The sequence below is a fragment of the Oreochromis aureus genome, linkage group 7 (assembly GCF_013358895.1).
Source record: "Oreochromis aureus strain Israel breed Guangdong linkage group 7, ZZ_aureus, whole genome shotgun sequence".
Taxonomy (NCBI): domain Eukaryota; kingdom Metazoa; phylum Chordata; class Actinopteri; order Cichliformes; family Cichlidae; genus Oreochromis; species Oreochromis aureus.
This window is the reverse complement of record NC_052948.1, coordinates 47,415,320-47,618,461: the sequence shown is the minus strand read 5'-3', so window position 1 is coordinate 47,618,461 and position 203,142 is coordinate 47,415,320. Positions and strand designations below refer to the sequence as shown.

Here is a 203,142-nt window from a genome sequence, read left to right as displayed (position 1 = left end):
ATGACAGGGGAAATTATTTTGGTTACAGTGCTCCAGTACAAACAGTAACAAAGACAGACAATACACTAAGTAAGAAATATCACAATATATACATACATACACACACACATATACATATATATATATATATATATATATATATATATATATATATATATATATATATATATATATATATATATATATATAAGTCACTTATTGATAAATAGCTGAATAAGAAAAAAGAGCATGTGCAAAAAGGGTGTAGCTATTGCAGTATACAGTGTGTTAGGTTAAGGGAGATGGCTACAGGCAGGAATGATTTCCTTGTCGTTTAGTGGTGCTTTTTGGTAATCTCAGTCTCTCACTGAGCGTGCTCCTGTGACTGACCAGCATGTCATGGAGTTGGTGGGAGGTATTATCCAACATTGTCTTTATCTTGGACAACATCCGCCTCTCCGACACCACCTTAAGGGAGTCCAGCTCCATCCCCACAACATTACTGGCCTTACGGATCAGTTTATTGAGTCTGTTGGCATCTGCGACCCTCAGCCTGCTCCCCCAGCATGCAACGGCGTAGAGGATTACACTGGACACAACAGACTCGTAGAAAATCCTTAGCATTGTCCGGCAGATGTCGAAGGACCTCAGTCACCTCAAAGAATAGAGACAACTCTGGCCCTTCCTGTAAAGTGCTGGAAGGGCCAGAGTCGTCTCTATTTTGTTGTACCTCTCTCCTGACCTCCTCCATACATATTAATAATAATTTGAAACAATATTTTAAAGGTGGATTTATAACTCTTGTTGCCATTCATCGGACTGGTTGCCTCTGATTTTAAGTCAATTTCCTGCATATTTTACCATACCTCAACCTTTTCTACCACTCCTTTCTCAAGAATTAGGTTTTTGATAGCCATCCTTCTTCTGAGGCTTCAGAGAACAGTAGATGGATCAACCTTAGAGGCAGATGCATCTCTCAGGTCCAGCGTCAGGTCTGTACTGGATTTTTGTCTTATTTTTTAAGGACATGATTTTCAGATATGACTGCCATAGATAACTTTTTATACCTACCTCTTCTTCTTTTTTTCTCTAATTGCCATCATGTAATTTAGTAAGGACATAGTGGACACCATGATGAGATATGCCAAGTTTTTAGCTGTTTGTACAATTTGAAATTAATTCTTTGTTATGTGTAGACATGATGTGGGTTCATCCCCAGAGTTAAGTGCCTTTTTAATACTTGTTACTTAACAAAAGATTTTAAAAAGAACGTTGGTATATGTATATATGTGTATACATATATATATATATATATATATATATATATATATATATATATATATATATATATATATATATATATATATATATATATATATATATATATATATATATATATATATATATATATATATATATATATATAGATATATATGTCTAGGGCTGGCTGAAGACTCAGGATTTTAAAGGAGAGTTAGCACTTTAGAGGGTTAGACATGCCAAACCCTGCAGCTGGCATTGTAACAGATGCCTGAACCATTAATAATAGATTACACCATGTAAACCCGTTATTAAAGAAGCCTTATCACAACTTGCACACTATGCACTGACTAATGTGTGCAATGAATACAGGAAATGAATCTGATGATCTGATGAGGCATGTTTGTCATTCATTGATCTTCCATTCATAGCCCGCCAACATTTGAAGACTGCGAATGATTTTTTGTATGTTTGTGTGTGTGTGTTTGTTTCGCTTTTCAGGAGCAACACCGGTCCTTTTCTACGGTCTAGACGCTTTCTTCCCTAATTAAAAGCTACCAGAGCATACAGACAGGCCTGCGACAAACACCCGGCTTTTATCAGCCAAAGCAGATCTGTTTTATTTGAGCCTTTGATTTGGTCCATTTAACAGACTTTAATATTTAGAAAAGAAACAGTTCCAGGAAGTAACACTAGATGCCACTGCAGAGCTGTAATTGCTGTGCTGTTTGACCCGTTCAGTCTTCGAACTGGTGCGCTTTTAGTTAGAGAGCGCTGAAATCTATGAAAATTAGACCCCCCCCTTCGCTGCTGTTATTTTCGGGGGGGACCTCAGTCCTTCATCTATGGCTGCTTGACGTGCCTCAGGCCTATTCGACTGCAACAACGGCAGCACAAACGGACGTGCACAGACAAGACGGTTCGCATACCAAACAACTTCCCCAAAAAGACGCAGTTTATTGGAAACGTGTATAAATGGGTATATAAATCCGCGCACCTGTGAGCATTTAAACGGAGGGCATCCCATCAAGGAGCATCCTTGTTCAGATGTTGACTGGCTTGACTCACACATGGCTGTGTGGCAGTGATACTTTGAATCCACGTGGAAGAGCAGATGGCCATATTATATAACATTATTGCATGTAAGCAGAGCTGAAAAGAGGGACGGAGAGAGATTTCCCAAGCTACCTCGGTTTGAAGGCCTCCAACACAAAGCGTGCTTTTACTCTGTGATTACTCACAAATAGTTTTTTTCTGATGTGAATGAGCGCGCTCAGAAGCTCATCGATGTCTCCAAAAGCATGATGATGCTGTTTTCATTTGTTGAGCAAGAAAAATACGAGAGGATTGTTGTAGTGATTGATTGCAGATATGGAACATATTTGTGTATATTAAGGGTCTCAAAAAGAAACCCCCAAAAAGAGAAAAAAATCACTGAAATGTTGCAAATGGAATAAAAATACTGCATGAACAACCCAGGTTTCACAACGCTTATATATGCAAATAGATGCAAAGCGTATAAAATATCTGCTGATCCTTGATTTTATTATCAATATTATTATCGTGACATATACACAATAGCGTCTATTTCATTACCGTTTTCCAGGACCTTCTATTCTTTTGGCCCCCATCTTTGGCATAAACTCACATGTGGGCTGGCATCTGAGCCTGTTAGATCTCTCTAGGTGTGGTTTCCAAGAAAGTAAACACAATGAGAAGAAACGAAATTTACGTCAACAGACAATGATCGGATACACGTACGATCCCTAAAGATCCCTAAAGGAATCTGTTCCTGTCTCCGTCTGTATCCTCGCTGCATCCAGAGTCGATTTGGAAACAAAGTCGCTCGAAGTGTATTCATTTCTGCAAACGCTGCAGCGGCAGGTTTGGGATCTTTTTTTGCAGAGATACACATAGAGATACTTGCCGTCTTTCAAGCGGGAACATAATGTTCAGGGTTATGCTACATCCTGTTGTAAAGTTTCAACAATGCGCCATTCTTTCGGGTTATTTGCACGCTTTTGTGCAATTTTCTGTTTTTACTCTTTTTTTTTATACAATTAACAAATGCACTCAGTTCTTTCCCATTCAATCTTTGCAGCTAGTGGTAGCTGACTCGTCCTGTGTATAACCTATGTGAGGATGACCCCGTGTAAAGGCCTGAGGGTGATGCTGCTAATAAAAATGGAAAAAGAGAGAGAGAGAGAGAGAGAGAGAGAGAGAACAGTAGGGATAAATCTTCCACTCACACATGGCTGGAGCATAAATTAAAAGAGTGAATCACGGGCGGATGGTGTCGCCTATGAAGAGGGGAAGAAGGACTTCAAATAAAGCCTACCGGGAGACTTTACAATGTTTACAGCTCCCCGTGAGAGGACAGGACGAGCGCTGTTTTAGCAGGACACATTGTTCTGATTGTCACAATGTGTTTTACAATGTTTGTTCATACACAGAGGGGGTAAAAGTTACTAAGGTAGCAGCAAAGAGGCCGTGGCTCTCCTCAGCTTGAAACTTGTGTGGTAGTAACCCTTACCAAACCTTCAGTGCCGAGTCTTTGACGCACTTTATGTGATTTTCATTAAAGTGCAAAAAAAAAGAAAAAGAAAAAAAAAATGTGACTAGAAAATATAGTCATAGACATATTACATTCTTGTAAAAAGGCAGAATGCTACAGGCAAAAGAATGCACATGGGCGCTGCAGGAGAATGGACTACCATACCCGCCACCACAATCACACAAAAACGGGGAGCTGGAAGCATGCAAATATAATAATAACACACAAAAGCATGACACTCAAAGAACATAGGTACAAACACCATGAGCAGCAGGTAAATAACAGTCGTCTCCGTCATGAACCATGTGTTTTTTGTAAACAGCATGTTGTTTTATTCAATGTCGTTTTACAGAATACATTTGTGTAGGGTGGATCCACCAAACGTATACCTTCACACACACACACACACACACACACACACACACACACACACACACACACACACACACACACACCTGGGCATTTTGCTTTGCGTGATCGTTAATTTCCTGGAAAGTTACCTTAACCATAACATGTAACCAAATTCCTCAGGATGACTCAAACACGTATACAAATACTGGGGGGGCAGACAGACAGAGAGAGAGGTAGAGGCAATACTGTCAGCACTTATTTCTCACTGATTAAACATTCATAAATTAACTTCTTCTTCAAGACTTTACACTAAACGCATTCTTTCTTTTCTTTTATTCTTCTCCCCTACATGTCGTTACGCCTCCATGTCAAACTTGTTCTGCCAGTCGGTAGTACTTCCTCGAAACCTCAGGTCCGTGGTGTCAACCTTAACCGTACATGGGCGGAGCTGCCATACCACACCCCACCCTACCCGGGATCAGCGCAGAGAGCACAGTGGATGTTGGCGATAACCTCGCTGACAGGACGGCTGAGCTGACCGGCGCGCGCTCCTCTCCTCAGCTGTCGGTGAAACGCGTTAAATCACTGACACAAGTCGGTGTCTAAAAGCCGGCTCTCCCGGGAGCCTGCAGCGAAGTCGCCACGGCGGCGGAGACTGAAAAACTTTCGATCCAGGTAAGTCATAAATGCTCTCTCTGCCTACTCCACATTTTATTATCGGGAACAAGTGTGCGTGACGTGGAAGTGACTTCGCGCTGCCTGCGGAGTTATAAAAAAGTGAGTGTAATAGGATTTAGTTCTGGATGAAGACATATTCCCTTGCTGACAGCTGACACGCAGGGGTTGAGATTGTCGTCCTCCCTCTCGGTGTGGGAGGATGATGATGATGATGATGATGATGATGATGCGCGGGGTCAGAGGAGTAATGAGGTTTCCTGTGTCTGTTCCATGCTTTATTGGCTTTAAGTCTAGTTAGGAAAAGGTGAGGAAGGCCACTGGCCCTTATAGCCTCAAGCTGATCAACTCAGTACTGGATTACAGTGTTAGTTGTCTGCAGCTCACCGAGTCTTTCCGCTATTAGCAACCCACACTGAGGCTTTATAAAACCACAGCTATTGCGTGCAGATTGCTGCTGTGATATAAAGTCCATGTAAGTTTCATCACTTATGGCTTTTTGGCTGTTTTTTGTCATGCATGCTGCAAACCAAGGATCACAGTTGAAGAGCAAGGGCAGTGTGAGTGTTCCAAGATCCAGCCTGTTCAGTTTAACAGATATCATTTGTGTGTGTGTGTGTGTGTGTGTGTGTGTGTGTGTGTGTGTGTGTGTGTGTGTGTGTGTGTGTGCGTGCGTGTGTGCATGTTAGGTGCATGGTTGACTGGCTTTATATTAACATCCATAGTAGTAGCTGGTGCTTTTGCGGCAACTGTTGCTATGGAAAAGGTTGTAATTGGCGTCGAAATAAGTGGTGACTCACTAAAATTAAGCGCCTTCAGAATCTCTTTACCAATGCTGTTTTGTAAGGGAATTACATGCTGATACACACTTCTTATAGTTTCCAATTAGGCATTCATTTTGGTCTCCCACCACTTTCCAAGTGCATTCAGCCCAGCCGCTTAGTTTATTTTTTTTTAATATTTCACAAGAAGAAACCAGGCAGAGGTGCACTGGGATGTCAATATACACCCACTATAAGAAAAGCACAAGGCAGCAGAAACAATTAAACGCTGTTAGAGCCACCTACATCAAGTCTAACACATGCCTTGGGTATATGAGGAGACATTTCACTATCAGAAAATTGTTACACCTTTAAAAACATGGAGCTTTAGACCAACTAGATTTGTCATAGAAGCTCACAGGAGACACTCGAAGGAATATTTCTCTTCAAAGACAGATGCTATGGCGGCCCTAGTGGTCAATAAATACATGTTATCCCCCTTATCGCACAAACCAATTTCTTATCATAGCGAGGCCGAAGATCAGTGGGATCATTATTGCTGCAGGTAGTGAGGAGTGCGTGGTCTGACGTCCTTAAATCTCTTTTCCTGCAATTGAGTGGCTCAAAAACACAAGAGGATACAGGTTGGCCAAGAAAATGAGGCAAGTACAATTACACAAGCAGCACCTTATAATGCAACAATGAAGTAAAGCTAAAGAAAAAAAGCTGTTCCTGAAAGAAAGAGGCAACCCATGATGGATTTTCTCTGAAGAGTAATGAGAGAGAGAGCAGGATCTGTTTTACTGTTTTGGTTCTGTTTTAGCTGCTTTGCCTTTATTGATATGATAACAGATAAACACTGGACACTGCCACTGGTCTAAGCAGTCATCCTAGCAGCACTCAACAAGCCCAGTTCCGAGCGATGGATTAATGCATCCACAGTGTGTATGTAAAAGAGGATGAAAATAGCCTTTAGCAAAGGCTGTTGTGACACCTCAAGCTGAGCATTTTTGCCATTGCCGTCGTGGTGTTTCAGATTTGAAATTTTAGGAACAACAGGTGTATCTGTCTGACAAACAGAGGGACGCTGCACTGCCCATAGTTACCAGCGTTGAGCACACATTACAGATTGTCCTGCTTTATCCATGGGCTGCGGGCTATTTAGACAACAAATTCATTAGGAAAGCGATGACCGAGGTTATGGAGCAGGGCTTGTTTTCCCACTTTCCCTTGTTTTCCAATGTCCGTACTTCTTTTTGAAACCAGAACATTGCCCCCTGTTAGCCATTAGAAAGAATGCAGGTTAAAGGCCCCCCGCATCAGGTTCCATACACTGTATTAAAAAAACACAACTAAGAGTTTTTATAAGATATTTTAAATGTTTTACACCAGTTTATGCACTATACACCCTGTCTTGAAGTAGGCAAAAGAGCCGGTACATACCAGAGCATTTAAGGTGCCCATACCTTAGAATTAGTGGAGCTTAGAAGAAGTTTCGACAGGGAGGCAGCTTGCTGAATCTGGTTTTGGTTAAGATGGCTGGTCACTCTTTGATTAGCTAAGCAGGCGTTATGGAAATGTGTCACACAGTCATGTAAATAAGTAATGGAGGGTGGGCTTTTCAGGCCCATCCACGTATCAAAAGTTTTATGCTTTGATGCTAGGGAGCATTCCAGATTCTCGCTGTAGCTAACATTTGCCCTCTGCTTGTCATTTAGTCACCTCTAAATTAAGATTGGCTTCAGAAAATGGTGCCTGCCCATTTCATATCACCAGTGGTTAGTCGGCCTGTGATGGCTTTAAGTTGCTGAAAATAGGGCACGTGTAGACCCCGTAAAGAGCAGTGTTTTCACTAGGAGAGAAGAAGAAGTTCTTCCGCACATGATTGGGCCTTTCTTACTTTGCCAAACCTTCCATTTGGCACATAACACATGGAAAAACACAAAAAGCATAATACGGACTTTGATACATGTGAAAGGTGTTGCAGTAACTTTATTCAAGTGATGAATAACCATATTGGTGTTCTGTGTTTTTCTTTAAAAAGAAAAAGAAGAAGCCAAGCTGTCATTTTAGTGGGATGCCACTATAGCCTAGTTACTGTGTAATTCAAGCCCTGCCAGTGTATTCAGTGTTATCTTGAACCTTTTCCACAAGTGCCACAATGACAATAAAAGCCTGAATCCCCAGCAGACCTTTCACTCTGCTGGTTATTTATGGCAAAATATGGACTGAAAACAGCTACCTACAGTACAGTTAACCTTTTTAAACACAAGCACGGGTCAGTGTAATTTGCCAACTGTGTGACTTAAAGTTTGTCCTAACAAGGTCAATTAAAGCGATCAAAGGTCATGTTTTTGTTAAGGTAAGAGTTTGTCTCTTTTAGATTTGTTTAATTGCTGTGAAAACTGCTCTGACATAACTTTGCATGTCGTTTTCTGCTGGTTTCTACCCTTGATTGTTCCTCGAATGCCACTGGAACTAGTGTTCAAACCGGTTTTACTTCAGTACCAGGAAGTGTGTTTGGTCTGTTCCAGTCTGAGCAGGAATGCAATCTGAGTGATTTACGGTATCTTTTTTATATATTCTTCACCCAGACTGTGCAGTAAGTCATGGTCAGAAATACAAATTGTACTGTACAGTTTATTATCCTTTTACAAAGATAATTAACTTTGCGAGCTAGATCATGGCAAACCTGCAGGCTTGTTAAATCGATATCATCTCAACGATACTGCCCCAAAACGCTCAAATGTATTAGTGCCTCCGCAGACATGCTTACGGCCCAAGGAAGGGAAATTGTTATTTTCTAAATAGGGACATAAGTGGATGCATAGTAAATGATTGAAGATATGTTGTGCACTTTGCATGCTCAATCTCTATAACCTTCCAGGAGAGAAAAACAGGTTCCCAGAAACACGTCTCCCATAGCTCAGCTGTGTCGGTCAGGTCTCTTGAGAATAGTGTGACCCTGCATAAGAAAGAAATGTTCTTTATTCATCAGCTGTGCAAAGGTGAGCTGTTGTGCTGTGGAGCTGTTGTACGACCACATCAGACGATGCTTCACTGCTCGCATTTTACCACCTCATCATCCAGCACGTGTACCATGACACTGGAAGACTGCTGACAAACAAAATCCTGAATGATTTATAATCTCTAGCATGAATCCAGTTTCACAGTGACCCGGCTGAGTGATTTGGGATATTTTTGTCATGCCTCATGTTTACATTGCATGTGCAGATCACGCTAAAACTAACAGAAGGTTTATCTGGCATTGATTTCCCAGCTTTTCATTTTATTTCAATTTTTTAAATGAAACTTTATGCACAACAGCAACTCTACCACTTCTCTGCACGTTTGCCTTTTTACCTTAGAGGTCGACAGTAAATGTAGTTACTTATTTACAGATCACGAACAGACATGTCTGGGTTTCTTTCTCAAGACGTGCAGCATTTTTTTTTAATGTTACATTACATGTTAGTGACTCGAATGCTGTTTTTTCCTTAATGCATGATGCAGGTCTCGTCATAATCAGAAATTATATTAATAACAGTACTACTGTAGTGTTAAAAAGTACTACAGCAAACTTTAAAATTCATAAATGTGGTGGTACAAGTTTTTGTTTGTTTGTTTGTTTATCTCGAAACACACAGTGAATCCATACAGTGAGGATTATTCAGTAATATTGAGGGAAGAGCTTCACTCTGTTGGCCAGCACTTTTCCAGCTTAGCAGCTTATTCAGTTTGGACTATTGGTTATGTAAGAAGGCTATATGCAGCAGGAGGCTAATCCAGTGCCTTGATCTTAATGCCAATTATCAGATCATGGTGACGTTAGTAAAATGAAGGCACCATAATAATAATAATTTTTTTTAAAGTTAGTAACAAGTTAGTAATACTGTAGGTTGTTGCTGCTAAAAAAACAGACACCCTTAGATTTTTTTTAATTGCGATGAGGCCGTGATAATTGAATAGAAGTCAGATTTAAGTTAGCATACCACTACACATAATATGACAGCACATGCCCAAGCACACCTGCGCCTTACACCTCAGCACATCATTAATGTAGAATTTACCTGTTGTGAAACACATGCCATTAAAAAACTTGACGACTTTCATGAGGAAAAAAGTCAGTCTGTGTCTGTGCTTGTCCAGTTTTGCGTTTTTCACGGCGTGTGTTACGTTGTCATTCTTAGAAATAGCATGTATGCAATTTTATTGCAGGGCTCTCATGTTTCCACCCACGCTCACTGTTGGCGCATTAAAGCATGCGCAGCGAAGTACTTCACATCATGTCATGACATGTCAAGGTGACGGCAAACATGCCACGCACATCTAGGAACTCTCTTGAGTCAAGGCGGCACCTTTTAAAGCAAACAGCTCCGTTTTGACACTTTCTAAGGAAATGGTTATTTTATATTCTTGATTTTAAAAAAAAATCTAATCAAAGAACAGTCTGGCTTAAAAATTGAATTTATAAAAGCACTTCATAGTTTCTGTTGTATGCTGCAAGAACAAGGATAATGGCTCAACGGGCTTTTGTCCTGTTTTTTTTTTTTTTTCACATGCAAATAAGAAGCAGGTTGCACGCCTCCCTCAAACAAATTTTCTCATTTTTGAATCTCCCTTTTTAGTAGTTTTTCAGAGCTTTGTGTTGAAGAAAAAGTGTCATTTTCATATATTTGCATATGCTCAGGCTAAACTGCATCAGGTGCTCCCTTAAAAAAACACACACAAAAAACACTTCAAGTCTAATCATGCCCCTCTTTATATTTGATCTTTTTCTTGGATGTACTGGGGATTGGGGGGGTGGTCAAAGGATCCTTGCATTTGACATGTCAAATCCTGGCTTAACAACTCTACAGGCCCAGCAATGAAAGAAAAGGGAGGTAGCATGTGAGATAACATGTGAGGGGAGTGTTGTTTTTTATTCTGTCAGCCTTATCGCTCATGCAACATTAGCTCTCCCATCTATTTAACCTCTAACTAATACCTCCTGCATCTACCCTACCCCCGCCGTCCAATGGCTTTAGAGATAAAGGGTCATGCAGAGTAATAACTGATACTACATCAGCACATGGCGAAGCAAATGCAGATTTTCCAGTCATGAGAAGATGAGTCGAGCCAGTCTCCAGCAAGGCAAATCAGCCTCCTGCTGTGTGTGTTGTCGGGGCAAAAGCCCGACCACAGGTTATGCAATCAGTTACGCTGCGTGTGCCAGCTGGTAGAGGTAGTCAGAGACAGAGTGGATGCTTTTTTTTAATCCTTAGTGAAACAGCACATTATCCTCTAGAAGGTGTTTCGTCTTTCATCAGTTTTTTACTCTTCAATTTACTCAGATACTTTGTTTACCATTTTGGCTTATGATTCATATTCATGGCAACTGATTGAAATGGTTTCTCAGCATAAACTGATCCAACGTATCCAATATTGGATATTTCTTTGCTACTGACTATAAAGTTATTTCACCTGTGGTTAAAATCTTTTCACACCGTCTGTTTCTAAATGCGAAGGGCTTTGAACTAATTTTAGCACTGCATGTAACACTTCACCGCCAAACAGGCTAGTGTCACAATAAGAAACCACACGGGCTGCGTGTTCCAGTTTTTGTTTGTCATTCAAGTGTGTTGTAACTCAATACAAGATGTGCAATCAACATTGTGGGTCAACTGATTTGTCCAGAGGGCAGATCAGACAATTCCTCCGTCTTCACCTTTCTTCCTTCCTTTCCTTCTCTCGTTTTTTTCAGCCCAACAAGGTTTTGTGGTGCAATGATGACGAAAGTCGGAGAAGTTCTCCTGCTGTTGTTGCTGCCAGCCTTTGTGCCGCACACAGACGGAACACGTAAGTGTTTTGGCTTGAAACTCAGTCTTAGCATCTTCTTAGGTTTCTGAAAATGAGCTAAGATATCCGAGAGGTGTGATGTAGCTGGTTAACACACAAGCCAGATCTGCATAATTAATAAGCACTAAGCAATACTGAGTTTCATCTGTGGATATTTTTTTGTTTCGTATTACTCTCAACTCACATTAAAGTTTTATTTCTTTCATCTTCTCATGTAATTTAAAGTTGCGCCTTTTTTCATTGCTTATGCTGACACACTGTTTAGGATGTAGTCTGGTAAATTCCTATGTTTCCTTGTTTCCATCTAATATCTGTCTTTAGATTATAGCTTACCTGGCAAGCCCACAGAGCTCAAATGCCGTTCTCCAGAGAAAGAGACCTTCACATGCTGGTGGAAGCCGGGATCTGATGGGGGACTGCCTACTACATACGCTCTCTACTATCGAAAAGAAGGGTGAGAAACTCACGCAGAAGCGCCTAAGCTTGTTTTAATTTTAGTTCATGTTATCTGGTAGCCACAAACAGTGAGTAATAGTTCTTTTTTTAGTTCACAGATCATAATATTAGTATATCAGGGCCCTTTGCATAATGTATTATAAAGGGAAGTGTAAGTACTTGGCAATTGTTAAAAATAACTATTTTTCATATTAATACAAAGAAGCGCTCCATCACTACAGCTGGCACAATGGGATGTTCTTGTTTGTGGTTTATTAAATGGCAGCAATCCAAACGGTGTAAGAGGATAAAGATTGCAAAGTGCTAAGAGGTGCCCGTGAACATGGATTTTAAAATACTTCAAGGTTGATACAGATGTACAGAGAAGGAGTGGAAGTACTAGCTTATTTAACTACAAAGTGAAAACACACTTTGTAAATGATCCAGGCAGGCCGTGGTCATGCATGGTTAATAAGGGTGTCATGAGGAATACTATTAAGACTGGAGAACACTGGGACACTAACTGTGAAAAGAAAAAAAATAATCTACTATGAGTAGAGAAGACTAATTGGAAACAGGTACTTTAGCTTAAAACAAGTGATACTAATGAGGGCAAGGCAAACATTTCAAAAGGCAGGAAAACCAACAAAGGAAGTCAAACTGACAGGAATATAAAAAGGCAAAAAAAAATACCAAAAAACCCAATAACCCCCCCCTCCCATAAAATAACAGAGGAAAAATGAACACAACCTATATTGTATGTTAGGCTGCATGTGCTGCATGTGAAAAGCCTGATACAAACTGAGCCACACAGTGACAAGAATGATACTGAACTCCTGATATGCAAAGCATATAGCCACATCGCGTCATGGTTTTACTGTGGCTGGACTCAGAGGGAATCAGACAAGTACCATTAAGTTTAAAAGGTTTATGTACAAAGTATACAAAATCAGTACCTGGCTGATGAGTTTGGGAGATGAACTCGATATTCTTGAACGATGTGGGGAGATTAACAAAGGGAATTAGCAAAGCTGGGCAGAGTGAATCTGACTGCAGTAGCTCAGAGGCAATTGTCTTTGAGTGTTTACTTGTCACCAGTGAAAGTCGGACTGAGAAACTGGTTATTGGCAGGCAGGCATGAAACTGAGGGAGGCTGAGGAGATTGTTGGAGAGTGGTCCGGCAGGTGATTTTCAGGTAATTCCTTTTTTTCGGAGGAAGTCACGTGATTAAAACTGTGACTATCCAGCAGTGGCTCTTTAACTTAAAAAAAAAAAAGAAGATTGTCAGGGTGAGGTTAGCCTAGTGCTGGCACCTAGGGCCTCACAAAATGTTTTCCAAGCTTTAGAGATGAACTGAAATTACTCTGTTTCCCTCTGAGGGAGGCAGGCTAATAATAAAGACTAACTACAATGACACAGGATGGAGGTAAGATGAGTTCTGGTTCAACAGGGTCTGAGTCTGTGGAGAATTGACGAGACAAAGCATCAGGTTTCACATTTCAGGAGCCAGGTAGATAAATTATGGTTAAGTTGAAATAAAGCCATACATATAAAGAACAGTTGCCACTTTGCTTGTCTTGAGCTGAGTCATTTAGCACTTTGGAGATAAACTAGGTTTTTATGATCAGTCAATACAATAAATAGTATTTCAGCTCTCTCGGCCAGTGTGGCCACTCCTCTGAAGCTATTTTGATAGCAAAGTAACTTTCGGTTGCCTACGTTATAGTTTTTTTCTGCTGGAGGCAAATGCCAAGAAAAGAAGGCATGCAGCTTACCATCAGGTTCAGTACATTAGCACAGGACAGCCGCCTCCGAGAGACCCCCTTCAATAATGAATTGTTTTGACAGATCGGGATGGGTCAGTCAAACCTTTGAAAATGTTTGATCTGCTTCCTACTTCCATTTCATTTAAATGGCCTGGAAGAGGAAGTGAGTCGGGTTTTTCAGCTTGGCTGTAATTCCTGATGAAGCAGCATTTAAAGTCTGCACATCTAAGGAACCGTTGTAGCTGTTTCCAGGATGTGGAGACAGGCCTGTCAGTTACAGCTTCACATGGCTTCACATGGCTAGCATAAATTCCACATTTTTTGGCCTTAACGAAGAGTTTGTTTTAAAGTAGTCTCTGTAGTACCTGCTTGCGGAGACATGATGTTCTTCTAGGGTCTCAAGGTATCATCCAAAAAACAAACAAAAAAATGTTTCAGACATCTCTTAAGACATCATTGGTCAGGGCTTGAAAGACAGTGGGGGCATTAGTTCAACTAAATGGCATGACCAGATATAGTGACCTAATGGAATGTTAAATACCGTCTTCCATTCATCCTCCTCCCGGACGTGGAACAAATGATTAGCATTACGTTGATCTAATTTTGTGAATGCTGTGGCTCACAGGCTGAGGTGATTAAGGGAAAAGGATACTTATTTTTTACAGTGATTTGATTTAACCCTCATAGTCGATGCAGGGTTGCCGAATCTCTTTTTTCTCTACAAAGAAGAAACCTGTACCCACTGGAGTGGAGAACGGTTGAACGATGCCATTGTCAAGGGAGTCCTTGATGTATTTATCCATGGCGAGGTGTTCAGAACCGCAGAGATTGTATAGACGGCTTGAGGGAAGACGCAAGTGAGTGCCGTGTCTTTTTTCTTGTACGCGTTCTCTGACGTGGTTATCGATAAGGTCAGCAAGGGCTATAATTCCTCAAAACAATTTGATTTATCGCGAGAGGCCAATTCATTCTTCATTTGCTCATTAAGGATGTCATAAAATGTCCATCTTAGGGCTTTTTCTTGCAACCCTGTCTCAGCCATTACCCTGAACTCAGCAGAAACTCTCCTACAGACTTTGATGTATGCTGAATACATGTCAAGCTGCTTCTTCCTCATGGAGAGAGTGTTCAAAGGCTAACTTGAAATCCTTAATGAACTGTGTGTAGGACACAGACTCTATAGGGTTTCAAAGTAAATATGCTTTAGTGTTTTTGAGTGCCCAGACCCTTAGAAGTACTGTTTTGTGAATAATCGTTTGAGAAGGCCCGTGGAGAGCACTGAAACAGTAGCGAGTACCAAAGCAAAAATCCACCCCAGTGACCTGGCTCTCCACCAGATAGTTCAGGTGAGATGGAGATGGCTGTGAAAAGGCAACTGCATCAGGAGAGGGCACACTGACCTGAACTGGTGCTTCCGGGATGGGAGAAGGTGACAGTTTGGAGTGAATTATTTACAGTGCATTACCCATCTGTTCTACCCACTGATGTGTTTCACGTAGCTGCTGAACTATAGATGTCAAAGCCTTCTCATGTTCACCTAACACAGTCTGCTGCGTCCATGGGTTGTCTACATCGTTCTGTCAAGGTTTTTCTGTGGCTGGACCCGGAGAGCAAACTCAGTTAGAAGTTAAAAGGTTTATTTACAAAGTCCACAAAATCAGTAACTGGTTGGTGAATAGCAGGCCGAGAGAGGGGTTGTTGCTAGGCAGACTGGAATCAAAGGACGACTGAGGAGACTTGGGAGAGTGGGCAAGTCCTTGTTTCCACAGGAAGCCTCAGAATTAGATTTGGTGTACTGTCACTGCCCAGTGGTGGCTCTTGAACTCTAAAACGGTTGACAGGTGAGTGTCTTGATTAGTCTGCCAAGAACTCCAGATGGACAAGAAGAAGGAATCTCTAATAAAAACAGCTGCAAACAAACATCAAACATAAGACTCGAATTTACCACCACATAAGAACACAGCATTGATGATACAGTGCAGGTGTCTGGTAAAATACAGCTCCACCCATGAGCAGCAATCCGCCCACAACTCAACCTGAGAGCAAAGAGGAAAAGAAAACAGGGAGAACAAGTCTAGCCTGACCTAAACATAACAAACATAACAAACAGAGGAGGGCAAAGTTAATGTTCCTCATATCTGTTACTAAGGCTCTGATTAGCTTAGCATAAAGGCCTGAAGGTGACACAAATCTAGTCTGTCGCTGCTCCCTGCCAAAAACAAGTCCACCCCTTAACCATCCATCCATTCGCAGGAGAAACATATATTGCCTCTTTCAGTCCGGGAGCTTTTTGCCTCGTGTCAGTGGCTTCCAATCTCTGCTGGTGTTTGGACTGAGAAAAAAAAAATCACAGACTGGCTCTTTAAACTACACGAAGAAGCTCTGAGTCCCCACCGCTCTTGAGATTCTCCCCCTTTAACGTCAACTTTCCTGTTTTGTTCCGCCATACATGTTGTAGTATTGCAGGTGCAGCAGAGGTGTGCCTGTTTGTTTGGTTTGGTATGTGCCGGGGCGGGTTTCACTGCGCACATATCATGTCTTAATTGTGCAGCTTGCAAACATGTATGTACCCAAAGTTTTCTTTAAGAAACTTACATTTAAACATCAATATTTTAATTTGATGAACTTGCACTTAATGTTCTGCCTAAAACGCTTTATGGCGCAGATTTATTAGGACAGGTTTTTCCACTTAGTCAGTTTTGCCATGGCTTCCTGACACATCACATGTGCTTCTTTCAGTAACTCTATAAATAGATCAAAGTAATACCATTATAACGTTACATTATTGGTGTGGTATTTCTTTATTGTTTTTAATTCTTTTGATGTCTTCTTGTATTGAGCTTTCAGTTAACTGTGGTATAGTGTGTAGCAGCAGAACAAACACACTTTGATTAATTGGTTTGTGTAAGTTCTGCTCACCATAGAGATGACATGAGTCACTTTCCCCACTTTTTCTGAAATCAAACCAATCAAAGTTTATTTATTTAATTTATTTTTTCCGTCTCCAGCTCGTATGAGTTTGTCCCAGGCAGCTTCACGGGCATTCAGAGGCTCAGGCTATATTTTTCCTCGTCGTGTCCGCACCTGAACAGGTCCCCCGACCAGTCGTCACTGGTTACTGCGACAGCAGCAACAATATGTTTCCCATGTTCTACATGCAAACACTCCCAGTTGTGTTCATTAAAACACCCAGGTCTACTGGGATATGAAGCTGCAGTTAAAACAGAAAACAACACCAAAGTTATTTTCTTTGTCTCTTTTAATTAAACACAACATCTTAGCAGCTTAACAGTAAAAAAAAAAAAATGGCCTCCATTTATTTTGCTGCCACTTTCTCACCATCTGTCTTCCTTTGTCCCTCTCACACACACATGCAGTGTCAGGAATAGGGAGGACGTACACTGTTATGTTAATGTGGCTGTGCAAGTACATTGCAAGCGCACACCTGTGATTACATGCCGCTCTTCTGCCTCTCTTTCAGTTCTGACGTAGTGCACGAGTGCCGTGACTACCACACAGCCGGGAAGAACTCCTGCTTCTTTAACAAGAACAACACCCTTATCTGGGTCAGCTACAACATCACCGTGGTGGCCACCAACGCACTGGGCAAGACCTACTCTGACCCTCTGGATATAGACGTGGTCTACATTGGTGAGGGGAATGAGGGCAGGGGTGGAGGGGTTTTCATAATTTCACCACAAGGATTAAAAAAAAGCAGCTCCACAGCTGCTCGGCGGCACACTGCGCTACACTGTGGCAAATGCTCTTGGAGTTTAGTCACCCCCTCCCTTTATGCTGTAACTGCTCACTAAAGGTCACCTTTTAATGTCCACAGTGAAATTTCCTTTGCAGCGATTAAAGGACTAGCTGATGCACGATCTACAAAATCAACTGAAATTAAGTTTAGCATTCATTCGCCATTAACTAATGCTAAATTAAACAAAATTAAAACACACTTGTGTTTTGAAATTGTAACAAACATTTCTTTCACCCCCTTGTCATTTATGAGCTTCCAATGTGTTTTTGGTGTAGGCCAGTCGCACTTGAGCGCGTGCATGGTTGTTTACTGCAATGGAAAATCTCCTCTCTTTTCTCCTGCTTCAAAACTGCACACTGTCCAGTTATTTTAGACAATCATTTACTTCACTAACAGCAATAAGGTACTTTAATACAAGTAATTCAATACTTCAGTAAGAAGTAGTTCCATCCTTCTAAATAAAAAGTATATTCATGAAATATTTAAAAAGGGAGAATAAATTAAAAGAGAAGTATACACCTTGGCCTTGAGCCTCCTTAACTGGAAGTGTGTCGATTTGTTCTTACCCGATCTGCATATCTTTTTCTTTGTGTTACCTCACAATTGTCAGATATGTGTCTCCACGAGGATAGCGTAAAGCCCAAACAGTGACATTTATCACTACTATATGTCATAATACACAGGTCCACAAATATGTTGAAGGTCATTCCTGCAATGCTCGTGCTTATCCGCTGGGAGTGTCCTTTTGTTTGCTGTGTAACAGCTGATAATTCACCCTGCAGTGGTTTCACCTGCTGCCGTTCACAGGCCCAGTTGATGCCTATTGTTTTTTTTGTTTGTGTGTTTGTTTGTTTTTTTGTTCAGTAATACAATCTTTATTCATTGTTGGATTTGCTATTGCCCTGTTTTTCATTCACATTTTCTCTCTTCTGCTCCAGTCCAGCCCCATCCTCCAGAAAAGCTAGAAGTGACAGTAATGAAGGATCAGGGCTGGCCCTTTCTTCGAGTGTCTTGGGAACCACCTCGTAAGGCTGACACTCGCTCTGGCTGGATCACTCTAATCTATGAGCTCCGCGTCAAGTTGGAGGATGAGGAAAGCGAATGGGAGGTACGTAGGTCACAGCGCATGACAGGGTGTGACATGCTCTTTGAAGTATTTGCCTTTCAAATTTGAAACCTTTGCTCTGGACTGGTGTAAGGGAACTACATGACGTGTCAGTGAGAGGACAGGTTTTTTAACATTTAAAATCTGTATATTGGCAGCTTGACAGAATGACTGATTCGTGTGTTTCTGTTGACTATGTGTGTTTCCAGAATCACGCTGCAGGCCAGCAGAAGATGTTTAACATTTTCAGCCTGCGGTCAGGTGGTACATACCTTATTCAGGTGCGCTGTAAGCCCGATCACGGCTTTTGGAGTGAATGGAGTTCCACTTCCTACGTCAAAGTTCCTGAGTGTAAGACATCCACCAACTGTCTTTTGCATTAACTAACTATTATATAGTGTATAGAATATATTTTATTTATTAAAGGAAAAGTTGAAATTTTTGAAAGTTATATTAAACCACTTTCTTGTTAAGAGCTACTCTTATAATCTAAATAGCAGTCAGTTAGTTTACCGTAGCATGAAGATTAGAAGTTAAAGAAGGAACCAGTTTAACCAATTTAATTATCACTAGAAATCTTATTCCTTCAATCACTGTGGCTTTACTGCCTTTTATGTGCTTTACTTTTTTCTTTGTTTCATGTGCTAACTGGTGTATTTTTATCCTTGTCCTCAAAGTCTTTATGTAATGTTAATATCATTATATCTCACACATATGGGAGTGTTATCATAACTCACTGCCAGAAAGTTTATCTATGCATAATTAGATAATCCCTTTAGCACAGGAGCAGGATATTTATTTTCCCAATGGGCCACATGATAAACCGGAACTGTTTTGAACGGTCGCACCAAAAAGTGGAATTCTGCTCAATATTATAATATTTATAAGTTTGTTGGTACGGCCCTCCACAATAATCCCAGTTTGTCATGCGGCCTCTTGGGAAAAGTATTTGCTTGCCTCACTTTAGCATGATGTAATGGTACTAAACACAGGGAGAAAAAATAATGCTGGATACTGCGTTGTTCTGCTGAAGCACCCACACTTTGTTATGTTGCATCTTTCAGATCTCCATCGGGAAAAGTCTGTCTGGATCCTCGTTTTAGTCTTTTCTGCCTTCATTTTACTGCTCCTCACATGGCTGATACACATGAATAGCCACAGGTAACAATGATCTTCTTAACCACTTTGCTTTGTTAAAATGCTGGTTATTATTAATTATTTTAATGTATTATTTCTGTACAATTTCAAAACGTAATGAGAAAGTACACCCTCAATCAGATATAAGCTTTTATGTATCAGGACAAAACAACTGTGATGATGTCTTGAAATTAGGTTAACGCAACCTCATATTAACAACGACAAATGACGACACCATGTCGTTATTTTTTTTAACAAATATTAAGCCAATTAGGACGGTAAGTAGCAGCCAGCTCCGGATAATCAAATGCAAGTGTGACGAGCAGAAGTTTTGTCAGATTTGCTCCACACTACCACATTTAGTGAAAAATAAACACAGAATTTTAGTACAAGCTCCTCATAGCACCTGTCAAACACAGGTGATGTGTTTGCGCTTGCTTTGCAGCCATAGGGCCTGGGTATCTTTCAGTCAAGGTTGATCATAAATTCCTCTGTATACCAGAGTATTCACATGTGAGGCCATCTGTCTGACAGCTTGGCTGAATCTGGGTCATGCAACAGGACAATGATCCCAAGCACAGAAGCAAATCTACAGCGGAATGGCTGAAAAAGAGAAATTAAGAATTAAGGTGCTGCAGTTGGCCAGTGTCAAAGTCCAGCCAGACCTCAACCTGACGGAAACACTGTGATGGACCATAAAGAGCTGTGCATAAACGAATACCTGTAAACCTCAGTGAAGTGAAGCAATACTATAGAGAAGAGGGTGCCAAAATTCCTCCACAGTGAAATGAGAGATTGATAGAGTCCCAAAGAAAACAGTTACTTCAAGTTATTGCATTAGTTTTATTAGTTTTTGTTATATAAATAATTATAGTGTGTAATAAGTCACGAGTTGTTGTCCATCTAAGGTTGCATTTACCTGAGTTTTAAGACCTGCTAAGGACTAGATTTATGTTATTTTTTAACATTGTGATATGTAAAACCTTAGAATTGACTAAGGATGTACTTTCTTTCTACCATGACTGTACTTTGTCATATGTTACATAAGCCCAAAGCCACTCTTCAGAAATCTGTGCCATCAGAAACTGAATTTGAATAAGTTAAATTTGAATCTGAATTGTAACTTGAATAAATGCTTTTGAAAACTGAATTTGAATTAGTCGTATTTGAAATTGAATTTATGGTTTGAAAATGATCATCACTAAATTGAAATTGAATTTTATATATTGAAAATGAATTCATTTGCTTTGAAACTGCATTTCATCCTTTAAAAATTCAGCTCTCCAATAATTTCAGTTTCACTCCCACCATTCAGTTTCAGTTCTACAATTCAATTTCAGTTCCAAAATTCAGTTTTTTGGGACTTACATCCGGTTCCGGTTCAAGCGCAGATTAATAGAACTACATTTTACTAGCGCACCGAACGTGTTACTGACGGGAATCTACAGCGTCTTGAGCTGAATTAAGACTTCAGAAGTCATTCGTCATGTCGAATGACCAGCGGATAAACTCTCAGGTTGGTAATAAATGTATTACATGTATAAAAACAAGCGTCATGTTAACAAATGATAGCTGTACAGTAACTTTTATGCTTATTGTAGCTGTTAGCTAAAAACGCTAATTTAGCCTAGTTTGCCCTGGATTTAGCTTTGACAAACAAATATGATCGACTGTTTCTAGTAGAATTCCAAAGTTGTCATCTTGTACCCTGTCAGAGCCCTGTATGCTTGTAGAGACCCCTACAGTAGGGAAACATGCAAAACGGTGTCCAAACCTTTGTATTTGAGCTTTATTTATGTCTTACACAGCATCCCAACTCTTTAGCTAACTTAATAACTTTAGCTAAAGTGAATAGTTAGTCTAATTTATTAGTACAGCATTACTGGATCACCTCTGTTTGAAGTGATATATGATATACAACTATCACTGTTTAACTATCATAATAATTCTTAGGGTACTGAGTGCATGCTTAATTAGTTGGGGTTTTTTTTAAACATACTGCTCCATTGCTATGTTTGACAGGCTGAAGTTGTCGGGTCACCTCCTAAATCGACCATCTTTTACAGGTGTTTTGTGCCAGAAATGGAGTGTCCACTGAAGACTGAAGATACTGAATCTCTACGCCTTGCCATTGATCCCTCTTGTGCCTTCATCTAGACAAGACATATCAACTTAACCACTCTCACATGCTCTGTACCTACATCACCTTCCCTGACAGTCGTAGCTTGGCTCGTCTGAGGGTGAAATTATAAGAATGTGTTATTTTGCAAAGTGCTCTCTAGGGTTCCTAAATAAAATATGGCATTGAGGTCATTTCTTTTGAATTAATCCCTTCTTCTGAAAAAAAAAAAATATATATATATATATATTTAAGAACCTCTCCTGGTTTTAATGGCACTTTGGATTTCCTTACTTTCTGTTCCACTCCCAACCCCAAATAGATGCTGACACAATAACATGGAAGAGGGAAAGAAGTTGGAAAGGACTACTATAAATAAACCTAATGCCTAACAATGAAAAATGTAAAATAAGAATAATAATAATAAAGATAAAAGATGAAGTAACAAGTTTTTAGTTTATTCCAAATGATCATCCAGATGTCTGTGACATATGATGACAAACACCATAATGGAAGGCCTTTGTCATCACATGCTTAAACTCATCATATATTTTTGCATATGCTGAACAGGCAGTGAGACATGCTGTAACTGTGGGGTAGAAAACTGCATGAACACCATACGGCAGGGGTCTCAAACTCCAGTCCTCGAGGGCCGCTGTCCTGCAACTTTTGCAACACACCTAGTAGATCATTAGCAAGAGTATAGAACTTGAATGCATGCTGAGTTGGCAATTCAGCCATTTGATTCACGTTACAGCAGCTCATGAGTGAATGAACATGGTGCAATAAAAGTATTTTAGAAGTACATGTTTCCAAATACATTTACTTGAGTAGGTAGGTAGGGTTAGGGGTTGCCACCTCAGCATGCAGTCAAGTTCTATACTCTTGCTAATAACCTACTAATTGTATTCAGGTGTGTTGCACCAGGGACACGTGGAAAAGTTGCATGACACCGGCCCTCGAGGACTGGAGTTTGAGACCCCTGTCATACGGAATATGACAGGTGTGGTTGAACTGCATGAAGACTCTGAAGTTTCTCTTCTCTTCTGGCAGGACAGGAATGTGGCCTTGTCCTGTGAGCTACCGTGAGGATGTACTTGGAGTAGAACTGGACTGTCACCGGCCTCAGGCTCTTCACCTTTTCAAAGACAAAGCAGTCATTTAGATAAAATATTGGATATTGTTTACCTGTAAATGCACAAAGAGAATTTAGAAATGTAATTATTGTCAAGAGTGAACAAGCACTGATAGTGTAATCTACAGCTGTGGCCAAACGTTCAGAGAATGAGAAGTGTTGTTCGTTTATTTACAAAGTTTGCTGTTTCAGTGATAGTTGTATATCATATTATATCACTTCAAACAGAGGTGATCCAGTAATGCTGTACTAATAAATTAGACTATTCACTTTAGCTAAAGTTATTAAGTTAGCTAAAGAGTTGGGATGCTGTGTAAGACATAAATAAAGCTCAAATACAAAGGTTTGGACACCGTTTTGCATGTTTCCCTACTGTAGGGGTCTCTACAAGCATACAGGGCTCTGACAGGGTACAAGATGACAACTTTGGAATTCTACTAGAAACAGTCGATCATATTTGTTTGTCAAAGCTAAATCCAGGGCAAACTAGGCTAAATTAGCGTTTTTAGCTAACAGCTACAATAAGCATAAAAGTTACTGTACAGCTATCATTTGTTAACATGACGCTTGTTTTTATACATGTAATACATTTATTACCAACCTGAGAGTTTATCCGCTGGTCATTCGACATGACGAATGACTTCTGAAGTCTTAATTCAGCTCAAGACGCTGTAGATTCCGTCAGTAACGCTATCAGTCTGTAGTTCTATTAATCTGCGCTTGAACCGGAACCGGATGTAAGTCCCAAAAAACTGAATTTTGGAACTGAAATTGAATTGTAGAACTGAAACTGAATGGTGGGAGTGAAACTGAAATTATTGGAGAGCTGAATTTTTAAAGGATGAAATGCAGTTTCAAAGCAAATGAATTCATTTTCAATATATAAAATTCAATTTCAATTTAGTGATGATCATTTTCAAACCATAAATTCAATTTCAAATACGACTAATTCAAATTCAGTTTTCAAAAGCATTTATTCAAGTTACAATTCAGATTCAAATTTAACTTATTCAAATTCAGTTTCTGATGGCACAGATTTCTGCCCATAAGAATATTGTTACTAAAATACTGCAATTACTAAGCTATCAAATTATTTGAAATTCTTTACATTTTATGGCTGAATCATCCCATTACCTCAAAAAAATTAATACTCCTGGTGCCCATTTTTCACAGTCTGTTCTGTAAAAAACCAGACACGACTAAAAGATATTTCTGTGCAGACTTCAGTCCTTCCTTTGTTGTAAAAAGCACGGAATGATCTTATTCACATGTATAAATTTCCATTAGTAGGAAAGAAAAATCTGATTACATGTCTCACAGGTAATCAACTATAAATAACTCTATTAGCTCATGCGATAATGTAACCATTCTGGGCTTAGGTAACATACTGCAAATAAAATACTGACTATAGTCATCACATCTGTGATATTTAACTGCTGCTAACAAAGCCTTTTGTGTGTCTGTGTGTAAAGTCTGAAGCACTGCATGCTGCCACCAGTCCCAGGTCCTAAAATCAAAGGCTTTGACAAGCAGCTTCTCAAGGTAAGGGGGTAACATCATGAACACTGTCTCGATGGCTTCTTATTCAGAAGAAAATTTCTAGTTGTATAGTGCTTTCTATTTGCATTGAGTAGTTTTACTGTTTGTGTGCAGAGTGGCAAGTCTGACGAGGTGTTCAGCGCACTGGTGGTGTCTGACTTCCCACCAACCACGTCTAACTATGAGGACTTGCTGGTAGAATACTTAGAAGTGTATATGCCAGAACAGCAGGAACTGATGGTCGACAAAGGCAAGGATCATGACGGCTGCCTGAAATCCATAGGCTTGGCATCCGACAGTGACTCTGGCCGGGGCAGCTGTGACAGTGACAATCTGCTGATGGATAAGAGTGGCGCGCCGAAAGAGGAACAGCAGCAACAAAATCAGGAGGGAGATCAAATTGGGAAGGAGACACAAGGGCCCAAAGAAGCCTGGGAGAAGGAAGCGATGCCATGTGCTAATGAGGATGTAGTTAGCCCCGATGCATCAAGTGAGAAGGTTAAGACCTGGCCTTCTGTGTTTTCCCCAGTGACTCCGTACAGCCCACTGGATCCCCACAACTCACTTGAGATGCACAAACAGCATTGCCTTTCTAACACCCAGTTTCCTCCGGGCTCCCCATCCTCAGACCACTACATCAAAGAGGCTCTCCAATCAAGCTACTGGGAGGTCTGCTTTAATAATAATCAACCTTATCCCCAGACAGAGGTCCACCCGCAACTCCAGGCTCACAGCGATCGCAACATCTCAGCCGTCAACGACAGGAATGCACCCACTGGTCTGCTGTTGCCCACCCGGATGACTGAGTACGTTGAAGTGCAAAGGGTCAATGAGGAGAATAAAGTGCTTCTCCATCCTATTCCTTCAGGCCATAGCCGTGAAAAAGCCTGTCCCTGGGTAGGACAGAGAGACGATTATAGCAAAGTGAAAGGGGTAGACAGTGACAATGGGCTGCTGCTCCAGAGAGAGGTGGTGGAAGAAGAGAGCATGGAGATGGCTGGAGCAGCCGAGAGCTGCTACACATCTTCCATCGCTTTTACCACTCCTAAGCCAACAGCCTGCAGTCCCGTTGCCCTGCCGGTCCAGGATGAAAGGGTTCTGGCAGTAAGTGGGTATGTCGACACTGCCACTGTATTCTCAGTGCACACCTAGTAGACGTGACAGCCCAAACTGGCAGTTGTAGAACGTTGCAAGAGGTGGGGACTGAGACACACGAAAAAGCACTAACACTCCTTAAAAAAAAAAAAAAAAAATTGCCAAGACAATGTATATTTATTTTTTTATCTTCTTCTCCTGTAAGAGACATATCTTTGCTGAGGGCGGAGCAGTGACACACTATTGATTATCAAATAATTGTTATTGAATATCCTGACTAATGAACTTAGTTGAGTTTTGTAATTAATTCTAAAATTCAACGTGGTACTTTATATGATCATCCTGATTGTACTGGATGTCTAACATGAACCATCATCTGTGGCACATAAATGTTGTTTTCTTCAATCCTATTGATATACCATATAGTAATTGTGATTATCTGTTAAAAACTGCAGAAAGCCCAACCTTTGTCTCAATCTTTTGTATGTGAGTGTATTTTCCCTTTTCCTTATAGAAACCAACACTACATTTTTAAGCTGCTTTCTTTAAAGCTACAATATGTATAGCATTAAATTTAAAAACAAACACAGCAAAAGTGAGAATGTACTGTTCTATTTTTTCATTCAGAGACAATGTTTTTCTGTAAATACACCTCCTGCAGTATTAATCTGCAAAGATATTTAGATTTTTGAAAGGAAAAGTAGTGTTCTATTACTTGGTATGGTAATGTACAACACTGCTCTTTATTTCTGTATGCATAGATGTCTGTATAGCCTACACGTACGTATTATAATATGTAAAGCTTTAAAAATGAAATGTGAAATCTTTGTGGAAAGTCATGTTTATAACAAAATAAAAAGACTAAATAATGGAATTTTGTTTATTTTTTGTGTCCTTATTTGATATTTACATATGTGTAATTGTTACTTGGCTTACAATATTATTAATGATAAGGCTAAAATCTACTACAACATAGAGAAAAATACATTTACCCAGCAGCAAGCAGGGGTGGCATGTTTAGAAGCAGCCCACCATAAGGTGGTGTGCAGGTCCCTGGATTGCTTTGTGGAGTACTCATTAATAATAGCTAATATTTACCAAAATGTTATTGCATTGTGGTGATCCAAGCATTACTACACTGAAGTGGCAACATATGAAAAGATCAAAGAATTTCATACATTTCAATCACAGGAAAATAAAATGTAATTTTTGTTTGTTACAAAATACTAAAGTGGTTCTGTGTTCTTGTACATCCACTGGTGATCAATAAGACTGGCTGGGGGATAATCAATGATTCTTTAAAAAATTGTTAGAACATGTAAAAAAAATTAATAACATGACAAAATAGGCAACACAAGTGAATTTAAAACGCAAAAAAGAAAAAGGATAATGAATTATTTACTTATGCAATCCTCTCACTTTCTGATCAATTTTTCATTTCAGTTCAATTCTAGGGTTAATTGACCATCTGGCACCAAATCACAAGAACATTCTCCTCAAGGGTAAAGAGCGCACAATATTAGAGAGAAAAATCAGACGACCACCTATGAGCAAGCACGTGGCGACTGTGGGAAAGAAAAACTCCTTTTTCCTTTCCGAAGTGGCAGCCCTCTGCCTTGCTGTAGGTGCAGGGAAAGAGAAAAGAGCACAGAGAGACAGGACAAAAGACACACCGTGGATAAGTGTTATTTATCTATTTATTTAAATCTTAACATTTTTAGAGCGATCAATTTTTTTGTACTTTAAAAGAAATCTGAAAATTATTAATTGGTTTTCTTCTGATTTTTTCGGGTTAATAATCATGTTTTTTTGGCTCACTTGTGAACAAAAATGGACTGTTGTGTACACAAATAAAGTACACAACACATTAAGTACATAAAAGGATGAAAAATCTTTATACTGTGTATCCTTTTCACACAATAAAAATGATCCTTCTCTTTTTGTGGACTCGTTTAAAAACCGGTTTAAACCGGTTTTAGACTTTAGACAGCCTTTTTTGTTGATACTAATTTATTATATATTCTGTATCTTCTTTGTGCGCATAACTTTGTGAGGTTACTATTTTTTTTCCAATAAATTGCTAATCTTAAGGGGGACAAGTTCAGGAATGTGCTCGCACATACTATGACGTTGTGAGCGCGCGAGGGACGTCACCGCCCACTTCAAACACTTTTTTTTTTGAGAAAGAAAACCGGGTACCCGCCTTACCTGCTGCTATTTTCTGTCAACACGGTGGAAGAAGAGCACTTGTCGTGTACCCCCTCAGTGCCTGCCCACCATGTATAAAGCTATATCGAGTCTAAGCGGACGCTGTGATGCTTTAACACGAGGGTCCTGCTCAAGGCCCAGTTTGGCCTATTTCCACGGGGCAAGTGGTGAGTTCTCCCTGCTTCAGCTCCAGCTTTTATCTTCACTATATAAGTGTGTTACGCTTTTTGGTTTGTTGCTATTACAGTGCAGGAGGAGCATAACTGTTCACAAAACATGACCTGTTTTTGTTTTTGGGTGGGGGGCCTGCTGTGCTGGCATAACTTTCTGTAATGTTAACATTTTCCCAGTCAGTATTTCAGTTAATTGATTCACGGATTATGATTTTTTTTTTCTTTTAATAATATCTCAATTTGAAGATCTGTCACAGCCATGCCATTTGTAGATGTCTGCTGGTTTCACAACAAGCAAACAGGCAGCATTGCATCAGTGTGCTGTGAGGTCAAAGGTTATCTTAATGTGGTCCCATCCTGGCTTCAATATTGTTGAAAAGTGTGAATGAAATGAAACCAGTAGCATCAAAAGCAAACACAGTTTAAACCTGATGTGTGTGGGTTTTTTTTGTTGATGATTAGTAATTACACTCATTGGGTGTTAAATATTTGGCATTTGTGTCAACAGAAAGATGTTTCACATAATGTCACTGAAATGTCACCCCAAAGCTTTGATCATCCTCTGCCAGATAAAATAGAGAGCTCGATGGTTGTCAGCCAGCTGTTCTTTCCTTCTTCTTCTTTTGTTTTTACGCTGCAATTAATTTACAGGAGCATTATGTCAGAAATCAGCCTTCAAGCCTACCTCTACAGACGTGCCAGAGATGCCCCCGTGCAATTTCAATCCAGAAAAATACACGGTAAGAGCAGACTCCTGCTGGTACATTTGGCCTTGCATTATGTAATCGCTTCAGTAATAATAGTACTTAGTTGGTTGAATAAATGAGCACTTCAGCCCAGTAAGTAACAAACCTCGGTCACAAAAAAAATAAACATCCTGTTCTGCAACCCTTATCTTGTGTACTTGTCTCTATCAAGGGTATGTCCAAAGACCGTATGATAGAGATCCGCAGACAGAACTGCAACCCCATGACCATGAAGGTTACTTATTATAAGAAGCCAGTGTTCATCCACCAGGGGTACATGCAGTGGCTGTGGGATGTGGACGGGAGACGATATCTGGATCTGTTTGCTGGTGTGGCAACTGTCGGTGTGGGCCACTGCCATCCGTAAGGTCCTTTACAGTTTGCTGTGCCACACATGGAGAAGTATTTAACAAACACAGGCATCCTATGGATGAAGTAGAGACACTGACATGAGTCGGTTATTGTAACATTTATGCACCACTTTCCACCCAGCATACAGTGCTATTGTAAGCATGTTTTATTTTAAAATGAAGCATTTTTAAACATGCCCATTTTCTTAAGAAAGCATACATTATTTAATAATAACAATTAATAAAATAATTATTTTAAAAAATGTGCTTTAACTTTGTAATGCTCAGAGTTAAAACAATCCAGTTACAGCCGTGGTTATCTTCAAATTTATGCACAATATAAACATTTGATCAAGGGTTTAAGCTGTAACTTGAATTGTAACTTCAAGAATTATTGACACTCACAAAGCAGAAGATAGAAATACAAGTTATCCCAGTGTGTTATCCCAAAGTGTCAAGAACTGGAGTGAGAAGTATCATAAAGGAATTCATAGAAAAAGCCCCACAAAAGAGAAAAAACCTGGCAGGATTGAAAGGTTTTAAAGACTCTGGAAATAAAACTAGTGAGAGATGTGCCTTAAGACCCCAGAACAACTGCTAAGACATGAGTGAATAACCTAAAGAATAAAATCTTAAAGAAGACAATCACTACAAGTAGAGATGCCTTTAAGGCAGACTGAAGTACGCCAGGAGAACCTGGAGAAAGATTATGCAAACTGAACACGCAGCCTGACATGTGTGTTCTTTACAACTCAAAAACACCATCCCCACAGTGAAGCACGGTGGCGGGAGTATTATGCTGTTTGTCTTTCAACACGACAACAACAACCCAAATCAGATGTGGCTCCTGGTGAAGAACTACCTTAAGAGGACCAAAGTAAACGTTATTGACTATTGACCATAAAATCTAGAGGAGGCTGAGCGATTCGTCAAAGAAGAATGGGCTGGGATTTCTCAGGAGATTTGTTGAAAACTACAACAAAGCTGCTGCAGGCTGTTATCCAAGAAGATATGATACATGTTTGACTATTAACATCGGGGGACTAATAGTTTGGAAACCGATAGTTTAGGTTTTTGTTAAATAATTTTGTTTCTATGTGTAAAGTAAAATAATATAAACATCGACAATAAAACAAAGATGTTCGTCTTAAAAATCCCTTGCTCTATTTAACAGATACTCTGGAAATACTGAAAAAAAAATATGGGGCTAATAATTCTGTAAGCCTCTCCTATAAGACCTCAGTCTTTCTAGCATCCCGAGTAGCTTGGTCGTTTTAGAGAATGCCCTACATGTGGTCCCCAACCTTTTTGCGCCACAAAACGGTTTATGTCCGACAATATTTTCACGGACCGCCCTTTAAGGTGTCGCGGATAAATACAACTAAATGAAACCGGTACTGGTACCAAAAAACAAGATTTATTCATAACACACGGGAAAAGACCCAGGGAAACTGAGTTAACGATAAAAACGATTAAAAAAAAATAGCCGAGCCTCAACTCCCATGGCCCAGTATCAATCGGCTCCCAGTCCTTGGCCTGGCGGTTGTCTCCTGGTTTCTCTTTGCCAAGCTAATTTATTGTCTGCTGGACACAATCTGAACATCACTTTTTTTTCCACATGTCAGCACAAAATGTACTCCATAAAAAATCACGAAGCGCTAAAAAAACTCCACATTCTTCATGCCTTTAAAGAACCTGTGTAAAGTCCCCTACGTCCTTTCCACCTGATTTTTTCCCTCACTGTTGTACATCTGTTAATGAGTAACGCCTTTAATTAGATTTTTTTTAAATGCTAACATGAGCCGAAGGTAGTTTGTTGGTTCCAGCTGTTTCTAGACATTTTTAATCTTATTTCACACCTGTTGCATTAGACAGCAGCAGCTGGTAATATCAATAATTACTGATTTTTCCCTGCAGAAATGGTCAGTCCGCATCTAACAACAAACGTGTACCGCACTTCAGACAAGTGAGCTATGAAAGTTATAGATTAGACGCTATAGTTTTATAAGCCCAGTTAGGTTGTGAATTCTCTAAAGTAACTATGAAAGCATTGTTCTACGTTGAGAAAGGTTACTGTACAAGAACTGGTGCGAACACTCTGAATGACTGAATCTAACATATTTAGCAAAGTACTTGTTGGAAGTTGCTGAAGTACTTTTCTAATTACTAAATCATCATATTATATATTATTACATATTGTTTACGGTTTGTAAATTGTACATTTTATATATATATACATCTTCTTCCCTATGTTAATACTGTCCATATGTATATAGTGCTGCAGAACTGTACCCCCCCCCCAAACATGTTTACACTGAGTAGGAGATGCTCTGTATCTCATTGTACAGCTGTATAATGACAATAAAGGCATTCTATTCTATTCTATTCTATTCTATTCTATTCTATATTATCACGGAGAAAATGAAATGGCTTCTTTGTTGACAGGAAAGTAACAGCAGCTGCAGAGCAGCAGCTGAAGAAACTGTGGCATACAACTAACATCTATGTTTATCCAACGCTTCATGAGTATTGTGAAAAACTAGCCTCCCACTTCCCAGATCCGCTAAAGGTAAGATATTGAGTTTTTCATTGAATTAGCTGTCATCATGGGCTGATGCTGTCATTAAACAGTGTGCTGGTCTGTTCTCTGTCCAGGTGATATATCTGACAAACAGTGGCTCGGAAGCCAATGACCTGGCAATTTTGATGGCTCGTCTCCACACAGGCAACTACGATATAATTAGTTTAAGGTCTAAATTTTTCCTTCTTTCTATGAATACCAAATCTATCCCACTCACCTCCTGATGAAAGAAAATTGTAAATTCTGTAGAAATGTTTGATTTTTGGCAACTTTGGTTACTAACCTGTTAACAGACAAAAATTCATAGCCATTGTTTACTACGAGGCAGGGTCAACATACCCAGTATAATCAGCCTAATCAATCTCATGAAGGTGGTTATTGACCCAGGGTTTCGCATGAAGGGGGTGGTGTTGAAGCAAATGACCAATCACAAACAGGGATGGGTCTACTGACAGTGTAGCAACTGATTTTTACAAAAGAAGATAAAACTGACATGATTGGAAATATTAAGGAGGTTAAACATGTAATACAAACTAAAATAAACACAGCAGCTGCAGAAAGAGCAGAAGTGTGAGTGGCTATACTAGAAAGTAGTGTAGTATTATAAATGCTGTATGAATGTGTTTTATGCCCTTCTGCATATCTTGATTGCAATAAGTGTTTATTTGAGTTACTGACCTCTGGCATCAACGATGCATTTTCACCAAGAGAACTGCCGCTCACTGGTTATTTTCTTTTTTTTTTCTGCAGAGTAGATCAACAGTTTCTGAAATATTTAAACCTGCCCATGTGGCACCAACAACCACCCCATGTTAGAAGTCACGTTTCCTTATGATTCTGATGCTCAGATTGAAGTCACGCTGTCTGCACGCTTATCAGTGGAGTTACGGGAATACCTAACAAAGTGGCTAGGGAGATGCAAGGTTTCAAGGGATCTTTAAGACTTAAAAATGATTTTAAATTGTTTGCAGCCAACAGAAAAATGCAGGAATAGGACCGCTTCGGAGCTGCCATATTTCTCACAGGTGCTCCCAAGGAAACAACAAAGGCTTAAGACATTTATAAAAACCTTTTTGTAGCCACACACAGCGGTCGAAGGCAACCTTCAGCAATGCTGCCGCTATTTTCCAGAGAACTGTCAGTAGGGGCTGATTTATATTTGTTGATCTAGTTAGACGTGCAATATAAGTTGTCATGATGCCACACCTTTGTAACACTGAAATTACTCAGGTTGAAGCAGCTTTGCTAATCCTATAATCTTGTTTCGTACTACCGGCCTCGGGTTTTTGTTTGTTTTATTGTCTTACTGTTTTTACTATTGTCCTTTTTCTGCTATTAATTCATGTTATTTTATCTGATTGGAGGCACTGAAAAGAGAAACACAGAGTTAAAGTAAATCATGAAAAACAACGTTGAGGATTGCGGTATTGTTGCCAGTAATGTGTATTTTTGTCTTCTAGAGGGTCATATCATGGTGGCAGTCCACAGACCATTGGCCTCACTTCCAATGCAGCATATAAATACCCTGTTGCCAGTGGTTTTGGCTGCACAAATGTAGGTACTGCAAGAAGACAGCAAAAAAAAACAAAACTTTGTTGTATCTGAAAACTGGAAGCTTTCCCATTCAGTGCATAGACACACATATAAACAAGAGTGGCAAATTAAAGAAAAAAACTGCAATAAAACACTGGCATTAATTCTTGAAAATCTTTTCAACTTTTAATCTAACATTACTCACAAAAAGATATTACCTCATATGCAAATCTTGTTGTTCAGTTGGGTTGAGTACTGATGACTCCAAAGGCAGTGAGTCAAAATTTTTTAATTTTTAACTCTAAGCAAACTTTTCAGTGATCCCTGGTGCCCTATGGATAGTGGGTGTTGTCTATCTGGATGAATCCAGTCTCAGCAGAAAACATTTGATCGAGATAAACATGATTTAGAAACATTAACAAAGTAAACTTGTAGGTGGCATCTGGTTAATAATTGGCTTAAAGTGACACATTTAAGGCTGAAATGTATTAAAGGTAATATTCTTTCACTGAATGTGTTTGCATTATTTAAACTAATTCATTTGCACATTTTATATCTACTTAATTAAATATAATTCTAAAATGGGCTGAAGGCGACCGATGCATTCACAGCAATAAAGTTTGGTGATGCTTTATTTGTGCTGTTAAACTGAAATAAGAAGACCTGATTTCTGTCCAATGAACAGACCATGTGTCCCGATGTGTTCAGAGGGCCTTGGGGAGGAAGCCACTGCAGAGACTCCCCTGTTCAGACCATCAGAGAGTGCACTTGTGCCCAAGGTACACAAACATGTGCACTTGTGGCTCAGTGCCAATGTACCCGTTCTGTTCTAATAAACAGAATAAAAGAGGGAGATGTTTTTAATTTTTTTTATAATAATCTGTCTGTATCCAGGTGAAAAAAGGAGATGTGTTTGGGGGGGGTGTCTTTGTTTTGCATAGGTCATTCTTGATTGAAACATGCATTTAAACAAAATTATATACTTTCATTTTTGTAATTTTCTGTTTTCCTTTTGAGTTGCGATTCACTTCTTTCATAATACAGAGTAGGGCAGATTACTTATAACCCCCAAAACAAGGCAGCTGTTGAGTATTTACTTCTTTTAATGTTTTACCACTTTCAGGAATGTTAATTATAACCTGTCTCTACTAGACCACTTGAAAATGGTCCCATTGTCAGCACAATTTCATGGATTTTTGCACAAACCAAACATCTGTCACAGCAAAATAATATCTGAATCAGCCAACCATCTAAACTGACAAGAAAGTTTTTTGTGTTGTTCCCCCTCCACAGGTCACTGCATGGCAAATCAACAGTACATTGCACAACTGAAAGAGACATTTGCTACAAGTGTCCCAAATAGAATAGCTGCTTTCTTTGGAGAGCCGATTCAGGTACTTTATTCAGTTGTAGAGTATATTATAAATTATATATTTCTATATAATTCTCCTATCCATGTCTGTTTCTTTAAATATTTCCTTTTTTCTTTTTAGGTTAAACATGTGGTTACACTGAATGGATTCTGATTTAATTTAGAACAGGCCTTTGTGATCATACTGTCCATGTTTGTTGTTTTACCTTGTTCAGAATGGTCGCTGTGTTTGTGTTAATTAAGATGTGACAGTGGGATGTGCACGTGTGTGTTTATACAGGGAGTGGGAGGAGCTGTGCAGTATCCTAAAAACTACCTTAAGGAGGCTTACAAACTTGTAAGAGAGCAAGGAGGAATCTGCGTTGCTGACGAGGTTAGGTGCAAATGTTAAATAGGTTTTCTAATTAAAAGTTTTAGCTACATTGTTTTGTTTGGGTTAGTTTTTTGTTTGTTTTTTAAATTCTTTAAAACAAAATCTTTAAGCCTGCCACAGCTTATTCGAAAGTGGAGATTAAGCACATCGGTACATGTGCTGCCACACGTGTTGAATCTGCTGTGTTACTTCCATTTAAATAAAGTGCTTCATGGTAAAGCATTGTTATAAAATATTCCTAAATGCATTAAAAAATAAGAAAGTAACTGCCAATCACTCATAAGCTACCAAGTCAGTGGGCATAAACAGTATGTTTGCACATCTGTGCCTCAACCACACATACTAGTTTTACACACAAATGCAGGAGTAGGTGGATTTAGTCTGATAAACTTTGTTTAGAAAAACCTGTTCTTATAGGAAAACTTTTGAGTAGTCTGTTTCAATACAACAACCAAACACAATATTGATCATGTCCTGCAATAGACTGAAGAACAAATGGGAACAAAATAGATCGACTGATACTGAAGACCTGATCATATTTCAGTTTTTCGTTCCTAATATTAAAAATCAATTGGATTTTATTGAAATAGTGGCAGATCAATTTTGTGCTAAGATCAGGCAGTCCGGCACCTGTTTCCTTTCTTTTATTCTGCTCTTTTTTTCTGCATCATTTTTTATGTCAAACTGTCCATGTCAAACTGTTTATGTCAAATGTACCATTTGACACAAAACTTACCACCTTAGCTACCCCAGCTCTGGATTTTTTTCTTCAGTCCTGAGGAAATTCAATGAGGAGGTGGGCGTTATTGTTTCAGTTTCTTCAGTTGTAAAATTCTCCTGTTTTTTCACTATTGCAGTGCATTTCTGTCTCCAAAAACAACAAATTATTTTGTGTGTGCACTTAGTTTGTACGTACTCTAAGACCATTTCAATGCACATATGTCAGTATGTACCTTATCTCCTCTCTGACAGGTAAGCCAGTCTGAATGAAACTGTGCAATAATTTAACAGTCACCAAAATGTATGTCTGTGACAGTATTTTGTTTGAGTCACCACTGAATATGGAAGGAAGACAAAGGTGCTGCAGGCTAGTATTAGTGAATGAGACTCAGCGTTTGAAGGGAGATGTTTTATTATCTTGATTAAATTACAGATTCCTACAACACCCCCAATAGGTATTAAATTCTTATGAACACTTATGTGTTTTTTTCCTTTGTGTTTCCATTACTGTAGCACTCCTAAAAGGGGGAAAAATAAATAAATAAATCACTTAATCATCTGTTTTTCACCTGGCAGGTCCAGACTGGATTTGGACGAACAGGAAGCCACTTTTGGGGTTTCCAAGGCCACGATGTCATTCCTGATATGGTTACAATGGCGAAGGGCATTGGCAATGGATTCCCGATGGGAGCTGTTGTTACAACACCAGGTGAGAATATGCTCTAGTGTTTGAAGATCTGCTTGTATACTCAAGGAACATAAACAAATACATTTAATTACACTATACATTATTTTCACTACTAAACTGGCAAAATGTAACTGGCCGTGGTGAGACAGCATCTGTCTCTTTCTGCCAGGTAGTGACGGAGCTTTTTGGATGTGAAGACTCAACAATTTAATATGTATTTATAGATTATCAAAAAAAAACAAGGACACCATAAAAGCTTATTTTTTTTATTTATTAATTACTTTATACTTCTCAAGCAACAAGCAGACCAGAATTTTTTTTTATTTTTTTTTTTTACTGAAATTGCGAGTGAATGAAATAATCGACTCTCCAGTTGTGACTCACCACTTCAGCCAAGCTCTCAGCAAGAAATTGAGGAAAGTAGACAAGGAGGAAAAAATAGTTCCGCATTGAATACCTAAGACATAGATTGATTAGAAGAAAAGCTTCTAGTACTTGTTCCATTTGCACAACGCTGCTGGAGCCCTGGGAGACTTGTACTGTTGGATTATTAATGCTTTGAGCCTCAATGTGAGCCTCTCTTTGTTTATCATATAGTAGCTGTCTGACTGAGGTGTTACCTTGAAAAGTACCATCAGACTTCCATTTTCATCCGTTTTAGATTGTTAGTGTTAAACAATACTGAAAGACCTAGTATCATGTTGATAAAGAGTTCAACATGAATTCATTTTTCACAAAAGTATTTTATATGTATCTTGTATTTTGAGATGTAATGTAAACGGAGCAGTCGCTGGAAGTTTGAATTTGTTTTTTCATTTTTTGTTGTTTTGTTTTGTTTGTCTTAGAAATTGCAGCCTCCTTTTCCAAGGGGCTTCACTTCAACACCTTTGGGGGAAATCCTTTGGCTTGTGCTGTTGCTTCATCGGTGCTTGATGTAGGAATTCTTTAACCTTTTCTAAATGAAGCCTGTTCAAAATAACAGTGACAGCAGCGACACTAAAATACAGAAAAACAACTGCATTTTTCCTTAACAGACCATCAGAGAGGACGACACCCAGCAGAACAGCCTTCGTGTGGGCACCTATCTGATAACAGAGCTCGCGAAACTCAGAGACAAGTATGAGATCATCGGTGATGTCCGTGGAAAAGGCCTGCAGATCGGTGTGGAAATGGTCCGAGACAAGGTGCAGTGACCCATTCTATTCATATGTTTATACAATACATATTTGCATTGTGCCTCCCTGGGGCCATTGCCCAGCAGTGCCCAAGTTAACCGTTAGCTGCAGCACTTGTGCCTGTCTGACAGTATTGTGGCTGCAGTGCATGCACTTTTTTTTATTTTCCTTTAATATTTGAAAGAATTGAACAAAGAAAAGAAATAATACAGACTCTACAGCCAGAAAAAAAATTGCTTGTAAAAAGATGTATTGTGATGCACAGACAGACCAGAGCAGAGCTGTGTTTGCAGCTCTGTACATGCAGTGGGTGAGAAAAGAGAGGAAGCAGGGAGCTTATTTCCCATTTTACAGCCTATACAAGCAAGAGAAGTTAATGTTGTTCACACACAGCAAAGAACACAGGTGGGTGGGTATCAGCTGTTCAGGAAAAATCGTTTACAGTTGTAACGCCTGGTTCTCAGTGCCTTCTTTTCAATCATCCTATAGGTTTTTTCACACTGTTTTTTTAACATGTAAAACTGCTAGCAGCAAGAGTACATGTATTAGCTAAAAAAATAATATTGTTAATCCTCTTGCTTTGTCTCACTGGGGAATCAACAGGCCATTCAGGCTACTGGAGCTTGCAATACAGTGGCAGAAACTCTGCTCACTGTTGCCCTGGAGCTGACTCTTCTATTTCAGTGACTTCATTTTTGAGAGAATTTGTGATTTCTGCTTGGAAAATATCTTGCTGTTGATATGTTGTTAATGGTGTCATTTTGACCAGCGTTTCTCTTCGCCAGCACAGTTCGTTTGTGCTTTGCAGGTGGCGTCAAAGGGCTGTAATGTGGAAATTGAATTTTAGTGTATGAAAGTGATAGATTTTGATAGATAGAAGCCCTTTATTTGTCACGTGCATATGCAGTGGAATTGGACTGCAATGAAATTTTGGCTCCCTATCGTGAGCAGCTTGTTAGTTCCGATTCTGTTTTCGGCCTTTCGGGATTGGAGGGCGGACACCACGGTTTCTAGCTGAAAAAACAAACAGCGAGAAATCAGCAGGTATTTCCATGACTTAATTTAAATGATTGGTAGTTCAGAACAACACCACTGTCTCTAATCAGCACAAGTGTGATGTCGAAGGACCATCAAACCGTAGCACTGCTGTACAGTCAGTGGACCAATTGATTTTTTTCCCCATCAAACACATGCAACAAAATTAAACTATGCACACAGTTCAGAACACGTGAAGCACATGAATGGATTGACAGCATGGCTCAAAACTGCTAAATTCTAAGGACGTTAGTAGTGATACGTATGTGCTTTTATGCCCCCCCACCACCACCACCACTGCAGTTACAGCGGCGCCCCTCTATCGTCCGAACTAGCTAGCAGCGTCGTGGTGCCCTTCTTTATTTTGCCCCATGTAGATAGCAACGTTTGTTTCAACCGAAGGTTTATTGATTGAAATTCCTCAGCAAAGGCAAAAGCCCTCAGGTGCATCATTTATATGTTGGGACCCCCAGACACAGCGGCGCCCTCTATTGTTTTTGGAAACACCCGCCCACATAAAATGATCCTCAGTGCTTTAGAGTCGCGGCATTTCGGTGTCAGGACACGCTACGGAGCAGAGCATTTCTTCCGGTCAGCAAGACTAACAGAGTTCTTTTTAACATGGCCTTCACAAATGGTAAGTAAAACCAGACTATTACTGTATTTTATAAATGTGTATCATAGGATATTATAGGATATTCAATCTATTTTCTTGTCTAAAACAAAAGCCTGATTTTTAGAAGCGCGTGAGAACGGCGCAGGATACGTTTCTTCAGAAACACCCGATTTTATAGGTCAAAGGAGTCCTCTAACAAGCACAAGGTGTGTACAGAATTATGGCTGTTTAAATACATGTTTCTTTTTTTCTTGTTTTTAAATTATGTATTAGCTGGGTTTTCTCCGATTTGCATCCAGGATTAATAAACTGACCAAAAAAACATTCAGACTCTGCGATCACAAGACCAAACCTTACGCCAGGTTTGTATACAAATGTCTGTATACATGTTTCGGAATTTAAAAAAGGTTTAAATAATTACAAATGTTTTTTGCCCACTGTTTTTAAACCTACAGGCCTGAGACAGAAACACGATGCGTGTGGAGAACTGGGCCCATCCAGAATAACACAGGCCATACGGTGAGTATACTCATAAAGAAAAAAAGACACGTGTATATTCTGCTTTGAAACGACACAGTGCGTATATATAATGTTTTAACACATGTCTATCTGTACAGCCAGCACAGCACCCCTTCGCATGATGAGGATGATGATGAGCCCGTGTCATTTCTGGAATATTTACGTCATATAGAACTGCCAGAAGAACAAGACCAAGAACAAGCAACCTCAATACAGCCTCTGTGTGACAGTGGAGAGCCAAACCCATTTTTTTCTAACATCTACAGAAGTAGGGCTATGTGGCACACAGCAAGTAGCATTCTCTGATGTTAGCAGATTTGAGAAACACTTAAACGTCAAGATTGTAATCTATTATAACGCTGCAGGGCATAAACGGCTGCATTGTTTTTTCACACATGATGAGCCAAACCGAAACACGCTTATTTTGTATCTGCACATTGGGCATTACCATGAGCATACTGATTGAAAAACCAACAGCTTTTCTCGGGTCAGCCTATGTGTGTAATTTCTGTTACACATATGAACACATATGAAGCACCACTATACCAGAACCCATGCAGTGCTTCATATTATCACAAGGGACCATGTTGTGTTTTATTTCTGGTAATTTGTGTTGTTGGTAACATTGTTGTTATTTGCAGATGTGGTTACAGTCGCTGCATTTCATGTTGGGTCCCCTGTGCTGATGACAGAGTGTGAAACATACGTTACATCTGTATTTACAGCTGTGGTATAGTGGTGCTTCATATGTGTTGTAACAGAAATTACACACATAGGCTGACCCGAGAAAAGCTGTGGGTTTTCCAATCAGTATGCTCATGGTAATGCCCAATGTGCAGATACAAAATAAGCATGTTTCGGTTTGGCTCATCATGTGTGAAAAAACAATGCAGGCGTTTATGCCCTGCAGCGTTATAATAGATTACAATCTTGATGTTTAAGTGTTTCCCAAATCTGCTAACATCAGAGAATGCTACTTGCTGTGTGCCACATAGCCCTACTTCTGTAGATGTTAGAAAAAAATGGGTTTGGCTCTCCACTGTCACACAGAGGCTGTATTGCGGTTGCTTGTTCTTGGTCTTGTTCTTCTGGCAGTTCTATATGACGTAAATATTCCAGAAATGACACGGGCTCGTCATCGTCCTCATCATGCGAAGGGGTGCTGTGCCGGCTGTACAGATAGACATGTGTTAAAACATTATATATACGCACTGTGTCGTTTCAAAGCAGAATATACACGTGTCTTTTTTTCTTTATGAGTATACTCACCGTATGGCCTGTGTTATTCCGGATGGGCCCAGTTCTCCACACGCATCGTGCTCTGTCTCAGGCCTGTAGGTTTAAAAAACAGTGGGCAAAAAAACATTTGTAATTATTTAAACCTTTTTTAAATTCCGAAACATGTATACAGACATTTGTATACAAACCTGGCGTAAGGTTTGGTCTTGTGATCGCAGAGTCTGAATGTTTTTCTGGTCAGTTTATTAATGCTGGATGCAAATCAGAGAAAAACCCAGCTAATACATAATTTAAAAACAAAACAAAAAGAAACATGTATTTAAACAGCCATAATCCTGTACACACCTTGTGCTTGTTAGAGGACTCCTTTGACCTATAAAATCGGGTGTTTCTGAAGAAACGTATCCTGCGCCGTTCTCACGCGCTTCTAAAAATCAGGCTTTTGTTTTAGACAAGAAAATAGATTGAATATCCTATAATATCCTATGATACACATTTATAAAATACAGTAATAGTCTGGTTTTACTTACCATTTGTGAAGGCCATGTTAAAAAGCACATATGTATTACTACTGACATTTCCACCTGTTTTGCTCAGATGTCATTCTAAATCAGACTCTTGCAAATCTCTGAACACAAAGTGCATCATTCAGCACACTTTCTTTCACCTGTAGGAACACTGGCCTTCAAAATGCAACACACTGATTTAGAAATTGGTCCAACTCTTTTTGCACCTTTGCAAACTCAACTGTAAGAACAATTTAATCATGTGTCAGAGTATAAAAGAGGCTTTGAGTCATTTCTTCAAGAGTTAGGCAAGAAGCTGAAACAGGAAGAACAAAGAGGAAGAGTGAGAGGGGGTCTGTGAGGTAGCAGCAGTTTTTTTGTCAGTTCAGCTGAACACGTTGTATTGCAGTAATACACATATATTTCTTACCCTTTGGGATCTGTGTAGGGTTTCTCATTGTACTTACATTACATGGTGAAATCAGTAAATTTGCTTAATATATACATTAAATAGGCAATTTTTTTATTCTTCTTTTTTTTTTTTTTTTTTTTGCATATAGGTGCACAAAATCATTTGAATACGTAGCATGACTTCATCAAACCAAAACATGCATGAGCACTTTTCATGGTACTGTTTTATATTTATCACATCAGTGTTTATATGATGGTCTGCGAGAACACATCAGGTAATATCTGTGTGTATTGTTTTTGTGGAAGGAACCCGTTTTGAGAAGAGACGACGTGTTTTTGTTTTTTTGAGCGCTGTTTTTTATTTCGCAAGAGATGTGTGGGGTTTTGACAAAAGCAGCAAACTCTTTGTTTGTGTTTGAAGTTTTGAGAAACTGAGTCACAGTTTCTGGAATGAACCACATGGATAAACATTAGGAGAAAAAGTGTAATGAGAAATGAAGTGGGTGAACTTTTCATTCTGAATCAGAATATTCCAAATATAAAAACATAGTGAAATTTTTATTTATTTAATTATTTTTTGCTGCCGTCTTTATTCATTTATTTATTTTTTTATCTGTGTACCAACCATCTAGTTAAATATTTTTTTCTTTTGCAAGATGGCTGCAGGTTGTGAACCATATTTAGTCACTCAGTGTCTGTCTTCTCAACATACATAATTCAAGGTTAAACAAATGAATTCAGATCCATTCATTAATTTGAAAGCTGAAAAGAATTCCTGTCTGTATGCTCTATCAGAGGGTTTGTCATAGACATTTGTGTCCTTACTTTGGTACGTTGTCATGAGCTGTTGTGTGAAGCAAGCAGAGTTAGGACCCAAATGTAGGACTTAGAAACTGGACTAAACTTAAAGGCAGCTTTATTGCTGGACTTACGAGAAACAGAATACAGGAAATTTAATTCTTCAGAGACTAGGACCCTGAAAAGAAAATACTGGACATGCAGAACACAGCTAGAGGGGAGATTGCCATCAGAAACTAAAGAAAACTGAAGACTTAATTAGACACATGAGGTAAGGGCAGAGTGAAAACGAGTGTGGAACACAGCTGAACAGAATCCACTAACAAACCAAGGGAAGCAATGCGGAACGTCACACACACAGGATGAGGGACTATTAAAGCAAAACAGGAAACATGGAATAGGTAAAGAAATGCAGAGACATGACTGAATAGGGGATACAAGACTCACTTGACACAACAGGTAGACCATACAACCACAGAGACAGACAGACACATGTTAAATTTATTTTAAAATTCTAGTCTTATACCATATACTGTGATTATTAGACCACGTTAGAAACAAGGAAATAAATGTTTTTACAAATCTGTAAAAAACTTGCTTAAAACTAAAAATTATATTAGTTATTCAACAAACAACTACTACATAGTCCTTACTTACATATAATAACCAAAAGACGTAATACGCCCTTAGGCATTGAGCAGCTTGCATTCTTGCTGGCGTTGTCAAAGTGCACTTTGACAGGCTCTTTTGATATTGACTTTCAGATAGTTTCTAACTAGTCCCAGAGACCTGCTTTGAATTAACCTTTTGTGGAGTCTGTCTTTGAGTACATTGTAGGCTTTGATTTGGCCACTCCATCAGTTCAAGTACTTCCTTTTTCCTGTTTCTTGGTCAAAGAGTCTTTGCACAGCTTTGAAGGGTGTTTGGGATCATTTTTTGTTGGTATATAAACCCATAACCAATCGGTTTCAGTCCAGAAGGGATTCCGGGATGTTGAGGTACACTGAAAAAAAGGGATTGGCCAGCTCTTGGATTTATGTAAGCATCTTGCGTGTATTTAACACAATTGCCTCATGCTTTAAAGTTAAGTGTAACTATATAGTGTAGAAACTACGTCATATGCAGAGAGGGTAGATTAAATTGTTCATATCATGTTCGAGTGAAGTAAGTCAATAATATAGCAATGTTAAATCCCGCAACACCGCACGGGATTTCAGTCTCGCGCGCTTTGGATCGTGGTTTCAGGAAGGCATCCATCTCAGTCAAGTCAAGCAGCTGCCTTTACTTTTTTTGGTGTACCGAAAAGAAGTAAATTGGGTGGTTGTTACATTAACAAAGTCTACCTTTTAATTTGAACACAAAAGTTTCATGTTTCTATGTTGAATGTAATTAAATCATGTAGGATCTGTATGAAATTCAACTTAATTTGTTCTTGTTGAGATGACATGATACAGTCTAGTAAGAGTGGTTAGTTGCTGGACTCATGAAATTAACAAGATCACATGAGATTTCAAAATCACTGAAGTTATAAGAGGCACACAACTACACACACACCACGTGTATGCTATTGCTTTTTATTGTGGTGTAACCTATGAAGGACAAAAACGTAAAGAAAATTCTGCATCAAGCCTGTTTGTTAAGCCTGGGTTGGTGGCATGGTGGTTAGTGCTGTTGCCTCACAGTAAGAAGGTCCTTGGTTCAAATCCACAATCTGGTGCAAGTGGTTGTTTGTTTCTATGTGATAGACTGGTGAGCTCTCCAGGGTGTACCCTGCCTTGTAACCTATCACTTCAGGGTTATGCCCCCCCTGCAACCAGGATAAAGATAGGAGGATGGTAGTTGTTGTATATCCATTAAATTTTTATGGTAACTTTGTTGGACATTATGTAATATGAAGCTAACATGTAGTATTTAAGTGACAAAGTAGTACTGGGGTAAAAGTTATTGAATACTGTTGAAATAAAATGACAAAATTGTGTAGGATTAAAATATTCCAAGAGCTCAACTTACTTCATCTAAACATGTTCCAATTGCGTTTTCTGAACACAAAATGCACAAGTTTATTGAATATGAATAACTTGTGTTGATTTAACTCATTTGTTTAAGTTTCTGCCAAAGCAAAACATTTGCAACCAATGTCCACTATTGAATCAAGTAAATCCAACATGGCCTTTTTTTCAGTGTAGACCTTGTTTGTGATTCACTAATGTCAGGGTTCCTGGGTGGTTCACCCAGTGTTTTCAGTTTGTTCATGTTCAGTTTATTTTGTCACTCGTTCTCATTTCCTGTTTTGCTGTTCCAGTTACTTCCATGTGTCATTAGTCAGATTAAGCTCAGCTGTTCACTCACCGGTCTCTAATCACTAATCATTCAGCCTGTGTATTTAAGTTCTTCAGTTTCATCAGTTCAGTTTCTTGTCATTGTTGTTGTCATTGCTGTGTGTGCTTTCAGCTCAGTCAGCCATTCAGTCAGTCAGCCAGTCTTTCAGTCGTCTAGTCAGTCTGCCATCTCATGTTCTGTTCGTTCCTCCGTTGTCTACAATGAATCACCAGTCCTCACCCACCTGCGAGTCCTGAGTTTGGGTTCTCTCTTCCTCTCATCCACACACACTACTTGACAACTAATTTGCCTGAGGCATTCTCAGAACCTCGTGCCATAATGGAATCTGCACTGTGGGTGCAATGGATCTGGCATCAAAACATTTGCTAGTTTTTCTGCAAATGTAAAAATGACAATGTTGACCAAAAAGTTCAAACTTGGATTTCTGTGTCTAGACTTCCTTCTTCCAGTCATTTGCAGTTCAGTGTTTGTGCTTCCTGGCAATTCTGAGGTGTTCTGAGATGTTTGGAAGTCTGAATAAGGTCTTATTAACAGCTATTCTTCCCTTTAAGCCTTATTCATTGAATCCTTTGCTTGTGGTCATACTGGAGCACCTCTCAGACTCTGATTTAGAAGCTTATCTCTGTCTGAAGATCAGCAGTGGTCTTCTTTCTGTCTCTAGTAATTAAAACCTTGAGGTGTCTGACATCTGCTTCAGTCAGCTTTTGTTTTCTGATTTTGTTTTCCGCCTCCAAAGCACACTTGATTGCTCTGTGAGAACACTTTATGTCCTGCCCTATTTGTCTCAAAGACCATGCAGCATCACAGAGTGTTTTCATACAAATGCTTTCCTTTTCAGCGGGTTCTCAGCGGTTTACCATTTTAAACAATAATGATTTCAGGTTTTCAATACCTAAATTTGACCTGGCACACTGGCAGTCAGAAATTAATTAAGCATAACATCCAAGCACTAAAAACTACTATTTTGCTCAGGAATCCAAGTAAATAACTGTAATTTGGCATCTTAATCAAAAAATAATAATTTTCTTGATTATTTTTCTCTTTTTTAAATAAAGCTATAAAATTGAAAATTGGTGGATAAAAACAATTATTATATGTTAACATTAAAAATATAATTCTGGTTAAAGCGCTTGCACATACTGGTGGATTAACTTTTACAGAAACATTTAAAAAAAAGATTTTTGGTAAGTGCTAATACTGTTAATTTAGGACAGATGTGACATATACTATTTTTTTACATGTAATGTTTAGTGTTTAAGTAAAGAGAAGAAAGAATGCTTTTTCCTTTTGACTCGATAATGTTTCTATATGTGGCTCAGCCTTTAAAAGTGGAAGTGAATATGTTTAAAAAATGTTAGTAACCAAAGAATTTACTGTTGACTGTTGGATTATGGATACAAAGAATAAAGAACAATGTTTTCTGTCCTTATTTTAAAGAATAAAGAATTTTACATATGGAATATTTACAGTGAAGGTTTGAAAAACATCCGTTTTGTCAGTCCTCTCTGTATGGGTACTGTCACACACCACATCTCATACAATTTATCAGTGATGCACCATTTTTTCCAGGCAAATATTTATTTCTCCTTCTATGTTTAAAGTGATTTAGGACTAGCCATTTGGTCAAATTATCCTGGTAATTGAGCTGGGTAAATTACTGTGCTTACCAAAACATCCACCCACATCCGTTTTTTCTGTTATGTGTAGGCCAGCCGAGATCCGCTACCCCCTGAGGCAATGGCTGAGATTTTTGAGGATGTCAAGGACATGGGAGTCCTGATTGGGAAAGGAGCAATATATGGACAGGTAATTTCACTCACCCTCTATCCTTCTGTATACTCATTTTTGTGCTAGACTGCAGTGTGGCAGCGATACATGCTGTGTCTTCAACACAAACCTAGTTGTTTTCTACAATTCAAGCACACTTGTCATTTTGCTTACTTTCTTTTTTACCTTGGATCTAAAATAGACGTCTGAGCGGTAGCTCACTTTGATAATACATTTAATTACAGAAAATGTTGGTTTTGGAATTCTTCATTTCTCTATCTGTAATTGTGCCTCCAGCTCTGCTCATCATGCATTATTGAGACATTGTGATGCCAACTCTGCTATTTAGTTCTTCTATTTATGGCTTTAGAAAACAACATGCTGCAGGTATTTTTTGTGGTAGCAGAACTGATTATTTTCATAAAGGAGAAAGAATAATGATGTTTTAATAGTCCAGAACCCTGCAGGACCCTGTTTGCACTTCTTAACTTGATGTTAACTGAAAAAGAGAAATTGCTGTGTGTAAGCCATTTGGTTCACCTAAAATGTATTTTTATATCTAAAGTATTGGGACAATTTCTAATGGTTTTCTTTCAGAGAAAAGCACATTGGCTTCCTTCTAATTGCAAACACCTTTACAATGATCGGAGAACGAATGATGATTTTAGAGGAACATTTGCACAGGCATATAGAAGCCCATTGTGTTACCTAACATAAGTTTATTACTCTGTGAGATCAGTGATAGCCTCAAAATGGCCAAAGTATTTTTTTCTTTTCTGTATGCCTACATAATCTCTGTTGTTCTGCTTGTATCACTCTTTTAGACCTTCCGCATCAAACCGCCCATGTGCATCACAAAGGAAGATGCTGATTTCTTCGTGGCAGTCTTTGACAAGTCTGTCCGCAACTACATGGAAAAAAGATAAAAACCTGGAAAAGGTCAGACTTGACCTGGCACACTGGCAGTGTTCGGCAGTGTTTGCTTCGTGTTAAAGAGACCCTGGTCAGCCAGAGATGACCTTTTTCAATATAAAGAGTAAAAGTCTCAGTATTAATCTTAATAACCTCATTACCTCTGTTTTTACCTTTGTATAGTGATTAAGAAGATGACATTTTCTAATTATGTGTAACGATTTTGTTATAACAAAGACTTCAAACACCGCACTGATAAAATTGATAACTAACTTTTAGTTCATTTTGCTCTTTTAGATCTGCTAAACGTTTATGATCATTTATAAAGGGATGCTTTGCTTATTACTTATGATACTACAGTAATAATGAAAGCTAGAAACCAAATCTGACCATTTTTAATCTGGTTATTAAGCAAGTTATACTTAATCATCTTACTAGGGATGTAGATGTTTTCTTCTGACAGTGGATTTATTATCTTGTTATCAGTGTAAATAAATGGATAAAATCCAATTTCCACAGACCAATAAAACGTGATATTCTGGAAACAGTAACATAGTGTCCAGCTGTTTTCATTGCAAGCATACAAGTGAAATAACTGTTAATGTTCACTGAATCACTGTGAGGAGCATTATGATTCCATGTAGCACTGCTGCACTCTGCAAACTGGAATACTGCTGTAATTTCAAAATCTTATTCTACTGTGACGCACTCATGTTTATATAACACTGTTTCAGTCTTACTGACCACTCAAAGTGTTTTAGCCCATACATGCATACAGTGCTTTCAAGCACTTTATACTTTTCTTACTTAAAACACTTTATCTACCTCACATCCTGAGCCAATTTAGAGTCACCAATTAACCCAACATGCATGTCCTTGGACTGTGAGAGGAAGCTAGAGTATGCAAAGGAACCTCACACAGGAAGCCAGGGTGTGGACCGCCAAGGTAACATATATATATAGCGTCCTCTCTGCAGTCAGTTGTGACTTAAAACTTGTGTTACAGAGGAGAGAATATGCTGCAACTTAATCCCATAACAGAAAGTGATCACAGTCCCTAAAGCCATGCTTCTGTATGCACCAAAGCTGATATGAAAACAAGTGATTCCTCAGCGGATGCCTGTAAAGGCTATGTGGCATCTAATGCTTGGAAATATACAAAAAAGAGAAAAGGACCGTTAAAAAGCAGGCAAATGTTACGAGCAATGACATCCAGGGAAACAAAAAGAAACATGAGGCTGTGAGGTTCATGGACTGAGTGCCTGCAGTTTATCGGTTTATGTGTGTTTATGTTATGTTTTTATTACATGAGTGGCAAGTTATTGTTAAGTGTAATTCTCTTTATTCTATTGTTTTAATATTGGCCTGGGGAACAAATTTTGTCCTTCTTTTTAACATGTTAAGTGACTATCTATCTATCTATCTATCTATCTACCTATCTATCTATCTGTCTATCTATCTATCTGTCTATCTATCTATCTGTCTCATCCTTTAAAAAATGGATTGTACACTGTAATATGGACTGCAGGAGAAAAAAAAAAAACAAGTACTGAATTTTGGAATTAAAAAAAAGATCTGTCCATCCTAGCCAAAATGCTTTGAATAGACAACATACAGGGTACTAATGCTGCAGTAAGTCCAACTGAGTCTTCTGAACTCTCACCTCCACATACTGTGCTCAACCTGTAATTTATCCTTGAATGCAATGTGTGGTGAGAAGCTCTTAGCTGAGAATTAGGGTTCACATATTGAAGAGCTGTGACTTTCAAAATGTAAAATAAAAAGTTATTAATTAGGAAAATATTAAAGTAGAGGAAAAGTGACCTTGAACAGCAGGATTTTTTTTTTAAAAACCCCAAAACAAACCCTTACAGTCCCAGTTGCCTAAGACCATCTTCTGTACTCGTAAACAGGCAAGAACCAGTACCAACCTACTATCTCAAATGGTTAACAGTGGTTATCCATTTGAGACGCTGTGTGACGTTACAAAGAAACGATGGTACTTTGGTACCATCACCATTGGCTGCTGCCTGCCCACCCATTCATTGATCTTAGAAAAAGCTCAAAGCTGCAGGTTGGCGTCAAACGGTGAAGGGAGAAGAGCTGCTGTGTGTGTGTGTTTGCTCAACATGTATAAAGTGGTCTCATGCATAAGTGGCCGGTGTGCAGCTTTAACAGGACGGTCCAGCTGTTTAACCAGTTTGGCCAGATTTCACCTGCGAAGTGGTGAGTTACCATGGAGATGAGCCAAGGACAAAAGAAATGTTTGTCATGATGATCCATTAGATAGCCTTTATGTAACCAGGAACCCACTTGACTTTTTCCTACTTAAACTTCTCAGCTTGTTGGTTCATGATTTATTAAAAGTACTTTCAGGGCTACGTGATCTGTGTAAAATTGCTGTTAATGCAAGCTGCAGGACAAACACAATATATATGTATTACTGCTAAAACAGATATGAAATCAAGACTACTACCTCAAATTAAATGACAGGTGGGAAAAAGTTCCAAATACATAGCACTGATCATCTGAGGTGTTAGTGTTTTTACCTGTACATAAACTCTGCTGGTCTTTGCTCAAATAAGATTTTTACTGTGAAATCTGCCAAATGTGTGAGGCACATTTCACATTTCATTTCATTTGGATTCAAGAGTGAGCTGATAAGTATTTGGTGGTCAAGGGCAGAGGTCACTGTGATCTCATAAATCATGAGTTCATTAGAATCTCATTAATCTCATTAGAAGCTACTTTCAGCTGCTCCGTCATTCATACTTTGCTCCACATATTTGCTTTGCTCAGATTTTTTTTTAGACTAGAACTACAACTCCCAGAGGTATTTGTGTCTTCAAATCAATTGAACTTGTGATCTTTTGCTTGTTAGTGGAAATCTGTGAAACGCTACACTATGGAGCAGCCACAAAAACAGCTTACAAGATAAGAAGGGATAAACTGATGACATTTTTATATCCAAAATGATCGAATGTAGGAAAAGAATGGGAGGTTGTGACCATATTTTATATTTGCTCTGTTACTGAATTGATGGCACTAATCTTTGGTCCCCATCTTCAAACTGTCCATAGATATTCTGCTAGCATCAGCTTCAATATGTTTAACTGTCTCCAGCCTTTAACCCATAAATGAGTCTGACTAGTTTGGATGTAAGTAGTAGTAAAAGCAGGAATTCTAGTTAGGTTGTATAACGTGTGCATTTGCCGGTCCAGTTATTAAATGTTCCTGTCTTTGAAAAACAGGAGGGATTTGCTTCCTCTGTTACACAATGTGAAGTTAATGTGGTTAAAGCACTAACCAGGTTTTAACCTGATTAACTATTAACCAAAACATTCGGAAAATCAGGAAAACAACATAGGTCATGGAGCACAATTTAAACCTGTATTATTCTGAAGATCTTGAGGGCACTGTTTTCAGATTTCTGAATTGCTTTTTCAGAAATTGCAAGTCAATTCAGTATAAAATGAAGATCTGAAATGATTGCCAGACTGCAATGAAGGGGCCAAGATTACAATTGTTATAAGACACTCAAAACAGCTTTCCTCAAATGTCACAGAAATGCCACGGTAAAAGTTTGATTGGTTCACAGAGTGCTTCAGAAACCCGAAAGCTTATGTTCTTCACTTGTCTTCATGCATTTTGATGTTTCTTTTTTTCTTTTTCTTTTTTAACAGGAGCAGCACATCAGAAATCAGCCATCAAATATTGTACGGTAGACATCCCAGAGATGCCCCCGTGCAGTTTCAAACCAGAGGAATACAAGGTAGGCAGTGATGGCACATTCATTTTCTTCTGCAAGCCCTCTCACAAATAAAAGAAAGTCATCAGATATAAAAAGAAACATACGAATCCCCAAAGACCGGGGCCGGAGCCAATCTCGGGTTTTCCTGTAGTTCAGATACGTTTTTTATGAGGTAAGCTGATCTTTCCCAGATGATCCCTGAGATGGGTCACTGTGGAGCAGCAGATTAGAAATGTATTTTGGGCCTAACAAATATAGTGTTTTGTTAGCCAAACAAAGAAAGTTGGTGTAATAATGTAAGAACTGCACTTGTTTGGTCTTTCCTTGTCTCAGTGAAGATTCTACTTATGGCTTTCTCATTCAGCAGCTGTCTAAACAAGTGTTCAGAGAAGTCTGTACATACCGTACTACATCATGCCAAGGCAAGTCCTAAAATTCCTTATCTGTTCTTAAGGTGAAAGTAGGAGGATTTGTCTTACTGAAGCTATTTAAGGTTTGGCCCAAGTTCATGACCTAGTAAGACCTAAATATATGGTCTTCATCTTTCCCTCCTGCCTGGCAGCTTCATCTTCATGACCAGTATTTCACCTATTCCTTTTCAGCACATGTCCAAACGATCTCAGCCTCGCCTCTCTAACTTTAAACTTTAAACTGCTGAACCTGAGCCGTCCCTCTCATGTACTCATTTCCCATCCTTCGTGGTCGCTCTCAGTAAAAATCTTAGCATCTTCAACTCTGTCACCTCCACCTCTTATTGCTGTGTTTCTGCTGGTGCCACAGACTTTAACCCACACATCAGAACAGGTCTTATTACCATCTGGTGAATCTTACTGATATTAAATTATTATTACTAGAGCACCTAGGAGCTGACGATACAGTCCCTTGAGAAATCAGCACTGCTTCCTGCCTGGTGTCTTGAACAGGAAAAAATATATATTACATCAGTTCAATTTAATTCAATTCAATTTTATTTATACAGCGCCAAATCACAACAACAGTCACCTCAAGGTGCTTTATATTGTAAGGTAGACCCTACAATAATACATACAGAGAATAACCCAACAATTATATGACTCCCTATGGGCAAGCACTTTGGCGACAGTGGGAAGGAAAAACTCCCTTTTAACAGGAAGAAACCTCCGGCAGAACCAGGCTCAGGGAGGGGCGGGGCCATCTGCTGCGACCGGTTGGGGTGAGAGAAGAAAGACAGGATAGAAGACATGCTGTGGAAAAGAGACACAGATTAATAACAAGTATGATTCAATGCAGAGAGGTCTCTTAACACATAGTGAGTGAGAAAGGTGACTGAAGAAGAAACACTCAATGCATCATGTCAATCCCCCAGTAGCATACACCTTTTGCAACATAAGAAAGAGAGGATTCAGGGTCACCTGGTCCAGCCCTAACTATATGCTTTAGCAAAAAGGAAAGTTTTAAGCCTAATCTTAAAAGTAGAGATAATGTCTGTCTCCTGAATCCAAACTGGAAGCTGGTTCCACAGAAGAGGGGCCTGAAAACTGAAGGCTCTCCCTCCCATTCTACATTGTAAATACTCTAGGAACAACAAGGAAGCCTACAATGTGAGAGCGAAGTGCTCTAATAGGGTGATATGGTACTATAAGGTCATTAAGATAAGATGGGGCCTGATTATTTAAGACCTTGAATGTGAGGAGCAGGATTTTGAATTTAATTCTGGGTTTTACAGGGAGCCAATGAAGGGAAGAGTTACATTAAGTCACTCTGCATTTTATATGTATAGTATTCTTGTGATACAAGACAGAGAGGATGCTTTTCTATTTGGTTCAACTGAATCTCACTGCTGACAGTGTCTGACTGGCCTTGTTCTTTTATACGTATCTGAAATAAGTTTGAAGTGATTTTATTGTAAATACCAAAGCTGTGCTGGACATTATTTAGATAAGCAAGAGATCTGTATTTCTGACTGTATCAACTCTTTTGATTAGCTGTGAGATTTACCTGAGAAACACATCAACACAACGGCAAATGTCTTTAGTAGTGAAGTAGCTATAGGAACAATAGCACTCCTCTGGGGCTGGTGGTGTTGAATCCATACCACAAAGAATAAAGACTTTTCTGAAGACAAAAGATAATTTTATGCCAGCAACAATACTTTAAAAAAGTTGCATTGCTTCTGTTTTCAACAAATCTGTGAACATTTTGGAATCGACGACACTAATTGTGATTTTCTAATTCTTGCCTGATATAGGGTTTTGGATCCTCAGAGTTCAGCAATAATGGTTCCTTCACAAATGTGCAAGTCGCCAGTGGCACTCACTTCCAATCACTGATACTGGTTCTTGTATGGTGTGATGAATGATGGTCCGACACTGTTTTGGACTTTGTGTCCTTGAGTTGCAAAGAGAATTAAAAATTCCAGCCGCAGCATAGTTTTCCACTTTGTCTGACTCTGTCTATAATGTACCTTTCTGGATGTTATAGAGGATTTTGTCAGTAACCCAAAACTAATTGTAATGTTACATGCAGGTAAACCCAGCTGATTATTAGTGCACCAAAGCCAATGTTTACATCTTTGAATGATTCTTTGGCTTCACTTGTTTTGGGATCAAGTTCACCCCCAAGGTGCTGCCATTGTCTAGAATATTACATGTTACATACAAGGAGAGTAAAGTGTCAAGGCACCCTGAACCTTATTGCACCTTTACTCAGAATCATAAGGCAGACCACACCCATCTTTGATTTTTCCATTTTTACTACACACATGTAAAGTTTTGCGACTGTTATCTCACATGGTCGTGACGCTTTTGCGTTAATAAACTCTGTCCAATGTCTTCCAATAACAACCGCCAAAGTATGTAAAACCAGCTTTATAGGCAAAGAAATCAGGAAGTCCTTCTTTTATCCTTTAAACATACTACTGTGCTAACACTAGTAAAAAAAAGTTACGATCTTCCCACTCTGTAACATCTCTTCTGCGTAATTTTAGGGTATGTCCAAAGAGCAGATGATGGAGATCCGCAAGCAGAACTGCAACCCCATGACCATGAAGATAACTTACTATAAGAAGCCCGTGTTCATCCACCAGGGGTACATGCAGTGGCTGTGGGATGTGGATGGGAAGCGATATTTGGATTTATTTGCTGGTGTGGCTACCGTCAGTGTGGGCCACTGCCATCCATAAGGCCGTTCTTATTCACCGTGTATGGTTTTTGTTCTGATTTCAGGTGTTCATACAAAAATGGGTCATTCAGTACTTTCCACTTTGACCTTTGTTTGCACAGAAAAGTCACAGCAGCGATACAGAGGCAGCTGAAGAAACTGTAGCATACTACTAACATCTACATCCATCCCGAACTGCATGAGTATTGTGACAAACTCGCCTCCTACTTACCAGATCCTCTTAAGGTGCTCTGCTATAGTCCATGAATCTACTTAGTATGACGGCTGTTTTTAAAATGTGTCCTCTCTGTTTTCTCATCCAGGTGATTTATCTGACCAACAGCGGCTCGGAAGCCAATGAGCTTGCATTGCTGATGGCTCGCCTCCACACTGGCAACTTTGATGTAATCACCTTCAGGTAAACGTCTTATTGTAACACAGCTTAATTTGTGTATAATCATGATGGATCTTTTGTTTCTTACCTTCCAGGGGATCATATCATGGTGGAAGCCAACAGACCATGGGTCTTACTGCAAACTCATCTTGCAAGTTCCCCATTGCCACAAGTTCAGGATGTATACATGTAAGTACAATGACGTAATGCAGGTGTCTTGCTAAAGAAAAAGCCCTGCGACAGCCTAAAGCACATATTGTATAATATAGGATAATATATTAGATTATTGTAAATGGATTATTAGAAAAAAAATTTTTTAAAAATATATATTTAATGTGTCTGACTTTCAAGTTACAGCGTGCTCTAGTGCCACCAAGAATAAAATCTGTGCCGCCTTTCTAGTTTTCCATTTAGCTGCAGAGCATAAACATACTAGAGGCTGTGCCATTAACCTTTCATCCATATCCTCCTGAGAACCAGCCTATTCATTTATGTCATCTGTAATGGTCTATATCTTTTGACTTTTTGAGCTACCCTACCCCTAAGTCCATGTCTGGGTAGCCTCTTTTAGCTCCAGAGAGAAAGGAAATCACAAAAAAAAAGTTCAATGGGAAGATCCTTTTTTTCTTGGTTCTCAGGAGGATATAAGCAGAAGAAGCACTATTATGCTAATGTTTAATGTTGAGTGGATGGGTCTCAGTTGGTGAACACTGGTTGACTGTTGGAATTTGCATTATATTATGTTCATGAGACAAGACAATACTCTTCTTTGTCGTTCATCACGGTGTTGGCTTTGCTTTTTATCATGGTACCCTTTTTCAAGGTTGGCATTGATATACCCTAATATGAAGCTACACAAAGATGTAGATCTGCATTCAAATTCATTCCCTTTGCCACAGGAAATATAACTGAATAATTTCCATTATGTTCATTCATTAAGTCGCCTTTTAATTTTATTTTAATACATTACTGGACAAAATTTAGGCTTCTGGACCTGTTGCACCATGATACCTCTGCAGAATTCACATTTTTAATCTTGTCGTGATTTTATTAGAAAAGCAGATTATTCAAGTTTGGCTTTTTAAATTTAATAAACTGTGGAACTGTGGATAGTATTATCCTGCTGGCAGCCCCCTGTGTAACTGGAGGAGAAAAATAGTTAGTAAGAAGCAGCATTAAAGGAAAGGGTGCAAAAGGGCAGCATTAACCACAGTCTTGGTAATTATAGACAAAAAGTAGAACTAGATGATGAACTTGTTGTACGTCAAGACTCAGTATATAACCACTCACACCTTATAGGGACGAAGACAAGTGTAGTGAAAGAGACAGAATCAAAGTGTAGCACCGTAAAAGGAGAGATAAGAGTTAAAGGTGTTCCTTGTTAAAGGAAGGAAGAGATGTTTTGATCAAAACTGTGTATGAACGGTACCGGAACACAGAGTACTATATAACAGGAAAAGTAGGTGCTGAATGAGGAACGTTGAAAAAGTATAAATATAACAGATCGAGGGACTGCCCTTCGAATCTGCACGAGGCTTTTGCGCTGTGCTTATTCCCCCTCGTACATGGGATAATAAAGAAGCTGTTGAAATGAAGAAGTCTGTCTCAAGTTGCGTATTTTCGCCAGGTCAGAATCAAAGGATCAGGAGCGGCAACTGATCGCCGACAAACCCATTTACAGTCTTGCCCAGAAGGACGAAAAGAAAGGAGGATGGAAGGAAGGATGGATCGATGGATCCAGTTTAAATGGGAGGGGGTGGGGGGCTGCTCGCTACTCATAGACATCTCAAACGCAGCTCCCAAAGCCCCACCCAACACTGAGCTAGCTTTTTTTTAACCCTCTTATACAGCTTCTTACAGTTTTTATAAGTGATGTTGTTACCCCAACAAAAACCGGCAAAGCTGACAACACTGCCAACAACTGCATGATAAAACGAGTGCAGCATTTTATTACACTCAATAAAGAATTAGCGTTTGCAGAGAAAGAGTCCGTGCTGCCCTTTTTTATTGAGGGCATCAGAGTTGATAGATCAATCCAGTTTGTCATCAAGTTGCACACCAAGATATCTGTATGACCGCGCCACTTTGATGTCCGTCCGTCTGTCCATCCATGTCCTACCGCTTATTCGATTTTGTGTGGCAATGGCAGCCGTCTAAGCATAAACACCCAGACTTCTCTAACAGCTCATCCAAGAGATGTAATCTCTCCAGCGAGTCCTAGGTCTCCCCCCAGGGCCTTGTCCTGGTAGGACATATCCAAAACACCTCAACTGGCTTCTTATGATGTGGAGCTCTACTCCAATGACCGAACAATGACCAAGAGGGCGAGGAAGCCAGTTCCGCCCGTTTAAGGAAATTAATTTCCACGGCCATTGTGTACCTATGATCTCACTGTTTCACTACCCAGAGCTTGTGACCATAGGTGACGGTAGGAATATAAACTGACCAGTAAATTGACAGCTCCGCTTTTACGCTCAATTCTCTCGTCAAGTTATGATTGTACTCATGATGCAGCAGTTCTCCTTAATCCAGTTACAGAAGGCACTGACCAGGTTCCTGTATTCTTCCACCTGTACATTCCTAATACATCCCACAATTGCTGTGTCCTCGGAATATTTTTGCATGTGGCACATGTTAGACTTATTATTCATGTCCACAGTGTGAAGAAGAACAAATAAATAAATGCTGGTGCGTGGCACGCTCTGTTCAGAAAAGTTGTGTTTACATGTATGCTACCTTAGTGGTTCATTAGAACCTTTCTCAGTATGTTTCCTGAATTCTCAAAAACCGATGCGGATGTGCCGTCTAGCGGTAAGGGTTTGTTGTTGGTGCGGGCACTACTTGAGCAGGTATTGCAAATAATCTTATGGGCAGCATTCCAGGTTTTATGATGTTGTCTTTGTTCTGTGTTAACCATTAACTGTCAGTCTGAGCCAGCTGACTTGGTTTCTGCCCAATAAACAGACCATGTGCCCTGATGTGTTTAGAGGTCCTTGGGGAGGAAGCTACTGCAGGGACTCCCCTGTGCAGACCATCAGACAGTGTAGCTGTGCTCAAGGCACACACACACATGCACCCCTGGCTTATCACACATCAATTATCTTTATTGTCGCTCTCATAAACAGGAACATTCATCTCCATGGTCTGGGAGATTAAGCATTGCTATATCACCTGCACTAATAATAGCTTGCATGTGTGTGAATTGTGTGCTTACAAGGAATCGTGATGTTTATAACACTAAAAGGATGTAAAGGATGTATGGTTGTGGTCAAAAGTTAACATCTGCTCTTCCTGTGTATGAATGTTATGGTAATTTGACCCTTTTAGTGATTTCTTTGAACAGTTCTTTTCCAGGTTGACATTATTCTACATAATGACTTAAAAAAACACAAGAATTGGGTGCACAAGTCTAAATGTATTTACTTATTTAAATTCTGATGCAAACCCAGTTATTTTTGTTCTATAAGCAGGCCTGAAATATGACAGAAACCACTCAGTTGAGAAAAGAGCTTCAAGCATTACTCCTAGTAGAATTTCAAATGGGGAAGAGTTTAAGATCCCTTGAAGTTGCACCTCAGTTAGACAGTTTTGGAAGCCATCACCGAGCATTTAATCTAAATTTGTTGGCATTGTTGATGTTTAGGCTTTGGAAAGGCCATTCCAGAAAACTGTGTTGAAGCTTCGACATGAAGTTGAAGAATTTGGGGGCAGTCCTCCTTCATCAATATTCCAACCACTTTATGTAATTTACCTGTACCCCTGAGAGCAAAACAACCCCAGAGCATGATGCTACCACCACCATGCTTGTCAGTTGGTATACAGTTCTTAAGTTTGAAAGCCTCCCCTTTACTCTTCAAATATTACCTTTTTGTTGCCAAATAGTTCAAACTTTGTATCGTCTGATCATTAAAAAAAATTTCTAGGAGCCGTTTGGCTTATCCAAGTTCAATTGCAAATTTCAGTCGAACGTGAAGGCGTTGATTTTGGAGCAGGGGATTCTTTTCTCCTCACAACTCACATCACTGTGGACAGTGATGCTGGTGTTCCAGCTGTTTCCAGTTCATGGCAGGCTTTCTGGTTCCTGTGTTGTTCTTGAACATCCTAAAGAATGTCTTCAAATCATGGGATGACTGTTTGGGTCTTTTTCCAGACCTCGTTAAAGGGGACACACTTTCAAATTGCATCTATTTGCTTAAAATCTGCAGCTGTTTAGAAATAGCTCCACAAGATCTCCCCAACTTGTGTAAAGCTACAATTTTCTTTCTTAGATCTTGACTGAGTTCCTTGGACTTTCCCATTGTTCTGAGTACTGGTCAATCCAGTAAGTGCTGTCAAACAAATCCTTTTTACCACCAGCTGTAGTCAATCATGATCCCTAACGGGACCTTAACAGACCTTGGCTTTGTCAAGTTGAAAGACGTTGTTTTTTAAGCCCATTATTTGTTATGTATTCTGTGCAATCATTTCACCCTGGAAAAGAAAAATTACCCAAAATCACCATGTCATTTATGGCCTTGATAAGTGTGAATTTTGGTTAAATTGTTTGTTTTGCCAGGTAAATTTAGACCTTTAATAAGTGTGGTCAGAGAAAAGAAGGTCAGCGAAAGAAGTGTTTATACTCCTGCAGTTCAAACTGCTAATCATTCACTTGTTGTAATAGTTAATCATTCTGAGGAAATTTGTAAGCCTGAGTTTCACCTAGAGTGTACCTGGAAATTCAGCATGCTAACACACCTGCACGAGAAATTATTCTGTCTGAAACATGAAGAAAAGGCAAGTTCTTGTGGTGCAATAAACACTTTTTGAAAACATATAGACATTTTTATACTGTTACTTTTAGAAAACTGTTGTCTCTGATCCCCCAGGTGTTTGCATAGCAAATAAACATTACATTGAACAGTTAGAAGAGACATTTGCTACCAGCGCTCCAAGTCAAATTGCAGCTTTCTTTGGAGAGCCTATTCAGGTACTATATTCTTTTTATCCGACTGTCTGGATTTATTTTTGACTCAATGTGATAGTAGCAGACAAACAACATTCATTTTACTAAATGTATTTGTTATGCTACCACTCAGGGGTTTTTCTGCATGACTGCTTCTGTTTTTGTTATATTTTTTGAATATGTTAGCAAAGGAATATAAGCGTGTTTGGTTTGTACAGGGCATGGGAGGAGCTGTACAGTACCCGAAAAACTATCTCAAGGAAGCTTACAAACTTGTAAGACAGAGAGGAGGAATCTGCATTGCTGATGAGGTCAGACACCACGAAGGTGTTATGTTTTTCTCAAACAAGAAATAAAGCAAAAACCAAACAGTTTTGCAAGGCTAAGCCAATGCAGTAATGACTCTGCTTATAAAAGCGAGCTAAACTCAATTCAGTGGAATTTCTTTTAGAAACTCTTGGTTTCTTTGAGTGAACTGTGGATAACTAATGTATTATGTAATTATATATCCAATTGTGTATTATAATAATCTAATTATTAGTGAGCTATATATGAATTTTAATATAAAAGGCATTTGCATTTGACAGGTCCAGACTGGATTTGGCCGAACAGGAAGCCACTTTTGGGGTTTCCAAGGTCATGATGTCATTCCTGACATGGTTACAATGGCATAGGGTATTGGCAATGGATTCCCAGTGGGAGCTGTTGTTACCACACCAGGTGAGATTACATAAAGATGTGCAAATCCTAAATTCAATTAGCATGTATACTGGCTCTTAACCTCTTTTTTATGTATTTTTTTCGCTGCCCTAATTAAATTTGTTTATGTGATCCCAGCAATTTTCAATTTCAAATGCAAACACAGGCTTTTTTTTCCTCAGAACGTCATGCAAAATCCATTGACATGAAGCATAAAAGATATAAGGGCAAACACTGACTCACATGGTAATTACCAATACAACGCTAGCCTTGAAAATGTATGTTTATTTCTGTGAGTGGGTGTGTAATAATAGGCTGCTGTGCGTTCATGGTAGAAACAGCTTTCACATACTGGTCAACTTTTAGATGCACATTTTATGCTCTTAAGGACCCCACTGTCCAAGAATTAACATGAAACCCCTTGATACTTACACAAATCATTTGCAATGCATGTATTCTGAGGCATTTGTATTCGTGGCAGAAGTTTTAATTACAAGTAGTGAGCGGAGGTGTGAGCTTGTCTATTCATGTGTGTGTGTGTTTTTCCAGAAATCGCTGCTTCCTTTGTGAAAGCCTCCCACTTCAACACATTCGGAGGAAATCCCTTGGCGTGTGCCGTTGCTTCATCGGTTCTCGATGTAAGACCCGATCTTCTTATTTCCATAGACGAGTTTGAGAAGTTCATAATTACACAGTCAGGCAAGTTTATAACTTGTCTTTTCGCCCAGTGAATGAAGATAGATTACATGTTTAGTTTTTTTTCCCTGCCACTACGCACACCTCTGTAAATCACACATGAGTGGGGAAGTATAGTGATTTATACATCTTTGTTTTATTTGTCTCTACCTTTGCTAACAAAGCAGATAAAGCTTATCACACAACGCAGTGAAGCATAAAAAGCTGCAGCACATTATACATCATAAAATATACTGCTGAGTACCATTTTATATGCGCTGCCATTTTTACTTTTCAAAAACACAATGTTTGCTTCGGCAGTGGAGAGTTGACGAGGCGACTAACAACTATAGAAATGATTAAACTGGTAGTATAAATATATTTTGGAGCAACTTGGAAGTAGCTAAAAAACATGTTTGCACACTGATTTGAGTGGTTAACATTTTTCTCTGTACAAATCTAACAAGCTTGAAAGTCAGTATTTGGCATGACCACCTTTATTCTTCATCACAGCAAACCTTCTTGTAATTTCTTGAAGCAGTCTTCAGGAATAGTTCTTAAAGGACATTCAAAGCTCTTCTTTGGATGTTGGCTGCTTTTTATCCTGTTCTCTGTCAATATGATCCTACACTGGTTCAATAATGAGGTCCCGGCTGCGGGGAGGCCAATCCATGACTGACAGTGTTCCATAATGTGTTTTACTACCCAGGTATGCTTTTACTGCAGTTGCCAATCATACATTTTCCAGATGGTACTGCATAGTTTTCCATCAGTTTTGACAAGATCCCCAACACCACTGATTCAAATGCAGCCCCAAACCATTACGGAGCCTCCACTGTGTTTTACAGATGACTGAAGGCTCTCTGTTACACACTGTTGTATCTCCTCCATACATAGTGACAATATTTAGAACGGAAAATTTCCCATTTGGATTCATCACAGACAGCTGCCCTTCCACCGAGACCATTTCTGATGACGCTGAGGCGAACAGCAGATGATAAACAGAAGGGCCACATCCATCTCTCAGGTTTTGTCAGATACTGTTCATCGTATTTTTTAATCCTGCCACTTTTCTTTTGTCCTTCACTTCTCCAGGTTCCTAATTTTTTGGTGAATACACTGCACACCTTTCTGAGATATGCCAAGGTTCAACCTATTAGCTCTTTAGAACTGACAGATTTGTCAGCTACACATTCATGATCCGAATCTTCTACTTCAGCACATCCCAAAGGTGCTTGAGTGAACCGAGGACTGTGGAGGCCATTTGAGTACAGTGAACTCATAGCTTTAGAGGATCTGAGCTTTGCGACACAGTGTGTTGTCCTATCCAGCTGAAGATGGGCATGCTGTGGTCCAATTGTCGATAAAAATTGTGGGGTTGATTCTTTTTTTTTCTGAAGTGGTTAATAGCTGGTCATTTCCCCTCCTTATTAAGTATTTGAATATATGCTTAAAGATGCCAAAGACACCAGATCACATTTCTCCAGATGTAAGCTGATTAAAAAGCAAAAGAAAAGGGCAGTTTTTCCAAATCTTAACCGATTAGTTTTTTTTTCCAGCGTTTTTAAAATAAACCACAAGCACTGACTGAAAAATGTTTTTTCCCAACATACAAAATTGAACTGAATGTTGTTATCTTGTTAAATTCAAATGATTGTACTGCATCATTTTCCTTTTTAGCAATGGGAATGGGGAAAAAATGAAGTGAAACAAAATGCTGCACATTTTATGTTGAACTAATTTTTGTCAGACTATCAGAGAGGATAGCACGCAGCAGAACAGTCTTCATGTGGGCACCTATCTGATGACGCAAATGGCAAAACTCAGAGACAAATATGAGGTTATCGGTGATGTCCGTGGAAAAGGCCTCCAGATCGGCATGGAAATGGTTAAAGACAAGGTAGCGCATTCTAAACAAGTGACTCATCTCTGGTACACCATTAGGAGTAGCAGCAGTCGCCATCTGTGCTTAAATTGTGAGCAGAGCAAATTCAGTTTGTTTTCAAAAATACCACAGTGGACCAGCAGCAGCCGTTAGCAGAGAAGATTAGTCAAATTATTCCTTCCCAAAACCCTGAATAAAAAATCAGTCCAATTCTTCAGTTTACATATTTGGTTATGTCCAGGGGCTGATTTAACACTTCTGTCATGTTGCTTGTAAGTAAAACCTCCAAAGTCCAAAAACGTTGGATTACTGTGTAAAACATTTAAATAAAAACAGAAAGGCTGTGATATGCAAATCTCATAAACCCACATTTTATTTAAAACGAAACATCAAATGCTTAAACATTTTACTACTACCTCAAATAAAAATTACCTTATTTTGACTTTGATGGCAGCAGTGCTTCTCAGACATTTGGGATGTGGTGGTGGTGGGAACCAAAGGCTGGAAAAGTAACCGTTTGTATACTACTGGGAATAAAATATGGATCTACTAATAATTATTCTGTTTTTAATTTACATCTTAAATTTTCCGAATGAGGTTTGTGTGTGTTGATCCAATTCTTATTCACCACCTTTCATGATGTATTGTTAAACAGGAGGAAATGTGCAAGTCAAAAATCCCATTTAGTACTTTAACTTAGCTTTCTGACTGAGGAAACATTAAAATATTAGACCATAGCAGACACGACGCTTGCTTTAAGCTTCTATAGAAGTAGCTGACTACTATTAGTAATACTGGATAACACATCAAACACCGTGTGTCCTTTCATCTCTTCTTTTTGAACCACAGGGCAGCAGAGAGCCGCCGCCTCCTGAAGCAATGAGTGAGATCCTTGAGGACGTCAAGGACATGGGAGTCCTGATAGGCAAAGGAGGAGTGCACGGACAGGTAACCGGAGTCACCATGAACTGACCTACCCTTGTGTCAGTTCACAGTCATGTGCTGGAAAAACAAAAAGTTTACATGACTCCATGCAAAAAACAAAATCTCCCTACTGCTACTAATCAGATTCACTTTATTAACTGATCAGTGCTAAGTGTAAACTTGTCTATAAAAGCAGTGGATTTTTGAGATAGCTGGAGTGGAGCATTCAGCTGTGTGGTAACACAATTCCATAATCTTCCCAAGAGTGGATGTCCTAGCAAATTCACCCCAAGGTCAAAGCTCAAAGACGCTACAAAGAAACCAAAAGTTACAGACGGTGCAGGCTTCAGTCAGCATGTTAAAGTTCACAATACAAAAAGACTGTAGGGCTGCCAGCAGAAACAACATGGCAGCACGGATTAGGTTTGCAGCGATGCATCTAAAAATCACAAGGCATCTCCTTGGGAGATTTCGCCAAAGTGGAGATGTTTGGCCACAAAACACAGCATACAAGTACAAACCAATCAAACCAACTGTCCAGCACGGTGGTGGAGGGGTGATGATTTGAGCTCGTTTTCCAGCCACAGGACCTGGACCCCTTACAAGTCGCCCTTTAACTTACCTGTATACCAGAGCATTTCATATCTATCTGAAAGCTTAAACCTGGCCCAAGTCGGGTTATGATACTCAAGGTGCTGAAAACACACAGTCAGAGTCCAGGTCACAACTTCACTAAAACACTGATGAGAACTTGAGCTGTACAAACCACAATGAACTGAAAAAGGTAAAGACAAGTGGGTCAAAATCCCTCCACAACTATGTGAGAGTCATACATAAAATAAGTTATTTCTGAAAAGGTTGTTCTACAAGCAACAGAATCATGGGGTGTTCTTAGTTTAAGAACCCAATACAGAGTTAGGAAATATGAGTTTAAAAATCAGCTATAAAACTATAAATATGGGACAAAAAATAAATAAATCGTGAAAGAGAATCTCTGTTTTGCCCTTGAGGAAGTTCACTCATCTAAACTCGTCAAACCAGCACTAGTCTTTGTTCTTCAAGAAGTGACTTAACTTACTAGACTTCACAAAAGAATGGTGGTGCACCAGCTTCTGCTTTTTTGTGCCCCGCCTTTCAGAATGTGCTGTAAAGCAGTTATTAGCAAGGATTTTTTGGTCAAACTTAGGTTTTTCTTTAAAAAATTCAATAAGTGAAAGATTCAAGGCTAAAACTCGGAACAGTCTATGCGACGGTGCACTCATTCTTGAACAGGACTATTGAAAAAAACACGGTGTTACAATCTCCTTGCCTGCAAAGTCTGAGACATACATTACAACACAAAGTCTCTGCAGTGCAAACCACAGACTGAGCTTCCAAAAACTTTGCTGTGCATCAAAGGAAATTATTTAACGTTTTGTAATTTACCATTTACAATGACCCTGCACCTTTTAAAATAAATAGGAGGGAAAAGATAGCATCAAGGTGTCCAAGGCTAAAAAACAAACCAAAACCTCCAATTGTACTACACTAATCTCCAGGTTCAAGCCAAAAATATAACGTCTAAGCTAACGGCTGGCCTCAAAACAGCAATAGCAGAGAACCCCAATAAGCTTCCACTAATGAACAAAACACTTTACAAAACAAGTCCCACAAGTTTGCCACTTTTAACCTCCAAGAGCACTTTAAAAAACAACCCAGCACTAACCTAGCATCCACACCCTTCTCAGAATCCAGTGGCTGAACAGCATTTAGCTCTTGCTGCTGGAGCTAAATCTGAAGTTCCACAAATGATCTGAATGCCTTCATCTGTGGCAATCAGGTGTGAGAAACCTGAGAGAGAAAGGGGGGGGAGCACAGCTGTCTTCCAGAAAGAGGCCAAAAGATCAGTGAATGTAGATTGTAAGTCATTGTATTCTGTTATTTATTTATTCATTTATTTTACAGCATCCCAACCTTTTTAGAAGTTTTTTGGTGGTCTAACCTAATTACTGTGCTTGACAGCAAGTCTCTTATTCACTTTCTTATCAATTAAAGCTTTTTAAAAAATAAAATAAAAATGATAATAGTAATAATAATAGCAGAGGAAGAGTACCCAGTTCATCAAAAACTTTATTTCACCTCCATCTCTGATCAAATGTCATTGTTGAAGAGAAAGTTTTATTTCACACAGCGCGTCCCCGGCACAGTGCTTTGACTGGCTGCGGAAAATACTGTAGGTGTTTTATGTTACTTATTATTACATATTACACTGGATGAAAAACATTATATGGTGCACATTTTTGAAAACTCCATTCAGTCGGGAATCAAAATGTCACTGCCACAATTACTAACCTTGTATTGTTCTAGGGGAAAAAGCGAGAGCGTAACTTTTTAGATTTATTCGCAGATAAACAATGAATCAATGTGAAAGCCTCTTTACAATTTGTTTCGATGCTTAAAGCTTTTCAACTGCCTTGTCCTTGAATCTAAAAGGCATCCTTTTCTGTAAAAGTAATTTTTTCTTTTCAATTAATGCACAGCTATTCATGCGTGATACAGTGAACATAACAGGGACCTCATTTTAAACTTTTTCACCTATTACAAGTGATTGTTCACCAGAAAGGGGGGGTCTCGATTTAAAAGCGAATGCCTTTCCTGGATTAGATATTAATTTATGCGCCTGCTCTGCCTTCAGGATAAGAAAAGAAAAATAGATTATTTTGCTCCATGAGCTCCACTCTCACCTTTTTTTTTTCTTTCTCTCACCACTTCAGACCTTCCGCATACAACCCCCCATGTGCATCACGAGGGAGGATGTAGATTTCTTCCTGGCAGTGTTTAATAAAGCAATCTCGGGCTACACGGACAGAAAATGAGCAGGTCAATGCCGAGGGGTGAACTGGAATGGAAAACCATTCAGCAAGGGACTTCTCCTTTAAGAAAAAAAAACAATTAAAAAAAGTATTGTCTGAATGTTTCAAATTTTAATAAAAATGGCTCCACTGAAATCAGTCTTTTATAGTCACTGATTTTTACTGTTTCTCTAACTTCGATGTCATTTTACTCACTTCGGATCGAATGAATAAACATTTTCGTGATCAGCCTGTACAAATATTTGAGATGAACCTACCACAGCATTACAGTTTCATTTTGTTTTTGTCTTCCCAATAAAACTGCAAACATACGATGAAATGAATGCATGATTTTTATTTTTTTAGACACATCCAACAAGCTGTTCGCTTTTACACACGATTCCCAGAGGCATTAATGGAAGCGAGAAGCACTCCGAGAGTGCAAACCTCCACCATGAGCAGTATTTACTTATAAGAGAAGAGTGTTGTATTTCATGTATATACTCATTTCATTATCTAAAACATACTGTAAGAAGTTTATATTGCAGTAAAAATCAGATACGGGCAACATGACAGATGTTTACATTGATTACAGAGACATTATGTAGGAGTAGGTCATGGATAATAGGTATCTTATTCCTTTTTCTCTTTCTGATGCTTTCTTTAAAGATCTAACACCTTTTGGGGTCAGCTTGAACGAAAGGCAGATGTGGGATTGTGAAATGTTAAAGTGAGGTCAGAGGTCAAATGTGACATGATGTTTGGTTGGAGCCTATAATGTGATATTTATGATCCCCATGTGCCAGAATCATTTCTGAAATGGTGCCAATAGAAACAGAGGCAGTTTCATTTGTAGCATAGTTTTAACGGTTAAAACAAAACATTTTTAAACGTTTGACCCTGAAGAAGAGGTCAGAGGTCCAATGACATATTTAGAGGCCCCATATATCATTCCCTAAACACTGATCAGGCCTAACATTCTGACCGCTGACACGTGAAGTCGATAACACTGTTTATCTCCTCATTGTGGTACCTGTTTGCAGATGAGCTATATTAGGGAGTAAGTGAACATTTTCTCCTCAAAGTTGATGTGTTAGAAGCAGGAACAATGGGCAAGTATCAGGATTTGAGTGAGTTTGACAGGGGCCAAATTGTGATGGCGACTGGGTCAGACCATTTTTGCACTGATCAGTATCTATCAAAAGTGGTCCAAGGTAGAAACAGTGATGAACCAACGACAGGGTCACAGGTGGCCCAGCCCACTGATGCATGCAGGGAACAAAGGCTGGCCTGTATGAGCCGATTCCACAGATGGGTTAACATAGCTCAAACTGCCAAAAAAGTTCATGTAGGTTCTGACAGATACAAGTGCATCATAGTTTGCTGTGTATGGGACTGCATATGTGCAGACTGGTCATGTGCCCTTCTGACCACTGTCCATCATCAAAAGCACCAACAATGGACACAGGAACATAAGAACTGGACCATGGAGCGATGGAGGTAGTGGCCTGAACTGATGATCTTCTGCATCACATGTATGACCAGGTATGTGCATTAGCATCATCATCATTTTGCCCTTGAAGGAAGATTTAGAGGTCAAATGCACCATGATATTTTAAATGGTATATATGGTATGTTCTGTGTTTAACATCTATAAGAGTCATTATTTCTGAGTTAGAAGGCTTTTTGTCAAAAGTTGGCCTTGAAGACCTTGGTGGATATAAGCCAAATTTTAACAGACACACTAGCAAAAACATAACCACCTTGGCCGAGGTAATGATTTCAGGGTGGTATACCAATCTGAAGCATCATCTTTATTAGTAATACCACTATAGACAAACAAGGACAGAGGTTTCCTGGAGATGTACAGATTTAATATTGGAGATAGAAGTATCACATACACATCAAAAACTCTTTTTCTCCACTGGTTTCAGTATGAAGACTGTCATAAGTTATGAAAGGCTGCTCGGAAAGGTTTGATCATTCCATTCTGGACGATTCACTTTTTGACACAACTGTATTACTGAACATTATAGTGTAATTAAAAAAAACAAAACAAAGCTACGAGTCAGCCAGTGCTGTCCACTTTAGACCCCTTTAGAGGTTTGTTTGTTTTGTTTTTTAAGCCTTTAAGTGTCCCTGCTGAGTGAAGCTCTTTCAAGTTCAAAAGTCCCGGTCAGGATGTGTTATCTGTTCTTCTTCTTGTCTTTCTTGCTCTTGCTCATGGAGCTCTGAGGAGTATTTCCAGAGAGGGCTGTAGTGTGGCCGCTGGACTTCAGATGGTCAAACAGCTTGTTTCTTGTGGAAAACTCATTATTGCAAGTGACACAGCGGAGGTTCACTTCCTTCTGGAGGTGGAAATGAGATAAGTGATGAAAGTGACGATTGTTTTCTAACAACAAGTGCTGCATTTGAACTAATGAGACAGGGTGAAGCATGTCTCGGCACAGTTCTCCTCACATAATAATTAGAATTTAATTACCAATACTATACAAAAGTCTTGAGCCACATGTATTTCTTTAAATTGGGAAATAATGCAAACATACAAGGAAATAAAGCATATAAGGAAAAAAGTCTTCAGTGAAGAGTAGATGAATCAACTCAAGGTTCAGATGCATCTCTCAGATCATCTCTCTTTGCTGAATTTTTAGGATAGGAGATACGGTGCTACTTCTTTGATCCTCCACTAGTCCTGTTTCCTAAAACGCTTTTAAGAACACAGTCCAATCCATGCTGAGATATGAGATATTTTCAGCTCTTTGTGGAATCACTTTGTTTCCAAAAATCCAGGGTTTTGTTTTTGCCTGTCAAACTGTTATCTGTTTTTTGTAGATTGCAACATCTTTAGACACTGTTGCAAAAGTGCCTAAGGACACCATTTAAAATGAATTCTTTGCCAAGTTATCTCTGCAGTGTCAATACAACACTGCTTTATTGCTTGAGTTAGGTGCATGCTTTCTGTTTTTATGTTGGAATGATTCACCTATTTGTCTAGAACATTAACAAACAAAAAAATGTCTGAAGGTTTAGGTTCAAGGACTGGACTGCAAATGAGTGAAAAAATGTCTAAAGAAAAACCCTGAAAGACCTTCAGAAAGTCTGTCTCCTTGAAAGCAAAGTATAAAGAAATGTGGGGCGGCTCAAGACTTTTGCACAGTACAAGAAATATTTTTTTTTAAATCATCTGAATTCTGGATTTTACAAACCTCAGGAAACTGTTCTCCTGTGTGCTGCTTGACATTCTTTGGTTTGTCTTTTCCTCCTCCCTTCTTTCCCTTCGTCTTCCCAGTGCTGCAGAGGTAACATTCACATGAAGGATTAAAAAAAACAACTAAAAAAAAAAGACGTTATCACGCTGCACAGTTTCACCTTTGGAATTTGTTGGTTCCCTCCTTTATCACACCAAGTTGAGCCCCACACATCCTCAACACAAATGATCTAGCAATTTCTTTTTTTGTCATATGCATTTTTCCAATTTCTGGTTTAAATATTATGTCACAGAATACAACTTTATTTAAAAAAAAAAAAAAAAAAAAAAAAAAAAGTGTAGCTCAGACTGTTCCCCCAGTGAACACGTTTCATTTTGTCTCGTTTGCTCCTGAGATTTTCTCTCCACTTCTTTTCGCCTTTTTCTTTAACCCAGAATGAAAGAAACAACATTAACTGTCACATTGCTACAACGTGCACATTATTGTAAAGAAAAGTACTCTTGGAGGAACACAACTCAATTCATTGTTCTGTTCATTTTGTCCATCATTTGGAAAGATTTTGGGGCCACGGTGACACGCTGTCCCCTCACTTTTAATAGACTCAACAGGTATTCATGGCAGCTTTCAAACTAGCTCAGAGTTCCTTGCTTTGTTAACTATTACACCACATTACTCTGTCTCACTCACTCACTCAAACACACACATATCAAATAAAGTGCTTGGGCGCAGCATAAAGTTTAAGGACACTTGTAAGGATAAAAGCACTACAGCAACCTAATCTGACTCAAGGACCTCGGGAACAGGAACAACACCGCAGAGTTAACGAGCCATTTAGAAACAATCTGCAGCTAATCAAAAATTTGACATAAACATAAACAAGAGATTGTGCATGTAAGACGGACAGCTCATATATTCAAGCCATGTAGATAATACATGTGTTAAACGGGTATTAATTTTACACCCTGCCTGCTCAAAAAAGTGAGAGCCTTACTCTGGGTGATTACTGCAGTGATTAATGTTTCGGCTGGCAGCAGGTCATTTAACAGCTTTAGCAGCTTCTTAATTCTTGATGGACCAAGTTGTTCAAGATCCCCATGTTTTATGATCTGGCCGGTTGCTGTGGCGATGGCTTGGGGAAATAAGGGAGCGGCCAAGAAGTAAAAACAACTCAGAAGATTGTTGAAACAAGTCAAATTGAATTAAGAGCTGCCTGTGCAATATTAAAACCTGGAAGGGTAGTGCTGAAAGTGAGAGCATTTCCACACCTACAATATGAAGTTTACTCAAGGGACAGGAACTGAACAGCTGTGTAACCTTAAGAAAACCATTTATCAGTGAGGCTAAAGGACACAAAAGGCTTCAGTTTGCTGGGGAGGATTAACACTGGACTCTCTCGCAATGGAAAAAAGTCATGTGGTCTGAGTCTAGATTTACCCTTTGTCAGATTGACTGGTGCATCAGAGTAAGGGGGCTACATAAGTAACTGACATATGAGGGCTGACGCCGTTGCCGACATTCACGCTTTTATTTGTTCTTATGCATTATGTGTTAATTAGCGTGTGGTTTTGCCAGCAGATCGAACAAATAGAATTCTGGGACTTTTTTCCACTCTTTGTTGTTGTCAGTTGTTTTTCTGGGATAAAAACAAAACAAGTAGCCGGAAATGCACAGGAGGAATGAGTAGTTGTTGGCTGTGTTGACTCAACGTGTAGTTCCAAGGTCACATCATCTAACTACGTCAGGTTAGGGGTGCAGATTTCCCACTGGAGCATAAACCCCCAGAGGCGGATGAAGTGATGCACCCATCATGCATAGCGTCTACAGTACAAGTCTATGGGTGGTGTTATGATCCGGCGTTGCTTCAGTTGGTCGGGTTTAGCTTCGGCAGTGAGCTCAGCTGACTACCTTAATAAACTGAATGACCACATTTTTCCCACCATTACATTTTTTCCTTCCCTGATGGCACAGCTATACTACAAGATGAGAACGCCAGGATTCATCTGGCACATGAAACATGAGAGTCCAGATCTCACTGAGAATTTTTGTGATGTGCTAGAACCGACTTTACGCAGCAGTCCGAATCTCCCATTAATACAAGCTTTTGGTGAAAAAAAATACACAAACAACAAAAACAATACAACTCTGAACAGCCATGCAGTGTATACCATCTTAGCTTACGTTCTCAGCATGCTTCAACTCAGTGTTGCCACCCAGCAACTTAATGACCTTGCTTTGGTTTCTGCAAGACAGAAAAAACTAGTACCTAGCAAACCAGCTAAATCTACAGCATTATCTAAGCCGCTGAATGCTTTCAAACAAAACAATGCAGAGAGACTAGTCGGTATGTGTGTCTGCTTTCACAAAAGAAGGAGAGAGAGTGAGAGAGTGAGAGAGAGAGAGAGAGAGAGAGAGAAAACAACAAAACAAAAGCAACACTTGACCAGAAGACAGACCTAGAGACAGTTAAGAAACCAAACTGACCTCTTGACCTCTGTGGGAGGTAGATCATCCTGCTTCTCAGGCTCCGTGGAGTCTGCTGCTGACTTCTTGGAGGCATCTTCCTCACAGGTGGTCAGTGTTGGTTCTTCCTCATCTTCCTCCCCTGGAGCACTTTGCTATGGAGGAGGAGAGCATTGGAAAGAGAAGGCGGAGAAGTCTTCAGAAAGATTCAATTCACAGAACCAGGCACGAACAATGCAAGCGATGACGGTGATGGTGATACGCACTGGGGCCGCTTTCTGCTGTTTTCTTTTCCGCTTCTGTTTTTTGGACAGCCTACAGGAGAGGAAAGAGAGCTCAGTAAAAACAACTCAACTTTTTTAATACGATGCATCACCAATAAGTTAAAAAATTAGTATGCTATTAAATGGACTAAAAATTGATTGTTTTCACTTGTTTGTGCATTCGTATCTGTGTTACCTCTCCTGTGCATTTTCTCCACACTGCCTGATTTTTAAATTTCCTAATGGATTTCTGATTTATTATTATATTATGCTTGCCAATCAGGGTAGCAGAACAGTAAAAATCAAGTTTTGAGAAGGAAAAAAGAAATTAAAAAAAACAAAATTAAATATATACTTTTGCCTTGGCTTTTCCTCTTCCTCCTCTTCCTCCTCATTTTCATTCTCACTTCCCTCCAGATTCAAACCAAGTGCATCATCTTCCTCCTCCAGCTGCTGCCTTAGCAAAGCCACCATTTCCCGATGCTTTTTAGACTTCTCGTGGTTTTTCATGCTGTGAAGAGAAGGTGAAGAAAGGGGTAGAAAAATATAAAAAGCGTGATGCACACAGATAATAACAGTGATTACGCTGTTCCAAACTCATCTGAGATATATATAAAACAAAAAAAGTTTGGTGCAACCTTTTTGAGTGCAGTGCTGAAAAGGTAACGTTTCACACTCACGCTTTATCTGACTTGAAGGATTTGTCGCACGCTGGGCAGTACAGATCATCGTAATCGTCAATCGTCAGCTCGTCTCCATCCGGCTGCTCGGCCTCTGTGATTGAACATTTATGCATTTAGTGTAGAGAGACAGCCAGCAAACAGGAGGCTCTGGTTTTTACTGTACACTAGCTTTAAATCCTTAAAGTTGGATTAATGCTGCATTCCTTTTACCCTGAAAGTCGAGGAACCAGAGCTGAACATGTTCCAGTTAAAGCATTAGTCATAGCCAGAAAAACAAGCGGAGGTTTTTTCTGTTTGATTTTTTTTTTTTTTTCCATTCTCCTATCAAAGTAGACCCTCTCAGTCATCACTGACAGCAGCTTTCTTGTTTTCCTGCATTTAAAAAAAAAAAAAAAAAAAAAATGGTGCAGCAAACGCTGCAGCTTGTTCATGAACAGAGCATAGTTGGTTCTCTTTATGACTTGTTTAGGGAGTCAAAAATCACAACAGCACAGTAAAGATTAAAATTCTACACTTGCTGCTGCCGTCTTGGATCATCGGGGATTATTTGAGTGGGAACTTGGGATTTCGGACTTCCCGTTTAATCTCGACTACAGCATGAATGATGATATAATAACAGCACCAATTGTATTTATGTAGCACATTTATTTAAACCCAATATGCTTAAGACAAAAATCGAAAAACATACAAACCTGCAAGAGTTTACGATGAAAACACAAAAAGTAAAATACAAAGTTATTAACAGCAAGCCTGTGATAACAAAAGTGGTTCAGTCTGTTTCTGAGTGTATGCACAGATTTGATTGACCCTCAGGTTTGCAGGCAGCTTGTTCCAAAGTACAGGACAGGACTCAGACAGTGTTCAGTACCTGCTGTTCATGCCTGAGAGCTGGGGAAAGTTGTGACTGGATATGCTTATTATCAGAGATTTTATAAGAGGAGGAGATCTAACACACAAAGGCTCCTGAACTTTATCCTACATGGGATGGTGGTTGTCCCACTTTGCTCACAGAGGGCCAATCGGCCACTGAATCAGCTGCCTGTGGTGGCAAAAAGTATTCAATGCATCAACAGTTTTCTAAGTAAATACATTTCTAAAGGTGCTATTGACATGAAATTTTCACCATATGTTAGTAACAACCCACCCAATTCACACATGCAAATAATTTATGGCCATCGGTGGTTTGATTCAAGTTTTGTGTAATAATGAGAAAAGACACAGGGAAGAAAGGGAGGTGCAAAAAGGTGTGGAAAGTCATAACAGCAGCTGAAATCTATCAGCAATTACAAAGCAATCTTGCCACTTAGTGCAAATTAATATCAGCTGTTCAGTCCCAACTGATGACTTATAAAAAGATGTCTCATTACCAAGGTAATGAAACAAGAAACATCTCATGATGGGTAAAACCAGTGAGCTCTCACAAAACCTTATTGTTGCAAAACGTACTGATAGCAGTGGTTACAGACGAATTTCTAAACTACTGAAGGTTCCAGTGGGCACTGTTGGGGTTATAATCCAGAGGTGGAAAGAACACAATGTCATCATGAACCGACCATGGACAGATGTTCCCCGCAAGATAGACCAGACTTAGGAGAGTTGTCCAAGAGCCAAGCGCCACAAATACTGGGAGAGTAGAGTCTGGTCAGATGAGACCAACATTGAACCCTTTAGATGCCATAACACACCATGTTTAGAAGTCAAAAGGCACTGCATATCACCCCAAAAACACCATACCAACAGTGTAGTTTGGAGGTGGGAACATCACAGTGTGGGGCTGTTTTTCAGCATATGGCACTGGAACGCTTCATCTAATTGAAGGACGGATGAATGAAAAAATGTACCGGGACGTTCTTGATAATAATCTGCTGCCATCTAGTAGGATGATGAAGATGAAACGAGGGTGGACGTTTCAGCAAGAGAATAATCCCAAACACACAGACAAGAAGACTCTCAACTGGTTTCAGAGAAAGAAAATAAAGCGGCTAGAATGGCCTAGCCAACCACCGACCTGAATCCAATTTAAAACTCTATGGAAAGAAGCTCAGCATTTATAGACGGGGCTCACGGAGCCTTCAGGATTTTAAAGATGTTTGTGTGGAAGAATGGGCCAAAGTCAATGCATGCGACTAGTTTCTCCATGCAGGAGGCATCTTGAAGCTGTGATCACCAAGAAAGGCTTTTGAGCAAAGTATTAAATAAAGTTCAATACTTTTCCTTTGTGTCATTCCTCATTAATACACATAAGTTAATTATGGACTTCTGTTGCTTGATTTGTGGATTGGATGTGTTGTAACCGACATCTGGAGAGAATTTCGTGTCGGTAGCACCTTTAGAAATATATTTACTTGTGTGTGGTTTGCCTCCCCATGATCATTATATAAATTTTAGATCCTTAGCCCCTCTCGCATTTAGATGGGGGCTTCAAAACAGGCTCCCAAAATTCATTCCAATATGGCAGCTCGGTAGAAGGCTGCTAATACGCAGTCTCAGATGTTTGTCATATGCTCAACTATTAGAATATGTGTTCAGGACTCGACAGTAAAGGAGTCCTGAACACATATGAGCACAACCGACCAACTCACAATTGGCAATTTAAATATCTGATATTCTGATATAACAGTCGATATTTTTTTTTTTCCTGTCAGCCACACCAAACATCTGTTATGAGTAATTATTTATTTACTCTTTTATGCTCTACTGGGCTCAGGTCAACTGATTCCTGTGTTTGTGGCATTCCAATTGTGTGCGCTAAAAACAGGGAAGTTGCAGAGTGGCCTCTAGTGGACAAACTGTGCAATATCAACACAATCATAACATGGCTAATATCTAATATCAGCTGATAATATCGGCCCGCCGATAAATTGGATGGGCTCTACTGAACATGCAACAGCTGCATGCAGACAGTGTCACATCAATAAAAATGAACTCGTCACAGCCATTAATCATAAATCGGAAACAAACAAGACACAGGTTAAGACTACGGCCGCTGCGATTGTGTCACCCCGAGTCGGCACTCATGATCACAGACGATCAGCCTCGCCGGCATTCGGTGAACCCGCTACTTCAGTTTTATGCAGCCGCTGCGGAAGGTGCACGACTCTCGCTGAATTCACCACCAGCTGTGCCGCTGTTTCAATGCACGATTAGCCTTTCTTCAGGGTCGGCCGTAATACAAATATTATTCCAAGCGATACAATATTGTCAGATAATGCAAAGGTCCTCATAAAAAATTCGCTCTATGACCTTTCGAGGCCATGCACTGATTTACAGCCCAGCCTTGGATTTCTGTAACTCATAAAAAAAAAGATGTATTACATGTCACTGAATTGCACTAACTTTAATGACATTGGCTACAGTAACTGTTTACATTCCTACAATTATTTACTTTTTGATACAAGCAGCTTTGAGAAGACCATTCATTATTGTACTACTTGCCATATATCATTTAAAATATAAAAAACATAAAGCAAACAAGGAAATGCTTCCATTATGTTGCGAAATCCGTGACTGTTTTCTCAGACATGGACTTGATATATGCTCGTGTTTCAGATGTTAAAAAAACAACAACAAAAAAATTCTTTTTTTTTCCCCCCAGTATCTGCACACAGCGTCAGTTCATCCAACACTGCATTTACTGAAAACTTTACGCCCACACAACCAACACAGCTTTTTCCCTGCAGACTGCGCCTCAGCCTTCATAGTTAAGGTAGCTGTGTTACATCACTTAGAACTCCTAGTCAAGTGCAGTTATGGGAGTAGCATGTCCAGTTCATCTGTATATGGATGTGTCCATCTCTGATGTGCTGTTGAAGGTAGGAAAGTTAGAAAGCCTATAAACAGATGGGATAAATCCAGGTTTTAATTGGTCTACTGTTTACCAGTAAATGTGTCATCACTGTTTACATATTTGAGGGACCGCATGTTGTGTAGCTATGGAGCTGACCTTCTGAGGGCCACTTTATAGCTGCCGTTCGGCATGGCGCGACAAAGTTGACGTCAAATTGACGTCATGTCTGCTGTCGCAAGCCGCAGTTTCTGCTGGTCGTGAACCTCTCGATTTTTGTAACCTAGCGTGTTGCGCCCTTGCCGCTGAGTTGCAGACATGAGTGCATGATTGTGTCAGTTTGTAATGATTTATCAGTGCATAAGGTCAGAGACTGACACATTATACAGAAGTTGCAATAGTTCTAAAAGATCAGACTTAACTGCTCCTACACTAGAGCTGACACGAAGGTGTTGCCTGAGTGATGCCACCTATCGTTCAGCAAAATACTGCAGCGATGAGCGTTAATACTTGTTGCTGTGTGGTGACGTTACCAACGGCGTATGACACATAATGGCGACACAAGTGCGACATGAGAGAAGGTAACCCTTACCTCCGCCCTCTTCGCTGTTCTTCTCCAGCTCCTCTTCCTCACTTTCAGATGCATCTCCAAACTCTTTTCCGTACTGAGCTTCTATCTGCTGCAGCTCCTTCTCGAGTTCAGACATGGCCGCCCAGCTCTGCTCCTTATACTCCTCTGCCAGTCTTGGATGGACATACAGAGCAGTGTCAGGAAGAAATTTTAAAAACAAAAACTCAAATCTGTCCCCAGCTACTCATCTTTTACTCACTTGGCCTGTTTGAGCTTCTGCTGCCGTCTCAGCTCCTCCACTTTCTTAATCTTCTCGGCGTTCTGCTCCTCCACCAGCTTCCTGTGTGCCTGCACGCGGCGGTCGCGCTTACGCACAAAGGCCACCAGCTGTCGCACCAGATCGTTGCGCTCCTTTCGAGCTTTTTCTCGAGTCTTTTTGTTCTCCTTCTCCATGGCCCTCTTCTCCCAGCGGTTGGAGGCCTGCCTCGTATCGTACTCCTCCTTCCAAGCAAAGTTTTTGCGAGTGCAGAAGCTCTGCCAGTAGCCATAAAACACATGCACTACCTGTGATGCAAAAACATAGAAAGCAAGTCTTGAAGAGCAGAACAGAAGGATCTGTGTTTGTTTTACGCACGGGAAGTAGCAGCTAAAGGAAAACAAAAAAAACTGCTTTCTGTTTGAAACAGCTGCTGACGTGTGTTTTAAAGCCTTACGGTATCGTAATCACTCTGCGAGTCCCCAAAGGGAGGAAACTCCTCTTCCTCTTCCTCATCTTCCACCTTGCTGTGTTCCATCTCCTCCTTAACAATGGACTCAAAAAGATTCCTGTAAACGGTGTAAAAGCCCTAGGGAGAGAGGAAACAGTAAAAGAAAAAATCTGAGAGACACAAAGAATTTTCTTTCCCACAGTCCCTCAGGGCAGCGCTGCCAGAACGATCAGTGAATGCTGATGAAGTAGCCGGGTTCAGGGTCAAGGCATGGGCATGCTGTGTAGGCTGAGATGGTAGAGCAATATACTTCAGAGTCTACCCTGACCCTCTAGTTCATTGTCATAGCAACAATATTCCACTAGGGATCAGTCTCGCTCATCAAGCACCTTCAACAGCCATTAATGAGCGGTCCACTGAAGCACATTGAAGATGGGAAGATAAAGGATCTAAGATAAATCCCCATCATTAAAATTTACAGCTGTGATCTTTGATTCTAACGAACTACAATGGGTGAAACCAGCTGATACCATGATGCCGGCTTACAACCAAAGAACGAATTTGTAGTCTTCAAGTAGGATCTACTTTGATGGTGAATCCCAACTTGATTTGGACCAAGCACACATCAGTTTCATTTTAGACAACAGCGTAACCTCCAAGCCTACACATACAGCTGCATTCAGCTCCAGTGATTCTTTGTCAAATATATATTTTGGAAATTGAGACAAAAAATAAATAAATACATTTTAAAAAGCTTTGGTAGAAAATTTTAATGCTTGCTTTACCTTAGTTTCTTTTATTAATTCACTTTACTACTCTCTCCACACTTTGGCTACGTAAACACTAGCCTGGATGAATTTGAAAACGCTGCTCGTCCACACTATCGTTTTCAGTCGTTTTCACAGAGTTGTGCGTCCACACTGAAACGACCGAAAACGCTTACGTTCCAGTACTGCGCATACGTGAAACGCAAGACGATTCAACCTACCTCATTTCTGCTGTTTATTTACTTTCCGGCTCTTTGAAACGTCGCGGCAAAATGTTGAGGAAAAGCGCCGAGTTTTTTTAAATGGACTAACAATGAGGTGGAGTTGTTGCTGCGAGTAACACAAAAGTACAACGTTGCAAAAGCGAGTGAGAATTAAAGAATTTGAAGAAAAGCTGTTATCTCAGGTGTGAGTGGTGCCACAGCTCCCGAGTTGAGTTTCTCTTCCAAATGGCCCCAAACAAGTTGTGTGGGATTTGTTTTGAGTTCCAGGGCATTTTTATTACAGCCATGGTTATCGCACATCCTATCGGTTTTATCTCACATGGTTTATGCTCCTGATAAGCCTCACAAACTTAAGCCTTGATTATACTTTCAATATCCATAAGTCTGCAACGGTCTGCTTGGGTCGGAGTGACGTGATGTTTGTCAAGCGGTAAACACTAGGGTCCACATGGACTCCAGTAGACTCCATGTCCGCAGTAGAGTATAATGAAAGCTTTAAAACTATTTCTTTTCACGCCCACCAACAGATGCAGCACAGAGAAAAAAAATTACATCATGTTGGTAGGTAATGTTTCTTCCCTTATTGAAATTCCTACTTTTTACAATACGCATTTTTATCTTTCTTGTCAAGAAAACAAAATTGTGTTAAATAATCTGACATCTTGAGGCAACACTACCCTTTGCGCACACGATCAAACCCACACAAACCTTCTCGTCATCTCCGTAGCCAGAGTAACATGTGACCGTGAAGTACTGCAGCAGGTCAATGCTGTCGTCTTCATAATCCCCACTGAGCCCTCCTTTCAGCAAAGCCTCCCTATGATTGTCATACCTGTAACACATGAACACCCAGAAGCATCAGTATGATTTATCAAGTCTGTACAAACCAGTACAGCTCAGACTATGAGCAAGGCTCTGGAATCTGCGGGTCGCATTATTCGGACTGCCGTGTTTGTACGAACCAAGCTCTCTCCTGTGGGTCACTCAGGACGTCATAAGCTGCCTGAATCAACTTGAACTGCTCTGCTGCTTCCTCTGCATTGTCCAAGTTTTTATCTGAAAGTTTCAGAAGGAAAAACAAAAACAACACTTTGTATTAGCGGGACTCCCTTGCCTAAAAGACTTATTGATAACCCCATGAAGCAGCAAATCCTGATAGTGACATGTTGGTGCAAGAAAGAAATAAAGAGATGAGAAATCAGACAAACACAACACAGTCTATAGCACTGAATTCCTGCAATGATGTCAGAAAAACACTCACAGTGATGTCACAGTTCTGAACTGACATCTTTTGCTGTTGTAAATAGTGTGATAACTATTTAAATGCTGTCCCTGACCAAACAGCCTAACCAAACAGGACTACAAATAAACTGAAAAGAGCAAACCCTCCCCGAAAATCAACTAAGACTAAACGGCTTAAATTGTGACTACATTTTTTTAAGTAATCAAAAATTAGATTCTACGACAACTCAACATTAAATCTCCTCCCACAATGCTAAATGTTATACACGTATATCTGAGAAGATGCTAACGTCTCAGTACCATTATTATACTGACAGGTTGCTACCACTCACCAGGATGCCACTTCAAGGCCAATTTACGATAAGCTTTCTTCAAATCATCGTCTCCCGCGTCACGTTTCACACCCAACACTTCATAGTGACACTTCATTTTTAACAGCAATCTAATAAACAGAATCAATGATCACGTTGTCCCAGGCGAGGTTAACGGTAGCATTCGGCTAGCGACCGGCTAGCATACCCGCTGTATCTCTGAAAAAGTCAGACTTATTTAGCGGTAGCGACAGTAGTGTGATGTTAGCCCTTACATGTTTACTGTTTCTGTCACTTACAAACAGCTTCTATATCTGAAGTTACTTTTAAACGCGTTTTGACAGCGTAATACACACCACTGTGTGCAAGACTGTCTGAGCTGAAGCCGCTAAATCTCGCGAGATTTCTTCTTTGCTTCTTTCAAATACCAGTAAATTCCAAGGTTTGGCTGATCTTTGTTGCCCTCTATAGTTCAAACTTGATCGGTTATTTTTTTTCCACACTCAGAAATTGTTAATTAATATTGAAAATAAATACAATAAATTAAAATAAAAATCCGACTTCTGGTGAAAAATACGTGAAGCATTCTCAAATCAAGTCCTTTCAGTTCATCACATTAGCAAATGCTGCAGGTCAGATTAGCCTTTCAGCATATGTTTTAATCCCCCCTCATATTCTCTTGGGGTTGCCAGTTTTGCTGTTCTGTCTTCACAAACTGGCAGCACATCACTTTAACTTTCCGTGGTTACAGTTCAGAAGGTATCACTACACTTCCTCTCATGCATTTATCCATCAGTTAACTAATTTCCTTTTAATGAGTCTGCATCAAAAACTTCATATGAAACAAAGTGTCTGTTTTGTTTGTGCATCCTTACATTTGGTTTCAATTTCCTTAATATCCTGTGCATGCGCCCTGATTTTCTGTCTTTTAACAAAACCCCAAACTTAAAATCTATGGTAATTTCAAGTTCCATTTTCAAAGTGTGACTCTTCACATTTACATTCTAGTTCAATTTTATTAGTGTCAAATCATAACAAAGGTTATCTCAGAGTGCTTTGCATAGCAGGTTCAAGACATTTAAACTTCCCTTCAGCAGAAAGAAACCTAGGGCGCCATCTGGAAGACAAAAAGCAGTGTTAATGGCGTATACCAGTGACACACAAATGCCTGGAGAGTAAAAGAAAAGAAAGGCGATGTCTACTCACCTTTGTACTTTTAACACTTGTACTTCTTAAATTATCTCCTGGATTTTACAAAGAGGCAATAAAGGGAAGCTAATAAGGGAGAAATACACGTGTTTACTGTCACAGTCAATCTTTCACTACTCGTTCCTCCACATCCCTGTCTTCACGAGCTCATGGCGCCCTCTAGTGCTAACAAGAAAGCTTGCTGCTTGTTGAAATAATAACTACTAAAGACCTAGATTTAGTATGTCCCTCGCTGAAAACAAAGAAGGTAGTTTACAAGAGACCCAAACTGCCACACCTCTGTGTTTTATACTTTTATAATCAATCATTTACTCACCCACCGTGCTCCACCTTAGTCATTGTGAGCACATGAAAACCTCTGTACTTAAAACTAAACTTGGGTCCTGTTACAATAAAAAATTAAAGAGGACCTTACGTATTTTAAATCTGCCTTCATGTCGTGTTTATGGAGGTCAAAGATGAAAAATAAAACCTATATATAATGTTCAAAAACAAGTAAAACAGCGGCTTGTGTCAGCAGGTTTCAGATCCACAGTTACATAAATCTCTGTTTGGGACAATGCAGTAATAACTGCAGAGGTCTTTTGAGTTTTAGTTTTTTTCCTAATCTGCTTTGTTCTGATTACACCTTTTGTGTATGTTTCTCCACACGCAACCCTTTGCGTGTCTGCAGTATTGTTTCCACCAACAGGAAGGAGCAGGTAATTATAAGCAGATTAGGAAGTGGTAACAATGACTTGAATGCTATTCTTCTTCATATAGGAAAACATCCCACTGGGTATTGTCATCATCAGTGCCCAGAAAAGAAAAGACATCAATCAGGACATTAATCGGGGAATAATAAAAGGAAAAAGACCTATGGGTGCATGGCTGCAAAGGTTAGGATATATGTTGTTTGACAGCAGAGATGAAGATGAGGACTTGGTGTGGTAAAAGCAGCCTGCAAACCGTGGCAGCAACATAAGTGTCGTGTCATACTGTATTTCAAAAATAACCAGCCGTTATCAGCATCCTGTACCCTAACATTGGCAATCAGGATAAGCAGTCACACATAGCTGGTTACCAACTCACTTGGTCAACTGAGCAAGTTGTGGGGGAAATGATTGTTCGATCCCTTGCAGAATTAGTTTGCTCGTTTACAAAGAAATGTCTCTAATCTTTACAGTAGTTTTAATGGAGAGACACAAAAGATAAACCAGAAAAACACACACACACACACACACACACACACACACACACACACACACACACACACACACACACACACACACACACACACATTACATAAAAGGTATGTCCCTGTACTTTTATAGTATTTGGTGAGGAAAAAACACTTTTTGGCTAGTAAAGCGGTAAGACGTTTATTATAGTTGGTCACCAGGTTGGCAACCAGATCAGGAGGGATTTTGGCCCGTCTCTCTAAATCCTTGTGGTTTCTTAGCTGCCACTTGGCAACTGGAAGCTTCAGCTCCTTCCACAGATGTTCAATAGGAAAATTGGACCTTTGGTGTGGTGAAGCTGTCTTGTACTTTTAGCAGAAAAGGAGCCCGAAAGCATGACGTTTCCACCTCCGTGCTTGACTGTGGGAATAGTGTTCTTTGGACGATACTCAGTATTTCTCTTGCTCCAAACATGCAGGGTTGGGTTGATGCCAGACAGCATGATTTTAGTTTCTTTTGACCACAGGACTTTCTCCCAAGGCTTCTCTGCTTCATTTAGATGTTCACTGGCAACTAGATGAGCTTGAACATTTGCCTTATTGAGCATGGGGACCTTGGTGGTGCTGCAAGACATCAGTGCACTTCAGCACAGTGTGTTATCAAAGGTCTTCTTAGTGATGGTGGTCCCAACTGCCTTCAGAGCCTCCTGTATAGTTTTAGACTGATCTACTACTTTCCTCATGATTATCTTCATCCTATGAGGGAAGATCTTTCATGGAGGGTGACCAATGATTGTTTTATATTTCTTCCATTTCCAAATATTTGCAACAGTTTTCACCTTCTCTCTGAGCTTCTTGCTGATGGTTTAGAGCTCAGTCAAGCCTTGTGCAGGCCTCCAATCTGTCCCTTACATCCTTTGGCAGCTCTTTGGTTTTGCCCATGCTGGTGGAGAGATGCTTTTTTCCAGATTATAGGTTGATATTCTCCCTCTTTCTATTAAAATGAAACTAGCAAAACAAAAAACAAAAAAAAAAAGAGAGAATGTTCATTTCTTTGGCAACGAGCAAACTTACAATTTCAGCAGGGGATCACATTTCCCCCACTGTAGGTGTGAGCACATTCACATGAAAGGGGTGTTATTGGCAATCACACTGATTGTTATGTCACCAGCTGAGCAGCTGATTTTACAAAGGAAGAATAAACTATGATGTTAAAAAAAATATGAAGTGGTTAAAAACATAACAGAGAATCAAAATAACACAGCTACTTCAGATAAATCAGCGACATGAGAGAGAAAAAACTGTACTGTTTCGTGTTAAAAGTGCTGTATGAATTTGTGAGTGCTTTCAATGTTTTGGACAATAAGACTGAAAAAGAGCTACATATTGATAAAGTGTAGCTGACTTCAAGGCAGGAAGAAAAGCTGGGGAAAATGCCAGTTGTGCGATTTAACAAATAAATCACTTATCACAACTTTATCATTCAGGAATTGTGACATTGATCAAGACTTCAGTCGGTGGAGAGTTCATACCTGTTCATCTCTAATCTGGCGTTGTGACAGAAAGTGTTTTTTACATGTAAGATGTTTGCTTGTATTGGTAAACAGACTGTAGTCAACAGGATTTACAAAGGGATTATATTTTAAATAAAGAAATTACCTGTTTTAGCATTTCTGCAGTGCTTTCAACACCATCCAGCCACGACTTCTGAGGGACAAGCTGGAGCTATCGGGAGTGGACCACCACATGTCCCAGTGGATACTGGACTATCTCACAGAACGCCCACAGTATGTGAGGACACAGGGCTGTGTCTCTGACACGCTGGTCTGCAGTATTGGGGCCCCACAGGGAACTGTGCTGGCACTGTTCCTCTTCACCCTCTACACTGCAGACTTCTCCATCAACTCCCCACGCTGCCACCTACAGAAGTTCTCTGACGACTCTACCATAGTTGGCCTCATCACAGGTGAGGATGACTCAGAGTACAGACAGTGGACTCTGGACTTTGTAGACTGGTGTCAGCAGAACCACCTGCTGATCAATGCCGGGAAAACCAAAGAGTTGGTGGTGGACTTCCGGAGACGCAGACCCACCACACTAACACCGGTGAACATCCAGGGAGTGGACATTGAGATAGTGGACTCGTATAGGTACCTGAGTGTTCACCTGAATAATAAACTGGACTGGAGCCACAACACTGATGCTCTTTACAGGAAGGGTCAGAGCAGACTCTACCTGCTGAGGCGGCTGAGGTCATTTGGAGTCCAGGGAGCGCTTTTAAAGACCTTCTATGACTCTGTCGTGGCATCTGTCATTTTTTACAGTGTTGTATGATGGAGCAGCAGTTTATCGGCAGCTGAGAGGAAGAGGTTGTGTAAACTTATCAGGAAGGCCAGCTCTGCTCTGGGATGCACCCTGGACCCAGTGCAGGTGGTGGGAGACAGAAGGACTCTGGCCAAAATAACATCTCTGATGGACAGAGTCTCCCACCCCATGCATGTAAATGTTGCTGAACTGCAGAGCTCCTTCAGTGACAGACTGCTGCATCCTAGATGCATGAAGGAGCGTTTCCACAGGTCCTTCCTCCCTGCAGCTGTCAGACTGCAACTTGCACTATTTTATCAACTGATTCACACTACAACCTGGGTTTGCCTCTTATCTGTATTTCATTTTATTTAATTTAATAACTGTACAGTACTCTGTTTTTGGTAACCATTGCCCTTGATGTAAATATGTAAAAATTGTGTATGTTTCTGTTCTGTGTCTTGTGTACTGTTTGTTTGTATGTGTGTCTTTCTTGCTGCTGTTGCATCTAAATTTCCCCTTGTGGGACAATTAAAGGATTATTCTATTCTATTCTATTCTATTTAAAAGAATGACTCTGCATTATTGTACCTACATTATAACCAATCAAGTCCTTTTTGGTCACTTAAAATATCATTATAGAACTATAATGCTAATTTGTTGCCATTTCTGATACATTCTTGGCCAGATCCCCTCAAAGAAGACATTTTGAATGTCAACAAGACTCTTTAATGGGACAAATAAAGGTCATATAAAAGAAACTTTACCAAAAACTAATTTCAGTTTCTACCTTGTAGCAGGAATGTTGTTTGTGGCTCAAGATGACTTAATAGCGATCACAAGGGAAACATTTGGCACATATTTCACATGTTATAGGCCAACAAGTCAATGACAGCAATTATACGAATAATACGAGTAATCACTTTTTTGGCGAATACCAGAAAGCACTTTTAGGCAGACGATCACTTAAGGTTCGCAGAATGAGTTACCGTGGCGATGTAACCCTGTAACTGATCGACCTTTTTAGTACAGGGAACGCAGGGTTCATCCTGGAGCTACTTAATAAATAGAATGCCATATAGGCAGGTGGAGGCAGGTGGAGGCAGGAACTGGCATCATGCCACACCTGTCTCTGGCAGGCAGGAGTAACAGGAGTGATCCTGAACGAATAAATGAATAAATAATTTTTTTTTTCAATGCCAGGGTTGAAAAGGGGGATCTTTCTTTCTTTCTTCTAGAGCCGCCATCCAAAAAAGACGTTGGGGGTACCATCTCCAGGACACTAGAGGTCACTCTCACTATTGCTTTATGTTATTTTTTTTCTTCGGAAGTTCGGAGTTTCGTGTGCGTGCAAACATGTCGCCGTTCAAGAGAAAACGTGCCGGCCAAGATTCCGTTGATTTCAAGCCGAAAAAAGGAAAACTGGTACCAGATGAAGGCAAAGGCCTAGAGGAAGTGGGAAGAGAGAAGGAACATGAGATCACGGTGCCAGCACCGATCTCTCAGGTCAGAGTTATAGCGTGTTATTGTCCACTGAACTATTTTAGCTGGTGAGCCAACTTCAGTTTACCAACTACGCGCTACTTTACTTACTTATCTATAACCTGTTCAGTGTGTTGCATCGGATAGAGGAATTCGTTATATCGGAACATTCCCAATCTGATATCGCCACAGATATAAACCAAACTGCCTTCTTAAACGTACAGTCGGCATTTAAGGCTAATTAATAGTAAAAAGAAAGAATGTTGTGCTCATAAATATGATAGTGTGTTATTACGTTCCTTCCAACAAATTGATGCGTTTTAATAAACGCATCGTTAATCCATTAAAAATACATAAATGGCTCGTGATGTTTTGTGGAGGCGGCCAGCTTATTTAAATACAGTGGCCGGGAAGGACATTTCCCTTCCACCCAGTCGCATTTTACATGTGGCTAAAGCTCGGCTACATGTGTAAAACACCAAAGGAAGAGAACTCGTAGAAGTCGACCTCGGAGGCTATTTTAAATTCGTGACTTCGTCTTCAGACTCAAGACTTGAAGGATTATGCTTGTGTTTTATAGTCGTGGAGAAGGGGTCCCCTTCATCAAAGAAACAAAAATGCAAAGGAAAAGAGAGAGGCCCACCAGCATTTAAGAAAATGTCATCCTCGTTATCCTCACCTCAAGCCAGTGCTTTTGTACATGGAAACAACATGCTAATTTATTCCTGATGTTGTTGCTGTTACTCATAGTCACTGGCTAAACAACAATAGCATCTAATTAGAAAGTGTCCCAAAAAGGTTTTGCTGTAATAAACAGTTTGCTTACATCGGAGGGTTTATTCACAAAGCATCAAAACAGCAGCTTTTACCAAAAGAAAGGTTCAGCATATCCTCAATAACTCACCTCAGTATGGAGGTCAAAGGTCACTGACCTGTATTAGACTACTTCCACAAAGTTTGAGGGTCTCTTCCAGATTGAATAAATGTGGATCCCTCTTACCCAGAATTGACAGCTGAGGTAAACAATGGACCAACAGCCTTCCGCAGACAGGGAAAAACTTCCGGGCAGATCCATATCTGCTCTGAACCGTAGTAGAAGAACGCTGTTTCTTTGCTTTTGTTGCATTTTAAGACTGAAATTGCAAACTGGTATTTGTTTTAGTTCGATGTTCTGAGGTAAACTCTCTTTAACAGGGCAAATGGACCAACAAGGAAAGAGTTCTGATTTTCTCCTCCAGAGGGATCAACTTCAGAACCAGACACCTGATGCAGGACCTGAGGACCATGATGCCTCATGCAAAGGCAGGTTAGTGTCATATAGCATTCACCTACGGCATTGCTTCACACAAACACCTGTGTTATCTGTCTTACCTTACTAACCCACAAATCTTGTGCCTAGACACAAAAATGGACAGAAAGGATAAGCTGTTTGTCATAAACGAGGTAAGTTTGCTGTTTAATATCTCAGTTTACTCTTATATAACATATATAAAGCATCCAGGAGAATAAAGTCATTTGTTTGGCAGGTTTGTGAGATCAAAAACTGCAACAAGTGCCTCTATTTTGAGGCCAAGAAGAAGCAGGACCTCTACATGTGGTGAGAATTTCATTGGTATTACATCTCGTGTACATCAGACTCATAATAAAGCCAATCTGAACTAAGTTCAATCATGTTCTTGTCTTGTAGGATTTCAAACAGCCCCCATGGCCCTTCTGCAAAGTTCCTAGTCCAGAACAGTAAGTTATTTCTCCACTAAAGCCCTCAAATGCAGCAATCACTTGTTATATGTTGGGAAAAATAATTGCATTGCCCCTCCTCTTCGACAGTTCACACACTGGCCGAACTCAAACTGACAGGAAACTGCCTCAAAGGATCCAGGCCGCTGCTCTCGTTTGATCCTGTGAGTAGAACTGGGTCATAAATCCAGGAGTAATAAATGAGACTTGCTGTTAGTTTATAATCAGTATGTGTTTATTCCGAATTTCTTGCACTACGAGTCTCATCAACACCACATCAGATATTTATGGTTTAGTGTAGTCAAGGAAATAGCGATGGGAATTGGTAAGAATTTAGCGATTCCGAGATCGATATCATTTATCGATTCGATTACTTATTGCAGCAATATAGAAATTACCTTCATGCAAATTAACTGCATGCTGTGGGTTAAATGTTTGTGCATATTACACAGAACATATTAGACATATTACACAGAACACTTTTCTTCAAAGTAATGCAGTACGTTACTTAATTACTCCCTGGAAAAAATAATTCCTTACACTACTCGTTACATTACTTTCATGTTACACTATAACTGAGCTGAAATACACTATTTAACAATATAAACCTGAGGCTACAACCCCACACACCAACACAAATCCCTAATGAGAACACACATCTCTAAGATCTTTCTCTTGGAGAATACAAAGCAGACCACACAAGTACCGAAGTTGTGTTAGCAGTATAATGCAGTTTTTTCTGTCCAGTTTTCCACTTTACCATTTATCTCATTCTTTTGTGCAATAAAAATAAGTGTCCATATCCACGCTCGACTGCGTCGCCATTTTCCTCCTCTGACAAGCGAACCGTGCAGGAACCAGTAAGCGGGATCGATAGAAAGGCAGAATAACAATTCCAAGGAATTGGACTTCTGGGAATCGGTTTTCTACATAAACCGGTTCTCGATTCCCATCCCTACAAATAGCGTCACAAAAATCTGCACAGTGTCTTCATGCTGATACAAAATTCTCGGTCTGTGATTTGAATAGTGAAGGTTTTTTTGTGTTTAAGTTGAATTTAAGAAAAAACGCCTGAGCAAGAGCTAAAGTTTTTATTTTTACTCTTTATTTTCTTTCACAGAAATTCGACAAGGAGCCTCACTATGCTTTACTGAAAGAGCTCTTCATCCAGGTGCGTTTCCAGGACAGCGTGGATGTAAACTGTGACTGCAGTTTTTGACACTTTCTGTCTAATGTCAGATTACATATCATGTTTTTACTGTAAAGAACGGAGTAGATGTGATTTTTTTTTTTTAAACCTTTTTTTCTTGAACAAATTGTATTTTCAGACTGAACTCATTCGGTTTTTCTGTTGTAGACCTTTTCCACCCCACGCTACCATCCTAAGAGTCAGCCTTTTGTGGACCATGTCTTCACCTTCACCATTGCAGACAACAGGATTTGGTTTCGAAACTACCAGGTACTCTTCCGCCACACGTTTCTAAATTTCATTTGATATTTTAGCCCTTGCTTGAACAGATTCCGCATGAAATATTTGCTTATTTTCCTCGCTCTGCCTGTGTTCAGATCATTGAGGAAGATGGCTCTCTAGTGGAGATTGGGCCTCGCTTTGTTCTTAACCTCATGAAGATCTTTCAGGGGAGCTTTGGAGGGCCTACGCTCTATGAAAACCCAGATTTCCGTTCTCCTAACATGGTAAAAATCCATTGCACGATAGCTGAAGTTACAATTAATGTGCCTGATATATTAACATTCTTAAACTGAACATCTCTCTGTATGCTCCTGCAGCACCGGAGAGAGATGCGACTGGCAGCGGCAGCCAAAGTGCGAGAGAAGCAGATGGTGAAGGAGATGCAGAAAGGAAAGAAGACGTCTGCGAAGGAGGACCTGGAAAGTGACGTTACAGCGGATGTCTTCCTGACACCGGCTGAGGAAAAGCCCGCTGACATTCAGACGGAAGCGCCTGAGCCGAAAGTGGTGAAGAAAAAACAAAAAGCTTTCAAAAGACAAAGGATGCAGATGGCACGCAGGTAACTGGATGGACTGCAATAAGCTGAGTGAATACTGCTGCCATTATTCAGTAAAAATATGGGAATGTCACCACACAGTCAGGACTCAAGTTCAGTATTATAAACAGTCCTTGGGAAAATATGCATCGTGTTTTGTTGCCCCAGTTTATGAACTCCTTCTTCTTCTTTTTCTGATAAACAAGGGTTTTTTTTGGATGTAATGTTTATTGAGTTGGAGTAAAAGCTCTTTTCTATGTCACAGAAATAAAATACCAACTTGATCTCTGTATCCTGTGATGTATACTCCATAAAAGGCTTTTGGAATAGTTTCAGCATAGACTTGTAGGAAGTGTGTCCACAGCTTAAGAGAAATCACACCTATTCAAAGTAGGTAGAATAGGTGTTGTTTTAGATCACTGTCTAGTTGTTTTAGATCGGTGAGCTGGGTCTAATGTGTCCTGTTTTACAGGCTGCAACCATCTGGAGGCATATGGCAAAAGACGAGCTCTGATATGCAAATATAAAGAGAACTGCATTTAACAAGTAGACTCAAATTCAGGAGTAACATTCACAAATTGTGAGACTTGTGACTGAAAACAGCTGAGTCTCCATAGGAATCAATACAGTACTTGAACACACATCGAACATGTATACTCCTGCAGCACACAGACCTACGATTATGACGTGTGGCGTAATCATAGAGAGCATAAGAACACCAGCAAATCACAAGCACAACATCTGTTTCTCTCAAATCTGGCAAATGATGAATCAGTTCATTTTCTGTTTTCACCACTGTGCCCATTACAAGTCCAGCATTTTCTCCATACCTGCCTCCTCTGGCAAACTGGACTCCGGTGTGTAGTTAAGGTACTTATTACAAGTCAGATTTGAATCCGGTGTTCTCAGTTCTCTTCTACCTCCTCATCGGGACAGCAGTAATATTCTACGAAGCAGATCTGTCCATCGTCGTTCCTGACCAGGTACTGCAGAGAGAGGAAGCCCCGGTTGTCTGTCCTGACGGAGACTTTACAGGACAAAGCCAAGGCTTTGGTGGACGGCTTCAGGAGGGACATCTTGTATCTGTTTGCAGTCAGAATACAAGCAAAACATTACACGGGGATACACTGAAACTATGCCTAAACTATTTCTCTTGCAGAGATTTTTAACATGATACGATAGAAAGGCCAAGAAAACACTTAACACTGGATCCAGGAGTGCTGACTCATTAGTGTCGGCATATCCAGTTGCAGTTGTAAATGTCATTATTTTTCTGTGCTTTTTATTCAGTTACAAGTCAAATGTATCCAGTCAACAAGTTCTATTACATAAGTCATAACAAGTCTGCTTTTAAAGAGATGTAAAGGGGACAAAGAGTCACTGGGGAAATGATTAAAATCCTAAACACCTGCATGCAGGTGCTGCAACGTCCTGTGGCCAGTTAGACCTCTGGTTAGAAGCCATGCTGGCAATTACAGTTTGCACACAAGTATACAACACAAGGTCAAACCATGGGAGTCTACTTGAGTGAAGTATTTCCAATTCCAGGAATTTCTAGAGCACCTACAAGGTGAGTGTATACTTATCAGAGTTCACACTGGCACTCATTATTAGTGTGTGTACACAAGTGAGTGTCAATATTTTCAAAGCTTAGTTTGTTAATAATAAAAAATATTATCACTGCCCTTTGGTTATTATTAGTTTTCCAAAACATAAGCCATAAAATGCTCAGAATTACAATCAAATAAAACAAACTAGATTTGAAGAAAATAAAATACTAAACAGTTTAATATAAATATATTCCAGCATTTCTTATGTTTCATTAAAAATGACTTCCACCATTGCTGGAGGTCATCATTTACAGTCTAGTTTGTTGGCATTACCCAGCTGATGCTGGAGAATCGGATATACGTCAACTTTGTTGTCCAAGGGTATATTTGACACAGTGACTGAACAGATATACTAATTTTATAATCCTTAAAGGAAAGATGTGTATATCTTGTTATAACTTTTTAATTTTTGGACTTGGATAAAAACATTCATGTCAACATCTTCAAATTTTTCATTATGATCAGAGTTATCTGCCCGGCAGCCATCCGTGAACAGGCATGTAAAAGGGTCAAAACTGAAAATGAGAGTAATGTCAGTCACAGACAGTTGCGAGATAAAGATCACTGGTAGACGCCAGGAGATAAAGAGCACTTTAGTCATTCACTACTTTGTATGACATTTGGTTTTAGGCGCTGTGTTGGTGCTTCCTGTCCTACCAGTCCACCTATGGGTAGTTTGTGTTCTCTACAGTCTAAATAATCTGTGCATGTGTTCGTGTGCTGACCTGTTCGTTTGTGTCTCGGTGCACTTAAACAGCTCCATCATGTCCGAGTCTTTGGAGTAATCATAATGAGCATTTCCAGCATTCCCAAATGTTGACAACCTTAGAAAATCAACAAATCAAATAATAATAATATAAATGAAAGGTAAAAAGAGCAGCACTTTCAAAAATAATGCAGAGGGGACAAAGTTACACTGCAAACTACCTCAGCACACTGATAATGAATGACAGGAAAAAGATCTATTTTGTTACAACAAATCCTTGAAGAAAGTCACTGTTCCTACCTTTAGCTTAGCTATACATTATATTTAGTGTTAGCTTCAATCCGATAAATACAATCCAGCATAAAACATGCCTCACCTTTACCGCTAAGAAGACTTAGTTTCCAAGAAGTGGATTATGTCTAATCCCAAATACTTTTCCCAGTGGATAACTTCAATGAATTTTCTTTTAAGACCTTTACACACCAGACTCATAAAAGAATTCATTTAAATATTTTGTGCATTGAAAATATTTTTTGGACTTTTTTTCAATTTTCAGAACGCGAATAAAGAGATCTGCCAATCAGACCACTGCATTTGGCAACAAAAGTGTGCTTGTAGCTTAAAACACACACCGGTGCTGAAAACCAGTGATGCAGCAAAAGTAAATAATACAATTTTAATACAGACACACAATCAGTTCTACAAAATTACTTCTCTGTCCCCTCAGATGTGATCCTAACTCTGCCCACAAGAATTCAAACTACCCCAATGACATCTGGAAAGATGTACGTAAGTAAGCGGTCGTGATACAGCTTCAACTTCTGAATGAAACCGCGAAATTCTCCCTGTTGCTCTGAAACCAGAGTCTCTGTTTTTATCATTTCAGTGTTTACATATGTTATGTATTAAATTCTGAATTTCGTCAGGTTTTTTTCCCAATGCTCTTGGTGTGTAAAGGCCTTTACAGTCATTTTAAACACAGTTATTTTTTTTAACTTTAGCAACATAATCATAAACCAGCACAATACTGTAGAAAAAGTACAGTAAGGACAGCACACCTGAAGTATGGTTGGCTGGGGGACATGGTAATCTGTAGCACTTCGCTTGTCATGTCCAGTTCAGAGAAGGCTTCCTTCAAACTCTCTGACTGCAAGATCACCTACAAAAGAGCCAGGGATACATCAGTTGTTACCGAGTTGTGTTTCCTGTTTTCTAACACCTGCAGATACTGTTATCCCAATTGGATTTGTAAAGTAAGGAAACCAGAGAAACTGTGATTTCTGAACTGATACATTTGTATTAGTTTATTGTTTCCCATCTGATTTTTTTGTATATTTAATATTCGAGTTTTAATAACAGAAAAAGTGAAATTAACCTTGTTCGTGACATTAGTGCTGCAGAACTCAAAGTCAATCGGTTCTTCTGGTTCTTGTGTGTTAATCTTGCACACGGTCACTACACCACCTTCCTCCAGGAACAACGTCAGAGGGTACCCATACCCCCTGTAGCACATCCGCAAGGCTGTTGATACACCTGCAACATCACAAAAAACAGATATAAAGCATGCCGAGTCACATCTCAGGTGGGGTTTTTTTTTATTAGTTTATTTTTATAAATTTTACCTGGTGTTGTGGTTCCACCAAATATATTGAGGCAATCGAGGAGAACAGTGAGGTTGATCTGAAAAGCCACCAGATCTTCTCTTATGGTGAACTCTTGGAAGATCTCAGCCTGGGGGACATGAGTACAATTTCACTAAGGTATCAGTATTATAGGATTAAACACAACGTAAACATACCTGCTCATTTAAGTATGTTCACTAACAAAATACAAGAGAAGCACACCTGGATGAAGGCATTGGCCTGCAGACATTTCGAGTCCTCCACTGTGACCTTAAGGCCATTGGTTGTAGCTGTGAAGATGGCGTGATCTTTGAAGGTGATTGCTTTCAGGATGTTGGAGAGATTGCGAGCATTGTCCAAACTCGCCACTAAAACGTACTGTTCGTCATCACCCTGCGACTGAGTGGAGAGAGGCATTGTAGCGCTGAAAAAAAGGCGCACAGATACCCGCTGTGAGCTCCCTGTAAAGGTAAACACATCAAATTAGCCGCTCCAATCATACATCACATGCGCATGAAGTTGAAACTTTGTTGAATGGCGTATCATTTATATTCTAAATCGGACAGAATGTTAATACGCCAAAGTGATTTGTGTCGACTCTACAACACACACACACACACACACACACACACACACACACACACACACACACACACACACACACACACACACACACAACTGTCACTTTGCTTTTACTGAAGTACTAAGCTTGTTTTTTTTTTTCTGTAGCTCGCTTGTAGTTTAAAGTGACGTAAAACAGAAATTAACGGTAATATAATTTACATCTGTACTATCTAGATCCTCCTATACATTAATGTATTTAAAATATTCCCCCAAAAAACTGTAACTACCTTCGTGTCTCTTATAAAGCTGTTATGCAGCAGTTCTTGTGATTGTTTTTGAAGAAAGGCGCCCGGTGGTGAACAACTTCCGCCTGTCGCTCTTCTTCTACGGAAGTTGGAGTTAAAGTACGTCTTACGTCAGCAACATTCCAGATATTTCGCCATAAAACATACTCTGCCCATCGGTAGTGCGTGACAACATCATTTTGTGATTGGCAGAGGTGAGAGTCTTTATTCTGTCTTCCTCGTGTAACAGTTCAAATCTTTTTATTTTTATGTTTGAACTTTGGTGACAGTTTTTCATAATCGTTATAGCTACCGGGGTGTGATAGGACGCTAGCTTTAGCTCACTGTTTGATTTGAGCTTAGAGAGCATGAAACCAATAGTGTGTCAACTGTCAAGTTAAAAATGATCGAAAAACAATTTACAGCACACAACAACGGAAATCATGAACAGAGTAATTTGTGTAGTCGTGTGAAAGAAAGCTTCCTTCTATCGTTACCTAAGGTAGCTCAGGTTAGCCTTGTAAACGTCAGTATGGCTGACAGGTCGCTCTGTGTGGAGGACCCAAGCTGCCAGAATAAATAAAACAAACAAAATAATAAACGTCTCAGTACAGTCATTTCTAACTTATATACACCAGAAGAGTTTAAAATAAACGTAGGCAGTAATTGTTGTAAATATGCCATAAATTTCTTTTTTAAATTTGTGTAACCTATTTATAAAGAAAGATTCCTTTACTTTTCAAATTGTGTACACATTTCTGTCATTTCAACCAATATATTTTTTTGCTTTATTTTCGTGTTTTAAAGTGTATGTTGGATTGTTGTTTGATTTGGGGGTTTTTTAGTCGTTTTTGTTTGTTTGTTTAATTGTTTGTTTGTTTTTGTTTTATAACTATTGTATACATGTTAAGAAATTAATGAAATGTTATTAAATCACTCTACAGGAACCTTGTAGCAATATCTCAACAACCAACCATAAACTTACTATGTATTTTTTTTACAACTCACAATGTTTTTTTCTCTACTGCAGGTTTTTCCATTTTTACTGCCCTGTCTAAACCACAGCTATGGTGTGCATTCCCTGTATTGTGATTCCTGTCCTCTTGTGGGTCTACAAGAGGTTCCTGGAGCCTTATCTCTATCCTTTTATTTCACCCATTATTAATATATTCTGGAGCAAAAAGGCAGTGCAGGAGACCAGTACTAATGACCAAAAAGTTAGTGAAAAGAGTAATGGGACTTGCAAGGTAAGTAAATGGATAATTTTTGTGATGTTTTCATTAAGAAACTTAAAAATAATTATGGAAATATTTCCCAGCTCTGGTATATAGAGCGAATATATCTAAAAATGATAGTAAAACTAATAGGAGCCACTCAAAGGGTCTCTGTGTTGTGTCATTTTTAACGTAAAAATTTCATAGTTATTTGATTGCAAGTTTTAAAAAAATTTTCACTCATGTTTTTCAGCCTGAAAGCAACGGCGAGGCCACTGCTAATGGATCTACTATAGCAACGGATAAGAAGACAGACTGACACCTCAAAATATATTCAATGCTTCATAAACCATGTAAATATTTCATTCTTCTAGAGAAACTATAAATTAACTTATAAAGCATCTTGGAATTAATTGGATTTTATAACCTTCCAATTGTTATTTGGAGCTTGTTTTTATTTTTGTCATCCATCTTGTTGATATATTTTCTGTTAATCATGAATTGATACATCTGTTTATTGTATTGAATGATATAGATTTTGTAAGTTAAACTTTAAGCATAAATAATGAATAAAATAAACAAGACCTCTTAAGTGCTTCCGTTGCTTTTTCTTCATTTTGAATAATGTGTTCTCTTCATATTTGAGTTGTTAAGAAAGCTGTTTTGTTCATATAACTTTGAAATAATTAAAATAAATATGAAAGAATGTTAGCAACTTGACACGAAAGTAGGCATAAACTAATAATTTAGACCTGACATTTGTGTTTACTGCTGGTAGTAACAGTGTTCAGCAACAGTGTTGCATGTTATTATACAGTGCAAGAATTTCTCCAGACATAGAAGCAACTGGAAAACATTTGTCTTCACACATTGCTCAAAAAGGAAAAATATAGTTAATAATATTTAATATCTTTAAAGTATTGGAATATACTCTACACTGATCAGCCACATCATTTAAGCCATTGACAAGTGAAGTGAATGCTATTATTGACTTGTTACTGTGTCTGCATATGTTCTGTTGTGTAACTTGGCTTCCCCTTATTCAAACACGTTCACCATGATGCTGACCAGGCTGTCAATTTTCCGAGATGCCTCAGGACACCCCATAATTTGAAATGTATATGCTTAAAATCCCCTAGCAATAGCCTAAAATAAAAGTTTTTTTAAACATATAAACAGCATGTATTGCACCAATTTTTTTTCATCTTATCTTATTAATATATATTTTGCTGAAAGTGATTTCGTTTGCGAACAGCCGAAACAATGCTATAGTATGGGCATGCACTAGTTATTAAAAAATGTAAAATAGAGAAGTTAAAAAAAATAGAGGGCAGCAGTTCTGATATTTAGCTTCCAACTGGACGAACACACGAAGAAGACGTAGTAACCGCCCATATGTCGTCATTACGCACAGGGTGGCTACGTGGAAAACATGGAGGAAAGGAGTATGTAGAGTAAACTTAACTGTCTGAATTACAAAACAATTTCAGACCTTTTCCTTTGTCATTCGCACTTAATAAATCAACTGGACTAAACTTCAGGTCACTTTAAAAAACAGTAGTCGCCCCTGAACGGTCCTGGGAGTCAGCAGAGCCGCGGACAGCTGAGAGAAGCGTTTATGACAGGTAAGCTGAACGGTCAGCTGGCTGCTCTCTGTATATGCGTTATTAACCACTGACTAAACCAAAGCACTCCTCAGTGAGAAATTTATTAGCGCCTATTTCATTCTTATGTGGGACTTTGAGTTTATATTGTTTACTATGAAAACTGCTAAGCGGCAGGCTATTTCCTGCACTTGAAATCAGTATGGTCAAGCTAACGTCGTGCAAGTAGATTTTAAAAAAATTTTTTTAAACAGTGTCATTTAAAGTAAATATAATATAATGAATATAATGAATATGAAAACGGAATTTTAGCTCTTGCTGGAGAAAGATAAATTGTCCTTTATAGTTTAGCACTGCTATGCAAATATTGTAAATACTATACTCCACTTCACTTATGCTGACTACACCTGTGTGTCTAAGGTGTGTCATTACAAAAAAACAAAAGTCATGTCCTGGTTCAGTGTGTGTCGTCCTGCTGTGATGCTGTGAACTTTGGCTTTCAAGGATGAGTTTGTGTTTGAGTTGGTGAGATCTGTTTTACAGTTTTTGTAATGCACGAACATGAAGAACCAGGAGTGTATGTAAACTGGCTCTTACTCTTGTGCTTAAGCTCTGAGAGCACTTTATACAGCATGTGTCATCACAACTTTACACACGGACACATATTCATACAAGCACATTTTATATGTCTAAGTGCTTTTAATCAAACATTTACACTCCAGTGAATGCAACTCTGGGTTCAGTGTCTTCCCCATGCAGCCTGCAGTAGCCAGGGATCGAACCTGTCCAGTTGAACCACAGTCATCCCTGGCACCCCTGGTGCCCTTGTTTCTTAAAGCCCAAAGCGACAAGGATGGCCTCTGTCTATTCCTATTTAGATCTGAGTGTAGGAGATGTATAAATGTAAACAGAAGCTCATTCATTCTCACATTAACCTTAATGAATTTGCTAATTCTGTAGTTAATTTGAAGCTCAGTTGTTTATTGTCTGTGCCTCCAAAGATTAAAGCATTTTCTTTGTCCCAGGTTTGGCATATGCCTGGTGAAAAAGCAGTGAAGAGCAGCGAGTCTGGCTGAGCACAGTCAGCAAAGATGGGAGCCAACACCAGTCAGGTCAGTGACCTGTCCGATAATCCCAGCCTCAAGGCCCTGGTGGGCACAGAGTCCATATCGGAGAATGACCCTTTCTGGAACCAGCTCATCTCCTTCACCTTCATCAGTCCCACCAGCAGGTAAAAAGGAACACTGTTTTTATTGTGTGTGCCTTAGACACAGGCACACACACCTGAAATTCAATACGCCTGTCAGCCATCACATTAAAACTGCAAACAGTCATTGCAGTGTCCTACTTTGTCTCCAAGCATTTATGTTAGTTTAAAAAGACACTCACATTAACATTGTTGCAAACCAATCACACCCATCCATGGCAACCACAATCCCCGATGACATCCTACCCTACTAGCACATTAGTCCCATCAGACATATCTAGGATGTTCCATAGCAAGCCCAATAAACAATTGCCCCACCTCGCAACACAAAGGGGTGGGGGGAGGTGTCCACATAACTTTTACTTGGCATCACTCTACTAATTTCAACTACTTAATTAGTAATTTATTAAGTCAAATAATTGAGGCTATGACTTCTAAACACCACTTTACTGTACTTTTACGATAAATAACTTTTATACACAATGTGACACTTTAAATCACTCAGATGAAACCTTCACATATCAAAACTGACAAAACAAGCAGTAAGTCAGGAAGGCAAACAGAGTGGAGGAAACATTCATATTGACATAAGTGAATTTTCCTGGGTTGCAGACCTTAGATGCACTGATGTTTTTAATAATGGTTTGTTCCCTCCACCACAAGGGAACAAAGCCTTCTAGTTAGAAAGTCCTTTTAAGATTTACACCCAGGATTTAAGATTAAACTGTAAACCGGAGGTTTGCAGAGATCACCTGAGCAACGATCTAACAGGGCTGCTGATCTGCTTGGCTGTGATCAGACCAGTTAACCGTTAACGCTTAGTTCCTTTGTAAACAGCACTGAGAACGAAAGGCACCTTGTTCACGCTTTCAGGTGGACCATGACTGATTGACTGATGTTACATGTTAATCTACTGATGTTGTGATGTTTTTCATTCATAAAATAAATATAGCTACAGTATCTACCAAGTAACAGAAACAGAAGACACATGTAACATTTTACATTCATACTTAGTGTTTGTCTAAAATAAGACTGAGAAATAGTGTCCTCTGTATTAAGGCAAAAAGTTGAGGCCTGTCCAAGTATACAGCAATTTGCTGCTGTCAGTGAGTCGGTCATGAGTAATTATCACTTCAAGTCGTCCATTTGAACATTGAGATTTCTGGTTGACAAACTGGTGTTAGTTTCTTCCTGTGTGTATTTGCCCTTACACTCTAATTGCTGCTCAAAAAGATAAACACAAATAGCTAAAATATCAGGTTGCTGCTATATTGAACCAAACTACTGAATGGTAATCTATAATAACTAGTGCTCTTGGAGTGCTGTGTCGGCTACAGAAGGACACACAGAGATTTCTCAACAAATTCTGTTGTTTGACATTTTAAGAAACCTCGTGTTCACCCTTTAATGATGAAAGTCATGTGACTTGAACCCATTGAGCACTTGCAGGTTCAGAAAGTGGAACATTGTTGCTTTTTCTAATGGTTTGGTTACATATGTAGCACTTTCATGCAGCGTTTTATGCGTGTCATTCTTCTCCAGTATTGCAACAGTGGGCTGGCTGTCCCTAATGGCTTTACTTCTGTTATTTGTTCAAAGGCTTATAGCCCTGTAGTTGTGTAAGGCACTTGGCCTTTAAACAAAAGGAATAAATCTTTAATTATTTGAGACGCAAACAGTCACATGGTGAGACGTGATCAAACAAGAGACTTTCAAACTGATAGTTTGTGGATACACATCTTTTTGCACAATTTCCTCTTGTTCTGAAAGTTGAATGATGGCCAGTGTCACTGTCTTTGTGCCATGATAAATAAGTAGTTGAAGCCAGCAGCTAGCTAAATTAGCACCGAAACAGGAAATGGTGTAAAGTAAAATTAGGTGTAGGTCAGGATAAGTGTTTGCTGTTGTCATGGTTACATTTAAGGGTAATAGTATGGGGTATTTATTAATGTCAAAGATGGTCAAGTCTGGCACCACACTTAATCAGGTTCCCACCAACTCTAAAGCCGTTCATACGAATGGTTGTCAATACAGCAGAAGAACAGACAGAGATTTCTTAAAGTATTAGGAAGATGAACCACTAATGGTTTATCTTACTAATAATCTGAGAAAACTCTGCCTCTTCTTCTGTTCTTCACCTGTGTTGACAACCGTTTATCTGAGTGAAAGGGAAGCGCCTGCACATTAAACTCAGCAGCTGCGCACACAAAAAAAGCCATCGTGCACACAAGAGTGTCTGCTTTGGACGTGCTGCTACAGTTTTACACTCTCGTGGGTAGCTCTCTGCTACTTACTGCACTTTCACTGTCTGAAGGCGGAGCCTAAAGGAGGACGGGGGTCCTAATGTGACTGCTCACTTTGATGGACACTTCAGTTTACTGGGTTAAACTAAGTTGCACTGTGGCAGCGACGGAACGATGTTTTAAACTTTATTTGTTTACAATTTGAAAAATAAAGTTGCCAAATTAATCATCAGCAGTCACTGTTTGCTGTGCAGCAGTGAAATTACAGACAACTGTCCCGGTAATGTTAAAGAAATATTTTAAACTAGAGAATTGTAAGGCAAGTTCTGAAGCCTCTGCACTGCTGTCCCATTAATCTGTTTTACAGTATTACAAGGCTTCTATGATTTAAAAAATAATATTCTGATGCAAAATAATTTTGCATCAGAATCTGGCAATTATAAGTTTGGCCAAAATACAAACATTTAAACCTGTCAACAAAAGGTTGTTCCGTCTGCAGCAAACAGATGTAACTGCGCATACGTGACTAGATGGGAGTGCTTCAAACATGCCCTAGAATTCTACAGTGTTTAAGTACGGAGGAGAAACGGCTCTTTAATATTGTTTTTGCTAGTCTCTTTATGGACTTTAAGATTTTAAACAAACAAATATATAAACTTATCAAACAAAACTTAGAATGATTTCTAGAACACTGTGACAACAGAAAAGCAGATGCGTCGTGTTTTGGCTGGAGACCAGAGTGATGAATCTACAACAGACATGTCTTGATGCATGCTCAATCATCCAGGTAAGGAAATCCCAAAAAGTTGATTCTGTTTATCTGGATGTAGCGTCTTTAGTGGGAGAAACGTTTGATCAGTGCTTTGATCAGTAGTTGTTGATCAATGGTCATGAGAATTTGCATACTAATGATCAAGGAACTCACCTCCCAGCCCACTGTGCATTCAGTGGTGCTGGTTTCAGGCATTATGCAAATGTACTGTTCATAAGGTTGGGGAAACCTGCAGTCAGCTGAGACTGAAGAAGTCACTTGGATGAGTGACGAAACGTTTCTCCCACAGAAAACGCTACATCCAGATGAAAAGAATCAACCTTTTGGGATACAACAGACATGACTAAAGTTAATCCTGTGGTTAGCAGCACAGAGATAACCACAAAGCATAAAAAGTTAGACACCTTGCACTTAGCGGCTACAAGCATGCTGTGTAATATAGTTATAAGAGCCTTTAGATTTACACAGCATGATAGCAACAAACTGAACTGTTTGTTAGATGCTAGTTCAGACAAATGAACTACCTACCAACTAAACCCTGTCACATCTTACTCTCCTATCCACCCCACAGACTTTCTGTTCAAAGAACCTGAAATATTATCTGGATGAACTATTACAGTGGAGTCTGAACCCACACTGAGTGGAGCTCTGTAGCCAGATGTGTACAGCTGGTAGCAACATAAACCCATTTTATATTTGTTCACATTTTATAAAATTAAGTTTACTTAATTAATTAAGAAACAATTTGATCTTTTTCTTAGAAGTTATGTGTGCCTCTCGTTATGATGTTTTGTTTTGTTTTTTAATGAGAGAAGCTATGTAATACTGTACAACAGACCGGGAGAGCAGTGCAGAAGCTTGCAACTTGGCTTAGAATCCTCTAGTTTAAAATATTTCCTCAACATTAAAGTAATCCGAGACAGTTGTCAGTATTTCCACTGCTGCACAACAAACAGATGAATTCGGCATTCTTATTTTTCATATTGTAAACAAATACAGTTTAAAACTGTTTCTGTTGCTGCTGTAGCAGCGCGTGCAAAGCTGACACTCTCGTGTGCACGACGGCTTCTTTGTGCATGAATTTACATGCGAGGAATTCGATTGCGCTCATTAAATGAATTTTTTTTTTTTTTTGCATATTTGTTATGACATAAATATTATTCCAAAGGAAAGGTTTACAGGACAGTAGCGAGATCTGTTGTGGCATATGGTTTGGCGACTGTGGCATTAACAATGCGTAAGAGAGGAACCTGAGCTGGAGGTGAAGATGTGGAGGTTTTCATTGGGAGTGACCTGGATGGACAGGATTGGAGATGAGTATAACAGAGGGACAGCACAGGTTGAGCATTTTGGAAACAAAATCAGAGAGGGAAGTTAAGTTTTGTAGGTTTGGACATGTGCAGAGGACAGAGAGTGGACATCTTTGGCAAAGGATGCTGAATATAGAGCTGCCAGGCAGGAGGAAAAGGGGAAGATCACAGAGGAGGTTCATGGATGTAGAGAAGGACATGCAGAGGACGGCGTTTGGGTTAGGTCAGATGGAAGCAGGCTGATCCACTGTGGTGACCCCCAATGGGAGCATCCAAAAGAACAAGAAGATGAGCGTCCAATGCCTTCAACTAAACCATGATTTATAACAGAGTCATGCTCTGTATCTTTGCATGTTGTATGTATTATTCAGACTTTTATGAGCATTTGTTTAACTTTGTTCTTTTTGTCCCTGTTGACTTGAATGTTACTGTTGTGTAGTACCATGAGTTTCCAGCAGAGGGAAGATTACTCAAGCAGTCAGCTCCTTCTGTCCATTTTAACCTGACTTGTTCTCTTTTCTGTTTTTTTTTTGTTTGTTTGTTTCACAGTGGAGAATCTAAGTTACTGGAAGAAGCTGTCATACCCCTGGCCAAGATCCTCAGTATGTTAGCTACTACATAAATATTCCTATAATTTCACATAATATGTGTTTATGGAAGAGTATGTCTAATGAGTAGTCCCAAAGAAAACTGACTTCTCGAGAGTTTGAATTTTAATCATAACGTTTAAGTTACTGAATGCTAAATGATCATATTTTGAGGTTTCTGTAGTTTATGTAAAGCTTTTAATAATAACGTTCTGTTCTGTCCATCCCCCCCCCCCTCCAAGTTGAAAACAATCCGAGAACGGGGAACTTTGGCGCTCTGGTGAGAATTTTCCTGGGAAGAACCAAAGAGCTGAAAATCTCTACAGAATGCCAAGAGTGAGTATGAGAACCTCAGAGGGGAAGTACTGACTGTCAGTGATGGATTCAGTGCAGGCCACTTATTGTTTGAGAGAGAGGAACGCTGAAGTAGTTGCACTTTCCCATGAGAAAAACTGCAGAGGTATAACTATCAACATACGTATGTGGCAATAATCAGCACTCACAGCCAAAGCTCCATTTCCACAGAGACTGACTCTGCCCAAGTCACCAAATGTTTTGGGTGGGAACTCTTCTTCTGTGCTGAGCAGCATTAGAGGTTGGAGTTATTGCGCCTCTTCTCTTTTTCTCACATTTCATAGCAGGTCTGTCCCACAAATCCACATTTTCTTGGTGTGACATAATTGGTGTGTGCAAATAGTTAATTGCAGAGACTGACATACACCTCAGTGTTGGTCTGCAGTGGTTGTGAAACTTGGCTTGCAGTGGGTGGTTTCTTTTGTGTTTGTTTCTCAAACTTATGCAGTGTTGGGGAGTTACTAGGTACATGTAACAGAATAATTAAATGCAAAATATGTTTAGTTTACTCCTTTTAAGAGTTTTAAAAAGGGGATTAAGTATGTTGCTTCCTGGTAAGTTACACTTCTTCCTTGAAACCCAGAGCCTTAGGTCAGGCATAGAATCCCTCTTAAATGTGCCACATCACAGATAAAGGGAGACAAGGCAGCTAAAGTTCCTCTAGTTATTTTTCCTTTGTCAAAAAAGAGGTTTTCCCCTACTAGCAGAGCTTTCCAGATGTTGGGCAGACTGTTTTTTTTCCCACTTAAGGATGTGCTCATGCTGTAAGGATTGCATTTACATATTTCTAGGGTTTGATAACGGTGTGATCTGGCTGCCTCCAGATGCCTGTGCACATTGTGTGTAGATAACTATCCAGGTAAACATCTCATTTTAATGTCAGCTGTAAATGGCATATCAGAGAAGTTATGGACTAGTTTTGAGCATAATGCAAAAAATCTTCACCCCTAGCTTCTTTGTGCTTGTGTCAGACTGATAATACTTCAGTCAGAGCTGCTTTGCATTTAAGTTTGGATACAACCAATACAATACTTTGGATTTTACCAGATGTTTTAGAATCAGCCCAGAAGTGGCACTGCACTCCACAGATGTTAAAGCAGTGCCAGGTCTGTTCTTACAGAAGCCAATACAAGCTCCACACGGCACCTGAGGAAAGCAGGAAGCCGAAAGATTAGTTTTCAAAAATAAAAGCCCTCATACACATGAAACACTTCTGAAATGTTCAGTGTGTTTAAAGCTGTATAAAAGACAAAACTGTGTCAAAGGCTGAGCTTCATCGACAATCCTAGAGTTAATCAAGAAACTCTTAGATCACAAGTTGTCAAAGTTTTTATGCCAATTTAGAGCTAATATATCACTTTTACTTGAAGCAGATGAGAGTAATATTCAGCCATACATACTTTTATTGTTACACCCATAGGCTGTGCAAAGAATTGCTATTGGCTCACTCTCAGTCATCTGAGAGCCCTGATGTTTAGCTGAAAAGCAGTCACTGGTAATTTTTTTATTAAATGAAATGCAAGTATCCATCTTTTAACCACCCAGAAGCATGCCCATGAGATGACTTGGTTTTGTTTTTCTCTTCCACAGCCAGCTTTTTATCTGGCAGGCCCACAATGCACTGTTCATGATTCGCTGCCTGCTCAAGGTCTTCATCAGGGAGATGAGTGAAGCTGAGCTGCACCAGCAGTTCTCCTACCAGGAGAGGGCACCAGGATCCTGCGGAGGTGAGCTCCAGTGTCTTTTTCACAGGCAGGGCCACAGAGCACACAAAAGAGTCAGCTTGAAAAGATTTTGCTAAAAAAAAAAAGGCGCTCTCTTAGAATCAGTAGCAATGTACAGAACAGCTCTGTTGAGAACTTCTTGAGTTTTTTTGCACTTGAGTGCACCTTACGCAAAACTTCCTGTTATCTGTTAGGAAATCTTCAGCATTCTTTACGTTTTTGGTTTCCAAGTGAGTTCTTGGAAGTGAGTAACAGAGGTTATGGTCTAGTTTTAGATGTCTCATATAATAACTGTCAATTGTACAAGACTTCCTTTCATACTTAAGAGACATTCAGAATTGGCTTAAATTGAATGAAGTTGAATTAATTAGTCTTTGCAAAATGGTTTATCCGTCCATCAATTTCTTGCTGCTTATCTGAGTTCAGGTCACACTAATATAATTAATTATGTCATTAGGAATTATCGTGCTAAACTGCTGGAAAATATGATTTAACATTAAACAGTTTTAGGCTTTGTTGTTCTACCGGTTTGTCATCATTTGTTCATCCTTTTGCAATTATAATCATGAGGAAAGTATGAAATGCATTCTGTGTGATATCCTTATTAAATAATTCCTGTGTTATTTCCTCTGTTTAATGAGCATGAAAACACGGAGCAACCTGTGGGAACTAAGGATTGGATTAGTGGCAGATTAGAAGAGCAGAGATGCGGCAACTAACTTGATACTGTCTTATATTCAGTATTTCTCATATATTTACTTTATCAATCCCTTGTGGAGAAACAGGAAGTGAAGACCTTCTTGAGGAGCTGCTGTCCAACCTTGTTCACCTGATCGTTGAAGTGCCGCTGCTGTAAGTCTCTCCCGTCTTTTGCGTGAGGAAAAAGTTGAATTAAACACTCTAAAAAGGTCGGGCATGTCAGAGCTATTCTGAAACGGTGAGAAAGATCCTTACAGCCTAAATGTTTGAAAACATTGCCTGAGTGATTGGACTTGTAATAGTCCGTGATCACTTGTTTGACGTGCGTCATAATAATTGTTATAAAAAAATGTCAACTTTGCTCTGCTTTTCTATCTGTCTTTTAGTTTGTTCTTGCTGATGTGTTTTTTTCCCCTGTTAATATGAGTAGCATGTTAGTGACTGAGGAGCTAATGAAAAGCAGTTAGTATGTGTAGCTCTGTTTGCGTGCTGCGCTTGCTTATTCTTGTCTTGAGTCACTAACCAAGAGAAGATGAAATCCATTAAGGAACACGCCAGACTGACATGCTGGAACTCTGACGCTGGCAGCACGGCGATCCGAAAGAGCTAAAATAAGAGAGAAAGTGTTGGTTGTTTGGGGGAAGAGAAAAAGCTTGGAATGAAAGTTTAGGAGCATTTCCAAGGAGTGGGAGTGGAGGGAACATAATGTTTGAAAAATTGTATCAGGCTTTATTCCCGCTGGGCGGTGTGAACACAAACATCCTCTGTGTTTACTTATCAATAAGTGAATGATTTTTTAAAAAGTACACGCAATATGTTTGGAAAAGCAATCTCCTCGAGCTTTTCAAAACGAATTTGTCGAATCATGATCGACATCTTGTCACGGCATCTTCCACTTGTTCTGTGCGTCGTTCCGGATACCTTCTCTTACTGTCTGCCTCTATTTTCTCTGCACCTCTTCACCTTTCGCTCTCCTTTTCTTCTCGTCTCCAAACATCAAACTGTGGCTCCTGTGTAAATGCATTCAACATTCCAACATTATTCATTGTTCCAAGCTTAAAATCGCTCTGTTTTTCTTCCCTTCACCACTTTGTGGCTGTTAGCCCATTTCCCCTCTACGTGCTCCTGGCTTGGATGGGAAACCCACCATTCTTTTAGTTAGCTTCCCCCAAGTCCCAATCCGGCTCCTGTGCCTTTTTTGTGGCTTTGTCTCACGAGTGCAAGAGTGGTTATTTTTCCATTCACAGGTATCCAACTAAAACAGTAGCTGATTGGTGACAAAGTGCTTTGCAAAGCTAAAAAACAGCGTGCAGTAATGGAATTAATATCAAAACAGAAATTTAAGTAGCCCATAAAACTGGCTTAAAGGGTTTCAGCTAGAGTGCAGTGTGCATGTGCAGACTTAAACACAGAGCTTGTGAGTATGTACTGGATTCAAAAGACAATGTTTTGACATGACTGGGCCTTTATCATGCAAAATGCACTGTTTCTATGCAAACTGTGAGAGCTGATCTGTCTGGGTGACATAGGCTCCAGCTCCCCTCGGCCCTGAATTTGATATTGGTAGTATGACAGATGTTTACTTTAATTAATTACAGAAATATTATGTAAGAGTAGGTCATGGATTGTAGGTTCTGATTTTTAAATGACTGAACATGAACAACCTGAGCTTCTTGTATAACATTACACTTCAGTATATACACTACAGTATATTTCTAACTAACTAAGCAGCTCATTTTCTTTCTTTTGCCAATACTTTCTTTAAAGATACAGCAAAACTTGGGGTCAACTTAAAATAAAGGCAGATGTGAAATGTAAACGTGAGATCAGAGGTCAAACATGTAAAACTGTAATGTGATATTTACAATCTCCATACACCAGTATCATTTCCCAAATGTTGCCAATACAAACAGACAGTTTTAAAGATAAAGCTTTAAATGAAAAGTTGACCTTATTCGACCCTAATGAAAAGGTTAGAGGTACAATGTAATGTGATAGTTATAGGTTATCAATACAAACAATGGCAATAAGAAACATAGTTTTAAATGGCTCTATATAGCATTATTATCACCTTCAGATCAATTTATTGATAGTGAAGGAGAGATCAGAGGTCAAATGTGACATGATAATCTTGATATAGCTATTTCTATATGTTGATAATATATGCCACACTAGTAAAATCATAGTTTCCAAGTTAAAAGTTTTGTCGGTTTTCAGCCAATAAACAATGGAGTTTATTGGCAGAAATCTAACAGACAAGCTAAAAAATCATTTTTCATCACTGATTAATGGGAAGAAGGCTGAAAACTGAACTAAGGGCGCATACATATGAGCATCATTTCATAACTCCGTGATGTTGGAAACCTGTAGTGTGCTAAGAATTGGCATTTCAGCAAGGTAGGAAATGTACTGTAGAGTCTGAATTTATTTATATAAATGGATAAACTGTTTACAAAAAAGATGGTTTTAGTCATAAAACAGGTCTGAAAAGAATCATCAAGGCATGATATGTAGTGCTGCCACCTTCAGCTACCTGCAGTGCTCTGTCATCCTTTTATGAAGAGATGTTGGCATCAATGCAGCTGAGAGAGCATATAAATCTATTCTGCTTGAAAGCATGCATGAAACGCTTATAAATATTATTTTATGCAGATGTTTAGCTATAAAATTGAGTTTATTGTTTATTTACATGAACTCTTTGTGTTACATTGTTTTATTTAGTGACATCACCTATAGCATCCTGTTTGAGGCAGTGACCGTGCTGCTGGTATTCTTCTCCTATCAGCTCTTCCACAAAGACATCCTCAGAGACGGAATTATCTACCAGCACATCATGAAGGGACGATGGTGAGGAAACGCACTCGCTCACACTCCACTGAAGACTACACTTAACTTGAAGTGCCCATATTAACAGAAAAGGTAGAAATGGAAGTGTTTTGTATGTGATTATGTGCTCACAGGCCACTTTATTAGTTATATCAAACTGGTCCCCCTTTTGGCTTCTGACCGGCTTGAATTCTTAGTGGCACAGATTAAATCTGGGTACCCAGTGGTCATAAAAGGATGGCCATGGCCAGCAACAATCCTCAGGTAGTCTACGGCATTTATATAATGCGTACTTGTTACCAAGGGACTCAGCATTGCACCACCAGCACCCTGAACTAATGATGGATCCATCCTTTCATGTTGTTCATACCAAATTCTGACCCTGCCATCTGGATGCTGCAAAAGTTTTATTCTGTTGTCCAACAATTTTGCTAAGTCCATGCAACATAGCCTCACAGGAGTGACCCCCGGTGTGTTCTTCTGCTGCCCCACCTGCTTCAAGGTTCAGCATGTTGCATGTTCAGAGATGCTCTTCAGCAAAAAGCTGTAATTTGAGTTACTGTTGCCTTATTAAAGCAACATAAAGCAGTTTGGGCATTCCCCCTAAGGCAGGGGTGTCCAACTCCAAGCCTCAATGACCAGTTTCCTGCAGGTTTTAGATGTGTCCTTGATCCAACACAGCTGATTTAAATGGTTAAATTACCTCCTCAACATGTCATGAAGTTCTCCAGAGGCTGGTAATGAACTAATTATTTGATTCAGGTGTGTTGACCCAGGGTGATATCTAAAACCTGCAGGCACCGGCCCTTGAGGCCTGGAGTTGGACACCCTGCCTTAAGGCATTTTGACCCAGTGAACTGCTGCCAACTGCATATTTGCTCTCTTTTTATACCATCCTCTGTAAACCGTTGAGATAGCAGGTTGATTTAAACACATTAGCTGGTTTCAGGACATAGTATATATCTCTGTCTCCCTCCCCTCACCTCCAACCAGTCGCAGCAGATGGCTGCCCCTCCCTGAGCTTGGTTCTGCCAGAGGTTTCTTCCTGTGACAAGAGATTTTTTCCTTCCCACTGTTGCCTAGTGCTTGCATCTGTTTTGGAGGTTTTTTTCTCTCTAATATTGTAGGGTCGTTACCTCATTATAAAACGGGCCTTGGTGACTGTGATTTGTGGCTATATGCAAATGAAATTGAATTGAATATTTGCATTAATAAGAAGCTGCATAGGTATATCTAATAAAGTAGCCACTGAGTGTATCTACATCACTGCACAATACACGTGCAGAACGCCTACAAAGCAGCCAGTTTGGCAAACCTTAAAATCAGGGGTCCCCAATCCCAGTCCACGAGGGCCGGTGTCCCTGCAGGTTTTAGATCTCACCCTGGGTCAACACACCTGAATCACATGATTAGTTCATTACCAGGCCTCTGGAGAACTTCAAGACATGTTGAGAAGGTAATTTATCCATTTAAATCAGCTGTGATGGATCAAGGACACATCTAAATCCTGCAGGGACACCGGCCCTCGTGGACTGGGATTGGGGACCCCTGCTTAAAATAAACAATGAGCTGCTGCTTCACAGTCTGCCATTTTTATTCACTTGCTAGAGTGGCTCGTCTGACTCTAAAACGTCTAAGCAATGAGCAAAAACACCAAATGTTCTGTTGTTGGCTGCAGAAATGCAGAAGTCTTCAGGCACTTCATATATCTGATAAAACGAGACTCAGTGAATTATTTTTGTTTTTGATGGTAATTCCACAGAACAACAGGGTGTTTGCATGGAGCATGGCTAATATGCCTAACCATTCCACTAGCATTGATGCTTGTCACTGTGCAGAGCTATGGGGAACTTATTGTATTGTATCATTGAAGCTTGAAGACCCAGTTTGGGCAGAGGAATAAATGGTTATAATGCATGCAGTTTTGACAGTTGAAAAATAGGTGCATTGAAATATTTATGCGGTGGTTAATGGCTTGACTTCTGCAGGATTCACAAGGTGTTAGCCAAAAGCCCTCAGACTGCTGTGCCATACCACAAGTTGCAGTCCATAACTAATGTTTATGCCAAACCATTGTATTTTTTTTGGGAGGGGAGCTAAAATGTCTGAACCTGTAAATAAATATTATAGGGATTTTTTGTATTTTTTACAAATACAGCCCCATAATATTTTTCTATTTTCTATTTTCCCATATATTTTACTACTCAAAGTGAACCTACTGGTTGTCCGTGTCCCATTTAACTGATACCAAAAGAAGAAAACGAAACTAATCTAGCCAATCACAGCCACAGCAGTGTGAGAGCAAAACGTTAGCCTGTTTATGATAATAAATGTTAATGCAAGCCTGTACATGGAAATGGTTTTCTTGAATGTTATTAAATTTAGATAACTGCTGTATTTTGATGTGTTTTGTATGAGTCTAATAGTTACAGTTTTTAGACTAAAACAACCAAAGCGAGCACTTTGGCTCAGTGGATTGAAGTGATGAAAGGTTTTCAAGTGACAAAACAGCTTTGAAGGCCATCTAATAAGATTCAGTGTTTCCAGAAAGTGATATTAGATCCACAAGAAATTACAGCTTATGTGTAAAGAAAGGAAAACTCACTAAGATTGATGCCCAACATAGACACGTGTAAATGGAGAGCGGGATGTTAGACGCGGCTGTAGACACGCACCTGCATGCACATATGTGCGTTTTGCTTTCTGCTGCACTGTGAAGAATATGGCGTGATCAGCGACTAGGAAGGTGCTAAGGCTGACTTTGCAAAGGAGCTGATTTTTTTTTTTCTCTCTCTGGAGAAAATCCTCACAATCTGTTCATATTCTGTTTCTAAAATTAGCATTTCTTGTCTTTTAAACATGACCAAATAACCCCAATGCTTTTATTCTCAGAACTTTTGCAGCTGGGCTCATGCTTCGGTGAAAAAATATCTGTGTAGACAGCAACACAACTGATAAAATGTTGACGGCTTCACTTATTATACATCTTATAAAGAAAGCTAAAGTGCTAACGATGACAGTGATTGTGTCTTTGCCTCCATATTTTATTCAAAACCTTTATTGTTCAGCCTTTCACTTATTCACACATGATCTAATTTTAAAGAATTGAGATAAAGCTAAGACTACAACTGTAGGGCTTTATTCTACATGTGTGCTTTACTTTTAAGGCCTAATCTAGGCAGTGAATATAGAGACAAATGAGGAACCCAATACGATCGCAGCTACTACTCCATACTCTTTGTGATACAAGAAAAAAGGGAGGATAAAGTAAAATAAAATAACAATCCCAATTTCCTTTGACTTTTCATATGCACTGAGGTATAAATGTGCATTTATGTCTCACATCGAGCTGAGTCTGAGTGTCCAGTTTTGTCTTTTTAAAACCATTATCATCCCTTTTCCACAGCATGTGTTTAACCAGTCGACTGGTGAAGACCCTGCTCTACAACTTCATAAGGCAAGAGAAGTGTCCTCCTCCTTCGACCCACATTTTCGAACCAAAAGCTGAAGGCGGCTTGCTTTATGGCCTGGCGTCAGGGGTGGCAAGTACGAGCACACTCATCAACACACGATAAAAAAAGGGAAAGCTTAATAATTATTGTATTATTGTATTTACTAATCAGGTTGCTACCCAGAAAAGAAGGCAGATCCCACTTTTTGTGTGTTTATGTTTTTATTGATATATTTTTATTTTGAATTCGAAGTCAAAACGTGAATATTTAAACAGTTTACTTTGTAAATTTCTGTAAAATTTTGGAACTTTGGTCGTTTCCACACCTATAGGTCATTTACTTGTAGCTTTTCCCCGTGGTTTGATTTGTTTTTACGCAGTTAAAAATCCAAGTGAACGTTAAGCGAATCAAAATGCGTCACTGCAAACTACGTCATAATGTTCAGTCCGTTCATTGGCTGCACGTGTCTGTGGTGGGGTGCTGTGTTCTGGAGAACGCAGAGAATTTATGTTCAGTTCACTGCTAGTTGCTAACCCACACAGGCCTTTGCACATCTATGGTACCTTCCCACACTCAAAATACAAAGGATACGAGGCTATGAGAGGTTTTTTAGCTCTAATGTGTTCACACCTGCTCAAATGAACCCACCAAGGGGGGTAAATGAATTACTTTGATTTAAACGGACACACTGCAGGTGTGAAAACACCCTTAGATTACTGTATTATTGCGTTAGGGGACTGTGGTGAGCTTTTCAGATGCAGTCACCTGTTTTTTCCTTCCAAATTGTTGCCTAAAATGAAGCAGCGATGTGTCTAGTCACATCCAAAGAATGATATTTTCCCCTTTCTCATATTGTTTCTCACACACACTGCAAAAAATTTCAAATATAATAATTTCTCAATAACATGCCAAATTGAATTCACTGGCTGGTTGGGGTTTCCCTGTGTGAATTTAACTGGGTGCCTACTTTTCTGTCTCCATAACGACTCCTTGTGTTTCTCACCCATTTTTGCCTTTTGTTCTAGTGATGTTGCCACTAGCAACACATCAAAATTAAACTGTTGGATTAACACATCCTCACACTGTGAGATTTATACATTACAGTTATGTTGGGGGGGGATTTTATAAAATATAAACTGACCCGAAGCATCTGAGAAATAAATAGAGACCAACGCTGACGAAATGAATGACGAAAATCAAAAAATGACCGGATTTTTGTTGTGTGCATTTTTAGCTGGTAATGTGCACTGTGTGTGCTTGTTTCAGTGTGAGAACAGGGACGGGTTTCCCCCGCGGATAAACGGTCTTTGTCGGTTGTTGGTAGCAGATTCCTATCAGTGAGCCATCACCATTCAAGCCAGCCTGTCTGTCTGTGGCCAGTGATCAGCTCGATGAGTTATGGTGCCCTGTCCTGTTCTGTAATCCTCTAGAGCCTGTCTGTCTGCAGCCGCCTCCCTTATACACACACACGCAGACCAACAAAGACACAAGCCCTCTTATGCTCAGAGCTCAGAAACAACACTTGTTTTCTTTCTCTGTCTCTGTGTCTCGTATGCATGGAGGCATTTGGCACTGACAGAATACACAAGTGGGTGTTATTCTGAAAACAGTAACTATCAGATGACTTTCTTGAACTTCGTTATACTAGCAAACGTTTGGCTAGTTAGGAGAATTAGACCAGTTTCACAACTGAAGGGCAGTTTGCCCCTCGTGGTTGGGATTGCTCAGCTTGCGAAAACGATTATATAAAGTCATCAGTCGAAAATAACTGATGATATTAAACTGAACTACAACTGTTGAGCCATGCAAAGCTATATTTATGCAAAATAGCGCTTTGAGTTGAATGATGGCATTTATGTTGAGCCGATTTCATTTTATCTCAGTCTACTGAACTAAGTAGCACAGAGGACAAAATACAGCTGAGGCAAAGAGCAGTATTATTCATCTGTATTAATGTGGCCGTGTACCAAAGGATGTCAGAGAAAGATTTCACGGGCAGATGTGAGAAGGATCCACATACTTTGTTCCTGTACTTGAGTAGTATCTTCGGCTATCTGCGCTTTACCAGAGCATTTAGTTTTCTGACCACTTTTTACTTTTACTCGCTACATCTGTACTTTCTACTCCTTGCATTTTTGAAATGTGCTTATTACTTTAGGTTTAAGACATTTGAAGAGAGTTATTGTTTCCTGTGAATGAGTGCGTTTCCAACAATAAACCAGTTGGAACATAATAAAGGAAACAATAACACAATCTTATTGATGTATCCATCACTGAGGGTTATTGTAAAGGAAGAGATAATTTATCCTACTTAGGGGGTTAAAGTGACTTCGAACGATCCAGAATGGCGTTTTTGGCGCAGATGTCTGTAAATTGTGGTAATGGTATTTCAGCAAATAGCTAGCACTACAAACGTGGAGAAACATTTTTGAAGTGGAAGGCAATATTTCTAATAGCTCAACAAATATCAGCAAACGCACAAACTGTTTCTGTGCAGTTTTTCACACAGTGGGTATGCTAGCTAAATTCACAGTTGTTTTATTTCTCAAAGAAAGGAAAGAATGTGAGAGAAGTTCATTTAGAGATGTAACCCCTAAACACACACACAGTTTGGTCTGGACTAGTTATGACACTAGCTTTTTTTGTTTTTTATACTTGCCATGCCTACACACTTGAATCGTGGACAGATTTTTTCCAAGAACCAGACACTGACCATTGGCAAAGCAAAGCAGTTCTTGAGTTTCTTTGCCATTTTAATGTCTAAGGGGTAGGGTGTCTGTCACACACTCTGCTGTCTCAGTCTGAGCAAGCGTCTGCAGGGGGGATTATCACCCAGACTGGCAACTCAGGAGCTTTTCCTCCCCTCCTCTTCACTCCCCTCACTCTGCTTCCATAGGAATTCAATTGGTAATTAGCCACCAGGTGCTGATAATCAAAGGCACTTGTTTAACTGATCATCTGCACGTGTGACCACCTCTATAAAAGGAAGAGATCTATCCGCTTGCTGGTCTGGACCAAGGAGGAACGAATTCAGCAATGATCTAAGAGAAGCAATTGTTGTTGCCCATCAGTCAGGGAAGGGTTATAAGACCATTTCTGAATAACTGGATTATTCACAAGTGGAAAACTGTTAAGACAGTTGCCAAACTTCCTAAGAGTGGATGTCCCAGCAAATTTACCCTGAGGTCAGACTGTGCAAAGTCAGAGAAATTTAAAAAAACAACAACAAAAAAACCCAACTACATCTCAGACTCTTCACGACTTAGCAAGGTCATGACAGTCCAATTAGAAGAAGACTTCAGGACTGTCAGAAGAACAGTCATAGCAGCAGAGCTTAGGTTTGCAAAGTTGCATCTGAACAAACCACAAGACTTCTGTAACAAGTTCCCCTGGACAGACAAATCAAAAGCGGAGATGTTTGGCTATAATGCACAGCACCATGTTTGGTTAAACATCCAGCATATCAACACAAACACCTCACACCAACTGTAAGGCATGGTGGTGGGGGCATGATGATTTGGGTTTGTTTTGTTCCTTGCAGGCATTGAGTCAACCATAAACTCCTCTGCGTACCAAACTATTGTAGATTCAAATGTGAAGCTATCTTTGAAGCTTGGCCCAAATTGGGTCATGCAACAATGTAGCACAGCAGCAAAGCTACAGCAGAATGGCTGAAAAAGAAAACAGTAAGCATGTTTCAGTGGCCCAGTCAAAGTCCAGACTTCAACCTGATTGAAATGCTGTGGTGAGACCTTAAGATAGCTGTGCAAAAACGAATGCCCGCAGACCTCAACTGAACTGAAGTAGCACTGTAAAGAAGAGTGGCTAGAAATCCCCCACATTGATGTGCGAGACTGATAAAGTCAAACACTTTATCATACAAGTTATTGTTGCTAAAGGTGTCTCTACAAGCTACTGAATCATGGAGTGTACTTCTATTTCCACATTCCTTCTTCTGCATTTTTGGCTTTGTTTTCGTTAAATATGTAATGACACAAACAGCTTTCTGATTCTGCAGTTTGTTATCTGCAGTCTACATGATTAATATTGAGTTAGCAGCAGCCACACAGACACGCTATGTGTACGTGTATGTGACATTATTGGCATAGTGCACTTAACAGAAAATGATACATTTCTAGCTTGGACTGGAGACTGCTCTCATTTTGCTATTAGGAGTGGAGGATTTGTTGTGGCAGAGCGTTGTATTATCATTATGACGGTTACAAAATCTGTGGAATGTTCTCATATGTCGAATATGTTTATGTTAGCATGGTTTTGGATTGCATTTGGATAAATGCGCTTTGAGCATATTTTTTGTGAAAAAGTGTGTTTATTTATCGTCTGCACAACATGTTTCCCCACATGCATTTTTTTTTAAGATAATCATCAGAGGTTTGACATATCCACATGGGTGTGTGTGTGTGTGTGTGCGCGTGCGTGTGTTTGTATCAGTGCATCTGCGTGCTTGGCCAAAACATTGGGCTAAAGCCCTGAAGTCATATTTCATTCACTGTTATGCAAGTAAATAAGTAAGTAGCACACTGTGTCTGTCTCTGTTGACCAGTGTCTGTCTGCGCTGTGTTTTTAGCCGTAACTATGTGGAATCCTTCCCAACCCCAGCTCCCTTCTCTAGTGTCTCCATTGAGGTGTTCACATGTTCACGTTGCTCCTGAATTAGAAAAGCAAAAATTGAACTCGTTTCATAGAGATTTGAACTCCTGTATGGTTTTTTGTTTTTTTTAATAAGCCTGCTTCTATGGCTGGAATTACTGCAGCTGAAAAATGACAGTTAAGGGGTACACGCCAGCTTAATTAGGACTGAAATTTTTAAACATAACTATGTTCACTCCATTATTACAACCTGCATTATGAACTGCATCAGAAGAAATAATGTGAGAGTCAAGGTCAATATCTCAATCAATTCATCTAGGTGATCTGGACTTAGAGGGTTTTCAGCCCACCTAATGTTTTGATTTAAATACTCTGTGCGCCAGTATTCACGTGTCTGATGGCAGCAGTCATTATGCAAGACTAAGGCCAAGTAAAGCAACAGCACCGCATGTTGTGTTGCAGAAACTTGCAGTGTGGTCTGGCTCTGAGTTTCTATAGACTGTGGGTGCACATTGTGAGGAGAAGTGCAGATAATGAAGTGGTTGTTTTGGTAACATGCTCATCCTGCAAGTAAAGTAAGGTTTTCTGGGGGCATGGATTGCATGTAGCGCCTTTCAGCACCCCCCCCCCCCAAAGTCCTAAAGCCCAGATTCTGGTTTCAGTGTAGCAGCCTCTGTGAGAGAGTGTGTGACCTTCTCTTTTCCTCACTTTCCCCTTCCTCCTCCTGGTGTCCTCCTCCTCCTCCTCTTTTTCCACTGGGCAGCTGGCCAGGTCCTGAGCAGCCTAAGCAGGGTAGCATTATTGGGTTTATGTGGTGGGCAGGCAGACAGGCAGAGGGAACCAGGCCAGATGGATAACAAACAGCACCCACTAAGGTAAAATAGAGCTCTGTGTGTGTGTGTGTGTGTGTGTGTGTGTGTGTGTGTGTGTGTGTGTGTGTGTGTGTGTGTGTGTGTGTGTGTGTGTGTGTGTGTGTGTGTGTGTCAGATAGAGTGCAGGAAATGTGCCTGCCAGACCGGTCTCTCTGAAACTGCTGGGCTAGTCACTGTGGTGCCAGTGAAGAGATGTACGGGGCTCCGTCACAGCTTGGCCCTCTCTCGCTTGATCTTGTTTTCTCTCACACTCGCGTCTCTTTCTGGCCAGCAGAAATGAAAGCTTATCATGTGCGTGTGTGTGCGTGTGTTTGTGTATGTGTGTAAGGGAGAGACAGACTGACCAGTGCAAATTATGTAATTCATCTCTCGGGGTTATTTTTTTTTCTTGTTGTTGTCAAAGCACTTTGCTGATGTTCTTTCACCCACATATAAACAAGTTACGTCCCCTCCTCTCTGGAATTGGGTTCACATTCCTAAACACAAACGTTGGAGTAGCTCTTGGCTAGTCATTAGTGAACCAACATGTAAACATAAGGAGAAAAATAAGGGGGGGAAACGTGTTTGAAAAGCTCCTTTTTCAGAATGCAAAGTCATTTAAAACAAATTAGTTTCAGGCTTCTTCAGTCAGAACCGTTCTTTTTGTCTTGGACACTTTTGTTTCCCATCAGTGCAAACAGGATACATGAGAATGCCTCTTTAATTTTCTTCAGTTATTCTTTTTATAATATGATGGGATGCCGGCTTAAACAGGCGTCATATCAGGGCTCAGGGCAGCTAATTAACATGGCTCCATGTGTAACTTCAGCCAGACGTTTGTCCCGCTCTTCCAGCCTTCGGCTCTAGATGGCAACAGATCTGCTTGGCTTCTTCTTGAGCTCACTAGTTGGATCATTGTGGGCTCACAACTACACTCTAGCACTTGGTTCATGCATTCTGTTTGGCTAGACGTGGAGGAGCCAGACACTGTCATCTGTGTACCTTGCTGTTCATGTTTCTCGAGCTTTCTCTTGATGCTTGAAAACACCAGCACTTCGCTTGCTCTACAAGAAATTCTCTCATGTCTCTCATCACCCAACAAGAAAGAGGGCGGGGGGGACAAAAAAACACTAACCCAGTAGTTCCACTTTCCGTTTGTGCCGTGGCGCCGTCTGTGTTGTTTCAAATTTCAGGTGCTGCTAACCATTGTGCGTGACTCCATTGTGCCTATTTGGCCTTGATTACATCAGTCTGGCTGTGAATACTTTTCTTTTTTTCTCCACTAAAGTGTAAATCACTTTTTAAGGCTGAAAAGGACTCAATTGTCAAATGATTTCTTCGATAAGCTTTCCGTGTACAAGCTAACTGCTCTTCCAACTGAATCTTACTTCAATTTTCTGTAGAAACAGAGGACTACAGTTTTCAGTCCAGTCGAGCCTCAAATATGCATACCTGCCTATAATTTATATTCTTACAATGAAAGTCTGAATGAAGCTACTTTTAATTTCTCATGTTCATAGTGACTTTCATTTCAAATACAAGTCGTGGTGCACTCATGTTTTCTTTTAGACTTCACAGGAAGCTGTAGAAACCCGCTGTACTCTAATCTGATCATCACTGAACAGCAGACACAAACTGAATGGCAGTATAGTATGCAAAGCAGCTCAATGTTCAGGTGGCAGATGCCAAAAGCTGATAATATTACCATAACACCACTGATGCTTGCCAATAAACTTCCACATCAACTTAAAAAGATAACGAAGCATCTGGGGTTTGGATTGACTAGTTTCTGTTATTCAGCAAAGCGTTTGCTCATCTATACAAACGTCGACCAGCTACTGTTTCTTTTTTCCGGGCTAATCGAGGGTACTCTGTGGGATTTGGTTCAGTGCTCTTGGATGGCCGTTTAAACTTTGATTATTCCCATCTCTCTGTGTTGCAGATCTTCCCCTAGCTTTCTCCACATAGAATTTATGCTATAGAGTGGTGTGAACGCAACTCCCTGAGCATGTTCTTTTGTACGTTTAATCTTGGTTGTCTTTTTCTGTGAGCTTATGAGTGCTTTCTGCCGTGTCTCATCCCCTCTGTGTACTCTTTGATCCTACTTCAGATGTTCTGTGAATTGAGTTGTTTTCATTGACCTCTGTCTTGTCTGAAGCAACCTTTTCCACTTCTTTATTAACTCAACTGTGTATGAAAGAAAATACCTTTTTTTATGCTGATTTGATGAATCCAGTCGTCTTCTATGTGCAAGCTAAAGATGTTTGACCTTTACTCTAAACTCACATCACTTGTGTTTGCCTTTTTTTTTGCATTTTTTCTTTCTTTTTCTTTTTTCTTTTTTCTTTTTCCAGCTTCAATTTATAGAAATTCTTATTTAATATATAAAACCAATCGGCGGCTTACAACTAAACCAGATACTCTTTGTTGCCATTTATAGGGAGTATATCCATGCTGTCTCTTATTACAGTATGGTTAATTGTTGATTTTTTTTTTTCACTTTTTTTAAAAATTGGTTTTCAGGTTTTTATGCAATGATGAGCATAATTTTTTTAAATAAACTTCTTTATCTCTTGGACCATTGCTGACAGTTTACCTATCTGTACATAAGCTTTCTTCTGCTTCTAATTGTCTCACTAAATTGCATATTTTTGTTCTTACAGTTTTAAATGAAACTTAATAAAAGAGAAAAAACCCTATGTGATAAGGATTGTGTCTTGTTCTTTGCAGGCGGTCTGTGGAGTGTCTTCACATTGGGTGGAGCTGGCAGCAGAGCTGGGATAGACCAGGAACATGACCCTTTACCTTTGTCCAATCAGAGCCTTCTGTTACTGCTGGTATTAGCCAATCTGACAGATGGGCCTGAATGGCCCAACCCCTACCGCCAGGCTATTACTTGTTTCAGAAACACACAAGGTAATATATGTTCACTAGATAAACAAGGCGTGTGTGACACGGCATGCGAAAATCAGTTTAGACGAACATATCAAGAAAAAAACAGATTTCATTATTTATCTTTTTATTTTCTATGAATCTTTGATTTGAAGAAGTCAAACTGTGTCTGTTCTTTGAATTATTGTGGTTTAGTAGTGACGCACATAGATACTCCGTCAGTTGTAGTGCGTTCGTAAATGATTAAACTTCTGATTTAAGAACTCCATTAGGTTTCTAAGAAACATCAGCCACAGTCTCCATGGAGTTATCCCTCCAAGCTAAAGATGGATTTATGGAGTTGTAAAAAACAAGATAACATGATAAAAATGTGTATTTTACGTAGTAGCTGTATATGTTCTGTGTTATTGTCATGTTGTTATTGAGATTCATATCAATACGAAAGCTGGATAAATATTAACTGGTAACTTAAGGTGAACGGGTGGGATTGAAGAAGTGTGCTTTTCTTCCCACTGCTCTTTTTCAATATGTAAACTGAATCAGAATAGGTAGAGTGATATTGGAGTGCATTATTTTGGTTGTTTTGTTTTGTTTTGTTTTGTTTTGTTTTTTTCCTAAATGCTTTTCTGTGTATTGTTTACATTCCCAAAGTCAAGAGTGCTATGACCCTCTTCAAATCCTTAAAAATCTTAAAATTCACTCTAAAGTGATGCATATCCTTATTTCCTTAAAAATGTTATTACTAACGCAGGTTAGTCGTTGTAAATTGCTGACTGCTGCTACCCAGTCATTCGTAAAGTGTTAAGTCCAATGTGTTACCCACCCGCCACTGGGACACAAACTTCAGTACAAGGGCCGTACATTTAGGTCAGAGTTCAGGTAATATCACAAACTAACCACCTCCTCTTAACAGTTTTATATAAATATATAACTGTACATACTTTCAAACAGCATTTTTTTGTTTTTACTGTTTTAAGTCTGCGTCTTTTTCTGTGCTGTGTCACATAATGTTTACTATGTTCGGAAAAAAAAACATATTTGGGACAGTTGTTTGTTTGTAATATGTGAAAGAAGGCAGTGAATACTAATCCTGATAATATTTACCATTGTCCACGCAGACACATCATCGCTGCCTGTGGAGCAACCTCACACTTTCCAGATCAATTTCAACAGTCTGTACACTGCTCTGTGTGAGCAGCAGCGCTCCGACCAGGCCACATTACTGCTGTACACCCTGCTTCACCAGAACGCCAACATGAGGACCTACGTGCTGTCGAGAACTGACATGGACAATCTGGTGGGTCGGATTGAAGTGAATCTGAATCTGACATTTTGGAAACAAATAACACACATGTTTAATAAAACACATCATGGAGTCCTTCCACACACACATTCAGTACGACTGTGAAGTTTCGTCATTCGGGACCGATGCCTTGGCTCGGTGAACAGGCGAGATGTGTGCAGGGACTGCTGTCGATTTTCTGCGTGGGACCGTGCCAGCTGTTCCTTATAACATAATAAATTCAAAGACATTTAGTGACTGGAAATCAGTCTTTAGCATCTCAGATCAATTTACAAATGATTTAACATGGAGTAGTATACGTTTTTTTTGCCTTATTAGCTAAGACGAGGAACAAACCACAACAGAAGAAATCTATGAAGTTGTTTCCAAGACTTGTTTGGAAATCGTCATAAATTTAATCTTCAGTCACATTTTGAAACTCTCGTTCAGAAGTAGGGAAGCTACTATTGAGGCTAGGCTCTTTGCTCAACAATAAACCAATGCTGCATGACAGTGTAATGAGCAAATAGTGCTACTGTGTATGTTTATAGCTAACTGCTAACTTGTTCACCTCTGGCACTATTAGTAAATTGTTTGGGTTAAATAGAATAATGTGAATAACCCCTGTTTGGAATGTGTATACATTATGTTTTATGGTAATTTTGAGCTGTTTAATGGCTTCTTCAATTTTTGCCCAGTTTTGTATGTGTGGTTTGTCTCATTTAGCTGGTTAGATGATCCATGAGTAATGAGAAGGGTCACTGTTTTTCAGAGCTGTGGCTCACACCTCATCTGTTGGCCAGCTCAAAAGTAAAATGACTTAGTGCCCCCGTAGTCTTGAACATGTCCTTTTTATACAGCCATGGCATGAGAAATCCACACAAAGTCAGAAGCCTTGCAGATGTCAACCCCGAATACATGTTTGACTCGTTTTCTTTTCCCACTGTTTGTCTCAGGTGTTGCCCATCCTGGAGATCCTTTACCACGTAGAGGAAAGAAATTCTCATCACGTCTACATGGCCCTTATTATTCTCCTCATCCTCACAGAGGACGATGCTTTCAACCGCTCCATCCATGAGGTGGTAGGTAGACGCACTTCACGTCTCAGCTGTTAACCGTCTCTCTCGGTGGTAATAGTCAATGATTCCTGATGTTTTCAGCCGGTTCGTCTAACTTCTGTCCCTCTCCATCTCACAGATATTGAAGAACGTCTCGTGGTACACAGAGAGATCGCTAACAGAGATTTCTCTCGGCAGTTTGCTCATCCTGGTGGTGATTCGCACCATCCAGTTCAACATGACCCGGACAAGGGTAAAATTAACACACAGTGATGAAGACAGTTTGTACATTTGTGAAAGAGGCATCTGTTACAGTACTGTGCAAAAGACTTAAACACAAGAATGCACAAGAATGTGCACATTTATTAATGAGGTGTTTATGCCATGTACTTTGTATTTCAAATTGTTTCCCTTTGTGAACATTGTCATGGAAAATGTTTCTCAGACTAAATGTACTTTCCCTTTCTCTTTATGTCACATTTTACATAGTTGTGCATTCAGAGCTTAGCACATAATTCTCAGTCCCTGAAATGGTTATTTGGTGCACTTTTAATAGCTGACCTTACACTAACTTTTCATCTAATTCCACAGTGCTGGGGGAGATTCGAAGAATCAGAGATCATAATGTCTTTACCCGAAATTAGGCCCTGGTTTACTCAAATATGTATTGCGTCATTCTGTCGCATTTCTTACTGTCTGTCATTGCAAATTCAGTCCTAACACAGACCTTATGTTCAGAGAATTCCCAGCTCAGATGATGTAGTGGGCAACAGTTTTCTAGTATTGGTATATCATCCCAAATGCTGCTTCATATTAAATTTAAAAAAAAAGCAAGCAGTCATTTTCTATAAGAAGTTTAATCATTTGTTAATATTGTGAAATATATTTTGTTCTTATAAGACTTTATAAGACAGACATTATAGATACATTTTACTGAAATTTCCAATTCAGTAAAATCATACCTGACATACCAAAAGGTAGCCAACATCCAGAGAACAGCTTTGGCTGTGAAAAAGCCAAAGCTGAAGCCAAACCTTCAAGAAGCCTGAAGAGCTATAAATGAAGACTAGTTAAAGAAATTACAAGAAAACTTGCCTGAGAGGGTTCAGGATAAAGTTAATAAGAATAACAAATATTGACTGACAAGCTAATATAAATGTTTTACATAGTGTTTTTCCATATATTCTTGCACATATTGCAGTAAATCGCTGCACTTGTTTCCCATTTTCCTGGCAAACATGAAGCAGTCGGGGTGGGTTAAGACTTTTTCACAGTACTTATTATGTATTTTAGCACAGACGGCGTTTGGCATGATTGGAGTGTTTGAGTTAAAAGCAATTTTGAGTTTGATCTTTATGCCACTATTGTCTGCTTGCTTGTGTGTGCGTCTTCTCCAGGATAAATACCTGCACACCAACTGTCTCGCTGCACTCGCCAACATGTCAGCACAGTTTCGATGTCTCCACCAGTACGCTGCCCAGCGGATCATAAGGTAAGCAATTAACAAAGGTGTACAAATAATAAAGCAAATGGGGCATGACAGATGATGAGATGTCTGTCGAATATCTGTATGAGATGGTTAAAAAGCAGGAAAAAAAAGCACATTCACACAACACTCAGTAGTTTTTTTTTTGCTGATTCATGTTGAAGCAGCACATAATATTTGTCAATATAGTAACTTGACAGCAGTTGCAGCAAAAGAGGCTAAAAAAAAATAGATTATTTAGTGAGTGGTGAGATTGTGCAAATGACTTTGTTATGTAAGATGGGGGAAATTAAGGGGAAAGTGTTTGGCCCATGTGGAGACAGAAGAAGAGGACGGGGTCCAAACCACACACACACAGATACAGATATCAAGTCATTCTTGTCTGTTAACTCCAGACAACAGGAAGGGAATGTTTCCTTCCCTTAAGACGTGCACAGACTCACGCACACTCAAGGATCGTCTTATCTCCCCGCCTGTGTCTCTATCCATATCTGTGACTTTGGTGTTTTGAGTCAGAGAGGAACAGCGTCTCTGTATTTCTACGTGTCTGTCCAGAAGTGATGTAGAAGAACCGACTCCATGTCTGATGATAATGATAATGGTGATGACTGCGATGGCCCGGGCTGGGCTAAACTGGCTGGCTGCTAGATAAAGGGAATTTCCTGCCAGGAATTTCCTAATGTCAGACTGGCAGCGCTGAACTCTGCTCCATAATTGACTCTCTGAGAGAATCGCGGCTGGTGCTGTTTATTTTAAGGCGGCAGCGGGTTGATTTTCCCTCACCACAACCCCCACACATCTTTCCTTACTAATTTAACGTTTTCCCTGCTCTCCATCAATATTTCCTTTCTGCCAAATTGTTCCTCTATCCCTGCTCGTGTGTTGGCAGACTCAACAGATGCAATTTAGGTCACTGTAATGCTGCAGGTAATGATCATCTTCAATCTGCCAGTTGTTTTATCATATTAATCAATTCATTGTTTTGGTTATTAAAAAATGTATTCATGAGATTTAATATTCACATATAAGAAGCTGGAATTGTGTCTAAATAAACCAGTACAGCTAAATTCGTTGTCATTTTAACACCGATCCACGCTCATTTTATTCATATTTTAAATTTGGGGGAAAGGTTTTACCTTTATCTCTGGTGTGAAAGGTTTCTGCATTGGTATGCAAACAGGTGTGTGCCAGAATTTAAAAAACAAAAACAAACGAGAGGCTGTTTTGGTCAAACTGGATATAAGAAACAGGCCTAACCACTCTGGTGCCGCCCACTGTTTCTCGGATTACCATTTGCCATGAAATCACCTGTGACCGTTTTTGCCAACATGATGGATATCTGTTTTAAAACATACCCTGCTGTATTGTCTGTTTATTACAATACAGTGGTCCCTCGCTATAATGCGGTTCACCTTTCGCAGCCTCCCTGTTTCGCAGATTTTTTTATTTTTTTTATTTTTTTGTACAGCGCATTGTGTTCTGTGTTCTGATTGGCTGTAGACCACTGCCAATCAATCTCGTGCCGTGTCTCCTGTCCAGTACAGAATGCGTTCAGCTTGTCAAATTTACATAAGTCTAGCAGTATGACTCTAAGCTAGCACTGTGACTCTGAAGTGCTGCACCGTATGTTTGTATCCACTTCGTGGATTTCACCTATCGCGGGTTATTTTTAGAACGTAAGTACCACCATAAACGAGGGACCGCTGTATACCAAATGACCATCATGTTGTATGAAATAAACAAGTAACTGAGACCATAAAGGCATGGGGAAAATGTTTACTGTGTTTACTGTAGGGCCATAAATAGATTTATTTTTAAACCATATGAGCTGATTTTAATAAAGCCCTAAAATAGTGAAAGTATAAATGAGCGTTCCTACGTTTCAATTTTAGATTTAGAAAATAATCCAAGCCTCCAGATGGGTATTTATGTGTCATATGTACAAATGTTCAGTCACAATCGAGCACAGTGTGTGTCCATAACCAAACCTCTGCAGTGCTGGGAACAGGACGTCTTTAGGTCTTTAGTGTGTCTGTCATGACTTCGGGCTCATAACTGATTTGGGGATCATGCCAGTACTGTTGAAATCTTTTGTGTCACTGATGAGACAGGCCAGCTTGTGACATTGTGTTATTGTGGGCACCGTCCCAGGTGGAGCTCACTCGGTGGTCTCTCGCTTAAAATGTGGTGGGAAACGAGCGTAGATAGAGGTCTTTGAGTAGTTGTGGCTAATAGAGGCTTTGACTTTAGGTCTGAAGATGATAAGTAGACCTCCGCGTAGCTGCTCACATAGCTCTATTTCACCAATTATCCCGGATAATGAATGCTATGGGATTTAGAGTGTGAGTGTGCATGTGTGCGCTGTGCTGTGCTGTGCTGACAGGTGGGTAGGTGTAGCTCCAAGGGCTTATCAGAGCTCTGTTTGTGCCTCTTTAGCATGTTTATGTCATTGATTTTAATTTATTCAGATTTTTTTAAATCTTCTTGATTAACACACAAATTAAAGATTTAGCACCCCTGAGCACCCACAGAGGAGATTACAAAGTTGTAATTACAAGATAAGGTCACTAATACTTTTAATAACACTGATAATCAGCAGGATGCTTCTTAAAAAATGCATTTTAGAATATTGTCTCTTTTCAGCTATGAATGAGTTTGCTGTTGCATGAGCAGAGCAGTAATGGTTACTGTCTGTGGGTCTGTGCATGCATTGACCCAAACTGTTACTACGCCCCAGGTGCAGTCAAGCAGACTGATGTTTGTCTGTGTCGTGCCATCATGTGGTCCCATAACAGCAGCGGTTTAGACAAACGCATAAAATAAGAGCCAGACATGTCAGGCTAAAAGAGGAACGACCATTTCCATGTAGAGATGTACACAAATAAAGTGTCGCATTTAGAAAAGAAAACATGAGTTGTGATTAAATGAGTCTCCTGGTAGTTTCCCGATTATAGTGTCATTCCAAAATGAAATAATATTCATTCATTTTTAAAGACTTCATTTACAAATCAAGCAGGTCTGCTTTTAAATTAATAAACTGTTCTGAATAGAAGTTTCTGTTCTTAGCAGAGGTAATGAAAGGTCATTGTTAAGTATAAAATGGCACTTGAGTTGTGTTGTTATTCATCTGTCACAGGCACACTCATTCCTTTTCCGTCTCTCTGTGTCTCCCCTGCAGTTTGTTTGCTTTGCTTTCCAAAAAGCACAACAAGGTTTTGGAGCAGGCAACACAGTCTCTGAGAGGCAGACAAGGAGAGAGCGCAGCGTTGCCAGACTATGTGAGTAAAACTTACAAACACAAACACACACAGTCGGTCCCAGTCTGCACTAAGTTTAATCATATTTGCCAAATTATGTCTGTGCTTGGACTATGAATAGTAAGTAGATGTGGGCATCCGTGGCAGTTTAGCTGAGTTGATCGGTTTGCATTTAAAGCAGCGTATTTGCATCTTTTAGTTTTAAAAAAACATCAGCTGATTTTTATTTTATTTTTTTCAAGTCAATGATAAATGAGTCTTTCCAAAGGACGTAGGTTACCTGTTTTTTAAAAGAAATTCAGAAAATAGGCAATCACCGGTTGCTAGGGAACTGTGTGTAGTCCTTAACTGGTTGGTGAGGGGATGCTGGTGGAAGTTGCTAAGTGAAACTGGTTGCAAAGAGTTACACAGTGCTGCAGCAGTACTTTGTAAAGAACATGTCAACGTGTCTGCAAACGCTTGGCAACTGCTTGCTAAGTGGTAGTGAAACTGTGAAAAGTGTGACACAAAATGGAGACCATTTGTCTTCAAAGTAAAACTTGAATTTATTGAAACATGTTGGTTCCAGGAACCAGGCAGAGCTTTTACTTTAGTTGTGAATATTCTCCTTAGACTGAGGGCTTAGCATGGATGCTCTAAACATCCATAAATTACTCCTGATGCCCATAAAACCAAATGATGGCATTTCTTTTACTCTTTGGTTGTTGCACGCATTAAAGGAACACAATACTAATATGTTAATTATTGGTTGTTTTAGCCTGCAGAGATGAGTGGTCCTCATTTTCTCATCTAAATCTTGGCAAGAAAGCAAATAAGTGTTAACAAATGTTGGACTGTTATGTTCTGATCAGTCCGATTAATCAGCAAAATAACTCCACTGACCGTTTGATCCTAACATTCAATAATGATGAAAAATTAGCATTGTCATAGCCTTTGAATTTTGATAATTAAGTTTTAAATGAATACAAACAAGAACATTGGGTACTTCTACACTTGAGTTGGTTTTATTTGATGTATTTCTGTGTTCCAGTTTTTCTTTTCCTTGTCTAATTGCACCTGATGTTTTTGAGGCGTTGAACTTTTATAACACAACGTAGTCATGATTGGTTAAAAATAAAAAATGATTTGGCATAACCCAGCACCATAAAGCAACTTTACGGTTTCTGTGGATCAAAGCGAAAAGAAGATGCAGTAACTAGCTAACTAGTTATTTTGCACGTTATTCATTTGACAGAAAAACAACAAAACAGACAGTTTTAAAAAAAGAAATATGGTATTGACTGACAGCAAATTTCTCTTTTTAAATATGTTGATATGACAGTCACACCTGACGAGAGCATTCTGTTGGCTATTGACAAACATATGTCGTCTGTATTTACACGTAGACGCCGCTGCCCTCGGGTATGTTTGTCTGCCTTTCGGTCTGGCTGTCTCATTAGATTTGCTTGGTCCTAGATAAGCGTGCGTATGCAAACACATTTGTGTGTGTGTGTGTTTGTTAGTGCGAGTTTGGACAAGGTCCCCATAAATACCCTAAGGTGTTGGGGAAACATGAGTGTATGTGAGTGCTTCTTCAACCGTGTAGTGACTGTCTGATGAGGCCCCTTACAAGCAGACATCCACAGTACACAGCACACATGTATAAAGCGTAATTATCCACCCTTGTTTGGATGCCTCCTTCCTTCAGGGTCTATTTTAATGCTGTTTTTTTTATTTACAAACATGCATAAGTGGACATTTTATATGACTGAAAATCAAAAGGAGAAATATATAGATCGGTTTGCCACGATTGCATTTTCTTAAAAAATAGAAAAAATTCTGAGTGCAGCCGGTTATATGAGAAAATGGCCTTAAAGTGAATATAATAGAAGCGAAAAATTCAAAAAGTCAAAGACGTGCTCGTACATGGGCGTACGAGGTCAAATCACAAGATCATCTACACAACAGCACTCTTTTGAGAGAGACTCAATTTACTGCTCAAGGGTACATGGCAGATTTTCAGCACCATTATTTCATGGGAATTTTGAATGAGTGTTTTCCTTGAAGTGTCTGACACATAGTCTGGGTCATAGACTTTAAAGACAGAACTGGTCAGCTTTTCTGATATTGTCGTTATCCTTGAGCTTAGACTATACTAACTGGCTGTGGCATTGGTTCCCATGTCTACTATCCACGTCTCCGTGTCCACACAGTGTGCCGTAACGAAAGGGAACATGTTGTATATTTGGACACACACACATATACACACTCGACGTGAGATATAAGTCGAGTGAAATTTTGTCTTGAGCACAAGCTCTAACAAAACTACACAATTAGCTTCCCCCTTGTTTTGAGTGGTGAATATCTTAGTCATAGGTGTTTTCGAGCACTGGAGGAGATTTGTTGGAAAAGGGGGGCTTTCCAGCCTGCTGTTGTTTTACATCTCTTTCACATTCAAGTAGCACAGGTGAAATTCAAAAGCAGATGTTTGACTTCTTTTTCAGAAATTAAAGTGATTATAGTAGCTTCTGTTTATTTATTTATTCATATATTGCCATGTAACTTTGGATATGTGCCACACTGAGTACTGTCTACTTATCAGAAGGAAGCTCCATGGGCTCTCTTTTGACAAACATATTCCAGCTAATACTGTATGGCTTACCATCTTCTTATCTTCAGACTCCTTGGCTTGTTGTTTCCCTCCTAAATGTTGGCATTTGTGAGTAAGATTTAAAGTGTTGGATTGAGTGTGCTATTGGGTTTTTTATTATCAAGCAAAAGGAAGGACATTCCCATCAGTCTGTTCTCGTGCCTGTCGGTAAATGCTAGTATGCTAAGCTAAAATGTTTAACATGGTCTGCATCATCCCGGCTTAGCTTGTTTACATCCTGAAGGTGGCATTTAGCTTAAAGCACTGTTGTACAGCCATATAGAGCAGAAACAGAATAATGAGGGGTCACTGAGATGTAAATATACCTTTAGGCTCTGCACTGCTAGACCTTTTTTTTATTGTTAATTCTCTTTGATTTGAGGTTGGCATAGATGGAGAGTTTAAAATGTAGACCCGATGAGCAGCAGTTTGCGTCTTGTTAGCAACTTGTTAATAAAATCTCAGAAGGTAGTCGCTGTAAGTAGCTGATTTTTGTCAGAGCTACACTTAGACATCCCTAAGATACTCATTATGCTCAGGTTTAGGCTTCACATGGTTCTATTTAGAAATAATATATGAAACTGACACAAAGCTGCTCTCAGGCCTTAAATTGTATATGAACAAGTATAAAGCATAGTATAGCAATTTCTTCTTTTAATAGTGTTAAGTTGAAATTCCTTCCTAATTTTCCATGTCTGGCCACTTAACACGACCTTACACGCCAGCTAAAGCCCGTCATTGGTTTTGAGAGTTGTGACATCTGAAGGAAGGGCTGCTGTCTCATTATGCCGGCTCCTTTGTTTCCTCCATCGCCGGCTCTCCTCTGCTCCTGCGGTAGTAGCGGATGTGGCGGCGTAATTGAAAGCAGCCTGCCCTGGTGTTACTCACAAACCCTCGTCTTAACTTGGGGAGGTGTGGAGGCTGAGGCAACCGTAAGGAGAGATAGAGGAGAAGAGAGGAGAGAGCGGACGAGGGGAGGAGAGGGCCCCGGGGTGGGTGTAAGCGTGTTTTTGTGACAGGCATCTGGAAACAATGCAATTTGGCCGAGCCCGGCTGTGGAGAGAGAACTAATGTTTGTTTAATGTGGGATCATCCTGGACGTATAATCGCTCTCTTTACGAGGGAGAGACCAAGAGGCGGATATGAAAACGTTGTCAAACTGCCCTAAGCTGGGAGTTAAAGCTGGGTGCAGTCTGCTTCTGTGTCAATGTCTCATCTTTCCCTCCGTCTCCTCTTCTGTACCCCCCCTTCTCCCTGTAGATGTCTGCCTCTTGGTTGCTGTCTCTCTCTCTGGTATATACACACACAGAACATGCCCCCTGTCCCTGAATGTGTTTGCGCGGCTGTGTCTGGTTAGTATCAGGGAAGACAGAGTGAGGGGTTGGGGCCCTTGAGCCCCCACCCCCACCCCCGGGGGGAACATCCAGAGGCTCCCAGACCAACAAGGGCAGCTCTCGTGGGATCCTATGGTTACCTCTGAGTCTGCATTTTTATTCTTATTTTTCTGTCCCATCCACTGAGATATGCCGAGGACATGCAGTTTGCGGTTGTACATGCAAACAAACATAAAAAGATGGAAGTATGTGTTGCATTGTTTGTCACTGTTTATGCTCCCAGCCAGTAATGGTAATGTTACTTCTCTGCCTCTTAGTCTGTTTACTGTTGCACATTTCTGGGAAAAGACTACAAGCGCGCACACTCACACACACATTTACATGCGCACAGACACTGCCAGGAGCATGGTGGACCACCCTGTCTATGTGTTTATGTGTCCTGGTTGAGTCACATTCTGTGATCTCTTTTTAATAGCTGGAGTAGACACATGCATTAGCTTTGTAGCACCATTCCTCTTGTTTAAGAGGAAAGCAGAGCCCGGGGATATATCAACAGATAATAAACATTATGCCTTCTGTTTATTATCAGGGCTTTCAGGAATGTGCGGATTTCTTAGGAAGCTACAAAATGATTTTTTTGTGTGTGTGTGTAAAGTCCAGAGTCATTCAGTGATGCAAGCTGTTAACTAGAAATTGTGCTTTTGAAGCGAGCTATTATACAGTCTGCGATGTTTATGTGAGTGAGTAGTTGTAATCAGTCAAGCAGCATTAATGTTTGTGCTGACAGTTATTGTTTAGTTTATTTGAAGTGGCCTCACTGCACATTTTCTTTTTTTATTCACTTGTTTACGATGTTCTACTGCGTTAAGTGTGTTGTAGGTTGTTTGATGATTCAAACATAGCTCACATGTAGATGGAAAAAGATTTGTAGTCCGAATGTGTAGTGTAATATTTTAGAGTGTTACTTTAGTCAATTAGTATTCATAAGCGGTAATATTAAAATTGAATTAACACACTATAAAAGTTACAAGCTTATATACAATACTGTGCAAACGTCACCCCTCGTTTCTTTATATTTAGCGTAGCCAGGCTGTCTTATCATTTTTAAAGTGTTAATGAGCAATAGTTCAGGCTTTCTTCAGGTCTTTCAGAGATTTTCTTTGAACATTTTTTATGGCGGTTTGTAGAGATATGAGCTGAAAACTCATCATGTCTTGCCGTGTTGTCAAGTTTGTCCTTAAAAGTTTTAAGGAAACTAGATAAGTGGAGGGCAAAAGAAGAAGTGCCCTAAAAACTATCTACAGCAATTAGACACTATCTGAGAGTCATGTCCTTAAGAAACAGGGGGGAAAATATCCAGCAGAGAGCTGACACTGAACCTGAAAGATGCATTTGGAGCTTAAAGTTGGTCCATCTACTGTTCACTGAACCCTCATCAGAAATGGTCTCAGCTGGAAGAGTGGCTGTCAAGAAGTTGAGAAGTGTCTGCCAGAGAGAAAAGGCTGAGGTGTGCCAAATTACAAAAGAACTGAAGTGAACTGAAAATCTGCAGCAACGGCTTTTATGGAGCAATGAATCCAAATTTCAGCTTTTTGCTTCAAATGTTCGTCAGTATGTGTGGAGGAGGTGAACTAGGAAGTGTCTACAAATTAGAAGAAAGCTTGTCTAAGAGAGTTCAGGCTGTGTTGAAGATTAAAGACGATCATAGGAGCTTTTATTTATACTGACTTGTAAGCTTGTTAGAATTGCACAAACTCAGTTTTTTTAAAACTGTATTTCCATGTGTGTGTACATGTTTGGAAAAATCACTGTACTTATTTCTCTTTTTCCCAGCAAAACATAAAGAAATGAAAGGGTGGTTCAAGACTTTTGCACAGCATTGCTGCACACAAAAAAGACAATTCATGAACCATTTATTAGACTAGTTCAGGCATGCTGTTATCAGCAAAGGTTGACCCCAAAGGTTATTTATAAACTGGTAATAAGATGATGAGATCACAGAGGACTCTCACGTTATGAATTGTTGCACCAGGGAGAAGACTGAGAAAGTGAGACCTCTTCACATCCTAGCAACGTTAAACCACACAGCACACTCGAGCTTAAAGTTGACCAGATGAGACGGGTTAAACATAGATGATTGTTTAGACTTCTTATTGTCATGGAAACGCTTTGGCAAATGGTGTTTCTCACTTTCAATTCAGAATTCCGGCTCAGCGACGACTGCAATCCAGACCACTTAATAAATTTGGCTAATGTGACGGGAAAACTTTTTTGATATGTTTTTTAACCTATTTTTATAGGTTTTACAGCTTTTCCTGCTGATAAAGACCTCCCCACCTCCCCAGGTTATGAAATGCATTCTACTGTTTATGAGGCTTTATTCAGACAGGTATTATAGTTCGATTCAAAGCAAGCAAAGGCAATTCATCACACGGTCGTTTGGCATCAAATGTGTAAGTCACACATACAAACAAAGATCTGAACACTCTTTTGTAACTCCAGAACATTTAATTTAACAGATTATTTCAATCTAACAACGCCTAACTATCAGTATTATGTGCTGATCTTTTAATTAATCAAGTGTACATTCCTGGAAAGTTATGAAAGAGAATAAATATATGTTGCTCATTTTCCAGAGGACCTTCTCATGCAAGCCTTGAATTTCCAAATCTGTTACTCAGACGGACTTCTTAAAATCATCTTAGTAATACATGGGCTGGGTTGTGGCATTTTATTTAAGGAAATGTATATGTAACACACCAGCATTTCTTTTTTAACTGAACTCCAATTAAGAGTTTGCCTATAGGAGACCAAGTTAAATGAGATCTTTTAGAGTGGTGGTCTTCAACTGCACCAAATGAACTCAACTTCAGGCTCCAGGCTGAATAGCTAAGCCTCTAGTGAAATTGAACATAGAATAAGCTAATCACATATAACAAGTAACCTCTTAACCTCTCTGCCACGCAATAAGTAGCTCATTATCTTCTCTTCTCTGTCTCATAAATCTGTTTCCTTGCATTCCTCTCATTAAGGCGCTTTCCTGCTGAGAGGTGAGAGTTAGCTTACGCACTGACTCCACAATTTGGTCTCTGATCTTTTAGGGGTTACCCCTCCCTCACCCCTCACCCCTCACCCCCTCACCTGCCCGGTAACAACGACGATAGGCCCAGTTATTAGTTTATTAGTCTGTTAGCCCGTCTCTCTATATATGTGCCATCCTCTCCTCTTTTGTCATCCATCATTGCCTCTTTCGGCTGCTATTCTCAGGCAGTAGGACTGCCACCCCTGCAGGCAGCAGGTGCTCTGGGGTCCTAATGATCTGCTGCTTCCAAATGGTAATTAGGGCAGCCCTGCTGCGTTGTGGTCCTTTCGCGATCGAGGCACAGCAAAACAGAGCACAGCTCGTAGCAGATCAATTAGCACTGCCTACCTATCTCCCAGAGTGCTGTTGCAGCAGTTGGCGTCATCTTTTTTTTTTATCATTATCACTCACGTCATGACCCACAGTACTGCCTTCATTCCCCACCCAAGCCACACCGCTGTTAGCGCTAGCCAAGTCTCAGAGAAGTAGTGTGCCTATTTAATCTGGATAAGGTATATGGACCCAAATACATGGGGTCCTCCCTTCACACACGAGACAGTGATGCAGACAGCATCCAAAATAATCACACCGTGTTGATGCTGCTGTTTTTTCTTTAGGGTCCAACATTGTGCAGCCCTCCCCCTCCCCTCACACACACACACACACACACTGTCTTTTTTTCCTTTTTTTCCTCTGTGTGCATCCAACAAAGGATGTTTTGTGGGTATGTGAAGCTATGGGGTAATGAGAAGCTGACCTGGGCACAATGCTCTTCAAAATGGTGTGATTATGACATGGCTGTGGTACCATAATGCGGGTCAGACAATGACCTATTTAAAAAAAAAAAAAAAAAAAAAAAAGCTCCCAAAAGACGAGGGCAGGCTGCTGCTGCTGCTGCTCAGCCAGTCTGACCCTCTCTGTCTGTCCATGTGGCTTTTTTTCCCCCCTCTTCATCCTTTTCCTCCACTGTGCTTTATTCAACCTGTAGGTGTGGCTTTTCACTCTTTCTGTTTGCATCCTCATGCCCTTGTCTTCGTCAGTGCTCTTTCTTAATATGTCTGGTTTGTCTGCCCTGCAACAGCCTACAGTGAGCAGCAGGGCCGGCCAGGGAATCACTAAGCTATTGGTTTAATGATGCCAGCTCCTACTTTACAGGGATTTGCATGTCTATGTCTCTAAACACCCTGTCCGCACTCACAAATGCTCGCTTAAAAACATGTGTGGGTATGATAGAAAGGACGGGCTCTGGCTTTCTAGTCACTGCTTGCATCTACAAACTGTCAGTTGTCAGACACGGCAGAGGTCAAACACGCCTGCAGATGCGACACATTCGCACTCGGTATGTTGAAGAATTAACAGCAGAATTGCACAGAGGTGGGGAAGGGTGTAAACCTACAAGGGCACATAAACGCTATGCTTTTCAATAGGGTTTCTGTGAATGGTGATGCAAGTAAAACAGGACGGGATCATTGAGCCTAATGATACGACTCATGCCCAAGCCCTATGTTTTCCTGGGTGGAGAGAAGACGAGAAATAGCAGCATGAGTGGCTGTGACCAAATGACAAGGCACAAGGTTGGAAAACGATGTATGACTAAGAGAGAATAAGGCAAGAAGAGGAGGGAGAGGTAGGAAGAATATGCTGTCAAACAAACACATGTCAAGTGTTTTTTTTTTGTTGTTTGTTTTTTCTGGCTGAGGATGCAGTTTGAAGAGAAAAAAAGTGCAAAAGGACAGAGTGGGAAGTGGAAGAGGAGGAGCCGCCAAGATATTTAAATCCTGTCTGGGTTTCAACCAGACCGTGGACCTCTTAATCTCATCCACTTGACAAACATACACACAAGGCCAGGCAGACGTCTAGCTAGCCTATTTTCATGTGACCTGAATTCCCCAGTGTGGCATTTTTTCCCTGCCAGACTAATCTCATTAAGCTTGGTGCAGAGCTGGAGAACAAACACACCAGGCATCCTTCACTCCTACTCTGCCTCCCTCTCCTGCTTTTGTCTCCTCTTCGTCACGTCCGCTTTCTCCATCAGCTAGCCCCCCTACCCCCCATACTCTCTTATCATCTATGCTACCATTTTTGTTGCTGTCCTCCTCCTCCTGCCTCCACATCCTCCTACTCAGTTGTCTCTCTTATCTGTCCCTGCTTTCTGTCTAATTATGGCCTGCCACTGCGGAAAAGAGTGGAGCAAGTATAGCTAGGCAGTGGAGTCGAGCTCAGAGAGCCACCTCTGCTTCCAGACGCACAATCAATCCTCATTAGAGCTGGCTCTCCTGCATTCCTATTGCCTCTCCACGTCTGCCGGTTAAAGCTCAACACCTTCAACCACCACGCTTGTGGAAATCAGTGCAGCAATGTTATTGGATGTGTGTTGAAATAGCTAAACTAGATTTCTGTTACCAGTCGCGTTGATGGTTTTGATGTATTGTTTTATGTAAAGATCAGAAATCTTGAACTGTTCGATCCTTCTTCATCATTTTGCTGGGCTTGAATGGCTTCTGTCAGAGAGCTACACGGGTCAGCAAAGCTGTTGGAGAATAGGATGGCTTACAAGGTTTACAGCTTTTATTTGACAGCAAAGTATAGAGCACAGACAGGAAAGCAGGGAGAAGGAGCGGGTGGTGGGGGGATGACATGCAGGAAGTGGTCTGGAGTGGACTCAAATCTAGGCTACCCCTGTTGCAGCCTTTGGGTCACACGCTCAGCGAGCTGAGTTATGGTGGCGTCCGAGCCTTCTTTTTCCTTGGTTCCCTTCCAATCAAATCGATGTGCATTGCTTTGAGCAACCCGTTTCCATGCCTGCGACCCCACCTGTGGTAGTTGACCACATCACTGGACAAGAATGCCTTTCAGTGCTGGACATTCAACATTTCTTTTCGGACACTTCTGACATAGATTCCAGCATCGCTGTTCACCGTGAAGCTTGTTCGTGCTGCACAGTGTCACACCTCTGTAACCTGCAGCAGCTGGATTTGCCCTGTTTAAAAAAAAAAAGTTTGGTAGGAAAGTAATCACACCGTAAACAAAAAATAATAAGATACATCATTCTGAATTAATTTTAAAGGGTTGCCCTAGTTATTACATTTTCAGCAGAGCGACCAATAATCTGTAACCCATTATATTTCTAAAGTAACCTTTTCCAGTGCACAAAAGAATACAGTTATTTACTGTTATCTTAATCCCCCGGCTTTTTTCAGGGAGTGATAGTGTGTATTTAAAAAAAGCATCACAGCAAGCAAAGTTATTTATAAGATAAGAACTTCTCTCAAAGCAGGGCACTGAAGATGGAATATAAAATGCTACCACATGCAGTTCTGTTACAGATGATTAGCCCAGATTGGAGGTAGACTCAGTGGCCAATCAGCTGCAGCAGGAGTCTCACCATGTTGCTGTTTCGAATCAGATATTGCAAATTCTTGATCAAAACAGGTCATCAGCAGAACAGTGATGCAAATGAATCAGTAAGCATAAGTGTGCTATGGCGAATATAAAAGCTCACGTTGTGCCCGGCTCAAGAATGAGACCTTCTGAAATACATCTTTTTTTTTTCTATTTCTTTATCAGAAAGCTTTGCTATCTCTGCTGACTATTCTAATGAACATGTTACAGGAATTTTACTTCAAGCCTGAAATGTGGCAGCGTGTAAACCCAGAGGAAGTTTCTGATGAGTAACTGTCTAAGGCGAGGCTTCCTGTAAAGCAAAGACGATGATTAAAGGTTTTCAGACCGACAGGCTGAACTGGTCAGTTAAACATTTGGAAAAGTGCCGTCAAATTGTTTTTGTCATAGTATTCATGTATTTATGCACCGTTGCCGACAGAGGTACATGTGAGAACACAAACGCGTGATGCTTTAACCCGACAGATTCCTACTTAAAGGCTGGATGGTGTCGGGTTTTGGTGATATGCTGAGTTTTGCGTGGTGCCTTCTGCGTACTTTACCCACAATACGCAGCATTTCCCAATAGTGCAAACGTGACTGAAACTGCCTGTTTCCTGCTACTGTATGTGCTGCATGTGAGAAAGGACAGCTGTGGAAAATATCCTAATGCAGGTCGCCCAAAATTGCCCAAAGTTCACGTATGAAAACCACTTAGAATGATGCATTTCACACGAGAAATTTTGACAGTTGTGAATAGTAAGGACTGTATTCAGCACAGCTGCCTGCGTTTCACTGTCATAGTTTATACATGCACATAAAGGACTGAGGTCATATTATCGGCATTATATCATTAATTACATTTTTGCTGTGGCACAACTAAAACAAGACGGGCAAACTTTAGCTGAGTAAACATCTTGTGATAAATGCACACTACACTGAGCATTATTACACACAGATTTCATAAATACTTTGGTATAAGGCACACCTCTTTCTCCTCTCACCCATCTGCTGGTTTTTTCAGACAGTTCTTGGTAGTGGTTTGGGTAGTTTTTGCAAGGCAGTGGGAGATCTTTTCAATGAAATTTTATGTCATGCTATTCTTACATATAGTAATAGTAATTGTAATACTTTTTATGTATGCAGACAGCACTGCAAAATGAAGACTGTGCAGAATGGAGCACACATATTTATTCATATCTGCTTGGAGGCATGCAGGGATCTTTAAAGATCCAGGATCCGAACTAAAACCTGTCAGATAATCTACGTCGCGTGTTACAGTTGTGGTCAGACTACCATTGGACTGATTTCATTAGAAGTCCATTGCATTAAGCTAAGCTGCTTTGGGTGTCCCTGACTCCTGCATTCTCTTAGTTTGCATTTTGTTGTCCTAGCTGCTTCTTCTGAGCTGCTTACACAGGCAGGCTTTGCCTCTGTTTAGCCTAACATAGATGCTGTATGCTGTGTATAGATCAAATATAACATAGCTCGTGTTAAAAAAGAGGCAGAGATCATATTTTTGTCTTGTGAAGAGTGAAGAGAAACTCGCACTCGTGGTTAGTAGTTCTTGGTTTAATTGAGATGAGTCACGTTGTTATTGAGTTATATTTTTCTGGTTTCTCATTTATGGAGCTTATCTTGTAATATCATCAAACGTAGACAGTAGATTTTGTAACGCTCTGCCCACAGCTGTCACACCATGGGAAATCAGTCATGAACTCTGTTGACCAAAGTTTTTATCTCTCTGTAGATTATTCATTTTCCCACGCTCTCTGCTCTTTTCTTGTTGTGCGCCACCATTGAACACGCCAAAAAGACGTTATCTCAACACGGTGGCGTCTGTCTGTCTCTCTTGTGAACGGATTGTTGTGAATGAAGTAACTAAAGAACAATGCGTGACAATAAGCCAGTTTTCTTAAAGCATCCCTTTTTCCATTAAAAGCAGGTTGTGTGATGAAACCAAACTCTTCTAGCTGCATAGACTTCCGTTAATGATGAAAGCGATTTTCAATATCATTAAAGGCGACAAGTAAGCGCATGTTTTACGAGTTACCACCACGCAGATTAAGGTCCAAGGTTTCTGTAGCATAAACACGCTGATAAGGTAAATGAAACCGAACTTTAAAGGTTGACAGGTGCAGACATCTTTATCATCATTTAAAAACATCAATGGCACTGAAAACCTTTCTCACTGTGTAGAAAGGATTCTCCTACTGACTGCTTTAATTGCAAGTTATTAAAAAGATTGATTGTTCATCTAATTAATAACTGAAGCTATTGAAAGCAAAAGAGTGGCCAAATACTTCACACTTAGTACAAAATTAAGGACTTTTTAATTTGTACACTTTTAATTGTGAACATTTTGAATGCAGGGATAATAAAATATAATTTATTTATTTACTTTTATGGTTGGATGTTAAGATTAATACCACTGTCATACGTATGTGATCACTATGACGCTTTAGTCAGCAGCTAGCTGTCCTAGCTTATCTAGCTTATCGTAAAGGCTGAAAACACGGAGACGGTAGTTGGACTGTATCCAAAGCCAACAAAATATTTCTGCTGCACCCGCATCTCTCAAGCTCACAGATTGTGTCTCTTGTTTAATCTGTACAAAAACAAAAATATAAAAATAACCCCCTTTATAAAGGCAATCTGTTATTTGTTGAACTGTTTCTTTGGAAGGACTTGGACGTAATTATGCCAAAAATAGCATTTCACCGCTCTTGAGCAAAAGGAGCTACTAAAAGGGAACATCATATTGCTGCAATCACAGTAGTAGTTGGACCAACCACAATTAAATCAACTATAGGTCAATGAACTTGGAATCTTATTGGCTTTGAAACTGTTGCTTCAAAGATGGGAAGCAGGTCTGCAACCACTTGCAGTCAGCTGCCATAAAACTGCAATAAAATGCAGTCAAGAAATGGGGATGATATGGGGACAAGTTGACAATTACATGCTGTCAGTTTATGATAATGCACTGGTTAACTGTGATTAACTGCAAATGCTGTCTACATATGCAGAAATCTAAATTAAACTGAAGTGACAACCTACATTCAGAGTCCAGTCAGAAGCTGGTAGATCTGACACAAGAATTCTTTCTCAAATGGTGACATAGTTGCTGCAGGATGGTAATTTAACTGCAAAATAACAGAGTCACTTTTGCTGTTATCCAGAACCCGCTGATAACCAGTAAAATCAAGTCCACAATTATAAAAAGACGTGTCCCCAACTAGTTGCACTCATTGTTGCAGACCGACTCAGACTGATTGCAACACGTTAGCGAACTGGCTCCGTTCATAAATTAGACAACAGTCATTTTGCAAGCCTTTGTCAATCTGTTTGAGAATCGGACCGGCATTGTTTGGAGAATGGAGGTCGAGGGTGGAACATGCTCGATCGCCGAGCGACCATTTGGCCGCCACAGCTAGTTGGAGTCAGACAGTGGGAGCAGAAAGATCGTTTTCCTATCTGGAAGGTTGTCTGAACCTTCATAGATATTACATGTTATCAACCTTGTCTTCACCAAAGGGCAAGTATGCACATTTTTCTAAAATGTCAAACTTGTTTTTGATGTTGCTTTGAAATTTCACTTCATTTCTCCAACAATCACTTGTGTTGATGTTCCCATCTGTAAATCCTTGTTTATGAACTTTTTGGGTTTATGTGTTGATTTAAAACAAGCCTACTTAGTTTGAAATAACACTGAAAACAACGCTATCATGTCAGGTTTAAAACTCTGCGTCTTTTTGTCCGTCCTTCTTATAGTCTTTGACTGTCACGTGTCACTCAGTAGCCGTCTTTGCCACACAAGGAAACATAGGCCGACACAACCTGATATCTGGTTTAAAAGATCACCCTTCTGCCACTTGCTAAGACCTTGGCTGACATTCATGCTTTACTTTTTGTCCTTCGTCTGATCCCTGCTGCCATTTCTGCCATCTGTCTGTTACCCCCTGCTGATCGTTCTATCAGAAAACAATCATTTAAAAACAATATAATAAGTGGAACCAGTCTAGTGGGAAACCAATTAACCTTTACATCCTCCCTCTCCCTCCAGGCCCAGGACCTGAGTGTGATTGAGGAAGTCATCCGCATGATGCTGGAAATCATCAACTCTTGCCTGTGCAACTCTCTACACCACAACCCTAACCTGGTGTACGCACTGCTCTACAAGAGGGAGCTCTTTGAGCAGTTCAGGACGCACCCGTCCTTCCAGGACATCATGCAGAACCTCGACACGGTCAGTCTGTTTTTTGTTGTTTGGGTTTTTTAAACTAGGAATCGCCCAAAGCATCACAAGTGAATTAAGAGAAGCTTGACAGTTTTTTCTGCAGTGTCCTCTTTGTCTGCTCAGAAATGTTGAAAAAGCCGGGCAGAAGATTGCAGTCGGGCGATATAGAATGCATGACTTAAGTAGTATGATTGAATTAATCAGTCCACTGGTGTCAAGTATCTCCCCATTACATCTCAAACATTCAATGAGTATGTGTGGTGTATAAGTAAGAAAGCACGGTCCGAGAAATCTGTCATTCACAGTCACGTAGAGAAGGGAAAGGAAGCTTTGGTGGCTATGAGTGTGTGTGTGCAATGGATGGGGGTTGCTGCATACATTGCCGCAGGCTTTTACAGTTATCCATAAGTATGAGGGAGGCATGCCTAGGTAGAATCCCTCGGTTAAGTCAGTTTCCCCGAGGCTATTCAGGATGCGAGGCGGCTTTTTTGCTCTTCTAAAATAAGCCCATATGGGAGGCCTTCTGAGTTAATGAAGAGATTAGTATTAGATAGATGTAGACACACATAGTGCATGAACTCTGGTGTGCTTGAAATCTTTAAAACCGCCCACACTGAGGAAAAAAAATTGCCTGTAGAAGCATTTTTTAAATGTTGCTCTGACAAAAAAAGGAGCTTTAAAAGGAATTTGTAATAGTTTTTTTTGTAATTAAGGAACACCAAACATTTCTTCAGGGAAAAACTTAGAAGAGCAGTGGAAACACAAAAAAGACTTTCTTAGATTTCTTCTTTGAGGTTAAACCCAGAAAGCAGTTTTTAATTCCAGTGAACTACGTATTTAAAGTGAGCTAAAATAAAATTAAACTCTAGGTTTTTTTCTGCTGACAATAAGCAGAATTCACCCAGCTTTGCAAATCATCTTGATTTATGATCAGCTGTATCTCTTAAAACATCTCATTGTAATGGCACCAGTCAAGCCAGTCCAGTCCAAAATTAAATCTAGTCATTCTTCCAATTATAGCCACTTTTTTCTGTCTTCTAACAGGCTTAAGAGTAATTTGATAAACTTACACAATCATAAATGCAATGATTATTTTAATGCTTGAAGCCTGAGGTTTGGAACACATGGACGTGCGCCAAATGCTGGGTGGTCCACGGCTGCATCCTTGCTGCAGCCATCCATAGTTGCTGCTTGTTTGTAAGTCTCTCTGCCTTTTAGCCCTCGATAAATGAAAAGCACGCTCACTTCGGTTTAAGCTTTAAGGAGACCCGTGCATGTATTGGTAACCTTTACCTGGGGTGAAATGGCACCAAAAAGCATTATGGGAAGCCGAAAGAGGTACTGTGATGATCTGGACCATGGTTTCGTTGGAAATCGTTGCACACTACATACACCTTTTCAGAAAAATAAGCAAAAGTATCCCCTGGTGGCAGTAATCCACTTCAGCAGGCTAATGCACCCCTGCCGTGCTTGTTTAAGATTTAAAGAATACGACAACAGACTCCAAGGTACTAACTCGGTCTCCAAATTCCCCAGTTCTCGATCTGACTGAGCATATCTGGGATGTGCTAGAAAAACAACTCTGATCCACGTAGGCCCCACCTTGCAACTTACAAGACTTAAAGGATCTGCTGCTCATGTCACGGTAGCTGATACTGCAGATCGGAGTTGTTTTTTCTGGTCCTACATAATATTTGGTAGGTGTCCTTAATGTGGCTGGTTTATCTGAATAGTGTGTGCTGTACTGTATCCTTATAAAGAAGCATTTACAGAAGCGAGTTACTGTTGCTAGGAAACATGGCAGCCCATGCACGTGTTTAAATGGCCGTTTATGGAAGCGGCAATATTTTGCCTCAAATGAAAACGAGCTGTCGACGTACTGTAGGTTCAGCACCGATTCCTCCAACGTGATGTTCAGACCACCTTTGGAACACTGACCAGTGTTATTGTTTACACAGCTGAGGTCTCTCAGGCCTACGCGTGTAGCATGATGCCATTTTGTTCCTAGATCTTCATATTGCACCCGGTGTCATCATATCGGGTGTGGCTGCTGAAATATTAATGTGACAGCTCCAAACAGAGGGATTAGAAGAGTCGGAGAGGGTCATGATGGAGCTGGGAGTTGACATTAAAGCTCAATGAGAACAAGGTCCCGTGTGTGTATTAGGAAACACAGACAAGAGTGAATACTGATTTTTTTTTTTATTTATTTATTCATTTTTTGCTATTGCTACCAGCTGATTTATACTTACAAGTAGAACAAAATGGAACAGAGATATCAATAACTTCATTAACACAAAACCTGACGAGAAATATTTTAAAATAACCATTTAATATGATGAGATAATCAACAAGAGTCAAATTTCATTAGTGAGTTGTGTTTTCTTCTATTTTATTAGGTAAAAAGTGGATTTTGCTTTGGACACTGCCTGCTTTATCACATATTTTTTGTTAAGACACTTAACAATGACCTATGAGTTATTCAAACAAAAGAGACATCTTAACTTTGTGTCTACTCTTGAAGACAACTTAGTAAAGAACCAGTTTTTTTTATTATATCTTTAGACACTTTGTTACTAGCAGCCTGTCACAATTCCCCCACATTTCCCTAGTTAAATCTATAAAAAATGCCTAATATATCGTAGTTTCACAAGCATAAAATAATAGCTTTGCACCAACATATTGATTTTTAAAATGTGCTTTTGTCTTATATATTGTATTTCCCTGTGTGTTTGTACATTTCAATAAATAACTGCACCTATTACCCATTTTCCTGGCTAAACATGAAGAACTGAAGACACTGTACTGGTGGTAATTTGTATTTAAATTCTGTGTTTACCCCTAAATACTCCAACTGTATTCAGTCCAATTAAATTTTATTTCTATAGCACCAAATCACAATAACAGTCACCTCAAAGCGCTTTAAGGCAAGCTAAAAGACCCTATGGCAAGTTTGTGATTGGCTGTTTCCTCCCGTTTGACCTTTAGGTTATTGGCTTCTTCAGTCAGCGTCTGGAGCAGGCTGGAAGTGACCTGTCTGTTGAGAGAGTTCAGGAGGTCATCATGAAAGGAGCCCAGGCACTGCCAAAAGACAGACTGAAGGTAATTCACTCACACAGACAGCGGGGTGACAGACAAAGTGGAAGAGCATGGAAAACAGGAGTCATAAAATGTGGGCTTTGCTAAAAGGTAAAAAAAAAAAAGAAGAAGAAGTGTTAAATTTGTATGTATGTGAAGAGAGTCCAGTTGAACAATTGAGATGTTTGGGATTGGGATATGGATTCGGGCAATGGAATGATGGAAAGGAGCCACTGGGAGTGGTCACAAAAGGCCAAAGCCCAGTTCTCATTAGCATTAATGCCCATCTTCGTTCCATTTCTGCTTACCTGCTACATGTGAACATGTAATGACATTTCAAGGAGATGGGATGGGGGGACGGCTAACGGCACTTTGTCATGGGTACATCAGATTGGGGGGAGGGGATGAAGGAGACATAAATCTGCCACCATGCCTCGTTACCCAACACTCCTGGCGGATTCTCTAACCCTTTCCCTTTCCAATGCTCCTCCATTAATCAGTAAGGAAATATGTAACCAGCGATCTCCACAGCAGCTCGGGAGCTCTTAATTGCATGTTTTATCATGTGTTTCATGTTCCATACTTGGCGGTTGGCTGCAAGCCATTTGTCTGTGGAAGAGGGATGGTGCGCGGCCACGAGTCCATGTTCACTCTCTCTGTCGTGCTCACAGCGAGCACGTCAGAGCACTAATGTAGCGACCATGAATTCACAGAATTACCCGCAGAGCCATGTGGATAACCCTCATGTCCTTCAGCGAGAGTGCTGTACCTGTGGCACAAGTGAATGTGGGTCATGAGTGTGTGTGTGTGTGTGTGTTATCTACTGCATTTGTGTATGTCTGCTGATGACCATCCGACTAAATGGCAGTCTATGTTTTTGTGCAAAAGTGTTTTTGAGTCTCACGCTGACTCTCCACATCAGAGTGCTTTCCAGCTCCACAGGGTGACGTGAAGTGAAAAGTATATCTGGGCAATGTGTCTTCTGGGAAAAGTCCCTACCATTTGATGGCACCATCTCTCAAACAAACAGCTGTCTCTCCACCTCTCGCCTCCCGTCATCCTATGAGCTCATTCAGCTTCCCCCCCAATGTAAAAATCTATAGGTTAGATTAATATTGTGTGGAGTCATCGATAAGTCGGCAATTACTCAGATGAAGCAGTATCGGTGTCTCAATCAGTTGTTGCTCCACGGAGAGGGCTGACATGAATGAAATGTTCGGGAAAAGCGATTGTTCCTCTCTCTCTCTAAAAATAAAGTTTTTTTTGTTTTTTATTAATTTGTTTGTGGAGTTTTTCTACCCTCGGGTCGTGTGAACATTGCATGTAAATGAGTGCATGAATTTTTAAGTCTTAAAGTTGCACCCATGTCTACACTAACAACCAAAATCAGAACATTTCGTTAACACTCGCTGAAAGCTGAAAGCACCACTATGGTGTTGTAGTGCAGCTGGGGAAGAATATCTATGAAACTTCATTCCCAAACTATATTCCATGATTCTTCTTGCACACTGATAAATTCATCAATAAGGTGACATTATTTTCAGATATCGTCTTTTTTTGTGGTTATTTATTTTTCTGCTCAGTTATGCAGTTGCAATGAGAATTCAGCCATTTACATTGACATGAGGCGAGTTAACAAGCATAAAACAGAGGCTTAGGTGGAGATTATACTTCCCATGTCTGCAGGTCTGCTAATGTCCGCTTGGGTCCCACCAAAATCAATTTTATTATCAGATGGTTAGCACGCAGTGAGTGCATACGAATGCATCAGCTAGCCATTCACCCGGACAGCTGACTTCAAGCAGACCTCCAAGAAGTGTGTGGCATAACAGGACTGACTATTACCCCATCGGGTCTCCAGCTGTCCTCCACTGAGAATAACTGATGCTTAAGACACAATTTACTGTTATTGCATGCAAATGTTTGGACATTTTTAGTTTCAAAATGATCTTTAAAATTACGTATTTTTAAAAAAAATAAAAAATAAAAAATCCACATTTAGTGTTAATCTATATCACAGCCTGTACATGGCTCCAATATAATAACTTCAAATTTGGTTGGTTGGGAACTGCAGACACTTGTCAGGTAAACCACTGACATGACGATAGCATGGACACTAGTTAAATGCATTGAAATAGAAACATATAAGTGAGGATGCAGATTTTTAACCGGGCAAAATGTAGACATGCAAATTAGGCGCTAACTGAAAGAAAGGATTGAAGGTGGTAAGTACCCCTTGGATGACCCTCAACACTCAGCTGCCTGCCTCTCATTCTTTGAGTGTGTGTTGTTTCAGGGTGTGTGAGGTTGAGTGGCGCTTATAGGCAGTGCCTGCGGAATGTGTTGTTTAGCCTCTCCTGCTGAAATCTGCCTCTTTGAGCAGCGATAGCCTACAGACTCTCTGGCTCCTCAGGAAGAGACGGAGGGGGAGGGGGATTACCAGCTGTTAGTCAGTCAGTACCTGGGGCTTAAGAGGCCTGATGGCTGGCCATTACTACTTTCCCACACACTGACAACACAGTTTCTATACGTTTCTATGTAGAAATCCTCTTTCAGATGAGTGCAGTAAATTCAGAAAGCCCATGCCTAACTTGTGTAATACAATCCGCCTTCAGAGCTCAAACTTAGGGCAATCGGGGCTTTGCAAAGCATTAATAGTATTAAGCAGTTTTCACAAATGCATTGTAGCCCTGAACTTTTCTAGTGCTTACCGAATGAAGCACCGTGTGATAAACGTCCACCGCTCTCTAGGTCGGAGATTGGCCGCTCTTTTAGTCTGCGAGCTCTCTGGTACAGATATTTTTCAGGTGCATTCACTGGTAGTGAGTCGCCGTCATGTGTCCCAGCTTCTTCTCACCCTGTCCAGCAGGCTCCTTCGCTTAAAGCCTGCAAAGTATTTCCAGTAATGCACGCACGTCTGAAGTGGATTCGATAACTCTGGAAAATGGGACCCATTTTCACCGAAAATGACCGAAATTCATGTATGAAAACGGCTCCACACTGTCGAAAGAAAGGTCACCTTGAAGTTTTCTTAAACATTCCAGTTCTCTCCAGTTCATCTATAATAACTGTTTTATACTGTTAGAACATTCAAAGTAAGACTTAGGAGTCTATCTGATGTCACCTCTGATATCTTTCCCTCTTAAGAAAATTATGATGTTGCAAATAAAAAATTTAATCATTAATCAATAGAAGAATATTTACTACATCAGTTTACCCTTCATTTTATCTGAAACATATAAAGGATCATATCTTTTTAGTTATTTTTCAGCTGTCACTATGGGACATTGCCCATAAATATAACTAACTAAAGCTTTCAGACAGTTGTGGTGATCGCAGTATGTTAATATTTGCCTGTGAGAAAGTCACAGAGGTGTAAAGTGATGTGAGATTGAAATAAATACTTTGACTTTTAACTCAAACGTACTATTTGAGACAAACGAGAGTTAAATTCCACCTCTGATCATTTTTTAAAAATGTATATAAAGTTTATACCATAATAAAATATCGATATAATGTAACCTGTTTATATTTGGAGGATCAAAATGAAAGCTAGTCTCATGAGCTATGTTAGCAAACTAGTTTGCTAGCTAAAGTTAACATTACTGTAGGCTAAAGATGTTTATCCAGATACATCACACACCCATGAAACGAACTAAACTTTCCCAGAGGACAACTTTAAAAAGCAGAATGTGAATATAAAACCCACGACTTTTGTCAAAGATTTGTAAAGCGTTTCGAAATCTGACTTTTCAGTGTTTGTGCGTGTACCTGCATGTAAATGTGTGTGTTTGTGTGTATCAAGTTCTTATTTGCTCCCTCGCCGCATTCTTCTGTGTCTGGCCGCCGAGCTCTGACAGCGAAAGCACAGTGGAGGAAAGGGAACACAGCGTCCTAAGTAAAGATATGAGGCCAGCCAGCCAGTCTGTGTTCAGGGGCGAGGGCCTGACCCGCCAGGACCCATAACTAACTGATATGAGCCCGGGCCAAGTGGGCCCCAGACAGCAGTCAGACTGAGAACAAAACAGAGAAGGGGAGGGAAGGGGAAGTCAGCAGAGAGACAGAGGAGATATGTACTGGGACAGTATGAACAGAATAAGGGACAGAGATAATATTAGTTACTGGATGTGGCAGTCTGGAGATGCTCTGATTTTATTTTTTCCCCCAGTATTCACTCAAGCCTGAAAGCAACATTTTTGCTGTGAGGCACTTAGCAATATGCAAGGCAATTACCCTGGTGGGGCTCTCAAACATAGATGTAAGAAGAAGAAGGCGGCCGTTGGGATTCGGGGTCATTTTTCTCTTTTCTGGTTTTGTGAAATTTAGGGAAATTGCGTCGACTTTAAGTTCCCACTGTGTCGATTTTTTTATGTCATCATAGCTCAACAAACATCATCTCTACTTGCCACTGAAGGGCTTCTGAGATTAGTAAAGATTAACACTTTACTGCTAAAGGTTAGATGGAAAGATGGAGATGTAACATGGTTTCAGGGGACAGTTATCCTGTAATAGCATATTTTGTTTACTAGTACACACCCATGCTGCTGGCAAACTTTTTACAAAATAGAGATGGTAGATGTTTATGTGCTTAAAATGGTTTATTTTAGCATGTTTCTAGGTGATTGCAACCCCACATTGTGTATAATTCAGCTATTGCGGATATAAATGAGATGTTATTGGTGTAAAATTAAACTATAGGAATCTAAGGATGCTTTTTTTAAGGTGTTGTAGATGCCTGCCTGCTAAAAACTGTAATTTTAGCCTATTGCTAGGTGGTTACTAGGCAACATGGGATGTCATGTCTGATATGATATAGATAAGTGCTTTCAGGGGCCCAAGACGTACCTGTGTGCCAAGTTTTGTTGCTCAACTCCTGATTGCGTAGGAGGAGTTGGCAGCCGAAGAAACAAACACACAGGTGTAGATTTTGTGTGTTATAGTAAGACATATTTAGGGCTTTGTTTGTGCCAGATTCCTGTCGAGTTCTTGCGATTGTCCACCAGAGATATCAGTGTTAAACAGCAACTTCTCCTCTATAAGTGTTTATTATTCAGCTTGGGACATACTCTAATCTAAGCAGATGGCTAACTATAATTTTAGATTTAAAGTACAGGCACGAGTCTGGTATTGATCCTCGCATCCATATCAAGAAACACAGATTGGATGCCAAGCTATTCCTATAATTACAGAGGAATTCCTTTCAGTGGCACCCATTTTTGAAGTAGTGATAATGTTAGCATGTCAATACTAAAAGCACGCCAGAGATTTGTAAAGATCTGATTATAATATGATTGGTGATGTTTCTGCGTTTCCCATGAATAATAATTTAGATTCTTTCAATGAGGCCATGAAAATGATAAATTATGGGTTTAATACTGAAGTTAAGCCACTCATATCTGTATTTATACAGATATAAAGCATCCAAATCCATATAGTAATGCTAGAGTAAATACCATTTGTGTGCTTGTGCGTAAGCTCTGAGTTTCTTTACCTTTTTCTTTAAACTGTGACTGCTGTGTTCAGGGGTCATGATGGAGAACTACTTATATTCAGAGTATTTAAGCAAGCGTTTACCAAAGTAGCCTCAGTGTCTTATGTGTGTCTGGTTTCTATGAAAAAAGGCGCTTATGCTGTATTTTCCTCATATAGAGGATTAGTTTTGGAGGTGTTAACATTGACTGCGCATGTACACATAATGCCTTAGGAGTAAAAATAGGTTAATGCTGATGCTGTAACATGTGTTGTTTCAAACCTATGTTGACATAGCTGTGTCTGCTGGTTTATGCTTTGATTAACCTAATTGCCTAATTAGCACAACTGGTTGTGCTTCATATGTTTTCATATATCACGGTGGTTGCAGCAGGGTATTAATCTGCTCGGCTGCCGTCTGTTCATGCTTGTAAACACGACACTGCTGAAGAAAACTATTTTCAATCAAAATGAAAAATTAAAGGCTGTATTTCATCCTCTACGATAACAAGTAAAGGCCTGAATGTGTGGAGCAACTGTCACCAACAAGGTCATGTGAACGCCGCATGAGTCGTTAGGCTACGAAGGAGTCACCTACACACCCATACCACCCAGATAATACAGTTCCTGTGTTGTGTCTGGCCATCAACAATGGGAGTGGTGTGTGTGTGTGTGTGTGTGTGTGTGTGTGTGTGTGTGTGTGTGTGTGTGTGTGTGTGTGTGTGTGTGTGTGTGTGTGTGTGTGTGTGTGTGTGTGTGTGTGTGTACAGTTTAGCCTCAGTAACCTGGCATATGGCCTGTGACCCCACAGCCCCTCGGTCTGTGTCATTGTGATACCGATAGTGAGGCCTTGAATGGAGCCAATCAGGATTGAAAAGACTGGACTCAGACCATCAAATAAAGGCTTACAGCATCTGTCTTTCACCACAGACTGATTACCGGCCGCGTGTGTGCACATACATGCATGTGCAGACAGGAGGATATAATGAGGTACCATTATGTATTATTGATGTGCTTCCTCGGCTGCCTACCTGCTGTCAGGTGGGCTGGCTCATGCATGCTTTGGTCTGGTCTGGTCTGGTTGGTGGGCTTCCAGAGGGTTTGGAAAAAGCTGCTGTTCAAGATGCTAACTGATTACGCAAGCTATCAATCTGTTAATTTGTGACTTTTAAACTCTTAAAATTCATTTTCATTGAAAGATTTTGTTAGAATTTTGCCTCAGTTTTACTTTTTATTATGGTGAGAGGTTAAAAAGGGCACCAGTTAAAAATAGATGATATGAAACTAAATAGAGCTGCAATTGAATTTTTTTTTTGTGCTATTTCTAAAGACAGCATGTCAACCCAAAGTGGAGAAGTTCCCCCAAGTGAAGATCATGTCTCCTCTTTATAGGAAAAATAAAAAGGAGACTTTTCCTGATCAAACCAGGAACACCTTCAAAACTTCTTCCCACTTCACAAACTGCTGGGAAGTGTCAAGGTTTCAAAGAGGTCTTCCGTCATATTTCACGGTATTAACAGTGATTTGAGTAGCACAGCTTTTCTTCTTCATGTGAAAGTATTTCATTCATTCAACAGCCGGCTCCAGTAAAAAGACTTTATTTCAGTGAGCTGTGTTTGGCAATCCACATTTTTACAACACACAGAAGAAAAAAAAACAACAAATACCACGTTATTGTAGCGCAGGTTTAATACGCTGCTTCAGGTCTTGTTTTTTAACAGCATAAACTGCATATAAAAGATAGATGTAGCCACCGTGACCCCACCTGTTGGTTTATGAAGCAATTATGCTTAACATCTTCGGTTTTTTGGAACCAAAAGTGACCATATTTGGACAAGAGTGAGATCAGTTAGCAAGCTACATTCATAAACTCTACAGCTGTTTCACACCAACACAGTTAACTTCTAATTAGAGCTAATAATAGAGCTAGCCATTTCCAAAATATTTATTTCTTACCAGGCTCTGAACATGTTTACTTACTGGGAATTTATAGGGATAGTGTAGCGCCATGTGGCTTAATAGGTAGAGCAGGTCATCTACTAATCGGAATTTCGGTGGCTTGGTCCCTGGCTTCTCCAGTCTGCATGCCAAAGAAGCCTTCGGCAAGATACTGAAGTCTGAGTTGCTCCCAATGCATTCTTCAGATTGCGAATGTTAGATTAGATGTAGAAACAAGTGTTTGCATGAATGTATGGGTGAATGTGACAAACTATAAACTACATACATAATTATAAAGCATTTGAGTGCTGAAGTAGAGTATAAAGGCACTATATAAGAAACCCCCTCGTGAAAAAGGGAGCAGCTGAAAGTAGCTTTTAACATCAGAATTTAAGGGGATTCGCTCACTTTTTAGTGAGCATCCATTGACCACTGGAGGAACTGCAGTTTTAGTGTCGACTTCATACTGCATAAAACTGTCAGTCTGATAAGTTAAAATGTCTTCTTTGAAAAGACTCGATGCAGAAACATTTCTGCATCATCATTTGCTTTTTTATGACTTGCTCATCATTCCACTTTTCTCTCTCCCGGTGTTTTCTGTGAATAGAAATTCCCAGAGCTCAAGTTCAAGTATGTGGAGGAGGACCAGCCAGAGGACTTCTTCATCCCCTACGTGTGGTCGCTGGTCTTCAACTCTGGAGTCGGCCTCCACTGGAGCCCACACGGGATCGAGCTGTTCAGCATGGACTCCGGCTGAAGGACATGTTGCAGCAGATTGCGCGTCTCCATCTCCGTTCAGTACAGAAAAAGGAACTGATGGCACGTGGGTGTGGGTGTGGGTGGGTGTGTGTGTGTGTGTGTGTGTGTGTGTCCTGGGTAGGTGTGTATGCATTACCCTTTATAGTATGTTCACGCTGCTTTGAAAGTGCCTCAACCTTGTAGAGGATGGTGTTTCTTTTTCATGCAGCACAACCTCGTTCTCCCTCGTATCTTAATAATCTCTCTGCTTCTACACTGTGAAGCTTCACCTGCTCTTGGGTTACAGTTCCCGCGGTAGCTCCCGCTCATGCACATGCTCACTCAGTCCCACGGTGAACACCTGTTGGAGCGTCTGAGCTGCTTCATCTGGTTCAGCACATGCTGACTTGTGATATCACGAGGAGCTCAGGACGCTGGCATTGGCTAATTCATTAGGTCAATTAAAACATGCGGACACACGTTACACTGCTCTGATGAACATTCATTTGCTTCTGCACTGAATACTAAAAACCTGCTGTGACTCAACACCTGCCACTCATCTTCAAATGTCCTATTATTGTTGATTTTACACGCGATTATCTCATAAACTGTTTTTCTTCTCTTTTTGCATACATTGTTCTCAGTGTACAACAGCTTTTGACGCGTTTGAGCTTTTGAATTGAAGAAGTGAAGAGAGAGAAAACTCTCTGTTGTCATCATCAGTATGCAGGAGTTACAGTGTTGCCGGCTGTTTAATATCCCTCCCCACCCCCCACATTCAAGTACAGCTTAATTAAATTTCAGTCCCCGGATGATATAAGCACTCTGCATCACTCTTTAATTCGTCTGATTTCGTTGTTGCTTGCAGCTCATTTATTCCAGACTTTACCCTGTTTTTGTCATTAGCATTTTTTTCCTGATGCTCACCCAAGGCAAATACTTAAACCGGGGACGGTCATTAAACCTCCTGTCCTGTTGTGCATAATTACCGTTGTCTCTTTAACTGGTTACGTTCATGTTTAAGTAGGGACTTATTATTGTTATTTATTTTCATGTATATTGTTTTTATATATATTCACCATCCCAAAATGTAAAGTGCAGTAGTGCTGAAAAGACTACTATTACCGAAAGAGAAAAGCAATGGTACTATACTTTGATTATTCCCAGACGGGGAACCTGGCTTTATATAAAAATGCATATAATATGATGACAGCTGTCCTTTTTGTGGCAACGTTTACCTTGAAAATAGAAGTTTAAATAAAAATATGAAATCCAACCAGCCTGAGTGTCACGCTGTTATTTAGCAGTGAAATACTGCAGCATTCATGTGACGTTTATCACGTTTGTCTTAATTGTTTTAAGGTTATGCAACTTTGGACTGAAAACCTTGTTTATGACTCTGTCAGCCTGACAAATGCAAAGTGTTTATCGACCACAAGCTGAGCAGCCGGTCTTGATTTTTATCGAGTGGATTGAAATGTCCTCCGGCCTTGCCCAGTTGCACAATCCTTTATGGCTCAGTCGCATTGGGATAAAAATATGACAGCAACAATCCAAACAGTCGCGGTCTGACTTGGTCTGATTCCAATCGCTCTCAGACAGATTAGTGAAGGTTTGCTAATAATTGATGAACGCAGACAGATTAGACAATCAGTCTGCAATCAAACAATCAATCTGAGTCGGTCTGTGTCATTGTGCAACGGGGGGCTTCGCTCAATTGGTTGGCCGCTGGTTGTATTCAGCAAATTGTCATATCATCACAAACACAACCCTCGCGATTGCCGGCAATCCAATCGAACACCGCTCTCATAACACCTGTGAAACCAGCATGATGGTATTTCTACACTTCAGTGTTGACTTAAAAATGGCTTTTTCAGAACACACACATCTTCAGCAACTGAGTCGGGGCGGGTGGGACAAATCCCATCCCCCTCAAAAATCAGAACAGGAGAAAATGTCAGACTGAAGATGGAAACAAAGTCTGAGGAGGTGTAATTTCTTTTGATATCAGAGTGACCTTTTAAGCAGTGTAGAAGGAAGGATTAGAAAAAGATGTGAGAAGCCTGTATGCGCAAAATTTAGATTTTTTATCTCTCTAAAAAAAAAATATATATATATATATATATATATATATATATATATATATATACACGTGTGTGTGTGTGTGTGTGTGTGTGTGTGTGTGTGTGTGTGTGTGTGTGTGTGTGTGTGTGTGCCTTGATTTCATCCCTGCTTGCCCGGCACATTTCAGCCACAGTCTTCTCTTGCATCTTTGCGGCACAAAAGAACGATCATCCTTAAGACTGGACTGTTAGGCTATGAGCAGACTTTAGCGTTGACCGCGCGTCTTATTGTCGCCTGTTTTTATCATCGCTGCAAAAGCAGCAGAAACGGAGGCGGAAAACCACGTCGGGAGTGAGGCGAGGGGGGGGGGCAAAAGTTTACGGCACAATGGCACCCACTGTGTCGCCGGAGCTCCCACTTCCCCAGAGAATTTCATGCCTTTCGTCTCTATTGTATTGGTTTTCATGCCTGAAATTCTCTTGTTCTCAGGGACAATATAATGGATGCAATTTGATGTAAAGAATGGCTCATTTTCAGGACGGGTTCATTGGTAGGTTACAATGAAACTGCGTGCGCTCAAGGAGACTGAAGCCTTCTCTCTCTGCACTGACTCTCACCTGCCTCCAGCTCTATTATCTCTGTGCCAGATGGTTGAGCGGAGGTTTTTTACACAGTGACATGGCTCCCCTTGTTCCTTTATGGCGCAGGGGTCACCTTACCATCGGATCCCATTTCAGGTGACAGCAGGAAGATGGATGGAGCCAGGGATTTTGGGATGGGTAGTTTTGTTGTTGTTGTTGTTTGTGTGTGTGCATCTTTTTTTTTTCCCCAGATGTTGGTACTTTTTCCTCAAGGTCTAGGTGAGTGGAGTGTGCTTCTACAGCCATGGGTTATCACCAAACCAGAGTTTACAGCATTTACACCAGTGAGCCACATTGTCACAATAACGTCGCTGGCTCACTCTCCGCTCTCGCTCACACGTAAAAATAAACCACCAAAGCTTGGCTGGAATTAAAGCATTGCATCTGTGGGCTGGCCCATGAGTGGAAAATATCAGTGAGATATAAAGATGAGACAGGCACATTATCATGATCTTGATGTCTGCATCAGTTAACCTCGTTTTTGTGAGTACGGAAGGTTTGGAGGAAGTCAACAAGCCCTGTCCAGCTGGCCTTGAGAAACATTTCTCTTAGTTTTTTCCTTTTATCATACCTCACACTGAAAGTGTTTTCTGTTTTTCATCTTATAAATGACATGGCTTAATTCGTACCAGTCACCAGTCATCAGTCTATTTATGTAAAGTCATGTAAAGTCATAAAGTAATGTAACACATTAAAAAAATGAAGCTGTTCCCAATCAGACACTTTTCAGACGGTGTTGCATGGTGTATCAAAATCTCATGGTGCTTTTTATGTGTTGATAATTCATAATTCAGCTTTGATGAGATCCTAACATCACCTGAAATGCAACCCCAAACCGTCATATAGTACCTCCACTGTGTTTTACAGATGGCTGCAGACGCATACCTCTCTCCTGACAACCTTCATACATACTGATGACGATCTGATCCAAAAATTTCAAACTCGGATTCATCACTTCATCACACCTGTTGCCACTGATTTTCAGTCCAGTTCTTTTGTAGTTTGGACTACCTCAGCCTTTTTTACCTTTTTTCTTTCCTTAAGAATGGCTCCTTGACTGCCTTGTACTGAGACCACTTCTGATGAGGCCTTAGCAAACATTAGATGGCTCAACTGAAGGGGCGGCTCTCAGGTCCTGTGTCAGATCCCTGGAATAGGAAATGGAATTTTACTCTTGCTGTATTTTTACTTTTTTTTTTTTTTTTTTTTAAGGAAATCGCCTTCAGATTCTGTTCATCTTATGTATATGGGGTTTTTTTTTTAGGGCTCCTACTTTTTCTTTAATCCTCAATTTGTTCTGTTTTTTTGTATATTATTTTAAGATTGCCAAATTTTCTATAATAGATATTTGCAAATCACCTTGTTGGTGCAAAAATCTTATTTTATGCCTGGCAAACTGTGTTAATAACATGCATAAAGATACAATTTAAAAACTTGTTCTTTGACAAGTTGTCTGTCATGTGTAGACAAAATTGATTCACCGCTTTACTTTTGTGTCTTTTTGTTTGTTTAAATGATTCGTATGTCATTGTTAACAGTCTGTCAGGTACAAGGACTAAACTAAAACTAGGTGATAAAGCAGCCAATGTCCAAAGCAAAACTCAGAAAGACCTGGAGAAAGTCTGGAGAACTATTAGTCAAGTCTCTTTTGAGAGATTATAGAAGAAAACACAAGTCACTGAAAATTCAGTTGGATAAAAGGAGTCTGGCTCATCAGAAGCACACTATAAAGAAATGAGGGGTAGCTCAAGGTTTTTGCGCAGTCTTGTTTTTGTGATTGCAGGATGAAGAACAATGAAGGTAAAGATGATAAAGAACTATACAAAAAATATAATTTTAATAAGCTCTATATATAGAACATTTGGTGTATGTAATGCCACAACATTCTCTATAAACCTTTGTGATCCCTTCAGGAATAATTGTAATCATTTTAGTTATTCTGTTTTATCAAATTTCATCATTAGCTCAGTTTTTCTTAGCCGCTTCTGTTAGCATGTTAATGTTAGCATGGAGAGCATGCTAAAGTTCTCCCTGCTCAAGGAAACTGTAACATTTTTCTTTTCTAGCATTTCTATATGACTATTATCTTCTTTTTTTCCATCTTTTTTTCTAAAGTTAAAACAGTGGCTGGCCCATGTCCTGTGTGAAAAGCTAGCATTTCTTTGCAGAGTTGTCCTTCTGATGCAAAACATTAGCACCTCACTAGCTTTCAGTGGCTATAGCAGATGATGTATGCAGATATAAGGCCATATTTTCCATGAAGCACAATGGGAAAATCATTGTTCAGCAGTGGTAGCCCACTACGAGCACACTGGCTGCTTTGGACAGCTCGTCTACCTGCAGTGAGCATCTGCTGTCAGATGGCCCATGTGATAGTATATGTGATATGACCGGTCTGTGGCCTTTAATGTTTTGTTTTTTCCTGTTTTGCTCCACCGTTGCTCTCTTCTCATTAGTTTGCCAGTCTCCATTCAACCAACTCACAACATCATACACATCGAGCAACAAGCAGTTGGAATTCTGCATGGGAAGATTTTCATTGGTTGAAAGCCCCTCTCTTCAGGCCCTCTGTAGGCAAATATCTCTGCAAGCAGACACAGTTGTGGTGCTATGAATTAAGCATAAGTGGAGTTAAGTGAGCGATACCGTGTAGCTCCTGTGAAGGACTCATCCCACACAAACATTCGTCCACAAACATCACGCAATTGCTTAAAGGGACAAAAAAAATGACTGACATCAGTATCACAATTGAGCCTGGGCACTCGTCCATGTAGGACAGTTAAATGCATGCAGTTTCACGCCAGTGGCCTTTAAAGAGAACTAGGTCACTGAGGCCTCCAGCTTTAACATGACAAAGATGTAATCCCTTAACCCAAACCAGACTAAAGAAATCTGAAAGTAGATGCTCTCTGTGAGAGGTTTATCAAACAACACCTTACAGATTAGTTCATCTCATACAGAAAAGACAAAAGCCCCTTGGACAAGACAAAATGCTTCTCATATGAAAACTTGAATCTTATATAACATCTATAATAACTCTTTGAGCTTCAGTGCACTTTGCACGTGTAATTGGGTGTAAAATAACATTGTTGCATCTCAACGTGTCAGGCTCACTTTGATCCAACTTAAAAGTCTGGATTGATTAAAAGTTATTAATATTGAATTGAGGGGTTTCTTTGTATTGACTGACCACTGGCTGCAGGGCACGAGCTACATACTAAGCAACTGTCGGCTAAAGATGAAGTTCTGAACTTACACCCCAGTCCTCAGGTTTTACCCAGCATTAACTTAGCAGTTTATCCTATACCAAGTAAATACAGGGCCAGAATTACCAATACTGATGCCAATACTTTTAACCTATAAAGTTAGCTTATATAGGGGAGATCAGTGTGTCATGATTTTTGAGATGAATCATTATTGATTTGCAAATTCTGAACACACATGAACACTCGAACACTACACGATTTGATGTTTACTTTCCACATTTTATAATAAAACACACTTTCATACTTTCATGTATTTTGAAACTAAATGTTTTGCAGATCAAGAATTAAAATCTCTAGTCTCTAAAGCGCTTTGTCAGCTTCTGTTGTTTAAATATAGGCTGTAAATCTACTAGACCTGGCAGGCGACAAAAAGGTACATTTTTCATAGTTCATGTTTGTGTTATATTTTTTTCATTTCCAAAAGAATAAGAATTTATTTAACACTATTCAGTGGGCTACATACAGAATTTTGAGGATAGAAAGTATCGATCCTATCGTGCTAGTATTGATCCGATACTGATACCAGCGCTGGTATCGATATTATCAATATTTGGAGTAATACTTTTCTTAATCATTTCAGCTAAAACTGAAGATCACGACCTTCATGAAGGTAAAATTTATCGCCAGGCTGTTGCATTAGACTTTGACATTTTTAGCGTAGGAGAGTAACTCACTCTTTGAACATTCAGTTGGCTAAAAGGAGTCTGGGGCAGGTTGGTAGGTCTGTAGCTAACATTAGCATTCTGGGATAAAATGTGGGTCATACCGCATGTCTGAGCACAAGACTGAAGCTTTCTCTCATTCATTATAGAGCAAACCCCACTGGAGATGCTGATAATTGTACATTTTTCTCAACACACGATGAATAGGTTTTTTTCCTCCTTTTTTATGCTTTTTCACAGCATGATTTGTTTATTTTTTTTAAACAGGCTGCGTCATTTACCAGTGTGGGTGTTTTCCATCCTTCCTGTTGTGACATCGGATGTGCAAGTTGTGAATTTTTAAAGTTTTCTCTTATCTATTTAATTAAAGTTGCCTTATTTCTATCATTCTTATCTCCCCAGTGACTGGCTGCCTGCCTGCATGCAGTCTTCACCCTATTCTTAACATTCTCATTCACACATAATAAGCCTGTTTAATTGCATATGTGTGACCCCCACTCGTCTGAAACCAGTCACTGTGTCAATAAATTATAGTAAAGGCTAGGGCTGCTGTCTAGAATATTAATCATCCCTCTTGCTGTGTAATGCTGTTTTAGCCGACTGCACGCCCTCATTTGAATCACCTCTGCAGGGTCACTTGATTGAGCTTAACGAGGCTCTTAAAGCAACAGCTCAGCAGCTTTTAGAAATACATTTATTCACTTTTTGTTGAGACTTAGATGAGCAAGACTGCTGTATATATGCCTTATGAATACATAAGGCTGAAGCTGGAAGCTAGCTCAGCACAAAGACTGTGAACAGGCGGGGAAACATGAAACTAAGCCTGCTGTATGTAGCCTTAGGATGTGAGAACATTAGAACCACACTCCAGTTGTCAACCAGAAAGCACTTCCAGCTCCATTTTTATTTTTGGACCCTGCTGGAGTAGCTTTTGCACAGTTCAGAGTAATAATTCATTTTATACTGGATGATGGTACAGCCCCCTTGGGTCATCCACTTTCTGAAATGAGCAATTCCTTTCTCTTTTAGCCAGCTTTCTTCTGATTGGCTGCCCCTTGCAAACAAAGGGTTTAAGCACCAGGTGGATGGGACTGCTGCGCTAAAAGCTAGAGCTTCAAATTTTGAAGCAGATGGGTTACAGCAGCAGAAGACCACACCAGCTGCCACTCCTGTAGACCAAGAACAGGAAACTGAGGCTACAGTTCTCATGGACTCACTGTACAAATCACCTTACACTGGTTTGTTGAACATGTCAGTGAGTTCACTGTACTCAGATGGCCTCCACAAACACCAGATCTCAATCCAATAGAGCAGCCTTGGAATGTGGTAGCATGGGAGATTCACATTGTGGATGTGCAGCCAACAAGTCTGCAGCAACTGTGTGATGCTATTATGTCAGTATTAACCAAACTCCCAGAGGAATATTGCCAGCATCTTGTTGAATCTGTTGTACGAAGAATTAAAACAGTTCTGAAAGCAAAAAGAAGTCCAAAGTGGTTCTATCGATATGTACAGAGTCCAGTGAGTGCATGTCGTTTTAATGGCTGTACTGTCATACTGTCAAAAATCCAATAAAAGACCTTGACCTGTTAGTTTGGAGAGGTGTGGGGGACAGGTTCCACAAATATAGTGTTCGCAACACCAAATTACAGGACTCCACCAAGCATGTGAATACACCATTCAGTATTTACTTCAGTTATTGTCAGGTGTGGTTTAAAAATACATGAAAACGTTATCAGGCAGGGAGGAAAAAATATATATATTAATGAGTCCTAGTCCTGCACCTTATTGCAGACATTCCTCGCCAGACTGAAATGGAAACTGGTTAGATAAAATTGGCTACTTCCTGGAGTCTGGGGAATAGTCAGTCACACACACAAAAGGAAGGGCAGGGAGAAGTGGAGAGGGAGAGAGGGGGAGAGGGGAGGGGACAGCGTGCGTCTGCAGCGACTTCCACAATACCTCTGACAGACCCTTTCCCCTGACTGATTGCTTCCAGACTTCTTCAAAAAAAGAAAAAAAAGAGGCGCAGTCCCCTGCGTTGTTTGGGCTGTTGAGTCTCCTCCTGCTCGGCGCCAGTGGGTGATCCTGGGACAATGCGGGTAGCCCGACCCCCATCCGTCGACCCCCATGCACACCTCTGCCCCCCACCCCCCCTACCCAGCCCCGCACATCTCTGCAATCATCATTATCAGACACCCATCCCATCTGCCCCCGGAGCACCCCTGTCACCTCCTCCTCTGGACTTGTGTCTGTGGAGGTAAACCCATGAAGCCATGTAGGTAACACACACACAAACACAGACACACGCATATTATTCATGCGCACGTTGCAAAAGGTTTGGTAGATGCTAGGAGATCCTATCTGAGGGCCTCGGACACTTTGGGTTCAAAGTGCGAATCATTTATTTATTTATTTGAATAAAAATGAGTTTATTGAGAGAACAGATCATTTATGTGTGCGCATATAGAGAAATAAGCTGTCACACTTAAATGACGTTGTTTGTGTTTTGCCTCTTCAGCGACACACAATACGGCAAAACAGATCGAAACGGTAAGAATCAAACCGCTGCGCCTGTCATAATAAATATGGATTCGGCCGATAATAAAGACAGCAGTCATGTGGGCACATCCCATCTGTTGTCAGGCAAGTCGGGAAAGTGATGGGCAAGAGCGCTGGATGAATAAAAGAGGGTGGAAACCGCCGTGTTGATGATTAAAAAGCAGAAAACTGGTGATGCTCGTCCCACCTGGAAACCAAACGTCCAGAGGGCGGCAGCAGCGCGCTCCCGTCTGGCTTTGGGACACAGTGGCCCCTCTCTCTCTCTCTCCCTGTGTTAAGTCTTGCAGGCACATTTTTTATACGTTAAAAAAATCCCTAATCCGAACCAGCTTCATCTACGACCCGACATATCCGGTGAGTGGTTGAAGTGTCGCCCTTGAGACTATCCTACGCAGCCCCCTCCCAAGCCAAACCATCCTGAGTAATCATGATGACAAATGCACAAATGTTATATTACGAGAAAAAAGGTGGAAATCAGAGTGTTTCTAGCTTAAATGACACACACTCACACATCAGCAACAGAGCTGCTTTAATACGAAGCCAGTGTTAGTAAAGCTGAGATAACAGAGCTATTAGACGTTGTTGGAGCTTGAAAAGAACGTTTGAGTTTATAATCATCAAGTAAACTTAGAAAAAACTTTTATATGACACAAAGGGGCCAAATTTACGTCATTATCGCTCTGCCAATTATTCAGCATTAGACAGTGACGAGAAATTTCTTGTAAGACTTTATATCATCTCACAGTTTCTCAGCTGCCCTTTTATTTTCAACTTTACCCTTCTGGCAACTTTTTGCCCCCAAACTTTCCTCCTTTCAAAGGTTTTCGTGTGTGTGTGTCTGTGTGTGTGTGTGTGTGTGTGCGCCGCAGGCTCTGCTTGATCTGTTGTTTGCGCAACACACAATCACATTTCTTTTAAGCGACAGGGTGTCTAGACACACACGTGACCGGGCGCGTCAATGCGCACTGGAGACTGGAGACGGAGCAAGGGCACCCAAACCATCCGCCTCATTTACAGAGAGCCTCATACTCCCCCTCGAGATCGCAGTCGGCGGCTCGCTCTCTCTTCCACGGAAACTTCGCGTGAGATACGAGCTTGGGATTATTTTAACGCTCAGACAAAAAAAGAAAAAGGTTCGCCTGTGTGCTGAAACAGGTCGAAAGGCTCGGCGGCTGGACGAGTGTTCTCTCTCTCTCTCTCTCTCTCCGGGTTTTAGAAACGCAACTCAACTTGGGTGAGAGATTCAGACCTGGATTTTTGCTCCCTGGCTCATCTCAACCCGGGCAGACCACATCCTCTGCAGACGATTGGCATATTTGGACGATAGCGGATAAACAAATAAATAAATAAAAAAAAGCCTCCGCATGCCCGGTGGAGAACCGCACTCTGTGCAGTTTGGATCACGGATTTTTGTGGATTAATGCTCTTGAAGACACGGCAGCGAGTTTCGGTTTTCATGGGATAATTGCCATAGCATTTTAGGCTTAATTAGGCCCCACGTTCTGTAATTTCCATTAAAGCTACTGCGCACTGGCAGAAAGCTTTTTTTCGTTCTTTTTCTTTGCTTTTCTTTTTTTTAAAGCAGTGTTTATTTGCTGAAAAATCTGCCTGGAGTATTTTTAAGGGGTCAGCTCACTGCTCTGGGTTGCACATCACCAAGTGAAAATTGTAACACATTTAGGCTCCGCGCAGCAGGGTTGCTCCCCCATTCGCTATTAACGATCACATTCTGCTAGGTTTTCGTCATCAGACACAAGTCTTAAATTCCCGATGGTGATGGTGACTTATCCCCGGAGGAAAAGTTAACTGTCCCGTGAACCCTGCCTGCTTTTTTCTTTCTTTTTGGTGATCTGGGGTGCAGGAGACGGCGAAAGAGACTGGCGTATGCTACAGATTTCCTCTGCTTGTCCAGACCCCAGTTTTTCCACCGTCTTTTCTCAGGCTGCTTATCACCGCCTGGACTCGGATCCCGGAATCTTCATGATTTGCGGACACAATGCTCGTTTTTTAGCCGGGAAACCCTCTTTTCGTCCCGCATGTTTAGGACCAAACGATCGGGGCTCGTCCGGCGACTCTGGAGGAGCCGTGCGCCCGTGGAGGGCGACGGGGAAACGGATAGAGGGACGCATGGCTCCGGGGGCTGCTGCTTGGGCAAAACGACAAAGGTGGCCAAGTCCAACGCAGGGTCGGAGGCTGAATTGAAGGCGTTGACCCACTCGATACTGAAAAAGATCAAAGAGAAACAATTGGAGGTGCTTTTGCAGGCAGTGGAGTCCAAAGGGGGTGCCCGCAGCCCCTGTTTGCTCCTGCCCAGCAAAGTGGACGCCAAAGTGGGTCAACAGTCTTACTCTCTCCCCATGCTGCTCTACAAAGTGTTCAGGTGGCCGGACCTCAGGCATTCCTCGGAGTTGAAGAGGCTGTCTTGCTGTGAATCCTACGGGAAAATCAACCCAGAGCTCATTTGCTGCAATCCCCACCACATGAGCAGGCTCTGTGAACTCGGTGAGTTGGATTTTTATGAAAATAGACATGTTTGTTTATTTATCTGTTTATTGGCAGCAAGTATTTTGAATTCTCTGGCATTCTCTGGCCTTATTTCAGAGCAAGTTCAAGTTCAATTACCTAAAGAGCTAATTAGCCTAATTCAAATGACATCACTTCTGTTGGCACAGTTGTGTTGAGTTTCCATAAGGTCAAACTAGCGTGCTGAGACCCCCCACCCCCCAAACCCCCCTCCACCTTCCCATCTTTTCGGAAGTGTGGCGTCATTAAATCCGAGTTTGGCATGTCATTTGACTAAAATAATAATTGATTGATTGGCCGTGTTGTAAAAACGGTAACGTGTATCCAAACATGCTTTATGTTTTTTTGGCACTTCAAATATGCGCTTTCCAAACAACAACAAAGCCTTTCTGCTATTTAAACCTTTCATAGATGGCATTTCCAAAGTGCACAGGGCTTTACAGTCTTCCAGTCTTTCCACAGTGAAGTTTTTTCAGGGTCTCTGTGTGTATGTGCGTGCACGCGCTCGCTCGCTCGCCTCAGTGCGCGCGTTTGCTTGGCGTCCCGGGCCAAAAGAGGCCCGTATCTCAGTTTGTCCTAGACGCTGATAGTGGCCCTTCTGGCGCCAGGCGGCCCCCCCCTGTTTATCTGCCTGCCAATGAAAGGCAATAGCCGCCCAGCCGGCCTCTCAGCCTGCCTCTCCAGGCGGAGCTGACAGACACAAATCTTTTTCCCCTGAAAAATGACAAATCTTATCATAAAGTTTCGATCTCTCCCTTGTTTCCCCCTTTTTTTTTCCTCATGTACTCATTTTTTTCTCCATACAGAGTCTCCTCCTCCACCATATTCCCGCTATCCCATGGACTATCTTAAACCACCAGGTGAGCTTGCTGTTCATGCATAAATACATGCATTCATGTTATTGCCAGAAGCGCATTTGTTTTTGCATAACATTTCCATCTAAAAGGCTATATTGCATTTATGAATGTTTGTGTTGTCTGTGCCTCTCCAGTGCGTGTGTGTGTGTAGGAAATGGCTCCATGTTATGTTGTGATTTATGATAGCAGTGGAGTGGCACGCCTGGCTGACTGGCTAGCCATTTCCAGCATGGCTGACAGCCAGGGCAAGGCAGTACAAAGTTGAGACACCAGCTATAGACTGACTGACTGGCACATCACCGGGGGCAGCCTGTGTGTTCCTGTGTGTGTGTGTGTGGCTAAAGGGGGGGAGGGAGTTTGTTTGTGTGTTCGTCTATCTATTGTGAATCGCAGCACAGGGAGAAACAGACAGACAGCGGCGTCTCTGGAGCCAGCCAGTCTTTATCAGCTGAATTAATCAACAGAATGAGGGTGAGGGCTTGTGTGTCTCTAGTGTGTGTCTGTGTGTGTATAGCTGGGGGTGTCACTGTCCCCATTTCCCGGTTTGATGTCTTACAGAACAGAAGAGAGGCTTTGTTGTAATTTCTTCCACATCTAAAGCGTAACTGTTGCAACAGTGTTAGTTGTGCACTTCAGTCCACACATCGCTCCTGCTGTCATTCTCTTCCTCTGTGCAGGAAAGTGGCATCAAGTTATGTCAAACAAGGCGAAGTCAGTTTTCAGTGTGTTAAACTTCACACTGTAGCTAGAATAGTGTGAGATCTACATAATTTCCCATCCTGTCCTCTGTGTTTTGTGTTGTTTTTTTGCTCGTTTGCTCATCATCTTGCTGTCTACAACTGCAGGAGTTAAACAATAACCAGTTAGGCGACCAGCCAGCCAGTTAGTCAGGAGAAGAGGAGAAAGTGGCTTTGAGTGAGTGGAAACAATAGGAAGTCATTGCAGCTGCAGCTGCGGTTCTTCAAAGCCCCCCTCCTCCTTCCCTCCGTCTTTGTCATCACCGCTTTAGCAGTGATGTTGTCCTTAAAGAGCGTTTTTCAAAAAGTTAAATAGAAGTAGGGTTGATCTAAAGTGTTGGAAAGAAAAAAAGAAAACCAAAAAAAAAAGAAAAGCCAGAGCTCAGTCCTCTCCGTGCTTAACGCTCAGCTGATGCGAAGTCTGCCCTGTGGAGTTGCAGTGGCGTCTCCGTACGAGTTCAGCTTGAGACTTTCCCCTGATGAAAGGAAACAAGAATGTAAATAGGAAAAGCAGGCTGGATGCACACAAAGGAAATGATTATACAACTCATGCTACCAGCCTGAATGGGAATTAAATCCCCCCCCCCCAAAAGAAAAGAAAACACAGAAAATGTGTGCGCGCAAGCAGATGTGTCAGTTTTACGCCTCTGCGGAGCGTACCTGCTGCTCTCCTTCCTCGTTTGGTTGCGTTAAGCGTGCGTAGCTGCGGTTGTGGTTACTCGGAGACGACTCGTGTCTGTCTGCGCGTCTCCTTATTGGCAGAGTAGGGTGAAAGAAGTATTAATAGGACACTGCAGCGTGGTGGAGGGTGCGCACACACACTTGTATGCACACGGGACAAATAAGCTTATCATGCAAAAATGTAAAAAAAAAGAAACAAAAAAGCCAGGGGTTTTTCCCTACCACCTCAGGGAACTGTCAGTCATCAGCTTGTTCATGTAGCTGGACGTTATTACAGTTTTCTGTAGAATTCTCTGTGTGTTTGGTTTATCCGAGGCTGTGGTAAATCCTCATGACATTCAGAGAAATCTGCATGGAGGGCGATCGGACGTTACTAAATAATCTGCATGGAACGGACGGGCCATGAATTTTATGATGATGGTTTTATGATTCCAGCAAGCAGGAAGTGTGTGTGTGTGTGTGTGTGTGTGTGGGTGAGGGGGGGTTATATGTGTCATGGTGCCTGCCCACTCCAGCAGTGGCGGTCAATATGAAAGAAGGCCAGACATAAAACGCTACCTTGTTTCAGCTCTGGGAAATATAAATCACACACTGTTTAGTTCCTTCTCTCTGATGCCCCCCCACCTCAGCCCTGTGGTCAGCTGTGAACTGTTGCCCGGGAGACCAGGGCAAGGCCGTTGGCAGCCGGTGAAAGCGAGGCAGGCTCGGGTTATGCCCGTGCATCTCGTTACCGTGACCGCAGCAGCATGGGCTGCGTTTGGACGGGCCAGGGTGGGAAGGGAGCAGCGAAACCACTCTGGTCGGCTCTCTGTCAGCTGCTTTCAGCGGAAACACAATAGCACTCCTTGCCATACATGGATTACTTTTGTAGGTGCAAATAAATAAATATAACACTTTTTCACGCCTTGTTCAGCAGTCAGAGCGCGTGCTTTGTTGGGAGTTGGGAAAACTTCACTGAACTTACAGAGTGGAGCTGACCACCGCTCCATACTGTGATAGTGAGCTTTGTTGAGGCAAATGGAATATGTATCATTAGTAAATCCCAAGCTACCAGCAGCAGTCTGCATTGGGGCTAGCCCTCTCCTAGCATATGCTGTGGTTTTGTTGAAGCTCCATTCAGGTGTCGTGTTGAAACTAGTCTACATTACAAGTCTTAGTGGGAGTTTAGCATTCAAATGCAAAGCAAAGGAGAGAGCAGGAAGGTCTAGTTTTCTCTCTATCTATTGTGCCCGTCTGCTGGTTCACCGTGAAGAACATTTAGAATAAGCAACTTTTTGGTAAATGGTAAATGGCCTGTATTTGTATAGCGCTTTTACTAGCCCCGCCCAAGGACCCCAAAGCGCTTTACATACCCAGTCATCCACCCATTCACACACTGGTGGAGGCAAGCTACAGTTGTAGCCACAGTTGCCCTGGGGCAGACTGACAGAAGCGAGGCTGCCATATCGCGCCATCAGCCCTTCTGGCCAACACCAGTAGGCGGTAGGTGAAGTGTCTTGCCCAAGGACACAACAACCGAGACTGTCCGAGCCGGGGCTCGAACTGGCAACCTTCCGATTACAAGGCGGGTTCCAAACTCTTGAGCCACGATCGCCTGTGTCAGCTCCGTCTCTTTGAGTAAATCCCACTAAATGATTTCGAGGCTTGTTTTTGCATCTTTGACAGCTCTGTTTGCTTTTTGGCGTGAAGACTCCGATGTCGGTTTGACATTCGGATCTTTTACACAAGCCCGATCTACTCAGGCCCAGAGCGGTCGTGTAATGTTGGGTTATTGAGCGGGGTTTATCGTGCCCAGACTGAACCCTCCGCTCAGTCGTTAGCAGAAAGAATACACCTCTTTTCGGATCAGCAGCTCGTCTGTGCAGGGGAAGCCGGGCTAACGTTCCTGCTGAAGCAGTGGATTATGGGGGATTATCGGGGGTGTGAGAAGCGCTCCGCTGTAAGTCTCCTGTGCGTATGTGTGAGGGTGCGAGTTTCGTCGTCAGCGTCTTCATTAGGCATTGATTTCACCAGAGTGATTGACGGCCTCGCAGCTGCTGCTGTGCCGTCTCCTCTCACTGCCATGCAAATGCACACACACACGGCACTAATTCAAACTCTTCTCTTTCTCCATTAGATTCTCCAGACTCTGGACCTTCATCCAGTGAAACTGGAGGAACGACTTACTCGGCCCCTGTGGGGCTTTCAGGTAAATATCCCTACTATTACCCATTTTTCTGCTCTTTTTCTCCCAATCCATTCCACTTATGTCTTCCTTTTCCTCTTCTATTGATTCTTCCCAACAACCACACGTATTCCCTCCATACTTGCGATGATGGAGGCGGTGATTGTGGGGGCCCCTGCTTCCCCTCTGTAATAAAAAAAGCCGTTGAAGGAGGGCGGCGTATTTCTCCCACATCCACATAAATTCCTCCCTCCTGGCTCTTTGAACAACGCTCCACTCTTCTCCTTTTCCTTCCCCGTTCCCTCTCATCCCCTTTCCGTGTTGTGTTGTAATGGAAGACAAACACGCTCAAGCGTTGTTTGTAGAAGAATATGTTCTGTGTGTGTGGTATTGAGGGAGGAAAAAGGCAAGCAAAAAAAGCTGGCTTCGACAGACATGAGTGTTTGTTTGGGTGTGTTTGCGCGTACAGGGGACGTATTTGTTAGATCCTCCTCTGGGCTCTGTGGGGATAAGAGCGAGACACAGGCGTCTTTCTTTCTTCAACCTCCCTGGCAGGATGTATTTCGAGCTTCTTCGGCGTTTCCCGCATAATCTCCCTCTGGCAGCGCCGCCTTCCCTGCCCGTTGCCCCCCATCCGCAGGCTCCAGACTAAGATGTGTGTTCACGAGAGAGAAAGAGTTTGTTCGCCGTTTGCCTGAGATTGCTCTGTGCTTTTCTCTGCTTTCCTTGGCCTCAGATGGTTCCCATTACCGGGCCTTTAAAGCCTGTTTTATGTCAGTTGGTGTTCGCTGCCCGTTCCACCCCCCTCCTTTGTTTAGTGGTGGTGGTGGGGTTAGCCTGCTTGTCTGCCTGTGTGTGTGTGTTAGAGGAACAGAGAACCTAAAAATCAGTCTCTCCTCTCCTCCGCCTCCTCTGCCAGACCATCAGATGGACACTAAAGTAGGCCCAGTGTGCATTAACTAAAGACACATTTTAGGCCCAGTTCAAGCGGTGAAACCCAAGAAGTGGAGTCTTAACAGGCCTCCTCGTACTCCCCTCCCTTTCTTTTTCCCCTCCCTCAGTGAAGTATACATGCCACCCCTCCTCCTCCTCCCCTGTTTTCTTTCCTGGCGAGGGTGACATGGCAGCGTTTCAGTGAATGGGTCTCCTCAGTAAAAAGCATTAGAGGTAGAAGAGGCCAGGCGGGGTGGCTCCAGTGCTCTGCCCTCATGATTTCCCTGGCAAGCCAAGAAAAAAAAAAAAGGCTAATCCATTCGTCCTCTCACTCCCTCCCTTCCTTCATTCCCTGCTTCCCTCTTTGCTCCCTCCCTCTGGGGCTCTGACAAAAGAAACATGGCTCTCCCAGAGGCCCGCTGCTGACCTTCTAATTCACTCACTCTGCCCTTTTTATGTTCTTCTCCAGACATATTTACAGAGAGGGAGAGGAGGGTGGCTCTCAGGGAAGGAGAGTGGGAAAGACTTGGGAGTGAGCAAGAGTTGTGCCACTTCTTCTCTGCTTTGGCGTTGTAGTGCAGTAATTAAGTGCTCGTCGTCTGTAGGAGAAGGCTCGAGCTGTAGATCTAATGCGCAACTACACCTGAGGCGAGGGCAGAAGCTTGACCAAAGGACATCTCGGGAGTCGGGAAAGAGGAGGCTCTTTCTCTGCAGGAAAAGCCATCCAGGCAGGAAGGAGTTAAGTGAGCTGTGACAGCGACAAGCGCAAATGCAAACTAGGCTGCCTGCCAGGCTACCAGCTCCAAAGCTCCTCTCGCTGGCTCACGTCATCAGCTTGGAACAGAGTAGAGAGGAGGGAAAAGGAGAGGAGGAGGGGTCGATGGCTGGAGGCCTGGAGCTGGGTGTCGGGGTGCTGATCTCTGTTTGAGCTGGGAGTGAGGGCTTGGATCAGGGGTTTGGGTTGAACCAAGAACAGAAGAGAGAGATCAAAAAGAGAGGTTTTGAAATGGAGAGCAGGCCAGGGTTAAGAGGGTGCTGGACTCTGAGTTATGAATCTGTAGGGTGTTAAGTAACTCGTTAAAAGCCATATAGTGCATTCAGTTGAGTTTATGAGCAGATCAGGTAGCATTCACATTGCCAATCATTCATTTTGTTAAGTTTAAAGAGGCTTGCAATATGTTGTTGGTTGTGAGTTTTTGGATTCGTGACTTGTGAGTTTGAAGATATGGAAGTCTGGATCAGACATTAACTGTCAGCTTTCTGCAGTTTATTGTTAAAGCCTTCTTTAAAGTCAAGTTACAGGCCACCACTGTTGATGTTCCCAGTCTCTGGGATGTATAGTGCTGGTGTTTGTGTGTCGGTGGCATGCCTGTTGGTGCCATTGGGGACTGACCCGGAGTGCCTATGTGTAACAGGATCCCGTCTTGCTGTGGTGACATGTACGCATGCACACACGCACACACATACAGTTTTTGACACATACACACAGGCGGGCAGATAGAATGACTTGGTGTGAGCCCTGGCGCATGGCCGACTGTCACACAGGCGCTTCCTCCCAGTGCAGGTTAAATTTAGGTCCAGTTGTATTCTTATACCACCAACCAGTCACCTCACTCGACAGACAGTCGGCCAGCCCTGTAGTCAGTCAATTAGTCATCCAGTGAATCGGCTGGAGGTTTAACCTTCATCAGAGATTAAATTTAGTCCTGGCACCTTGGCTCATTAAATCAAACTAGTTCTGCTGTCATGCTGAAGGTCCCAGAGAAACGGCCCATTTTTGGTGCAAACGGAGGGCGAGATAAGGCCTGTATGTTTGGTATGAAGTATTAAATACCTAAGACGGCATCTTACATTTTTTTTTTTTTTTTGTGCAAAAGAACCTGCAGCAATTAGGAGCTCAGCTCAGAAACAGAGCACCCTCAGTCTCCCTCAGCATTCCTGCCTTGTTTGGGTTAGCAGGGAGAGGAAAGGGCTGCGCAGGATATGACCTCATGTCTTTGAGGAAAAGGCGAGCGGACAGGGAGGCAGCTGAGGCCTCATCTTGACAGAAAACAAACAGTGGAGTGCACCGAAGGAGGGAGAGAGAGAGAGTAACTGAAAATTTGTTTTCCTTAAACCATGAGAGAAACGCGTGCGGCACCCATTACGATAGAGCGAATTCGCACTTTCTTGACCGTAGCAGGGTGTCTGTTTTGGTTGTACCTTCATTGCTTTTTGGCTACATCTTCTTCTTCTTCTTCTTCTTCTTCTTCTTTTTTTTTTAATTTCTCCTTTGCCTGAACAGTAAGAGGAAGGAATGGAGAGGGGAAGAAGATGGCGGCTTTGGGTGGAGAGGGAGAGAGGCAGAGAGAGAGGTGGCTGGTTCCTCTGCTCTCTTCTCTGTAATTTTGGAGGCTGTGCGTTAGCCAACGAGTTGAGCCGAGCGGAGCTGGGCCGCCCCGTGCCGGGCCAGGATCTCTCATTACTCCCCACTTCCTCTCCTTGCGCGGCAGCCAAACCGCCTCTTGGCAAGGGACTTAATTTTGGTTTTGGCTGTCCTCTGTTCCCCACCCTGTGTCATTATGCTGCACAAATCGAAAAAACAGTGCACACAGACAGCAGAGGATAGAGAGGTGCGGGGTGGGGGGTGGAAAGAGAAAGGGGAAGAAGAGGAAAGCGCATCTAGTTTTTGCGAAGCTTCACACGCTCCCTGTCCTCTCGCAGCATCGCTTGCAGTTGAAAACATTTACCTACCTTTGCCGAGCCCGTTGATTGAAAAGAGGCCCATGCAGATTTGGCCATGAGCCAAAGCTGGAGGGAAGCCCAGAACAAGATGAACATTGTTTTGGTTTGCAGTCACTCTGTGGAAGTGGATTTTGACATTACCTCAATGTATGAAGATATGAATGAAGGAGGGAGGCGAGGGAAAGAAAGAGAGAGGCAGAGCGTGCGAAGTGGAAAGAGGAAGGAAGGGATAGAAGCCGTCTTTAACTGGATAAAAACAGGAATGGAAATAAGTGGAGACACATGCCTGTAAACCTGTGTGTGTGTATGTGTGTGTGAAATTTCTAGTGTGACACAAAGTACTGCCGTCTCCACCCTCCCGCCTGCTCATTCATGTAGTCGGTTTGTCTTTTGTGTACTCAGAGTGGAGGGGTGTGTATTTGTCTCTCCCTCTCGCTCTGTCTCTCTTCATCTTGGTGACAGGCTCAACCCCGTCGGTAGCCACATCTCTATCCTGAGCGTTGGCATAACCACCCTCACCCACACACGCGCACACACATGCACACACATGCATACACATGCATGCTCGCAGACGCGTAGAGGTGTATGACGATTAATAACAGAGTAAGAATGCAACAAAAACCTCTGATCACATGCAACTGGCTCTGCTAGCTGTTTAGTTCCCACGGTGTTTTTTTGTTTGTTTTTTTGTGCCACAACAATGCAGGTTATTGTCAGGCTTGTCTGTCCATCTGTCTGTGTCTGTGTGCATAAATGGCTCTTGAGATACAGATCCTGCGGGTAATCTCTCGACCTGTGCGTTTGCAAAAAGTGAGCCGATGACATCACTGCCTGGCACCTTGTAGCCAACTAGCTGGTGTTTATTTGTCCTGTCACCCTGGGAAATCTGGGCTGCAGGGAGTGGCTGTGTGTGTGTGTTGGGGTCAGCTTGATGAAGTGTTGGAATAATAACTCAGCAGGAGCAGGGAGGAGGTGTGCCACGGAAACAAGGGTGTCCTTGAGTGGAAAAAAGTATTGTGCTGCAATTTAGCGATAATGTGGATCCAGATGGAAGCCGCCGGCCGCCCCGTTTCATTACGAAACGGCCCTGTGTTTTGTCACAAGCCGCGGAGAACACCACGCCTGAGCGACTTCGAGACATGCGGATCGTGTAATTACGGCAGGAACGTCCACTCAAGAGAAAATTATACCATAGATGGAGACATTGGGGGGGGGGGGGCATGCAACATTTCTTCTCCTTATCTCTCTCCCCCCTCCATCGTGGCTGGATGGTTCATGTTAGAGATGGCGTGTCTGCAACTCATTCTCTCTATCTGTGTTTCTGCAAGGAGTCAGATCTGTTGATAGCGAAACCGTGCCACTCCCCTTGGTGGTTTTCCTGCCATCGGGGCTTATTTATGTTTCCTGAAATGGGGGGGGAGGAGGAGTAAGACTTTGCATCGTACCCAACCTGCCACTCTGAAGCACCACTTCCTCTGTCTGCTACTAAACCCACCGCCTTTCAGTTGTCTTCCTTTCTCTCTTTCTTTCTTTTTTCTCATACTCTGCCTTTTGGTGCATCATTTCTTCTTCTTCGCTCTCAATTTGCAAATGGTAGCATTCGACAGACACAATTGGACACTTAAAGCAGTAAAAGTAGTTTTACTGCTTGATGCATGGTGAAAATGGCCGTATTAGTCATTTTTGCACATTTGCACCCCCCCTCTATGCAACTTCGATAAATGGCTTATATCACTTGACGTAGCATCAGTGTGGACTTACCAAGAAATGTCAAGTTGCATTGTGGGTAATGCAGGTGACTTGCAGGTTTTTCATTTTCTCGTCTTCTTTCGCTTTCTTGTTTTTTAGGATTGCAATGTTAGCTTGAGTTTCTGTTCTTTGAAGAAACGGTGCAATTCAGTTGATGAATAACATAATTTAGCCCAAGTTAATGGCTTTTTTTTGTTAATGGCTGCATACTCTGCTGCACAACAAGTAATCAATCACAATCAAGTGTAGACTTGGTCGTTGTCTTTCAGCACTTGAGAAACACAAGCCAGACTGTATACTGTCTATAATCTGTGGTCTGTGCTAATGTGAGACAACGGTAACACGCAGAACAGCTGACATTTCTGTCTCTTGCGGTGAAAAAAGTGAGCTGATCAGCCAGTAGTAGTTGTGAGAAGGCTGAAAGTTTGCTGTTGATTACACTAAAATCAATGAGACTACATTTCTTTGTGAACACGGAGTGAGAAATGCCAGGCTTTCAGGCACACACACACAAACACATAGCGTTGAGCATATACGTCATGGCAGAGAGAGCAAAAGGAATGCCTCAAGGTTGACCCTTGACCTCTGGGATAGACTTTCCCCCCTGCTTGAGAGAGGGTGTTGACTTGGAAAATAAGGCACCGTGAAGGGCCCTTTCCCCCACCCCAGCGGTGTTGTGTCCTTTATGTCTTCCTCATTCCTGTTTTCAGCCGCGCTCTGTGTGTGTGTGATGACGACACGGTCATTACACGTCTGAGTTGAGACAAGCACAAACACACACACACACACACATAGCTCTCAGGGATCGATGCGAGACGGTTCTCAGGAGCCTCCTCGCTATTTACAGATGTTGAAAGTGTAGAGTTCAGAACAGAAGGTTGGAGGTTTTTTGTGTGTGTGTGTGTCCATGATGGCGTTAACGTGTAATTCTGTGACAGTGCTGACTTCTAAGAATAGAAACAACTTGGTGTGTGTGTGTGTGTGTGTGTGTGTGTGTGTGTGTGTGTGGAGTCAGACAGAGGTAATGATTAACCTTTGCAGACTGTGTAAGAGAAGCACCTAGTCTGCCACCCCCACTCCACCCCTCCTCCCTTCAAACTGAGTCCAATTGTCTCAGCTAGCGTGGCGTCCGCTCTTTAAGCCTGGGGACCATTAAAAACCACAGGGGAGCTAACACCCTGACCATTTGCCAAATCTGCTATTATGTGCTAAAAATGCTGCGCTGCTTGGGATGTTTATTTAACAACATGTATTTATAATTTCCTCATATGCTGCAGCGGCCTTATCTCCAAGCTGATGGTGCATTAAATACCAAAAAATGAAAAAAAAAAAAAAAAAATACAGCTAGAAATATGCTGATTTGCTCATAACCAGTATTCACATTAGCCCGTACATCCTGCAGCATCATTTTGGCATTCTTCTTAGTAAACTAGCATGAAAACTGTTTTTCTATTTGGGGATAGAGGGGTGGGGGGTTACACGTGGACCCCATGGGACAGAGCAGCCAGACAGGGGCAGAACATAAAGGGCTGGGGTGACAGATGGCCTGAGGGCTGCTAGCTAGCCAGTTTATCTCCAGTGATGAAGAGGCCTGAAAGGACAGGGTGCAGATGAGCAGGTGGGGGTAGGCAGACGGAGACAAGGGCTAAGACTTGGACGGGCAGACGGATGCACAGATGAGAGAATCAAACAGCCTTCGAAGCATTTCAGAGACCATATCTGATGGAAACACGCTAGGACAGGCGCTTTGACGGCACAGCTTCGCACGCACCTACACCAGACGCACCTGAAATAGTGTCAGACAGTAACGCGAGGAGGCAGACTGTCAGACAAAATGTGTTAAAAATTTAAATCAGTTTAAATGAGTCTCGCCTCGCGCTCAAGGCGCCTTGATACGGGGGCCCACAGATAAAGAGTGTGTCTTTCACCTATATTAATATATGTATATGTGTCTGTTCATTTAATGTTCATCAGTATGAGGTGTAAGCTCATCTGCTGTCAGGACAACCTGCGAACATACTCTTCCTGAGGCGGCACCCCAAGGATCTCGGCTCATTTCGGCTCTGCTGCTTTGCTGAAGAGTGAAAGTTGGTGTTTGTTTACCTGTGAGGGCCGTTTGAGCTGGATTATGAGTGGCATGCACTGTTTATTAGAGCTTGGATCAGACCTTAACTTAACTGTCCAGCAAGACGGCACTTGTAGTGTTCTTTTAAAAATACAGTGGTGCAGCTTTAACCTATAAAAGGATTTGAATCCTACTTTCCGTGCTGCTTTGCTACCCGGCCTCTCTATTATAAGTTCCCTTTCCATTTGTCTGCCTTGCGTACTTTTTATCCTTTCATCTCTTTTCTCTTCTGCGGTTCTCGCTTACCTGCAGTCTGAGCGAGCTTCTGAGAGGGGAGGATGACTAGGGAGATGGGGGAAGGAGAGGGTGGGGGTGAAACGCAGTTAGTGTAGTCCTGAATAGCAGGGTGTTTTCAGGCTGCAATGACAGGCTCAGACAGGCAGCCGCTCTAATGACCTCTGACGCCAGGCCCTGTCTCTCTCAGCAATAACAAACACACAAGGGCCCCACAGGTGAGCTCTGCCAGCAGGCCCGCTGTCAGCTGTTAAGAAAGTCCAGTCCACTCGGTCCTCTTTGCCCATCAGCCCCAGTATGTGCAAGACCGTGTGACACCGGCCTGAGATACAGATGACACTTTCTGTCTCTTATCTCAAAGATGAACCTTTCTTTTCCTCCAGTTTGGCCTGAGGTAGAGAGCTAGGTACTTAGTTTCCCCCAGCACCCCACGAGGATGGATTTACGATAAACTCCCTGAGGCTCGGCTCAGACCAACTTCAAAGAGCTCAGCCGCTCTTGTTTTATGGAAGGCATGCGCCTTTTTTTTTTTTGGTGCCCCCTTCCCTCTCCTCCTGTTTCTGTCTCTTTCCCCGGTGTTGTCTTTGTCTTTCTTTTTTTTCCTCTAATGAAGGCTAATGACAGGCTGGGGTAAGTCGGCTTGGGCCAGCACAGATCCTGCCACATTAATGTTGCAGTTTTTCTCAGACGGGACCTTCCAAATTACCGGTTACATTCACAGCTACTGCCAGATTAAAGAAAGAGGGGTTAGGGGGGGTGGCTGTTGAATGGGAAGGATGGTTGCAACTGAGAGGGGCTCTGTCCATTTTTTTCATATCTGTTTCCCTTTGCAAACTGTTTTTTAACCTTTGCATATCTCATAGAGGCTGGATTTTTGTAAATGTGTGTGTGTGTGTGTGTGTGTGTGCGTGTGTGTGTGAGGAAGACGGAAAGTATAAAAGATGCCCGAACAGTTAGATAGAAGTTGAGGCGATTATGCGATGACCCCCCCAGAGGCGCAGGAGGCTCCTAAAAAACCACGAGAGGAAGCAAAGTTGCAAAAGTAACAGTCAAAATATGTGAAAAGCCTTCCCTCCCCTGCCCACCCCCTTTCTTTTCCTCTCGCCCTCTCTTCTCTGTCTCCCTCTATTTCCCTTGCGCCTGACTGGCTCCCACTCTTCTCTCTGGGAGTAGCTGGGAGCCAGATTTCTGTGGAATAGAGATATGAAGGGTTGGGAGGGTGGCGAGGGGGCGCGAGGCATGGCGCAGGAGGCACTCTAAAGGGTGGTGGAGGGGGGGGGAGTTTGGAAACTGGAACGTGGCCAACGCTACACTTTTTTTACGCTCAAGGGAAACTTTAGACTGCAGAGGCCTAGCTTGTCAACGATTCAGACAACCGGGAGGTTTTTGAGAGTGAACAGCCCGCCTGGCTCGTCAGCTAAACACGGTTTACGTGTTTACGGGAGATGGAGCCTTCCAGTTCCTCTTGCCATCTCAGGTTAATCTCCGTCACGCAAAAATTCGAAGACGGTTTCCTATCATTTCCTCCAGCGGGGTGAAGCTCGTTGCCATCGAGAGAGAGACAGGGAGACGATCGGACAGTCGGTTGACGTCAGCACATTGTTGGCCACGCCGCAACAAAAATACAGCGAGCCAGACAGAAGATAAGCATTTAATGCCTAGATAAATATTGTACTGCGTGTGGACGCTTGCCTGCCAGTGTCTCAGAGTTGCTTTTCTTGTCTGAAGTCCAGGAATTCCAACATGGTTTTCCTGTGTGGCAGAAATCGAGGATGACAGTTTAGCTTTGGCTCTTGACAAAAGCAAATTCCCCATTTCCCAAACAGGGAATGAGGAAGAAACTGTTCTGAAGTAGCAACGTTTTAATACGTTTTGGGAGTGTTCTTCCTCGACATAGTTGACTTTTTCTTTACTTCTTGATCTACTTTTACTAGCTGGCCTGTTTATAAAACACTGTTCTTTTCTGGTTTTATCTCTTTACTCTCCTCTCCTTTCGAGTATTTTATTGCCTAATGTTTCAGTGTCATCGTGTTTTCTCAAATCTAACCCTCTCCTTCTCTTGACTCTCCTTTCAGATTCCCTGGCATTGCAGGAGTCTGGCGAGCGGGCCCACTGGTGCGTGGTGGCATACTGGGAGGAGAAGACTCGTGTCGGGCGCCTCTACTCGGTCCAGGAGCCCTCTCTGGACATCTTCTATGATCTACCTCAGGGGAACGGCTTCTGCCTGGGCCAGCTCTGCTCCGAAAACAAGTCCCCGCTGGTGCAGATGGTGCGGGCCAAGATCGGCTATGGCATCCAGCTGACGCGCGAGCCGGACGGGGTGTGGGTCTACAACCGCAGCTGCTATCCCATCTTCATTAAGTCGGCCACACTGGATAACCCGGACTCGCGCACGCTACTGGTGCACAAGGTGTTCCCCGGATTTTCCATCAAAGCTTTTGACTATGACAAGGCCGGCAGCTTGCAGAGGCCCAACGATCACGAGTTCACGCAGCAGCCTCGCACAGGCTTCACAGTGCAGATAAGCTTTGTGAAAGGCTGGGGACAGTGCTACACCAGACAGTTCATCAGTAGTTGCCCGTGCTGGCTGGAAGTCATCTTTAACACCCGATAGCAGCAGCGGCAGCAGCCTTTCCCCTCTTCGTCAACGGCCCTCACAAACGGACTACACCCACGTTCCTTGTTTGTTTTTTTTCCCTTCTCTCCACGGGAAAAAAAAAAGGATTTAAAAGAAGAAGAAAGTCTAAAATTCTGACGGGACTTTTGTTTAATAAATGACTAGGATTTAATTAAAGAAGCGAAAAAAATGTATTTTATGTTATATATAAATATATTATTAATTGTAAATATGAAGACGTTTTATATGCATCATTATTTATGTATTGTGCAATGTGTTGATGAGAAAAAAAAATAAGATGCACTTTGCTTAATATAAATGCAAAACAAAGAAATGCCAAAATAATAATAAAAAAAAAATACAAATAATATTTCTTGTCTGGTCTTACTTTGGAGTTGTGGTGGTCTCATTCATTCATTCATGTTTGCTTTCAGTGCATAATTCAAATAAGATTATTTGAATGGATCCACATGTCAATTCTTTAAAACCCATCTAATTTGATTCTGTCTTCATTACACCCAAAGTCAACAGTGGCTTAACTTTATATTACTGAGGGACTTTGATGTTGTGCCACGGACTTAAAAGCATTTCCCTCCCGAGACGAAATGAGTCAGACGGTGACAGAGCCATAACTCACTGTCCGTGCTCCAACAGGCTCATTATGCCTTTTAAAATTGTCTGTTTTTCCTGAGTTATTTGGGGGATGAATGTCCCTCTTCCTCTCTGTCATTAAGAAACTGATGACATCACAGCCAGGAAGCCCTAATGACAAACTTCAGGAACCAATAAAGTCAACAGAGGGTCCGGTTTCCTGGAGGCGCAACTTTATTTAAAGGGCTGATAAAAACAAAAAGAATGCAGCATTCAAACAATCGCAGAAGAATTTGGTGCCACACCTAAGGAAATTAAAACTTTACGAAGATTACTTTGGAAGATTACAACTTCACTTAGACATCTTCAGATATCAGAGGGGTGTATCAAGCATGCACTTGGAGATGTTGGCACATTAACAGCCTATTTCTCAAAACAGGGCAAACCAAAACAGATTTCCTTCTAACAAACACGTGTACGCGCGAGGCGTGCGTGTGTGTCTGTCTGGGTCCCGTCCTGTTGCTAGTCAGATGGGTGTCTGTGAAGAGGATTACTACTGTAAGCCTGCTTTACCCACACACACACTGTCTCAAAGACCTACATTCACAAGACCCACTTTCCACGCCATCCAATCCCCTCTAACCACCCCATCCTGCACTCTGCTAAAGAACACATGGCATTTCATAGAGAATACCACAGACAAAAATCATATTTACTGATAGAAACTTTGCAGTCTAGACAGAAAGATGTCTGTATGTTTTTCTTCATGTCCTCCTTATTTGAAGAAACCCTTTAGAAATGTCTGAAATATCAGACCTTTCAAATAGGTCTTGTCCAGCATAATTAGTGGGGAATTTATGTGCTTGTATGTTTCTTATTGCTGCATTTTGCTTGTGTATTTGAACAACTTTTTTTTAAACACTGAAAAATGCAATATTTACATATTTTTTTGCTAGGAGTCGATATACACCACAAGGCTAAGAATCAGAAACATAAAGCCACACTGAAAAAATATATCAGCCAGTGCTTGTGGCTGAAACACAAGGATGGATGCATATTTATATTCTTTCTTATTATATTCTGTCTTATTAAAGACTGTGCTCAACACCTACACAACTCTATATCTTTGTATCGCCTTCAAAACCCACAAAGAAACCTTCACACAGAGACAATCACTTAAATCAAAATCTTTCCACATGATGGGACCCTTAAATCTCATTGCTATCTGTGTGTGTGTTGTGTGTGTCCTTTGAAACAATAATCCCCAACCCTGCTAATACAGCTAAAGCGGCTCGGAGCTGTATGTGTTTGTGCGTCCTTATATCCATGACCCATGACTTCTCCAGACAGGGTGACCCCGATTCAATAATTCCATTAAAAGTATTGCAGATTTCTCCAGAATCTCTCGTCAGCATGTACATGTACACAGCAAAAGTAAGCTGTTTGTGTGAATCGCTTCTAGGAAAAACACGAGTGATTTAGTTCCACAGTATCTGACTCAGTATGTTTAAATGAGTCTGTTTTAGGAAAAAACAGCAAAAACACTGCCTTCAACATCGTCTAAGGAAAGAATATTTAGCCAAATAAATACAATAATGAAGACTTTTTTTTTTTTAGCTCTTCTTGAGAATAACTTGTTGTATTATAAATTAATGGAATTGGTGAAATGGTGCCCCTAGTGGTACAATGCAGTAAATGGCAGCTAATCCCAGGCTACGTCCACATGTACACGGGTATTTTTGAAAACGGAGATTTTCCGTTTTCGCTTTTAAAAATAATCCCGTCCACACGTGCAGAAATGAAGGAAAACGCTGCTAGGAACATGCCAAAGCAACAGGTGGCGATATATTCCTAACCGTGTAGAAATGTTGGCCAATCAGAGGTCTAGAAGCCTCGGTAGGAAATAGTAAACAAAGATGGGGCATAGAAACAGAACCGAGTCGTATGTGTGAGGGACAGTAACTATGTGTGTATATGTAAGCATTTAAACACTGCAGAGAGTACAATTAACAGTAACAGTATTGTGAAATTCATTTCACCGAAACAATAACGTGGCGCACAGTGTGACGTCAAAAAGGCGCACACCTTTGACGCCATGCGTTTTCTCCGCTTTCTCGTCCACACGTAAATGCAAAACGGAGTTTTCGAAAATATCCACCCTGGCAGGCGTTTTAGAAATCTCCGTTTTCAGTGACTGAAAACGCCGTTTACGTGTGGATAATAGAAAAATCTGCGTTTTCAAAAATACCGGTGCGTGTGGACATAGCATCAGTTGAGCAAACGAGTAGCGTTTATTGATAAAAATTTGGATTTAATAAAAAAATATACCTTTTGACTGTCAAATTATGACAGGCAGTTATGCTACTGTGAAACTGTCAATGGTTAATGCTAGCTGAAGTAAGTCTGAAATGAACAAAGAAACAGCCGGTCACACGTTGTACCAATTTATTTACCTTTGGCACATCAAAATGTGGTGTAGCTAACGTTTTTAAAAAAACGCCCGTTATGTTAGCTTACTAGTTTGCCATTAGCCAAATTTCCAGGGGTAAGCTCCTTAGACTTCCAGTGGTATAAATAAGATCAAATACCATGTTTTAGCTAGACTCACTGTTTGCTAGGGCTGGATACTTCTGTAAACAAAGTCCCCCAAAGTCACCATGGGACAAGACTATCACCTGGACACTGACCACTTAAGCTCCAGCCACAAGAAGAAATGGCTATCAGCATCAGGTAAGCAGTGTTGGGAGTGACATGTTACTGCCATTACATTTTTTGGTAATGCAGAAATGTAACACATTACTATACTGAGTTAAGTAATCACATTACAGTTACGGCATTTCTTATGTTACTAAAGTCCTTCAGATATCTGGCAGATGGGTGGATAGAAATAATAATAATAAAAATTTAAAATGTCAAGCATGTCTATTTCTTCCTGTGCACTTCCACTACAATGAGCTAATTTCAGGAAGGAGGAAGTTGGTAGAGTGGTCTATAACTTTTGAGGAGTGTCGATATGGACTTTGCTTTTATTTCCATTGCACCAAAGAACAAGAGCCTAGTGTTAAAGTACAAACTGCATTAGGACAGAAACAATACTCCTAGCACAATGTCTCTGCTTTGCAAGCGCCTGCACACACAGCAAAGAACCCTGAGTGTATACCAACCCCAGCCCAGGAGCCAGAGACTGAACTTCAATAGGTAACACAGGTAGTTTGTAGTATCGAAGCCTCCATTTCTATCTGTACATATTTCCACAGTAGAATTACAGTTTTATTCCGAAGCTTTGTAAGCTTCGGAATAAAACATCAGTAATGTCATGACTAGGGTAACAAATTAGTTTGTCCAGAGAGTACTCTTAAGTAACATAATCTATCAACAATCAACAATTAATGCAGTATTCTGTGTAACAACCTAATGCTGCAAATGAGTAAAATACATAGTCTCTCTTCCCCCCCCCCAAATGGCTTTATTGGTGCTTTATTCTGCTTTTTGAACACCTTGTAAACTCTGCTGGGGGAATTTTGCATTTAAGGCTTGCTGGCAGGATGAAAAGAAAAGGAAAGAAAGAAGGCTTTCTGTCTTTCTTCTCTTCACTCATTTCTAGAAATGAGTGAAATCCAGAATTTTTTCTCTTATATTTTAAAGGTGTAGCACCTGCAGAGATTCCCTATTTTGCAGGAGCACCTGTGTGATGGTGAACTGTGAGTATAAAAAAATGAAATAAAACGAAATCTAAAAATACAAAATAATTCTTTCACTTGAAATTAAAATGTCACAAGGAAAAAAGGTACTTACTCAATGGCTCTGGCCCTGCTGTGCCCCTGATTCACTGCTCATACCTAAACAAACCAATAGTCTTTCCTTTTGAGTCATGCATCAACCAAACCTCTTAAACACAACGCACTGCAGGGCAATTCCCATAGAGTAAAGTAAAAACCATCCAGACCGTCACAAGTGGTGTTGGGACAATTTATACTGTGTTGTATTAGAAAAACAACGTTCAGACATTGGTGACCTTGGTTACGGCCATGGTGGCAGGTTATAATATTTTTCTATAAGACAGATTTACAGTATCACTGTCGTGGTCCTGAGTCTGAGGACTCAGTGTTTTGTGTTTCCTTATGCTTTTGTTCATTCCGAGTATGTATTCTGTTGTGATTTTGCCATTTGTTAGGTTTCTGTTCTTTGCCTGCCTGCTTCCACTTCTCTGTGTTCCCTCTGTCTGTCCATGGTGTTATTGTGTCTACTTATAAGTCCGCCTGTCAAGTTCAGTGTCCTGTCTGGTTCTGTCTGTTAGTTTCCTGTTTTATTCTGAAAGTTCATGTCTCATGTCAGTGTGTGCAGTTTTACCACTCCCCTGTCTCGTTAGCCTAATTTCTCCCAGCTGTATCTCCCTCCTGTTGCCCATTCCCTGATTACTCCCTGTGTATTTAAGCCCTGTGTTTTCCTGTGCTCTCTGTCGCGTCGTCTGTTTAATTCCTCGTCAGTCCGCATGATTCTGTGTTACCCGGTATTCATTCTGCGTCTCCCTGCCATCTCTCTTTGTGCATTTTGCTCCTCCTCCCGTGAGTGTCTGGTTTAAGTTTTGTTCTTTAGTTTTTCCCAGTTTAGGTTTGTTTACCCCCCGCTCTGCTCTTCCTGTTTTTTGTCACCTTATCACCACTGTGAATAAACACTCACTCGCACCCCAGCCAGTACCTGCATTTTGGATCCTTTTTTCAATACTCCACACGACTGCTCCCCAGCCGTGACAATCAGGGTCACTTCACCATCTCCACCAATAGTGTCTCTATTCTTCTGGATTCTCGCCACCTTTGGCAGTGTCTTTCTTCTATTGCTATTGAACCACTGGGTTAGCCGCTAATTCAGTCAGTATCCATATTTGTCACATGTGCTATATGTGGGCCTCCTGTCCTTCGGTTTTCTCTGTCCTTGTGCATGTATGACTTCGTCTATACCTGCTTCTCAACATCTGAGTGAATCCCATTGATCTGGGTGATTTATAGCTTCATGTTCTGCTCTGCCACAAAGGAGATAGTTGTTTCAAGCTGAACATGCTTGTAAATTAGTTTTTCTTTTTTTTTTTAATTGAAGTTGCCTCCTCACTCACCAGGGTTGCAGGTCCAATAGTTGTTTTTATTGCTTAAGAAGGTTCCTAACTGACCTGGAAGTAGCTTCATAATGACAACTGGCCAATTCAAACTAAAATACCAAGTGCTTCCTTTATAACCTCCTTTAGTGTAGGACACGCAATGGATACAAAGCGGTATTATCTCACCTCCTTTTACAAGGAGGTGAGATAATACTGTGTATTTCACACAACTGCTATTTAAAAAAATCAACATAACTGACAATTGGTGATAATCACGTGCGTGGTAATCGGCATGTTTCTATTTCATGCCACAATCCCTTCATATGTTTTAAACCTTCATCTACAAGCTTGTAAAACCCATGAGTGAACTATGAACTGTATGCTGCTGTAATAAAATGAGTTTATTATGAAGCTGTTACCTTACCTAACATATATATATATATATATATATATATATATATATATATATATACATGTGTGTGTGTGTGTGTGTGTATATATATATATATATATATATATATATATATATATATATATCAAGGTTGTTTATCATGGTTCAGTTTGCATTAGTTGTGCCCCCAGTTTAACTATTGGTGTTTTGCTAGTGTTTAGGATTAATATAAATTCTGTTGATTTTTGCCACAAAGCTTTAATTAATTGGCAGTTACACTGGATCGCCAGTTGTTCTGTTTCATGTGAGCCAAGTCAACAAAATCCACTATTACATTATAAAGTAAACCGAGCACCACATTTCTCTTTTCCCTTATACATTCTTCGTCACATCTTTCCTTGACCTCATGACATTTTCCGCTGAGGTCAAGGTGTAGTGATTAGGAGAAGACCTCAGGAAGAGAACTCAATAAAACCCTGAAATTACATGGCGCATTTGTGTCACCGTGGAGGACAATCTGAAAGGAGCGCTTCCAACACGCTGTGAAAATAACACGTCCCTGGTTGGGGCCTCCATAGATGGGGTTAGTGGTGGCTGCATTGTTCTGTTGCAGGTGTGTGAATATACCCTGACCTTTTCGTGTCAGGGATTATTTTTCAAATCAGAATCTAGCACTCAATCAGATGCAGACATCCTCTGGATTGTTAAGCCAATTATTCCTTGAATATGAGTCATGTGACACCGTATTAATGCTGGTGTGCAGTATTTATGGATGAATAGTTCCTGCATGCTTTGTCCTTGCATTTGCTTGGCGTGTGTGTGTTGCATGCTATTTGCTCACCTCTGCCTGTGTTTGTGCTCGTGTGTATATGCTGTCATATATTTGTGCACATGTGCCTGCTTGTGGGGGAGAAGCACAAAGCCCTGTGCCGGTAGACAAAGAGTAAGCCCCCATCTCCCTCGCTTCATCTTCCCTGGTGGGGAGATAAGACAGTCTGTGCCCCAAGGGGGGGCCGGGGCTTGGGATTGGGGGTGACGGAGGTGGTGGGGCGAGGACAGTCTAGCCATGTTTACATGCTGGGAGTTCAATAGGGGGTTTAAAGAAGATGACAGTCACTTCTGGCTTTCATATGCCACTTTAACCCCAGTATGGCCGCCCTCTTGTCTTTCCTGACCTGCACATACTAAAGAAAACACAAAAAACAAACACAAGTACAGATGGGCTGAAACACGTGCAAACACACATGCACACTGAAGTCCTGTTACATGTAAATAGCATGCTCTCTTGCTATGAAATCTTTCTGGGTGGTCAGTGAACACTGAAGTGCAGTAAATTAAAAGACTTTGCTATTACTGTAACTAAAATTAGCTGACACTAGCAGGAACACAGCTCCCTGATTGTAATTAGAAAAATGTTTTGAGCACAGCACTTTTAGTGTGATGAATTTTGAGCCAACATTGATCTGGTGCTTACAGACAAGCTGGCTGTAATTGGAATTTGTGAGTTTCTAAACCAGTGCTTACTTCCTTCCTCCGTACGACTGTGCAGCCACATATGCCTGCATGTAGAGCACAGGAATACACGAAAGCAGGATCTCTTGAAGGTTTCTGAGGGACGTTTTGAAACTCTGTCTTTTAAATGGCAAAACGCAGTTACGACAAAGAACAGCACGGAAATCACCTCACCACACACCAGTGTAGCTGAGAGAAAAGCACAATGTACACAATGTACACTATTAAACATTGTAAGTTCTCAAGTTGGAACCTCATTTGTCTTCACAACTGAACTTATTTTCATTCAAGAAACAAATTTTGAGCTTTGTGACATGGTCCATTATTCTGCTGTAAATAGCCATATGAAGATTTGTACACTGTGGTTGGTCTTAGAGGTGGTCAGCAGCAATACCAGGGTAGGATGTGACATTTAAAAGATAGTCAGTTGGTATTATGGGGCCTAAAGTGTGCGAAGAAACCATTACACCACAACCAGCAGCCCAAAACTGTTGATCTGTGCTTTGATATTGTTTGTCCCAAATTCTCACCCGAACACCTGAATGTTGCAGCAGAAATCAAGACCACTGGACAAAACCATCTTCTGTTGTCCAGTTTGGGTGAGTCATGTGAATCATAGCCTCAGTTTCCTGTTCTTTGCTGAATGGAGTGGCGCCCGATGTGGTCTTCTGCTGTTGCCCACTGTGTTGTGCGTTCAGAGATGCTCTTCTGCATACCTTGGGTATAGTAAGTGATTATCTGAGTTGCTGTTGTCTTCCCTTTGAAACCGTCTGGCATCAACAAGACATTTTCGCAAAGATCACTGCCGCTTACTAGATAGTTCCTCTTTTTCATACAATTCTCTGTAAACCCTAAAGATGGTTTTGTGGGAAAATCCCAGTAGATCGGCAGTTTCTGAACTATTCAGCCCAGCTCATATGGCACCAACGATAATGCCACATTTGAGTCACGTAATTCACCTTTCTTCCCCTTCTTCAGAAGGAGTCAAGCATGTGTACCTAATAAAGACGCCAGTGAGTTATACTTCAAAATGATAACAGTAAGCACATTTTCATTTTTAAACATTTTTAGCACACACAAGTAGAAATGTTCTTTCTGTATCATTGCACAGTTACTGCAGATGAAAATCAATCATTTTTAGGAAGTTATTCGCACCAGATTTGCATTGAGACAGGGCTGTAGCTTGTAGCTGTTAGCTTGATTTGCAGTTAACATATTATTTTCTCAATTCATTAATACATTTCAGTTATAACTATTCTTTTTATGACTGGAAAATGGAGAAAAGAAGCACCAAAAAATAGGGATTAGTGTTGTAGAGCATAGATTGTAAAACTTAAACACAAAGTGACAAAATTACTAAATTATGAAGAACAACTGAACAAAAACCAGCTGGTATACTGTGAAAAACCTGTGCCGTTTCAGATTTAGGCATCACAGGCTCAATGACGAAAGAAACAGGATGACTTGTCTTCAACTGTCTGTTGGCTTTTCACAAATATTGCAAGCCTCACACCGTATCTGATTTCATTTACTTAAGCAGCTGCAACGTCTTTCTGGCAGAGCAGAGCGCTAAATGAAATTGACTTTAAAGTGTAGACCTGCAAAAGCCATGCAATTGCCAGAGATCAAACTGGCAAACAACAAAAATTATAACACAATTTAAATTGTTTTCCTCAGCTGTGTGAATCATCGCCTTAATATCTTTCTAAGCGACATTCCACCCAGAATCTGTCTTTTGAGTACAAAATGCTCAGCAGGTCTGCTTTTAGCGATGGTTTTGCAAAATAAAGATTGTTTGGATTTCTGTATTCTTCCATAGATACCCCTGTTTTATACATTATACCCTCTACATGGCCATAACATTAAATCATCACATACATCCCTCTCTCTGATGCCCTTTCTCTCCCATTTGTATTGAATACTGTGCGCTTATTATTACCAAGATAAATCAAGAGAAATGCCAGTGAACACTCGAAACATAACCTATGAGAAATAATTCATCTGCGCAATATCACCGTGGGACAAGCTTGAGATCACTACAATATCGTATTCCTTTCCTTTTTCAATTACGTTAACCAAGCAGAGACATTTCCTAGCTTGCCTCTTGATTATGAATTGCACTGTCCTCTGTCCATTTGGACCTTTCTCCCACAGGCCAACACTGTGATGTCACACTACCTGACAGAGACCTGACTTTAATAAAGCAATGGGAAATTTATTTTCAAAAGGAAGGAAGCAGTGTTTGGCGACAAGATGACTGCCAAATACAAGGGTGAAGGCACGTCCTGCAGGGAGTGTGTGACCTTTTCACACACTAACACACAAACACTGATGTCTTAAATCAAGTGGTCTCTCTGAAAGAACACCAAGTCCTGTGGCAGCAACACGGAGCTGTGCAACATGTGGGTATATGCGCAGCTGAGTCGGTGTCTAGTCGGCTGTCTGCGACCGCATTCCTTGCAGCAGGAGGGGAGCAGAAAAGGTTGAGGGCTAAACCGCCACATTGCTGCTGCTCTGCTTACAGTTTGGTGCGAGGTGACAAACGGCTACATGTGGATTGCAGTATTATGGCATTTTACAACCAGGTTAGCACTGCAGTGGCAACACAAACCTCACCCACAGTCGAAGTCATTATCCAGGCTGTTGCATTCTTGTGTTGTGTATTGCATTTCTTGAGAGAATTTGTGACGGAGACAACTGGAAGGGGAAACGGGGATGAGAGAAGGGGTCATAAAATTAATTAGATTTGAATGTTTTGAGTTAAAAGTTGGTTTAAAATTGGACTGGAGAGCCATCGGGGTTGTCGGTCCTTGTGTTTATGTGTGTCTTTGTTCTGTGTGTAAAGCTGACTTTGCAAGATTCCTGTGTGGATTGGAGTAAATGAGGGCTGTGGAATTTGAGTGGAGGGTAATCATCAGACCTGCAGGAGTAACCAGATACCGAGCGCCAGACTTCAGAGGAATGGGAATCCCTCCACACCAACACACCGCCTTCTGCAAGAGACACATTGGCTGGGCCAGAACAAGCCGTCCAGTCTCCTTCCCCCCCACATTCAGTATCTCCTTTTTTTGTGTGCCTCTAAAATGCACGTGTAAAAAGTCTCTGTTTACAGCTATACTGTACTGATCAACTTAAATACTTCCTGGATTACTTTTACAGAATCAAGTGTGAATTATGACAATGAATCGCAGCATTTATTCAACACACTGGACTTTCTGAGAAACTGGTTGCAGACGAAATTAATCTGCATAAATTAGATGACTTTTACTGCAGAGGCTGTGGTGGCTGCATGTGGTTAGATTCAGGAAATAGAAGAACTTTTATCAAGGTTAAAAAGGAATTTCTCTTTAACCCCCTGCACATGGGTGTTAAATCAAGATAATGATATTTCCATAACCTCAACACCCAGAATAGACCTGACCTTTAGGCAGTATTAAAACACAAATACACTAACTAAACAGCACATTATGATAAAGTGGCTTCAGCAGAGAAATTATAGTGATCCTTTCTGGAGAAATGCACACTCATTTTATTTTTTCAGTGTAAAAATAAAGCACACCTCTCTCTTTCAATTCTAAGGAATGTTTTCTGTATAGAAACATAATAAAAAATAATCTGATTGTTATCTTAGGTCTTAGAATTAGCTAAACACAACCTCATATGAACAACAGCACATAGTATGCTACACTGCATTGCCACTTGTTTAGCAGAAGTTATAGTTATAGAAATAGTACATGAAAAATGAAGTACACACATAGGACTTAAGAGGTTAAGTAGCTGCCAAGTGCAGCTAATCAAATGCAATTGATCATGAGCAAGTGTGAGCCCTCCTATGAAAACACAAGTTGCAGTAGTTTGCTGGACTGGAGCATTCAGGTGTGTGTTGACACGTGCCAAGGAGGAAAGACATCAGCAGTGACGTTAGAGAAGCAATTGTTGCTGCCCATCAATCTGGGAAGGGTTATAAGGCCATTTCCAAACAATTTGAAGCCCATCATCCTACAGTGAGGAAGATTATGGAGAGGAAAGTATTCAAGACAGATGCCAATCTTCCTAGGAGTGGACTTCCAAGCAAATCACCCCAAGGTCAGACTGTGCAAAACCCCAGAAAACACATCTCAGTCTCCACGGGCCTCAGTTAGCATGTTAAATGTGAAAGTTCATGACTGTACAGCTAGAAAAAGACGGACCGAGTATGGCTTTGGAAGGTTTGGCAGGAGAAAGCCTCTTCTCTCTAAAAAGAACATGGCAGCATGGCATGGGTTTGTATATCAGCCTAAACACCTCATATTGGCAGAGGGTTGATGATCTGGGCTTGTTTTGAAGGCACAGGATTTGGGCACTCTGCGGTCACTGAGTCAACCATGAAGTCGTCTGTACACCAAAACATTCTATAGTAACATGTGAGGCCATCCTCAAATTTGGGTGAAACTGAGTCATGCAACAGGACAATGAACTCAAGCAGAGCGGCAAAAATTTAATGGAATAACTGAAAAAGATCGCCATGTTGAGCAGCTGACCTATTTTAACAGTAAGAATAACTTTTGCACATCAGGTCATCTCACATATCAACCAGCATATTAAGCTCATACCTCTTTGCACATAAATCAATTTAATACTTCAATTTTTCCTTTTTGTCTCCATTTATTTATTCATGCTATTTGTATTTTATCTATTGTACATATTAACCGGCATCTGTGTGTGGACAGCGGAGAAAGAATTTCGTTGTACAGAGAAATGCTTTTTCTTGGTACACATGACAATAAACGCTTTGAATCTTGAATGTGGCGATGGCCCAGTCACGGTCCAGAGTGCTTGAGAGCATAATGAACAGGTACGTTTAGTCATGAATGAAGAGTGATCGAACAGAGCTTAAAACTGGCAATGCTAAGTAGCTAACATTAGACCAGGGGTGTTGAACTCTTTGACACCCCTGCATTAGACTGATTGGGTCTGGCATGTCTCAAATGATAAGGTATGTTTGAGGTCACCGGTTTGGGATTGTCTGTTTTCTTAAAATCATCCCACAAGCTATATCCTAAATCGGTCACCTTCATGCTTAGATAAGGTATTTGTGAGGTCCAACTAACAATGGAATATATACATGCAGGGATATACTAAAAGTACCTGGATACCGGTCAAAAACTTTAATGTTGACTAGGACTCACAACTGAGATCAGTAGTATAACCAAATCACTCGTTGTTGGTGGGGTTCCCTCTCTTCAAGTTGTACACTCCTCTTCTATTTGGTTAACAAAAAAGTGGCAGAACAAGAAGTACCTGAAATGAATAATAGGAAATGGTGGTACCGTCAAATTATAGCTTAAGTTATGGGGCAGGGTTTCAGAAGGCTTTGTGGTTATGCTATACCTACTGGATAGGTTTATCACGGAAAGTACACATAGTTTAAGGATAGATATACGTAGTCAAATGTATACACAAGCACATATTTAAGTTTGTTCTGTGTCTGCTGTGTTAGTCCACCTTGGGGCCTTGTTATGTGAAGAACCAGATCAAAGCATTAGTCCTGAATCAAGCAGGAAGAAGAGATAAAGACATATAAAGGGAGGGAAACACTGAATGTATCGGGATGAATGCTACACCTTCTGTTTTTATCTCCTCACTCAATGCCATAACAATACGTGTTGCAGATAAAGGCTTGTCTATTCAAGCATGCTTGATTACAGACTTGTTGGAAATCTGGTTTCTTTTGTGCTACACTGACAAATTCGCCGTCTACTTTGCATTGGCCTCGGAGTGCCAAAAAACTTCCTTGCTTCTATAGTTTGACCTGTCTGCCTCCACCTTACTATAACAGATTTAAATTGATTTTCTTTTGCAACATTCACAGTAGTGAGAGCTAACATTGTGAAAAATTTGAAAACATTTCTCAGACATCATGTTTTTGATACTCTCGATTCACGATCACCTTGAAGAGAAGTAACACACTCAAAAAGGGTTGAGACATTGACCTGTCAACTTTGCGATTTTGCTGTGCTGTTAACATCATGTTCTGTCTTTAGCTCAATTAAATACACTTACTGGCTGCTTTATTAGGCAAACCTTTGCAACTCTTTGATAATGCAATCAACTCAAACTGATACAATTAAGCATGTAGACGCGGCAAAGACAGGGTGCTGGAGTTCAGATGGAGCATCAGAACGAGGAAGAAAGGTTATTTTAACTTGCTTTAAATGTAGCATGACTTTTGGTGCCATCTAAATATTTCAGAAAATGGGATCTACTGGGATTTTCCAAGACCGCCATCTCTAGGGTTTACCGAGGATGGTCCTAGAAAGAGAAAAATTCAGTGAGCATCAATTCTCTGGGTAAAAGTGTCATGTTGATGCCAGAGGTCAGAGAATGGACAGACTACTTTGACCTAAGGGGAAGTCAACAGTAACTTAGATTTCAACCAAGGTATGCAGAATGCACGACATGAATGTACAACATATCAAACCTGGAAGTAGATGGGCTACAGCAGCTGAAGACCACAGCGGGCGCCACTTTGTCAGCTAAGAACAGGAAACTGTGGCTAGAGTTTGCATGGTTTCACCAAAACTGAGCAACAGAAGTTTGAAAAATGTTGCATGGTCTGATGAGTTTCAATGTGGGTGGTAGGTTCAGTATTTTGTGTAAACAACACGACAGTATGTATCCATCCTGCCTTCTATCAACTGTTCAGGATGGGGGTTGTGTAATGGTATGTCGGATAATTCCTTTGTACCCCTTAATATCAGCTGATCTGCATTTAAATCGTATTGTAATCGAAGGGCTTCCATAGTCACCGGGTCTTGGTCCAATATAGCAATGCTGGAAGGTACTAAATGGTGATATTTTCATCATGGATGTACAGCCAAAAGGTCTGCAGGAACTGTGTGATGCTGTCATGTCAAGACGGACCAACATTTCTGAGCAAGTTTGTTAAATCTATGCGATGAAGAATCAAGACAGTTCTAAAGGCAAATGTTGGTCCAAACTAGTACCAGCAAGTTGTAACTAATAAAGTGGCCAGTGTGCATACATGAATTGTTCTACTACATTAAAATGTGAGACTTCAGAAACGGCGTTCCTTTTTTGTTTAGAGCAAGTTAAATAATGTCATCAGCATATAATAACATTCCCAGAATTCCAATACGAACCCATCACAAGCCTTAATTGAAGAACCTAAACCAACCACACAACGGGAAATAACTGGAGACAAACACTCACATGACATGACAGCATCCACTCGTATCTTTATAAACCCGAACATGAGCAGCGGTTCCTTGATAAAGAGACTTAATGAGATTATAAAACTTTACAACAATTTAACAGCCAGGTGTGTTTTTTTATACATCCAGGCATGATAAAGACAGGATTCAGTAAATGGAGACATAAGAAAAAATCTTTATGATGTAATAAGTCATTGATGTATTGCACTGTGCATGACCTCTTGATCCCTCCTCTCTTCCCTCCATTTATATTTTCTTCCTCACCAGCGCGGCTTTGGCCCTTTGTCGTCCTCCTCCCCTCCTGTCTCTGCTCTCTATGAGAGGTCTTTTCCTGTTGCCCTTATCTACGAAGGAGCCAGCAACGTTGACGTACTTCCATGTTGTACTGGGCGAGCTGTACTCTCCAAACAAACACACTGGAGCTGAGAGAGACGGAGAGACACTCTGGCAAAAAGAAGATCAAGATAAAGGGAAAAAAAAATACCGCCAGGGAGGGACTGTTTTTTTTTAAAACAAGATACCAGAGAGAGAAGAAAGTCCTGGTGGGTTTGTTGTGCTGTGTGCACTGTGTGGTAAATATCAAGGATTACATATACAAATATAGTTTTTATCAACTGAATAAATATTTTTGTTCCTCCCCAAAGTTTCTTAGATTAAATCACGGGGTTGCAACGTCATTGTTATTTCTTAGAGTGATCTTTGTAGTTGCTGTACTTGTAGATTTTTTGAAACTTACTTTTTTTAAATAATCAAAGAAGGTAATTGTGAACCTTCACATTTTTTATTGTGTTTCAAACAGCATACTGACAAGCACCTCGCTCCAAATCGCCACAGTCACACCCAACGGAGCTCATCATTCGTGAGCAACACGCTGCTATTTCATCTCAGCCCCCCCCCCACCACCCACCACCACCTCTTTTACACATCACTCTTTGGGTTGTGCAGCGATGCCTGATATTGAATGGTACTGAATGAAATGCTGGAGAGAGACTTGGAGTGGAGTAGATGCTGGCTTTCATCCAGTAACCTGCCATCATTCATCTGGGCAACAGGGGTTATTGAGAACAATCGCAGACGGAGAGAGAGAAGTGTGCTGACAGGCTTTATATGTGTGATGATGTGTATGGCTCCTTCTGCAAAGAGCCTGAGAAAATGTTTTTCATTCCGCCCTTTCTGCCATTGTTACAGGGAAGCAGACGTTTTTGGAAAGCTAGATAAGATAAATAATTCTACGGTATGAAGCAAGAAATGCTTTACAGCACTGTGGCAGCAGCAGCAGAGGCAAGTGGAGAAGCAACAGGGGCCTAACTGGCTTGATATTTTTACTTTGCAGCCCTTGCATTGAGTAGAAAAGAAGAAAGTCAGAATTGAAAACTGCTTCCCCAGCTAACCTAGACTGACCATGTCTCCAACCTATTACTGAACTGAGCACACAGATTAAACTGATGTTGACCTTCTGGTCTAACTCCTGGTGAACAAGGAAAACAAACACGGTGCTGTCAGACTTTTTTAAAGAAGAGTAATGTTACCAATATGAGTGAGCGCTCTTTATGGTTTCATCACATGGGTCCTTTCTTTTTCTAACATTTGAACTTTGGTCACACTAATACAGTATGTATTATGTATTCAAAAACAACAGCTCTGTGTTTTTCTTTTAAATCTTTTTTTGTGCATTTAATTAAAGACCACATGTGCCGTCTCTTTGTGGCAGGTATTTTCGTACTCTTTTGGTACTTTGATGAAATATTATTTCTCTGTCTCTTCAGCACACGTTGTCAGAATCACAGAAGAATAATGATATTTATTTTAACAGGTTTGTTGGAAGTGTGATTGCATGATTTGTTCATTTGCACAACCATGTAGTTTCTATAATAACACTGTTTCAAAAGTAGTTTTAAATAAGTAATCATGCAGTAGCTTCCATGATAAATCCGACTCATTCCAGTTTGCTAAATTTTAGTGTGAAGTATGAGAGCTTATTTCTGCTGGACATTGGATACATCCTCAAACTAGGGGTCTATTCATACTATTCATATTCTTTTAATACGGCGAATATTCACATTTTACTTTACTGTTTAATCCAAATGCAGGTCAACCCAGCTTTGGTGGTATGGATCTAAACAGAGTTTAAACTCAGGATTGCCACAAGATCGTGTTTTATCACCAGTTTTTCTTTTTACATTTATACAAATAGCAGTACTTCCCGTACTGCAACAATGACTCTTTTAAAATGTGCAGATGATATGGCCCTGGTGACATGAGGTCACTGATGGAAAACACCTTAAAGCTTATTATACGCAAGACAGAGGAACAGTGTTGTAGGGGCAAAAGGCAACATGCATAACCCCAAGGACAGCTGGTAGAGCAGGTGAGTCTTTCAAATATCTTGGAACAGAGGTAGGTACCTCTCTCTCTCTCTCTCTCTCTCTCCCTTGTATATTCTGACTCAATATACAAGATAACTCAACAGCCACGATTCAAAATCTGCCGAGGAAGGTCAGAAGTTTTATATCAGTAAAGAAGTTTTAAGCCTGGTTTACAAGTCACTCATTGAATCTGTCTGGACCTTCAGTATTTAATCCTGGCATAATAGCCTCACTGTTATACACAAGACAAAACAGATACAGTTTAAACACCACTGTCTGACTCTGCTGGTCATACAGCTCTCACACCCTCCATCAGTCCCTTTCAGCTGTTACCATCTTGGCCAGCAAGTTTACTTGCCTATGAAAAGGCAGACAAAACCTCTTTTATTCCCATACATGTGAAACTTTATATAAGATGTTATGACATAACCTATTTTAATTTTGAAGACTTTTTGGATGTCCTTGTATTATTATAGAATGTGATGTTTGAGTCTGTTGCCCGATACTGCCTGTGGCCAATAATTGTTAATCTTTAGAGCTAAAGATGTTAAAGTGTCTGAAAGATGAGTTTCTGCTGCTTTATTCTAATGTAGCAACATTCAGTGGATGCAAAATTATTGTCATGCCAAACGAAACACATTTTATTTGATGTGACGGAAACAAAGCCACACATGGTAACATACGTAAGACCAAAGATCCTTACTCTCCATCTTACTGACTGATCATCATCATAAGGAAGCAGTGACCAAAAAAGAGGCTTCCTATGAAATTATGAAATAAAAGAGAAAATAATTGTGATAAATTGCCTGAGACATTGTACTGACTGTGAATAATTCTTAATAGATCTTCAGGAAATTGGCTAAAGGAAGGTTTTCTTACATGGTAGCACCAGTGACACCAGTGCAATGTTGCGTTTGTTTCGCATCACCAACATTAGTATGTGTGACAGGATTTTGCCCCAAACATACAGCCCTTGCTCTGCTATACCCACTGTGGGTATAAACACTCCTGTGGTGCTTAGAATTCTATTTCATTAATTTAAAAAAACAAATATTGTGAAATTGATAGCTCCAGAAGCTGTCACTCCTCAAATAGCATTTTGTTTTATTTTATCATACCAATAAATTGTATTCAAGTCTAATCTTTCTCTAAAGATTAGACTCTGTTTCCATAGAACGACTGAAAAATAATCGAATCTTCTGCAACTTGCCATACCGTAATCATGCTTACTTTTATAAGATATGTCGTTGATGTTTTACCAGCTTTAATAGACCAATCCCCATATTAAGTTGGCCTTCTGATCAACTGGAAAAAAGTAATTCATGCCGCATTTTCAATGAGATAACAGCTATTATTATTTTAGAAGACTATGTCAGATTTTCAAACATCTGCAATTACCCGTGTGGCTTCTCGTCATCCCATTTGACGATTGTGATTGTTAAAGATTAAATTCCTGCTTCGTCTACAGAAAGTTTAACCTTGGATCAGGTAATAAAGTCACTCGGTTATTTTGTGACTCCATAACTGGAATCTGTCTGATTATCTGTTTTACAGAAACCATTAATAAAAAAAACCTTTAAAGCTTTGAAAGACAATTCTTTATCTAAATGGGTGTTTCTGTCATGTGATGCATCCCTTCATGTTTATAATATAGCACTGAGAATTTGATTACTTACCAAACACTGTGCAAACTTCCACTTAACTGTAAGAAAACAGATCTGGGGATGTTGGATAATTACGATTTATGGACTTTATGGACTTCTTCCTGGACTCTAACAAAGCAAAGAATTTCCAGTGTAGCAGACATGGAGCAATGGGAATATTTACTGGGAACATTTTTGGTTTCCATTTTCAGTTACTTTTATTGATGTATTAACAGTAAAAGGAAGTTCAGGGTCTCCTAAAACATTTTTATATCTCATTTAACAACAGAAGTATTCTAAGAATCCTAAAAGAGTCTGATAACCATGTGAAAGAAAATGTTCTTTAATCATAGATGCAGCAACCATGCAGGAATATTATTTGGTTTTGTTTAATGATTTATAATAATGATGATGATTATTAACAGAGGCCAACATGGAGTTGCAGTGGTTGGCACTGTCACCTAAGAGTGAGAAGGTCTTGGGTTCAAATCCACCTATAAGCTGAGGTCTGTTTATGTTCATCTGTCGATGCATGGATGGACAATTATTATAATGCTATTTGATTCAGTTGATAGAGGGTGTAGAAGAGTATGGGTATAGGGAATGGGATGATTGAGGGAGAAGGAGTAAGGTAAAGGTAAAGACCCTACAGTGTTAGAGACAAACGCTAGGAGAGGGTGGAAAGGAAAAATGCTCTTTCAACAGGAAGAAACATCCAGCAGAATCAGGGTGTCTGATTGGGGGCGAAGGAAAAGGGGGAAAAAAGGAAAGAAAGAGAGAGAAAGGGATGAAGGAGAGTAAAGAGGTGATAATAGAGGAGATAGAGGGAGGGTGAAAGAGGGAAAGGGTGTGGAAGACTGATAAAGATAATGAATGGACATGAAAAGGTGATAATTAAGCTAGAGAGAATGGGAGTGGCGGGGATATAAAGAGGTAAGGTAAAGGAGGAGGAAGAGGAAGTTGGGCTGCACCAGAAGCACCTCCAGTTTCTTTGCTTCTTTCATTCTCAGCACTTTCATCTCTATTTCTTCTTTCTTTTTCAGTAGTATCGTTACTTTTTTTTTTTACCAATATTTTTTCCAGTTCTGACTGTTTAATCCTAATTTTGTCAGTTTCTTTTTTGTTTTACCTATTTCTGTTTTCGTCTGTTCTAATGCTTTTTTCTCACTTCTGTGTCTTTCCGTGCAGCTTCAGCTGCTTTATTTGCCTCTTCTATTCACTTTTTCTCTTCTTCCAGTGCTTTTTGCACTTCTCTTTGCCCGACTTTCTTTATCTTTGCATTTATCCTTGACTCCTTATGCTCTCCATACAGATCTTTCTTTCCTACTTTCAGCAGTTTTTTCTTTTCTTCCCTCGGCTACTTCGGTGTCTTCCTTGACTTCCAGGAGCTGTTGAGTTGTTTTCTTCCTCCAAAACTCTGTCTTGCTCCACCTTCTCTCTCCTAGTTCCTCAAGGTGTCCTCCAGAGAGCTGCATGTGTTTGTGAAGGCCTCGTCTTTCTGACCGTTTTCAGTGAGCTTGACAGAGAGACTCTCCTTCTCCTGTTTCATGTTCAGGCTTTTTTTTATCCCTCTGTGGGAGCTGTTCTTTAGGCTGCTTATTTCCTTTGTAATTTTGAATCTATGCCACAAAGAATTAAGGCAGTTCTGAAGGCAAAAGCAGGTCCAACAGAGTACTAGCAAAGTGTACCTAACAAAGTGGCCAGCGAGTTTATAATTGTACACAAACAATTTCATTGTTACCTGTGGGGACCAGAAAGAAAAAAGAAAAAGGGAGAAGCAGAAGATGCTCTCTGCTTGGGGTCTCGCTGACAGAGAGCACAAAGCGAGCAAGAGCCCAAACAGATGAAATCTGTTTGCAAAGGAGATGAAAACACTGAGACAGTGGGAGCAGAGTGTGCAGAGCGCAGCTGGCTGCAAACAACCATCTGAAACCACTGATGTCTCAAACACAGCGCATGAAAACTTAAATAGCAAAGGCAGACATGGTGAGATTAGCAAAGCAGCACTGATGAGAAGGCACTGTATTTCCTCGGCTTGGTGCAGTCTCTCCCTCAAAGCAGAACGAACACGCACAAACACACAGCAAATCCTGTTCATGTAATGAAATCTCCTCTGTTGGCCGAGGAATTTCTCCAAGGGTCTAAGGTCTACCTGTGTGTGTGAGGCTTTATCAAATATTTGGAAAGACAATAGACAGACATTCTTTGATTCTTTTTGAAGTGGACGGAGACCTAAAAGGAAGAAAAAAAAAACCTTGCCCAGTCGTGATCACTAATGCACCGTAGAACCTTCAGCACTTGTTGTGATAAGCGTTTGTATATATTTGAGCCTGTGTGTGTATTTTTAATCCTGTGTGGATTAGAGAAAAACTTAAATGTCATTAAAGAGTCCAACCTGGAAGAAGATCAGTACTTCTACATTCCTGGATAAGTCGGATTACTGAAGACATAACTAATAAAGAGCCTGCTAATCAAAAGAAGTTGGCTAGGTCCCACCAAGCATTTATGCCCAAGGTCTGTAGCTCCGAGCATGCGTGTAGTAGAGGTGAGCAGATTGATCCAAATATCGATAGCATCGATACCAATGTTGGTATTGGTATCGGATCGATAGTAGTGTGATAGGATCGATACTTTGTTTCGATCGTCCAAGTCAATATCAGTATCAGCAATACTGGCCCCATATTTACTTTGTATCAGATACCATATTTTGCGGTATCGCACGGCACTAATGTATAGACAGATGGACCTTTGGGTTAAAAAATGCACAC

The 203,142-nt window shown here is 40.6% G+C and overlaps 8 protein-coding genes, 1 long non-coding RNA gene and 1 pseudogene across 11 annotated transcripts; 8 read left to right on the top strand and 2 right to left on the bottom strand.

Moving 5' to 3' along the window:
- Positions 1-3,004: 3,004 nt before the first annotated feature.
- Positions 3,005-26,380, top strand: prlra (prolactin receptor a). The gene is made up of 10 exons (XM_031754510.2): positions 3,005-3,123; positions 4,531-4,819; positions 11,324-11,418; positions 11,740-11,872; positions 17,101-17,270; positions 18,315-18,484; positions 18,691-18,832; positions 19,546-19,642; positions 24,345-24,414; positions 24,526-26,380. The coding sequence occupies exons 3-10, from the start codon at positions 11,346-11,348 to the stop codon at positions 25,561-25,563; spliced, it is 1,893 nt and encodes a 630-aa protein (XP_031610370.1). The 5' UTR covers positions 3,005-3,123; positions 4,531-4,819; positions 11,324-11,345; the 3' UTR covers positions 25,564-26,380.
- A 1,308-nt stretch (positions 26,381-27,688) lies between these two features.
- LOC116331688 (alanine--glyoxylate aminotransferase 2, mitochondrial-like) lies at positions 27,689-48,119 on the top strand. Its single transcript, XM_031754437.2, has 14 exons — positions 27,689-27,881; positions 28,539-28,627; positions 28,806-28,996; positions 31,429-31,552; positions 31,639-31,733; positions 33,025-33,118; positions 33,783-33,876; positions 34,391-34,491; positions 34,750-34,842; positions 36,139-36,271; positions 37,096-37,184; positions 37,285-37,434; positions 46,597-46,695; positions 47,481-48,119. Exons 1-14 carry the CDS (start codon positions 27,785-27,787, stop codon positions 47,580-47,582), a joined length of 1,551 nt encoding a protein of 516 aa, XP_031610297.1. The 5' UTR covers positions 27,689-27,784; the 3' UTR covers positions 47,583-48,119.
- A 1,548-nt stretch (positions 48,120-49,667) lies between these two features.
- Positions 49,668-67,125, top strand: LOC116331845 (annotated as a pseudogene).
- Positions 67,126-68,655: 1,530 nt separating this feature from the next.
- On the bottom strand, positions 68,656-81,451 carry dnajc21 (DnaJ heat shock protein family (Hsp40) member C21). Its single transcript, XM_031754570.2, has 12 exons — positions 81,050-81,451; positions 80,438-80,531; positions 80,184-80,307; positions 78,491-78,622; positions 78,037-78,341; positions 77,799-77,950; positions 73,420-73,513; positions 73,095-73,250; positions 72,743-72,791; positions 72,498-72,631; positions 70,014-70,098; positions 68,656-69,155 (listed from the first exon to the last, which is right to left on the bottom strand). Exons 1-12 carry the CDS (start codon positions 81,144-81,146, stop codon positions 68,994-68,996), a joined length of 1,584 nt encoding a protein of 527 aa, XP_031610430.1. The 5' UTR covers positions 81,147-81,451; the 3' UTR covers positions 68,656-68,993.
- A 5,537-nt stretch (positions 81,452-86,988) lies between these two features.
- On the top strand, positions 86,989-91,209 carry bxdc2 (brix domain containing 2). Its single transcript, XM_031754478.2, has 10 exons — positions 86,989-87,206; positions 88,377-88,488; positions 88,582-88,625; positions 88,709-88,779; positions 88,870-88,919; positions 89,010-89,083; positions 90,040-90,090; positions 90,277-90,378; positions 90,486-90,614; positions 90,708-91,209. Exons 1-10 carry the CDS (start codon positions 87,009-87,011, stop codon positions 90,951-90,953), a joined length of 1,077 nt encoding a protein of 358 aa, XP_031610338.1. The 5' UTR covers positions 86,989-87,008; the 3' UTR covers positions 90,954-91,209.
- On the bottom strand, positions 91,134-95,823 carry rad1 (RAD1 homolog (S. pombe)). The gene is made up of 7 exons (XM_031754480.2): positions 95,715-95,823; positions 95,086-95,324; positions 94,864-94,972; positions 94,617-94,774; positions 94,300-94,400; positions 93,261-93,359; positions 91,134-92,008 (listed from the first exon to the last, which is right to left on the bottom strand). The coding sequence occupies exons 2-7, from the start codon at positions 95,278-95,280 to the stop codon at positions 91,831-91,833; spliced, it is 840 nt and encodes a 279-aa protein (XP_031610340.1). The 5' UTR covers positions 95,281-95,324; positions 95,715-95,823; the 3' UTR covers positions 91,134-91,830.
- Positions 95,809-97,517, top strand: LOC116331713 (UPF0729 protein C18orf32 homolog). Its single transcript, XM_031754482.2, has 3 exons — positions 95,809-95,926; positions 96,742-96,958; positions 97,179-97,517. The coding sequence occupies exons 2-3, from the start codon at positions 96,779-96,781 to the stop codon at positions 97,242-97,244; spliced, it is 246 nt and encodes an 81-aa protein (XP_031610342.1). The 5' UTR covers positions 95,809-95,926; positions 96,742-96,778; the 3' UTR covers positions 97,245-97,517.
- A 792-nt stretch (positions 97,518-98,309) lies between these two features.
- On the top strand, positions 98,310-156,302 carry dym (dymeclin). Of its 2 annotated transcripts, none has more exons than XM_039615282.1 (17): positions 98,310-98,550; positions 99,555-99,760; positions 104,611-104,663; positions 104,891-104,984; positions 106,593-106,729; positions 107,506-107,578; positions 110,147-110,272; positions 113,658-113,797; positions 121,896-122,081; positions 123,176-123,354; positions 124,296-124,421; positions 124,537-124,650; positions 125,795-125,889; positions 129,062-129,161; positions 143,630-143,812; positions 146,792-146,905; positions 154,896-156,302. In XM_039615282.1, the coding sequence occupies exons 2-17, from the start codon at positions 99,621-99,623 to the stop codon at positions 155,043-155,045; spliced, it is 2,010 nt and encodes a 669-aa protein (XP_039471216.1). In that variant the 5' UTR covers positions 98,310-98,550; positions 99,555-99,620; the 3' UTR covers positions 155,046-156,302. The 2 variants fall into 2 exon arrangements, with proteins under 2 accessions (XP_039471216.1, XP_031610485.1); XM_031754625.2 differs by having other exon boundaries at positions 98,311-98,550; positions 107,512-107,578.
- An 8,879-nt stretch (positions 156,303-165,181) lies between these two features.
- Positions 165,182-181,910, top strand: smad7 (SMAD family member 7). The gene is made up of 4 exons (XM_031754494.2): positions 165,182-166,723; positions 167,551-167,604; positions 171,136-171,207; positions 181,024-181,910. Exons 1-4 carry the CDS (start codon positions 166,258-166,260, stop codon positions 181,560-181,562), a joined length of 1,131 nt encoding a protein of 376 aa, XP_031610354.1. The 5' UTR covers positions 165,182-166,257; the 3' UTR covers positions 181,563-181,910.
- A 2,665-nt stretch (positions 181,911-184,575) lies between these two features.
- On the top strand, positions 184,576-198,056 carry LOC120441111. Of its 2 annotated transcripts, none has more exons than XR_005613784.1 (3): positions 184,576-184,886; positions 196,633-196,907; positions 197,165-198,056. It is a non-coding gene; the product is annotated as an uncharacterized LOC120441111 (long non-coding RNA). The 2 variants fall into 2 exon arrangements; XR_005613785.1 differs by having other exon boundaries at positions 196,633-196,937.
- Positions 198,057-203,142: the final 5,086 nt, after the last annotated feature.

Excerpts from the sequence above, each read along its gene's own strand:
- prlra (XM_031754510.2), top strand. The coding sequence starts at position 11,346 with ATGATGACGAAAGTCGGAGAAGTTCTCCTGCTGTTGTTGCTGCCAGCC. Across the intron at positions 11,419-11,739 it reads GCCGCACACAGACGGAACAC|ATTATAGCTTACCTGGCAAG; the intron begins GTAAGTGTTTTG and ends ATCTGTCTTTAG. Across the intron at positions 18,485-18,690 it reads ATGAGGAAAGCGAATGGGAG|AATCACGCTGCAGGCCAGCA; the intron begins GTACGTAGGTCA and ends GTGTGTTTCCAG.
- LOC116331688 (XM_031754437.2), top strand. The coding sequence starts at position 27,785 with ATGTATAAAGCTATATCGAGTCTAAGCGGACGCTGTGATGCTTTAACA. Across the intron at positions 33,877-34,390 it reads AGAGTGCACTTGTGCCCAAG|GTCACTGCATGGCAAATCAA; the intron begins GTACACAAACAT and ends CCCCCTCCACAG. Across the intron at positions 34,843-36,138 it reads GAATCTGCGTTGCTGACGAG|GTCCAGACTGGATTTGGACG; the intron begins GTTAGGTGCAAA and ends TTCACCTGGCAG.
- dnajc21 (XM_031754570.2), bottom strand. The coding sequence starts at position 81,146 with ATGAAGTGTCACTATGAAGTGTTGGGTGTGAAACGTGACGCGGGAGAC. Across the intron at positions 78,623-80,183 it reads GCTACGGAGATGACGAGAAG|GGCTTTTACACCGTTTACAG; the intron begins GTTTGTGTGGGT and ends CTCTCTCCCTAG. Across the intron at positions 73,514-77,798 it reads GAACAGCGAAGAGGGCGGAG|AGGCCGAGCAGCCGGATGGA; the intron begins GTAAGGGTTACC and ends GTTCAATCACAG.
- bxdc2 (XM_031754478.2), top strand. The coding sequence starts at position 87,009 with ATGTTATTTTTTTTCTTCGGAAGTTCGGAGTTTCGTGTGCGTGCAAAC. Across the intron at positions 88,920-89,009 it reads AAAGTTCCTAGTCCAGAACA|TTCACACACTGGCCGAACTC; the intron begins GTAAGTTATTTC and ends CCTCTTCGACAG. Across the intron at positions 90,379-90,485 it reads TTTGGTTTCGAAACTACCAG|ATCATTGAGGAAGATGGCTC; the intron begins GTACTCTTCCGC and ends GCCTGTGTTCAG.
- rad1 (XM_031754480.2), bottom strand. The coding sequence starts at position 95,280 with ATGCCTCTCTCCACTCAGTCGCAGGGTGATGACGAACAGTACGTTTTA. Across the intron at positions 94,401-94,616 it reads GCACTAATGTCACGAACAAG|GTGATCTTGCAGTCAGAGAG; the intron begins GTTAATTTCACT and ends GCTCTTTTGTAG. Across the intron at positions 93,360-94,299 it reads CCCAGCCAACCATACTTCAG|GTTGTCAACATTTGGGAATG; the intron begins GTGTGCTGTCCT and ends TGATTTTCTAAG.
- LOC116331713 (XM_031754482.2), top strand. The coding sequence starts at position 96,779 with ATGGTGTGCATTCCCTGTATTGTGATTCCTGTCCTCTTGTGGGTCTAC. Across the intron at positions 96,959-97,178 it reads AGAGTAATGGGACTTGCAAG|CCTGAAAGCAACGGCGAGGC; the intron begins GTAAGTAAATGG and ends CATGTTTTTCAG.
- dym (XM_039615282.1), top strand. The coding sequence starts at position 99,621 with ATGGGAGCCAACACCAGTCAGGTCAGTGACCTGTCCGATAATCCCAGC. Across the intron at positions 99,761-104,610 it reads TTCATCAGTCCCACCAGCAG|TGGAGAATCTAAGTTACTGG; the intron begins GTAAAAAGGAAC and ends TTTGTTTCACAG. Across the intron at positions 124,651-125,794 it reads TCAACATGACCCGGACAAGG|GATAAATACCTGCACACCAA; the intron begins GTAAAATTAACA and ends CGTCTTCTCCAG.
- smad7 (XM_031754494.2), top strand. The coding sequence starts at position 166,258 with ATGTTTAGGACCAAACGATCGGGGCTCGTCCGGCGACTCTGGAGGAGC. Across the intron at positions 167,605-171,135 it reads GGACTATCTTAAACCACCAG|ATTCTCCAGACTCTGGACCT; the intron begins GTGAGCTTGCTG and ends TTTCTCCATTAG. Across the intron at positions 171,208-181,023 it reads GGCCCCTGTGGGGCTTTCAG|ATTCCCTGGCATTGCAGGAG; the intron begins GTAAATATCCCT and ends CTCTCCTTTCAG.